Here is a 236,207-nt window from a genome sequence, read left to right as displayed (position 1 = left end):
TGATGGTTCAGGTTTTGGGGTGCTTTGAAGTAGGTCAAGTTTTTATGGTTGGTGAAGACCTTGACTGGAAACAGGGAACCATGGAGATAATGTCTCCAGGTTTTCAGACCTCAGATAACCCCTAGAAGTTCTTGATCATAGATGTCATAGTTTCATTCTGTGGGGTTAAACAATTGGGAAATAAAGGCACAAGGTTGCCACTGGCCATTTGAGTCTTCCTGGAGGAGAACTCCTCCTGTTGCATATTTGGGCATGTCCATTGTGATTACAAATGGTCAAGAGGTATCAGGCATTTGGAGGGTCAGTTGGGCTATGAAAATCCTTTTCAGGAGTTCAAAGGTGTTTTGGCATTTCTTTGACCATTCCCAAGAGATGGTCTTCTTGGTATGGTCAATCAGGGGTCTGGCAATGTCCAAATAGTAGGGGACAAATCTTTGGTATAAGTTAGCAAATCCTAGGAAGGATTGCACATCTTTAACCTTCTTTGGGATGGGCCATTCCATGATGCCTTGAACCTTGACAGGGTCCATGGTAATGGTGTTTTCTTTTATGATCATACCAAGGTATTCCACTTCAGTGAGATCAAAATGACATTTTTCTAGTTTAAGAGGGAGTGACAGTTCCCTCATTCATTCCAGAACATGATGAGTTCTTTGTTTGTGTTCTTTGGCATCAGTAGAGAAGATGAGAGGGTCATCCATGTAGATGACCAGCTGTCCTTCAGTGATCATGTCTTGAAAGGAGTCATTCATGAATCATTGGAACATGGTGGGGGAGTTACAGAGACCAAAGAACATGACAGTCAGTTCAAAGAGTCCTTTGTGCATGATGAACACTGCCTTCCACTGGTCTCCTTCCTTGATCCAGACATTGTTATACCCAGATCTTACATCCATCTTTGTGAAGATTGATGCTCCTTTGAGTTTGTCAACCAGGTCAGAGATCAGGGGAAGGTTCAGGTATCTGTAGTCTTGGCAGGGACAAAGGGAGCCATCTTTCTTTCCAACAAAGAAGAATGGGGCAGCTTGGGGAGATTTGGAGGGATGAATTTTCCCTTCATGAAGGTTTTCTTTGATGAACTTTTCTGCCAACTCTCTTTCAGAAGGAGAGAGTGGGTAAGCCTTTGCCACCTTGGGGACAAAGTCCTCAGTAAGGTTTATGGCATGGTCATAGGGTCTGGATGGAGGTAGTACTCCATTGGAAGGTTTTTTGAAAACTGAGGCAAACCCTTTATAATCCTCAGGGAGGACTGCTTTCAGTTTCTTTTTTGCTTCTTCCTGTGCCAGTTCTGTGGCAGTGGTGATTTTTCTAAGAAGATTATTCCTAGGATTGGTCTTCTTGGCTTCCTCAATGAGTTTTCCAAGTGCCATTATGAAATGAGCACATATCATTTCCTCTTTGGGTTCCTCATAGTCCATGAACTTGTTTATCCCTTTCTTTTCAACAGGGGACACAAGGTTCATGATGGGTCCTTCAACAGCAACAGAGGAGACATTGTGGGATAGTTCTTTTGACCTGTCAGTCTTCTCATCAATAGAGAGGGTTCCCATTCTCCAGTTGATACAGGGTTATTTTCTTGCAGCCAAGGGAGGCCAAGAATCATGTTTTCTGATCCACAGTTGATGACATGGAAGAAGGACTGATGAATGAGTCCTTTGATCTTGAAATAGAGGGTGGCAGAAAACAAGATTCTTCCCTTGGAGTTCTGGGATCCATCTGCATATTTGGAAAAGATGGGTTTGACAAGTCACTGGGTGGGAATTCTATGCTTTCACACAAAACCCCAATGAATGCAAGATATTTCTGCATTGGAACCAACCAGTGTGGTGGTGCTGATGACTTTTCCAGTTCTTTCTGATGTGTAGAGAGAAATTGGAATTTGCATGGTATGATCTGGAGTAGAAGATACTAGTACAGGTGCAATGGAAATAGAGCTGTCCTTTTTACTGGAAACATCTGGCATCAACACAGAGTTCCCTTCTAAAAATCCTTTCCTAATGCCCTAGCAATGTTTACTAAGGCAATGCTCCATTTAGCATCAAACTTTTGTGCTTGACTGTACCAATCTTCAATCTTGGTGGGTGTGGTCTCTGACATGTAGATGTGGTTGATGATGAATGGTTTGAGACCTTGAGAGAAAAACTTGATCAACATCTTCCATGATGGTCAAGTCAGCAGTGGCAGTCCAGAAGTCCATGATGTATTGTTCCACAGAATCTTTCTGTATTAGGGTGCACATCTTTGAGATGGTGACACTGGCAGAGTTGGAGGAGGTGAATGATGCCTTAAAGGCTTTTGTGAATTTGGCAAAGGAGCTGAAGCTGGGGGGGTCTTTTCCAGGGATACCTTCTGGAAGGTTGCTGCCCAAGAGCAAGCAACCCCTTTCTTCATATGTGACAGAGTGAACACCACTTTCTTGGTGTTGATGTCATAGACTTCTTCATTTACCATGAGGTAAGTCTGGACTGAAAACAGCCAGCTCATGGCATTCTTCTGGTCACCATCAAAATCAGACAGGGAACCAATCTTCAATTCTGTGGCCTTGATGGCAGTGCCAGTCATGGCCTTTGATGATGAACCAGACATCATATTCAGGGGTGGGGGTGGAATTGAAGGTGTTAGGGTTGGTACAGGTGGGATGGGAGTACTGAGTGAAGAGAGGGACTGATTAAAGAGGTTTGAGAGGATACTGGGGGTAAATCCTCTATCTGGTTGTTCTGGTTCATTGGAGGATAGTCACTGTCAAGGGTTTGTACCCCAGCTGCAAAGGTGATGACTGCTACTGCCATGTGGATTTGCAGTACCTTGTCAAAGAATACCAGTCCAAGCCCATGCAAAGCCAGGACAACCTCAGAGAGTACCAGTGGAAATTTGCTAAGATCTCTGCTCTCCTCATTAAAACTAAAAAGCTTGCAGAGACAGAATGGGACTCCATGTTCCTACACAGCTTCCCAAGGGCCATTGCAGATCATATTCATCATCAGCTCTCTATAGTTCAAACTGACCTCCACCCAGATGATCCTTATGTTGTATATTCTGTCTTTCACATTTTACTTTGATCTGCATCTCACTTAGTATTATGGTATGCATTTAGCCATATTACATAATCACATTTGTTTTTGTACTCAAGTAGCATACTCACACCTCAGTTGGCTACTTAACCCAACTGAGGTGAGCACTTTCCACATCCTGTTGTTACACTCTGCTAATAGTCCTGTAGTATATATTCTACACCTTACCCACTTGCAGAAGTTGGCTGAGCTGCCAAGTTCCTGTTGACCAGATCTGCCCTCCATAGCACAGTTCTGACATTAGCAACCACAGCTCTGCCTGCCCCAGTGCACTCACTGACTTACCTCCCACAAGTGCCACCTGCTGGTACTGCTGTCAAACAAGAATACAACTTCCAAACACAGCACCTGCCACCACAATGCAGGCCTGGCTGCAGTTTCTGTGCAGACCCAAACCACTGGATGAGAATGTGCATGCTCATTGAAGTCTATATCCATGCCAGTAAGATCACACAGGGTACAGACAACTGTCTCTATCTGGCAGATGGAAGCAGAATTCCATGCTTCCCTGAATGTGACTCACTGAAAGATGCTGTTGACCGCATCATGGCTGACAGAGACCAGGCCAGTGCATGCACTGCAACTCCTGCTGCTCCATGCAACCCAGCCTCTCAGGGGACAGCCAACTTATTCTGTGTTGCTCATCCAGAGGTCAATGTGCAGTTGGAGATCCAGCCATCTGCCTTTCCAAACACTGTTCAGGATGTTGACGAATGTGCTGCTGACTTAGCCAACCCTGACTTTCAGGCATATTTCAGGCATATGTTGCTCAAGCATGGGCTACCTATCAGGCAGATAAAGGTAACAAAAGTGCAGTCTCTCATGGAAAGAAAGCCCACTTCAATGGGGTAGAGATTACAGCATGACCCACAGCATGTCTGACCAACCCCCCATGCATGGATCCCCATGTGGCCACTGTCAAAGAAGAAATCATTTCCCCTGGTGTTCAAAGCTCATGTGCTGCTTGTCAGAGGTTTGAGCCCCCTGCACCTGCACCACCACTTGCAACCACAAAACCATATGCTTCAGCAACTAACCCCATGCCAGTATCCATGTGCAAGGACCCTGTGCCCACAGCAATTGTCCCATCACAAGCATCATACCCAGCTCTGACCCACAACCAGAACCAGTACCACTACTCATTCCCACTTGAAGATGAAGCCACACCCAAGCATATCATGGAGTGTGTGCTTGAAACCAGCATCACCTTGCCTGTCAAGGAACTATTCACAGTAGGCCCTGAGTTTCACAAACAGTTCAGGGACATCACCATGGCCAAATGCATTGCCACAAATGAGATAAAAGTAGTTCATAGCAAGGATGATGAGGGAGTGCATGTAAATGAATTAACCAGCCACAACCCACACTGAACTGCATGCAAATATGGAGACTGTGTCACCCATGGTGACAATGGTTCCATTGTGGCTCACCACACCCTACTGCTCTGCTGCATCAAAGCCAAAGTCCCCAGGACTGATGTCACTATCAACTGTGTGCTTGATTCCAGTTCAGAAATCATTGCCATGCCCAGGCACATCTGGGAAAGGATTGGGCTCCCATTACACAGTGACCATCTCATGACTATGACCTCTGCTAACATGTCTAAGGACACTACTGTAGGCATTCTAGAGAACCTGAAACTTGACTTCAGTGCTGGGCCAGTCATGCTCCAAGTCTAGGTAATTGAGCATGCCAACTTTGACATGCTTCTTGGTTGCCTGTTCATCTGCCTCATGAGTGTCATAACAAATGACTACCCTGATGGCAGACAGTGGATCACTCTCCATGACCCAAATGATGGCCACAAATACATCTTACCCACATGCCCATGGCACCAGGGCTGCCTGTGCTGTAAGTGCAGCAAGCACTCCATAGTCACCAGAGTATTATCAAATGGGGTTTTTGAATATTGATGATCCACCAAATGGTTGGGTAGAGCCTACTAAGATGTCCTGTTTCCTGTTCAGCTGCTGCTACCCATTCCTCAGTCCCAGTGTCTTTCCTAGCCTTCACCTCTACAAACTTCAGTTCACCTGCAGTACCCATGCTGCAGAGTATACCTGCTGGAATACACTCACCCACCTTCACTTTCCTCTCCTCCACTCAGACAATACTAAACCCCTCTGCTGTAGCCACTTTTAATAGTGTTTACCAAATAGACCCCACAGTTCACACCCTCATATACAAGCCAGTTGCCAAGAAGGTTTGGAGAGTACCTGCCCCAATGGTGGAAGAGTTCTGCATTGTGCACAGCCTGCCTGATGATCTGCTTGCTGGCCTCCAACCACTACCAACACACCCACCAGACTTCACTCTGGGTATTCATTTCACTGCTGAAAGGGCCACAGAGCTTGATCTTGACCCAGCAGGCTGGCTTTGGCCAGAGGAACACAAACTTGTTACCTGGCTCATTGTGGTACACAAGCCTGCATTCACCTGGGACATCACAGAGCATGGACATCTAGACAAATGCTACTTCCCCCCTGTAAAGATCCCAACAATCCCACACACACCCTGGGTCCAGTGCAATATCCCTATTCTGAGCCTGATCCATGCCCAGGTCATCAACATGATTAAAGATTGCATCAGGTCTGGGATGTATGAGCCTTCTATGGTGGCTTACCACTCTCACTGGTTCTGTGTAGTAAAGAAAGATGGAAAGTCTCTTCACCTTGTGCATGACTTACAGCCCCTGAATGCAGTGACCATTCACAATGCATCCATTCCTCCCTTCATAGAACATCTTGCAGAATCCTTTGCCAGCTATGTGGTATACACAATGATGGACCTCTATTCTGGGTATGATCAGTGCATGCTTCACATTGACTCCTGCAACCTTGCCACCTTCAGTACCCTGCTTGGGCCACCTTGACTTACTACCCTGCTGCAAGGCCATGCAAATGCAGTACAGGTGTACCAAGGAGATACTGCATTCATGCTCCAAGATGAGATCCCACATCATACCTTACCCTTCATTGACAATGACCCCATAAAATCCAAGACCACCCACTATCAGCATGCAGATGGTTCCTATGAGACTATCCTGGAGAACCCTGGAATCTGGAAGTTTATCTGGAATCACTGTATAGTCATTAACTGCATTCTTCAGCATTTGCAGAACATTGGAGCCACTGTCTCAGCAAAGAAGTTTGTGCTAGCTGCTCCATCTGCTGTGATCATCAGCCACAAGTGCACCTTCAAAGGTTGTGTTCCTGAGGAGAGCAAAGTGCAGAAGATCTGTGACTGGCCTGAGTGCTGCAACCTGACCCAGGTTCATGGTTTCCTCAGTGTCTGCAGTGTCCTCTGCATCTTCATCAAAGACTTTGCCAAGATTGCATGGCTGCTAGTTGCACTCACATGAAAGGATGTACCATTCACATGGGACAACCTGCAATGTGCTGCCATGCAACAACTCAAGGATGAAATTATTAAGTCCCCCACACTCCAGTGGATTGACTATGAGTGTGGTTAAGTGATTTTAGCTGTTGACACTTTGGTCATCACAATCAGCTACATCCTTTACCAACTTGGCAAGGGTGGGAAATGATACCCTAGTCACTTTGGGTCCATCACCCTCAATGAAGTGGAAAGCTGCTACTCCCTGGAGTTGTATGGACTATTCCACATGTTGCATGTGGTATGCATATATATATTTGGTCTCACCAACTTCACTGTGGAAGTAGATGTGAAATACATTAAAGTCATGATAAACAACCTGGACCCACAGCCTAACATGGCAATCAACTGCTGGATTGCTGGTGTCCTCCTCTTCTTGTTCAAACTTGTATATGTTCCTGCAGACAAGCATGCTGGCCCTGACAGCCTCTCCCACCACCTGCAGTCAGAACTCAACCCACCTGAGGATGATGACCACAAGGACTGGTTAGACTGTTTTTACTCCTTCTCTACAGAGGCTATCAATGACCACCCACCTCCTACATCTGTCTCCAATCAAGATCATCATTCCTTACTGTCACCTGCTTGCCATTGGGCATGCCTCCCACTGCCTGTATCCTTCTACCTCACATTCTCTGCAACCACTGATACCAACTGCTCCCCTGATACCTCTCACAATCCAGCCATCCTGCAGTCTGCAAAAGCTTGGACATGCAAGGCAAAAATAGCAATGATCTGCATGTTCCTTGTGACCTGTGACCAACCCCCTGACCTTACTGATGCACAGTGCTCATCCTTCTTTAACTCCACCAGCTGTTTTTTCCTCCTCAATGGCAGCTTATGGTGTAGAGAACTGCACAGATGGCACCAGCTCATTGTCAATGAATCCAAGTGGTATCACCTCATCAAGGAAATGCATGATGACCTCAGACACAAAGGTATCTTCACCATCCACACCCACCTGCTTCTCCACTTCTGGTGGCCTCTGCTTGTTGAGGATGTGAAATGGTATGTTTGTACTTGTCATGAATGCCAAATTTGCCAGATGCCATCAGTAAATCACTTTTTCTGGCCAGAGCTGTCCAGAGCTGTCCAGCACTGGACAGATTCCCTAGGACTGCCAGCACACAAAGTGGTTTACTGATGGCAGAGACTTCACATGCCCCCCACTGTGCCCATGATAGGGGGCCTGTTTCATAAAGCTCATATTGACACAATGCTAATGCCCAAAGCTGGTGGCTACCAGTACATAGTACAGGCTTGATGCACACTCACCTCATATCCAGAATGGTGCATGTTGCACATGGAAAATAGTACTGCACTTGCATCCTTCATCTTTGAGGACATCCTGTGCCACTGGGGTCCACTCACTGAAATTGTTATGGACAATGGTCCTGCATTTGTTCAAGCCTTAGATGTCCTGGCCATGCAATATCATATCCATCACATCCACATTTCTCCTTACAACTCTCAGGCTAATGGTATCATAGAGCATCACCACTATGATGTATGCAAGGCTATCATGAAGAGCTGTGAGAACGATGACTGCTGCTGGCACACTGTCATGCACTTTGTCCTCTGGGCCAAGTGGGTCACTATATTGAAGTCCACTGGTCTGTCCCCCTACTCTATGGTACATGGTGTTGAGCTGCTATTCCCCTTTGACCTTGCTGAGGCTACCTTCCTTCTACCCTTATCCCATGATGATGTGACACCACTGACCACCACCAAACTGATTGCCAGGTGCATGCACCAGTTACAGAAGCATCAGGACAACCTGGACCAGGTCCACAACAATGTCCTCCATGTGCACTTCCAGTTGGCCAAACAGTTCAAAGCTGCCTTCCAACATTGCATTAAAGATTATAAGTTCGCACCTGGCACCCTTGTGCTCATTCACAATTCCTGAGTAGAGAAAGAACTGAACAGGAAAATGAAGCTGCAGTACACTGGCCCCATGGTCATCCTTTGCTGGACCACTGGGGGCTTGTACCTGCTGGCTGAGTTAGATGGCTCCATCTCCAAGCTCTGCTTTGCTGCATTCCACTTACTACCATACCACCCATGGTCACACAGCTGTGCCACTGTGACTCATATTACTGGTTTGGATGACAAGGCACTAGACCACCTTCTCACAGAAGCTGAGGATGAACCAACTGATGATGAAGCCAAGGCCTATGCCTCAGACAGCTGACTATCCACCTGTTCCAGCACCCACAGCCTGTCCATCATGCCCTCCCCTTCTTTCCTTCCTACTTGCCTCCATGCCCTCCTCTCCTATGCTACCCCTACCCCCTGCCATGGTTTCAACTGCCTCCCTGCAGCTTCTCCCACTACCTTTGTTCCACCTCCCACATTGACTGGGGACAGTCAGCATTCACAGTCCCCCACAGGGATGACCAGCATACCACTTTCCCCATCTGATACCAAACATAGTTTGTTTCCCCTCATCTGTTTTACCCTGGGATTTGTCTGGAGACCTCTGTTCTACCCTGGGTTTCGTCTGGTGATTCTACTGATAGCTAGTTCACACTCAAACAACATACAAACCACTAACAAAAAGTCCAAAACTGTCTAGAAAAATAACAAAACACCTGATAAGTATATAACTAAAACAATGTCTCTCCTGTCACTTCTCTCACTAGTCTTGCTGATGCCATCCTCAGCTGCCATATACTGCAGATACTTGCAACTATCCTGCACATTTTCTCTTTGAACACACAGTCAGTACACACCCCTTGATCCATTTTCCTTTCAATTCTTCTTCTGTCTCCTTACACTTGATACCCCAAAATCATCCCAGTTACCCAATAAACTGTCCCCTCATTCTCTCTTCAAGACATCATTACATCCAACCATCAACACCATACTATGAGGACTCACTGCTGAGAGAAGTCAAAAGTTGCATGAAGAAGACAAGTCAGGTGGTACCCCATGCACTCTACAATACTTTCACTGATCCAGGGCTAGTTCTTCGCCAAGTGGACACAAGTCTCCCACAATGCCTTACATCACAACTACATGGGACAAGACAAGACTTGGTATATTCCTGTGCATAAGGCACAAGAACAAATCTACAAACTATGTGGTCATCTACTCTATGCCAAGCTCTTCAAGGGCCTCCATGAGCTGGTTGATGCAGACCTGCAGATGCATGGTGGCTGTGTGCGAAGCCATGGCCTTGGCCCTCACCATCATCAGTGCTCGAGACAAGGCCACAGCAGTCTTGTCATCCAATCCACCACACACTGGTACCTTACCCTTTCTGCGGGCCCTGCTCTTGACCACCTCCATGATGTCATTGTTGCCATCATCATGACCCCACTTTGATGGACTGGCCTTAGGGGCCTTCATAGATCATGCTGTAGCAAGTTAGCCTCAGATGCATTGAGACACAACCACTACTTACCAACTGATGTGCCTGCCTGCACCTTCTTGCCTGCTGCCTTGCTTGACTTTTCACAGCCCTGCTTGATCTTTGCACACACATCACAGGTCTTGCCCAACATTCCAGTACAAGAGATCCTCTTCAGGGCACACTGCATGCATGGCTCCTTGTGGGTGATCATACCTGTGGCTGGGATACAGATCTTCAGCCAGGTAGGCTCTTTGTTGCTTTCAGAAATGGTCTTCTGAGACTGCTGTGTGGTTGCAGTGTCAATGAGACTGAACAATGTGCCCATGGTGACTTACCCTGTGAGCTGGCTGTGGAACTTCCACATGCGACATCTTCACTGCACCATCATCACTGAGCTCCACCACTGTCTCTTCCCCCATCTGAATGTCCTGCTCCACCTTTGCATGTGCTTCAGCTTCTTCTGCAGTCCACTGTTCATAAAGATCATCAGCCTCTGCCAGCACAGGAGCATCTTCTGCACTGACCCATACAGAAACCCCAAGCACCTTCCCTTGCTTGACCAGGGGCATCAATATTGCCTGTGGCCATCTTGTTGATGTCACACAGCCAAGTCACCAAATGAACCACTTACTGTCTTTTCCTCCCAGCACCTCAGCCATGTCACCTTCTCCTCCCACATGTCCTCCCAGTCATTGGGCACACATTTTGCCTCTGCCACAAGCCCTGCTGATGCAGCTGCAAGCTGCTCTCTTAATGAAGCCCTTTCAGCTTCCACAGGATCTGGGGTCAGAGCAAGTACAAGTTGCAAGAGATGAGGGGCATGGTTAGCAGACATGGTATGAGTAAGAGAGATGATTGATGAGGGGGAAAGAATCAGAATGATGTGAAGGTTTGAGCCATGCACTAACAAATATTTACTTTGTGGCCATGAGATGCTTATGTCATTGGTCCAGACACCTATATGTGGCATTCAATGGTCTTCTTGCATTCCTTGGCACCACATTTCCTTCGCTTCTATGTGGAATCCACTGGTGTTCTTGAATCCTTGGCACTACACCTTCACCATCACCATCCAGCTAAGTTATTTACATCCTCCATGCCTGTGGCTGACCAGGGATGGTCAGCATCTAAGTCCCCTGCAGGTGTGAGGAATCTGCATTCCTTGGACATGTAAACCCCTATCATCAACCATTCCATGACTATCATTACATTCCCAGGCCTCTCAAACATGCCACTGTTCACATGCTACCTTCCCATTCCATTCCCTCACTCCCTCTCATTGTAGGGAGCCATATACTCCCTGAGGCTGGAACAGGAATCTGTCACTAAATTCCACAGGCCTCTACAACAAACCCATTTCAGAATTTTTCCCACTCGCATCCTCAAGTTTCCTCCCAACCCCTGTTGCCTTTGGAGTTTCTACTGCCCTTCAGCATGTCACTCAGTCATCAAGACACTGTTCCAGAAATTCTGCATTTGTGCAGAGTCACCTGGAATTCAGCAGCTGTGCCACTGCTCAGTCACATCACTGGTCATCCATGCCATTTACCTCTAATAAACTCTGGTTTCCCCTGTTGCCCTAAATTCTGCAAGCTGGACTTCATGCCAGTATGCTATGCTCTGCCCCCCCTGTGCTGCTCAGCTCCACCTCCCACTTGTACACATACTCTCATTCTGTTGGAAGATACCCCTTACCATTGTTCTGTTCTTACTCTTGTCTACTACCCACCAGACTATTTCACATGCATCTGTACTTCACTGACATCCTTTCCTTTATTTTCCAGTCTTTTAGTTTTTCTGCCCCACCTTACTCCAACTTGTACCTGCTTCCCTTGTACTATATAATTCCACCATGATGTCAGAAATATACCACCCATCTTTTGGAGTCACTATCCAAGTCATTCACATATCTAAGTGTTCAAAAGTGTCTGCCATGTACTCTATATCTACTGTGTCTTCTGTGTTTCTGTGTCTCACAAGTCTTGGAATTACTTCTTTGTGCCAAGGTCATAACTCGGAATTTTGTACACAAGTCTACTCATTCCCGATTTGCCTACGTCTCTGCAGAATTAAATTCCATGCCCCATATTCAACTCCTCAATTGACCCTACCACCATATTCTATGTCTCCTTCCTACTCAGCACCCCTTGGGTTGAGCCTAGGGATTGCCCTACAGCTTCCCCCCTAATTGCATGCTACCCAGAGGTAGTGTCTCACATCATGCAATGCTATACCTGCAGCCACTGTGCTCTGGTCACTTCCTTTCTTTCAGACTCTTTTCTTTTACCATGGTCTCTGTTCCCTTTATGTTAGTAGTATACCCTTGGCCCCTGTTCTGGCCTGTCTCTTGTGTATGTGCTGTTGCACAGCTTTCCTTTACTTGTACCCTGTCTTACTTCAGTTCCAGGTTTTCCCAGACTATAAAGTCCTGTACTTAGGTACAGAATGGCACCCTTTGGACACTGGAAGGTCACCATGAGTTTCTTCTTACTTTGTCCACACTGCACATCCTGCAACCCACCATGCACAAACTATGTATACCACTCACACCACTCACATCACCAGTATGACTCTGCAGAGCATGCCACACACATCACAAGCCACTACTGCTACAAGGCACTGGGACCCACCTTCTAGCTTTGGCAGTTCAGAATCCCTTGGGATGAGCAATTCATTCCTTTCATTTTATTGTTGTTATCTAAGCTATCTAGCTTGTGTCATACAGCTACTTGGACTTATTCCTACAATGTTGCATGTCCTAAGCAAGGCACAAGGAACTAATGCTAGTGGTGGATATAAAGGGCTGTTGGATCAGAGAGAAGACAGCCAGAAAAAGAAAAGAAGTCCAACAAAAGGGAAATGAGGTAACAACAAGGTGAAAAAAGGGGTGAAATGTAACAAATAGCAATGCAAGGAAACTAAGGGTTAAGTGAGGAATGTAGAAAACAGAGGCCAGAAACTGGGGACAGGCACTGCCTCAGTACAGTGGCTCAAAAAACTGACTGCATGTTTGGACATTTTCCACTAAAGTCAATAATGCCCCATACCACCTAACCTAGGCCCTAACCTACAAGTGTATGAAAAAAAGCCCTTACCCTTGGCTCTCTATTGGTGCAGGGGTCAAGGGTTTCAGATAAGGCTTGATCAAATGGCAGCCATTTCAAAATGATGACTCATGCAGTCAGTTTTTTGACTTTATATCAATTTACATATCTAGTACTTTGTATGAACTCCTTTGGCCCTAATAACTGCTTCAATCCTTCTAGGCATGCTTTCTATTCATTTTTGACACTGCTCCTCATCAATCTTCCCCCACTCCTCCACCACTCTTTCCCACAGTCAGTGAATGCCTGTAGGAGCACTCTCATAACCTTGCAAGTCTCACAACTCTCCATCTGAAGTAGACCCCAAGACTGCCTTTGGCATCTCTAGAGCTGAGCTCAACTACACTCTGAATATTGTCGAGACTCTCACCCAGCTACCCCTGTCTCCTGTTTTGAATGCTATGGCTGAGGCTGATCGCCCTCTTACTCCTTCCAATCCATGTTATCACCAAACATGTTATGTCTGTCATCATCTCAGGTATATCTGTGTCAACTGTGGACTTTATGAATGTCCCCTTTGTCATGCCACTCGCCCTGGGCACACTCAGGCCCAATGTCTGTCGTTGCACCTTACAAGAAAGAATCTCCACTCCAGGAGTGGTAGACAATCATACCCTCATTGGAAGTGAGGATGACAATTTATATGACAACAACTTTGACTTTGACGACTCTGCCATTAGCAATATGACCAGAGAACCTTACGGAGAGTAATTGAAGTCAGAGACTTCAAGACTAGAAAGGGGGTAATGTTATGTTTCACCTCTATTTCCTCTTTTCTTTCTTATGTTTACCTTGTGTTTGATCCATTGGACTGTTTTTCCTCTCTGAGCTGTCTTCTTGTTGATCCAATGGCTCTCTGTTTCCACCACCAGCATTATCTTCTTGTTACATGTGTAGAACACATGTCACCATTGTCCAACCAATGGCATAACTACCTTGTTACATATGGATGCCTCATGGTCTGTTTCTTGTACAGTATTTAGTCTGTCAGCTCAAGTCCTGGAAACCCAGACTTGAGCTGCTCAATTATATGCAGCATTCTCAGAACTTCGCCCTCAGTGTCCCTAACTTGGACCACTCTTACTGGCATTGTCCCAAATCCTCTGTTGTTTACAGAGGTTACTGCAGCTGTTGCTCAGTAGAAACCAATAGTTTGCATTTGAGCTCTCCCTACATCTTGACTTCAGTCGAGTGTAACACTCTCACTATAGGCCCTCAGGCCTGTCCATGTGTCATGGCTAATCTATTTAGACAGGCCCATCTTAGGGTCTATATAAGTGTTGGCATTTTGGTGTGCAGGCTACCTATATGTTGTGACTAAATAGACTACATGGGGTCATACAAGTTGCACAGGGGACACCTGGACAATGCTTCTGGCTAGAATTGGCACAAAAATTGTTTCAGAGAATGCAGCATAAATGAATTGATTGTTGGATGATGGGCTATGTGTAGAGAGTAGAGATACATGTGTGGTGTACATCTGTATAATGGCCCTTACAATGTCACACACCAAAGGTGTTTGGTGAGGTGGACATGGATGCAGCTGATGAATGGAGATGAAGACCATAGCCCTCATGTGAAGAAGAACAGCCAGAAATGTCAGCAGTCATCCCTCACACAAGAATGAGTTGTCAATGCCAAAGAAAAAGGAAGGAAGCAAGTTAAGTGCCAATAAAAGTTCTTAAACACCCATGTATGGCATTCTGGTTTTTGACATATCTCCACCAATTCCACAGATACTGACACCATTCCCACACTTGCTTGTAGTGCTCAGCCATGTGATCCTACCTTCCAAAATTGGAAAGGATTTGTGCACTCCATCCAAAAGATGCTCATTTCACTAATTCTTTTGATATGGCCACCTCCATGTTAATCATTTCACTTGCCCCCTTTGCTAGGGACCATGGCTACATATATCTACCAGGAGTTCTTACCAGCTTCCATCCTGAAGTGTCCTGGTACATCCCATCCTCTTCTGCACCCTCTCAGCCTGTTCAGCTTGGACAGCATGTTCTTTTTGTCAGTATGACCTCTAGGAGGATGTTCTTTGGTCACATCAGGTCTGTCACTCACTTAGAAAGGTCTTATGTGGTCATTTCAGTCTCTCCAGTCCAAGAAGCATATTGATCCTTCCTCCCTGCTCCCTGCAATGCCCCCACACCAGCCCTGTCCATCATTCTTCCAAAATTGCAACAGCTACAGTATAATCTACTGTTCTCCACTCTCCCTGATTGCATCCATGATGAGTATGACACACATCTTGCCTCCTTATTGCAAGATACAGCAGAAGATGCTCCCCCTTTGTCCCCTCTTCCAACAGAGCCTCATACATGAAGTTTTTATTTGCTTCACTGAGAGGACAGTTAGGGGGGGAAAGTTGTGATCCCCTATGCTCCTGTCACCCCACAGACCCCCAAAGCTTGACCCCTGTTGACATCTGTCATCCCACTTTGGCCCAGAAGCACTCTCTTTGAGATGTGACATGCACAGCCTCCCCCTAATGCAATTCCAGTGCACTTTCCCAGTTTCTGACATTACTTGACTCATACTTTGACATTCTGACTGTCTTTGACTTGCCTATTGCCAATACTTACCAATCTTTTGACCTTGCTTACTGATTCTTCACTTTTTGGCTTACTTATCCTTACCAATGCTCACCAATGCTTTCTAAGACAATTACCCACTGCTTACATTCCTTACTCATCAGTTACCAATCACTTACCAAGCATTTGCACCTTGTTTTCCATAGGCAATGCCCCTGTACTGTATATGAATCACTGTACTTAGATAGCTGAATAAGAAGAAGATGTCAGAGAGCCCCTCTTGCTTGCAGTTTATCATCTCTCAGTAATTCATTCAGCAGCTACAACAGTTGAGACTTTATTAAGGGTCTAACTATTGTCTACTTTGCTTATCATTGTCTATCATCAATATACTTTGCTCCAAGTCCTCCCTGAGCTCAGTGCAGCTCAGAGCATCAAATTAAGTCACCATCCATCTGTCTGTAGGCTGACAGCAGTCTACCCTATTGCATTCTATTGCATTCTTGCTCCCTCTTCGTCAGGAGCACCCCCAACCCTCAGCACTCATCTTTGAGTGTTGTAGCTCACAAAAACCCTCCCAAATCAAAGGTTCTACCATCTAGGTACCATGAAGGCACACCACCACTTGCTCTTATTGTCTTTTGTGTTGGTTTTGTTTGGTTTTCACCACTGAACCACACTTTGACTCACACTGCTCAGAGGTCAAGCAGCACAAGCCTGTCACTACTGCACCCATTCAGAAGACATCAAAATCTGTTGTTTCAGGTGTGTTGCCTATCACCCTCATCCATCTCTCTTTGATTGATGACATGTCACACAGGCCATCATGCAGCTACTATGACACCTGATGAGGATATGTCTACAGGACATGAGTCAAATGAAGATGGTGCTCAAAATGTGAGATCCAATTGTTTTGGGCCTCTTCACAATGCATCTGATCAACAAGGCTCTGTACAGGACAACCCCAGTGATGTTCATTGTGATGAGGCATCCATGGAAATATTGACTGAGTCTCTTCCTCCTGGTAAGTTGTCATCACACATCTTAATCTGCATAAATCATCTCATCCCTCTTTTTGTGCATTTCATGCCCCTTCTCCCTATGTGCATTACACACCATGTCCCTTTATGTGCAAAATTTGTCTGCTCTGGTATCATTGACCTGGATACTCCTGTCCCATGTCCATTCCATCACTCACCACCTCATCTACAGCCCATCCTGCAGATGTCCTCAACCCTGACATTTGTAAGTCACTACATCTTTTTTCATCCTCTCATTCCTCATGATCCCCCTTCAGGCATGTCCACAAACACTGAAATTAATGAAGGTAATCCTTGCCTCACAACATCATCCTACCCTAGCCCCTTCTCCCAGGCCCCTCCCATCATACTCCCCATTTATTGTCTCCTCCTCCCACCACTCCTTCCCATCATACTGCTTCCCCTCTTCCCCCAACCTCCAATGGTATTTCCCTCTCTCTCCTCCATTTCCCCTCTCACCCTCTCCAGATCATCCCTGTCTCCCTCCTTCCATCCACAAGCCAAGCACATCTGATCTCAAGGTCTCCAACAAGACCATCAAGCATAACCTTTTCCCTGCTTGTCCCCCCACCCCCTCCTCTTCAGCTGTTTCCCCCCAGAACATGAAGTGTGCCACCTCAAACTTGCTTTCCTCAGTTGAAGATGATGTCATGCTCCCTTCTGATTGTATGTCTTCATCCATTCATTCCTTCTTCATTTCTCATAACCAACATCATTTTGTCCACCCTTACTCACAGCAAGGTCTATCCACTGTGGAAAAAAGTTCCAGTGTGCCAGTGATCCTCCCCCTTCATGTTTGAGTCAGGTTGTGGAGACCAAAGACATTGTGGAACAGCTTAGATGATCCCCTCATACATCTTTCTTCTCATGTGTCTTGTCCATTCATGTTAGCCATCCCACATGTATCCTTGTGCACCTCAAATTTGATTGTCATGTGTCCTGCTTGTCCTCCATTGCTCAGCTGTCTGCTTAAATTCAATGTGCCACCCTCATTGCCATGCTAACTCTTCTAGGTCCATCACTGCTCCCTTGTTTGAGCACAGTATGCTGTCCAGTCTACACCAAGTTGATTACATAATATGTTAGGTACTTAGTTTACACTTTGTCTTACCTTACACCTCAGACTTCATCATTTCAGGTCTGAGGTACAGTGTTATTCCACTACTAAAGTACACCTTTCTTTACTCACTACCTACACAGTTCTGTGTCTAGTTTAGTAGATAATATAGACTTTGTCATTTCAAGTCTGAGTTCTGTGTCTAGGCTAACTTGAGTAGCCTTCTGCTCTCACCCTACCCACAAAAAAGTTGACTACATGGGGTCCAGCTCCACAGGTCAGCCTGGATCAGCTTGTATGCATCACCCCATTCAACTTCTGGTGCAATGTACCCTGTGGTGCCAGCTATACCACAGAACTTTTGTTTTTTCCCACTGCAAGCAGATAGGCAAGCTAAAACTAATGATGGAGAGATAACCACCCTCAAGAGGATGATGATATTATCTGGTTTGAGATCCATGTGTGCAATGAGTTGAGCATGCATGAATGCAACCCCCTCAATGAGTTGGCTGGCAGCAGACCAGAGGTGGTCATCAGGCTGGTCAAGAGACATAAGGTGACCACCAGTTGTTGGAGTTTATCACTTTTACCTTAGTTGTGGTTCACCAAGCACAGCATTATGTAATCCAAAAGCAGACACTTAGCAGTTTATTTTTTTTCCTTACTGCACCTCAGCTTCAACCAACTTGAAGTCTGAGTATATTCCTCTCTATAGACTTGACAATCCTGCAGCTCATCATCCTCCAAAACCAGTGACAGGCATAGAGATCACAGTTCCACCCTGCACTGGCCAGAACTTGGCCCCAGAGCTGGTGTGGTTCATGGAAGATTGAATATTGCAAAGGAATTGCAGAATTTGAACCTCCTGATGCCATGCAGTTTCAATGAACTGCAGGTAGCCAATGCAGCCATCAGTCTTGGGTCCAATCACAGCAAGGTTCTTGTGCTGCAGTATATGTCAATCAGAGGCATGAAATACGAAGAAGCAAATGAACCAACCCCAAAGACACAGTAGTCAACCATGTATTCCATATTCAGTAGGTGTTCTTGAACATCATCTGCACCAAAAATGCCAAGCCCGTCCTTGTCCTCAAGCACATCCACATGTTCTTCCTCACCTGTGCAATGTTCTGGGATGGCATCCATTCAACTGGCTTGTAGCTGTGGCACTGGATGATTCTTCGAGTGGAGTGAAAGGACCCCTTTGGCTGCAGTCTACAGGCTGTTTAAGGGTTCGTGCCCTGTCGTTGTCCAGGTCCTCAGCCAAATTTTTCAGCTCTCCTACAAGATTATACATTTCGCAGACGAATTCAATCGCCCCAAACTTTTGATGGTAAGATTAAAGTGGTTGCAACAGATAGAAACCTGTATTCATTCAGCATAATTACATCCATCACAAGGCAGCAGCAAAAGACCCACCGCATTCCTCTGATGATACGCCTCAGCATGCTCGGCGTTGTCTCGAGAAGTTTGCATGACGATGTATCGTGAACAGCCAAGTCTTTATTGAGGTACTGACTACATATGGCAACTACGAAAAACTTGCGCTTCGCTGTCTCCTTCAAAAGCATCTTTCCTGCTCACGCAGCGGCTATTGCTTGGAGCAACATTCGAAAACAGTCATCCTCTTGCTTCAACGAAATAAATTCCGAGACAAAGAACGGGTTGAGATGATGTGCAGACGTGACCTTGAGGTAGTTCTTTGGCCTGTACTTGCGCAAGGCATCGGTAGCATCCCTGTTCCCAATAAAGATCGGGAAACCCCAGGGCATCTCTCTAAACTCCAGTGGATTGGTGAATGAAGTCGCCGTCAACCGGGCACTTACGTCTCATATTTTTTATCGGTGCTACCATCGGAGAAGGGAGGCTGTATGAAGTATGTGGCGAAGTTACCCGCCTTGACGGAAGAGGGCCTCTGCGCACAGCTTTTGTTTGCGTCTTCCCAAAAGCAACGTAGAATGTGATAAAAAGTTGCAAATTCTCACTCGTTACGAAGCATCAATGTTGAATAACGACACATCATGAGGCTTGACCTAGTTAGGCCCTGTTATCGGAAGTACTAGGTGATTTAGTCAGCCGCGGACGCTTGCTTTCTCGCTCGTCCGCGTCCTCGCGTTGTGTCTGATCATCCTCACGACGTTTGTCCCCCTTGTCGAAACTCGCGATTATGTGTTTCAGCATGGCCATATCATGCTTAGCTTCGATGGGAGCCCCATCGAAAACCCCGGAGGGCCGCCAGATGTCTCTGTTCACATTCAGGGGATATCGCACCTCTCCAATCTTCCCTGCCCAGTCGAAGTCAACGAACATAAACTCTGTCATGTCAGATCCCAACACCATAATGTTCATGCTACGAACGTCACCATGAACATAGCCATGTTGATGTAACTCATCAAGGTGGGTTCTGATCTGTTCGAAAGCCAAAGGCGGAGGGTCAACATCACAGAGATCCTTGTAACCGTCTTGTGAATCCATCACCACCATGCATCATCCCCCATGTAGCGTGTCGAAGCCGTGGAGCGCTGGTGCCCGTCCCCGTGATGCAGAGAACCGGTGAACCTCCACTGAATAATGGCGCACAAATTTGATACAAATGGGCTCGCCAGCGAGAGTACCGAAAAAGATAAGCTTGTTTGGGTACTGCGATGTGTATTTGAATTCTTTCGTTGCATTTGCGTTACTTCCAAGAGGCTTGAAGGAGGTGGGATACGGGAACAGTTGTGAATGGTGCGAGCAGGATGGGTTATTATTCAGTGAGAGACATCGATAATACCCTTCAAGCATGACAACAGCATTCTTAAACGCTTTAAGGTGACGAGCCACTTCGGTTTGCATATAGGTATCTGTTGGATGGTAGTGGAGTGGGAGAACGAACGAGAGAGGCTGGATAACCGGGCGAACGTTCCACACTGCTCCTGCAAACATAATTAACGGTCCTGATTGAAAATACGGTTATTCATGGTGCATAGTGAACTAGGAACAAATTGAACAGACCAAAAAGAAGAATGATGAAGCAAGGTAAAGGTGACAACCCCATCGTTTCTGCGCACTGTCTCGAAAACTCCACATAGTGGAAAGTTGCTTGGTTATAGGGATCAGCTTGCGTGCTACCCACTCCATTTTTTATTTCGGCGATAGCATAGCGATACTCTCCCTCGCGCATATCCCCACCCGTCATGTGGCCACGATGCGTCGCGGAGGGCATGAAAGTCAGGCCCCACCCTTCAAACAGCTCACGGAGTTGAACAGCGCGCTTCTGTTCATCATCATAATGGTTTGACATCACAGTGTGCAGCTTCATCACAAAAGAATTGTCTTCGGAGGTCAGTTCAACCACGTCACAGTCATGAAGGAAGTCACCAAATGCACGGTGAAGCAAAGTCGGAGGTATGATGGCCACAGCATCGGCAGGGCGGTTGCAGTAAATAGTCTGACCATCGATCACTTGGAACTTAGAAAATTCGGAAGGTCGCACAATGGATGACGGGGCCTTTGGCTTAAATTGGGCAAGGAAAGCACCTCGCTGTGTCGACACGCAGTGTTGCGGATGCAAAGGGGGCCCCTGCTCTACTGCCCGGGTATACGATTAGACAGAGCTATGAGGTAATCGTGACGGACAGCTCACTGGCATGTGGTGATCCGACAATGATATGAAGATGCTCGGGAACAGGGGGTTCTGCAAAGATCGTGGACAATCTCTTCACACTGTGCAAAGATCTCTCGGGAGGAAGCTCGAGACCCTCAATTGTTTGCTTTAGCGCATCCTTGCACAATAGGGAAACGTTCCAAAGTGTTAACAGGCGCGTGTCTGTGGTGCGAAAGGCAGCTGCGTTTTCTCCTTTGATCAATCGCTTGAGGTGAGAAACCGTCTGCGTCATAGCGACCTTAACCCCGAAGATGGCGCAGACGTCTTCACCTATTATCCAGCAATTGAGAGTAGTGACATCTTGGCGTGGAAACTGGACAACAACACAGAGAGTCTCGAGAACTGTAGTACCCTCAAAACATGCGAATATCTTCTGCCTTCCGCTGAGAAGCGTACCATCATTGTTCGTGTTGAGACTCTGCCGGAGATGACCCTCCGAGATCCTGAACAGCCTGATGGAAGATTCGGGCAAATCACGGAGATCACTATCACTGTTTTGGATTTGCTGTTTGAGCAGCAATGACACTTGCATCTGAACGGATCCGAACGATTCGCTCTTCTGATGCGTCCGTACCTCAAAGCCAGTAGTAGATCTCTGGGTATGGTGCATCTGCAAAGCAGGTATGAGTGGCCAGGAAAGCTTGGATCGCAGCCTGCAACATACCCACTATGATATGGATGTGGCGCGTTGATGGTTGTGCTGTGAACACCTCTGATATCTTATCCGAAGGGTACAAGAGTTCCCGCGAAATCATGACATCGAAGCTGGTATCACTGGAGGTACCTCGTACCCAGTAGGAGAGTTTGAAACTGTCAGACATGTTGGAAGGAAATTATTGTCTTTGCCGGCATTTTCCGGTAACAATTACGGGGTTGGGGAAACCTTGCAAGTAAGGTAACCTTTGTAAACAACGTAGCGTGTTGCTCGTCGTCCATTAAACTCGGGCAACAAAGAGAAATGCAGCCATCGACGCCGACGACTGCGGTGTTCCCGGCGAGTAAGACACATAAGCCAAATGCCCATCCATTACGCTGTCAAGACGACGACGTCGGGACTGTTGTCCAGGTCTAACTCGTCTCCTCACACGGTAGACCCCGTCAAACATCACTATGTACCACCGTCGCCTACGAGGAAACGCCACGGACACTCGCATTCGGTCGAGTCTGTTAACGGTATATATAATGTGAGCGAAGGACAGTACCCGTCTCCTTTACCCGTTCCACCGACATTCTGCGTTAATGCGGGGTCTCCTACACGCTCTACATTCGCGACACCACAACGCAAAAGGGCAGATACCCTCCCATCCGGGTCGACGAATCCTTGCGTGAGCGTTGCCAACGATGCTACTCTGACAGATAATAGCCTGCCTTCCGAACCAAAGCAGTGGACCACAGACCAGCTCATTACCTACCTTTCTACATCCCTCGGTTCCAATGGTGACCTGGGCGTACCGAACACAGATGGTGTACTTGATTGGGTCCGGGAATGCGGTTTGACTGGGAGAGAGTGGCTCCGGCTTACTGATAGGCACCTTGCTGGGTATGTACGAGTGTTACTCAGACTGCTCCACTCGCTCAAGTGTGGTTTCGTAGCACATCCCTCTCCGATGCCCAGATATCTCTCGTACTGGACAGCTCCCGTACGCTTCGTGCTGACTCGCTGAGAAGGCGTATATGGATGGATTCGTCCGACGCAGTGAACGCTACGAGTTCGTCTCCGTTCCACGGGGCACTCTACAGGAATTCTATCTCATCGACAGACTTATCAACACCCTCTCCCAACACGACCGTGGATACCGAAATCCCAATATCCCCTCCCCTCACTTTACACCGCTCGAATTCGGTGTCCGAGTCTTTCATGCGACGCTATCGCGACCTTGCTCACATACGCGTCCGGAGGAGGGGAAAGGTTAAAGGTCTTGTGGAGACCTGGGAAGGAGAGGTCAATCGCCGGGGAAGTTTGAGTAACACTGAAGGTTCGATTTGTAGCGAGGGGTCTGTATCTGGGAGCGATGCAGGGAGTGAGAGCGAGGTTAGTGAGGAACATGACGTCGGCCAGGCTTTCCCTGAAGAAGCCTTGTCTACTAATGGATCCGGTTCGCCGACTCCATCGATGGCAGACACGACGCTTATTGCTTTAAACCCTCCTCCACCTTATACCTCGATTAACGCACTGGACGAGGAGGAACCCAGCATAGAGGATTTGCTTGCGTCTTCCGGCTCTCTCGAGGGTGCGCGTGCATGGGAAGCAGACTTACGGCTGGGGGAAACTGTGAAGCGTATCCCAACTGCCGGTCCTGCCTATCCTGCTATGGGGGAGGAGAAAGTAGACTCGATACGAGAGGCTGGCCTCGAGGAAAACAACGATCGAGGTGGAAGGTAGGTCGTCACACCATTGTTCAGCGGCTTTTCCGATAACAACCGTGGTCACAGTGAATGCCCGGACGTTACCATTGACCCAGCGGACGAAGGCCCCCAGAATACCGTGCCGAATGCTATTAGCACTGTCTGTGTCGGCGTTCAGGTCGGCGACGCTCTTTCCTTGGCGAACCGCTCGCCATCTGAATGGGCAGACCAAACAGATGCTATTTGCGCTATTGAGGCTTCTCTCGTGTCTACCCGTGCAGAACTCGAAACATTCAAGGCACGTCTAGAGGTCCTCGAAGCTGACCTCTTGCATTCCGAGGAGACTTCACTACAGCCTTCCGACGAAGCAAACGGCAATTTACTCCAAAACGAAGAAACACTGCGCAAAAAGGATGCCCAGGTCTCAACGGACGATGGACAGTTGCTCCAGCAAACGCAGGACGAGACAGCACCATACACGGAGCTGGACTGGAGAGGCATCGTCCGTTCAGTCTCCACTGGGATCTTGACCTGGTTATATCCGTATACTCAGCCGATCAGACATCGTGATGCCATGAATTGTCCCAAACGCCGTAAAGATAGCCTCTCTCCAGTGCGAGCGACGGCGCTGCCAGCTATGCGCCTTTCATCGATCATCACGTTCTCTTTTTTGCTTTGTGCAGCTCTTCTGCGTCGAGCTGGGCTTACGCGGTGGATTCGCAAACCTTGATTACAGACGTTGCGGGTCGGCCAGTGTTATTCGTGGTCGTGTTTGTCTCGTTATTCCGTTCTGAACCATGTTGTTGACAGACTTTTCTGCTATACCTCCTTTGTCGGTTGCTTTCACTTGTCATTTATGTGACGACCATGCTTTCATATACCCCAACGGAATGTTTGTTATGTGTAGATGATAGTGTTGTTTGACCCGTCGTAGGAGAGCACGTAAATGATAGTCATCTGGGTGTTAGTGTTGTCATGGCGAGTACTTTCCGGAACAACTATTATGAAGTGACTATCTGACGATAGAAGGCGTTTCGATGACCTTACTGGAGTTCGCGCTGGGAACAGAGAATGCCGAACGCATGAGAAAACAAAGATGAATCCGACGTTGTGAAATGGCAGGTTGCATGTATGCATAGCATAAAGAGAATGAGATACACGGGCGTAGGGACAACACGATACTCTGAAGAAAGGGGGCATGGTTTTCCATGACAGCAACACACATCCATGCAATGCGGGGAACCAACCAAGGTTGTATGGGGACAAATGGGAAATGCTGTTTTCGTTTACTCGTGAACGGCCTCCTCATGTTCGATGGCGAGAATTGCTTGGCGCTTCTCGCGCAGCCGCTCGGCGCGACGTTCCCGGGTTGCCTGGGAATTGAATGATGTTAAGAAACGAATGGGTGATGGTGAGGAAAGAGTGTACGCACCTTGTTCTTGACACGACGAGCCTCCATCTGGTCGGAGAGAACCTTTGTGCGGTTCTTCTCGGCTTTGGCTTTGTGGATGTACTCCATGAGCACACGCTTGTTCTTGAATACGTTACCCTTCGATTTCTGGTAAAGGGAGTGGTAACTACGACAGATAACGTCAGAACACCCAAAACAAAAAGAACGGGAAATACAGACAGATGCTTGTCGATTTTCCCCGCCTCTCTGTACTTTCTCAGCAGCCGTCTCAAGACTCTCTGTCTCCGCATCCACTGCACCTTCGTAGGCAACCTCGCCTCAGCCGTACCCTTCCTCTTACCAGGGCCCGTATGTCTGCCCTTTCTTTTGGCAGCATGGAGGTCGCGTGTGCGTGCGCGAGAGTGGATGACCGTGGGCTTGATAATCACGCGGCCCTCCTTGATGAGCTTCTTGACGTGCGCACGGGAGTTGGCGTTTCCGATTTCAGCTTGTTCTGCGGGGTCGAGCCAGATTTTGCGTTTACCGACGCCAGAGACGGCGGCTGCGAGCCGTTTTTGGGAGCGTAAATTGACCATGATGCTGGCGTCTGTGGTTTGATGCGATGTCACAATCAGTCTATGAACGGACAGCAGCGGGGGTGCCGTCTCACCTTGATGTTGTGGTGTCTTCACGCAAGGGAAGGCTCTTTTGCACTCAGACTTGTGATGACTCTGAGACGGCCCCGGGTGGCTGATTATGTAATGGTTTCAAGCCACCTACCCAAAGTGTGTAAGAACTGTACAGCAGCTGCGGAAGCTGCCGTGCCGCTTCGGCAATTCTTTGCAGCTTATTTTTAGGACGTTGTGCGTCACTTGTACCTGGAATTCATTTTAGGACGGGATGCTGGCAAAACGACCCCTGACGACCCTGGCCGCATCGTGGCATACTAATTAGATTATTTGCACTCAGTCGGGTGTGTTTACCTATAGGAAAATACCCTGGTACGCAGGGTGGACTAGCCCACGATGCGAAACCACACTCACATACAACACAGACACGTTCCGGTCTCCATTCCCACCAGGCCGTGTGCATTGGCGCGTTGGCGGGATATTGCCATTGGCTCTCGTGAAATGATGGTGCCATCCAAGGTTCATGCAGTTTAGTAGGCCATCTTTTTTTACGGTCTGCGTTAGCTACAAAGGTTTGAGAGTTAGCTTCTTGTCAATCTCTTGTGTCGAACACGCCCGCCGAACAGTCAAACTATTGTCAAGATCTGTGAGACCGGGGTTAATGGGGATATACAGGTATGTGAATGTAACAAGTTGTCAGGGTCGCTGTGGTCCCCATGGTTCACATACCATCGTGTCTCGGAAGACAACGGTGGGTGCATCTTCTTGTCACGATCACTGCACAGGACCTGCCTCGTGTACATCAGATCTAGTAAGGTGCGGAACAGAGGAGGTCTGCTTAGTCAGCACCGGAGGGTCTCGTCGATAGTGCATCAAAACATCAGCGCTCCCTTTTTTTTACACCACAACGACGACGGCGACGACGACAAACGACGGGAACACATCGTTCATGACGACAACGTCAGTTATGGAATTATCGCTATAATATACATCAGGCAAGACGACGTATCCCGCTCCGTTGCTGGTGTCGCTGTCGCTAGATTGTGTTTAACTTGCTCTGCCATTCCGTAAACTCATATACGTATCGACTGTCACCCCTTCTGTGCTTTCTTTATCTCTCTTCCAGCACGATGACGGTCCCTGGCTCCGCTCAATCGGAGGGGGAAGGACAGGATAGCAGCACAAGTTCCGAGAAACCGTCCCAAGAAGACTGTAGAAACAGCTCGTCTCGGCCTTCCACCTCCCATCGCCCTTCCACTGTCCACCATCCCACCCCAAACACACATCTCAACGGTCAACAAAGCCAACAGTTGAAAAGTGATTCTCCGATGCCGTCTTCTTTGCCACCTGATCACCCCCCATCACCTCCCTCTGCTGCCATTGCGGGAAAACACACAAACCTTCCCCATGATAAACTCGTCATGCCGCCTATCAGGCAAAGACACCACTCAGACAATCCTCTTGTACCTGGCTCAGCGACGCCGTCCATCATCGATTCACCTTCCGAGTCCGACAGTTGGAGCGCACCGTCTACGAGACCCCCTTCTCAGGTACCCAGCAGAACACCCAGCATGTCGGCCGGCGTGTCGGGTAACAAACTACTCCATTCATCTCATCAATCGTCGTCGACAGCTACTGCGTCCACGGTCAAACAACCCGCCACTAAGAACAAAGTGCCATCGAGACCCCCTACAGCATCCGCCTCGCCGCAGCCCCCCTCTACACCTAATCGACCACGCTCGGCGTCCAATGCTCACTCAGAATCTGGCAAATTCTCATTAGCGAGTCTTATCTCCTCAGCGCCAAAACTGAGTCGCAAATCATCTGCCTCGAGTAAAAAATCAGACTCTGATGGCGAGCGCAAATCCGTGACCGGCGAGAGTGCTGTCAGTCTCACGCAAAAGTACGGTGTCTGCCAGAAAGTGGCCATTGGCAGAGGTGCAACCTTCTGTCGTGCGGCTCGCTCATAAGTGGGACAGGTCAGAGGAGAAATTGTATGCTGTTAAGGTGAGTCTCGTCATTTCGGCCGCTCGGTACGGCCGAGCGGCGGCGCATCTTCTTTCCGTCTTCGGGACTTGATGGGCCACTCACGTCACCAATCATGCTTATCATTCTTCCTCTTTCCCCGCAATCACTTGCAGGAATTTCGGAAGCGGCGCAAAAACGAATCCGAAAAAGAATACGTCAAGAAGCTCACCGCCGAATTCTGCATCTCTTCGACGCTGCACCACGTCAACATCGTTGAAACTGTCGATTTGGTCCAGGACGAGAACAAGCTGTGGTGTGAGGTCATGGAGTTCTGTCCGGGTGGCGATTTGTATGCTGCGATCAAGAAGGGGGGCATGTCGCCTAGCGAAGTGGAATGTTGTTTCAAGCAGATCTTGACGGGGGTTTCGTACTTGCACAGTCAGGGCGTGGCCCATAGAGACATTAAACCCGAAAACTTATTTTTTGACACCAAAGGTCACCTCAAGGTCCGTTGCTCCACTTTCCTATTTTTGACCCGACGGCTGCAACGTCCTATGTTACTAGATCGGCGACTACGGCGCTTCGACTGTGTACCGTCTTCCTTGGGAAACAACTGTTCACATGTCGACTGGTCTGTGTGGTAGCGAACCGTACATCGCTCCAGAACAGTTTTTGGGAAAACGTAAGCCCAACCCTTACGCTCTTCCCATTACTTCCGAGGTAGCCTAACGTTGATTATTTGGCACCTTTCCTCCCCATCTCCTCGTTTCGACTGTTACCCCTTGTGGTAATGGCCGCAATTCGACTTTAAATTTTAAACTCGCTGGTGATGCAGCGTACGATGCGCGCTTAGTCGATATCTGGGCATGCGGCGTTGTTTATTACTGCCTGCATTTTCAAGAGATGCCGTGGCGCGTCGCGCAGATGTCAGACAACCTATATGCTGCGTACGCGAATGCGTGTATTGCACACCCAGTCAAAGACAAGGATCTCCTTTCCACGACGTCATTGTCGAAAACGTCTGGCTCGGCTTCTACATCGTCTTCTGTGAAAGATGCACACTCTGCCACGAGTCACCACAGCTCATCGCGCGAACGGGACAAAGACAAGGATGTGATATATCCACAGACGATTAACAATCTGTCGCCAAAACAGTGTCGATCGCTCATACGCAGGATGCTCGAACCGGATCCGAAGAAGCGCGCCGCGATCGAGGATGCGATGGCGCACCCGTGGGTGGAGAGTATTGAAGTGTGTCATTTGGTGGAAAAACCGAAGCATATGCACACATATGCGATTATGCAGGCTCAGGCACAGTTTGGCGGATCGTGAGGCGTGTGCGAGTAAAGAGGGGGAAGGGGGATCGTTGGTTGGTTGGTGGTGACGGTGAGACTGTTAGGACAAGTCGCGGTGGAGGAGTGGTTACCGAGGTGGCTGGAGGTAGTTGAAGGTGGAGTGTCTTTTGTTTGCATACGTCGGTGCGTCTGTAAATACCTTCCAGACGGCGATGGCAATGCCCTCGCTACCCAGTATCTTACAACCACGCGCATCCCACGTCATTCGTATCATATCACGCTGAGTTGTTGTATTTTCTTCATCTTTCATCTTTCACTTTCGTCCACCGATGTCTTCTCTTTGAGTTGTTGTAGCAGTCGTTCTTCGTAGCAGTGGACTAAGTCCAATCAGTGTATGTTCCCCCATGCACCGTGGACAAGTACTCTAGTACCCTCTCACTGCACGATTAATACTTCCCTTTACATATATTTTTTGACCCGCTGACGGTGATCATGCAAATATAACAATTGATGAGTATTCCCTCTAATTGAAGGCGTCCGCTTATGAGAGGCGGCATTAATATTCTATGCGCAGAGGTAATCAAGAAAGCAGGTATACGTATATATCACCGATACTAAACCCTACAGCCCTAATAAGCGCGGCCTACTACTTTACAGCCACAACAGAAGCGGTTGGGGTTGTAAAAGAGAAAAGGAAAAAAAATCAAATCCCATGTGAATACACTGATGTGAATCGGATCGAAAGTACTACTGCTGTTGCTCTACACGTGGGGTTGTGGGTTGTGATTTATTGGCGCCGTGCGGTGACAAGGAATTGAGGTGATATGAAGGGGACAAGATCGACTTTTTCTGGTCGGTGATTAACGGAATCCATCTAAAATACTCGCTACACGTCATGCCCCTTCATTACCTAGCAAGCCATTCCGCTGGTTAGCCCCAAACACCAGCAATGGACAGAAAGAAGGGGGGGAGCCACTTACCACTCTCTTTCGTCCATTCATCGTGTCTCCTAATATCCGCCTCTGTCACAGTCGGCCGAACGCTCTCCAGACTCTTCAAGAAATCCTGTATCCTCAGCGGTGGTTCTTGCAGCTCGTCGGACCCGATTTCGTTCCACGATTTCTCGACGGCATCCCGGTCGCCCGGTGAACAGGGTGTCCATTTGATTTTAGAGGGTGATGAAGAGTCTGGGTCAGGTTTGACAGGTTTAAAGTGTGTAGCTGAGATGACCTTTCGTACGGGCTGCATCAACGCGTCCCGCACGACTATGGAGATATCGGAACCGGAGTAGCTGGGGAGGGTGAGCATCCGTCCAGGCGATACAGAGAGAAAAACCCTCACCCTTCCGTCCGCTCCGCCAACAATTTGTAATCCTTGTGAGTCAGCTGGCACGGTGTCGACCCAACATGTATCTCAAACATGCGTCTGCGGGCCTCCTTATCCGGTAGAGGGATATATATCCGTTTCTCGAATCTGCGTTTGATAGCGGGGTCGAGTTGCCAGGGAATATTGGTCGCACCGAGAACGAGAACACCGGTGTCATCGTGTCCGACACCATTCATTTGCACGAGGAATTCGGTTTTGATTCTGCGGGAGCCTTCGGATTCGGATTCGTTGCGGGTGCTAGCGAGGGAGTCGACTTCGTCGATGAAGATGATGGCGGGTTTGTTCTCGCGCGCCATGTCGAATAGATTACGCACGAGTCTACGCGATGAAGATGAGAGCCTTTGATGAGAAGAACGGCAGATTTGACGAACCTTTCCGAATCACCTTGCCATTTACTGACGAGGTCACTGGAGCTGACGCTAAAGAACGTGCTGTTGGCTTCGGTGGCCACGGCTTTGGCGAGGTAGGACTTTCCGGTGCCAGGTGGACCATATAGCAAGATTCCGCGCCAGGGGGTGCGTTTTCCGGTGAAGATTTGGGGGAACTTCCTAGGCAAGATGACGGCTTCTTGGAGAGAAGCCTTGGCACGTTCGAGTCCGGCGACGTCGTCCCACTTTACGTTTGGCTTCTCGGATAAGATGGCACTCGATAGGCCTGCGCGGAGTTTCTTGAGTTCGGGATCTTGATCGTCATCACCACCATCCTTTCTGCACGAGGCATCATTGATCGATGAGATATGGAACGTTTGGAGGGAGTGGGGTGGAGTGTGTTGTCATGCATACCCTTTACCACCGACGCCAGCGACTGTTCCATTGGCACCCACAGCCCTCCGGCCACGATGTTCTTCTTGAGCTTGGAGATGCTTCTTGAGGGTTTCAGCTCTAGAGAGGTATTCTTCGATCTTGCCGCGGATCAAAGCCTTGGACTTTTCATTCTTCTCGTCTGTAGCGGGAGTGTCAACGATGAGGTCGGGTAGGAACGTAGAGAAAATACATTTCTGAGCGAGCATGAAGTAGTCGAGGGAGTTCATGTATTGCTTGTATGCCTCCGCATAGTTTTGTTTGGTGTCCTCGTCGATGGCACGTTGGACGATCTCGATGGCTCTCTGAGGAAAAGATCACATCTTGGTTATGATGTCCAGAGACCGAAAAGCACGCACGTCCAGGTTTGTCTGGCCAGACATGATGATGACGGTGCGAATGACACCCTGACACAGCGCAGTCGATGCGGATGACCTAATCAAGCCAAGTCGGACGATGGCGACGAGCAGCGATGGCAGTCCGTGCGAGCAGATCCTCGCCAAACTCATCGCCGTGGTCAAGCACACGCAGATATCAGGCAGCAACCTCACTCCGCAGACGACGCAAGCCCTCCTGCAAGCCGTACGTCCGCGTCTCGTCTGCGATCGCATCTCGCTGAGAGAGAGTGTGTGTACAGACCAACGATTACAAGAATACGCTACTACAGGCCAAGAAATATGCTGCCACGCTGCCTGGTGGAGAGCTGAACGCGGAGGAGCAAGAGGAGTTGATTGCGATGCTGGAACGATTGCGGGATCACAAAAAGTCGGTTTCCGTCCGTCCACGAGGCTGGAGTGATGACATCTCGCCGTAGACAGCAGCTCACTGAGCTCTCGGAGCGCTTATCGAGTATGGTGCACAGCGAGAAGATGGAAGTCGACTCCACGGCTTCCACGCCTTCGTAGACGTACTAGCGTATATACACCGATGGCCATGCATAACCGAGGGCGTCTAACATGACTGACACGGCCAGCGTCGCCGTTTGCATTTCCGGTGGGATCAGATAAAACTTGGTGTTTGTGTGTGTTTGTGTCCCTCCCGCATTGGACGCGGTGCAGTCGCAGTCGCAGTCAAAAAACAACAGCACCGTCGCCGTCGTCGACGTCGAGCCGGTTTGAACACTGTGGAATCTCCGTCTTCCAGCCTTGATTTGCTTCTACTGATCAGCAATATTAAACGGAACGGGTAAGAAACATCCATTCACTACTGACAGGCCACTGTCCTCGTCGTTGTCGTCGCTGACGGTCACTCACTCGTCCCCAGCACTCGCCGTGTTTTACCAGATACCACCCCATACCCGACGCACCCCGTCTCATGGCCCTTCTCGCTCCATCGTCCGACTGGCACCCCCCTCGAGATCTCACCATGGACCCTGCCTCAAACTCGCCCTCGTCTCGCCAACGCTCCTCCCCGTCAAACGATCACAACGCCCCACTCCATCCGCAGCAGCAGCAGTCTCTCCCCCAACCTCACCAGCAGAGCCAGCAACCCTATCCTTACCCCGTTCAACAGCAGCCACAGCAACAGGGCCCGTGGCTGCCCACCGTGTCCGGGGCTCCCTTCTACCCCCAGTTCTACCAAAACCAGCACCCTCCACAACCCTACCCCCTCCATCCTCAGCCTCAAAACCCCTACTTTGACCCCGCAGCCAACGCTCAGCTCGCCCAGTGGGCCTACCAGCAGATGATGTTCTCCCAAGCCCAGGCACAGGTCCAAATGCCCTCTCGGGGCACCGCTTCCGCACCTTCCTCCCCGGCCGATTACTACGGCCCAGCGCCACTCTTCAACCCTTTCCCAAGTGGCACCCCTCCTCCCCCTCCTCCCCAACACCACCCACAGCACCATGCCCCCGGATATACCCAGCGCACGTCCTCCGCGGACGGCGCCCGTGGCCAATACGATGGCTTTCATCCATATCGTCGTCCTCAACAGTCCCCTCGGACTCAGGATGGCGATCGATGGACCGGTGGATTGCCTCAGCCGCCCTACGCGCACGGAGACGCATCTGCATCCTCCACATCTGTCAACTCTAGCTCATCATCGACGCGTGGCAACGCCAACCCTCCCTCCTCCACCCCCCGACAGCGCACCAGCAGCACGCAGGGCAACGGATCTGCACACCAGAGCGGACCTGCCACTGCTGCGCGGACGAAGAGTCCTCCTTCGTCCTCGCCGTCGCCAAACGAGACAGGCAACAGCCGTCCGCGCGCGGGCAGCGCCTCAAGCCGTCCATCCAACAACACCCTTCCGCATCATCGCACATCTTCCTCTTCGTCGACGGCTTCATCAGCCGGCACGGCCCGGCCATCTGTATCTTCCTCGGCTACTGCCACGTCGTCGTCGTCCTCTCCTCCCCCTTCGTCCTCCCACCCGCACTCGCATCCTCACCCCCAGGCTCGGCCCCCTCGTCCATCGCCACTCTCGCAGGGCTCGACAATCCCACACGCCAGCTCAGCTTCCAACCCACAATCTCAATCTCACTCACACAGACAATCCCACGCTCAATCTCAACCCCAGCCTCATCCTACCGATAAGCGCATGTCCCGCGATGACTCAGACCTTACCACTATGCTCGATAGCATCGCTCTCGGCACTGCTCCTGCCAAAAGTGGCGGTCTTAAAGGTAGACTGAGGCGTGCACTATCCCTTGGCCATGCCCTCGACGAGGAGCAGGAATTGGAGCAGTCTCCTGTGGGAAATAAGCATGGCAAATCTGCCAGCGGCACCCCCGATCCTACTACACCCACAGATAACACGGACGCATCGAGCACCATCGCCAATGGTGGTGATGCTGCAGGGCCACCCCTTAAAAAACGATCCCGCGCAGCCTCTCTGTTCAGTGCGCGTCTCAACGCGTCAACCGATAATATCTCCCTCTCGTCTACCATGTCCTCTGCCTCCGTCGTCATTCGCAAGATTGGCTCCATCGGCAAATTGGCGAGGAGAAATTCCTTGGCGGGCATCACGTCCTTGTTCAAGGATAAAAACAAGGACCAGCTTGGTGATTCTGCCAACAATAATGACAGTGGCGGAAGTACCTCGGGTAAAAAATCCAAATCCAAACGTTCCAAAGACGCCAAAGGTTCCGTCCTCGAACCGACGGTCTCCCATGCTGTCGCGGAGCTCGATCGGACAGCTAGCGGGAGTGAATGGTCGGACGCAAGTCTGAGCGGGTTAAGTCCAGCCGCGAAATTGGCAAGACAACACACGCTCAAGTCGAATGCGGAGGCTGCGGCAAAGGCTCGTGCGCAAGCCGAGGCTCAAGCACAGGCAGCAGCGCAGGCTCAGGCGGCTAAAGGTGCTAATGCTCATACGAATGGTGGGAGTGCAAACGGAAGTAATGCAGGGAGCGTGCCGGTCCCGGCAACTTGGGAGAAGAGTACAGCTACGGGGAGGGATAGCGTGCACCAGGGGCGTAGGATGGTGGGCGAAGACGGTCGAGTCCTTGTCGAGGACGATTCCGATTCAGGGAGCGATGTCGAACATGCGCCTGCCCACCAACCCCAACAACAGAGCTACATCTCCGACGGATGGGAAGACGATGAGGTATGGCGAGAGGATGAGGACGAGGAGGAAGATCTGACTGTTCGCCCTGGTGGCTCCGTTGAAGACGAGGAGGTCGTCGAGTGGGCAAAGACGATACGGAAGACGATCGAAACGATCAAGCCGACAAAGGGCATTTTAAAGGGTGAGTGTCTGCTCAGCTTACCTATGTTGTTCTGACCTTCCCTAATGTGCTACGCCCAGGTGCAGAGAACTACCACCAGGAAGCCTATATCCAGGACCAGGCCTCGAACCCAGCGTTCAACCGTATCCGGTCCAGCTCGTATAGTTCTCATTCAGGGACGCCGGAACTCGGTCCTTTAGCACGTATACCCTCTCCCGATCCAGACCACATCGATGGACTGCACCGACACCCTTCTCATTCATCGCAGCGCGGTGGTGGCAACAGCGGGATTGCTGCTGCTGGAGGTAACTCGTCCTCACCAATTATTTCTTCTGGTTCCTCTTCTGATGCATCCATCCCCTCTTCCTCCGAACCAGACTCTGGAAGATCGTCGCCGCACACCAACGTTGGAAATTCCGCTGCCAATGGCCTCTTCACGCTCTCGAATTCATCTGCGCCTGCACTGTCGACGATCACGGCGACAGCGACTCTCCCCCATCGTACATCCTCGACCCCAACCACAAAACGACTCGTCTTTGCGAACAATTTGTCAGTGTACGATACTTTCTCTTCGACAGTCTACGACCGACGGAGTGAACCTGCGACGTGGAGTCGTCTCACTCCAACTTTGGCACAGAGGATCAAGGAGGAGTTGAATTCGTATAAGATGGAGGAGATGGAGGTGCATGCCTGCAGCCGGGTGTAGTGAGTCGCTTTACTCTTATTTCTTGTGGGGGTGGCAATTTGGTTTTGGAGCGATGTGGTGCAGATGCTGACAAATCATTTTTGTAGCACCCAATTTTTCATCTAGAAGAGTGTTGGAGTCCTACATACCATACCCAGACAAGCATGTCTATCACTACCATTTTCAGTGGCAGCAGCAGCAGCAGCAACGACTCTATTCTCAGTTTTATTTCGTCCGATGTCCATCCGTCATCGATGTCGTCATCGTATTTTCTTTTTTTTTCGAGTCACTCGCTAGCGTTGCAAGTTTATCTCTCCTCGAGCGAAACGCTTCGCCCTGTACCACCACCACCAACCACTAATCGTATCATCGTTATCGCCACTCTTGTCACTGCAACCATGCAACCCCACGTTTCAAATGCAAACAAAGGACTACGTGTTACGTGCCTCCATACCAATGTCGCCTCACCCGCTCTCGCTTTGTACCCCTAAAACTCTCGCTGTAAGGTGCTTCGGTCGTCCGTGCCAACCCCACACGTCGCGTTCGCTCGTTTCGATCTTTCCCTTCCGCCCGCTTGTTTTCATCTTCGACGAATGAAGTAGCTGGAGGAAATTTGTTCTGTTCGGCTCTTGCCAATCTCTCGTGGCCCACCCCCGCCGTTTGTGTCTGCCCCTCTAGAGCGCCCTCTTTCTCCCCCAGATAGAGCCGCCGGCCATATGTCACCTCTTAAATTCCACCTTACGCACGCACATGCACTTACCCCGTTTCACATCCATACCTGCCTTCACCATGCACGTACGCACATCCAATTTTTCCTACTCATTTTCTCTGCATCATGGACGGTTTCCCTCCGAAAAAAAATATTCTCCTCATTTCCCCCTATTCCGTCATCTCTCTTTCCTCACCTTCATAGCTAAAAAAACAAGTTGAAAAGTCCCTTTCTTTTCGTCCTACCTCTTATATTATTCACCTCCTCCCCCTCCCCTCGTTCGTCGTGGTGCTACTGCTGCTGCATCGAACGTTGCTCATCATCTTTTTTTTTGCGCACGTATGTGACTGGTGTCCAGTAGCGTTATACCTTTTTTTTTGAATTATTCCCCTTATTTCTTCTGCCCTTTTCTCTCGGGTGTGTGTGTGCGTGTCAGTGTGGTGCGAATCTCATTCGGAGAGCGTGGTGGTCCAAGCACGACAACGCCCACGAAGCGTGTGCAACTCAGTGCTGCTTCTTCTGGCGAGCATGGTTTGGAGTCTAAGTGACCTTGCATTCACTGACGGCTAACGTCAATGACGATGCCAAAGTACTCGTATGAAATATGCACCGACAGTGTCGTTTCAACTTTTGGATATGGACGATATGCACGCCACTACCGAAGGTTCTTTTTACCCTCATCCATTGCACTATGCACAACTGCTATACCCCTATTTTTGGTGGGATGTTGTGTCCCTTGAATTTATTACCCTGTGCGTATAAGTGTGCATGGTGGTAAGCATGTATACCATTGCATACATATGTTTTCGATGTTCATTATGTCTCATTTCGACGTATTCTTTTATGTAACTATGTACAATTCCTGAATCGCATTGTTGATACGATTCAAGTTCAGTCTCAGTGTACCTGCCTGCCCGTACTGCAGCCTCGCATTTGAATTTCAAATCCCAATACCCCATGCCCATCTCATTATCAAAGTTAATGATAGCATGTCATCAATTCACTCTTGTTCTCGCTGTGGGCCAAGTCCTAAATAATGACATCTTCGATAGGCGTGTACCGGTGTAAGGTGGTGGAGCGTACTTCTGTGAGATTAGGCTCGCATCAAATGAATGGGCCCAAGTCTTGCTGACTGACACCGATGAATCGATGACACTTGCACACCACGCGATCGACGAGTAAAATGAAGTGTGCGGCGGCCGGCAACGCTTCCCACTCCGCATATGCCATGTGAGCCGTACAAACCACAGTCCGTTGCATTCACTTTGAAAATCGGATCAGAGGAACACATGAAGCCCTATACCTACAGGAGCGGGGTACGTACACGTGTAAATGAAACAAGTACGGCGTCAATGGACAGCATCTGTGGTTCATGCGTGGAAGGGGCAAGCCCAGGAAGCCCGTTCCATCGCTATGACCCACATCGCGCGTAGCCAGATCTTATCCCACGCACGTCGTCGAGTAGGCACGAAAGCTATCGACACATACAGAAGTCGCGAAGCGGACAGAAAACAAAGAACAAACAGGAGCAGCCACCAACGAGAAAACAAGGAGGATGACCCTCAGTCGTCCGTGACGGCATATCTCCTCGATCGGTCGATGCCTCCACGGTTACCTGGAACGTTCCTATTCCTGCAATGATTCGCGTAATGGCCTTTTTCGCCGCACTATGATGCTCACGTTAGCGGACAAAGTGAACATGGAGAAGAAAGGAAAAGACGTACCTTGAAACACAAGACCTCGTCCAGATTTCGTCGGGGTCCCGATGCTGCTGTGGCCCCCCCAGATCCCGTGCCCGCGCTCCCACTTCCACCACCGTTCGAGCGATCGTAGTCAGCATATCGGCCGTACCCTGGTGGGGGTGGACCCAGGTCTCGGTTTGCAGGAGGCAGAGGGGTATCGTACGCGCTTGGATGTGGGAGGGAGGGTTTAGGACTACAAGTGGCAAAATATAAGATTGAAAAATAATAGTCAGAAATGAGATACATACTGTCCTCGTGGGCATTCTGGACCTAGCGGACAGAATCCGGTAAGGTAGAGCTGGCACGCGACGCGACGGACGTGTTTCCGTGGACATGTCGGCCCTAATTTACAAAACCCGCGTTTATAATCCGGACACTCTATCCTCCTTTCTCTTGGATGTGCATACAAGCACTCGTCGCCTGCAGAACAATACCCGTATTTAGCGTACCACCAGCACTCTGGCATTCGTCTGAGGTTGTACTCGTGCAAGAACTCGCATGCATCGCCTTTTTTGCAGAGACCGCGCAGCCAGTGTTTACAAACTGTTGCGAGACGTTCTCTGTCCCGTGGGTGTGCCGGGAGTTGTTTAGGGGGTTGGAAATTCTGCGAGGACGGGATTGTATGTCGGAGTGGACAGTGAAGTGGACCCAGTGGACACCCTGTAGAGCTCAGAGATAACCGACAGATCTGGTCGTCTGTCCAACGCGTCAGACAGGTCAAAAAGGTAGTAAAGGAATGAAACTTGCCCTTGTCTAGTTTGATTCCAAGATCATTTTTGACAAAGAGCTCTTCTTGAAAGTTGTTTTGGTGGAACTGCGGTTGGACGAGATCCTTGAGCGGAGACGGGCCCGCCAACGGCGTGGACATCGGGAGAGAGCGTATGGCTGACGTAAGTGGTGTCTCCGGCCATTTATTAGTCAGACGGTCCGGGCCGCGTAGCTTGCTTAGTAAGCATACCAATCTAAGTACGTTTATGAAAATACAAGCAAGTAGTTACGACTTGTATACGTTGGCCCTGCTCCTCCTTCCTTGTCGCCGACATACCTGAACTTGCCTGAGCCGAGTCTCTGAAATGAGAAAACGAGCTGGAAGCCACTCTGCAACGCTCTGTCCAGCTCCAAACCCATTCATATCATCGCACACGTTCTTGTCATCCTCCATCCCGAGCACCATCAACGCCACTGCCTTGGCGCACAACCATGCGTGCACCATTCCTTCACCTGAATATCCCGCAGAAACCCATTCCCCAGGACTCGCCATTTCCTTGTCCGTCTTCGACGGCCTCTCCCTTCCCGTCACACTCTCCGGGATTCGACCCACCCATGGAAATCCGTCCGCTGATTCACTCAGCTCGCCGCTCCACAATGCTTTTACCCTCCCAGCTGCCCAGATACCACCATCCACGGCAGTCGCACCTTCTGCACCCCAATTTACAGCGCCAAAGTAGACGGACAACGCTCCAGACACGTGTGCTGCACTGTGCAGATCATACATACCGGGCATCCGTGTGCATCCAACACTTTCTCCCTCGAGACCACCTCCAAACATCAACTCATGTTCGCCACTCCGAAGCTGCGTCAGGTAATCGAATCCTTTGTACACCGGGTCGTCATAAAACACATATGAACGTGCCCCACCACCCATCTTAGTACGTAACTTGCGTCCGGGTCTCTGCGCACTCATCGTCTCTCGTACCTGTGTCACCACGGGTGCAAGACCAGGGACGAGCGCACCCACGTGGGCATTCGTGAGATGAACGATGTGTTTTGTTTTCAGCGTCCCGCGCGGTGTGTGTAAAGTGTAGGCGGATTCGTTCTCCGATGGACCCGTGATAGATGTGCAAGGCGTCTTCGTGTACAAACGGAACCTATTTGTCCCCCCCGTGGTGAGCGACGTAAAATGGATAAGGCCCTACTCACTGGTTGGCATGGTCCTCGAGCAACCGAGCGAGGACGCCCGCAACGAACCGGTACGGATGAACCGCTCCCGCACGCGTCGTAATACACCCTAAAGCGTACTCTGAAAGCTGATATCTCTGTAATGCGCTCGTGTTCATCTCCCCACTTGCTTATCCTCACATTCTCACGTTCACTCACCTTCCTAGCCGCTTCACCCCCCAAGCACTCATACGGCTCCGCCTCAACTGGCATATCCCTCTTATACACCTTCAACAACCTCTTCGCCTCCTCGAACGTCTCTTCGTCGTAGTACACGTCTACAGCTTCGACCTCTCGACAATCCGCATCTGCTGCGTCGGTCTGACCTATGTGTCGCTGGATCTCGAGGTGAGCTAATCGGAACCGGATGATGTGTTGTGCGGCACGGAGACCGAGGGTGTTCTTGAGGTCCTCATAGTCGTGGTATAAAGGTGGGTTGATATGACCTCCGTTCCTGTGTAGTGTGTTAGCAACGCGCGATACCAAGGGCAATGGAGGGAACTAGCCTTCCGGTTGCCCCTGAACACGCGTCGTGCGCTTCAAGCATCACAACGCTCAGTCGTTCGTGCTCATACCCGCCCTTATTGATCCGCTTCCGATCCGCGTTTAGCAACGCCCTGACAAAAGAAGCGCCGGATATACCCGACCCTATGACGACTGTCCGACCACCGTACCACCGACATAGCGTACCATGACACCCATTCCCAACCACCGTCATACCATGGACAAGTGTTCAGTCAGTAACCACTCACCCACGAGACACAGGAGTACACACCGACATCCGCATACTCTGGCACCGCCGCACACTGGCTTTCATCTGGGTCCTGCACGAGACGAGCTAAAATAGCCGAAGGGGGGAATGCCCAAAACGAGCGTGTTGGTTCAGCGATTGGAAGCCCAGGGGTGGGTAAGGGCGGAGAAGGACATTGCGACGATATTGTGCTCGTTCGCCCTATCGCTTCTGGCCTTGCCCTTTTTCTCTCCTGGCCTCTCGCTTCTCGACCCTGGACTCGTTCAAGTGGGTTCGTCAGTTTCTCGGCGTCACCCTCGCCACATTTGCTAGCGCCCAGAGAAGACTCGGTTGAGTACTGGAAGCGTGTTCCGGTATGTGCACGGGAGAAAGCGATGCCCATTGTTTCCTATTATCTTGAGGACTGTATCGGTGACAAGGCTCTTTGCTCTCCGTGGGGGTATAATATTTATCGGATATTGACGATGACGGGTAGGCAATGCAGTGAGGAAGAGCGGAAACATCTTTGACTAGCCTACTTTTATCCAGGGCCGGCCACGGGCATCACACAGTTCGTATCGCCTCATATCAAGCCAACAGTACTATATTCAGACCTGAGTGCTCGGCACCAAGATATGAGAAGATAAGTTAACTCGCTCTTGGTTCGCCCCCGTAACAGGGGCGTACTAACACGGGCGGATCAAGATGCGCTTCCTGACTTATTGGGTTGGCTCTTGACTGGTCGGAGAATACTACGACGTGTGTGGGTACGGAAGGTGGTACAAGAGGTGATTGCTATTCGGCACAGTATCCATCCGGTCCAGGTCGAACTTCAATGGTAGAGTGACAGGTAATGCACTACGTAGCCGACAGTCGAACTCGGTGGGGCATACATATTCGATTCCGACCAGTAGTGTGAGGTTATGTAAGTAGTACCAAGTACATGGCAGCTCCAAATATTTTTGTACAACTCTCTGCTTATCTTATCGCATGGTGGCGTCCGTGGCGACCGGTATGTATAGACAACAAGGGAGCGTCGTTGCGCGGGGATTCATATTGGTAACGAAGAGACTAACTGCCTACACCGAACATGTCTCGTGAAATACGGCGATAAGCTTCTTCTGGAATCGTGCGAGATACGATACAAGTTCTGGCTCTGGCAATGCGGAGTATTCAAGCGCCTGGCTGAGCTGCGTTCGGAGCTTGTATGACCCAAGGCGGACATATCCGGTATAATTAATCGAGGGTATTCAGGATATCGAGTACGGAAAAGGACCAAGCACCACAGGTTAGGATATCAGGACGTCTGCCTGCGTCACTCCAGCACAGTGAGGTATGCATGCCTTACCTTGACGACGGCTCGACGGTGAGTAGCCTGGACAGCCGTCTGACTGCTTGCTTCCTGCCGAACGTGCAAGTCGGTCAATATTTCGGCGACTCTCTTGGCTTCTTGTACTACATCGCGCGGTAAATCGGCCAACGTGGCAAGGTCAACACCTACATATGTATATGTGTTATTCCCAGTCGCACATCTGGTATCCCGGCCTTATCGGTGCAGGGTAGGCACTGACCATAATGTCCATGATTGTCAGGCAGGCCGTCGACGATGCTAGTGGAGGAGGGGGGTCAACACCCTTTACGCTAGCCACGCCCGTCAAGTGGCAACGTATTGTGCTCACCGGTATCGAAACACCATCCCAAAACCGGACGTCTTCTGCGTAGGCTGTGTGGACATAAATATAAACATATGATACGGCATCGCCGCTAATGGCTGGTATGCATGACGGATATACCTGAACGGACAGATGTAAACTACGGCAGTCTCAGCGTGACTCAGACTGCGTTTGTGGGAATGAAGTGGACTTACTTCACCACGGAGGGTTGGCAAGATAGTGCCGTCGATAGTTGTTGGAAATGGCTGCACTCGGCGTCAACGGATAGCGCAGGCACCTCAAAATAACGACAGTACGTAGCGAAAAAAACGAAGCACTACGGAGAGCAGCATGTGATCCTGCGCAACGTCGAGGTTTGTAGGAGGCTTACTTTAATTCGGATGAGCTCCTCCGCGATGGCATGGGCTATTCCAACGCCTTCTACCGTAGAGGTACCTCGACCCAACTCGTCGACAAGGACCAGCGTTTTCGGTGTTGCGAGGCCTATCGTCAATCCAAATATGATGTGCAAACTAACTGCAGCATGCTTACCTAGGATCATGGCTGAAGTCGCCATCTCGCTTGCGAAGGTGCTCAAACTTTTTTCTATGTCATCATCGTTTGAGAGGCGAGTCAGAAGGGCGTCGTGGATGCTGTAAGTCTTATTTAGGCTCAGTAAGCAGTAAGTTTCAAGGTGTTGGTCACCGAAAGCTGGCATATTCCGCAGGTACGAAACACCCAGCCATCGCCATAATCACTAGTAACCCACTCTGCCGAAGGTACGTACTCTTTCCTAGAAGACATTGACACGGTTGATGTCGACGGACTCACAAGCACTTACCCGACATACTAGCAGGTCTCCGTTCCAAGTCACAAAGGGAGCGCAAGTTTGCCACTTACTTTGGACCCTGAACAATCTGAAAATGAGATGAATCGCAACAGTAAATATCGTTCGACACTAGTGTTCCTGCTGCTTGGACGGTCTCGAGGATTGGGTGCCTTCCGGCCTTCACGGCAAATGTCCCAGTGAATTCCGGACGCACTGCCATGATCGCCTGTTAGCAACCCACATCAAGACAACCGAAGAACTAACCGTAGTTTCTCACTGATCACAGTCACAAACGAAACCCATGATAGAGAGGCGACTTACTGATAGTTGCGTGCGCGAAGGACCAAAGGAGGTCAACAATGGCAACCTATTGTTCATCAGGTAGATATAATTCGCTTCTTGGAACGATACATACTGCTTCAGATGCAGTATAAAGAGCGCCAGAATACGCCAGTATCTGCTCGACAAGGTCCTGGATTATCCTGCCCTCACTGTCAGGATGCGAGTACTAAGATGACTTTCATGCTTACTTGTTGCTGAGAAGGAGAGTTTCGTCCAACGCATCTTTCATCCTTGCGTTCATCTTCTTCTGGAAAGACCAAGTCAGATCATGCACGGGGTGCCATCGCAGGGCGTCCGCGCATACCAGCTCCATACTAGAAAAGAGCCAGCGCCCTTTTTGCGAAGTAATGTTGATAAAACCCTTTGGAAGCTCGCCTTCCAACTCGTCCTTCTTCAAGGTGAATACGAATCCATTTTCCTGGTATACGAGCGTCAAGGGCAAACCGTGCTTCTCAGACAGAACCGCATTGAGCTGCATGATGTCGCCCACGTTCTCCTTAAATGTCTCCCGAGCAACATCAAGAAGCCGGTGGCGGTTGGCCTAACTGATTCAGCTTACTAGCTGAGAAGACCTGTGAACGTACCCTGACTGCATAGACTCTTGCATTGACCGCAGCAAGTCCACCCTGCGGTACTCAGCTAACAGATTATAGGCAGCCAGAGAGGTTACCTTCACAGGCCCAGCTTCCTCGTTCAGATTATCCGCAATAAGGTCTGCGATGAACGCCAAGCGCTTGTCGGAGATCATCTTGTAGCTGTGTGTCAACAACGCATCGTTCCCAAGCAACGCAAGCGTACGTCATAAACTATCTGCAATAACTGGGATCTGCCCCCGGCCAAAGCGTTCTGCAGGAACGGCAGGTTTCGTACTATGCTTTGAAGACTAAGCATCTGAGAAACACGAGAAAACGCAGATTTTGTCGCGTGCGATACGCGGACTTCCGATGAGGCGAGCTGGATCAGATGATGATTATACAGTACCGAAGAAATATGGCAGGCTTGCCGAGGATATCAACTTGTCAAAATCAAGTTTGTTTAACCGCTTCAAAGCATCGCGGACTTCTGCGAATTTATCTTCGCGTTGAACGAGTTCTGGGAAATGCTTGAAGGAGTAAGAACAGATGTATCGATGTCCTTACCTTCCACTACATCCAGGCGTGCATTGATGGCTTCTTCCCCTGGAAGACAAGAGCATTAGCCCATGGCCCAAGCTTGGGGCAAGATGTACCGGTCATTGGAGCCAGAAGATTGGCACGCAGTAAGCGGGCAGCCATTGCCGTGTAAGTATGGTTCAGAATCCCTATATCATCGACTTGTCAGCAGCTAGTAATGCCCTGCATCTGCATCGAGTAGGATACCCAAAGAGGGAGTGCGTCGATTTCTTGTGAGCGATATTGCTAACCAGCTCAAGGTTCCGCGCCGTCTCTGGGTCGATCATTAGCGTTCCTTGACCAGACACGTACCTGATACGCAAAGACCCCGTAGCAAAGCGTGTATTCAACCGATACTCCGCGTGCTTGAATATTGCACTGGCAGATGAAAGCGCGTAATACCTGCAAGACACGGTTAGGCTGGTCCCTATGGCGCATATACTCACTTATCCGCTACAGAGACAAGTGTTGCTGCCCGCTCATCATCCTCCACGCATAACTGTGTAATGAAATCCATTCCTGGAGACACTCAGCCGAGATCCAAGGGAAGACAAACATCAATCCAAAGCACCTGTACTATCATTCCAATATTTTCTCGCGACAGGTTCGATAGGTACATTCTGAAACTCTTCCATAATGAACCGCACCAGAAGCGAGGTAGTCGAGGGACGCCTCCCCGAGGATAGCGAAGCTCGCGTCTGCGGCAGACACGAAGGTTTCCGGAACAAGCACCAAGACCGGAAAATGAATGTGCATTTGGTGAAGTGTCTTCACGTATGTCGGACAGTCAGCGAGCTTTTGGGATAAGTTGAGCGAGAAAGAGTGGCATGATGCTTCCGGCCCACACCTGCACAAGGACAACACGCCCCGTGTCTTTATCCATGGCCGCCATGCCAACTTCGTGTGCTATCCCACGGCTCTCAAATATCGCCACCACGTAACTTGCTTCGTGTCTAGTCGAAGCAGCTGTTCGGGGCCGACCCGTGCTCGCACGTGTTCCGGGACGCGATTGAGAGGTCGCAGGTCGAAACGAACCAGTAGAACGATCCTGAGCTGTGAACGGACGCGTTGTCGAGGAGGGAACTGAAGACGTGGACACCATAACGTCGTGTCCGACAAATAGATCCTTTCCGGTCTGATGTGATGATAGGCTTGAACGGTGATTTCAAGAGAGAACTTGTGAATCGTGATCGGTGGCGTCTGGATCACGAGATCCCATCTACCAGGTGAAATTTCGAAAGGCGAACTCTGTACCGTAACGAGCAAAGGTCCCGTGCAACGCAGGGGCCGATGAACGTTCAACGTTCAACGTTAAATGTTGCCTCGAGTCAACTTTATCGTACCAGAACCTTGTCAAAGGATGATGACTTGGTTCGCTGAGGTTGCCGGTCTGGTGAGTCTTGTCGGGTGCCACCAGACTGATAGATAGTACTGAGTGATCCTTAGCGTTGACTGGTGAGGGATGGGTCCAACACACAGCTTCAGCGACACTCTGATGTGCACCACAGTGGCCCTAGAATGTACGACCTGTGCATCGGCATTTATCACGGGAATGATTCCACTCTAATAATTGTTCCGGCATGGGTATCTAAGGAGCTCGAAAGAAGATCTGGTGTTCTGCTGAAGCCCTTCAAAGTTGCGCGACGAACCAACACAATCTGACACTCGACTTCTGCTGTGTCTGGTCGGCTACGAAGTGCTAATATATTGTGAGTCATTTGTCTTCGCGTAGTGATGCCTAGATCGTGACATTGCATGATTTCGTATCATTCAGCGTGGGGACGCATTGGCTCCCACTTGCTCCAATTCTCTGAAATACAGGCTCCGCGAGTCCGCAAGTTGCAGGGGTCAGCCCAATGCATTCCAAATTCCTGGCATGAACATATTAGCCCGTATGTTTATTCCCACGGAGAAAATACAGCCTCCTTGGAGGTCCTGATAGCTGGCCTGTCGTGATTGGCTCTACACGCCGCATCTAAACACCAATTTTATATAGCTCTGGCCTCTGGATTTTCCCTCGTCCCTACTCGCACACTGCAGAAGATGCAGTCCACGACCGCCGCGGATTTCCTCAGATTGGTACAAATTGCTCGTTTAACTCGAATGTGTCAACGTGAGTGGCTTGCGTTGTGTCTGCGAAGATATATTTTTACTGAACGTATTTGCCAGTAGTCCCCTCGGTCGTTATGGTATATGACTATTGTAAGCACAAGCTTTTGAGACTGTCCGCGTTACTCACGGAACATGCAGTGATTAGCGTTGATCAAGAGGTACCGGTTCTCCAGTTACATAAAGTTGTTTGCAATTGCAATGGTGACTCTTGATTTTCAATGCTTTCGAAGGTTGAACAGATATGGGTAAGCTCTCCACAAAACTAACCTTGCTGCAAGGATAACCGAATCCTCGTGGCCTATCGTAGAAACGACCCAGGACGACGACCACAATTCTCTATCTCATCGTAAGCGTTCGCTATGTTCAAGGGGGCGTATGTCCTTCTCAGCATGCCGCACAACAGCTGCGATACTTTGGTACTCTGTGTGGTGTGTAAGTTTTTACTCGAGTCCTCATATCATTGTCATGGGTTTTCGAACTGCAATATAGGTTCAACGCTACGGGTCGGTCGAGTCCACTCGGATTCTCGAGACAATTTCAGCTCACCTACTGCTTAGTCTTCTTGTCCGATGTTTCTGAAGAGGTGAGGATCACTTGCGACGTGATGGGCCTTTCTGACTTATCGCGATAGTTGTATGTGATATTCAGGGGCTTAAATCCCTCCTACTGATACCTTATTGTACTCACGCACATCACAGCTGTGAGCTCCACTACTCTTCTGTTAGTGTAATATTTGTCTGATAACTCTGTAGGTAATACTTTCATGATTATGCAAGGTTGGCCCGCCTGTTTTCTAGTATGGCTGGTACAAAGTAAGATTTTTGTATTCACGTCCATGACTATTAATCCACTCATGTCACTCGCCAAGTAATTCTGCAAATGCGTCTCTCCGCATTATACAATCGCTCGCGGAAGGTGTTGTTACTCATGGGGTCTGCGTTCCTAGTTGAAATCCTGGCCATGATCGCAATTCTCATCACTGCGAATCTCACATCTGGAAGTTAGTGTCTAGTCTTTTATCTGTGGCACTGACTTTGAGGCCCCCAATAAGCCAGCAACGAACCCATACCCGGCGTGAAGATCTGTACCAACGAAGACACGTCGAACAGTTTTTATGTCTTTTGGTTACCTATACTATGCTTCGAGTTCCTATTGTGTTCACTCGCTGTTCGGGCAGGCATTCAGAGATCGAGGGATGAGATTAGTTTTATGGCCCTCTCCAACAGAGTGTTTCTTTTTGATGTTCTGATCAAGGGCAACGTGGGGTATTTCCTAGTGTGAGTGACCATACCCCATATACAATGGCGCTCATTAGCTTTCACAGCATTTTCTTGGTGGGTGTTATGAATGCGGTTATGTGGGGCGTATTATCTGTACGTGGTTTCTTCCAGCTCTTGGATCAAACTCACTACGCAACGGGTTCTAGCCAGAGTGGGTTGAGATACCTGAAGGTTTCCCACACGCCGTAGCTGTTATCGCTGGCTGTCGGTTGATTTTACACATACGGCACGCAGCAACTCCCACTTCGGAGGACACACTCCAGGGGTCGCTCGCCTTTGAGTACCCCTTGCAGCAAAGATCTGCTATCAGCGCGCGTATTGCGTAGTACAGGACCCCTGACGGAAGAGAACCCACTATCGGGATACTTCTGTCGATACCCTAGCAAAGTACATAGTATATATCGACCAATTTACGAACGATACCCCGGGACAAAAAAGCATCACTTGGATGTTTAGGCACAACTACCCAAGGACACTGCTCTCTGACAACATTTATAAGGTGTCATGCTTTGGTGCCTATGGGAACGAGTCGATCAAGCGAATACTGCAAGTTCTGAGTATTAAGTAACGCATGTCTACCAACAATTGTACATGGTGGATTTCAAACAGGTCATCAATGGCCCTCGCCATGAATCCAGAGGTGCCCGATAGCCAAAACCAGCACGTCGAGAAGCGTATGAGTCACATTAATGCAAGTGTACAAGCTTCACCTCGTATCTACATACATACACTATCTCCATCATAGCACGCAGACCCCACTCCGCCCCAAATAACAAGTTCATAGATCAATCAGCAACTCCTCCCGTCGATCTTGTCCGGGAAGGCCCGCAGGCACAGAAGGCCCATACATATTAAAAGTCTGGGGATTACTCGTCGGTGCTACCGGGAATTGTGGTAGAGTAGGTGATTGCATCTGTTGTGGTGATTGCACTTGAGGCGGTGGCTGAGAACGCAAGACCGTTTGAGGTTGAGGTTGGGGCTGTAATTGATGTCGTGCAGGCTGAGCATGCGACTGCGTACGCGTGTGCGCAACCGAAGGAAATCGCGACATACTCCCACCCACCGGAGACACTGCACGCGGTGCAGAGACGGTGTTACGTCTAGCAAGTGCGGGTGATGATGGTGACGGTGGTGGCTGTGGGACCTGCGAGGATAGCTGCGAGGACTGCGGCTGTGACAAAGGTTCAGTTTTGGAAGTAGGCAGCGCGGCAGCAGGCGCCGTAGTGGGAGGTGGCGGCGGAGGGGCATACGTTTGGGAGGGCGGTACGAATTGTGGTATTGAGACGGAAGGAGGCTGGGTAGCAGGTGGACTTTGCATCGGCGAAGGCTGTACGAATGGTGAAGAAACAGGAGGATGAAAACCGTGCGATGAACCCGAAGGTCCAGCTTGTATTGGTGAACCGTGCTGCTGTAACGGAAGACCCGGTGACGAAATGGTGGCGAATGGGGTGTGGAAAGGTTGGGGTGCCTGAGTAACAGCAGACGTTTGTGGTCCTTGTGGCGTATATGTCATCACAGGTACAGGGGTCGGCGTCCATTGTGTATCTGGGGGTCCATCTCGCGGCAGCGTCTGCGCCTGCGGGATCGTAGCCCGCCGCCAGGGCTGAGAAATTTGCTCGGTGAGAAGTTTGTCATAGAGTTTAACAGCTTGCGAGAGCTTATCGTGCATCTCAGAAAGGAGTTCTGGAAATTCCAAGTCAGTTTGGGCCCAAGTAAGGGGCCCGTGTGAAGGGACTCACGTTCTTTCCTCCCAGTGTCGTCGAGGCTTATTGCTAACTTGGGTCTTAGCGCGTTCGCTTTGTCATATAATTCATTCACGGCAGGATATCGTGACATATCCTTATCACCCTGCACTTGAACCTGCTCGACGGTCTGACTGAACGTGAGGACGGCGTCTGCTTCCAAAGGCTCGAGATCATAGTTGGGTAATTTTGGTACAGACGGAGTGGGTGTAGCAGTGGGTGGATTGGACTGGGATAGTCTTGCGTTCGTGTATGATGAGGGCGAGTCTTCGGCTGCTTGGACTTCCACAGGAGCACTTGGTTTCGGCATGTTTTCTTCGCGAAGACTGGCCTCTATGGCAGCACGCAAATCCGGGTCGTCTACGTCATCTATAGGAGCTGGCCGATTTGGGCGGGTGCTATGGTCAACCGTAGGTGGCTCGGATGATCCTTTCCAAGGGGGCTGGTAAGGTACATAACCCGGACGCTGGTGTCGATTGACGCCAACTTCTTCCAGTGACAGTTGAATAGCTCGCTGGAGTTCAGCATCGGCGAGGTCACGAGCGCTACGAGGACTGTGAACGCTGGCAGAGTGCCGGTGACTGTGGGTCATGGCGTCCAACGTCCGTAAGTTTAACAGCAAGATACTTACATTCTTTCAGATTTCTTGGTGAGTTTTGCATGGCATCCGTCGCATACTCTGACGGCTTGTGTTATACCGAAATGTGGAAGAGGAAGCGTCTTGGCGGAACACTGTTGGTCAAACACTTGGCCACAATTTCGACAGTGATGTTTCCGGTTTGTAAAGGTGAAGTAGGCCCGACATCGTAAGCAACGGTCAGAATCGATCCACTCTGGCGCAGTGGTCGTGTCTACCATAGCAGAGTTTGCAAGGGCGAGGTCTTTGGGAGGAAATTGAAAACCTGATAACGCGGTCATGTCATGAGTCAATTCAGCGTTCGCTACGAACGCACCCTCGCTCTTAAGTGCCTTATATACCTGGCCCATATAGCTAAGCGAAGGTTTTCCCTCAAACGCAAGTGCCCAATTCTGAATATATTTGAGGATACCGGCTTTGACGAGGTAGTTGACGGCGGGAACCTTGAGGATGGATACGAGATTATCAACGAATTCTCTGGATGCAATCTCAACAAGAAAATGGTCGCCGCCGTTCTTGACGCAGGTATCTGTCAACTGCGGAGGAGTGTTACCTTGTAATCACCGGGGGCCGACGTGAAGCGCTTACGCTAAGAGCAAGCAACTGGACATTGGGGTTCTTGTGGTCGAGTCGGCGCTTCAACGAGCGCATGGCGTCCTTTGCTGGCGCAGACTTTGAACGAATCTGATCGCATATTTCAAGGTTCAGGGCCACGTCCTCAGACCCAGAGGGAATAAGTTCCGAGGTCGCCTTCTCTGAGGGGACGACATGCCTGTCAGCTACCGACTGCCCGTACACAATGATTGGCTCACCGATGGCATCGTCGAGTTGCGACGTTCCCCATAGCCAGCTGGTCAGTGAAGCCATGAATGATACTCGTCAGACTCGAGAACGGTGCTGACCAAATGCCGTGATGACAAAGCTCCACGTTTTCACTCTCCGACTGGAATCACCCTCGCAAGGAGTGCAACACCTGCCCTGGTGGCCGAACTGGCTCTAAATCACTCCTACTAGTCTTTTGTTTTCCGGTAGGCGCAAGTGATTCTGAACATGCTTTGCAGCTGACTCTGCCATTGGCTTAACAAGGCCGACTGTCATATTTGTGACGGGGTGTGTGACAGCTGTGACTTGGGTTCAATTGAAGCGGAGTTGGAAGGCGAGACCCACCACGGGTTGTTTTCCTACAACCATCGTCGCTGCTGCCAGACTCGACGTCGAAGCTCAGGACAACACTAAGGCGACTGTTTCGAGGCCCTTATAGCCAACCGGAGCCGTTGCAACCGCATCGTCTCGCTTTTTCACTCGTCTTTCGGTCTTTTTTTCGTCTTTTCGGTAGCCCAAACATCGGCTCACATCCCAATCCGCGTACTTCACTGCTCGCGTCTCTATTCTCGAAGAAATGCTAGGTCACCAGTTCGCGTACTCCGCTGCTCCTGTCCGGAAAGTAAAGGAGGTCCAATTTGGCATCCTCTCACCCGAGGAAATTGTCGGTGGCATCGTCGCTCCCTTCTCAAATTCTCGCTTACAAATTCACCCTTCACCTTGCAGAAAGCCTACTCTGTGGCCAAAATTGAACATCCAGAGGTTATGGACGAGGCATCCCACAAGCCCAAATTGGGCGGTTTGATGGATCCTCGCATGGGCACAATTGATAGAAACTTCAAGTGCCAAACTTGTGGGGAAGGCATGTCGGAGTGTCCCGGCCATTTTGGTCACATAGAATTGGCAAGGCCTGTATTCCATCCTGGTGCGTTGACATGTGACCTGTCCTACCATCCTTCCATGCGCTTATCTCTCCAAAGGCTTCATCGTGAAAGTGAAAAAAGTCCTGGAGTGTATTTGTGTAAACTGTGGAAAACTAAAGGCTGATATCGTGAGTCACATCTAACTCTACTCGTTTTGCACCCCACCTCCCAATTTTCTGGGGGCTCTCTCCATAATCCATTGGAGAACCCCAAGCCCGCACCGCGGCAGTCCCTCGTACATCGAGGCGTTTGACCTGCTGTGGCGTGGCAAGCGCGCGTTTTCGGTCGCTTGATCGCCGCGTAAGCCATCCCAAGCGCCCAGTTTTGGTTGGACACGAGGTGCGCGGTGAAATGGGGCGCTGAACGAGGAGTGCGAAAGCGCGATCCAGCGTGTGCTGACGGCACAAGCGCTGGTCACGGCTTTACGGCCTTCCCTGTGACGCAGGGAAATAGCCTATATGGCAGCATTCGTCAATGTCGTGCTTGTCCCCTTGCCTCCTTGTGATGCACTTTTCTCGAAATGGATGTCTTATAGTAGCTGGTCGTCGCAACACACATGCTGATGTTTTTAATTTCACATTTGCCGTTTTGCTACTCTTCTCTCCTCCGCTTCAATACCATATTCGTTCGCGCAGTCCGACCCCAATTTCGCCGACAAGATACGGCATGTCCGGGATCGCAAAGCTCGGATGGCCATCGTCTGGAACCACTGCAAAACAAAGATGATTTGTGAAAGTGACGAACCGCGGGAGGATGGTGTTGAGGCGGATCCTGATGAGCCTAAGAAGGGCCATGGTGGCTGTGGTCACCAACAGCCACAGATCAGGAAGGAAGGCTTGAAGCTTTTCGTCCAATATAAACGCCCGAAGGATGATGACGAGGTTTGTAGCGAGCGGTGCTCGCACCATCAGCCATATTAACGCTTTGCAGGACATCAAGTCGTTGCAGCCTGACAAACGCCTGTTCACGCCGTCGGAGGTGTACACGACGTTCAAGAAAATGTCGGATTCTGATCTCCACTTACTTGGTCTCTCCGATGAGTATGCACGGCCGGAGTGGATGATCATCACTGTATTACCGGTCCCACCTCCACCTGTCCGCCCGAGTATAGCTGTCGACGGCGGTGCTATGAGGAGTGAAGACGATCTGACGTACAAGTTGGGTGACATCATTAAGGCCTCTGCCAGCGTTCGGCGGTGTGAGCAGGAAGGTGCACCTGCTCACGTCATAACGGAGTTTGAACAGCTGTTGCAGGTAAGTACCGCACTGTATTCTTTCCCTACCTACTCATCCCTCTTGGTAGTTCCACGTTGCGACCTACATGGATAATGATATTGCTGGTATCCCTCAAGCACTGCAGAAGTCAGGCCGACCTGTGAAAGCCATCCGGGCACGACTAAAGGGCAAGGAAGGACGCTTACGTGGTAACTTGATGGGTAAACGTGTAGACTTCTCCGCACGCACGGTCATCACAGGTGACCCAAACTTGGAACTGGACGAAGTGGGCGTTCCCATAAGTATAGCTATGAATCTTACGTTCCCCGAACGAGGCGCGTATCAACAGGTGGTGGTGGGTTTTGTTGCTAACATCTTTCTGTGTAGTGACACCGTACAACATTGCTTACCTGCAAGAACTCGTTCGGAATGGGCCCTCGACTTATCCGGGCGCAAGATACGTCGTTAGAGATACTGGAGAACGTATCGACTTGCGATACAACAAGCGTGCCGATGCGTTTCTCCAATACGGTTGGATAGTAGAACGACATCTGAAGGACGGAGAGTCAGTCATATCCTCAACTTTCTATGTTCGAAACACTGATGATGCATTCACAGTTTCGTTCTTTTCAATCGCCAGCCGAGTTTGCATAAAATGAGCATGATGAGTCACCGGGTGAAGCTGATGCCCTATTCGAGTAAGTCCTTAGCTTGCTTAGAGTCCCTTACGCTGATAAGCTTTCCAGCCTTCCGCCTGAACCTCTCTGTGACGCCCCCTTATAATGCCGATTTTGATGGTGACGAGATGAACATGCAGTAAGTCCAAGATTGTTGCTTACCAGTTGCATGTTCATAATCATTGTTTAGTATACCACAGTCAGAGGAGACTCGCGCAGAACTATCACAGATTGCGTGGGTACCCCTGCAGGTCCGTGCCCTCCTTCTGTGCTCTATTCTTCGTCGCTGATGCCGTTTGGATTAGATCATTTCGCCACAAGCTAACAAACCTGTTATGGGTATCGTGCAAGATACGCTATGTGGTATCCGCAAGTTCACGCTACGGGACACGTTCCTTGACTGGAACCAAGTTCAAAACATTCTCCTCTGGGTCCCTGATTGGGATGGTCATGTCCCGCCGCCAGCCATTATCAAGCCCAAACCTCTTTGGACGGGTAAACAAATTCTGAGCATGGTCATTCCACGCGGCATCAATATTCATCGTGCACCGGACCAGAAAACATCGAATCCAGTCTTCGACGATGGCATGCTGGTCGAAAACGGTGAAATTCTATATGGCATCGTTGACAAAAAGACGGTTGGCGCGACTCAGGGCGGTCTCATACATGTCGTCTTCCGCGAGAAAGGTCCCGAGGCCACGCGTCAGGTCTTCACTGGCATTCAGATGGTCGTCAACTACTGGCTCTTCCATAACGGTTTCAGTATCGGTATCGGTGATACTATTGCTGGACCGAAAGTGATGAGCTTTATCACCGAAAAAATTGCGGAGAAGAAGCAAAGGGTGCAGGAGATCATTGATGACGCGTATCATGACCGCTTGAAGGCCATGCCCGGTATGACTATCCGAGAATCCTTTGAAAGTATGGTCGAGCGTGAACTTAACCTTGCCCGTGACCATTCTGGCCGATACGCGCAGGAGCATTTGAAGGAGGACAACAATGTCAAGCAGATGGTCACTGCAGGGTCCAAAGGTTCTTATATCAACGTCTCGCAGATGTCCGTCTGTGTCGGGCAGCAGAGTGTAGAAGGAAAGCGTATACCATTCGGCTTTCGCCATCGGACGCTACCCCACTTTAACAAGGATGACTTCAGTCCAGAGGCGAGGGGATTCGTGGAGAACTCGTACCTGCGCGGTCTGACCCCGCAGGAATTCTTTTTCCATGCGATGGCTGGTCGAGAAGGTCTTATCGATACCGCCGTCAAAACGGCGGAGACAGGTTATATCCAACGACGTCTCGTCAAGGCCCTGGAGGACGTTATGGTCTGCTATGACGGTACGGTGCGCAATTCGCTGGGCGACCTCATCCAGTTTATATACGGAGAAGATGGGATGGATGGTGCATTCATCGAGCGCCAGAGGATCGATACGTTCGGACTCAGTGACCGGGAATTCGAACATAAATACCGTGTTGACGTAACCGACAAGGAGGGCGGCTTCCTTCCCGGAGTTCTGCAGATCGGTATCGACGACAGCTCCTTGGAGTTGCAAGGGAAGCTTGACGAAGAATATGCTCGCCTCATACAGGATCGTCGCGAATTGCGGTCATTCATTTTCCCTCGCGCAGACAGCCTAACTCCCCATTACATGCCTGTTAATTTGCAGCGTATCATTCAAAATGCCGTTCAGATCTTTCACATCGACCGCCGCAAGCCCAGCGACCTCGAGCCAGCCTACATCGTCGACGCAGTTCACCAACTCACGGAGAGGCTCTTGGCTGTGCTGGGTGACGATGAACTTAGTAGGGAAGCGCAGGCGAACGCTTCACTGACCTTCCGCATGCACGTACGAGCCACACTCGCTACCCGCCGCGTACTGGAAGAGTTCCACCTCAACCGCGAAGCGTTTGAGTGGGTGTTGGGCGAGATTGAGGCGAAGTTCAACCAATCTCTCGTTAACCCTGGAGAGATGTGCGGTACTCTTGCCGCCCAATCTATTGGTGAACCAGCCACTCAAATGACTCTTAACACCTTCCACTACGCCGGTGTATCCAGCAAAAATGTCACACTCGGTGTGCCTCGTCTGAAAGAAATCATTAACGTCGCTACCAATATCAAAACGCCCTCGCTTTCTGTGTATTTGGAATCCGATATGGCCCAGGACAGGATGTTAGCGAAGAACGTGCAGCAAGAACTCGCTTACACATCGCTTCGGACTGTCACCGCCGCAGTCGAGATTTGGTACGACCCCGACCCTACGTCCACCATTATCGAAGAAGACTCCGTGTTCGTTGAATCTTTCTTCGCCATTCCAGATGAGGAAATCGAGTCGAAGCTCCATCTTCAGTCACCATGGCTTCTTCGGCTGGTACTCGATCGTGCGAGAATGATTGATCGAAAACTTACCATGGCATATGTTGCCGGTCGTATCGCTGAGAGCTTCAAGACGGATCTTTTCGTCATTTGGAGCGAAGACAATTCGGAGAAATTGGTTGTTCGTTGTCGTGTGTTAGGTGGTGGGGACAAGGATGATGATGGGCAGGGTACAGTCGAAGAAGACGTCTTCCTCCGCCAACTGGAGAACACAATGTTGAACTCGGTCAGCCTGCGCGGTGTACCTGGTGTCCATCGAGTATTCTTGTTGGAGCACGATAAGGTGTATGCCAATGATGAGGGGAGCATCAAGACGAAGAAAGAGTGGGTCTTGGAGACTGATGGTGTCAACTTGAAGGCGGTGATGTGTGTTCCTGGTGTCGACTTTACTCGCACGTACTCCAACAGCTGTGTGGAGATTTTCAACATACTCGGGATTGAAGCCGCGCGCGCAGCGATCATGAAGGAGTTGCGAGGAGTCATCGAATTCGACGGTTCATACGTCAACTACCGCCACCTGGCGTTGCTTTGCGACCTTATGACCCATCGCGGAACGCTCATGGCAATCACTCGTCACGGCATTAACCGTGCTGACACTGGTGCCCTGATGCGCTGCTCGTTTGAGGAAACGGTGGAGATTCTGATGGAAGCCGCTGCCGTTGGTGAAAAGGATGATTGTCACGGTATCGCGGAAAATGTTATGTTCGGCCAGCTTGCGCCTATGGGTACAGGTGCCTTCGACGTCGCACTAGACATCGACATGCTAAAAGACGCCATCGTCGATCATCGTCTCCCAGTGCAAAATATCCTTGCTGCACACGCGGACGGCGGCATGACACCAGGCCAAGTAGCGATGACGCCGTATGACACGAACTCCCCCGCATGGTCGGAGAGTAACTTCAAGGGCGAGTCGGCGGCATTCTCACCCCTTGCCGTCAACGGCGGAGAAGATCCTGCCAACTTTTCATTCCTCGGATACGGACAGAGTCCGTTGGGTGCAGGAGGCATGTCGCCCGCCGGCCCTGGGTATAGCCCGAGTTCTCCCAATGCGTACTCGCCTACATCGCCTTACGTCCCTCAATCTCCATACGGTGGAGCGACCTCACCATTCGGTACGTCGCCCTATGCGACGTCCCCGTTCTACGACAGAAGCAGGGGCGCTACATCACCGACATACTCCCCGACATCACCCGCACTCAATCTCACGTCTCCTGGTTACTCGCCGACCAGTCCACGGTATTCACCTACTTCGCCTTCCTTCTCTCCGACGTCACCGCGGTACAGTCCGCAGTCGCCTTCCTTCAGTCCCACATCTCCGCGGTACTCACCGACTAGCCCATCCTTCAGTCCTGCGTCTCCTAGATGTAAGTCACTTTCATCTGTCAGCAAACCGGTCGCTAACTTCACGCCAGATTCTCCTAGTACGACCTTCCACTCTGTCTCAATCATTCTACTGACCATTCCTTTTCTCGTGCCCTCCTTGCCTCAGCTTGTAAGTAATTTAAGTCACTCGCATAGTTATTCACTTACAGTACCCACCGCTCTGCAGCTCCTGCACAAATGTCTCCCTCCTCTCCAAAATACTCGCCCACGTCACCGGTGTCACCGTCCTCGCCAAAATATTGTAAGCGGACTCATTTTCATGCAATCTACATATTAATGCCGCCTTAGCTCCGACTTCTCCAACATATTCTCCAGCCTGTGAGTTATTGTCAATGTTGACCTTGGTTCTACCATATTGACTGCCGATTCTTTCACAGCTCCTGCCTATTGTAAGTGTCTTCCGCATATCAGCAAGGTCACAGCAGTTCATCTCTAGCAGCTCCCGTTTCTCCTGCGTACAGTCCAACATCTCCACAGTGGTCGCCTTCTAGCCCTGCCCAGAATGGCACATCTCACCGCGGTCACTCATACAGTACGTCCCCGTCATGGGAGTAAGTGTGTAGGGGTTTTTCTTTGGCTTGCGCCTGTCTCTTGCTGGACGTCCCCCCGAGTAGCTGGCACGTATCTAGTACGTTTTCGTTGTCATACACCCCATGTAGATTACCGCAATCTTTATTATGCAAGCTAAATAGCAATAATGTTGGTGCTGAGTAGAAAAAGCAGGTCGTGTCTTACATAAACGTCGCCTCCAAGACTTGGTCTCCTAGATCCATCTGCACCAATGGCAGATCCATCAAGCCAATCCAACTATATTTCTGTCGCAATCCGTCATTTGAGCCTCGAATGGTCGCTCGATTTTCCGATCCGCACGATTTGTGGAACGGCGGTATATGAATTAGAAGTGAAGGGGAACGAGGTGGCGGAGGTGATGTGCGTTTGACTACCGTCCCATGATTTCTTGTTTGCACGAGCCATGAACTGGTAGACCTGACCGACGGACACATTGAATGTAGACTGGATACTGCCGATTTAGTCATTGACAGCGTTCATGTAGATGGCAGCTCCGTCGAGGTGGGTTGACCTGGCTCACTCAGATCTCTTCCATTTCGCCATGTGCTAAGACGCTGATCCGAGTATTCACTTTTCTTTCGTGTAGTTCTCTCTCGGAGCCAAACACCCCGTCATGGGATCGGCTCTTCACATCCCCATTCTGCACCCCGCAATCAAGGGTGGAAGCGTGAAGCTTGCAATCAAGTACGAAACGACGACTGATTGTATGGCGTTGCAATGGCTAGATAAGGAGTACGTATTGCACCTTCCCCTTGGCGTGGCGTTCCTTCATCTGTTCTCCCTCGGGAATAATACTTATTGACCGTGCACCCACCATCTCACCCGCCGAAATGTCCACAAAGACAAACTCAGGGCGGAAAATTCCCGTTCTTATTCAGCCAGTGTCAACCTATATACGCGCGGAGTTTGGTGCCCATTCAGGGTAGGTATCTAACTTCTTGCCTTCATACACATGTTGTTTCTTGTTTTTTATCGTCTGATTCGGGAACTTGAGTCTGTGGAATGCTTACTAGTTTTTTCGGGGACTGAATAAAATCTACAGATACTCCATCGGTCAAATTCGTATGTCTTCATGCTCTCACTTACCACCTATTTCGAAGAGTGACAGCAGGTCCTCACGATATCTGTGTAGACTTACAACGCTCGCGTCACCGCAGTCCTCCCGGTCCTCATGTCCGCGATTCTTATATCCCCTGCATCGACAGGCCCCCCGCACGATGGCAGAAAGATAGGACAAGATAAGGTCACATACGTCTTTCTGCAGGTGGGTATCTGTGTCACCCGTGTCTACTGCAACAACCTCCGTTCTATTCCATCTTGATTTCGACCCGCAGTCCGTTCCGATTCCTTCGTACCTCCTCGCCATCGCGTCTGGGAATCTGCGGTACAGGCCTTTACCGGTGCCGAAAGGGAAAGACTGGACGAGCGGCGTATGGGCAGAAGAAGAACTTGCCGACGCAGCTGAGTGGGAATTTAAAGAAGATACCACGAAGTGCGTCCCCATCTGTCTCTCTGTGGCCTCCTCTGTCGGGATAGCACTTGTGCTCCATTTGGTGGTTAGGCTGACACGGAAGTGCGCATTGGTAGGTTTCTGGAAGCCGAAGAAAAGATAACGGTTCCGTATCGGTTTGGAGTATATGATTTATTGGTCCTTCCGCCATCATTCCCATATGGGGGTATGGTAAGTATCCTTTCACCCTTCGATCTCGACCTGCCCCTACCCGCGTATTGCCCTTCATGACGCTCTCCCACACAGGAAAACGCATGTGTCACGTTCGTTACGCCCAGTACGCACATCCTCTGCGTCGCGCTTCACTCCTGTTTAGACCTTACATGTCATAGCACTGCTCACCGGAGACAGGACCCTGGTCGATGTCGTTGTTCATGAAATCACGCACTCATGGTTCGGAAACGGGATCACGTTAGTGCACTAATCTTCCACTTTTCTCAATTCTGACCGATGATTTCACCTGCCAATCTCCTTGCGACGCCCCTTTTCATGATTTGCCCCCCACCAACCATATCGCTTCGCTACGCCATCCATAAACCAGGCATGCCAACGCCTGCCACTTTTGGCTTAACGAAGGCTGGACGACTTACATCGAACGTTTACTCCAACAAATTCTTCGTACGCCTGCACATCGCGATTTCTCGTTCCTGATCGGATCTAAAATGCTTTACGACGATCTCAAATTGTATGAATCTAGACCAGCATATCAGCGATTGGAGATCGCTTTTGAGCACGGAGAGAATCCAGATGATGCGTATAGTAGTGTGCCATACGAGAAGGGTGCGAATTTCTTGTTGCATATCGGTGAGTATCCTCTAGCGATTAAGATCTTCGACGGGCGAGTTGTACTGAATCCCTCTCTTCCACTTCACTGATTCCAGAGCGCACACTCGGGGGCCTTGACGTATTCCTTCCATACATCAGAAACTACGTGCAGACCTTTATGGGAAAGAGTATCACGACGCAGGAATGGAAGGACCACTTGTATGCTTACTACCGCGAGCACGGGACACGCGACAACGTCGAGGCGCTGGATAGCCTCGACTGGGATGTACGTCATTTGCCCCTCTGTCTATGACTGCTCTTCTGTTCTGTTCTTGTTACCACTGCCATGTTTGTTCTCACACTCCTCAGGCCTGGCTGCATGGCGAAGGCTTGACACTCCCAGTCCCTATCGAATACGACATGACGCTCGCTCGTCAATCCAACGTGCTTGCAGATCGGTGGGATAAAGCGCGTACCTCGATAAACCTTCAAGAACTCTTCGATGCATCAGATTTACAAAAATTAGACGCGAACCAGGTCGGTAAGTATCTAGTTTGCAATCATATTTTCTTATCTTCCATCAATCTAACCACTTCTTACACTAGTCGTCTTCCTCGAACGCCTCCAGTCCTACGCTGCTCTTCCCAAATCTCATATCAATTTCCTGGGATCAACGTACTCATTTGCCACAACGCCCAATGCCGAAATTCGTCTCCGGTTTTACCAAGTCGCTCTGTTAGATCCTCAGTCAGACGCTGCAAGGGAGTATGCCGTAGATGCCGCCGCATGGGTTGTCGGCCGGGAGACCACGAGGGGCCAGAGCGAGGAAGGAAGGAAGGGGGTTGTCAAAGGTCGCATGAAGTTCTGCAGACCAATATTTAGGGCGTTGTATGCTGTTGATGCGGAGTTGGCGTTGGGGACATATCGACGGCACAAACTTGCCTTTCATCCGATTGCGAGGAATTTGATTGAGAAGGTGAGAACTAATGGTGCTTGTACGGTTGTATTGATTATTGATCATTAATGGGGATGGTTGTAGGATTTGGGCTTGATCTCGACAGACGTCATCGCCAACATAGCAAATTAAGCATGCGGTTCATAGGGGATGTAGACAGTTAGAACGAACAGTAGATGGCTCACAAACAAAGAAGAAAATGCGTTCACATTGATATAACTTGTATATCCTGCATGTACATCAAGAATATGATATTGCACTCTATCCTTGACCGATCTTTTGGTCATTGTTCCATCCTCCTGAGCGCCTGGACTCCACGTATACTGGAACTGTGTGCACGACATGATCAACTTACTTAAAATCCCCCCACAAATCTCCAAACACGTCATCCTTCTTCGATTGGGATAACAGGGACTGTCCTGAGTTCAGAAAGTTGCCACCATTACCCGACCCAAAGATGTCGCCGCTGTTCGTGTCAGTGCTACCGACGTTGGGAATAACACTGGCAGTGGAATCAGAAGAGGAAGCCCATATATTCGCTGCGTTGAATGTTCCGCCAGCTGCAGGAGTAGCCGCAGTATAAGCGCCAGAACCAAATACAGAGGGAGTGCCCGAAGCAGAAGTCCCACCCCAACTCCCATTGGAGTGAACAGGGATCCATCCGGACGAAACGCCCCATGCACCGATACCGCTCCGACCCATCATACTTGTCGCCTGCGGCACATTGGTTGGCTGCGCGCCGACACTGGAACCAGTTGTTACAGTCGCTGGCACGGACGTGGATGAAGGGGTTGCCGAAAAAAGGGATAGAATGTCTTGTTTAACATCTTTGACAGTTGGTGGGGGTGAAGACGCCATTTTAAGGGGTGCAGGAGCATGGAAGTCAAGTGAGAAAAGGTCATCGTTCGACGTCGTAGGTGCTTGTGACTGGGACTGCAACTGAGCTTGGGGTTGGAGCTGGGACTGCCCTTGACCTTGTCCTGTGCGTCCCGCGACGGCCGCCGAAAGAAGTTGACGTGGCTGAGGTTGATTCCTCATATATGTGGGCGCAGTCAGCGAAGGAGATGCAACGCGAGGTGCTGAGATACTGCCAGGGGCGCGGATATGCGTGGGTGCCGAACGCGATGACGATGCGGATGAAGGAGCGACGGAAACAAATTGTTCTAAAGGAGTTGAGCTTCGAGCCGAATGCGGCGCGTCCCCACTCTCAAGGGACGGCGACGGATCTCCTCCGGCTTCAAGTACAGACGGGTCAGAGGGAGGGGGGCCGTCCAGCGCCCATCTTCTCGACTCGTACTTGGAGCGAATGTACGATTCCATCTTGCTGCAATTTGCAGTCAGTATGGGGTCGACACTCCAGCGGTCAAGGATGTTCGATGGGTAGAGGAAGGGGGAAGGGAACGTACTGATCTGGAGGGATATGTCCCGATTTTAGATGGGCTTCCCAATACAAATTTGCACGTCGATTCCCCCATTTTTCAATGGACTGTATATCGAATCAAACAACACCGGCGATTGGTAGGATCGTTAATGACGAGTTTGCCAGCACAGGTTTTAACCGCAATAAGTTTCATCAGAAAGGTCATCAGCATCAGCAACGAAAGCAGGAGTGAAGGAGTGAAAACCATATCCCTCATTTATCTCCTACACTCTTCCCCCACTCGATCCACCGCATGCAACAATGCGAAAACATGAAAGAGATGAAAAGAACACCCCACCCACCTGCATCTGTTCTGGAGTCCACGTATCAAGGTCGATCGACTTGACGCGACTGATGTGCGTGCCCATTCCACGATGGATACCTGAGCAACGGATGCAGAGGAACACGCCTCTGGAAGGTTTGCCAGAATGCACAGTGAGTACACCGCATCGCAAGTCAGAAGTGGACGCACATATTCCACGATGCCCAGCGAGGATCTGTATGGTCGTTGTAAGTAGATACAGAGTCAGCCAACCAGTAGAACGAGTAAGGAGGTCGAAGGGGAGTGTTGGCTCACCGTTCCGCTTACAATCCGCACAGACCTTGTTTTCCTGTCTTTTTACGAGCTCGCGCAGAATTCTAGCATGTCGATCTGTGGTGGCCTTGTCCTGTCTTGACATTCCGGAGTTGTGGTAGGTGCCAAGTGTGTACTTTAGTCTATGGCGTGTTGTATGTATATCGGTACTGAAAAAGCGGTGTAACACGTTGCAAACTTGGCTCCACCCACAACGATGTCGTCGCCGTCAGCAGCACGCGCAGAAGCTCGTCGAAAAGCCATTCTCGGTCGGGGAAGCGACCGTCTCGCAAAACTAACGACGTCCGCGCGAGGAGAAGACGCCTCGTCTTGCATTCAAACAGGTTCGTCTGACACCCCTCGCAATCATACTTGTACCCTATGAATGACAACACCCAGGCATACCCGCACGAACGGGAGCCAGCACGGATTTGGCTTCATTCACAGGCGAAGAAACGCCCCCTCTGCCACATGTCGACGTGTCGCGGACTTCACCATCGCCGCCATCTGTCTCTGGCGCTGCGGCTGCACCCGCCTCCGCAGATCTACAAGACCCATCCGCATGGACGGACAACCAACAGCGACAGTTAATGCAGGCGCTTATGGGTGGTGGAGGTGCACCGCGTACTCCTTTCTCGTTGCCTCACCAGAGCCAACCATCCGCGGATGCCGACCCCATGAACACGTTCCTGGCCCAGCTGGCACAGGCCAACCAAGCGCAAGGACAAAGTTATGGGCCGGCAGCGGCAGCAAAGCCCCCCGTCCCACCGACGCCCCCCTCTCGTTTCCAAAACCTGGTATCTCTGATACACGCGCTATGCATGTGGTTCCTCCTCGGATTCTTCGTGCTCTGGAAGGAACCAGGCGTATACGCTGAGAAGACAGGTGTACATCAAGACGAAATACCGATGTGGAGACGATGGAAAATGCTTGGATATCGTCGCCCTGGAGATGAGGGTGGATGGGGCGTGCAATTGGTGGTGCGTAGAAGCTAGCCCACTCATGGTAGCACAATACATCTAATCAGGTGGTTCCTCAGCCGTTCTTTTGGGCACTGATGACACTAGAAATCATGCTCCACACCATCCGTGTATTCACGGGACATGTACGTCCCCTGTTCACCCCTATATTCCTATTTCCTTACCACATCTAAAAATACAGGCCCAACCCAACCCACCCAAACTGCTTGCCCTTGCAATTCACCACCTCCCACCTCCCATTCCATCGTTGATAATGGACGCCCTGCGGTACCTCCAATTGGGAAACTCATTCGTGGATGACGTCGCTATGATTGTGTTTGGGATTGGCGTGATCGTAATGGCCGCGGGTTGGGCTGCTGCTTAGTGGTTGATTAGGTGCTTATGGTTTGGGTGCCTAGTGGTTGGGCTTAGTTGACTTGGTATTTAATGCTCGTCCATGACATGTAATGACGACAATCACGATATATAAAACGCCACGAAAATCAAGGCAATATGGCAGCGGCGCCCGTCCTCGGTCGATCTGGCGCACCTAACATCTCTTGCACCCTAGCCTCCCTTTCGCTCTCACCCTCTCTCCTTGACACTACACCTCCGGCCTTACCAGCGGAAGAATCCCTCCGCACAGCCCTACTCGCGGCAACCACGCGCTCCCGATCCTCCCCTGGTAAAAGAGGGTGACCAGCTTTCATCGCAGCCGCTCTGTATGCTTTCCATGCGTCCCCACCGGCAATGTCCATGAGCTCCTTGGTAATCGCGGTCGACCATTTGTGAGACATGTCAATGGTTTTAGTGGCACCATTTTCTGTGTACGGGAGTGGGTTGGGAGTACAGGTTGGAGGGACCGATGGGACAACGACGTAAAAAAAACGCGATGGAAACGAAGACTTAGTAGACGTAGCAGTAGTGGAAAGAAGTAAAGATGCTCACCATACTCAACTTCCATCTCCGGCCTCGCGATCCCCCTCGTTACCTCGTCCTGCTGCTCTTCCTGCCCTCGCCCTTCGTGTGTCTGAGTCTTAGTACTACTACCAGCCCTCACGACCTGAATATCCAGCGCAGGATTCGCCCACCGAATCCTTGGCAACTCGTCCTTGACAAAATGTCTGCGCCAAACCGCTGGGTTCGTTCATCACGTCCGTAACAGAGCACCAACGAAAGAAGAAAAGGTCGAATAAGCTAAGACATGACTCACCTCGCACCGACGTGTTCGTCCTTGACCATCCGTAGCCGTACGGCCTTCAGGTTCCTGTCAAGCGCGAGACGCGGTCCAGTGTTGAGGTTCTGCAGGACCTTGGAGAGGTGCGAAGGTGGTATGGGGCGTTTGATCATCGAGTCGAATGGATTTCCTGGGGAACTCCAGCAGACTGGCCGTGGCGAGAGCCGTGTGGTCGACCGTGTGTTACGTAATGTGGTGGTAGAAAATAGAACCCTAACCCTATTGTAGGACCTCAAGTCAATGAACAGTCCATGTGTTTCGAATGCTTTGTTTCTTGGAGGGAAACTATGTACAGTGAGAGAAGAAGATAGAGATGCCTTGGGTTCTAAAATGTACCAGGGCGAAGAGTCTAACAATGGGACTGTGAATTGGGTGGAAACCTGAAGGGTTTTCCAGCCTGGAGGAGGAACTGTATCTGGGGCAAAGAGTGAGCTGTGCCCCTTTGATGAAAGGAGCCCAGCGATGCATACAGCGAAGCTCTTAGCCCTGTGAAAAGGAGATGGGTGCTCACTATTGGATTTCAATGGACTGGTAGCATCGTGTACCTAGTGAAATGTTCGAGTAGAGCTGGGGTGTCATTGAGGTATGGAGCTAGTATCATTGCATGCTGGCATGGGTATAGGGTGAATGAGTCTCCTGCCCACCTGCCAATTGTTTTGACTACATCAAATGGAGTGCCTTGAAGTAAATAGTGTAGGGTTCCTCCTATCCTCAAGCTATGGCCCCTGATGTTTGGGAGATTGTGAGCAGTTGTCAGGGTGTTTATTCACTTGAGTACCTCTGTTTTTGAAAGAGGGTGAAGGCCAGACATGGGGTGTTTCCAGGCAAAAAGATGTGCAGAATCTTTGGCTGGATTGAGATGTAAATGGCATTTGAGAGTGTGGATTGGGTCTGAGATAGCTCCTTGTGGGGGAGCACATTGCACATCCTCACCCTTTGGTGACATTTTTGTCCAGGGGATGTGGAACTTCATAACAGGAAGTCTGCTGAGGTTGTGTAGGTGCTTGACATGGGCTCTGGAGATATGTTTCTCTGGGTTGAATTGTGTAATCACTGGTACAGTGAACTCTCCTGGGTGAGCTACACAGTAGAAAATGACCATTAGGCAAGCAAATATTGCTGCATCTTTCAGGCTTTCTAGATCCATTAAGGAGTGGAAAAGCTCTAGGGTGTTCACATGGAAAGGTTCACAAAGGGCTCATTTGGATGAGGCAGGGGCTAAGTGTGAGGCTCCTTCTAGTATAGCTTGGAGCTCCTCCAGGTTAATGTTCCAGGGTATTCTGTGCAGGAGGTGCCAGGCTTGTAGGCCAGCTGTGAAGTTTGACAGTGCTGAACCTGAATAGGATCCTGCATAGCTGGAGAGGAAGGTGAGCAGGGTGTTCACTGTGATGGGGGCCCTCTGAGATTCTGACATTCTATGGGTGTCACAGAATACATGGTAGGTAAGTAGTCCTGCTCTGTAGGTTTCTTTGGTCTTCTCTGCCCACAACACTCCAATTACTTCAAGGATGCAATCAACTTGTTGATTTGTTATGGTGTGCACACCTTCTTCCTTGGGGAGGCATGTGATTCTTGATTTGGTGGGGGGTGGTTGTCATAGCTGTAGGCATTCTTTGGCTAGGCAATGGGGGCATAGGGGTGAGGGGCATGGGGTTAAGCTTTTTGGAGGATGACGAGCTGCAGGATTGTCAAGTCTATAGAGAGGAATATACTCAGACTTCAAGTTGGTTGAGGCTATACAATTAACTACCTATAGAGAGGAATATACTGTAGGTAGGTAAGTAAGTGTTCCAATATAATGAATGGAAGGAGTCCCACCTCAGACTTCAAGTTGGTTGAAGCTGAGGTACAGTTGGAAAAAATAAACTGCTAAGTGTCCGCTTTTGGATTACATAATGCTGTGCTCGGTGAACCACAACTAAGGTAAAAGTGATAAACTCCAACAAAGCTGGGGTGGTAGGGGGCAGGGAGGGGCCATGGATGCTAGGTAGTTGTTAGATGTCTTGAGTGGAGTGTCAAAGCATTGGCAGATTTCCAAGCTAGTTGTTGAGGAGGGATTGTTGGATGAGACTGTGCTCATCTGCAGCTGCTGCTTGCCTTCATTCCTTTATTTCAAGAGTGATTTGAGTGCAGTCAATGATTTTGGCTGCTGGGGAAGGGTATGCTCCTTCTCTCCTGAGCCATAGCTCAGTAGCATTGGGGGGGGCAGCTGCATCAATGATGGAGGGTTGGATTTGTATGGGGATAGGGATTGGAGGGAGGAGAAGGTCTGGATGTCCATATATTCCCCTTGATAAGGGGTCTGCTGGGTTGGCACCACTGGGGATGTATTTTGTGTGGATTTGATTAATGCAAGGGGACATGGCAATGAATGAATGGATTTGTTTGAAAACTTCATTGACTTGGGTATTGCAATGGTGACTGTTTTGCCATCCTTCGATGACCCTGGTGTTATCTCTGAATGTGATGACTGAGCTGTTGTTTGCAACAATGCAATTGATTGCATAGACCAGAAATTCGAAGGCAATGGCTTTGGCCCATCCAATATCTCTGGTACTGTCTCAACTACTTTCCCAACCTGGGATGAGTCTCCATGCATGCCAGTGCTTGCCAATTTTGATTCCAATGCCAATTTTAGAGCTAGCATCAGAAAAGGCTAGTATGTTGATGAGCTTGCTGGGCAGGGAGATGGAGCATCAGACATTGCCAGATTGTAACTGTTCTGTCCACCAGTTGATGTCATTAGCTACTCTTTTGTCTGCTTGATGGGGCATAAGTGGCTTTGGTGCACTTGTTTTTAGCATGGCCTCAAGGCCAGTTAGGTATGCTCTGCCATGTGGCAGGGCTGCACAGGCATGAAGTAATTTGCCATATAGTTCTTTGATGTCCTGGAGAACATGGGTCAGTCTTTTGTGCCATGCATGGATTGCCTTAAGGTACTTTGTAGTTTTTGTTGGGCTTAGTGAGACACAGTAGTTTTTGAGATCCCATAGAAAGTCTATGTACATTGTAGAGTGGCTAAATGGTTGATCTTTTGATTTCTCCCAAGGGATCCCAAGGTACCTTGATAGTGCATCTATGTCTTTGAAGCTATATGAGAAAGACACATTGTGACTAGATCTCGAATCAGCTGTGAATAATTTTCATTGAATTCTTCCATTATGTTGTTCTCCTGGGTCCTGCCCAGGAATAGGATCCTGGCCCCTAACTGCTGGGGTTCTGGTGAGGTAATTTTGGATTTCCATTGGTTCCTTAGCTTGTTGTAGGCTGCTAGGTATTCACACTTGATGCACATGAAAATGTGATTGTCCACCCATTTGTCCATAGGTCTGATGCCATGATGTCTCATTATTTCTGTACTAGCATTGGCCATGTGACCATATATACCTGATGATGGTGTTGCCCCAAAAGTGAGACATATGTCTATGCACCTGTGGGTGTCTGATATTTGTATTATGTTCACTGGCCATTACAAGGGATGCAAAGGGATTGTTCGATACACTTTGGCAATGTCTCTAGTTCCCACTTTGGGTCCTTGTGGTAGGTGTGAGAGTAGGAGGTATACTATAGTGAATGTTCCCCATGTCATTGGGAAGTCATGCACATCAGTGTGAGAATTGATTGAGGGGTTGGGGGTTTGTTGGTTTGGGGAATGGGGGAATGAGAAGTTTTGTACTAGATGGTATTTTCCAGGGTGGTCAGGTTTGGGAATGATTGACAGTGGGGACAACTGAAAGGGTCCTATTGGTTCTGTGATGGAATCTAGTGTGCAGGGGCCAATGTAGTGGCCTTCTCCAATTTCTTTTGTTATTGTCTTACAGAGTTCTTTGTCATAAGTGAGGACAGAATCTCTGTTAGGGGGAGATTGTAGAAGTGTGATTGATGGAAAGTTTATACAGAATCCCTGGCAAAGGCCTTCCAGGATTTTACTGAAATGACAGGTAAAACTAAACCTGCTGAGCTCTCATTCCCAAGCCTCTACATTATAAGGTGTCATTGGGTGCAGCCTTCTGTGTGCAAGGGCATCTCTGGGCTCTGTCAGTTGTTGCACCACACCCCAAGCATAGATACTTGGTGTCATGGTGCTCAGTGCAACCTTCTTCGCATTGCCACTTCATGCAGATATGCCTCCCATCATCTCTGGAGAAGAGTGCCTTGTGAATTCATTCCACAAAGGTGGGGTGCTTTCTGTCCCAGGTGGAAGTGGCCTTGCACTTGATGATGAGATGGCATTGCCTTCTGAGGAAGACAGTGCATGTGGGAAATGGCCCATTATGGGGCTGATAGTCTGATGATGTGTGGTTCTGAAAGGATCTTTGGTGCTTGTTGTCCATATAGTTGGAATGGTTGTGTTCTCCAGGTGACAGGGGGTGCTTTTGGTTGCTTGGGGTTCTCATGATTATGAGATGGCAGGGGGTGAGCAGTCATGGCTAAGAAGCGCTTGTTGACCTGTGGATGATGACAATTAAGGGGGGGGGTAGGTTTTGATTGACGACCACCAGCCAGTAGTAAGTAGTTTATGAAAGTGTGATAGGCACATTGATCAGCAGATGTGATGCTGGAGAGGGGAGTTTTATGATCAACAGATGTGATGCCAGGTCTGAGAGGGGGGTTGTAAGAAACCAAGTAATTGATCAATGGATGTTATGCTGGGGAGTTAGTGTGTATAGGTAGTGAAGCTGGAGAAAAGGAGGGGGGTGAAGGGAAAGTGTGGAGCAGATAGTGGAGGGTGGAAAGTGGAAAAGGTGAGGTTAGTATGAGTGGCATTGGGAATGCATGCATTCCACACCTTTCTGAGGTTCTCAAGCTCCTGGCTATGTTCTTTGTCCAATATTTCTTCATGAGCATCATTCAGTAGATCTTGGTTCAATTCAGATAGCAACCAGGTGTTGAGTGTTGAAAGGGTATGATGCCATCTCTGTCTCTCCTTGCTTTGGTAGAGAAGTAGTGCTTTCTTCAGATGCACATGCATTGAATGATGCCAGGGATGGGCTTCAATGGCCATCCAAAAATCTATGTGCATGTCAACCCTCTCTTCCTCCCAATCATGTTCCTTCATAGCACTTATCAGACAGATGGATGCTTCTCCAAACTGTTCCCAGGTTAGGTCCTCATCTTTTATAATGGATGACTTATCTCTGGTGGTTGATGCTGGTACCCAGATGTGCTGGCCATTGTCAGCTTTGAGTAGGGTCAAAGCCTCATCATCTATCAAGGGGTTGAATGTTTCTGCTTCTGCTAAGCCAATGTTGGTGAAGAAGTACAGTTCACAGTATTCACCCTTCTTGAGTTTGCATGCTGCATATGGTGAGGGGATGTTAACAGGACCAGAGGGGACTCCTACTTTGCATATTGGAGTGTGCTTGGTTCTGTTCTTTTTCCATTCTTCCACTCATGCTGTTTCAGCTTCTTCGATTTTGCAGTGTTGTCATTTGGCAAGTTCTTCTTCAGCTTGTTCTGCTTCGTCTCAAGCTCTTTGGGCTTCTTGTGCCCTGCACATTTGCCAGCTAAGTTTTTCCTTGTTGTTTAGAACCCATAGGGTTGCTAGAATATTTGTGGCTTGTTGGTCATCTACTGTGTCATTAACAAGTTGCAAACGAGCTTCCTGATACTCCTCTGTATGAGAGTTGGTGCATTGCTCTGCGAAAAACAAGAGGAGATCTGCACGACGGCTGGAGGCGCAGAGTCTGCAATTCGCGAAGTGTGCAGAGGACAAGAGACACGTCACACTTCGCTTACTCACGCATGGACTAAATTCTATGCAATGCTCCGTAAACTCCGCTTACATAGAAAACTAGCTATACAAACCGGTGCCTAACACTATTGTTACCAGTATCGATGCTTGCATCGTACCGGCGTATCATGCAGCCCTTATCTACAAATCCGCTATTCTAATACTGGAAGAAACTAGTAATCGGCACTTCAACCTTCAGACGGTCCATCTTGCCAGCAAGCTCATCTCCGTGTTTCCAAACTTCTCCAGCCCAACCAGTAGGATTCGGAATCATAGCGCGACTCAGTTCCTGCTGAGATAGCTAAAGGAGTTGGCAAGTATAGCAAAGAATAACCCTAGACGAAACGCACCTCGAGGCGTGCGGTCAACGCCCGGGCATTGTTGGAGGCCGATTTTGCATCTTCCGTGTATTTGTATGCTTCGAATAGAGTTAGGAAGGAAAAGTCCTTGGTAAGCCTGTCGAACCTGCGCAACTTACTGAAGGACAGATTCAACAAAAAAGGTACATTGTCAGTCAAACAACTGAACTCACCTCATGACTCGTTCAATGATCGCTACATGGTTACCCAGCCACTGTCAGCTTCGATGGAGTCTCGATCGCGGCCTTTCACGGAAGGAACATTAACACTGGCACTGGCGCCCTCTCACTGCACTGCAGGGAAGGGGTAACGGGATATAAGGAATGATCGACTTGTTGGATTCGAACGGGGCCACCATCCTGACTGCGTGGCATATCGGGCGCTACACGCATACCCGCACGAGCTCTGAGTGGAACTCCGTTGGCAGTATCATTTCTGCCGCGCCGTTGGGAGTACTTGTCATTCGATGCAGTCTGCCCGGATGGCTGGTCGATGGCCTGACGGGTAGTGAGTAAGGATGGTATATTCTTGACTTGCAGGACGCTCTTCGGCGTGGGCGTCCCGGTTGCATGGATCGTATTGGGGATTCGTGGCGTGGAGCCAGGCCAATTGAAAACATGAGTGGTGGGTGAAGCCAACTGGCCAACACAGGGTGTAGCGTTGTGTGGGGTCTAGCAAGGTATCAAAACTGACATGTTTGGCACGGGAACCAGCTTACGTTACGATTACTTGGAGATCGGAGGTTGAGGTTCGTTCGCATTTCGGCCGGACGTGGGGCGGTCGTGTAACTTCGTTCGGATAGCGTCGTCGATGTCGGAGTCCAGTTCGATATCAACGTGGGGATGTCGAGGGGCGACAATTGGGATGTCGAGTTGGGCGATGAACCGGCGGTATAATGGGCACGCCGTGATCCGGGAGGGTTATGGGGCTCAGACAGCGTAGGTTGCCTGTGAGCGGGTGGAGTCCCAAACTCCAGATGACGATCCGGTGCGTCCAAGGCACAGCCCGGGCACGGAGCATCTTCCGGAGGTAAGCCGACGCAGGACCACCGAGGGGAAGCAGGAAATGGGGTAGAGTCCCGAGAGTGCCACCCCTGTTCTGGGTGACAGTGCATGCGAAGATAGGCGCGGGGATAGTGGTGGGCATTGGGTGTCGTACGAATTGACATGGGAGCCGGGTAGAACTGGGAGGAGCACTGATTATAACATGGGCGAAGGTAACTGAGTTCTCGAGAGTCACTGAACGCGAGCCCTTTAAGTATGCTGTAGAGGGCGTCTACATAGAGAGCGCTTGGTGGCTATCCGGGCACACTGTACCCGACTCCTCTATCGCAATCATCATTACCATGATGTCATCAGCTGGCCATCCGCGTGTATTGTGGGGCAGTGCGGAGCACGGGATCATGAAAGCGCTCGCTGCCAAGCCTCCCCGGTGAGCGAGCCAACAGGCAGTACTCCTTGTAGTGTTTCATCAACATCAGTCGATGTCGGGCCCCTTCTCTAAACCAGACTATTAGGAGTGAGGTGGAGTATTGCGAACTATCCGTGATAACAGCGCGCTATTCTATCTCACAGTCAGGGGTGGGTCCTTCAGCGCCTCAGCGCCCTCTGCTGTTGTCCTTCCATTTCGGTCATGATCCTTTATCGGCCTCTGTGTTCCAGCCGGGCCAGCTCGTTCGTTATCTCTATTGGTGCCATCACGCTGCAGGAGTCTGCGGGTGTATCGAGAGATCCACATGGGTACCGAGCAGAACCTGCTAGTACAGTTCATTGGTACAGTACATTTTTAATGTTACGCTATCTGCCAGCTCATTTCTCCAGAAGCGACCACAGCTATCATAACGATTGGAGACTCTTCATTTGAACCTGACTCGACATCACCAGAACACGCATCTACGTAGTCCCTCAAGTAGCCAGAGATGCAAATTATGTATAGGTAACGCGTTAGACGAGGAACTCAAGCAAGCTGCCGACGAGGAGAGGTCAGGCTAGGATTGTGCATCGAAGAGAGGTCCTCACTCTCATCACACCTAGCAATCCATTCCAACAGATTACGGACGTGCACGCATCATTATTTTTTCCACCCCCCGGATCCAAAGACGGGCCGCGAACCGCCATACGTATCCGTTAAATTCCACAGGGCACTTTTGTAGTCTTTGGGAGCAGGTCCCACTGGTGTGCCTAGGGAATTCTCGTGGAGGGAGTAGCACGTGAGGGATTGGATGTTGGCCACTTCAGCCACTTCTTAACTCCTGTCGATGATCTTGAAGCTGATGAGGGATGAGTGTCAGGATAGGTATTTGGCAGGATAGGTGCCCCCCCGCCGAAGCCGTAACGCTCTTGGAGATTAGCGAAGGCGGCAGAATATTAGGGTCACTCAAAGTTGAAACATGAGTTGCGAGTTCGACGAGTTTGTAGGTTAAGTATTTAAGCTCCGCAGAAAAGAGCGGAAATGGTAGAGAGATACACAATGCTATTAAAGCTCCGATTGGAAATTAAAACTCCGCTGAAAACGCTTATCAATAGAGATATCTAGCATATCTTGTTTTCTCAAACTTAATGCAGTGGGAATGACAACATGTTATATGCCTAGCTACTACATGACCATGTAGTGTGCATATATAGGGGGAGGGGGGGGGGATATGTTGCACAGCATGTATATAAGCAGGGGGGAAGGGGGATACATGCTAGATGATGATAAGAATGTGGTCATAAACTGTTGTTGAGTTTGTGAACACCTTCATTAGTCAATGAAGGGCCTTGGTCCTCACCACCAGCTACACCCCTCTGCAGGGCTAGGTTCTGCCCCCAAAGCTCTTCCAACTTCACCATGAATTTCATCTTCTCTAGCTCCTGAGCTGCCATAGCCTCCTCATGGGCATACTGCTCATGCTGCATCACAAGCTGGTGCTGATGTTCAGCCAGGTGGCTGTTGGCCTTCTCATTCTCCTTCCAGTAGCTGTACTGGAGACAGTGATGTTTTGCCTCTGACCTCTCTTGTTGTGCCTGTTGGAACTGCTGTATGAAGCTCATGGAGGCAGATGCAAGATTCGAGGAGAGTTGGTTGGCAGGCATTTCACAAGTACACTTATGGGATGACTTCAACAACAGCTTCAAATCACTGTCATCTGAGAGCAGAGTGATAGTGGGAGGGGAAGAGGATGAGAAATGGAGCATAGAAAACATGTTGGAGGATGCAATGTCAGAATCAGAAGAGTCATCCATATTCGGGGGGGGGGGGGGACAGGGAGGCTAACATTGACTCAGAAAAAAATAGTGCAGGCAAGGGGGCAGAAGATAGTGATGACAGTCTGAAGGGGGGGAGTGGTGGGGCAGCAGATAATGATGACCCCTGCTCAGAACAGAATGGGGGGGGGGGGGGCAGTTGGATGGTAAGCAATGGTGTCTTGACATCCACACTCATTGAATCTTCTGCAAAAAAAATGTCAGTAGTACCACTACCCTCTCCTATTTCGCCTTCTTCGAGCTCAGATGAATTTGGCACACCTGCCAAGGAAAAACTGGGATCTCCACCTAATGGGTCTGGCCACAGCTTGAACAGCTTGACCACATGCCTTGTGAATTCCTGCCTGCTATCAGCTGCACTCCAGGTACTATTGTAGGCAGGGTTTGTGCACCACCATCCATGCAATTTCCCCCACCATGGAAATTCCTTCTCAATCATTGCTGATAACAATTGGTAAAGCAACAGATGTGAAAAAAAAGTCTACATACCAATGATATTTTTTGTGCTGCTGCTGTCTACCAGATCCTCATAGGTATATCCAGCACCCATCTGCCCAAGTAGTGCAATCTGTTTTTGATACTTGTTTTTTAAACTGTAAAATTTTTAAGTGGTAGTTTTTTTATTTCAAAAAAAAAAGTACATACACTTCAAGTTGACTGCAGATAGGAGCAGTGAAGACAGATGGGTTGTCTTGAGCAAGGACCTGAAATTCAGGTGTCTTGTCACTGACTGAGAAAATCACCTTTGCAATCTCAACATAGATGGCACCCTTCCCATGTTGCAATTGCTGCTTGCTCCTACCTTCCTCCTGAGCATCTTGTGTAGAGTCTGAAAAGAGCTTCTTTTGTTCTGATTCATGGGTCCTGCACCACTTGATAAGATGATCAGTCTGCACAGTGTAGGATTTCTCTCAGAGAACTTGAGGGACTGCCACTTTTGTTGCTGATTTGAAGGGTTGTGCTGCTGGGGGGGGGACCAGGGGAATCAGACTCCATGGACAACAGGCTGTTGATGACAAGCAAGGAGAGTGAAGCAGAGAGTGGTCAGAGTTTGAATTCTGCCATTCTTGGCTGAAAACTCACATCAAACACCTGACGAACACCTGACTCCACAGCTGAACCTCTGGCGACTTTGAGTTGCACTAATAGTCTTTTCACTGTGAGTCAAAGTGAGGTTCAGTGGTGTAAACCAACCAAAACCAACACAAAGGACAAAGAAAGCAAGTGGTGGTGTGCCTATGCAGTACCTAGATGGTGGAAGCTCTTGTTCAGGTGGGTTTTTGGCAAGTTACAACACTCAAAGATGAGAGCTGAGGGTTGGGGGTTCTCCTGACAAAGAGGGAGCAAGAATGTGAGAGGATGTGATGGGGTAGACTGCTGTCAGCCTACAGAAGGATGGATGATGACTTAATTTGATGTCCTAAGCTATTCTGAGCTCAGGGAAGACTTGGAGCAAAATATATTGATGATAGATGACAATAGGTGAAGTTGACAGTAGTTAGATCCTTAATAAAGTCTCAACTAATGAAGCTGATGAATGAATTTCTGAGAGATGATGAAATGTGAGCAAGAGGGGCTCTCTGATGTCCTCTCTTTTTTTTTTTTTGCTATCTAAGTACAGTGGTTTATATACAGTACAGGGGCATAGCCTATGGAAAACAAGGTGCAGATGCTTGGTAAGTGATTGGTACTGATAAGTAAGGAATGTAAGCAGTGGGTAATCATCTTAGAAAGCATTGGTAAGGATAAGTAGGGATAAGTAAGCCAAAATGCAAAGAATCAGTAAGCAAAGTCAAAAGATTGGTAAGTAATTGCAATAGGTGAGTCAAGGACAGTCAGAATTTCAAAATATGAGTCAAGCAATGTCAGAAACTGAGTAAGTGCACTGGAATTGCATAAGGGGGAGGCTGTGCATGTCACATCTCAAAGGAATTGCTTCTAGGCCAAGGTGGGAGAGGCAGTGCTGATCTGATGTTGATATAGTACATCCAAAAAGGGATGGCAGGTGTCAGGTATTGAAAGGGGTCAAGGCTTTGGGGGTCTGTGGGGTGACAGGAGCATAGGGGATTGCAATGTTCCCCCCCCAACTGTCCTCTCAGTGAAGTTAATAAATACTTCATGAATGAGACTCTGTTGGAAGAGAGGATGAAGGGGGGAGCATCTTCTGCTGTATCTTGCAACAAGAAGGCAAGATGTGCATCATACTCATCATGGATGCAATCAGGGAGAGTGGAGAACAGTAGCTTATACTGTAGCTGTTGCAATTTTGGAAGAATGATGGATGAGATAGGTATAAAGACATTGCAGGGAGCAGGGAGGAAGGATCCATATGCTTCATTGACTGGGGAGACTGAAATGACCACATAAGACCTTTCAAGCTGAATGACAGACCTGAGGTGACCAAAGAATGTCCTCCTGGAGGTCATACTGACAAAAAGAACATGCTGTCCAAGCTGGATGGGCTGAGAGGGGGCAGATGAGGATGGGATGTACCAGGATGCTTCAGGATGGAAGTTAGTAGGAACCCCTGGTAAATATACATAGCCATGGTCCCTAGCGAAGGGGACAAGCAAAAGGATTGATGTGGAGGCAGCCATATCAGAGGAATTAGTGAAATGAGTGTCTGTTGAAGGGAGTGCTGTAGAAACATGTGGAGTGTGAGAATCTTTTCCAATTTTGGAAGGTAGGATTGTGTGGCTGAGCACTATAAGTGAGTGTGGGAACAGGGTCAGTATCTTTGGAAATGGGGGAGATATGTTGAAAACTGCAATGCTGTACACAGGTGCTAAGAATTTTTATGGGCACTTAACTTGCTTCCTTCTTTTTTCTTTGGCATTGATGACTTGTTCTTGTGTGAAGGATGACTGCCAACATTCCTGGCTGTCTTCCTATGCACTAGGGCTCTAGTCTCTCATCTCCATTCATCAGCATTATCCATGTCCAAGTCACCAAACACCTTTGGTGTGTGACATTGCATGGCACTGCATCAGGAAATTAACCAAATACTATCCATGCTTTTTATGGAATTATTTGTCTATTTCAACTATTGTGGCTATTTCCAGTCACACTCAATACAGACAAAGTTTAGATTAGTCAACATAGTTAAAATAGTCAAGATAGTAGTAGTAGTGAAGAAAGTGTTATTCTGTGCCATATACCATATATACATACAGGGGTCTCTGTTCATTTAGTACTCAAGTCATGTAAGGATTGCTAGTGACATATGCTACCTAACTCCTAACTGCTTCTCAAGTTTGTGTCCCAGATGGTTGGCCACATGGTTGTTCTAACACCTTTTGAGTGCTGTCTGCAAGCACTCACTCACTGAGTCACCACCTTTTACCTGCACCCACCACAGTCAAAATACATGCATCCATCAAAAGAGAACCCTTGTCTCAGAAGTGTTCAAGTGACTCTTGTTATGTGGATGAGAATCAGGTGAGTGTGATGTGGGTGGCATGTGGAAGGAGCAAGATGAGTGAGATGGAATAGGGGTGTGTTGTTCAGAAGACAAACTTTTGAAGGATGCTGTAGGTATCCTCAGTAGTGCAACAAGCTGCTGATGTATTAGACCAACCTGTAGGTATCTACAGGATATCAGTAAGTATAATACTGGTAGTGAAAGTGAGCTTACCCTCAGTAGTGCAACAAGCTACTGAGGGAACAGTGAATAAACTACTGTAAAATGTGCGCTCTAAGGTGATTATATAAGCACACAAACATCGCACCAAAGTGAGCAGAACACAGGGGAGAATATATCTCCAACACAAACCACTACCTCACTTCGCACTCTTGACTTGAGAGCACTTACTGTCTGTTTCCTCCATTGTGAGACTGAGCAGTCACTTGAGGGATGATGCTCCAGATGAAGCAGGTGAAGTGTCAAGTATGGGCCTACTCTGACCAACTCTGACACTAGACAGGGTCTGGGGAGAGGTGTGAAAGTGAGTCTGACACAGGTGAACAGGACTCTGACTAGCAGAGGGTTGGCAGGGATGAAGTCCACTGAGGCAGAAGTGAAATGGAGTGAGGGCATTGGGTTTAGCTCATGCACTACCCCCTTGCACCATCTCAGCCTTCATATTTCAGAGGTAGAGACCAGATGGAAGATTGCAGATAACTCCAACAGACAGGAGATGGAGAGATACTGTATGGAGTAGGCACTTAGGTGATATTTGTACTGAAGAACAGTGGAGTATTGTACATGCTTTTATACTACTATGGAGGTACAGTAACCAGAATTGGAGCTAACATATGGAGACTCATAAATTTTCAAGTAAAAACTTCCTGGATGATGAATGAAGGGAAGACAGAAAACATACAATGGGTAACCTAGAGCAAGCCAAAAAGGAAACAGTCCAGGTGCCAAACCATGAGGTGCACATGCTGTGGAGTACCTGACTGTGTGCTGTCAAGGAGAAGTCCAAAGGCTGGACTGGTAAGGGTCACATAATCCACTGGAAGATGGTCTGCACAGTCTGATGGTAGGCTGGTACCAAGTCTGACAGCAGTCAGGGTAGAGAAGACTTGCAAATGACAGAGGGCTGGTGGAGTTGGTGCAGAGTGAGTGGAATGACCAGCAGAGTAGGGTGTGGAGTGAGTGGGGACTGAGGATAAATGTGCAGTCATGACAGTGCTCCCCCCTTAGGGCCTGAACCCCTGAAGTGGGAGCATAGGCAACCATGTCTCCCACCCATTCATCCTCTCAGTGAAGTTAATAAAAGCTTCATGAACAGGGCTCTGATGGAGGAGAGGGAGAAGGGGGGATGTCTTCTGCTGGGTCTTGCAGTAAGAAGGCAAGATGCATGTCATACTCATCATGGATGTGATCAGGGAGGCTGGAGAATAGTAGATTATACTGCAGCTGTCACAATGCAGGGAGAATGATGGATGAGACTGGAATAAAGATGGTGCAGGGAGCAGGGAGGAAGGACCCATATGCTTCATCAAGTGGGGGACTGAAACAACCACATAAGACCTTTGTAAGTGAGTGACAGACCTGAGGTGACCAAAGAATGTCCTTCTGGAAGTCATACTGACAAGGAGAACACACTGACCAAGCTGCATGGGATGGGACAGGGCTGACAATGATGGAATGAACCAGGGGGATTCAGGATGGAAGCTGGTGGAAACACCTGGCAGATATACATAACCACTGTCTCTGGCAAAGGAGACAAGCAAGATGATTGATGAAGAGGTGGCCATATCTGATGGACTTAGCAAAATGAGCATCTGATGGGTGCAGTGCTGTAGAAATGCATAGGGTGTGAGGATCCTTTCCAAACTCAGAAGGCAGAATCACATGGCTGAGCACTTTAAGCGAGTGTGAGAACAGAGTCAAGATCTTTGGAAATGGTGGAGATACAATGAAAACCAGAATGCTGTACATGAGCACTAAAAACTTTTGATGGGCACTTGACTCACTTCCTCTTTTCTCTCTAGCACTGATGACTCATTCTTGTGTGAAGGGTGACTGCTCATGTCCATCAGTCTTTCTATGCATGAGGGCTTTAGTCTTCATCTGCATGGCATGGCATGCAACTTGTCAATGAGTTAGGCAGAGTCAGCTGTAACCATGTCCACAACACCTTTGGTGTGTGACATCCACTGGCAAGAAAAAATGCAATTGTCCCTGATTGCACCCAATGCAGGGAACCCATGGAAAACAAAAGGATGAATAAAGGAATGAGAGGAGATCAGTACCATAAGAAATGAAAAGGAAATGAAAGATCATGAATAGTGGTCTGAGTCATTATCATTATTGGTTTCTTTGTTTTCATCATCTTCATCATCATCATCATCATCATCATCATCATCATCATCATCATCATTGTCATTACTGCTGTTATGATCATCTTCTTCATCTCTTTCTTCTTCCATAACACTTGGTAAGGGACTGTGGTGGGAATAAGTTGAAAAGCTGTGACACCTTGAGCAGAAATGGTGCCATTGAGTTCTTTAAGGACGTAGGAGCCTCCCTTGGTATGATGAACAACCTCATAGGGACAAAGGTAGCATGGCTTTGGTTTATGATCCAGTTCTTTCTCCACCTGCATGTTGTGAACCAATACCAAATCTCCTGGCTCATAAGTGGACTTCATCAAATGTAATGCATACCTCTTCTCAAACTGACCCTTGGAGTGTAAACAAGACTTCTGCAGAGTGATGAAAGTGGCATTGATGTCCTCTTCTCTCTTTTCCAACTGATGAATGTGAAGTGCAAGGAGCTCCTGAGAAGTCATACCAGAGTAGAATCCTTCAATGAGACAGGTAGACTTGAAGAGATCCAAAGGCAGGACAGGATCAAGACCATGTAGCAGGAAGTAGGGGCTGAATCCAGTGGAGCAATGAGTAGTGACCTTGTCTGCAAAGAATGCATGATGAACCTTGGATGGCTAGAGTGAAAGATCTCCTTCACAAGCCTTGATGATAGCTTCTCTGATAACAAAGTGTCCACACTCTACAACTCCATTTGCCTTGGAATTATATGGGGAGATATGAATCTGGGGGATGGAGTAGTGCTTCATGAGTATCTCAAAGGTGCCCTTGACCTCACTGCCATTGTCAGTGACAACCTGAGCAATGACACCATAATGACAGAAGACCTCTTCCCAGAAGAATTTAGTGAGACTGCCTGCATTGGCATGTCAAAGAGCATGACCTTCTGCAGTGAGGGACAGATCATCTTGAGTTGTGACAAGATAATGATAACCACAAGCTTTGGGCATGAGCATGATGTCAACATAGACCTACATAAAGATTCTGGGGGAAGTGGAAATGGTGATGGGAACCTCTGCCTTATGAGTGCTTCAGATCTGGCATTCATGGCAAGAAAGGATGTGATGAGTGACATCTTGGTACATCTGAGGCCAGTAAAAGCACTGCCTGACTGTCTGAAAAACCCCAAAGACTCCACAATGACTGAGTTCTTCATGAGCATGACTGAGGATCCAGGCACAGAGATCTGGGTTGAAGATGACCTTGGCTGGTGGATGAGGACCTTGATATTTAAAGAGCTGGTCTCCATGAAGGAAGAACTGGAGGGATCTGCAAATGAAGCACTTGCAAGCAGTATTGGAAGGGATTGGGGGTAATGCTGTAGTATGAAGGAAGTGGAGGACTTGACATAAAAGGACATCTTGAGATGTATCATTAGAAAGGAACAATGGGAGTGTCATGGCATATGTGGACCCTTGCACAAGTCATTGATGAGTTGCACAGACTGAAGATGGATGGGCATCTGCAAAAAGAATACTCTCCAACCACTCATCAGCTTCTTCTGCATCAGCTTCACCTTCTTTGTACTCTTCTTCTGTAGGTTGATGTCTAGAAAGGGCATCTGGGGCTCAGTGACAAATTGCAGGAACATGAATGAGCTTAAAGTCAAAGAGAAGTATACCCTTGATCCAGTGATTGACTGTGGCATTAGGCTGAAGATCTGGATCATTGAGCATACCTTTGATGTACTTTGTATCAACCTCTACCCATAAATGATGAACACCATAGAGATATAGATGATAGTGACAAAGTGCTCTGAAAAGACCATAGAGCTTGAGCTTGGGCTGACTGTATTGAGATTCATGTTTGTTGATGGGGAGTGAATCATAGCAAGCAGGACACTCGTGACCTTCTTCATCATACTGGGACAGAACAAATCCAATGGCAATGTTACTGGTATCAACAGAAAGAACAACTGGCAGGTCAGATAAGTTGTCAATGGGGTGAAGGGCAGGAGCAGAAGAGATGGCAAGCTTCAAGGCATCAAATGCATCTTGCTGGGCCTGACCCCAAATGAATGGAGCATTCTTGTGATAAAGATCAACAAGTGGGCAAGCCAACTGTGAGTAGTTTGCAATCCAGAGAACAGTACCACAGAGACCTAGGAATGAGTGAACATCTTTGGGTGTGGCAAGCATTGGCCAGTTGATGACCTTCTTCACCTTGTGGTCATCAGGAGAGCAACCATGAGGATGACATGCTTGACCAAGAATGATAACACAAGGCTGGCAGATCTGACATTTTGTGCCAGAGAATGTTCTGCCAGCATGAGCAAACCAATGCATGACTCTATGCATGTCCACAGCATGTTCCCAAATGAAGCAATGTATGCCAAGATTCTCAGGTAACATTTTGGCATTGCCATCAGCATCTTCATAGTGGGTTGCAGGACCCTTGACAGGCAGGTCATTGATGAAAATGTTGGCAACATGAGGGATTTTGTCCTGTAGAATGAAAGCTGTACAATTCTGAAATTCCAATGGTGAGTTGGTGTAGCCTTGAGGCATGGCAGTATGGCACAGTAAGCCAAGAGGCATCATGAAGGATGTCAGATCTCAGCTATTTGGATGGAATTGGTGTGAATCGAATCCTGAAAATAGATCAAAGACCATGTAGCATTGACAACCAGTGAATGGCTCCACAAAGTCATTCAATATTGGCAGAACACCAGCATCTCAAATTGTAACCTTATTCAGAGGCTGTAGATCATGTATGATGTGGATCTTGCCATTCTTTCTCGTAATGCAGAACCATTTGGAGTGATAGGATGACTGGGCTGGCTCATAGAGACTAGCAGCAATCTTCTCCCAAAGAAGCTGCATGACATGTTCTCATATGCCAGGGGGAATTGGAATGTTATGAAACTCCCATGGTTTGTGTGGCAGGACTGGGATGATGTAAGGTGAAATGTAGTCAGAATAGAAGTTTCCTCTCTCTGACTCATCAAATACCAAGGCAACCTCATTAAGCTTCATCACATGTGAAAAAAGTTCTTGCTCTTCTAGCCATAGAAAGCCATTGGTGTTAATTTTCATGGAAGTGAGGTGCTCTTGAGTAAGCTTCCTCATGGGAACAAAGACAGGAGGGTGACAAGTGAGTGGTGTGAGTTATGTGAGGGGGTCCTCTGGGAACTGGTGATGGACTCAAGCATCTTCTGGATAGACTCCAGGCACTGGCTTGACTTTACAATCAATGTGCTTGTACACTCCATACACTGGCTGACCTATTTCATCAGCTGAGTCTTCTGTATCTGTAACAAGGCTTTTTCTAAAACATAGCAAATCAAGAAAATCAGATAATGAATAGAAAAAGTGAAGCTGTTTTTTTGGTTTTCTGAGTAGGAAGTGGATCTGGTGCTTTCAAAGGATTAGATAATGATGAAGAGAAGACATCAAGATACTGAGAAGATCATCAGACTTTTCTGGAGTTGAATCTGAAGAAGTGGAGGCAGGAAAGTGCTCTGGATATGAAACTGCTTCAAATGGGGGAGGATGCACTGAGGCCGAGGCAAAACTGACTGCCCTAGCAAGGATATGAAGATTGGACTCTTGGAATAAGTTTGGATCCTCTTCATCCACATCACCTGAGTGGTCTTCTGCAGCTTCCTGCAAATGAGTGATGTAGGAATAGGTAAATGAAGATACCTAGAAATAGTAATTATCAGTAAATGGGCAAGTATAGTGCTCAACCCAAAAGGGAGGTTCTCTCTGGAGAAAGAAGTGTAGTAAAAATGTAAAAATGCAAACTAAAATGAAGACTTAGCTCTGGGATGTCTTCCTACTGATCAAAATGTCTTGCCAGTCCCCCTGGCCCTTTGGGTACTCCCCAAAGTAATAATTCTATCCTCAAAAACTCACCAAAATGCAAGACAAAATCACCCTACTGCTGAGGGCCTGTGACATGGATTTTTTTTTGGTAAACTGAACTCACATGAATGCAGCACACATGCTTAGTCAGCAACATGGCTGCTTGCCACCAAGTCCAGTGGTACAAACACAAAAACAAAAGCAAGAAATAAAACACAAATCCCCCAACCCCTATTTTCTTCCAACCAGGATGGCTTCTCCTAGGGAACTTGAACTCATTCCCTACAGTGATCCATCCAGTAGGAGTATGATGCATGACAACATTGCTGTATGGTTCTGGCATGGCAACTGACTCTTCACCAACAACAGCATTAGACATGGCATGGGGAGCCAAGGGTAGCATTGGCATGGGAGGAGATGGACTAGATGAATGCTGCTGCCTGCACAAGCACAAGTTGTCATCAAGTTGGGCAGACTGAAGCAAGGAGAGGCTAGGCAGGTAGAAACAAGAGCCAACACTAGTGTTGAAAATATCAGAGGTGAGTGGTGAAAGTGTTGTGGGTATATCTGGGGATAGACTGGACAAGTGGTGAGACCTGCACAAGTCATTGTTGAGTTGTGTGGACTGAGTGTCATGACCTATATCCAAGGATGAACTATACAAATGCACATGACTGCACAAGTCATCATCAAGTTGTGCAGACTGATGAAGAATGGAAGGGCTAGGCACATGCAGATCTCCATGCAAGTCATTCCCAAGTTGTGCAGACTGAGAGTCATGGCAAGCATTATGGGCAGTAGAAGCAACTGAGCTGCAATATAAAGTATTGAAGATGGAGAATGTAGCTTCAGAGTCTGGAGTCACAGTGTCTCTACAGAACAGAAGTGAAGCCTGGTGGGAACCTTCAGTAGGCTCTTCCTGAATGATAACTGGATCTGGGGAAGGGGGAGAGGGAGTTGACCCACCTGGGCCTCCACATTTTCCATGAAAATTGCAATAATAAATTCAATCAATTTGTGTCTATACCTCATGCAATTTGTACTGTATGAAGGAAGAAGTAAATGATTTTTGAACACTTGTGTGACAAGCCAATATCAAAGTCCCCCACACCATCTGCAGAGGGCAGAATGTCCCAGATGAGCCTCTGAGGTTGTCATGGGGCATTGTGCTGGTTTGCAAAGGTAACTTAGGAGGATGTGCCATTATAGCCCCCTGAGGCTGGGATGGGACATCCCACTGACTTTCATAAGGGGACTTGGATGTCCCACAGCAACCTCTAAGGCTACATTGGGAGATCTCACCCTCCCCTTTGCCAACCAGTGGGATGTCCCACAACAGCCTCTAAGCCTACATTGGGACATCCAACCCTCCCCACTGCCAACCAGTGGGATGTCCCAGAACAGCCTCTAAGCCTACATTGGGACATCCCTCCCCACCTCTAGCAACCAGTGGGATGTCCCACAACAGTCTCTAAGGCCACATTGGGACATCCCTCCCCCCCTCTGGCAACCAGTGGGATGTCCCACAACAGCCTCTAGGGCTAAGTTGGGACATCCCACCCTCCTGTCTGGCAAGATGTCCCACAACACCATCCACATAACACAAGGCCAAAATGCTATCAGACCATTTGCATGACCATAGGAGGCATGCACCCTTGTTGCACTCCAAAAATTCCCAGATTGAAGAACCATGTTGGAGATGGTGTATTCTGTGCATTGCATTCCACATAGTCTTGTTCCCACATCACTGGTTTATGCCCCATACTAATGCTATCACCTAGACAATATACACAGCTGAACAGTCAGAGCACCTGGTTAACACCTAAGAGGTTGCTGCAATCCTAGCTCTGGTCACATTTCCATCATAAGGCTACATTGGGACATCCCACCCCCCCCTCCAGCAGCCAGTGGGATGTCCCACAACAGCCTTTCAGGCTATGTTGGGACATCCCATCTCCCCCTCTGGACACCAGTGAGATGTTATACAAATGCCACAGAGGCAAATGTTGGACATCCTACCCTGTATCTCAGACATCCACATTGCCCTCTGCCCACAATTGGGATATATATTGTCACATTGTAACAGGCTCAACCAATGGCACCAATCAGTTCAAGTCAGATCACTGTGATTTTTGGAGATTCAGAATCAGGCCAATGAGACACAGGTCTGCCTTGCAGATGTCCATTACACATATAACCAAGATTGTGAGCCCATTATTGCATAATTCTTCACACAAGATTCATATCCTTTGAGCCCTGTGTAGTTTCTAGAGAACAGTACCCAAAATATATGCAGAGATGAAAAGTCAGTGACCAGATGAGCAGTGAGCCCCAGTGAAAACTAGACATCAGCTAGTATGACAGGATGTGATGTAGTCTGACAAATTATAGCCTAAGAAGGCAAGTAATACCATGTCACACAGACTCACAACCTGCTAGCAAGACTGGACAAATCTTGTCTGGTGGGGTGGGACCTGGTGCCATCTAGTATGAATTTCTGTGTGAGGTCACACCAACTAATAAATGAGCACATTTGTTTTAATCAACATGTATATTGGGAGATATCATCCAGTACCATTACATATGATTTTTGGTTCATAATTCACTTCAGCTCACATTGGCCCATATTTTTCATATCCTGTTCTCACAGTCTCAAATCTGACCATATGTTATAGCAAATGATGTAGTGTTACCTCTACCAGCTACTGCATGCAGTACATTGTGGGTAGGTCATTATGAATTACCATATTACACTTGCCAGTAGGACCCATGTGACATTGAATGATGCAAGAGTGTGCTGGGGTGATGCAAAGATGCAGTGTGGGACACTGCCTCTGGGTAGCATGCAAATAGGGGAAAGCTGTAGGGGAAATCCCTAGGCTTGACCCAAGGGGTGCTGAGTAGGAAGGAGATGTAGAGTGTGATGGTAGAGTCAGTCAAAGAGTCAAATGTAGGGCATGGAATTTAACTCCACAGAGTTGGAGGTAGGAATAGACTTGCTTTTGAAATTCTGGGTGATGATCTCGACCCAACAAGGTAACTCTGAGATGAATTAAGTGCACAGGAGTGGAAACGAGACACAGTAGATGCAAGGACACAGATATGAAGCAGAAGACACAGTAGATGCAAGACTCTCTGAGCTCTTTAGACCCACATATGACACAGATGGTGAGTCCTAAAATGATGATGATTCTTTTTCATTGCTGAGGCAGAATTATATAGTACATGGATAGTGAGGTACTGATCAGAGAATTGTGGGGCAGGTAAAGCAAAATTCCAAAAAACAAAGGGGACAATGTGTCAGACATCAAGGCCATACAGCAACATGTGAAAACAAGCTGTAAAGTAGTAACTGAGAAAGATCAACAGGAAAGATGGATATCTTCTAACAGGATGAGTGTACACTGTACCATGGAGTGGAATGCAAAGGGTAGAGGCTGTAGATGCAAAAGGGGTTCTTGCATTGCAGAGAAAGGTTTGCAGGAAAGGAATGAGAGGGGTAACTGGAGTTTTTACTGATGATCTATGTGGTTTCCTGGCTATGTGGTGAGGTGAAGGTTGAAGCAACATGACTGCAGAATTCCAGATAGACATATGTCAGGTTGATGTTGACATGGAATTCTGGGACAATGACTAGTGTGTGTTATTGATGGACAGGGGAGCTCCAAAGGTTCAATGGGCAAGGCAGTGCACAAGGCAGATGTAATAATTCCAAAGACAACAGGTGTGGTTGGTAATGGTGGGATTTTGGTGTTAGCATCCCTGTTTTGGCCTCAGGGAGTATATCGCTCCCTACAATGGATGTGTTGCTAACTTGAATCTTTGGGACTAAAAGGCAAGGGGAGAACTGCACTATTGTCTATGTGATTGATCACTGAATCTGTACCAAGGGTAGATGAGTGGGGAGACAGGGGCATCACCATAGAAGGCATATACTGGCCAGGTGGAATGATGGAGTGCAGCCAGAGGTGGGGAGAACAATGGACCTAGTACACATAGTATGCACTGGTAAATGGGTCAGTAGACTGTGAAGCATAATGATGCATAACTTAAGTCAAAAGCACTGACCCACAAAACCTTCATTAATGTTGCTGAAAGATGAGGGTCAGTCTTGACTGTCATCATGTGATTGATCATCAGATCCACTGGACACCAAGACCACCCTTGAAGGCTCCAAGCCTTCAAGGCTGTCAAGGGCACCAAGCCCCTGACATATGGTAGAGGAACACACTGAGCATTCCCCCAATACCATGTGGACAGTGCACAGAAGACAAGAGTGTTGCTAAGTACTAGCTGCAGGTGGTGTGAATGTTTGTTTTGGCTGTGATGATGTAACTAGAATAAGGCCATTTTGCATGGCAGGCACCTTGTTTACTGCACCCATGCCTGAGCCCAATATTCAACCCCACAATGCCTTATAACATATCTCCTCATAAATAGAAGACTACAGACAGGAGTGATTGTGTTTCCACATGTTCTAACATACATCTCAGTAGGTAGAAGATTAGAGATATAGAAGGAACATCACACAAGCAGTGGAGACACTGTGCCTCATCAATATGTATCCGAGCTACTGTCAATAAGATTCCACCAAGCCTCAGTTGCACAATCCAACCTCTCCAACTGCCAATCTTCATTGTGCAAGTGTTCACAAGGGTGTTGTGTAAACAGCCATTTGTCAAACTTTTGTAGCAGTCAAATGTTTTCCCAACCACAGCATGAAGGATCAATCAAAATGATTTGGAGTCTCCATGTTGCTGACAGGAGTGTGTATCACACCAAGTGCCTATTTCCACAGAATCTGATCTGAGCACCATATACAATATGAATATGTGAAAAAGCATGGCCATAGACCACTGTGGAAAGACTGGTGACATCTGATGGAGGGAGTAGAATATACTTGGTGATGGTGATTGCCCAGGCACAGCAGACATATACTTTCACCATGCTTCCCAAGTCTTCAGTGATCTCCAGTCTTGGCCATTGCATACAAGTCAAAGATTGTCCAGGTCTTAATGGAATTTTCCCACCCACTCTGGGGATCCACAGGGTATGCAGCAGATCCTCCAGGCAATGCTTGGAATTTCCCAGTGAACTCCTGTCTCTAGGGGCTCTCCTAGCAATGCTGGGGATTCTCCCACCAACTCTGGGGATTATCCAAGCTATGTCCTGGGGATTCCCCAAGCACTGCTGGGGATTCTGCAACCCACTCTGGGGATTCTCCAAGCACTGCTGGGGATCCTCCAGGCAATGCTGGGGATTCTCCAACCCACTCTGGGGATTCTCCAACTGACTCTGGAAATTCTCCAAGCTATGACCTGGGGATTCTCCAAGCACTGCTGGGGATTCTCCAGGCAATGCTTGGGATTCTTCAACCTGCTCTGGGGATTCTCCCACCCACTCTGGGGAGTCTCCATGGTATACTGGGGATTCTCCAAGTTCTGTCTTGGGGATTCTCCAACCTGCTCTGGGCATTCTTCCACCCACTCTGAGGATTCTCCAAGCTATACTGGGGATTCTCCAGGCAATGCTGGGGATTCTCCCACCCACTCTGGGGATTTTCCCAGAAATGCTGAGGATTTTCCAATGCACTATGTGCATTCTCTTGTTAGTTTAATCAATCATAATGCTTGACCCAGCAGGAGGCCAAAGGCATTGCAGGTCAATAAAACAGAGTGCCTTAGGGTAACATTGAATGTAGATCACTCATACATATCTTTTCTCTGGGTACAAACTATTTATTGATGAAGCTTAGGTATGCATCTAGTATCTACACCTCTTTGATGGCACCTGCAATGGTGATGAGGGCAAATAACCAGTTCCAATGTCCTCCAACCAATCCTCATCTTCTGTAAATTCCCCTTCATTTGCTTGCTCAGTGGGACATTCCTCTTCCAGTTCCATCTCTTCAATGGCCATCAACAGCTCATCATCTCCTTCTGACATTACATCCCCTTCATCAGAGTCATTCTCTTCTAATACTGGTGCTGTTAGATCCTCTGAAGCATGGGTTCCACCAGGATTATGTGTGGCCACAAGGCACTCCCTGATGTCTTCTGCTGTAGGTCCCCATGGCCTAGATGCAGCTGTTGGAGCTTATCACTTTTACCTTAGTTGTGGTTCACCGAGCACAGCATTATGTAATCCAAAAGCGGACACTTAGCAGTTTATTTTTTTCCTTACTGCACCTCAGCTTCAACCAACTTGAAGTCTGAGTATATTCCTCTCTATAGACTTGACAATCCTGCAGCTTGTCATCCTCCAAAAGCAGCCCATCCCTGTTGGCATGCATGTGATACTTGTAATATTCATCTAACTCCCTATGAGATGGGACATAAACATGGTATTTGCATTCACCTGCCACATTTTCCAGAGCAGACTTTACACTCAGCCACTCCATGGAAAACCATTCCTGTATGATAGACCACTCTCTTGACAACCTTCTTTCTCCTTCATTACAGTGATCAACTTCCAACATCAGCCTGATTCCCTTGCACACACTCTCATCAGCAAGCCAATGTGGGGTGCTAGCACTAAGCTCCTCAAGACCATCCTGCCAAATATCAATATCAACATCCACCTGAAAGATACCTTTAGAAGGTATGGGATTGGGAGGGGTGGCACCAGGTGGTGCCTTACACAGTCATATCATACTCTGTAGTTCACCACAGAGATTATTGTATGTGGTGACAAGTTTCAGGATGGTAGGCTCTCATTGTTTTATGGATGACTCCACATGTGACTGTAAATGGTTTTCTACATGATGTTATTGAAAATAGCAGCCAGAAATAAAAGTTTGCTCACTACTGGAAGATGTCCCATATGACCATTGTAGTTGCTGGAACTCAAACTTGTGCTGACTAAGTCATTCCCTTATCTGAACCTTGAGTGCTTGTGCATTTGTTTGTGTTTGGAGCCACTTGTTGTTCCTCAGCAGATGAAGGTCAGTTTGGGCAGAAAGTCCCAATGATGCCTTTTTCTTCTTGAGGGCCTGGGCTGCCTTTGACAGTGACCCTTTTGCTGCAGCAAGTTGTAGATTGTAGTCAACAATGTCATTGACATGATCATCAACAAGATCCTTCTCTAACTGATCCACATGGCACTGATAGTCCTCAACTGTTTTCTCCAGAGCAGGAACATGTGCCAACTGTTCAGAACCCTTGTTCTTTGACTGACCTACAGGTTGGTGAGTCATATGATCACACACACACACACACACACACACACAAAGGGAACAGACTAACAAGGTAGAAGTTGAGTTTGTGCATGTACTTGTGCAGCCCACTCATGCTGTAGAGTCTGCATGTCAACATGCAGAGCATGAAGAGCCTCCAAAGCCACCAATTTCCTACTTTTTCAGAGGGACCATTTCCTGCTCAGCCACTGGCCAAATGCATCAAAAGACTTCTTATCCAAGTGTTGAATTTGATTGTCAAGGACAAATAATCTCTGATGATACTAAGGGTAAAATGAGCACTGGAATTATATTTGAAGAAAAGTCAATGCTTACCCCAGATACTTGAAGAATTGGAATAAGCATTTTTAGAGCACTCCATAGTCACTCACACCCCTCACCATCTGACAAGCCAAAGCCTACACATTTACATGGGTGATATACCAATTGGCATGGCCATTGATGACCATAAGCATGGAAGACAGAAATACCAAACTTCAACCTGGAGAGTATCCCATCATCAAGGAGTTTCCACTTTTGACAGCTATGCTCCAATTGACAACCAATGTCATATAAGAGGCCAACAGTCATCTTGGCAGGGAGATGGTCAAAGAGATGTTTCACCAGCACTAGGGCATAGAGCTGCTTTTCCCCTGCTGATGTCATATTAACCAACCAGAGGACATGATCATGATGACACAACAAAGCCATAAGTCCTGTATCTGCAAAAAATTGTGTGCTGGCTTTTTGCCCCTTCTCATCTGCTGCATGGAAAAAACCTCCACACCCATCCAACACAGAGGCAGGTACCCTCATTCCATCCTCTAACCTGTCCTGCTGGTTTTGAGTCTGAGAATGATGTTAACTGGTTGGGAGGGATCTCTGTTTCTCAATGAAAACCTCCATGGCCTTCACCTCTGACTCAGGGATGAATACAGTGCTGGTGAGATTGGGAGGGTCATCAGTGGCAGATTTGTTGGTTCTCTTCTGAGTGAAACATGCATCTAAGCAGACAATGCAGTCAAAGCTATTGGGTCTCAGTCATCTAGTCAGCAACAATGAGCTTGTCATTGACTCACTCCTCCTGAGGAGGGTTAGAGCTCTGTAAGTCACCTCCCCCAAAGCAAAGAGGACAGTGAGCACATAGGTAGTCACTTGGCCAGGGGCTATCTTGCTGTGGCATGGAGTTTGGGTGAAAGGACTGGACCATAGCAGAAATATGGTCCTCCACATATATTGTCAATACAGTATACCAATGATAAGCATTACTGAAATGCCACCAGAGATTGTCCTGATTATTTGAATAAGCACCCATCATTACACCAGAGATATTTGTGTGAGTACATGTACATTCAAACCATGATGATATACCAATACAAGTAGCATACAGGGTGGATGTGAAGACAAAGGCAGAGATCCAGTGATGGTGTTTGGAAAAGAGCATACCTTGAACTGCAGTCTATACCCTCAACCATCCAGGAAGCTTTCAAGTGCTTCACACCATGCAGTTGTGTTTGGGGTTAGCCAGACAAAGAGCTTCTTTACAAACTCCAGTACATGAAGGTCAACTGCCAGAGTAGGTACCACAGGTGATGATGCAAATAACCCATGGCCCATGAGGCATATAGGAGCTGGGGTGCATGCACAGTTGCTTATCCTGACATCCTCCAAACCTGGGTATACATGAGCATCACAAGAGCAAACAACAAAAGGGTCACATATGGTCAAAGAAGAGACAGCAAACAGTGAGTTGATACACTGTGCAAGTGCAACATCAATGGATGACTGGGGGGTCTACCACCATGCAGAGGGATTTGGATGCCTCAAGATAGCACATGTAGGGCTTGAGAAGTGCTGGAATGATATCTTGTGACCACCATCACCATTGGTTCTTGTGCTTCTGTGAACCACTTGGATGTGAAGGCAAGCCAACCTCACTGAGTTCAAGCTCATTCACTGCATTGAAGACATCAACAAGTTGGTGCTGAGGGCAATGTGGCATTGCAGCAGTATCTTGAGCATGGCATTGGTGGCCTGGAAGTACAAAGACAGGTGGAGGTGCAGGGAGATACAGCACTTTCATACCAAAAGGGTGGCATTGACAAGCTAGGGGAGGAGGGACAAACAATGACTGTGTCATATTCTACCCAAAAATAAACATGTATAACCTCTTAGACATAGGATCAGAACATACTGAAGGGGCAGGTATACCAAGTGACACTTGGTTGTTTGATGATGGAGTGGCTACATCAGGCAGCCAGTTGGTTGAGGCAGACAACATTGATAAGACCTGTAGGGGAGCTAAGATGATATGAAGAATACCATAATGAATTTGCACACACTGAAGGGCCAGAAGTACAAAGCGATGGCTCATTACCAGACAAAGATGAAGGATGGTCAGTGAGTACACTGGGTACCAGACCAGCTTGGACAGATGAAGTGGAGGAGGCCTGTAGAGAAATGATGAGCACAACATGAGGCTTGAAGACAGGGAAAACTCACAATATTAGAATTACTCATAGAAGGCAAAGCATTGCAATGCCTCCAAGGCTTTGGACAGTGAACAGCCATCTCAGATCATTCTGGAAACCATGACACAAAGCCATGGCAGTACACCTGGGACTCAAAGTCAACAGGTGGTGGAAAGCACAACATGAAGTCAGCAGGGGGTGTCAGTCCAAGGGGATGTTGACCAAATGATGAACCTCTGGAAGGGACAAACTACACAGAAAATTCATCAAATCACCACATACAGCCAAGTAGGATCCTACTTACCAGAGCACAAGTCTTGAGCAGTTAAAAACAAAAGTTGCTATCAACATCACAGTGAGCAGGAACCCCATCATCAGGATGTCATACATACCAAGCAGAATGAGTCTCAAAGAATTAAATGGTGCAGACCTTGATGCAGATAAAGCATCAATAGCAGTGAAGAGGGATGGGAACATTCCTTGCCTGGCAGTGGGAGTGTCAGTGAATAACATGTTGCTATCAACAAAAAAAAAGCAGTGAGCACAAAGTGTGAGATTATGGTTCAGTCACAGGCAACATTCCAAATCATCGAATTGATTCAGCCTGCTTTATGACATGGTACATACTCGGACTAAACAAATTTGGACAGAAAAAAAGAGTATATGTGGTGGAGGATGTCAGACAAAGGTAAAAATGCAGGGGAGGGATGGTTGATGCCCAAGATAATCAAATGCAGTTTGGATGTAGAATTTGCAAGCCAAGATGAAGGCTTCATATGCTGCTTGGTTTCCAGAGCCATCCAGCTTGATTGGGGACTTCAAACAAAAGGGTGCTCCTGGCCATGCAGATAGCAACTGACAGAACTTGTTCAGATAGGGCAATGCCACCTCCATCTCACTAGCAGTCAACCCCAAATCATGTGGCTCCCAAGGAAGAGGTGCTGACCAACTTGAAAGACCACATCCACCAGGGAAGATAGACCAAAGAAGTGATTGGTGCATATACTTATCTAGGCTATTGGGCCAAAGCTGTGGGACAAGGGCCTGATTGAGTGTGCAAAGTTCATAGTGGTGTCACACACCAAAGGTGTTTGGTGAGGTGGACATGGATACAGCTGATGAATGGAGATGAAGACCATAGCCCTCATGTGAAGAAGGACAGCCAGAAATGTCAGCAGTCATCCCTCACACAAGAACAAGTCATCAGTGCCAAAGAAAAAGAAAGGGAGTGAGTTAAGCACTGGTTAAAATTCTTAAGTGCCCATGTATGGCATTCTGGTTTTTGACATATCTCTGCTGTTTCTGCAGATACCAAGACCATTCCAACACTCACTTGTAGTGCTCAGCCATGCAATCCTACCTTCCAAAACTTGGAAAGGATTTGTGCACTCCACACCTTTCTACAGCACTCCCTCCACAAGATGCTCATTTTGCTAGTTCTTCTGATATGGCCACCTCCACATCAATCATTTCACTTGTCCCCTTTGCTAGGGACCATGGCCACATATATCTACCAGGAGTTCCTACCAGCTTCTGTCCTGAAGCATCCTGGTACATCCAACCCTGGTCTGTGCCCTCTCAGCCCATCCAGCTTGGACAGCATGTTCTTTTTGTCAGTATGACCTCTAGGAGGACATTCTTTGGTCACCTCAGGTCTGTCATTCACTTGGAAAGGTCTTATGTGGTCATTTCAGTCTCTCCAGTCCAAGAAGCATATGGATCCTTCCTCCCTGCTCCCTGCAATGTCTTCATACCAGTCTCATCTGTTATTCTTCCAAGATTGCAACAGCTACAGTATAATCTACTGTTCTCCACTCTCCCTGATCACATCCATGACAAGTATGATGCACATCTTGCCTCCTTGTTGCAAGATACAGCAGAAGACACTTCCCCTTCATCCTCACTTCCAACAGAGCCTCATTCATGAAGTTTTTATTTGCTTCACTGAGAGGATGGTTTGGGGGGGAAGTTGTGATCCCCTATGCTCCTGTCACCCCACAGACCCCCACAGCTTGATCCCTGTTGACATCTGACTCACCCTGTCCACTTTTGGATGTACTATATTGGCATCGGATCAGCACTGCCTCTCTGTCATCCCACCTTGGCCTAGAAGCAATCTCTTCAAGATGTGACATGCACAGCCTCCCCCTAATGCAATTCCAGTGTGCTTTCCCAGTTCCTGACATTACTTGACTCATACTTTGATGTTGTGACTGTCTTTGACTCACCTATTGCCAATACTTACCAATCTCTTGACTTTGCTTACTGATTCTTTGCCTTTTGGCTTGCTTATCCTTACCAATGCTTACCAATGCTTACAAATGCTTTCCAAGACAATTACCCATTGCTTACATTCCTTACTCATCAGTTACTAATCACTTACCAAGTGTTTGCACCTTGTTTTCCATAGGAAACACCCCTGTACTGTATATAAATCACTGTACTTAGATAGCAAAAGAGAAGAAGACATCAGAGAGCCCCTCTTGCTCATATTTTATCATCACTCAGTAATTCATTCAGCAGCTTCAATAGTTGAGACTTTATTAAGGGTCTAACTATTGTCTACTTCACTTATCCTTGTCTATCATCAATATACTTTGCTCCAAGCCCTCCCTGAGCTCAGTGCAGCTCAGAGAATCAAATTAAGTTGCCATCCATCCTTCTGTAGGCTGACAGCAGTCTACCCTATTGCTTTCTATCACATTCTTGCTCCCTCTTCATCAGGAGCACCCCCACATAGGCACACCACCACTTGCTCTTTTTGTCTTTTGTGTTGGTTTTGGTTGGTTTTCACCACTGAACCACACTTTGACTCACAGTGGAAGTCAAGTTCATAGAGTTCCCATAAATGGGAATGTGTGAAATGAAGGGGTGGGTCTGAAAGGCTTGAAGCACAGACCTGCACAAGATAAGTATGAAGAACAGATCTAAATAGGATGAAATACTAACCTGCATTCCCCTCCACTCAATCTCTTCCAATGTACAAACAGGATCATCATGAGCTGCTTGAATGATGTCCCCCAAAATCGCCCAAACCACCAACTTCGTGGATGCACTCTTGGTGCCAGAGGGCTCTCTGATGTCTTCTTCTCTTTTGCTATCTAAGTACAGTGATTTATATACAGTACAGGGGTGTTTCCTATGGAAAACAAGGTGCAAACACTTGGTAAGTGATTAGTAACTGATGAGTAAGGAATGTAAGCAATGGGTAATTGTCTTGGAAAGCATTTGTAAGCATTGGTAAGCATTGGTAAGGATAAGCAAGCCAAAAGGCAAAGAATCAGTAAGCAAAGTCAAGAGATTGGTAAGTATTGGCAATAGGTGAGTCAAAGACAGTCACAACATCAAAGTATGAGTCAAGTAATGTCAGGAACTGGGAAAGCACACTGGAATTGCATTAGGGGGAGGCTGTGCATGTCACATCTTGAAGAGATTGCTTCTAGGCCAAGGTGGGATGACAGAGAGGCAGTGCTGATCCGATGCCAATATAGTACATCCAAAAGTGGACAGGGTGAGTCAGATGTCAACAGGGATCAAGCTGTGGGGGTCTGTGGGGTGACAGGAGCATAGGGGATCACAACTTCCCCCCCAAACCATCCTCTCAGTGAAGCAAATAAAAACTTCATGAATGAGGCTCTGTTGGAAGTGAGGATGAAGGGGAAGTGTCTTCTGCTGTATCTTGCAACAAGGAGGCAAGATGTGCATCATACTTGTCATGGATGTGATCAGGGAGAGTGGAGAACAGTAGATTATACTGTAGCTGTTGCAATCTTGGAAGAATAACAGATGAGACTGGTATGAAGACATTGCAGGGAGCAGGGAGGAAGGATCCATATGCTTCTTGGACTGGAGAGACTGAAATGACCACATAAGACCTTTCCAAGTGAATGACAGACCTGAGGTGACCAAAGAATGTCCTCCTAGAGGTCATACTGACAAAAAGAACATGCTGTCCAAGCTGGATGGGCTGAGAGGGCACAGACCAGGGTTGGATGTACCAGGATGCTTCAGGACAGAAGCTGGTAGGAACTCCTGGTAGATATATGTGGCCATGGTCCCTAGCAAAGGGGACAAGTGAAATGATTGATGTGGAGGTGGCCATATCAGAAGAACTAGCAAAATGAGCATCTTGTGGAGGGAGTGCTGTAGAAAGGTGTGGAGTGCACAAATCCTTTCCAGTTTTGGAAGGTAGGATTGCATGGCTGAGCACTACAAGTGAGTGTTGGAATGGTCTTGGTATCTGCAGAAACAGCAGAGATATGTCAAAAACCAGAATGCCATACATGGGCACTTAAGAATTTTAACCAGTGCTTAACTCACTCCCTTTCTTTTTCTTTGGCACTGATGACTTGTTCTTGTGTGAGGGATGACTGCTGACATTTCTGGCTGTCCTTCTTCACATGAGGGCTATGGTCTTCATCTCCATTCATCAGCTGTATCCATGTCCACCTCACCAAACACCTTTGGTGTGTGACACTGGGCCAGGTGAACACTTTGAAGTGGCTAAGTGCAGTCCCCCAGGACATTTTCACTTGTGTTGGAATTGAGCTGCAAGGAATAACAGACAGATCATGTGTAGATTAGTTGGTGACAGGGTGAAAGGCATGTAATTAAATACTCACCTTTGTGAAAGAAAGCAAATGAATGTTAGTGGTGGGAGAGGGTCCAGGATGAAGGGCAGGGTGAATGAGGGGGTGAATGGCATGTAAACAACACACACCTTTATAAAAGAATATAAGAGTATGACAGTGGTAGGAGAAGGTCTGGAGTGAAGGGTTTGGTAAACAATGGTGTGAATGGCACGTAATTGACATGCACCTTTTATGAAAGACAATAAGAACACGACAGTGGTAGAAGATGATCCAGGAAGAATGGCAGGGTGAATGATGGGGTGAACAGCAGGGTGAACAACGAAATGGATGGTGGGGTGAACAATGAAATGAATGATGGGGTGAACAATGGGGTGAATAGTATGTATAAAACACACACCTTATACAAGAAAGTAATGGAAGGATGACAGCAGGAGAGGATCTGGGGTAGAGGGCAAGATGAACTCCTCAAGGTCTTAAACCCCACTAGCAGTGCAGTGGTGCTGGGGTGACCTCAGTGATGCAAAGTCAACAGAGTGCGACCTAAAGTGATATGAAGTCAACTTCAGGTCAAGATGAGTGGCACAAAGCCAACTTGAACCCAATGGGAGAAGATGTGCATGGTGGGGAGGGACTTGAGACCTTGAGGGTGGAGGTGCTGAGTGACAAAGTGAGGAAGGCAAGGGTAGTAGGATGAAGAGTAGTTGTGGTCAGAAAATCATAAGTATTTGTTTGTTTGTAGGGATCTACATATTATGCCTATGCACATATATTGATAGTGACATTTGATGTGATAGCCTGGAGAATTCCCAGGGCAAAAATACCTAAGTCATGGGACCATGTTCCAGCTGCACAGTGCCCAGCAGCTCAGTGCTTTGTTATGAATGACTGTCATCTTCTCACCTCCCCATCATCATCTTCCTGCTTGCTGCCTCTATGCTTCAAGTTTGGATGTGTTGGCTGAACCTGAGCTGGCTCCATGCCATTCACTCAGAGCTGCAGCTGACTTTGTGTCACTGCAGTTCATACTCTGTTGACTTTGCATCACTGGGGTCACCCCAGCACCACCATGCTGCTAGTGGGGTTCAAGACCTCAAGGAGTTCATCTTGCCCTTCACCCCAGATCCTCTCCTTCCCACTCACAAGGGTATGTTTTATAGCACTATTCCCTCCAGCTGATTCTAAACACCTATGTTCATTCATTAATGCTGATCTCATTTCTCTCCTGGGTCACTGTCACTCTGCCTAGTATTGCTGACTGAGGTATGTCTATTGTTAGCAGATGTTGATCCTGACTCATTATCATTATCAGGTGTGAGGTTTCAATCATCTCATTCAAATCTGTACTTGTTGCAACTCTCATTATCAGCTATGAGATTTATATCATTTCATTTGTTCATACTTGTTGCATCCCTCACCCACCCACTCTGTGCTCTATTGCAGTCTGCAGTAGGTGTATTGTTATCAGCTGTTGATCCCCACTTATCATTATTGTAAGGTATGTGCTACTGTCACTGTTTGTTGAACTTACAAATCCAATCATGCTCTTTAATATCTAGGTATAAGTTATCTCATTCATCTCCACTTGACCACTTGCCTCATTCCACACCCACCCACTCCATGTTGAATTGCAGTTTGTGGTAGATACATAGTTATTGACTGTTGATCCTCACTTATCATTGTTATGAGGTATGTCCTACCTTTGCATTTTGTTGGACCTACAAATCTGATCATGTTCTTTAATATCTAGGTATAAATTATCTCCATCAGTGCTCACCTCATTCCTCACTCACCCACTCCTTGTTGTATTGCAGTCAGAGGTACATCTATCATCATCAGGTGTTGGGCTGACTTATCATCACTATCAGGTATGTGTCAGTCTCTTTTTGTTAGATTTACAAATCCGATCACCCTCTCTAATATCTAGGTATAAATCATCTTGTTAGTTGGTGCTTGCCTCATTCTTCACTTGGCCAACTGCTATCCTAGTCTGAGCTATGGATATCATTACATACTCTTGATCTACAGTTACTGCTGTTATCAGGTATGTCTTGTGGTCTGTTTACATTAATTTACAAATGTGGTCAGCCTCTCATAATCCCTAGGTACCCATCTCATTTGCTAGCACCTGTCAATCACTGCAGAAATAAAGTTTGATGTCAATGCTCCCAGAACTGAGTTTCTGGTAATGATCTCCTTCCATTCCTCACCAACTCTGTGCTGTATGTAGTCCAAAGTACCCATATCATCATCAACTTTGTTCACCATTGTCATCAGGTATGTGTAGTGGTCTCTGTTTGTTGGATCTCAGAATATACCTGCTCTAGTTACCAGGTATACATTATCCTGTTCATTGGCACTTGTCTCATTCCTTACCCACTCCATCTGGTACTGTTGTCCAAGGAGGTATGTTTAAATCTCTTTGTTGAATCTATGAACATTATGAAATAGATATCAAAATAAGGTTTGATGTCAATGCTCCCTGAACCTAATTTCTTGTAGTGATCTCATCCATATTCCAAGGTACCTGTATTGTTATCAACTGTTCACTGACACCTACCATGGTTATTTGTCAAAAGAATATATCACCCTTGAGCTGCTGTCTGTAGGTTTGACATCAACTTTTTGTTTTTATTATATCTTCTGCTCACAATGACAATGACAGTCCTACTCTATTGGTTGACATGCTGCATTTTTCCTCTGCCCTGAATGCCAGATTTCCATTCAATTAACCCTTCTCAATAGGATTGTGCAAGCCAGAAGGAAGTGAGGGCACTAGTGTGAATTAGGAGTGTAGGCTTCTTCTGGGACCAAATAAATAGCTCAGTAGTGAATGTTTCATCCTCTGTTTTCTCTTCTTCCTTGCCTTCTTTTCTTCACTCACTTCAAATTGGGTGTGTAACCCTTTGTGCAAAATCATAAATTGTCCAGTAACCAATGTTTGGCCTGAACCCAGTCTTTCCTTACCCAGTTGTTCCTTACCTGAATGTCTTTTCCTTTCCATCTCACTTAATTTCACATCAGCAAAGAGTGTGTGGTGACTACATGTTCCACAGTTCCACTGGCCCACAGTTTGACAATGTGTCTACCGGGTCAAATTCATCATGCCTGTGACTAGGTTGTCTGCTGTTACTTTCAAAGTTGGTCCCCCCATTGGTGCCCAGAGGTCAAAGAGAGTCAATCCTACCATCACTTTGCCCACCAAAGCCCAACCTTCATGTGGTGCAAAGGCCCATCACTGGGTAGTCAAATGTGAGTACAGACCTACTTCCTGTGTCTTGTGTACTACTGTCTCAACTCTTTCCATCAGTGTGAGGCAGAAATCAGGATACAATTTCTGAAACACATGAGCCAATGTCAGGGGATGGTGAGGAGTGCCCAGTGTGTAGTGCTACCTTTTTTTTTTTTTTTTGCTTACTGACCACTGTTTTCAGAACCATGAATCCAGCTCTGTAGCTCGATGTCCCCCTCTCCAACCATGTTCAAGTCACAATTCTTTGCAAGGGTTGACAGAGAAAGAATGCAGGGATCAGTACCTTGACTCCTTCCAGATGAGACAGGTCACACTCCAGAACAGTATGAAGCTTGACCATGCTGTTGCCCTTGAGCAGCTATGATTGGGCATCATTTCTATGGAAGATATAGTTGCTGAGCAGGGTCACAAAAAGTGTAAGTGTGTGATCTATGTATGTAGCTGTATTCCTTCTCAAGGTCACCACCAGCTGTTACCCCCAATGACAGTGAAGAGGATGAACAAGCTGTTGAGAGTATGGTGCAAGCTGAAGGTGATCTGGTCTCAGAGAACCTGGTGCATCATGACAGTCACCAAGCTGTTGAAAATATGATGGACTCCATTCATCATGATGATGTTGAGCATGAAATTGCATCAGGTTTGTTTATTTGATTAAACTGCATTATTCACATAATTTACATGTGTCATTGAATAGACAGTGATTGGTCAGCTGACCAGAGGCATGACCTTAAATGTGAACAAACCCTGAGAGAAATCTGTGCTGGCAATTATGATACTGATAACCATCCTTCCACTCCCCCTCTCCCTTCTCCATCCTCATCAGAAGAAGAAGATGGAGCTGCTGATACTGAAGGTGACACTGACAGCTCTGTGACCAGGAGGCATAGGGAAGCCAAAGGGAAATCTCATGCCCTAGCCAACACATCCTCTGAAGATGAGGATGGACCTAGTGACACTGGAGACCTCCCTGATGGCTTGGAGATGACTGGGATGCATAGGAAACCCAAAGGATGACATCATGCCTTCTGCAAGGTAGTAGTCACCCTCTGTGCCTACCCTAGCCAGTGACCTCAGTCAATGCAAGGATGCATCCAGTGCAGAAGCAGGCTTACCATGCTTCAAACCAGGGTGGCTTCCAAGGGAAGCCATATGAAAGGCACAGGCACTTGGCATGCACACCACTCAAGAAGCCCAGGCAATTGCAGATGAGTATGGCAAGACTCTTGGGTCAATCATGGCTGCTGCTGGTCTTACCACAAAGGCAACTCATGCTGAATCTGTGTGGAACATGCATCAGGCTTGGTATGCACATACCAATCCAAAAGCATCTGCAGGTCAGTACATCCCAACTTATTGCAGTTTTGACTCCATGTTGATTCAATTGCAGAGGAAACCAAAGACTACTATAGGTGTCACACCAAGCACTATGAGGACCATAAAGATGAGGACAAACATCCTCAACTGTGGGCTGAGATCCAGAAGTATTGGAGTTAGTGTGTCAGTGGGTCCAAAGACATCAGTTCCAAGGTGATGGTGGGCTGTGTAATGGCTTGCTGTGACTCCTTTACACAAGGGGTGGGTAATACCATTGTGATTGTTTGCTTCTTGAATAACCTCTTGTACAGGCACAAACTTGGTGCAATGTGGAGGGCATACATGTCTTTGGATATGTAATTTATAGTGGGAGTAATGAAGCTGCATGCCAATCCCAAGGAATTTTTGCTGGATGCTCCCTCCTCATGCAGCTTGTGAGTGAGAGGCAGACCAACATAACACAATTATTAGAATACCTGTCCACAATTATCAAGTATGTATAACATATGCCCTGTACAATTGCCCACTGACTTCTCTTTAGGTATAAAATCCTTAACTCTGCTGCTTCAGTGCCTCTTCCTGACTTTAATGTGCTGTCACAACCCCATTATGACCATGCACTGGGATTAAAACCTCAAGAATACAGGTGTGATTGCAACCAGTGAGTTTTACCTACAATCATACTCCATAAATTCCATACATCAATAAATCTATTTGATTCATATTCATCCTCTGAAGTGTTGCCACAGAAGAGAATGGTATCACACAAGGCCAGAGAAATGTTTCTTGGAAGTTGTTGCTTGATCTGCTGTATGTTCACCAGTATACCATCACTGATTGGCCTGCTGGAGTCCCTGCTGTTGGTCTGGATTTCAATGTCAAATGCCTCAATGCTGATGAACTTCATGCTCTGACTGTTCCTTTCCTGAAAGAGTCAATGGGTGCAGATTACCATGCTGAGGCTCCACTAGATGACAAAGAAGACCAAGCTGAATACCTTGTCCCTTTTCCAGATTCATCATTTTACCTCAAGAAGTGGACTGATGGTGAGTTGTTGACATGAAATAGTCACCCTCACTGACATGAATAATCCAGATCAGATTGAGCTATTTTGCCACAGTGATGCAAGGATGTGTGACATCCTACTTGTGGTGAACACATTGAACTGGCACCTCCATGTTCTTTCTGATTCAGATGCATTCATTAAGGCCCTCCCTAAAGGTGACAAGTTTAAGGAGAGAAGTGCCCCTTCATCTTTCCCTGACCAACCTGTGTGAGGATGAGTGCCATCCAACAGATGTCACCCCTTGCCAGCAGCATCCAACACCCACCATATGACTGTGCCTTCTTTATCCCCAGCTTATAGATTACCCCAGCCATCTGTGCAGCACCATGTGTCTCCCTCAACATCCCACCACACCCAATGACAGCAATCACCATCCTGCACACATCACCTCTCTCCTGCAGGATCACACCACCTGAGGTGAGGGCAATTGCCATCCTATGGACCTCATTCCACTCAGCCAGCATCCCACCACTCCCCTCTCCCTCCTTCATCCCCTGTTGAGGAGCCACTGCAGTCATCTCCACAAGGTCCATCATTGCATGGTGACCATCACACATATCTTGCTCCAGCAGCTGCATATCATTGTCACTCCCCTTCTGATAACTACTCTCCAACCCCATGTCCTTGCCACTGCCCTCAGCATGAGTCACACAAGCACTATAGAGGATATCAGGACAATGAGAGTGATCATGGTGGTCCTTCACAACAGGGAAGAACTCACCAAAGGTATGTTGCTGGGTAGCCTACATGTACAATGAGACTAACATGCACAGTATGGTTGAATACATTTATCAAAGCCCTCCCCACAAGAGACATCATTGTCATGACTCTGATGACTCTGATGGACATTCCTATCACACCCATGATTGACACAACCACTACTAGGCATGTTTTCATCTCAATCAATTGCTTGCTACTGGCTCATGCACACACCAGTTCAACATGTTTGCATCATTAGCATGTAACTATGATACCCTGTGGCTGTATCATCTTCCCCCTGCATATCCTTCCTTTGTGTAATGTCTGCCATCATTCATTTCATCCATTATCCACCATGGTCTTTTTGTTACCATCATAACTACAATACCCTTACAAGACCATTCATTTTCTCCTCACACCTATGCATATTCAATCTGATAGCATACCCTATCATGATTACAGATTGGATTTAGGTGCAGACTGCTATGTGTGAGATAGGAATGTGAAATCCATGGAACCAGACATCCACTAGAGCTATGATGTCCATGTGAAGGGCATGGGGCTCTGCCCTAGGCTTCAGGGGGAAGAGTTCTCAGTAGCTACCAACATAGACATGCCAGAGTTGGTTAGAGAATCCCCTGGACATAACATGGAGAATCCCCAGCAGTGCTTGGAGAATCTCCAGAGTGGGTTGGGGAATCCCCAGCAGTGCTTGGAGAATCCCCAGATTGGGTTGGAGAATCCCCAGCATTGCCTGGAGAATCCACAGAGTCAGTTGGAGAATCCCCAGCAGTGCTTGGAGAATCCTCAGAGTGGGTTGGAGAATCCCCAGCATTTCCTGGAGAATCCCTAGCAGTGCTTGGAGAATCCCCAGGACATAGCTTGGAGAATCTGCAGAGTGGGTGGGAGAATCCCCAGCATTGCTTGGAGAGCCTCTAGAGACAGGAGTTGGTTGGGAAAATCCAAGCATTGCCTGGAGGATCTGCTGCATACCCTGTGGATCCCCAGAGTGGGTGGGAAAATTCCATTAAGACCTGGACAATCTTTGACTTGTATGCAATGGCCAACAGTGGAGATCACTGAAGCCTTGGGAAGCATGGTGAAAGTATGTCTGCTGTGCCTGGGCAATCACCATCACCAAGTATATTCTACTCCCTCCATCAGATGTCACCAATCTTTCCTTAGTGGTCTATGGCCATGCTTTTTCACATATTCATATTGTATAGAGTGCTCAGATCAGATGCCATGGAAATAGGTACTTGGCATGATACACACTCCTGTCAGCAACATGGAGGCTCCAAATCATTTTGATTGATCCTTCATGCTGTGATGGTGGTCTATTTAACTGGAGGTTCCCATGATCATCTTGGAATAGGTCTGTTTGGGCTGGATGCCCTGGGACCTGGTCCATTCAGGCTGGGGAAACTCCCAGGATGCACTGGGAACAGGTCCATTTAGGCTGGGGAATCCCCCAGGAGGCCCAGAGGACAGGTCCATTTAGGCTGGGGAATCCCCCAGCATTCCCAGAGAACAGGTCCATTTAGGCTGGAGATTCCCCCAGGATGTACAGGGAACAGGTCCATTTAGGCTGGGGAGTCCCCTAGGATGCACTGGGAACAGGTCCATTTAGGCTGGGGAATCCCCCAGGATACCCAGGAAATAGGTCTATTAACTCACTGGGGAAAGCCCCATTTGGACCCCAGGCACTCTGTTATAGATGTAATAATCCTGGAGAAAGTCCATGTCTGACACCTTGCTCTGGAGAATCTCCAGGCCCTGGTGAATCTCCAGCAGTCACTGGGAATACCCAGGTGGTCAACACCTATTAGGTGGATACATCTATAAGAATATATGAACCTAATAGGTCCCCTGGGGGGTGACTGAAGTGCCAAGTGACAGGTGCTATGGCACTCAAGGACAGCATGGACACAGACAATTATGGTGAGCATCCCCATAAATGTAGAAACCATCCTACACCCACACATACCAGACATATGATGGAGAGGATCACATGGCAATCATTGCAGCATCCTCCAATAATGATGCAGACAATATGATAACAGTCTGGAAACAGCCAAAGAGGGATTTGTAGTTGCAGCCAGGGCAGAAAGAAAGCTTGTTGTGGCCCTTGAATTGGGGCTATATGTGCCACAATACAATTCTTAATGCAACTACTCACCATTGCCTTTGTGGTGAAGCTCACCTACAATGTTGTGGTTAGTTACTGCCTACCCAATCAACTTAATACCAACTGCCCAAAGGCAGATCATAAGAAGGCCACTGTGGAGAATGATTTAATGATTGAATTCATCAGTAAGAGGCATAGAGTGACCTAGTTGACATGTACAAGCTTTAGTGGTGTCTTTTGATGTGAACAACAGGATGGAAGACTGGTCTAGGGGTATGTAGTCAGATCAATAACCAAGTAAGCAGTGTACATTGTGCTTATCTTTATGGAATGTGCTTCATATCATTGCTTCTAAGCCATCACCTCAAGCATATGCAATTTTATTATATCTTCATCTACACTCATATTATAGATTGTTTGACTCATTGATGACAGCCACAGTATGAACTACCATTGATAGCAATCTTTTGAAGTTTAAGTTTTGCATTGACACTCACATCACACCATCTTCACAAAGACTACTATCAATATTGATGTAATTCTAATTCTAATACTATGGTGTCTAATGCTAAAGTGGTGGGCTGCAAGCAAAGACAGTGAATAGAATGCCAAGTACTAAGAGTGACAAGCAACTTACCTGTAGGTGGTGGAAAGAGGGAAAAGGTGTTTGTGAGAAAAGTCATCATTGATATACTGAATGCAACTCACAATCACATGCTCATGTCACATTAGGTCTTGCTTAAGTGGCTACTACATGATCATGAGTTGCATTCAGTATATCAATGATGACTTTTCTCACAAACACCTTTTCCCTCTTTCCACCACCTACAGGTAAGTTGCTCATTGCTCTTAGTACTTGGCATTCTATTCACCATCTTTGCTCACAGCCCACCACTTTAGCATTAGACACTGTAGTATTAGAATTAGAATTACATCAATATTGATAGTAGTCTGCGAAGACAGTGTGATGTGACCATCAACACAAAACTCAAACTTGAAAAGATTGCTATTGACAGTAGTTTATACTGCAAGTGTTATCAATTTAAGCATTTGACATGAGTTGAACAACCTTCAGTTCCTCCAGTTAACCATATACATCCAGGTCCTCATGATTGTTACCAACATTGTGTGCTGATGTGTATCTTGCTGCTGCAGCAGTGGTGCTTATATCAGTTCTTTTCTTTTCTTTTTTTTGGTTTTCACAAAGTAAGTTGCTCATTTTTGCGACTGCAATTAATAACTAACAAACATCAAACACAAAAAATGCACCAATTTTCCATCAAAGAATCTCCCCCCTGTGGAAGATCCCTCAAATCTGTCATGTATTCAGGTATATTTCTGACACTGCATACTCATTACTATTGGCAGGTCATGTACTAACCCCATGTACATGTTTAATCAATCAACTATGCATCTTTAGGTCATTCATTAGCTGCCATGAATAGTTATCCTCCAATGCAATATTGCAGTTTTCTGGAATATTGCATGTCAAACAAAAGGCCCATCACCTGTTACTGCAATTTAGATGTAGTGATGTAAGTGGCAGATATGGTGATGAGCACTATTACAATAAAATGAGGGCAACCACAATGGCAAGGTTGATATTGAGAGTCTGTTTCTGGCAACATTCTTGTTGCAGTAGGTGACCAAATGCAGTGTCAAGTTAGGTAGTCTACTGTGTTGTCTGATAAAGCCTCTGGTATCCTCTGCATATTTAATGGGTTAGCTGGCACTTTGTGCCAGTAATTCAATGCACAACATCACCAGGTATGAAGCCATGCTGGTGTGTACTAGATATTTTCTCGCTCTGATTTGACACTAACTGGTATTCTAACAGAAGAATTTGTGTGGGTGGGTTCCCAAATGCAAAGTAGAAATACCCTGGGACCACCTTCCCAAAAGGTGAGGGTTACTTTCTGCCAGCCACCCACATGTGGTTGCAAGGCAGATCCTGGTGCAAATCCTCTCATGCAGTCATTTGGGCAGGAACTCAAGTGCACAGTGGAAGATGATGCCATGGGGCTCCCTGCAAAATATGTAAGTGGCCAGCAGTGTCAAGATTTGACCTTTCCTCATAGCATCTAGGAGGTGCCCTGGGATTGCCATCTGTTGTGAGTTCTAGATGAGCTGCTGCTGGACAGTGTGGACCTGTTGGACAGAGATTCACATCAAAGGTTATCCCAAGTATCCCAATGACTACAATGCATTGCCAGTCATTGTTATCTTGTCTCAGTAGGCTCAGGCTGCTGATTGCTGGTTGGCTGGAGTAGTTTGTGATGCCCTCCCTGTGTGGAGGCACATTGCATTTAAACCAGTGAAGACTTTGCAGTTCAGGTCTTCACAAACATTAAGCAGGCAACAATTAGGTGTGTTCTTGCACTCTTCCTTAATGAAACATTAAGCAAATGAAAGTTAGGTGCAATGTGTGCATTCTTCAACTCCCTCAAGGATATGCAAGCAGTCTGTCAAGTGCACTTGCACTTATATGTTGACCTGACAGGCATGTCCCCCATATTTGGTTCTCTGCTAACAAGCATTCTAGGCTCTGGGTGTACTGAACTTCACACAAGTAGCTACAGTGCTTCTGGTGGCTTGATCTGTAATCCTTGCATGACCCAATTGTTTCCAAGCACCCTGGCATTTCTCAATATCTCCTTGCCTATGTTCTTTTTTCCCTACTCTGTCTGATTTACCCTTTCTGTGCTGTGAAGTGCTCCACTGGCAATTTTGTGGCTTAATAATACAGGCCTAAGTCCTTCACAGTGAGCAGTACTCCTTGGCAAGCTAAACATACCTTCCCTTGTTGCATTGGAGGTGGACCAAACTTGCCCATATGGTGCCCTCACTACCTGTCTGATCACACATTGGGCTATCTCCAAGCTAACTATCTCTCATTGTGGCATCCCTACCATGTCTGTGGAAGATATCACTCATTGCTCTGTCCTTCACTCCCTTCAAAAGCTTGCAGGACATGCTACTAGGATCCTCCCCCTTCTGAAGGTAATTGCCCTTCCAAGTGACTTCCAATGCCTATACATTACATTTCATCCCTACCATCCTGAAAGAAATCAAAATGTCATTTCTGACATTTTGTCATGTGCAGAATACCTCCCACATCTTTCCCATCTTAAAATCTCGATACCCATAATCACTTCTGCCAATGAGCTTGCAGCATTTGTCACATTCCCAATGAATGACAAGTGCATAATCCCCATGAGAGACCTCACTTTGAGGGGAATCCACCCAATCCTTAGTACTCCAGATGTCTTCAATGCAATTGTAAGTTTTTCTCTGCACTTACTTCATTGCCTCTAACTGTTTTTCAGGGTCACTGGCATTTCCTAATGTTTGTGTGCTGTGTATTGCCTCAGGTAGACCCCTCCTCTTGATAGATACAAGGCGATTTTCTGCCCCTCCAGGGTCCTGCAATTGTAGGCAAGCCTGACTCTCAAGCAGACATGCCCCTTGCTGAAGTTACAGAAGTCATTGTCAAAGAGCCAGGACATGCATCCTAAACAACAAAGTCAAGAAAATGTGTAGTGAGAGGGGGAAGAGAATTGATGTACCATAGTCAATGGTTTGTTGCTCCTGCTCACCACAACATTGCAGATTGACATCATTGGGGGTGGTGACCCAGGGGTTGCTTGGACCTGGATCCACTGAGGGATTTTCACTCAGTGGTGGAGGGGAAGTGGTGCTGCAAGGGTGAGATTGAGTTATGAAACTCCCCTGTCACATATGGTTGAATGCCACCAAGCACAAGGAACCTAGCAGAGTCCCATCAAGCAACATGCCAAATCTAAAAAGGAAATATTAGCACATGACCCCTAGCAATGAAGTGACTTACCTGGAAGCAACTGCAGTATTTTTGAATGTCATGGCACTAGAATGGATTGCAACTGTGCACAAAGTTCAGCCTACTGATCGCAGTGTCCCACTGTATCCCTTATTTGGAACTGAGATAATCCATACTTCACATCCAATATGACATTCTGCATCATGAAGGGAGTATTCCCTTAATTTAGTGCAGAAGTTGATAGGAATGTTGTGCTATGATGCCATTAGAGAGATGGGATGACAGGCAAAGTAGAACCAAGTACCCATGGACCATCTTCAGACTGTGAACAAACCCTTCAACATCTACAGCAGGACCCTGTATGACTTATATTAGGTTGCCTTTAGAAATGTCCCACCCTTCTCCTTCAAGAACTGCAGTGTTGGTCAAGCTGTCACTTGGATGTTGTCCAAGCTGACAATGATCAACTCCTCATCATCAGCCCCATCACCATCACTGTCCTTACTGAGAACCTCTGGTACTTGAGCCTTGGACCTGCCCTTGTCCCCCTTGGCATCTTTGGTGTTGAATGCCTTTTTGATGTGCCACATGACCCCTATTTGTCTGAGGCTGCAGGAGAAGTATTGGACTTGGCCTGTGAGGTCCCTGTAGGGTCTGGTGAGGATGCATACTGCATCCCCTGGCTCTATGAAGTGCTCTTTGACTGGGGGATGGCATTGCAGTTGATCATGGGGGTCTTGGTTGGGATAGCTCAGCAGCACTCTGCATGATGCTAGGAAGATTGTAGGGACATCCATCTATGAGCAAACATCAGCAAAGGATTTTACTCCAAATACTCTGACTTGCCTGTTGTCTGCTGTTGCCACACAAAAGAGTCATGTCCTTGATCATGTTGACACTGAGTACCATGCCCTCAAAGTCTCCAGAGATTCAGGCAATTGAGGGGTAGGATTATCCAAATGAACAGCCACTGATTCAGCTTGGACATCCATCATGACATAGGCTACCTCATTGACAAACTCCCCAGCCTGAATCTTGCCATGATCTCCTACCTGCCACATTTGAGCAGAGAAATGAGTTAAGGTACATGTGACCAAAGTGGGATCCACATCCAACACAACAAACCATCCAATTTGCTCAGGAGTAGGCAGGCTCACTGGCACAACATTACACCTCTAAAAATACCCATGAAGAAGGCTGAAGTGGTACTGAGACCAGAGGCAGTGGGCAATAGTATGCCACTCTGGACTCAGGGTAAGGATTACCTCCAGGCCATGTTGGTAGGCCAGGTCCATGTCAAAAAGCTCCAAGTGGGCTGCAGAGTTCTCACCACCAGAGATGTAGGGCAAATTTCAAGGAATGACAAGAATGTACACTGAGTCACCTTTGACATGCTGTACATGGGTGATTTCATTCTTGAGGCTGTCTGTTAACAAGCAACCCCAAGAGCAAATTGGTATGTCACAGGGCTGCACAAAGGGTTCCATTGCTTCCATTGGTACCAGCATGATCTGTGGGACAAGATTGGCATGAAAGGGGGAAGCCTGAGTCAGACACCTTGCACACTGGGAGCTTCCACATAAATGTGGCAAGGGACTGAATGGAAAGTCTTGCATTTCAGGCCCTCCAGTTTGAAGTGCTGGAGGATGAATCCTGCAGAATGAGCTAATGGAGACCAAGTTCCCAAGTGAAGGAGTGGAGAGGAGACATGACATACTGGAGGGCAGCATGACCTTGAATACTCTTGGCTGAGCCTGATTTGTATCCACCTCCATATGATCTTTGACATTGCAAACTGGGCCCTGCTGATGTGCCTTCACCCTCCACCCTTCTGCACTCCCCTTACCACCATAGCAGTGGAAAAGACTTCTGAGCTGTTGAGTTAAATTCATGTGCCCTGGTGGAGCTACCTTGGTCACCCTTGGACAATGGTCCACTTCATTGTCTAGTTTGTCTTCCCCTTTGTCCTCTTTGTCCTCCAGTGCAGAAATATCCAGACATCAAGAAGCAGACTTGCTCATTCTTGGACACTTCACTGGGTGCAGAGAGCAGTGGGATCTGCATGAGCTTTTGCCTGATTGAGTGATTAGTGAGGGATCCAAAACTGAAGGTGAACATTGGCTTACAAGTCTGCAATGAAGAAGCTTGGGGGGAGAGGACAACATGAGAGATGTCGCCTGCAAGATACACAATGAATTGATTTACAAAGTTGCTTTGAGAAGTTTACTTACAGGAGGAAGAAGCCTGAGCAGGGGGGGCATTGCATGCATCTGGAGGATGTCAGTAAATCATGAGGATTTACAGGTTTACTTACTAGAGGGCTCAACAACACCACATTCAGCCATGGCTGCCCTAACAACCTCAACAGCAGTACCCTTCCAAGATACTTCAAATACTTGGTCAAAGGTAGACTTCCACTTGTCAAACTGGTACCTGCTGCTGAATTTCTCCATCTCCATCAAGAAATTGGTGAAGGAGAGGCTATCATCAGTTGCCCAATGCAAAACCAACTGCCATGTGGCAGCATCTTCCAACAGGGGAACTACTGGGACTACCTTAGCTTGTGTGAGCTCCCATGCAGCCTGGATGGCATTTATCCCTATGCCCTTCAGATTCAGTATGAGGATATTGGTCAGGCCTTACCATTCCTCCAATTTGAAGGTGATGCCCATGGCAGCAAGCTCAATTTTGACATTAAATAGAAGGGTGGTGTCAGTGACATCTTTTCACACAAACCTCTCAAGAAAGGCAAATGCCTTGTCATTGAGGAGAGTGGGGGTGATTTCAACCTTTGGCTGCATTGATAGCAGGGGCATGTTGTCATAAGAGCTGGAAGTAACTAGTGAGGGGGAAGTACTAATGAAGCAATATAAGGTGATGATTTCTGCTATTTGAGGAGGTGGGTGCTAATCTCAGCAAGCAGAACTGCTATTTTCCTGGACAATAGGACAAAATATGGAAGAATGGTCTAGGGGTATGTAGTCAGATCAATAACTGTGTAAGCAGCATACATTGTGCTTATCTTTATGGAATGTGCCTCATATTGTTGCTTCCAAGCCATTGCCTCAAGCATATGCAATTTTATTATATCTTCATCTACACTTGTATAATATATTGTTTGACTCATTGATGACAGCCACAGTATGAACTACTGTCAATAGCAATCTTTTGAAGTTTAAGTTTCATGTTGATGGTCACATTGCACCATCTTCACAAAGACTACTATCAATATTGATGTAATTCTAATTCCAATACTATGGTGTCTAACACTAAAGTGGTGGGCAGTGAGCAAAGACAGTGAATAGAATACCAAGTACTAAGAGTGATAAGCAACTTACCTGTAGGTGGTGGAAAGAGGGAAAAAGGTGTTTGTGAGAAAAGTTGTCATTGATATACTGAACACAACTCATGATCACATGCTCATGTCACATTAGGTCTTGCTTAAGTGGCTACTACATGATCATGAGTTGCATTCAGTATATCAATGATGACTTTTCTCACAAACACCTTTCCCTCTTTCCACTGCCTACAGGTAAGTCACTTGTTGCTTCTTAGTACTTGGCATTCTATTCACTGTCTTCACTTGCAGCCCATCATTTTAGACACCATAGTATTAGAATTAGAATTACATCAATATTGATAGTAGTCTTTGTGAAGATGGTGCAATGTGACCATCAATGCAACACTGATGAGCACTGTACAATTTCAATAATATGAGTGTAGATGAAGATATAATAAGATTGCATATGCCTGAGGAAGCAACAATATGATGCACATTCAATAAAGATAAGCATAATGTATGCTGCTTACTTGGTTATCAATCTGACTACATACCCCAGGACCATTATGTCTGTGCAGGACCCTGTAACCCATGATGTTGCATACTGTCACCACACACAGGTAGGTTGCATACTAACTCTGCATACATGTTTAATCTAATTAATTAAGCATATCTAGGTCTCCCTACCTGGTTAGCAGCCATTGTGGCAATAATTTTTTATTGTTTTCCAATCTGAATGTATGTTTCCAAATGGCTTGATGACCAATTGACAAGGTCACAAAGCTAGAAACCCAATGTCATCAAGATGTGCATGAGTGAGTCCAACCTTAATCCAAATGTGGCTCCAATCTATATTGTCTAACATCCACCATATTCAATTCATCAATAGATCATTGTAGGGTTACATTCATTTTATAGTTGCTTATCAATCAGTGGCAGTTGTTCTTATTCCTCCCTTGCTACTCCATAGTGCCAGCCTGTTGGCAGCATTGTTCTCAAGTCATGTATGCTGATAAATTTTCTTTATATAGGGTCTTGTTTTTCATGATGTATGAATCATAGCAGAGGATGAACAGTGCCTGGCAGGGTCTACTTTGTTTTATTGCAAGTATGTACTGGTCAATGGCAATTCATCTTGTTCTTCTACTCATTCTAGGATATAAAGCAACTGCAGCCTGCCCAGTCTTGTTTGCTACTTGGCCATTGCCCATACTCATTCTTGTGCTGTGACACAGACATTCCTATACTGCTTCATTTGTGAGCTCACTGTCTATCATTCTAGGTATGACCACATAGTGGCATATGTAAATTTTGTACTAATACCATTACAGGCTGCTGTTATGCCTGCCTCACCCATCCTGATGTGGTGCACCTGTGAAGAATGCATCAAGGAAAACAGCAGGGGTGTTCTCATGGACTCCCATTGTTTGTTGCTGCACCTGAAACACATAAAACAGCGAAAGTGAATCCCATCAAGCAGATGCCCATAACCACTGAATCACTACTTTGTGCTCTAGATAGAACTCTTCCAGAACATGTACTTGAATCATCAGAATTAGCCTCTCCTTCAAATGACCTAGCTAGCCATTTAGTGGGTCTTACCATCACCAATGATGGGCCAAACTCCATGTCCCATGCTTCTAACATGTGGAACAAGGAGTTCCAGCAGATGGGAGCCACTGCCAACATCCTGGCTGGTCCATGAAACCCTATTTCTATCACTTCCAGTATCAGCCAATCTCTCCACCATCTCATGAATACATTGAGCTCCTCCTGCACCCCCACAAATGCTCAGCCACCATTGTTGACTGTCAAAGCCATTCCACATGATACCCACCCTCAGATCAGGAATGTTTGTCAGCAAACTAGCAAGGCTATGAAGGTTTTATCAAATATTGACTCCTGAATACAAAGATGTTCCCACCTTCTGCTGGATGGACAAAGTTTTACTACCATCAGCAGAGAACTTAGTCTGCTCTGCCAGGCAACCAAAAACATAAAGTGCTGTGCCAATTGCATAGTTGCATGCAAGAGAGTGGTCATCAAAACTATGGATGAGCTAGAATCCATACTCAAAAGTAGGCCTGTGACACCATCCCCTGAAGACTTTCAGCCTGTACCTTTCATGGCTGGTGTGTAGTGATTCTAGCCCTAGCTCTGAACTCAAGGTGACACTTCTGGCAGATGACCAATATTGCTCTCCTGTCAATCATATGGACACTATTGCACAAGTCACACTGGTCATTGGCATCATTTGCAGTATAGTAATGGATGTCAGTACTTGGGCAGGCAACTTTATCATGAATGCCCTTTTGCTTCTACTGTTCCTCACACTCAAAGAAACCAGTGGACAACTTAGTGTCTCTCATGAAAACATCCTTGCACAAATCCCATTGTATATTGCTAGCATCCTTGGCAAATTCAAGCTCACAGGCAACACCATTCCTTATGCTGTCTGCAGTTGCCATTGCACATATGCACCAAAATATGCAGATGACTCCAAGATTGCAAGTTACCCCCACTGTACCAATTGTCCTACACCCAAGACTGTCTGTGGTGAACCACTGCTGGATGAACAATCTGATGGTCAGCTTCATCCCAAGAAAGTTTTTCTGTACCATGACTTCAAAGACTACTTCACCAGCCTCCTTTCCCATCACAACCTCAAGAGTATGATGGACACAGTTTGCAATGACCTTGCAAAGTTTCTCCACTCATCACCACCTCACTTTGTCATGAATCCCTTTGAAGCTGAGTTCCTCTGCCAGTTTACAGGTCCCCAACCAGGTAAACTCTTTCTTGACAGGGGAGATGAAGGCTGCTATGCTTTTGCACTACATGTCAATTTCTTCAACCCAGAGGGAATGTGTCAGCATGGGGCAACCATATCTTCAGGAATCATATCCATGGCTTGCTTAATTTACCACTGGACATCTGCTACAAGCCAGAAAACCTATACTGAGCTGGTACATTCTGTCATCAGGACACTGCAGACAAAAAAAAAAACTTGCTGGCATGGATGCTGGGGATGGGGGTGGACATCATGGATGTCAACAGCACTGAGGGTGAGAGTGTTAGTTGGGTCTGTGCAACAGAGGGTGCTCACCTGTCAGGGCTGTCATTGTCAATTGCATTGCCACCTGTCCATGTACAGTACTTGGTGGGACTTCAACAATTTTCAAAGTGTTGTGATTACAAATCACTGGATTTGTAATCACAACCAGTAAAATTTTTTCAAGTCCCAACACTCTGCAGCAACAAAATGAAGGTAAAAGTTTGCCCACTGATGTGCCACACAGCATTCCCCCAGACCAGCAGCACCTCATCTTCACTGGCAAACAGATTGAAGACAGGCGAAGATCCAGGACAAGGAGGGTATCCCTCCCAACCAATGACATCTTCTACCCCTGTGACTTCTATGTTTACTTTTTTTGTTTTGTTTACTAACTATCATTACCAACCCCCTGTGTACATGCCCACAGATCACCTGCTCACACTCGCTTTTGGATGAACTGGCTAGTAAGTACCTATACTCAGTTACTTTTTTGTTTCATCTCACTAACTATAGTTACAGGACCTCTGTGTGCACACTCACACTCATGTACACCTACACCTGCACAGCATGATTGCATGCACTACTTGGTATAAATACATTCATTGTCTAATTATTCTGCTTGTACACACCCACCTAGCATGCCCTAACAGATAGCACCATGCACCCTTGTAACTTTTTTGACTTTTTGACTTCAATAAATAGTGTGATGAGAAAGAAAAGTGAGAATAGTTGGAAAGAGTTGTAAATAGTATGTCAATAGTAGAATTAGTCTTTTGTGGATTTCCTGATGCTGCTGATCCATGACATACTATGAAATGGCTTGATGATCTTATGCCACAAAGTGATGAATATCACCGCAGCTCTTCTGATTTTCCACATGATTCCATGTCAGGAACCTGCCAATCATTTGACAAAATGCCTCTTACTTAAATTTATCCTATCAACATCATGCCAACTATCATCACAACAGCATTATGGGCAGCCATGGTAGTCAGAAACCCAGGATGGCAACAGCCCAGCAACTATACACTCTTGTCATGGTCCATGTATGGTTTGCTCCCCTCCATCACAGTCTGCTTTCTTTTTCCTTTCTCTTCTCTTGATACACAATCCACATCAAACCTTTGCTTCCCCCATGGTAAAGACTCACCTAAAATTCTCCCTTTGGCACACTCCATCACTCTATCTATATCAGCCTGTCATTGACACTAGTACATTCTTTTACCATTCCACTCGTTCATCTCAATTGCCCACTTCAACATGTAATACACTCTTTATTTATCATGTTCTCTGGGAGACAAAACAGTGTGATATGATTGAAAATATTTAGCATGTTAATATGGAATCTCAGTAGCATGTTTTTGCACATAACAAATATTGTTTCAAATGTCATGTTTATTAAGTAAACATTGAGCCCATAATCTGATGTTTTGTGGGTCAACATTGAAAGATTTGGTTAAAGTTTATTAGTATTATCACATAGGAAACATTTATCATTGACTTGTGATGTTCTATATAACATCACATGTTCTCTAATGACCAGTGTGTTTAAATTATTTCATGGTACAACATTTGATGAATCCATTACATAACATGCAGAAAACAGTACTAATGTCTTTTTTGATGACTGTTTTTGGTTTTTGGTGGTGGGTCATAGTAATTGTTTTTCACCAGTAAAACATTGGAAATCTACTGTGCCATGTTCTCTGTCAGAAAAGCCATTCAATACATAAGATTATTTCCACTTGTTTAAGCAGAGAGCATGTGATAAAATAGAGTATCTTTTGAAAGAATTTTTTTCCCCATGTTTGTGCAAAGAAAATTGTAAAATGCTTGCTGTGCTGCCTTGGGTTGAATTTCCTCCGCAAAATTGAGAAGCATCTCAACATCTGCATGGGGCCATACAGCTCACAACTTCAGCTGAGGCTCAGAGCTTGAACTGACTGATGGGGCCTTTCCTTTTGACCCAGAACCCCTACCTTCCATCTTGCTGTGAAGTTGATGTGAGCAGCAGGTCAGGGACATGGAATGGTCTAGCCTGCAATAAAGGTCAGTTTGTTGAAGTGGCATATCATACTATGCATATGTGGATAGCTGTGATTCATCACCTGATCAGTAAATACCACAGTTGCAGATAGCCCACAACTATCAACTTAGAAGTCCACTGAACTCCACACAGAGTTGGTTTGTATATGTTTTGCATAAGGAAGCAGATATTCTGTTACTGTTCAGGCCCTAAGTTAGAGTTGACTGCCACTCCAACCATTGGTACTGGTGCAGAGGCAATGCAAAATGCATTGTCCTCTAGTGCCACCACTGGCACACTTATTGCATCTTTGTTTTTCCTGCTCACACTTGCTCTGGTACTTGTCTGTCATTGTGCCATAGCTTGTTGCACTCAATGTTCATCAGGAAATCCACAAAATACTAATCCTACTATTGACATACTATTTACAACTCTTTCCAACTATTCTCACTTTTCTTACTTGTCTCACTATTTATTGAAGTCAAAAAATCAAAAAAGTTACAAGGGTGCATGGTGCTATCTGTTAGGGTATGCTAGGTGGGTGTGTACAAGCAGAATAATTAGATGATGAATATATATATATATACCAAGTAGCACATGCATAGGTGGACATGAGTGTGGGTGTGCACACAGAGGCTTCAACCAGTGAAGATGAGGCGCTGCTGGTCTGGGGGAATGGTGTGCAGCATGTCAGTGGGCTAAATTTTTTTGAGGTACTTGTTGTGATTACAAATCACTGGATTTGTAATCACAACACTTTGAAAATTATCCAAGTTCCACCAAGTACTGTGCATGGACAGGTTGCAATGCCATCAACAATGATGGCCACAACAGGTGAGCACCCTCTGTTGCACAGACTCAGCTAACACTCTCAACCTCAGTGCTGTTGACATCCATGATGTCCACCCCCATCCCCAGCATCCATGCCAGCAAGTTTTTTTTTTTTTGTCTGCAGTGTCCTGACAACAGTAAGTTTTTTTTTTCTTTCTTTCTTTACCCCCACAACATCCTGACAATGACAGCAGCAGTCACTGTCAGTGGAGAACACCATCTTGATTTCTGTGGCAAGGTCCACCCTTGAAGTCCTGTGATTGTATCCCATGTGTTTCCCCACCACTTCTCTCGCTTTTTGGATGGCTTGCTCTCCCAACTAGTCTGTCTCGAGGGATGCCTTGTTCATCCAATTTGTCCAGTGGTTGTTAGGATATCTCAATTTCTGGGGTAAGGTTCACCATCGAAGTCCTGTGATTGTATCTCATGCATTTCCCCACCACTTCTCTCACTTTTTGGATGGTTTGCTCTCCTGACTAGTCTGTCTTCAGGGATGCCTTGTTCATCTAATTCCATCCAGCAGATGTTGAAATATCTTGATTTCTGTGGCAAGGTCCACCCTCAAAGTCCTGTGATCATATCTTGTGCATTTCCCCACCACTTCTCTCTTTTTTTGGATGGCTTGCTCTCCTGACTAGTCCATCTCAAGGGATGCCTCGTTCATCTAATTCTGTCCAGTGGTTGTCAAGATATCTCAATTTCTGTGACAAGGTCCACCCTTGAAGTCCTGTGATTGTATCATGTGTGTCTCACCACCACTTTTCTCACTTTTTGGATGGCTTGCTCTCCTGACTAGTCTGTCTCAATGGATGCCTCAATTCCATCCAGCAGTTGTCGAGATATCCTGATTTCTGTGGCAAGGTCCACCCTCGAAGTCCTGTAATTGTATCTTGTGTGTCTCATCACTGTTTCTCTCCCCTTTTGGGTGGATTTCTCTCCTGACTAATCTGTCTCTAGGGATGCCTCATTCATCCAACTCTGTCCAGTGGTCATTGAGATATTCCCAAGTTTTGTAGCTGCTCTTTCTCAACTCATCAATAGGGCTACTCTCATTTAATTGATTTTGTGCTGGACTTTATCCTGAATACATTGATTTCTATTCCCTACCTTTGTGCTGAACAAATGATGTTGGTGAGAAGTTGGATAGTAGAAATAGTGGGGAAAATAGCATAGATAGTTGAAAGATGGTCAAAAGATAGTACAAAGAATAGTGTGGATGGTAAATGAACCTACTAAAATGACTATTCTGTCTTTTATGACTATTTTAGTGCAAATAGTACAAATAAGACATAAAAAGTATGAGAATAGTATGAAAATAGTAATGTGTGAATTTCCTGATGATTTTCAAATGGTGGCTTGCCAACAATGCCAACTCTCACAGCTCCTCATTTTGTTGGTGTTAGCAGCCATTTGTCTGATGATTCCACAGGATGGAGTGCTGGTAACAGGGCTAGTGCTCAAAGTTCCTTTGCCACTAAATTTGACCATGGATTGCTTTATAGACTTGCATTCCCTACCACCCACATCAGGAAATTAACACATTACTATTTTTGACCTTTTTGTGACTTTTTTTGACTTTTTTGTGACTATTGTGACTATTTGTGACTTTTTGGCAAAGAACCTACTATCTGTACTTTTTTTTTGACCATATACAGCATTTTGAAGAATGAAAAGAGGACAGAATCTATTAAGACAACTAAGTGATGATATATCTAAGCCAAGAAGACTAGAAAATGTCTGAAAATTCAGAGATATTGAGCCATTGGTGTGATGCACACTGTCTGAGAGAAAAATCACAATATCTCTTTGGAACCTCCATCAATTTGAATGTATGTGGTATCTACTGAAAGCTATGAATTAGGTCATTTGAACAAGACCAAAATCACCAAGAAAAGTGCAGCCATGCCTGCAGGACATGGGTAATGATAGTAGATTCCTTTCCAAAAAGTCACATTAGTCACAAAAAGTCAAAAATAGTCAAGTGTTATTTTCCTGATGCAGCTGGACATGCCCAAGCTTCTGCCCATGGCTGAGGTTCAGGATCGTAACCGCGTCCGAATTTCCACGGGCGGCGAAGCCGCTTGGAGGGAGTCCTTTGTTAGTATGGCGAGCAATGGCAATAGCGGTAGTGGACAGTATCTTATCACCACAACCAACTACAGTGGTGATGCCGGAGCCCTCTCCCCCATGTCCGTCCGTCCGTTCACACCTTCTGAGACCTTTTCCTTCCCTAAGCCTCCAGTACCGTCGTCGTCCACCACAGTACTGGCTCATCAGGGGGTTGGCTCATCTAGCACGTCAACAGCAACGCTCGTCCAGCTCAGCCCACCACCCCTAGCATTCCACCATGAGCTGGCGTCACCTCCTTCTCCAATTAGCGACACTGCAGCCGGCCTTCCATCTGTGCCTGTGATTGTCGTGAATCCATTCGAAGACCCAGTGCCGGCTTTCCCTGACATAGACACAATACGCCGTCCATTCATGCCAAACATGGAGGATGAACTCCTTGTATTAGTCCGAGACGTCGTACGGATCTTTCAGGTCTTCGATGATGGATGGGCCTTGGTGGAGAGGATCAGCGCCAATGCCGTCGTAGCTGGCAACACTCACAGCCAGCAGCAGCGAGGCTTGATCCCAGTGGACTGTTTCAGAGAGATGGGACAGGAGTTGCCTCCCTTCCTTGCACCAAAGAGGTTGTGCGATTATGCGACTCCACACGGGATACGGGCTGCTATTTGAGTTTTGTTTTGTGTGAAACAGTGTGCGTGAACGCTACATATAATTCGTGGGTGCCATTTCTGATTTCTTTCGTATGAGTGCTAACATTGGAGTTGCAAGGCTTACTGTCCACGTTGCTCATTTTGCTCGTGGATGTGGAGAAGTCTGCCCGTCTGTCGTATACCCACCTTTTCCTTATTGCCGCCCGCTCTTTTCTGTCGCTTTTTGCTTGGAGGAAGAACTACTGTTCTCTATCATCTGTTTGTAATCAGTACCATCATTGTCATGGTCCATGTTTCTGTTGTCCTAACTCCGAGGGGCCCGTTCGATTCCCCCAGTGTCTTTTCCTACGCTCCTACGTTTTATTCTTTGTTGGTGCCGCTATTATAACAATCAAGTACTAGGGTAGACGTCAGCTACTCGTATATTAGTCAGTATGAAATCCGCGATCGATGATTGGCCGAAGCGGAAACCGACCCCAGGCCTTGAGCTTGATACGGTATCGTGCACACAATCGCTGGGTAATAGTGACCACCGGAGTTTGTACTCGTGGTCCAGGGTGGACCGGGGTTTGGACTGGTACTCATCTTTTCACGCAGTCGGCATTTCCCAAGTTTGCTGTACGCCCTCGGCTATGTCCGAACTCAAGCTAGATTTTTCAAACTCAGGCCTCCATGATCCATTTACCATCCACCATGTGGTCGAAGGCAGTCATCGCCTCGTTCAACGCCATTCCTCAGAATGCATGTGACAGCGATTATTTTGGTCCCTACAACAAGCTTCTTCATACACTCTTTCCTCCTGACAGTGATTTCGCAGTCGGGCCCGTGTTCTTCCGGGATTCCCGGCAGGCTCCTGTCACCGCCGTGTTCGAAATCTATCTGGTGGACAAACCGGTTTTAATCCTGGAGTTGAGGGTTCCAAGCTATCTCGATCTTCCGTCAACGCGTCAGGTGGTGGATGAGGAGATCAGAAGTCGCATGAACGGCATGGTTTGTAAGTGCTCTGTATTCGAACGTTCCCCATCATCTAAACATGTACTTACAGCTGCCTGCCCCTTAGAGACACTCCATGCCATCAGCGCGCTGGGCACGAAGTTGTGCTTTTACAGTCTCAATACACGGAACAGGTCTGCACAGATTGTGCCCGCCGCCATCCCTCGCCACCCTACCGAGATGAACGATACTGCGCCTGCCGACCATTGGAACTATGACATCTTGGAACCTGCTGGAGAAGAACGATTGCGTCTCATTGTAAAACAGATCATGGACGGGTGTGCGGCTCTTAATGTGTAATAGTTAGGCATGTGTATTCCTGGACATCATCAGGTCAGGTCTGTAAACGCTTTGTTGGGATTGATCATGCCTGACTGGTACCCCTGGTTATGTTTTTGTCACTGTTTGTGATGTTGTGTAGACTACATGGAAGCACATGGTTGAATGTGTGCATGTCATGGACAGTGGTGTATGTGGCTTGTATATGTGTAAGGATTTGGTCTGATGCTGGTGACCATATGATTAGATGTTGGTTTCTCTATGACAGGTCTACTGTTTTTCTCATTTACTTTTGATCTTGACCTGTATGGATACTCTGACATATTTCATGCCTAACCTCTACCCTATAAATGTGGCTATGTAGTGTACTGTACAGGGACTTGTTTCCTATCTTGACATCAGACACTATTGTCTGGGAAACCTGAGTAGAGTGAAGAATCCTTCCCCTTGTGCTGTTGTTAAAAGTGTTCTACTTCATATCAGTGTCACATTTTTTCCCTGAAAAACAGGGTCTTACCTTGAATTCAATAGCAAACACACCTGATACCTTCTTGATCATTCACAGAGCTGATCCACTGTGAAGACAAGAGTAAGTATCATATACTCAATAAAAGAAATGGTTACAGCAGTTCCCAAGTGTAATGAGACTGTGTGAATTTTTTTGAGTCATGCATTGAGTCATTCCAAATTGGGAATGAGGTGTGATAAGTTGTGTTGTGCACATCCCCTACACCTCTGCATCAGCATTCTCACCACTATGGACCCCACCAATGAGCCTGATCCAAGAAAATCTCTGCCAAGACTCCTACAAAGAAAGCAAAGCATGGCCACAAGCAGAAGCAATCCAATTCCCCATCTTCCCTGAAGTGCCCTGCCTCAAGAAAGAAGAAGAAAGCAAAGAAATCAATGTTGAAGACAGCCATATTCAATATTAGCAACTCAGAGGATAGCATTGCTGAACCCCCACCACAATCTATCACAGCACACCTACACCTTGAGATGTCTGTCAAGGTCTTGGCCCAAACATGAGGTAAATTGACATCATCAACCTCTGTCAAACTTACCCAGTGCAACCCTTTTATATTCACAGTCAAGGATACTTTTGATATCTTCATCAATGCTGTTGCTGACACTGCTGATACCATGCCATGGCATCTGGCAGCTGAACAGTTGTGCTGGCAATTTGAAACTCCCACTAATCTCCAGCTCAAACTCATTACAAATGAGGTAGGATATCAGGCAATGATCAATGTTGTGAAGTCACACAAGAAGGCTCAAGTTATTTTTCTGTATGTGCCAAAGCCCATTCCACATGAGCTTGTAAGCAATGTTCATTTCTTCTGTGAGTGGCAAGTGCTGAACTACTACAGCCAATGATTGAGAAGAAGGGAGGGAGAGGGAAAAGCTCAGGGGCAGCAAGAGAACTTGATGACAAACCACTGCCTGACTTGTCTATCAAATTGCAAATTGATTCACTTCATAACTGCTCTGCAAACAAGCTCAAGGAATTACAAGACAAATATCCTGTTGGGAATCATCCCTGCTTTCCAAACAAGTGCATATATGCATCAGGGGGACTCTTCTGGGAGCTAACCCCACATCTGCCTTCAAATTTGGGCAAACACCATCACTGCAAAGGTATGTCATAAGTGAATATTCATTCAAATACATTGCTGACAACCCTGATAGCCACTAACTGCAACATGTGATGCCCCACCAATGTCCAATCACTTTACAAAGGTATCTGCTATTCCTGCTAGCCAGATGCCAGTGGACATTCCAAATCTGATCCTTGGTGCATGGAACAAAGACCACCATAATGTGCCTGGGCCTCATGGCCTTTGGCATGTGCCTGGCCCCCATCCCATGTATCTGTTTGGCTCTTACTTTCCTCCTCCACCAATTTCCTATGGCTCATATGGCTACTATATGCCAAACATGACATCTCCACCTGTGCCAACCCCACCACTGCCTAGTCAAAGTATGACCATCTTCTCTTCACCCAGTTCCACTATGATGCACAGTGTTTCACTCTCAGAGTTTTGTACAAAGTATTGGCTGTCAGCACATACTCAAGAGAAGTTGGAGAAACTGGACTACATACAGTGGCTCACAAAATTGTCCCAATGTTTGGATGTTTTTTATTAATCATGGTGTAGTGAGTGAACTATCATTATTGAGTCCAAGGTGTTGGTGGATGGATCAAAGCAGCTGGTCATGGCTCTCTGATGACCCATATTACATAATATTTGAATAGAAACTGATGACAGAATACCTAAATGAAAATGAGAGCTCATTGGGACAATTATGTAACTTTGTGATATACTGGGGATGTAGTCCTTGGGAACACATATAAAACATGGTGAGATGCTCACCAATGCTTACATAATGTATCACATGGTCTACTGAATGATTTGTCAACAAACAAACAATGCCAAACAGTGATTTTGCACCACTGAGCCCCCTTGCTTTAACACAAGTCAAGAAATCACCATTCTGGCTCATCAAGGACTTCCTCTCAGGGCAACCTCAGCAAATGCTGGGGTACACTATAGTATAATCAATAGGATATGCTATCAGCACCATTGGTCTCTTCAGAATCCTGCTGGCAGTCATCTCCTGCACTGTTTCCCCACCAATGCCCCATGTGTCCTGGAACTAATCAGTACTGTGAGAGCTGAGAATGATGTGGAGGTCCAATCTGGCATTAATCCCATCATAAACAAACCATTCACCCATTAACTACTACATCATAGCTGAAAAAAAGCCTGCCTGAAGGCTCAAGTGAAGCACAACCCTCCTGGGCACTCCCAGTATCATGGGAGGGTTGGCCAGTCTGCACTCTGAGCTGAACTTGGGATCACTGGGAAGGAGTTATTTGGTCATATAAGACTAAAGGAAATATCCAGTGCCAGATAGAAGGCCAGGAATGTGCAACCTGCCAGCTCAGTAGCATATCCTTCCCATGGTAGCTGGAGTGAGAGAGGGTTTAGCTTCACCCTGACCTCCATAGCAGTTTCCCCTTCACAGAAATGCACTAGTTAATGGGTGAATGGTTTGTTTATGATGGGATTAATGCCAGATTGGACCTCCACATCATTCTCAGCTCTCACAGTACTGATTAGTTCCAGGACACATGGGGCATTGGTGGGGAAACAGTGCAGGAGATGACTGCCAGCAGGATTCTGAAGAGACCAATGGTGCTGATAGCATATCCTATTGATTATACTATAGTGTACCCCAGCATTTGCTGAGGTTGCCCTGAGAGGAAGTCCTTGATGAGCCAGAATGGTGATTTCTTGACTTGTGTTAAAGCAAGGGGGCTCAGTGGTGCAAAATCACTGTTTGGCATTGTTTGTTTGTTGACAAATCATTCAGTAGACCATGTGATACATTATGTAAGCATTGGTGAGCATCTCACCATGTTTTATATGTGTTCCCAAGGACTACATCCCCAGTATATCACAAAGTTACATAATTGTCCCAATGAGCTCTCATTTTCATTTAGGTATTCTGTCATCAGTTTCTATTCAAATATTATGTAATATGGGTCATCAGAGAGCCATGACCAGCTGCTTTGATCCATCCACCAACACCTTGGACTCAATAATGATAGTTCACTCACTACACCATGATTAATAAAAAACATCCAAACATTGGGACAATTTTGTGAGCCACTGTATATTCCTGGGAATAAAGTTGTAGAATCACTCTCAGAGGCAGACTGGAAGGGCAGCAGACTCTCCATTCTTATATCCCACTCATTTTTAGCAGCACATTGGAAGTTCTGTGAGGCAATCTGTGCAGGCACTTGGGAGTAGTCAGCCATTCATGCCATGTAATATTGTGTCTAGTGTGCAAATGTCATGTGTGCTCCTTTTTTTCCTTGGTGCTTCAAAAATTGCAAGTCAAGTTTCTCAAGCATTTCTCAAACAAAAAGATGACTAGACTCTTCTACTCTTCTACAGAGCAGACTTGAAAATATCCTGTAAATCTCTGGTGACTACACTGTAATATAACCAGCATGGCATATCCACTCCTGACATTTCCCAGCAGTGATGTAGCTTGTTGCCTCAAGGAGTGTATTGATGGGATCTTCCTCCCCAATGCAGATGATGAGCATGGTGATGGAGATGTGCCTTTACTGTGATATATTATGAGCAAGTTCAAGAAATGGAAAGAAAAAAGACAGGAAACACAGGTGGTGAACAACTCCTCAATTGGGTTGAGATCTGGGGAATATGGAGGCAAGAACATGAGAATACAACCTGTGGAGGATAAATGAGTGATGAAACAGAGTGTAGATTGTACTTACCAGCTTCCCAGACTGCAGCCTTCAATGTCTTCATTGTGATGGATGCAGCAGTTGTCAAGGACAATAACAGACCTTTCAGTGGGGAAGGGATTCATGGTGGGCAGCTACATTGAAATATCAGCTAGGACAATCAAAGGAACAGGAAAATGACTTCACAAGTTGCTGTGTGATGAAGTCACAAAATAGATCACAATTGTAAGAACCTTCCACAACCTCAGCAGCAATATATCCATCAACTATCATTGCTGCAACCAAGGAATACTGGTCACCTTGAACAAAGACATCTGAGAGGGGCATGCAAGCACCTGACATTGCATGACCATGGTGACATGCCCATGTATGCTCATCTTTGCTTGTTTCATCCATGAACACAAATTCATGACCATCCCCTTGGAAGTTGGCAATAATTTGTTCCTGGAAGTCTCCATGGTGTTCCTCATCCCTCTCCACAGCTATTTTGTGAAATATTTTGCAAATGAGCCCAATTTCAGTGAGAGTCTGAGCAAGCATTGATGTGGAGGTGACAATGTCATGTTCAAGGGCTAGTCAAGTCTTTACTTCATCGAGAAATAGATCCAGTTCTTGAGAGAATAGGGCCTGGCAGGCCTGAATGAGGGTGTGGGTAAGGATATGAAGGCCTTGGCCTTTCAGTGGTGACAGGGGACAGTTGACACTGCCATGCTCTGCAATAATCACTTGCCATCGATAGAGGCTTGTGTGAGGTATTCCTAAGGTATCACATATATCCTCTGCCTCACAGCCTTGATCCCAAAGCTTGAGGGTGATTTCATTGATGTCTTTGCTGATACAGTGGTTTCCCATCATTGTGGTGAGATGCCAATGGTGTAGGGAATGTGTACAATATGACTTATCATGCCTTGTTCCCAATTTGGAATGACTCAATGTGTGACTCAAAAAAATTCACAGTCTCATTACACTTGGGAACTGCTGTAATACCCATGCAACCATTTTCCAAGCCACAAAGGCCCAAGCATCATCTTTACCTCCCAACCTGGCACTGACATTGTCAACAGGTCTCCACTCCTGAAACTGACTCCACTAGGAAGTCAATACTCCACCCCCATTGAAAGGCCTGTCATTGATAATGTCTGGAGTTATAGTGATGTTGTTAGAACTGGCTTGAGGGATCCAAGCCTGGTGCCTGAAGGAGTTGCTGTAATCATCCCTGGCTCAAGATATAGCGTGCCAACAGATCCTGGCTTGAGAGCTACCTTGCCAACATACCTTGGCTTGAGGAATACCTTGCCCACTCAGCCAGGCTTGAGAGTCACCTTGCCAATGTGCCATGGCTTGAGGACTATCTTGCCAATGTTTCCTGGCTTGAGAGCTACCTCACCAGTGTATCCCAGTGACACTGAGACCCTGGAAGCTGTAAGGGCTTGTACTGTTAGAGTCTGGGTACTAACTCATGAAGTAAATGAGAACTTACCTATTGACATCTGATGTGACTCCATTTTCCCTACAAGTGAAGTAGATGTTGAGCATGGTGACTGGACAAAAGTCATGTGCAAATGATTGCATGAGTGACACACTCATAGTAGGCTGAGATCTGATCAGAGAGATGTCATCCAAAAAGCCAAATGACAACTGACCCCAGATGAGCAAGACAGGATCCAAAGGAGGTCACTGTCACTGACAAGAGACAACCTCAAAAGCTCCATATCTGAAGGTGATGAGCCCTTGATCAAGGGAAATCACAAAGGAAAGGGACCTGACCTGAAGAACTGGGGGAATCTGAACCTTAGTGATGGTGAGGTGAACCCAGAATGCACTGCCCTTGTATCCTGGAATGTCAGAAATAAGTTAGCAAAAGGAGGCAATAATAACCAGCCTGGACCCTTGCAGAGAGATAATCAGGAGGATGCCATGCCAGCCAGTGAGGGCACTCCCCAGAATTTGGCTGATGAGAGCAACAAATGAACCTCTAAGAAAGAAAAATCAGAGTGTAAAGCTAAGAATAAAAGATCCACACCAAAGCCATCAAAGACTCTTCCCAACCCAGTGAAAGACATGGTCAATAAGGTTGTATGTCAGGACCACAAATGATGTGAATGACAAAAGACTCCAAGAGCCATGGAGCCTGTAAAGCAAATTAACCCTAAAAGCTATATTGGACTAGCATTTAAATGTCTTGAGAAGGACAAGAAGCACACCAGTGGGACAAAGAAGAAACACAAGTCATCATGCCAATGTGAATCTTCAGATGATAGCAATTCCAACTCCATATCAAGTGATGGCTCTGAGACCAGTTCCTCAAGTGATGACATGAGCTTGGACTCATCTAGTTCTTTGAGCTCAAACTCTAGCACATTTACTGATGATGAATCATCTTTGAGCTTGGATGACATGTCAAGCACATATGGCAGCTCTTCTAGCTCTAGTGAATCCTCAACCAACTCTAGTAGGTCATGAGGGCACTGACAATGAGGAAGGTCTACATGGTGAAAGAGCCATACTTGCCCATTGCATAAATCAAAGAAAAGATGCAGATTGCACTGCAAGATGATGCTGAAACTGATCCCACCCAAAAAGTACAACAGGTCAGACAACCCTCATGCATTCCATTGTTTCATCACTGAGGGAACAGTGTATGTTGAGGACAGGCATGTAGAGACATAGAAATGCATGTTCATTTTATTGCACTACCTAATGGGAAAGGCACATGAATTCTATGTGTGTGAGGGATCTGGAGATCCTCACAAGTGGAGGTGATTGGACTTCCTCATGGAGTTGTATAACTACTGCTTCCCCATTGACTTCCAAATGTGACAGTGAGAGAAGCTCCAGTTGTGCTATCAAAACTCCAAGACCATTAAAAACTACCTGTATGAACTCAATGAGATCTGGAATATGATCAGAGAGACCAATACAATGAACATATCAAGGTACATGAGTTCTGGTCTGGCCTATGCAAAGAACTTCATTGCAACCTGTGGAGAGAAAAGTTGAATCCAGAAGTCTCAATGTTAAAGAAAGTTGTGGCATCTGCTGTAAGTCAAAGTGTGGAAATGTGGTAGAAACCAACCAAAACCAACACCAAAGACAACAAAGAGTGAGTGGTGATTTACCTCCTGTCTAGCCCACACAGTCTCGATCCAATGTGTTACCTGCCTTGCCAACATCTCCAGCAGCTGGTAGACCTGCTCCAGCTCAAATTCCTCATCCTCAGCTCTTGCCTTGAGCACTCACAGACATTCAACTGAAGCTCACTGTTGACTGCTCATGTGGGTTTTTGACCTCCAGAATCTTGGCAACCAAAGGAGTGGCACTCTGGACTGGCTCTTCAATGCCTCCTGGTTCATTTAGCAAGCTGGTCGCAGTTGTGGAAAATGGCTCAAACTCGATTTGCAGTTCATTGGCAGGGGCTGGTGAGAATCAAGGTCCAGGTGTTGGAGTAGCCCCACAGAAAAGAGATGAGGGGTTGGCAAAGGATTGCAAAGGGAGGAACTTGGTTCTGGGGTAGGTGAACATGTGGGGGTCAGATGAGGTTGTCATTTTCAAGGCAGAATTTTCAGAGTGAGTGTCTTAGGTGCTGTTCACCCTGCGAATGCGAAGTCCAAGTTTTCAACTCCAGCTTTGGTTAAGAGGGTCATGTGATGTGAACTATCACATGCATCCACCTGAGGTACACAACCACTGTCACCCAGTTACTGCAATCATTGAATGTCTGGCTCATCTGCAGGATCAACCTGCTTGTTGTGCTCACATGGCCTTACAATCAATGCTCTAGACCCACAGAACCCCCTGCCTCCCCCCAGGACTTGCAAGCAAGCTGTGGTATGGACAACAGAGCAGGAAGGTGTGTTACTGGATTTCTTGGCCCCTCATCTTTCACAGGCCAGTGATGGGAACTTTAAGAAGGCTATGTGGAATGCCACAGCAGCCCACATGGCTCATAATTATCCACTGGGTCTGGATAATGGTGATAAGACAGTTGAATTGTGTGAGTGGAAGTTCAAGGTGGTAAGTCATCATATCATTCTTTTTTTTTTTGCCTTGCTAACAATTATCCAGCTTAAAAAATCCTACTACACTGTTGCTGATCTTAAATTGGTGGCCTCTGGCTTTGCTTATGATGACAAGCATGGTGCAATGATCTTGCTGGACAATGCCAATATTTGGGATCAGTATGTAAAAGTAATGTAGTTTTTTTCTTGTTGGATCATCCACTAACATCTAGTCAGGCACACAAAGACATGAAGCCATTTTGCAATTCTGGGTTCCCCCACTTTGCCAGTGTAGAGCTCCTTCTCCCCTCACATGGCTGAGGTCAGTTTATCTACCAGCCACATGCCACTACTGCACCTTCTACAACCACAACCTCTGCCTTCAATACTCCTGCCTCTACTGCACCCCCCACCACTTCGACTATTCCTACCCCCCCTTCCTCCCTCTCCCTCCTTGACATGACACACACTCTCAATGCTCACTGTTGCAAAGACATGCAGTCTGTGGATCCAAACTTCATCCCCCCTTCCACACCATCCAGTTTTTTGTTGCATGCATCAGCCAGGTCATTGTCATCATCAGCTGTCACCAGCATCAGTTGCAGAAAAAGGAAAGCCAAGTCCATTGCAATGTCTGAAGGTGGATTGAAGCACTCTCAGCCCCCATCAGCCAAAGTGCATGCTGAAGAAGATTGCAGTTCATTCATTGCTGCCATCACCTCCAGGCTCAATAACTTCATGCATGCAATTGCTGCCCCATTGCCCCCACCACCCATTACTAATCCCCTTGTGGACACTGCCATGGACTACATCAACAACATGCTGCAGCTCTCAGCAGATGATTGGATTGACATCAGCGACTACTTCCTCAGCATGACCCTGGATGAAGTGAATATTTTCCTCAAGCATCAGGAGCCAGCAAAGCAGATTTGGGTGCAGCATTGGCTGATGAAGTACTGGGATGGGCAGAGATAGGTGTTTGTTTTGTTTTTTTATATACAATATACAAATGTACCCCCCCCCCCCCCCCTTTATACAAATATGTACATAATAAAATGTACATGACTATGACTAGCTTCCATTTGACAATGGAAGTTATTTTTCTACATGAGTGTGAAACAATTGTAAGAACATATATTTGTACACCATGAAATCTGAATGTTCAGGCTCAGAGAAGGCCCCTAATTGTAAGCTGGTGCTGATAGTCAGTCCACATCTCCTCTGCAATGTTGTCACACCTATTATCAGCCCTTCTCCTCTCTGCAGCATCTGCTGGTCCACCACCAAGGCTTCCAATACCATCATCCTCTCCTGTGTCCATGGCAAGTTCAGGGTCAAAGAACTCTTCTGGATCATAGTGCTGTATGAAATTGTGGAGGGCACAGAGAGCAGCAGGTACTTGAGTTTGGGTGTGGATGCTATATTCAGGGGGAATTTGAAGAATCCTCCACCTGCATTTTATAACACCAAATATCCATTCAATGGCATTTCTAAGTCCAGCATGGTAAAGGTTGAATGACTCCTCTTGGTTTTGAGGTCTATAAAATAGAAGTTACAGGTACACTGAGCAGGATGGAATAGCAACTTACCTTAATCCAGCCTCGCACCATTCTTTCAGATGGTAATGAACACCTCAATAGGGAACCAGAAGTGCATCACAGGTCCCAAACCCTGCATCTGCAAGAAGGTACTTCCCAGGTGGCATGTGCAAGTCATTCCTGTGTGCATCATGCCACATGGTTGCATCTGCAGTTGACCCATCAAAGCCAGTGAGGGCATATGTGAAGAAGAAGTCAAAATCACAGATGAAGAGACAGTTTTGAGATAGGTAGCCCTTCTGGTTCCTCATGTAAGGCTGGTCCTCAGCAGCAGTGAATGCTCAAATATGAGTGCCGTCAACTGCACCAATACAATCCTGGAAAAATTGGAAGTGTGGGTCACTAGTAATCATAGTTGATATGGGAGTGTTGTTGGTGGGGAATTGCACTTGGGATGCATAGAATTGTCCCCCAGAAAAGAAAGCCAACATTGCTTTGAAATATCTAAAAAAATTGTGAGAACAATATCAGACAGTCCAATGAACTCCCTACCTAGTGATGGTCCCTGGTGAGTGTTGGAACCTCTCAGCAACATGCCAGGATGACAACCCAGTAACACAGGTGTAGAGGAATATCCCAAGTTGTTCCTCCACAGAAATTCCATTGTGAGAAGGCACAAAACCATGGCAGGTGAGCACCTGCATCAAGTGATCAAAAACCCCATGGCTGACACCAAGGCAAGTCTGTATCTTGTCTGGATGACCATTCAGGAGCTCTAGCATCCATCCCTCACCAGTCAGGATTGAGGTATGGTAGGGGATTGGTTCTGAGTCAGAATGAAAAAGGAGGTCATAGAGGCATAGCACCTGGATCATCACTGCTACTACAAGTGCAGCAAGATGGCAATGATGATGGTGCTGGAGCTGCTGTGCTTCAAGATCCATAGCAGAGTTGTTTGATCTGTTATCACAATGTTATCTATTGAACTACAAGTTGTGTTGTTGTCTTATATAATCATCACATGACTACATTGCCAAAGTTGAAGTCAAAAACTTCAACTTCAACTTTGGAGGGTGAACAGCTCCTTAGTGGGTCCAGTCACAGATTCTGCTGGGGCTGCCTTCAAGGTTGTAATCAATTTGACTCATTTGTGGGATGGCCCTGCCTCCCCAATGGTACTGGAGTTCTTTTGCTGAAGGTGGTGTCAACTCATTCCCTTGCAGAATTTCACCTGTATGGTACTCACCTTTCTCCCTACTCCACAAGAGCACAAGCACAAGCACTTCACTTTCCTGCACCATGTGCAGGACAACTCTGGCTCCCTGATGCACACAAGGTTCACCTGGGCACATGTCTTGCAGGGCTCATTGTCTCCAGCCACAAGGACCTGGCTCTCCTTTGCCTTTGCCATTGCCCTCATCATCATTGATGTTGTCAGCCAGCTTGTCCTCCTTGCTGGTGGCCTGTGGAGATTTCATTGAAGTCAGCATTCATGCTCTGGGTTGTCAAGGATGTAGAACACACCTTCTGTTTCCCTTTTCCCTTGCTTGTGCTACCAGAGCCCCCCCTGTCAAACATGCAGCTCCTCTTGATGGGTATCCTTTGGTGTCTTCTGGTGCACAGTCTTGACCCTCACCTCTTGCTGCTTGGCCCCAGGTGTGCATGGATGGTGCCTTGGCCAACCTCTTGGCCTCCAACCGCACTCTCTCCTCTACCCACCCCCGGTAGTCCTCAAAAAGGTTGTCAATGTTGAATCTATGCTGCCCTTCTGGCTGCCAAAGATCCACTATTGCTATAGCCACTGGGATCACCTCATTCTGCTGTATTGCAGATTCTTTGGTCATGTTGTGTAGATTGGCATTGCACACCTTCAGGATGGAGATCTTGTTCTCATTGACATACTTCCACCATGAGTAGATGCCAGCCTGGGGATTGGTCAGCATGTTGCATTGCATGGGTCTCTAGTGCACTCACCCAAGTCTGGTCCCAGTCCTCCACCCACTCATATATCACCTCTAAGCTCTCTTCAGGCTGTGGCACTGTGTCCATTAGCACCCTAATGTGTCTTAGAGCTGCTGACAGAGAGGTGATTGCCTGGTCCTTCATGCTGCATACCAGTCATGCATTGTGGATCAAGTAGGCTTGCATGTTGAAGATTGGGTATGGGCTTGGGTAGTGGATACAGGTGTGGCTGGGGAGTGAAAGTTTGACAAGCAGTGAGCCACCTTCTGAGCACATTTAAATCCTGCAGGGCCATCTCATACAATGTGGAATTTCCCTCTGCACAAGGCAGAGTTCAGACCATGTGCCATCATTGTTATGTAATGCCTGCCAATATTCTGCACTCATCTCTGTGGCATCTTGGTTCAGTCTGACCAAGGATGGTCAGCATTCAAAGTCCCCAGGAGGTGTAGGGAGCCATATACTCCCTGAGGCTGGAACAGGAATCTGTCACTAAATTCTGCTGGCCTCTGTGACAAACCCCTGTGTCTCTAGGCCTTTGGATGCTTTCAGAGTTCTTCCTGCTTGTAACCTCATGTTGCCTCCCAACCCCTGTCACCTGTGGAGTTTCTCCTGACCTTTGGCATGTCACCCAGCCAGCAATGAGCTGATCCAGAAATTCCACATTCACCCAGAGGCATCTGGAATTCAGTAGCCAAGCCACCCCCAGCCACCTCACCACTCACCCATGTCAGTTGCCTTTACAAAAAACTCTGGTTACCTCTGTTGCCCCAAATTCCACAAGCTGGACTTTGTGCCAGTACACTCTGCCCTCTTGTGCCTCCCCCTCCTGCCAACTCCACCTTTCACTTGTACATGTAACCTTGTTCTGTCAGAAGATACCCCTTACCATTGTCCCATTTTATTCTCATCTACTACTCACCAGCCTGTTTCACATGCACCTGTATTTCTTTGACATCTGTCATCCTCTCCCTTATTTTCTGGTCTTTTAGTTTTTCTGCCCCACCTTACTCTGATTTGTACCTACTTCCCTTGTACTATATAATTCTGCCATGATGTTGGAAATATACCACTGACCTTCAGAGTTTCTATCTGTGTGTGTTCCATGAGTTCAAGAGTTCTCAGAGTCTGAGTTCATATATTGAGTCTACACTGTCTACAGCATCTCCAGTGGACTTCATGTCTCTTGTGTCTCCCAATCCTGCACTCCTCACCCCATATCCCTCTCACCTCAAATACACTCTTCTCACCACCAATCAGCTTCTCAGAATTTTGTATACCTATCTCACTGTTCCTTGTGTGTCCACATCCCTCTGGAATGAAGTTCTGTAACCTTTGCACATATTACCCCACCCCTTCTAGGGTAATCCTTGACTTCACCTTCCACACAGCATCCCTTGGGTTGATCCTAGGGAATTCTCCCTTCAGCTTTCCTCTAGTCACATGCTTCCCAGAAGTTGTGTTCCACAGCAGACTTCTGAATGCAACATCATGATAAGTTCGATGCATGCCATCAAGAAGGATGCTCAGTCCTAGACTTTTTGAGAAAATTACAGGAAATAGCAGATACTGTGGGTGACATTAGTGATTGGGAAGTAGTTCTCACATTTTGGAGATGATGCCAACCTTACTTGAGAGCAGAACTTACCAAGAGTGGATATGATGCAACTACAGTCTCTATTGTGGCTCTAGAATCTGAATGTGTAAGGTATGAGAAAGCCAAGCATGTTATTGATGAGGACAGAAATCACAAGTCCCCACATGACCAGAGATACACACACAGGCAAAGCATGGATCACCTTAGTGCAGCCACTGTAAAGACTAACAGCACAACAGACACAGGGAATGCAATCCATAACAAGGACAAAATCGCATGTCAGTACTCAAAGGATCAGAACAGTCACTATTGAACAGATCAGAACCCTGATAAGGAGAGAAAGAAGTGCCTTCATGCAGAAGGTAAGTGCTTCAACTGTGAAGGCACAGACCACCTGGAATGGAATTTCCCCAAGCATTGGTAGACCAGGGACAAGCAGAAAGGACTGCATGTCCATCTTAACACTGTGAACATGTCCCCCACTGAAGCTTGCCTTGCAGCCATCAAAGAAGGGGCTGAACTCAGCCTATTCACACTAGGAATTACTCACTCAGAAATGCCTGAACTCCTCCAGCTGAAATGAGAGACCCTGAAGGCACATACACTAGCTATGCTGTACAATGCTGTCCCTTTAACTCTCAACCAGGAGATTGACCCAGACAACTCCCCTTACCAGCACAACCATTTTACCTTGGAAGACTATGGCAGCCCAGACACATACTTACTGACAGACCAATACACCCTCAACAATCACATTCTCTACTATGAGGATCTCACTGATCCAGATTTTAATGTCACCCATTGGCTCCACCTGAAGAAAACTGAGCACTATGAAGAACTAGCCTTTGACAAGTGCGAAATGAGATGGCATGGGCCCTCTCCCACAATCCCAAATTGCCTTAAGCCCATCAGCACCAAAACCTTGGAGTGCAGAGCAGCTCAAACACACTCCCCCAAGGGGGGTCATGAAAATGAAACCTGCATGCTTGAATGAAGTGCTGCACATGTCAAAGGCACCACTCACCTCCTACCCAAGCCCATCGTTGTCATAGTCTGCATCAGTGACAAGCCCTGTCAACCCTTGCTTGATTCTGGTTCATCATCCAACTTTATTTCTACCACACTTGTAGATCAATTGCAACTACCCCTCGATCTACTCAAAAAACCCCTGAACCTCTGATCTTGTACCAGAACATTCATGACAAGCACATACTGGACATCACGAATCTTGATTCATATGACTTGATTCTGGGTATGCCATTTTTATTCCAACATAAAATTTTACTTGGTTTCAACCCATCTCAAATTACTGTTTGCAGTGACAACTTGCTACCTATTTGGGGACCACAAACTATTGCACTGGAGTCACAAGCAGTGGAGCTACTGGTGGATGAAAAGGAGAGATGCCAAGAGGAGCTTAGAGCATATGCAAAGGATATTTGTAAAGAGGCCATTGACACCCCCCTTCCCCCACTTCATGAAATTAATCATGTTATCCCACTGATAGATGATAATAAAGTATATTCCTGGCATCCATCCCACTGCCCTGAGCCACTCAAGCCTGTATGGCATTCAAAGCATGATGACTATATATGAACCAGACAATGGGAATTCAGTAGCAGTACCAATGCCATCCCAATGCTAATGTCAAAGAAAGCTACTAAGGATGGGTTGCTAAGACTATGAACAGTAATAGATACAAGGGAACAATATGCAAATACCAGGAAACTAGCATCCCTGCTACCAGACATGGAGACAATCCTCCACAACATCATGTCTCACCCCTACAGGTCCCTGCTCGATGGCAAGGATGCCTATGAACAGATCTGCATCACTCCTGGGGATGTTCCCAAAATGCTATTTACAACACCTGATGGGACCATGATCAGTCATGTAATGTAGATCAGTGACTGCAATGCAGGTGTGGCTTATCAGTCATTAATGAACCACGTATTTGCACTGTACATAGGAATCTTCATGGATGTCTACCTAGATGACATAGTGATCTACTCTGACTCACTCAAAGAACATGTAAAGCACATTAAAATTGTCATTGACACTCTGCAAAGACACAAATTCTACCTAAGCAAACACAAACTGCAGTTGTTTATGGATGAATTACGAATCCTGGGACATGTGATCAATGCAGATGGTATTAGAATGGACCCTGACAAAGTAGATAAAATCATTAATTGGAAAACACCCACTAACAAAGACCTACTCATGGGCTTCATTGGAGCGGTCAGGTATCTTGCACCCAGATGTGAAGGCATTCACATACCCCTCAGGCACCTGCACAAGACAGTGGTGGCCAACACTCCTTGGCACTGGTCATTCACAGAACAAAGGGCATGTGATTTAGTAAAGGAGTTAGTACATATGCATTGTGAGATATGACAAATGATGCTAGACTACTCACCTGGACATGCCCCAATAAACTTGTCTTGTGACACATGCCTGTTGGGCAGAAGCAGTGTAATTTGGCAGGGAGAAACTATGGAAAAAGGGAACATTATCATGTTCTGGTCTGGTAAATTTAACCTGGCCCAACAGAATTACCCCATGCATGAACAGGAACTATTAGCTATAGTTGAGTCATTGAAAAGATTCCAACACTTACTGCAAGGCACAAAATTCCACATATTCATGGACCATAAAGGTCTTGAATGAATCCAGACACAATGAAAGCTGTCCCCATGGCAGGCTAGGTGGCTCAAAACATTGGGTGACTTTGATTTTGAGATTGAACATATACCAGGCAAGATGAATGTCATCACCAACACACTGAGTTGTATATACTCAGATAAACCTAAGGGGGTGGTATGATCGGCCTTGGAATATGTCAGTGCTGAAGAGGAGCATGCACTGTCAATGCTGCTACTGAACTTGATTACCACCCCACTGTACATGGGCTCACCCATATTCCTGGGAGCAATGAGGTGTCAGTCTAGCACACAGGAAGCTTTCCCTAATGCGAAGTGAGTGATCCTGAAGTTACCTGGTGACCCAACATGATCACTGGAGGGCAGGAGTATGCCAAAGCCTGACACATCACCTGATGTGCCAACAGTACCTGAGACACCTGCTGAGACAAAAATACCTATGACATGTGTTGACAACAGCCTGGATGATGACATCATGGCTGACACACCCAGTGAACAGGAACCAACCTCATTGCCTGAATTAGTCACTATGGCAGATTCAGACTTAGACATATGCAAGGACATATGCCATCAATACCATAAGGACAAATTCTTTATTGACATTGTTAAAAACCCTAAGATCTACAAAAATTTTGAAGTAGACAACAGTCTGATTTACCTGAAAGACAAAGGACAGCAAATTCTTTGTATTCCTGACATAAACTTGGGTTCCTACTGCTTATGCAAGATCTTGATCTTGCACATGCATTTAATCTTAGCACACCTAGGCCCTGGGAAAACTACCAACTACCTACATGACAATGTATGGTGGAAGGGGATCAATTCAGATGTAGATGAATTCTGAAAATCCTGTACACTATGTCAGACCTCTAAGCCCAGTAATCATCCCAGCTACAGACTATTGGAAATGCTTGATGTCCCCACATACCCCTGGGAAACCATTAGAATTGACTTTGTTGGCCCCTTTCTGGAATCACATACACTTAATGGAACCTTCAACATGACACTTGTCATAATTGATTACCTAACTGTCATGGTACACCTCATCCCTATGAAACAGACTTACCATGCCAAAGACATTGCTGAGGTAATGTTTGATAGAGTATACAAGAATCATGGAATGCTGCAGAATATAATTAGTGACAGAGACTTGCTATTCACAAGCACTTTCTGGAATAAACTAAATGAACTAATGGGAACTGAGCTAAGAATGTCATCAAGCTTTCACCCACAGACAGATGGAATCACTGAGTGGGCCAACTGCACATTTACTCAGATGCTATGTGCCTGCATATCCCCAAACCAGAAGGACTGGGCCTTGAAACTACTGGCAATTGAATTTGCAATGAACTCAGCTCAGTCAGAAACTACCAGGTTTACCCCATTTATACTAAACTATAGGCAGTCTGTAGAATATATACTACAGGACTATTAGCTGAGTGTAAAGACAGGATGTGGAAAGTGCTCACCTCAGTTGGGTTAAGTAGCCAACTGAGGTGTGACTATGCTACTTGAGTGTGAAAATGAACATGATTATGTAATATGGCTAAATGCGTACCATAATACTAAGTGGATGAAAGCATAATGTGAAAGGCAGAATATACAACATGGTTGCCAAGATCCACAATCTGGGAAACCAACTCAGAAATCCCTGGTGTAAGAATATTTGCCCAGCACATGAAAAATGCCATTATGCAAGCCCATGATTTGATTATTTCTGCACATATAAAACAAACTACTATGGCAAACCAGAAATGTAGGGATGCACCATTTGTTAAAGGCAACTTAGTATACCTATCTACAGCCAACATAGCATTACCTAAAGGGCATGCTCAAACACTCATGCCTAAGTTTATCAGCCCCTATAAGATCTTAGATGACTACCAGAACAACACATTCCTGCTTGATTTGCCAAATGACCTCAAACAGCACAGCATACACCCTGCCTTTCATGCCAGCCTGTTATGTCTGCACATCCCTAATGACAATCAACACTTCCCTGGGTGACAACTCCCTGAAATAATCAGGCTCAGGAAAACCAAACACCTCTCAGTCAAGTGAATTACAGATCACCATGGAAAGGGGACAGATGCCCTCTTTCAGGTGGAATACTCAAGTGGTGACAAGGTTTGGCTCCCATTCCATGAGGTCTCACACCTCAAAGCATTCACCCAATACCTAGAAGTGCTGAACATACCTAGCACTGATAACCTTGCACCCAGGAATCAGAGTGACCACACTCCACAAGAGCTACCTCTACTCACTATATCTGCACTTGATCGCACTGCCTGTCATGAAACACTAGACATCATCAACAACATCACTACAAGCAACAGCTGGGCAACTCTGCCAGCTCCATCCACCAATTACACCTCAGCCTCAAGGACCACCCCCAGGAGGAGCCCAAGAACATTTAAAAAGCAGACTATGAATACCCAGTCAACCAGCACCCCATGATCAAACATTCACTTCATGCCACTCGAACTAGAACATTTCCATGTCACTGCTAAAGCCATCCACAATGGCTCATTTGACATCAAACAAGATGTCATTCCACCCAGTTATGTTAACTTCTGCATCCTTCACACAGACAATCCTGATCCATATCTATGATACCCCCTTCCTCCTGCATTCAGGCAAGCTCAAATGGCAAAGCCCAGAAGGAACTCTACTCAATGCAGTAACAACCAAGCTGGATACCTAACCCAGGTCATTTTTGATTGCTTCACAGCAGATACTGCCACTTGTAAGTGTGCCCCCTCATGGGAGACATACTGCACTTACCATAGAACAGAACAAGCAAACACAGCTCATGGTAGTCAAAGGCACTGCTGGCATGAACCTTACACACCCAGGAGTCGAGGCAGAGGGTGCGAAAACCACAATCACCCCAAGCAAGGAGGGTGGGCTACTTTCTTTAAGAACTGCTCTCGCAACTTCCACAATCCACCCTTTGAGAATTTCTCTCAGACCCCAGCTCAGCCCAACATGTCTTTTCTGTCTAATAACCCTTGCGACCCTTTTGGCAAATTCAATGACTACTTGGCAAATGTTGATGCTATGTTACAGAACCTAGAGATCAACTCTACCATCAACAGCTCTCAGAATATCCCTACCAGCTCAGAGACCACTGGTCCATCCACAGGTTGGACTATCATCTTCATTTTCTCCATGATTATACTTATGATCTCTGCAGCTGTGACTCCAATGGATAGCACAGTAATGAACTAAACAATTTAACCTTCTTGTTGAAGGTCAGGAGGGCAAATGTAATGATTCATGATCTTACATGACCATTAATGCCTCAGAATGATACTGCTTTGTTTCCCCTTTTCTTTCCCTTCCTTTATACCCCCCTTTTTAGTTACTTGTTTGTCTCCTGCCACACTCTGGATGTATATACACCATAGTTACTGATGTACTTACCCCCCAGTCTACCTCAAACAGAGACTTTTGGCCAGTCATAAGACTTACTCTAATGAGAATGGACTACCCCCATGTGACTTAAACAAAGTCACTTTCATCACAATATAGGACTGAATAGCTGACTGGGGTGGCCAGTCCATGGGCCAGGAGATGAATGACAGCTTGTTACTTTGGATGGACCAGCAGATTGATTTCAGCTTGGTGCCCTTTGATGTTTGGCTTGTCAACTAGTCAATGGAGCTGGCACAGCAAGTGTTGAAGTAGTCAGGAGGCTGGCAGTGTCTTCTGGGGATTGTTGCCAGCAAGGCCTTGAATGGGAGGCTTTTTACCACACCTCAGACTTGTCTCCCCTCCTTTTGGGCAGGCTGCATGAGTACTTTGTACAGTGGCATTGCCAGCACACCCTGCCAGCTAGCACTGTACAGGGCCAACTCCTTTCCTGGCATCTAACACATTGCTCAGCTTCTGGCACTACCTCCCAGAACTCAGGAGGGTTGTTGATGTCTTGCCAGTCCTGCACATCCTTGTTGACTGCTGATTTTGCCTTCTTCAGTGGTTGCCTTGACTGGCTCTGGCCTCTACTGGTCTGATCACCAGCATCAACAGGCTTGGCCACTGGCTAGCCATGTCTTGACTGGCTATGGCCCCATGCCTTCTCCCTGCTCTGATCATCTTCATTTCCTGGTCTCTGCATCACCACTCCAGTGGTCCTAGCTGTAGGGTCTGTGGGTCCATCGTCAGATCCAATATCAGTGGTCCACCCAAGTGCCATCCTCAGGATATGTGCTCACCTGGAACCTGAATCCCTTGATCCCCATCTGTACCCAATTCTTTCCCCTTCCCCTTATCCACAGGTTGTGCCTGCTGCCTGGCCCTCAACAATGGCCAGGTAAGCTCCTCCATGACCTTGTAATATGGGTGAGACTTGGGCTGCTGGCAAAGTTGATACCATGCATGATCCTTCACATCTGCCTCTCATACTGTCATCATCTGGTTGAAAGGAGTCCATTTCTGTGTTGCAAAGATGATTTCCAGGTCAATCATCAGCATACACAATGGCAATAAGATGCAGAAGCAACTTGAATGCTGGGGGGAGATGGTCAACAACCATTTGGACCATGCCCTACATAGATGTCAGGAATGGATATCATGGCTGGGATTTCACTTACCAGCTGGGCCCACACAATCTCAACCACTTTCCTCCAGTGCTTACTGTCCTGGCCCTGAAGCCCTTTCATCACCTGCATTGTAACCATGGCAGCTTCCTCAACCATCTGCTTGGCATTTTCAGCAGTGATGGCCAGCCAGATGTTTGTTGGTTGATTGTGCTGGGGTGAAGGTGCTGGTGTTGGCAGTAGACATAGTGCTGTTAAAACCCAAGTGTGCAAGTGGTGGGTGCTTGAGCAGTGTGTTGAATTTGCTGGCTCACATACACTGTTCAACACACTTACATAAGCACAATACAACTGCTCACTCCAGTGATGCTGTGATTTACAATATTCAATGTATGGGTTTAACCATTGAACATATTTTGGTGGTAGTAGTGTATGGCAGTTGACAGTCATTCCACTAAGTGCCCATTTACATTATGTATGCACTTGCACATCCTGCATGATGACTGGTGAAAAAATATTATGTAAGACAATCTTATCACCAGTACCAAAATCATTCTCAACATCTGTGTAATCCCCATGCACCTACAACATTTTGAAACTTTCATATGGCTCCTAGAAATGTTAGGTTCAGTTCTGGCAGTCCAGATAAACTCCATAAGTCAACTGGTCCAAGGACCATTACTTCTAATGACTGTGGGCAGTAATTCCATCATGCCATGATATGCACTAGCTCACATCTCTTGATGAGGATGAGGAAATGTTTACTGAAGATGGCCCACCAGACACACCATCATCCCCATTACATGAGCCACCTTTCAAGCTGTCCCAGGCTCAAACAACATGCCCAACCAGACCTGAACCATCCTTCCAGCCCCCTGACTCACCCAGATCACCTTTGATAGAGCTAGCATGGGAGTCATTGGCACTGTCTCCCTCCTATAGTAGCCCATTGGTTGAGCCTCCTTGGGACTCCATATCAACATGCCTCTCTGACAGCACTCCATTACTTGTGCCAGCATGGGACAGATCACCACCACCTGTTGCCCCAGCTACTGCCACTCCATTGCAGGAGCCAGCTTGGGGGTCCCCCCCACCATTTCAGTCCCCACTGGTCAGTCCTTTACAAGAACCAGCACTTCAGTTGCCTGTTGCCACAAGATCATCAACTTACATCTACCCAACCCAGCCAGCTGGCCAATCATCACAACCATTCATCTTATTGCATGCACCCCCATTTTGGTCCTTAACTCCCTCTGTGTCACCAGCCTGTAGTGATCCTACCCCAGTCCCCAGCCCAACAACATTTGCACTGCCCAGTGGCAATTTCCCTGGTCCTCAGCAACCTATGGACCTTTTGGACACTCCTGCATCACTCAGCTCCACATCAATACTGCTGGGTAGATCCCCATCACTGGTGCCAATCCCATTGTCACATTTAGACCTTTTTGAAGTGTAATGACAGCAATGCAGTTGATGGCAGCAATCATGTTGATTGGTTTGTATTGACAGCTGACCTGGTTACAGAAACAGTTGCATATGTTGATGATGACCATTCTGAGCAGTCACATCACTGGATGAAAGCAACAGCACTGGCCCACATATTGAATCAGAAAAGTTTTTTGGTCAGTCATGCAGGAACAGAGTTGATGAATGAGAACTTGCCTGGCTTTCCAACAGCAGTGTTCCTGCACCTGGATCCATGGGGCATTGGTGGCTTTAATCACCCTGCATGATGGCCTGACCAACAGATCTCCTTCCAATGAGAACTTACATCAGTAGACCACTTTGTGAGCTGGTAGTCCTAGGGAATCTGTCCAGTGCTGGACAGCTCTGGCCAGCTCTGGCCAGCAAAAGTGATTTACTGATGTAGAAATCTGCTTTGGCAAGTAGACTCCCCTTTTGCAGGGGACACCACCTTTCCTTTTATATGTTGGAACATCCTACAAAAATGAGCAGCAAGTCAGAATTCAGCATCCTGTATACCATCCACTCAATGTCACAGTCTTGTGAATGATATTCAAGAGGTGGAGTCAGACATAACAGCCTTGGCTGACAAATTGGATTGCAACCCAAAGGCAAGGTTAAATACCCTGGGCAAGCAAAGAGCATTGCAATTGTTTTGGAAGATGAATGTGATCTGTCAATTGTTGCCTGGTAGTGATGGTTATAAGTTGTGCCATTGTAATGAGATCCAGTTCCCTTCCATGAGCTTTAGGCACCCCTGCCTTTTTTTTGACCTTAAATCCACATGACCCTACCAACATTCTTGTTGCTCATTTCGGAGGTATGGATACATCTCATTGGTGTGAACTGGGTGCATACGAGCAAGCCATTTTTGTCACTTCACATCCAGCCACTGCCACTAAGGCTTTTGATGTCCTGATTCATGGTTTTTTGGATATTGTTGTGAAGTATAACAAGGGCAGCAGGTTGTTTGGAAATTGTACTGGATACTATGGTACTGTCAAAGCACAGGGAAGAGGGACACTTCATTGTCACATGCTGCTGTGGATTGAGGGGCATCCAAACCCTGAATGTTTGCAGTCACTTATGAGGGATGACCAGCGATTTGAACACTCACTTTTTGAGTGGTTGGAAGATATTATTTGCTGTGAACCTCCAGTGTCATCTGTTAACTGTCTTAACACAGTTGATGAAAATCCTTCAAAGCTAGCATGGCCTGAGGATGAGCTCGATCCATGTTTAGAGGAGCCACCTCAAATTGCCAAGTTGCACAAATGTGTGTTTGAGGAAGCATTTCACAATTTCATTAGATGGATTGCAATTGAATGTAATCAGCACAAACACATGCCCACCTATTTTAAACATCTTCATTCAGGCAAGGAACCTCAAGATGAGAATTGTCATATGCACATTGATGGTTCTGTTCGAGCACAGTCCTACCTTGACCCAGAGACACAATCCATCCTTCTTCATTGCCTTCACCCCTGGGTCAATAACTACAATGACATTGTTCCCTTCCTTCTGCAATGTAATATGGACATTGAGTTTATTTGGATCTGGTGCAGCAGCAAAGGCATCAACTTACTATATAAGTGACTACATCACCAAGAACAATCTTCAAGTCCATGTTGGTCTTCAGGCTATTTTGGCTGCTATTGACAGCCACTGTAAACACTTCATTGATGACATAGAGACCACTTCCTTGGTGCATGAATGAAACCTGCTGACAAAAACCATTAATGCTATGATGGGGAGGTGTGAGGTCTCTCATCAACAAGTCATGAGATACTTGATTGGAAGTGGTGACTTTTATACCAGCCATGAATTCTGCACCATCTCCTTTTATGAATTTGTGGATATTGCAATTGTGCATGAGCTTCATGTAGATGGTGATTGTGATTGTATGGTTGAAGGACTTGCTAATTGTCCTGGAAATTTATTCAGTTCCACATGTACAGCACATACATCTGATGGTTCATTGTCTGTTGTGTTAGAACTGCTGGACTATTTGATGCACCCTTCTATACCTCCATTCGAGGGGATGTGTTTATGGGAGGTTCTGGAACAGACACAAAAAGTGAAATGAATGTCTAGCAGTGTGAATTCTTCACAAGAACAATGCACCGCATGCAAAGATGCTACTGCATGGTCTGGTAGTGAAAGACCTGCATATTCCCACAGGTTTCATGCACTGTTCACAGACCATGCTCATCCCCAGTCCAGCACTCATGAGCTCTGTATCTGGAACATTTTTGTAGTGCCTGTTCTACTGAGGGATTCCCTTGGAAGTCTGATTTTTGCATGGAAGACTTCTGTCAAGCTATGTTACTTCTCTTCCACACATGGCACAAACCCTCCAACCTGCTGAGGAATTATTCTTGTTGGATGGAGGCATTTGATGCTTACCAATTTTCCAATGCTACCTCCCACATGATTTCTAACTTTCTCATCAAGTTGGAGTGCAAGGATGCCAGGGATACTGTGTGATATGACTATAACAGTGCCACTTTGCAAGCTAAGGCATCCTCTGACATGTACCTGAATAAACCAAATGAATCTAACATCAAGCTCTTGAGAGAAGTGCTGAATCCTCAATTCAGAACTCAATCTTGTGAAGGAGAATGTGAAGAAGTTTGTGGGGTTGCAGAGGGGAAACCCAGAGAGGAATCTGTAGGGAACCTCAGTAGCCTGTCAAGCTACTGAGGGACTAGGTAAATTTTACTAGTGTATGTGTGCGCTCTAACAGCTTATGTAAGCGACATGATCATGTGCCTAAGTCCAAGTAAGGACAGGGGTCATTTCACTCCAACACTCCCCCTGAAACAGCACAGGGTAAAAACTAAAAGGTAAAACATAATCCAAAGTATCAGGAATGAAATATACCAGATGTATAATCAAATGTGCAATGAAATATGCAAATTTTGGGTGTGTAGCTTGACTTGTGTGCATGCATCAGTAAACCAGTAGTTGGTCTAAACCTGTCACCAACTGGTCATGACCATAATTTGTAAGTGTGAACAAAAAATGGTTTTGAAACCTTACAACAAGTCAGAAAACAGTCTACGACCAATATTTGTCATCCACAACACAATGACAGGATGAGATCCACAGATCTCATTATCTTCTGTATTTTCTTTGATAATAAGATTATCACTTGTGCCATCCATCTACTCATTTTGCAGATTGATGCTGACAAACCAATCAAGAATTGGAGGCAGGCAGAAAGAAACAAAATGGATGCTACATCTCATAAGTATAATCATAAGAAAATGGTTCATATCCTTCAACACCCATGGACCAGCTTGCAGAAGAGCTGGGTCCAGCCTGCAACACACTCCCTGATGCACTCTCCTCATGCAATGTAGTTTGATGAATGATGGGTATGGCTGTCATGGGGGGGATGACAGTATGTGATGTACTTGTGAGGCAGCTTTCATAAGCTGCAATCTCATGCATGGGGGGGATATAAACCATATTCAGTTGTTTTTTTTGGGAATGTAAGATGTTTGCAGGTTTCATTTTCTCCCTAGTCCAGTGTGTCAATTAGCTCATAGAAATATACATAGAGTACTCACAATCTGTGTTGATGAAGCCACAGCAGATGGTGATTAATCACCATGCTGATAGCAGGGTTCTGAGTTGCAAGCAGAGAGTGGTAGTATGCTTTGTATATGGGTGAATACTTGGTGCCCATGAATGCAGCATATGGCAATGTTTCTCCAACATGCTCAGATTCACATTTGATAGCATAAAACAACAAATGGCTGTGAGCTTTTGAAAAGTTATTAGTAAATGTACTTACCACTACAGCAGTTAGGGCATACATCTGCAATGGTGTTGTGTGTATATCCTTGGCAGCTCTGACCTTCATGGGAGTCAGCCCAGTGGTATACCAGAAGTTAATGTGGAAGTCTTTGAGGTGTTGGTTTCCATACCAATGGACAATTTTCCCCTGAGAAATAATTGTAAATGTCCAAATGGTATGTAGCATAAGTATGACTTACATCTGTGTCATGCTCATGCATGAAAAAAGAGGTAAAAGCACTTCCATTGGTGATATGTGCACATATGTTGTTTTTCCACTGAATAATGGCCTTGTCCATTAAGAGTCTTGTATCATCATTCACAAAAAACATCTTGGCATAAGGTTAAAAAGTGTTAGTGATTTCATCAGCTGGTAGTATATTAAATTAGTATAGCTCGAGCACATTCACATCAACAATCATTACCAAGTGTTCTGTCCCTGTTGTGGGCACGAGCACTTCTGCAGGGGGGGGATTAAGTACTGTAAGGTACAAGATGATATATACTGTTCCTCCTGGTACAATCACCGATGCTTGTGAAAGGATTTCACATATCATTGATTTCCATTGCCTCCAAGCAGTCTTGCCTGGAGACATTACAGGCCAGCTGATCTTGATGACCATCTCATATATCATCAGTAGCCATGCATGACTGAGTATGTCTTGATCTCTGTTGGAGAACTCACACCAGTTCAGAGGGCCACTGGCTTTCTGGTGAACTTGTGGTCTGCTGTTGTCAGAATACACTGACATAAGACCTGACTGAGTGACCAATGTGAGGGAGCCACTGCGAGATGAATGATGTGAAGTATATGTGTGAGGATATAAAGAGTCACCAAATAGCTGGAGATGCTCCTGGGATGGAGCTCTTGGACCTCAGTGACCCTGGTGCTTCTCTAGGACATCAATGTCCATTCCTTTGGTCTGTCGGATGAATGAGAATTGTAGGCATGAATATATACAACCAATTGGGCTCACCACAATCATTGTGGAAGTGGCTCACAGCCTGTCATCCACCAGGGTCAATGAATCCTGAGATAGCACAATCGAGACCTCAGTGGGCAGTCCAGAGGAGTAACCAGATGCAGGAAATCCAGTAAAATACTGCGCATGTTCAGGCTCAAAGGTAGGGAGGCCCACTGTAAAGGATGTCAAAGGCCCTGGGATTCCACTACTGGGGATCACTTGGGCGAAAGGTCTGAGAGCTGAGGCAGGGGGTGGTCTGTTGTATGGGTTGGATTGGAAGGGTGGGACAGGGCTACCAGTGGGTTCATTTGTACTGCTGGTCAGACATCCATGCCTACAAGCTTGGGAAGGCCTAGTTCAAGAAGTGCATCACCCTCGAGGCTGAGAACCTTGGGGTGAGCCTTGTCTTTCAGCCAGCAGGATATAGAAGGAAAAGAATGCATGTATGTGTAGCCATACCAATTCCAATGATGAGAACTAGGATGACTTGGGGAAAAGTGCAGGTTTGCAAGACTTTTATTGTTGGGCCCCTTGATATCAATTGACCTCTTTGAGGAAAATGGGGAACTCACAGATGTATGGAAAGCTGGACAATCATGCTTCCATATGGCCAAAAGCTGAAACTTTTTCTGGCAGTCATGTGGACATGCAGCACATATTTTCGAAGAAATGGAGTACCAATGGTTAGGAGGACACCAGACACTGCAGTCATGCAGTTCATTCAGTCATAGGTCACATGGTCACACACTCATGCAGTCTCAAGTTTGTTTGGTCATAGGTCATGCAGTCACACAATCATGCAACTGTTGGGCAGTATAATCCAACAGTTGTATTTCAGAAAGTTTTGTAAAAAAAAAGTACCACAGATTGGCAGTACACATGTGAGATGTTTGTACAAAAAGTATGCTAAGCTTGGAATTGCAGGCTACAGATTAAACAAGTACCACAAGAAGAAGCCCTCTGCAAGAGGGAGGCCAAGCCATGTGAGTCCAAGTGTGAAGTCCTGCTCACTGTGTGAGGTACAATAGATCTCCACAATAGTTGCAGTGGCAGTCTGAATGTAACCATGAGTTTCCAAATACTTGATTGCATGGACACCCAGAACATCAGCAGCAGTGGCAGGAGGGGAAACCCATTCTGAGTGATAGAAGTGACTCTTGATGACACCATGCAGGGTGTGCATGTGGGTGTAAATGATAGGGGAGGGTGTGACACTGCTCCCCCATGTTATGCTTGGGTCACTACCTGAGGTACATGAGCAAACTCACAAGTGAGAAAAAAAAAAGAAAAAAAAAAAAAAACTGTCATGAACACCATGTTCTTCTCATTTGCAGTTGATGTAATAGGAATTCCAGGAGTGGGAGTATCCTCACTCATGCTTGATGCAACAGGAAGCATAGTCAGTACAGTGTTGTCCACACCCAATTCCAAATCTGACAAGTCTACTGCAATCAAATGGACATGGCTACCTTTATACTTTGGAATAGGAATATCCAATAGAAGCTCCTCGATGCCATTGACAATCATGAAGGCTAGTGCATCCCAAAATGTTGGCAGTTCTTTCCAGCATGGAAAGGTGAAACCACCAAGTGAGCTAAGGGCAGAACCCCTGTAAACATGTCGGTAATGAGAAAGGAATAGATATTAGGATGACACACTTTGTGTGGTGTATGCCTACATGTTGACTGACAATGACTGCATAAAACTTTCTGGGTTGGTCAGAAAACATGTTGTGCACAACATCTGATCAGTTGAGAAACAGCAAAAGATCAGATGTGTGCAGATTGCATGGTGCCCATTGCAAGATAGGCTGTAACTGATCTTCTACCATGTTGGCCTTGGTCAATGACAAGCACTGAATAGCAATTGGGAGTGGTGGGGAGGAGCGTCTGCAGCACAGTATGGGGCTGTGAGTAAGATGGTGAGCATGAGTGGTATTATTACTAGTAGGCAGGCACAGTTACCATGTACAGAATATGCCCAGCTTGTCACCACCAATCACAACCCAATGTTCTGAACTTTTGGCTGCCAGTGTGTCCATGGCACCATGCATACAAGCTACTGCAGGCCCACAATTTATAGTCACAGCAATTGCATGGTTGTCATATGTAGTCCTTTTTTTTTACAAAAGTATTTCTAAGAGCAATAATGCAGTGATCATGTTGAAGCAAAAAACATCCAGGAAGTACAGAGAATACAGGACAGACAGAGTGTGCAAACAGACAGAGATAGTGAGATGGGAGTGAGTTTACAGTACCACCGATTCATTGCTGCTTCTGGTCATGGCCCCAAATTGTTTTAAGCCAAAGCCAGGCCACTTACAGAAATGATTACATTCATGGCACTTCTCAAATGAAGCCACAGTGGACTTGACATCCCCTCGCTGAAAACAACTAACCCATTGCCAACCGAGCTTTTCAAACTGTTAGGGTTAATGATAATGAACAAGAGGGAGGGGATGAACAGGTCCATCAAAATTTGAGGGTCTGTGAGTTATGTACCACTTCCTGTCCAAGATTGCGATTAGCGAGCACATAGCCATGATTTGATTGACATACCTTGATAGTCCAAGATGATTACAAGTCCTCCAGTTTTAGAATACTGGACATGTTGCATAAATGCAAGGAATTCTGCGATGTCAAACCCATCCATGTCTGCAGTCAATGAGGGCCCACAGTCCATGTTATGGATCTACTTGGTAAATGCAGCACTACCACCCTTGATTTTCTCCTCAAGTAGGTAAACACTGCACAACATGCCACCATACTTGGGTCTCACAGGACCTTTCATGAATTGGGAGTGAGCTAAGGCCAAACCAGCTTCCACAAAGTGCAGATGAGGAATCTCAAATGGAGGAGGAAAATCTACTGATGTGATTGTGCCATCTATGAAGTCATAGGTCATAGTAAGAAGTGCCTTAGCCCAATAGAGAGTATTTGCTTCGCAATGGAGTTTTGGGAGTTCATTGCCCAAGGAAAAACATATTATTTGCTGCTTCTCAGCCTCACCTCCATCATGGGTGGCAGTGTTAGATGTGGAAGGAAGAGGGGGTTGCCTGAGGAATGGATGCTTCATGACCATGATGTCATATAGTTTAGAACCTAAACCAGATAGAGAAGGTGGGGTGAGCATTAACAAACCAGATTGGGCTGTTTTGAATCCACCAATGCCAATAAATGACTTAGGGAAATGGTCCACCATCAACCTGCCTGGATAGGATTCAGATTGTTTGATATCAATTGAACAAAATTGTGGATTGTCCAAGATCTTGGCAAGTGGACTTGTAGGGATGGGATAAAACTGTATCATTTCAAATGCCTGTGTCAGGACTATGAATTGTTGTCAGTAATTTCATGTGACAATGATTGCCAATGTACTTACCCTTGCCAACATTGAGCTCCGATGTTCCACCAGATTTCAGAGCCTCCCTTAGATCATCCCGACTAGGAGACACAAAGGGCTCGAGTGCTGGTATCTTCCTTGGCAGCAATGTGGCTGCAGGTGGCAGACTAATGACACTCTGTTTTGGGGCAGGGGTTGTTGTAGCACATCAATTAGGACTGGAGGGTGAGGTGATATCTGTGGTGTGATCCACAGCTTCGAGATTAGCCCATGCAATTTCTGAACCAATATGTGTTGGCATGAAGGTGCTGGGAGCAACTTGTCCATGGAAGGGGTGTGTTCCAGTGTTGCTAGTGGAGGTCAAGGGCACATGCACAGAAGAGGATTGCATATCATCATCTCCCTTGTCACTTGATGTTGTGGCCACATCCTTGGAAGTCACCACATGAGAATTGACCTTGTCCATGATCTGCATGCTGGGTGGATGGGACAGCTACATCCAGGCTGTGGGAGACAGCCACCACCTGGGGTGGGTTAATTGATACTACATACTACATCAGAAAAGGCTTAGTACCAGTGCAATGGATGCTACTGACAACCATGCTGTGTGGCATTGACTGATTGCTGGATCTTATGAGGGTCAGGCCAAGCATAATCCATTCAAGCATTATTGGTGGATGAAGTACAGACTTGATCAGATTGCATGGCAGCTAGTAAAGCAAGTACATAGCCTCAGAATTTGTTTGCACTCAAAGGCTGAAAGTGAGTTTACATACCTGTCTTGCAAACAGTGGTTTCTGGTTTCTGCAAATAATGGAGGTTGCAAGAGGAGCAAACTCAATGCCCTTGTTGGCCAGGTTCAATTGTAGCGATGTAGTATTGAGGTTCGCCCTGATGTATCAAGGCCCCACATTTTGGCCATTTGCAGTATCAGTCTTGCTCAGCAAACACATCTTCAGTAAACTGGGAGAAGACTTCAGGGTGTTTAGCCATAGGAAAATAGTGTTGCAACAGTACTGGCAGGTCATGGAATGCTGCAGGAAAGGATGACAGTAGGGATGGGCTTTTAATATGTTCACAACATCTCTCTTCCAGCTCAATCCATACTACAATCCATAGTTGGGAGTCTTCAGAGAGTGTGATGCCTTGATCCTTCGCATAGAATTCACAACCCTTGTGCATGAAAGGCCTCGGATCTGATTGGTTGCTTGTTGTGTCCAGCTGGTCAAGACAGCTGCAAGACCCACAGCCTTTGTAATTGGTGAAAATATTTCCAAGATGTCATGCTGCATACTTACTGCTCCTTTCAATCACTCCCAAGGATGGCAACATTGTGTCCATCATCTATGATGATAAGCATACTTCATTGCCATTAACACAGACAAAGTCAAATCTTACTGGATTAACCTGCACATATGGGAGGTCATCAGGTGGCAGAGCCCCTTTTGTGGTCCTAGCATGGAGATAGTTGTGTTAGCTTCTGAGGCAAGAGGGCAATATAGCTGACTTACCAGCTTCCAATGAGGCAGCAAGCTTGTACAAAAAGAAGAGCATAGATGGTGAGGTGAGTGGCAGGAGGAGAATGGATGGCAATGGGGCAGGGGATCTTTCCTGGGCTTCTCTGGAGTCTTGAAGTTCTCCATGTTGGGGACAAATGTAGACCTCATGTTGCCCACTTGACACATACAGCAGATTTGGCAGTATGACATACACTTGATGGCAGAACTTAATTCTCACTTACTGCTCCAACTCCATGTTATAAGTTGACTGATGACAGCAGCTGCTAGCTCATTGTCACCAACTCACAAGCCTCAATGCCTAATCAACACAAACCAAACTGTCAGTAAAACACTTTCCTGAGAGTAGTATGAACCTGTTGTTGACCAAGGTGAGCATCTTGGTTTCTTAGTCGCTCACTAGCATCTTAGTCCAATTACAGATACTCCCTCATGGATTTGCTGAATTGATCTTTGACTCTCCCCAGGACTATGGTGCATTGGACTTGAAGGCAAGTTTTCTCTTTCATGATTCATTTCTGCTAATCTGACTGACCCCACTGCAGTTCATGGTCAACAGGACTGCACTGAAGCATGTCCATGAACTATATGTTGATGCAAACCACCCAGTGTTTGACTTAGTACCACATGCATTGAATGCACACTTGGAGGAGTGCTATAACATTCTTGGACATCCTGCCATCACTCACTTCACTGTTTGGGATGTCTACCTTGAGCTACTACATACAGTTCAGCACCACACCCTTTTGCCATTGCTCTCTGCTTCACTATCTGCAGATGCCAAAGCAAAAGACTCCCTCCCACTACTGAAGGGTCAACATGACCTTCCATTTCCCAAAACTAATGGTGGCTATTATTACATGGGCAGAGTTGGTGGGGGCCTCAGTCTGGGTGAGTCAACATTAGGAACATATCAAAAGGAGCTGAAATGTTTCCAGATGAAATTCATGTGCAGTGCCTTGATGTCTTGGATGATGCTGAGAATGAACCCAATGTTATTGAGGGCCCTGATGTTGTTGTCACAGAATTTTCTGATGAAGAGGGGGCTGATAATGAGGATGACTGGAGCTAAGTATACCTGCATTCTCTATAACCTGTCATGGGGGGTTATTGCCAATATGCCTTTTGTTCTTGAATGTGCTTCATCTGTGCTATGATATATCTGATCCTCCTACTGTATGATCATGTGACTTATGACTGAACAAACTGCATGACCTACAACTGAACAAACTGCATGACCTTCGGACTGCATGAATGTGTGACTGCATGACCCATGACTAAAACAAACTGCATGACTGCAGTGTCTGGTGTCCTCCTAACTGATGGTACTTTGTATCTTTGAAAATACATGCTGCATGTCCACATGACTGCTGGAAAAAGTTCCAACTTTTGGCTGTACAGAAGCATGATTGTCCAGCTTTCCATACAGATGTTATCTGGCCCCACCCCAAATCCCATTGGGGATGAAAGGACCTTATGGAGGAGATCAATATTCAGACATGTAGGGCGATTGCAGACAGTGTGATCTAGGAATTTCATTGCTGTGGTCCTCAATGTTCTAGAAGGATGGCTGGCATTTCATTTGTCACATATCATGTGTCACACATGACTCAACCTACATGCTAATGCTAGAAATCATATATCATTTATTGCCCAGTCACTTGCCAGTCACATCATATCATTGTACATAAGTACAGGGAAAAGGGTGAAAGGAAATCAAGACAAATATAAATCTACACATCCAGTGGACCAGGAGAGGCTGAGGCACTGTGCTCGATGGAGATGCCATCCAAAGATGACTCAGATAATGTAGTAGGGACAGGGGACAACCTGAGAGATGAAAGAGTAGTGATGGTTGTCCTGCTGCTACTAATGGTTTGTTGCACTTCACCAACTTGGCAATCTGCAGTCCTAAGCAGCTTAAGGGCTTCTTCATACTCATCATAGGCAATTGTGCACATAATGTTGAGTTCATGAATCCACATCCAGCATAATTTGACTTGTGCAGCAAAGGCCTCACAACTTGCACAGGCAAGCTGTAACATACAAAGGGTGTGAAGATCTTCAACCTCTTGATCTCTCTTGGCTGATATCTGGTTTGCAAGCATGAAGATTCCAGTGAGGATATTTGCACAAAGTACTCACAGAGGTCAAGACTTTCCTTGCCTTCTTAGAAGGGGGAGAGTGCTCATCTGAAGGCAAAGAAAATGCAAAGCTGCATTTCTGACAGGCATGACTGTCATTCTTTGGAAAACCATTGGATATAGTGTCATGTTGCACCTTCATTTGGAATGGACAAGTGTGTGAGTTCATAGATGAAGGTGATGTAGTTGGAAGGACAACAGAAGGAGAAGAAGGTACTTCAATTGAACTGAGATATTCTGTGGATGATGACATTGGCAATGAGAGGGGCAAGAGCAGCTGAAACTAAGCTGAAATCAAAGGGAGGGAGGCAGAGAATGGAGCTAAACTGACCCTAACCCTAATGTGCAGGGCATTCTCAGCAGCTGAGTGATGCCATTGACCACCACACCTTCTATGACCATGGCAGGACTTGCACCACCCCTGACTGTATTATCCTATGACTGCCCTGCAGACCCTCAACTTTTTTGCCCATGATGCAGCTGTGAATGTCCTGATGTTGATGATGTAATTCTACATCTCTCTAGTGACTGCCAATGTGGATGTTGGGCAGTAGAAGCTCTTCTGAACCTTGATGACACAGACCCACTACAAGGCAATAACTACAGTGAAGGTGAGGATGCAGCACAGGATGGTATGTGTATGAACCCTATGTGTATGAACCCAGGGCATTAGAGAAGCTCCTCCTTGTTGCACACAGATCAACCACAAGGCAATGACTATGACACTTTCAATATACTGAACCCATTCGAGGACAAGGAAGGCAACATGCAGACTGCATTTTTCATGGAGACTGATAATACAAATATTCCCAACCCTTTTGAGGATAATGAAGGCAATGTGCAGACTGCAATTTTCATAGAGAATGGTAATGTCCCCACTAACTGCTCCAGTTTTGTCTCTTCACCACATCAAGTCTCTATGATCAACCATTGCCAGAGGGTCTATCACCCAAATCCACCTGTGAGCCATGCAGATGGCATCAACCTTCTTCATCATATGGAGATGGATGAACATGCTCCTATCTGCAACTCTGAAAATATCTATTTCCCTTTTGCATCAAAAAGCGAATGGGAGCTTGCAGATTGGCTCTTGAGAGGTGCATTATCTCAGAAAGACATTGACACATACTTGTGTCTTGAGCACATGAGTATATGACCCCTTTTAATAGTTATCATACTTATGAGATCTTTTGGTAGAACTTGGCCTTCCCTGTCTCCTTCACAAGTGCTAAAGATCTCCATTGCCACATCGAGTCACTGCCTGGTGTACCCCACTGGCGATATCAAGAAATCAAGGTCGAGAACTACCCTACACAGCCACTGATAATGTTGTACTGGCATGATGGACTTGAGGTTGTGGAGCACCTGTTCAGTAACCCTGTATTTGTGCAGTGTATGGATATCTCTCCATACAAGGAGTTTGAAGTTACAGCTGAAGGCCAAGAATGAGTATATGGGGAATTTATGAGCACTGATGATGCATGGCACATACAGGTTAGTGACCAGTGACCTCTATTGATTAGCAAGAGTGGCTGACTGATCTGTGCAACAGGACCAACTCCCCCACTGTGAGTCAAAGTGTGGTTCAGTGGTGAAAACCAACCAAAACCAACACAAAAGACAAAAAGAGCAAGTGGTGGTGTGCCTATGCAGTACCTAGATGGTAGAACCTGTTCTTTGGGAGGGTTTCTGCAAGCTATAACACTCAAGGATGAGTGCTGAGGGTTGGGGGTGCTCCTGACAAAGAGGGAGCAAGAATGCAATAGAAAGCAATAGGGTAGACTGCTGTCAGCCTACAGAAGGATGGATGGCGACTTAATTCAATGTCCTAAGCTGCACTGAGCTCAGGGAGGGCTTGGAGTGAAGTATATTGATGATAGACAAGGATAAGCAAAGTAGACAATAGTTAGACCCTTAATAAAGTCTCAACTATCAAAGCTGATGGAGGATTTACTGAGTGATGATAAAAAATGTGAGCAAGAGGGGCTCTCTGACATCTTCTTCTCTTTTTTTTTGCTATCTAAGTACAGTGATTTATATACAGTACAGGGGTGTTGCCTATGGAAAACAAGGTACAAACACTTGGTAAGTGATTGGTAACTGATGAGTAAGGAATGTAAGTGATGGGTAATCATCTTTGAAAGCATTGGTAAGCATTGGTAAGGATAAGTAAGCCAAAAGGCAAAGAATCAGTAAGCAAAGTCAAAAGATTGGTAAGTATTGGCAATAGGTGAGTCAAAGACAGTCACAACATTCGAAGTATGAGTCAAGTAATGTCAGGAACTGGGAAAACACACTGGAACTGCATTAGGGGGAGGCTGTGCATGTCACATCTTGAAGAGATCACTTCTAGGCCAAGGTGGGATGACAGAGAGGCAGTGCTGATCTGATGCCAATATAGTACATCCAAAAGTGGACAGGGTGAGTCAGATGTCAACAGGGGTCAAGCTTTGGGGGTCTGTGGGGTGACAGGAGCATAGGGGATTCGCAACTTTCCCCCCCAAACCATCCTCTCAGTGAAGCAAATAAAAACTTTATGAATGAGGCTCTGTTGGAAGAGAGGATGAAGGGGGAGTGTCTTCTGCTGTATCTTGCAACAAGGTGGCAAGATGTGCATCATACTCATCATGGATGCAATCAGGGAAAGTGGAGAACAGTAGATTATACTGTAGCTGTCACAATCTTGGAAGAATGACAGATGAGACTGGTATGAAGACATTGCAGGGAGCAGGGAGGAAGGATCCATATGCTTCTTGGACTGGAGAGACTGAAATGACCACATAAGACCTTTCCAAGTGAATGACAGACCTGAGGTGACCAAAGAATGTCCTCCTAGAGGTCATACTGACAAAAAGAACATGCTGTCCAAGCTGGATGGGCTGAGAGGGCACAGACAAGGGTGGGATGTACCAGGATGCTTCAGGACAGAAGCTGGTAGGAACTCCTGGTAGATATATGTAGCCATGGTCCCTAGCAAAGGGGACAAGCAAAGTGATTGACATGGAGGTGGCCATATCAGAAGAACTAGTGAAATGAGCATCTTTTGGAGGGAGTGCTGCAGAAACATGTGGAGTGTGCAACTCCTTTCCAATTTTGGAAGGTAGGATTGCATGGCTGAGCACTACAAGTGAGTGTGGGAATGGTCTTGGTATCTGCAGAAACAGTGGAGATGTGTGGAAAACCAGAATCCTGTACATGGGTGCTTAAGAATCCTAACCAGCACTCAACCCACTCCCTTTCTTTTTCTTTGGCACTGATGACTCATCCTTGTGCAAGGGATGACTGCTGACATTTCTGGCTGTCCTTCTTCACATGAGGGCTATGGTCTTCATCTCCATTCATCAGCTGTATCCATGTCCACCTCACCAAACACCTTTGGTGTGTGACACCACAGTCATTCCTTCCTGGGGGTGATTGGTGCATCAGATAGAACACCTCTGATGATAGGAACAGAGAATAAAGAAATGCACCCTCTATTACTTTCACTTGTGAACATACATGCTGGAGTACATATGAAAGCTACTTGTCATGCATTCACACTGGCCACCTATCTGCCCATCCTGAAATTCTGCAATGTACCACTGGCCATTCAGGCCATGCTATCTGCACACATCTATCACTTTTCCATATCCCTCATCATGTGAAATCTGATCATTGCCAATCATGATGGCAAAGAAATGTCTGATCCATTAGGAAATTGTTGAGTCATGCATACCCCTCTTGTTGCCTGGATTGCCAACTATCCTGAACAGCTTCTGATTGCTTGTGTCTCAGCAAAGAATTCCCCCATTTCACTAGCAATGGCAGAACAGTTCGGAGATGTGACAGCCCAGCCCTCCTGTGATCATGAGTACATGCTTCAGAAGATATGACAGGCTGCCACTGCATGTGATCCATGCAATATTGTTGCATTTCACAAGGCTTGTCTTGCCCTCCATCTAAATGGTGTCATGGAGCCATTCTGGAAAGATTGGGGGGATACATGTCCCTCCCACTTTCTCACCCCCAATGCCCTGCACCAGTGGCACAAGTTCTATTTTGACCATTGTGTACACTGGGTAATCAATATCATAGGGGGTGAGGAACTTGATCACTGCTTAGCTGCCCTGCAGCCAAGGATAGGGACTAGGCATTGGGTGAATGGTGTCTCCACCCTCAAACAGTGCACTGGTCAAGAACACCATGAACTGGAGAAATTGCTTCCTGCTGTGGCAGCAGGGGCATTGCCTGATGATGTGCTTTGTGCCTTGCACACCATCACCAAGTTCATCTTTCTTGCCCAAGGTATCTCCCATTATGACAAAACCATTCATAGTCTCAGTGAAGCCCATTCCACCATTACAAATCCAGCATTCTCAGGGCACATGGCCATCTCAGGAAGAATGGCCCCCTTGACCACTTTCAGATACCAAAAGTCAAACTAACTTAGCACATTGCACAGAGCATTTGTCAGATGGGTGCCCCTTATCAACAGAGCAGCAACATCACTGAACATTGCCACATAACTCATGTCAAGGCACCCTACCATTTATCAAATTGCTGAGATTACCATGCCCAATGTTGCCATTTCCTTGATTGACAAGAGAAACAATGCTTTTTCCACCTCTTTACTGCTCTGAAATCTTCAGCATTGCTGCTTTTCTTTGCAATGATGGATGAAGCCAGACTTATGGCAATTCACTTCCCAGAGGCTAGTTGGGTTTCTGGTATGTTACCCAGTGAACATTATGTTGGCTCTGTCTGCTCACAGCAGTGCATATTTGATAACCCCTGTTCACATGTATCTGCAACAAATGCCACAGTGCTTCTCCTTACCATTCATCCTCACCATCCTAACCTGCTACTTCATGATGCTGTGATCTATCTTCAACTCAACAACCTCATTCCTGCTCTTGGAGATTTCATTTCCAGTTGAACTTATATCACTTGCAGCAGTTGTTGCTTCTCTACCTCTGGCTGCTCCCTGCCTTTTCAGGCTGCTGAACATCTGGGAGAAGTTCTGAATTCAATGCCAGTCCACTCAAGATGTGCAAGCTGTTACACCCACTCAAATGGTCCAGGCAGTGCCTCTGAGTGAAAGGCTGCCATTTGGACATGCAAATACTGTGTTGGTTGGTTGCTTGGCAACAAAATGGTGTTTTCTGGTTTCATCAGCTACTGGTTCACTGATGTGTGATGTTGGCATGTCATCTGATTATGTAAATCAGGTGATGCCATGTGATATGTTGGGGGGCAGTTGAGCTAGGACAGATGTCCTGTTGTGTCTTCCAGCCACTGCACAAGCTTCATGAGTGCACTCGCTTGCTCAAATATATTCCATTTGGCCATCCATGCATCCTTGGAGTCCCAAAGTCGACTTGGCATTGTCCTGTGTACCTCAAGGCATTTCACAAGGGCTTGGGTATGGTAACATGGATCCTGAGGGGCATCTCGCCTCATTTTGACTTCACTGACCTCTCTAGGTAACATTTTGATGCATCCATGTCAATGTCTCGGCCTGTAGGGCTCACAGGTGCAGTTTCGAGCCTTTGCAGATATTTGTGATGACATAGGTATGCTATCTTTGATGTCCATGCTTCGGCAGTCAGGCTGACTAGCCTCGCCAGCAAGCAGTGCTTCCTCAACTTGCTCCAAGTTGCCATTGCCATCCTTTACAATGCCAATGTCATTGCCTCTCTTTCCATCACCTTTGTTGAGCATCTTGCTCTCTATGCTCACCACAATTGGTGTGATTGTGCCTAACACCTCAGATAGGCTCTTGATGCCTTCAACAGTGAACGTTCACCTTGGAACCTCAATCCTGATGCATCCTCATCAATGTTTTGGTATGGGGGTCCTGCAGAGGCATTCCACATGTCCTATGGGTGGTACTGATGATGCAAGTATGTTTCTTTCCCTTGGTGACCAGTCTCCATTGTAGTACTGAATGCTGGTCCCAGCTAACATCCTTGTCTCGACTCCGAGTGAGTCAATGGCATCATTGCTTGTTGCATCATCTGCACTGCTCTCATCTTGCATGTTCCCCTCATCCCTGGCCTCCTTCAGCTGTGATTTGATGTGCAGCAGATATGCTCATGTCTTGGCTGTCTTAGCACTGGTAGGCCCTGTCTCCACCTTGTCACACTTGCCTTAATGACTTCATTAATCTTCCAGCATGTCCTTGTGCCTTTGGGCACTCCTGGCTCCCTAGCTTTGTCATCAGGTAAGCTCTTGAGCATGTGCCAACCTTCATAGAATTCTTGTGGTATTGCTGGTGCACAGTTGTGCGTGTTTCACAGCATCTTGACCTCTTGCACCTCGCTGGACCCCACTGTGTGCTGTTCAACAGCTGTAGTGCCAATTCCTTCCTTTGGGCACTCCTCTGGTGTGTACTGACACCTACAGGTCTCATTTGTTATTGCCAATGTGCAACCCTGCTTGGTGCACAGTCCTGCACCTCCAAGTGCACTGCCATGCACTCCCAGCCTGTCACAAGCATCTCCATAGGTGTACCAAGTTGCAGCCATGGGTAGCAATGTGTCCTTTTTTGGTGCATCTTTCCCATTCTTGACTGTTCTGCTGCTGGCCCTTGATACTTCCAGCATCTTCATAATCACACGCTGATGGCTCTTGCTACCAGCTGACTTGTTAGCACAAACTTGAAGATCCTTTCCACTGGTGTTTTGGCCATTTGCATAGCTGCTCACATTACCACCATACTCCCCCTCAATGGTACTCATCCCTGCTCAGTTGGTGACTCCAATATGTAGTTTGTCATAGGGGGTTTAGATTGACTGTACTTCATAGGTGTTCATAGTAAATTCTTGGTGGTGCATGCTTCCATTTGAAGAATTAGGTCTGGTGCTGGCTCAATAGCCTCGCATTTGCATTGCTCAGCCATGACCTTGGGTTCAGCATGCCCATCTGACTCCTTGCAGCTCATCTCCTCTGCTGCATGCTGTTTAGCAGCTGTAGTGCTGACTCCCTCCCTCGGGTGTTCAGCTGGTGTCTGGAGACTATTTGGTGGGTCTCTGGCACTCGCATGTGCCCTTCTCTTGTGTGCATGTTGACCAGGGTCATCTACATAGTGCTGTGGCACATCTGTGCTGCTGCTTGGTTGATCCATGGTGCTGCTTGCACAGCTGCTACCCCACTCCCCTTTGAGCTCTGTTCCCTGAGTTTTGGGGTAGCTGGATGCTCCATTGCTTGGTGAGACTCTTGCCTCAATGATCCTGGCTGGCCTTTCATTGTTGGCCTTTTCCAGTCATTTGTGTTCTAGCATGTTTGATGTGTGGTGGATCTCTGTGTCCCCACCATCTGCCTCAAGGTTTGCCATCTCCTTGGCTGTGATATCCTGGCCATTGGTTTCATCTGTGGCTTCCTCACCCAGACCTCTCTTTGTGGCTTTGTTTTCACTAACCATCCCAGATGTCTCACCCTCAACTTCACCTGATTTTGCCCTTTCGAACTCGACTGGAGATGCACACTGACAACACATGTCTTCAGTGGACTTTGTAGTCTTCAATTTGACCTCTCCACCCTGCAACATGACTTGCTGGACCACCTTGACTGTAGTCTCAGCTTTTACTTCATCACCACTTCTTGCCTCATCATGACTGTTCCCCTTGAGCCTCACTGCCTTAGGTGGCTTGCTTGACAGTTCATCAGGCTTCACATGTGGTACAAGTGTCTCATCTTGTGGTTCTCATGCATATTTGCACTTGCCATTTGTTCCCTTTGGTTCATCCTTGCCAGTGCTCGACTGTTCAGCTGGTGTGCTGACACATTTTACAGGGATGGAGATAGGATTTGGGTCACCATAGGTAGTTGCTAGGTAGTTGAACATTTCATGGGCTGTCTTGTAGTATTTGATGCATGAAAAGGTCAAGTCCGGTGTCACACACCAAAGGTGTTTGGTGAGGTGGACATGGATGTAGCTGATGAATGGAGGTGAAGACCATAGCCCTCATGTGAAGAAGGACAGCCAGCAATGTTGGCAGTCATCCCTCACACAAGAACAGGTTGTCAGTGCCAAAGAAAAAGGAGGAGGCAAGTTAAGTGCCAATAAAGTTCTTAAACGCCCATGTACGGCATTCTGGTTTTCGACGTATCTCCACCAATTCTGCAGACACCGAAACCATTCCCACACTCGCTTGTAGTGCTCAGCCACTGCGATCCTACCTTCCAAGATTGGAAAGGATTTGTGCACTCCACACGTTTCTACAGCACTCCCTCCAAAAGACGCTCATTTCGCTAATTCTTCTGATATGGCTGCCTCCACATCAGTCATTTCACTTGTCCCCTTTGCTAGGGACCATGGCTACATATATCTACCAGGAGTTCCTACCAGCTTCCATCCTGAAGTGTCCTGGTACATCCCACCCTCATCTGCCCCCTCTCAGCCCATCCAGCTTGGACAGTGTGTTCTTTTTGTCAGTATGACCTCCAGGAGGACGTTCTTTGGTCGCCTCAGGTCTGTCATTCACTTGGAAAGGTCTTATGTGGTTGTTTCAGTCTCTCCAGTCCAAGAAGCATATGGATCCTTCCTCCCTGCTCCCTGCAACATGTCTTCATACCAGTCTCAGTCCATCATTCTTCCAAAATTGCGACAGCTACAGTATAATCTACTGTTCTCCACTCTCCCTGATTCGCATCCATGATGAGTATGATGCACATCTTGCCTCCTTGTTGCAAGATACAGCAGAAGACACTCCCCCTTCATCCTCTCTTCCAACAGAGCCTCATTCATAAAGTTTTTATTTGCTTCACTGAGAGGATGGTTTGGGGGGGAAAGTTGCGATCCCCTATGCTCCTGTCACCCCACAGACCCCCAAAGCTTGACCCCTGTTGACATCTGACTCACCCTGTCTGCTTTTGGATGTACTATATCAGGCATCAGATCAGCGCTGCCTCTCTGTCATCCCACTTTGGCCTAGAAGTGATCTCTTCAAGATGTGACATGCACAGCCTCCCCCTAATGCGATTCCAGTGCACTTTCCCAGTTCCTGACATTGCTTGACTCATACTTTGACATTCTGACTGTCTTTGACTCACCTATTGCCAATACTTACCAATCTTTTGACTTTGCTTACTGATTCTTTGCTTTTTGGCTCACTTATCCTTGCCAATGCTTACCAATGCTTTCCAAGATGATTACCCATCGCTTACATTCCTTACTCATCAGTTACCAATCACTTACCAAGTGTTTGCACCTTGTTTTCCATAGGCAACGCCCCTGTACTGTATATAAGTCACTGTACTTAGGTAGCAAAAGAAAAAGAAAGACATCAGAGAGCCCCTCTTGCTTGCAATTTATCATCTCTCAGTAAATCATTCATCAGCTTCGGTAGTTGAGACTTTATTAAGGGTCTAGCTATCATCTACTTCGCTTATCATCATCTATCATCCATATACTTCGCTCCAAGCCCTCCCTGAGCTCAGTACAGCTTAGGACATTGAATTAAGTCACCATCCATCCTTCTGTAGGCTGACAGCAGTCTACCCTGTCACTTTCTATCACATTCTTGCTCCCTCTTCGTCAGGAGCACCCCCAACCCTCAGCACTCATCTTTGAGTGTTGTAGCTTGCAAAAACCCTCCCAAAGAACAGGTTCTACCATCTAGGTACCGCATAGGCACACCACCACTCGCTTTCATTGTCTTTTGTGTTGGTTTTGGTTGGTTTTCACCACTGAACCACACTTTGACTCACACCAGGATGTTCCACATCAGGATAGACTCAGTGCTCACATTCAACTGCTGCCATTTATTTAGTTCATCTCCTGCTAGTTTTGGCTTTGGCTTTGTGCCAGCCAACAGCTCTTCAACATTTTGGGTTTGCACAACCTTGAGTATCTTCATGCAATACTCTTTCCAATTCCATCCATTTGTCTTGAGCTCTGGAATGTAGATGAAGCCTTCCCTAGTCCAGTATCTCTTCACTGCCCTCCAACAGAATGACCCACAAAGTTTTGATTCAGAAGATCTAGACTGGCATAGCAAGGGCACACTTCCAGTGGATGAATGGGACATTGTTGTGATGTCCCAGGCACTTCATTGTGATCTTAAGCACAATGTTTGTCCCCCTGTAATTGAGGAACATGTCTTTGAAGTCAGCATTGAGATGGAAGATCAAATTAATCTGCATAATACATACATGTCATCCCAGTGAAAATGCAAAAACCCACAGAGGTCAGTAGATGAGGTGGATATTGATGTCGATGATGTGTCATCAAGTTGTAAATGGCCACATAGTTCCAGCAAACATACTACTGCATCCCTTACCATTGACAATGTCCAGACCTGTTGTTTCACTGCCCAAGCCATTACCAATGATGATTGTGTGGATGCCTTTCTGTTGCAGATGATTTCAAAGTGGTCTTTAGATACTAACCCAGAACAGAAGCATGCCTTTATGATAATAACAGAGCATATGATGCAGAACAACCCTGAACAGATGTTGATGTTTATTATGGGCATCAGGGGGTCCAGGAAAAGCCACCTCATCAAAGCAATTGTAGACACATTTATGCAACAAGGTCACACATGGGAGATTCTGTTGTGCACTCCAATGGGTAGTGCTGCATGCCTCATCAATGGTTTCATGATCCATGCACTCACCCTCATGAATTCTTGTTCCCTGGGCAAAGGCAAGAGATGGGATCAGTGCAATACCAACAAACAGAATGTTGATATGGATGAATTACAAGAGATATGGCATGATGTTGCATATTTGGTTTTGGATGAGGTTTCAATGGTTTCTGCTGAGCTGCTTTCTGACATAGCAAAACATGTAACTCTTGAAAAGGCTGGTGACCCAGATAAAAAGGATAAGCCATTTGGGGGCATCAATGTCATCTTTGCTGGAGATATGGCACAACTTCACCCTGTGAATGGTACTGCCTTGTACTCACATGCCATTGTGAATAACCTGTTGAGGTGTTCATCTGAAACTGTGAAGGTGCAGTGTCAATTATTCAGAGCTTTCCTATGGAGATTGTTAACTCACATTGTTCCACTCAACCAGAATGAGTGTGCAAAAGTGGACCCTTCCTTTGTCAAAATGCTTGCACAGATAAGATTGGGATCAGTGACAACATCCACTGATGTGGCACCATCCAGTTGGCAACTGTTGAAGTGTTGTCCCTTTTACTTGACTTTTGCTTACATTGTGCAAGCTTACATAATAATTCCTCGCACTTAGGATGTTTGTTTTTCCTTCAGGTGTACCTCAGACTTCTTCTAACTGAAGCCTGAGTTTCCTTCCTAGGTCCCTCATCTCAGCCTACCTTCAAGAGGTTATGAGCCCTGAGCAGCTCTAACCTTACAGTAGCAAACTTGAACCAAGTGGTACCACAGTATACAATAAGACATGTCATCTGGACCTTTGTCATTGATGTCTTGGGCTCTAGGCCCATCCACAAGTGCAAATACATCAGCCTCTACTTCTACAAGAGTCTTGCAAGGCTCAAATTGACTCTATGACATAGCTCCCCTTGCAGATGATGGTTCAAACTATCAAATGTGGAAATTCCAAATGCAAAAAGTCTTAACAGTTTGTAGCCTCTGGACCATTGTTGCTGGTACAGACACAAAGGTAAAACCTCCAGACCAGACAACTCATCCTGACAAGTATGAGGAATGGCTCCTCAAGGACCAGGAAGCATGTGTGCAAGTCACACCTGTCTTCAAGGATGAACCCCTTAGTGGAGTACTATATGTGAAATCTGCTGCTGAGACATGGAAGAAACTCAGTGAGAGATATGAAGGAAAAGGCAAGCAGACTATTGCCGGCCTCATTGGTGAGTTGTTCCAAGGAACACTTGCAGATGACCAACCAATGGAAACACAGCTGAATGCAATGCATCAGAAGGCACACATTCTCACCTTGCTTGGACAACCACTTGAGGACTCACTTGTAGCCATTGCAATGGTCATCTTGCTCCCACCATGATACTCTACCCTCTGCACAATCCTAATGTCATCAAATGACAAGATAACTCCTGAGACAGTTATTTCCCAAGTCCTTGTCAAAGAAAAGTCACAACAAACTTCAAAATCACATTCTGCTCTTGCCACAAAGACAAACCAGGCAAGAAGTCAAAAACAGCAGACAAGAAGAAGAAAGAGAAGATGTGTGCCTATGCACCATGTGGTGAGACAGGACACACAGAGGACAAATGCTACAAGAAGAAAGCAGATGAAGCAGCTAAAGCTCCATCCCAAAGTACTTCACATGGGGATAAGGATAAGTCAAAGGAGAGGTCAGAACTGACAGCAAAGATTGCAGCTGTCACAGCAGAAGAGGAAGGCCCTCTTCACTTATTTGTAGCTCACACATGCCCAGACACTAGCACATCAGAGTGGGTTGTAGACTCTGGGGCCTCTGCACACATGTGCTGCCAGTGGTCATGGTTTACAACATTCAGAAAACTGGTCCCCTCTCAACCAGTGATCATTGGCAACAGCAGAACAATCCAAGCCATAGGCAAGGGGAGAATTGAGCTCTCCATGCACCTTGAGGATGGATGCACAAGCAAAACCATCCTACAAGATATATACTATGTTCCTGACCTCAACACAAATATCATGTCAGTCCCCTCTTTGGCCTTGAAAGGACTAAAAGTTACCTTTGGAGAATAGACATGCCAGGTTCATGTGGAAGGCCAGGTTGTAGCTCTCACCACCAAATGCAGATCCCTCTACATACTCAAAGCTAGTGTCATATCAGGGAGCCATGCTGCCTGTATCATCAATACCCCAGATGCACTTGATGCAAATGAGCCACACATGGCACTCACCTCTCAGATGACAATATCCAAAACTACTCTAATTATGTGGCACTGCCATCTTGGACATGCCAATGTCAAACATGTCCTAAATTTGCTTGACAAGGACATGGTGTCTGGAATGGACATCATAGGGACCAGGGAGATCAGCACACACACATACAAGGCCTGTCCTGAAGGCAAACAACACAGGGACCCTATTTTGTCAAAGTCAGATGTGGACAATCCACACATACTACATCAGACTTACACAGATGTGTGTGGACCCATGGAAACAACAGTGTGGACAGGCCACAAGTACTTCATGACCTTCATTGATGGCCATTCACACCATCTAGTGGTGAATATGGCTCAAAGGCATTCAAAGCCTACCTGAAGTCCAAAGGGATACACCATGAGAAGACAAATGCATATACACCACAGGAAAATGGAGTAGCAGAGCACATGAACCACACCATTGTAGAATCTGCATGCACTATGCTAAGTGATGCTGGACTACCCAACAAGTACTGGGGAGATGCAATCCTCCATGCAGCACACATAATAAATTGCCTGCCTACAAGGGCACTCAAGCAAGATTTTACACCCTACAAAGCATACACAGGACATAAACCAGTAATTTCTCATCTATGGGTTTTTGGATGCACAGCACATGCCCACATACCTGAGGAAAAGTGGCAAAAGCTGGGAGTCAAGTCCCTTGAATGTCAGTTCCTAGGCTACTCAGAGAACAAGAAGGTGGACACCTGTGTACACAAGACTTTGGGTCAGATCATGGAGACATGCAATGTCATTTTTGATGAGGGAGATGGGACAGACAAGTCCTGAGTCCAGATTGACATTGTTGTCAAGGAAACAAAGCCTGTAGTGCCTGATATCAGTGATCAGAATGCTCAAGGGCACAAGTACCAACCTACAGAGGAAAATAGCAGCTCTGACAGCTTGGATGCAGCCTTGGAAGGAGGAAATAACCTAGTACATGACTGGGGGACCTAGATAATACTACAGCTACTAATGGCAATGAGGCAATCACAAATGATCAGGACATTTCAATGCCTGAGCCCAGAGTTCAAGTCCAGAATGAAAAAGGTGATAGTGGGTCAAACCATGTGAATGACAAGGACAAACACACCTTGGAACAAAGGTGCCAGGTGACACCTATGCCTGGTCAATACCCTGGATCATCACAAACACCTCCAGGACCATATCCAGTGCCAATCCCACCTCCAGGTGTCAGAAGATCATCTAGAATTTGAAAAATGCCTGTAAAAGATGATGATCAACATTATTTCATCAATGCCTATGAATGATGTGGCAGGGGATGCTGTGGGAAGGGACAAATGTGGTGAGAGTGGTGAGAGAGCACCAGAGAGCATGGAAACTGCAAGTGAAGGTGGTGATAAGCCTCATGGTGAACAACATCACCACAATGCTTACCAAGCAAACACATCATGTAATCATGAACCAGCAACCTTCACAGGGGCAATGCAGTGTCCTGATGCTGATTGCTGGTATGCAGCCATGGCTGATGAACTCACAATGCTTAAGAATATAGGATTATATGAGGAGGTCCCTCAGCCACCTGATTGAAGGATCATTGACTCAAAATGGGTATACAGAATAAAACAAGGACTGATGGGCAAAATTGATAAATACAAGGTGTGACTCATTGCAGAAGGATTCACACAGGTACATGGTATTGACTACATGGAGACAATTGCACCTGTAGCCAAGTTCTCTATGATAAGAATCCTACTTACCCTCTTGAATTCATTAAGGTCAGAATCAAAAGTACCACTGTCAAGATCATACACAGCAATCACTTTTTTGTTTGTTTAATGTTACAGATGCAGCCATCATAACATTGAGTATATTGACCTAACTTTTATATACTTTCTGCATCTCTTGTATGCTAGTCCAATCTAAACAGAGTGATCAGACTTATCTTGGATAATGGGTGTCCTCTGTATGATGATTTCTAACTCTGTAGCAACAGCATTTCATAGGGCAAAAAATTACAATACCTTATCATCACATACCATTCAGGGCAACACCAGGCATATTGACCTAACTTTTCTGCACTTTCTGTATCTCTTGTATGCTAGTCTATCTAAATACAGTGTATGGCATGTTGGTACTTATCTTGGAAAATGGGTATCTTCTGTGTAACAATTTGTAACTCTCATAGCAATGGCATTTCACAGGGTGAAGGATTACAATACCTTAACATTACATACCATTAGGGTGACATTGGGCATATTGACCTAACTTTTATGCACTTTCTGTATTTCATGTATGCTAGTCTAATCTAAATATGGTGCATGGCATGTTCATACTTATCTTGAAAAATGGGTATCTTCTGTATAATGATTTGTAACTCTCATAGTGATGGCATTGTACAGGGCAAAGGATTACAATACCTGATCATTACATACTATATAGGGTGATATTGGGCATATTGACCTAACTTTTATGCACTTTCTATATCTCTTGTATGCTAGTCTAATATAAATACAGTGCATGGCATATTGGTATTTATTTGGCAGTGTGAGAAGGGTGTAGCATGCTACAGAAGTTCCAGTGATGTCATTGATCACTCTACATACCTTTTCAACAGCATCAAAATCAAATCATTGTATTGATACCTACCATCTGTCAGAACAAGACATGTTTAGTTGATATGAGAGCACTATTATAACAGCCAGTTCACATAACAAATCTGCTTTGATCCTGTGCATATTCTGATCAATATTCTCCACAGTTCCATGTGAAGACCAAGATGGGAGCCTTTTTGCATCACTATCCATTATGGAATGGAGGGCAGACAGACAAGGTTCACAACCCCATGCATGTCTGCTATGCATATAGTAGACAATAGTGAGTGGTAAGTGTGACAGTGAATTGAACATTCATATACAGTATATCTTTGTCCAAGTCCCCATTGTCAGATGAAATCAGTCAGAGAATACTGTAGAAACAAGCAGAATGCAATACTACATAGTAGGGACATGTCTATACAGGCATCTTTGAGTATGCCCAGTTTCCAAATTTTCCTCCAGTATGCCACTACTAGATCAGGAAATTAACACTTTGACTATTTTGACTATTTCATGACTATTGTGACTATTTGTGACTTTTTTGGAAGGAATCTACTATCCATGCTTTTTTTGACCATACACAGCATTGAAGAATGAAAAGAGAGTGGAATCTATTAAGACAACTCAGGAATACTAAGTGGACAATATATCTAAGCCAAGAAGACTAGAAAATGTGTCAAAATTCAGAGATATTGAGCCATTGGTGTGATACACACTCTGAGAGAAAAATCACAATATCTCTTAGAAACCTCCATCAATTTGAATGTATGTGGTATCTACTGAAAGCTATGAATTAGATGGTTTGAATGAGACAAAAATCAGTGAGAACAGTGCTACCATTCCTGTGGGAACAAAGGGACCAGTGTTCCCACAGGTACATTACCCATCTCCAACAGGTATGACTGCACTGTTCTCACTGATTTTTGTCTCATTCAAACCATCTAATTCATAGCTTTCAGTAGATACCACATACATTAAAATTGATGGAGATTTCAAAGAGATGTTGTGATTTTTTCTCAGAGAGTGTGTATCACACCAATGGCTCAATATCTCTGAATTTTGACACATTGTCTAGTCTTCTTGGCTTAGATATATCATCCACTTAGTATTCCTGAGTTGTCTTAATAGATTCCACTCTCTTTTCATTCTTCAATGCTGTGTATGGTCAAAAAAAAGCACAGATAGTAGATTCTGTCCAAAAAAGTCACAAATAGTCACAATAGTCACAAAATAGTCAAAATAGTCAAAGTGTTAATTTCCTGATTGGTGCCTAATTAGCTGCTGTTTGAACCCACAGACTGCCATGGATTTTGGCACAGACCACCTAGGGGCTTGATGTGTGACATGGACAGCAGGTGATCAGTTGATCAATCAATGTCTTTCATTGTGTTCATATTTAGGATATGGGACAGGTGTGTACATCAACAATTTCTTCAGCATTTGTTCATGGCCATTTGAATGTTCTTGGTCCAGCGTCTTGGACAAAGATGGATCAGCTCATAGGTAAGAAAAGCCAAGTTCCAGTGGATACACAAGCACTCTGGACCCATATTGCCTACTGCTCCAGTGCACAAGAGTGCTTGATTTGTTTGGCCACTTGGATGTGCTTAGCAACTTTGTAAGTGGCACATTCTGAGGTCATTCACATTCATTAAGACCCCAATCCACCTGTCATAATGGCCAAACCCTAGCAGTATCAAGGATGCAATGACCCACTAGAATTTGCAGCCATAAATACAGCCAGCACATTACTGCTTCTGCAGACACTAGTGATTGGTGCACACTACACATTCCATAGATGGTATGGATCCTATCTGATCAGCGATCACTTGACAAGAGAGTAGATTGAAAACTCAATTGGAGTGAAATTGGGATGTAAATTCCAGTATTTAGTGGAGTAGAACACTCATCCACTCCCTTCCCCATTTCCAGTCAGAGTAAGTCAGGTGACCTGATTTCTGTCTGGATAGGACTCTGAGTTCCATAGGGAGGCCATGCACTCAGCTATTTCTGAACCCAGTGCTGTAGGTTTTTCAAATCCAGTTCAGGATTTAATGGCACAATTGGACTGCCAACTGTGAGCATATGCTTTCTGCTGTCTTATTTTGGCATATGGATATCTGATTCTAGTTGATTGCTCCATGTTGTGTCTGCTGCCCCATATGGGTTACATGCTCTTATATATATATGTACATATATCAATGTGCTCTGTGTGCACATCTTACCTCCCTTTCTCTTTCTCTCACTCTCACTCTCATCCTGCATTAGCATATACACCTTTGATTACACATGTCTGTCCACAATCCATCTTCAGTTTTGATCTTAGTATTCTCTTCCCTCCAGTGGTGAGTTTCCACCTTTTGAACATGCTATAGCATGGGTTGACAACTGACAAGGTGTCAATCAGTCATCAAGTTGCCATACTCCCTCTGTCTCTGTGCCATTGACTACTTGTAGTTGAGGGAACAATACCCTGCCCATGACACTACCATCCTCCCCACTGCCTCCATCACCATCATCTCCATTGCCTGCCTTGTTCCACCTACACTGCAGCCATCTGTGGTCAACCACAATGTTGCCTGACTCAGTCATTGCACAATTCCACCTCATTTGACCAAATGCACCAGAAAGACTTTATTATCTTGCATTCAATAAATTATTAAATAATATCTTTCCTCTGGACAGTGATTTCATGGTTGCAGTCCAATACCTCACACCAAACACCAATCTTGCAAAACATATCAAAAAGATAAAATAGCACACCCCACACCATGTATGGTATCCAATGGATGGTAGTGCTGAGTTTCCCTTGGTGATGAGGTATACATACATGTAACATATTATATTCATCACTCATTAAAACCCAAAAATGCGAAAATTGATACACTGGGACTTGTGATTCAATGGATACATTTGGCTACTCAAGGTGTAGGAGACTAACACCCAGTCTGAAGTTCTTGGGGTTGTGTTACACTCAAGTGGGTCTAATATAGTCCCAGGAGGTCCTATCATATGAAAAAAATCAGCACTACCATCCATTGGATACCATACATGGTGTGGGGTGTGCTATTTTATCTTTTTGATATGTTTTGCAAGTCTCCACAATTTTTTGCACCTTTTCCCATGTGCTCTCCCCTGAATGTATGCACTTTGGAATATTGTGGTGACTGCCAATAAGTATTCCAGTGCTGCCTAGATAGTCAGAATAGCAGTAAACAGCCTATAACCTGATGAAACCCCTACATACCAGCAGGAAGAGATCATGGCACAACACCTCAAGGTTTCTGCCCCACATAATGATCTGTTGATATGTTGTAGGTACAGAGCCATCCTCCAATCTGATTCCTTTTTAAGTGCCCATGTCAAATATATCAAACATGCAAGCACTTTTTTTGTCTTAGCCCCTAAGATACTTTCCAGTTTTTCAGAGCCTTTCAGACACTGCATGGATAATCAAATTACATGCAAATACACTCATTATGACCACTACACTATGTCAGATTACATTACCAGTGCCAAAAAGCCCAGAAAAATATTTTTCAGGGTGTAACACAGGAGGAGGCAATTGTGCCACTACACTTGAAGCACCCCACCCCAACCTATCAACTTTTGATATGTTGTAGGGAAACATGGCCCCTTCAAGGGGACACAATAAATAGATAGATATGTCCAATATATCAACAAAGCATTCGCTTTTTCTGTTTTTCCCCCTATCTATCCCACTTTGCAATCATTTAGGCCCATTAGGATGGGCAGAAAAGTGTTCATTTATGGTCTAATACACTTATAGTACATCTAACTATCATATACAGTGCCCACAGGGCAGGGACAGAGCCCAGGAAGGAAGGGAGGCTGGGGGCAATGAGGGCAGTGTGTGGGAATGTTGGATATCAGGCACATGCTAAATGAGGACATGTTTTGGGAGTTTTAGTGGCTGCGCTTTTTTATGCTTATGTGATTACATAAAATGCGGAGGAGTGGGGATTTGTGGGGAGAAACTCCCAAGGGGAGGGGGTGGGCAGATCTCAGATCTGCACTACTAGTATGCTGACACATCACTACTGGTATAAGGGAGTTAGGCAGTCTTGCATCACAGTAATGCTACAATTATCACACTTTGATGCATCAAAATGACACTATAGCCTGGGATGTTGAAAAAAGCATCTCAATTTTCAGGGTGCAGTGACCTTGTAAACAAGGTGATGACCATGTGACCTTTGACCAAACAAACTGCATGAATGTATGACTGCATAACCTACAACCAAATGAACTGCATGACCTTTGGACTGCATGAATGTGTGACTGCATGACTTCAGTGTCCCAGTGTCCTCCTAACCGACAATACTTCCCAACTTCAAAGATACATGCTGCATGTCCACATGACCACCAGAAAAAGTTCCAACTTTTGGCCGTACAGAAGCGCAGTTGTCCAGCTTTCCATAGGATGAGTGTATCCAAATTTCCCTCCCACTGGCCATGTTTGCTGAGCTCGCTATTCATACCTTATTGCATAATACGATATAGTGGTTGATTCATAATTCGGAACATTGTTGGCATCAGGCACTCCCTGCTATGACTAACACCAAAGTGTGTCACCTATTTTTCTAGTGAACTCCCCTGCGTAGATATTCACCCTGAACCCCTCTCAAACACACCGTGACAATTTCTTCGACATCTCCCATGCAGGAGAAGGCAGCCCTCTGGCTGTCCACTCAACATCCAGTTTTGTGCCAATGACCTGCTCACATTCACAGAAGCGATCCAAGAATACCATGATGCTGTTGATCTGAATCTAGGATGTCCACAAGACAATGTGAGGTCTGCCCACTATGGATCATTTTTACAGGATGAGTGGGAGTTGATCCATAAGTTAGGTGTGTCCTCTTCGCCTTGCCCTTGAAACACTTTTAGTCGTAGCAGAGTACTATCCCCCTCATCATATCCTTGTGTATACACACCACAGTCAATGCACCTCATGATGGCCAAATTCCGAGTTTTTCATCAACTGAAAAAACCATTGTTTATGCACAGATGCTTGAGAACACCTGTGCCCAAACCCTCATGTGTCACAGCCGCATCTGTCAACAACGTGGTCATAATACCAGTCTCGCAGATTGATACAAAATCCACGCTGTGAAAGAGGCAGTTCCCATATTTGCTCATGGAACATCTTGTATTGGGAGGATATTCAGAAGTGTTTGGAAGAAGCAGGGGTGGATGTGGTGATGTCTGTTGAAGGCCAGTCATATAGTAACCCTGGGCTCGCATCTGCTGCCTCTGGTACTGGAAGCTGAGATCGCTATCAATGCATCAATCTCAGCTGTGGGACCAAAGTTAAAATCATCCTCACATGGGCCACGTGTGCATATGCACTTACTTACTGCTTGGAAGCTTGATCTCAGATATGTCACCGAAATTACCATCATTGCATCACACCATCGGAATGACTGGTCACATTACTTCCTCTATTTACAACTCACGAACATTTTGTAGGGCCTTTTCTGATGAAGGTGGTGATATCAAGATAAGATCATCAATGCATCTTCAAACCATCCTTTGCCATATCCAGTACCTGAGGCTCACAAGTATCTTCCAATACTTTCAAGTTCTGGATACCACCTTCAGCACCCATCCCTACATGAACCTTCGCATCCTCCCCAGTCTTCATGAATGAGACCATCTTCCAGCCCTCCCTTCCAAAGAACCCTAACACAGAGCCCCATCTCCTCCTAGTATCCAAAATCCCTTTCTCTATGCTGCCCATCTATATCTTAACAGTACTTATGCTTCCCCCCCCATTTCCTCCAACTTTTCATGCCCTGCTCACCCCACCCATGCATGTGCCATCCTGTTCTCACAACTCATTGCCAAATACCTTTTCATCCACTCACCCAGACACCTCTCCACTGCCACCTAAACTGGCCATGTGACGAGCATGGCAACAAGGATGATCCCAGGCACCATCGTTGCAGGTGTAGGGAGGTAGGGGAATGAACAGGCTATGATCAAAGCCTGTATAATCCAGTGCCTGACACTGTCATTGCCAGCATTGACACTTGCGTTGTACCTGCGTATCATGCAACCCTTATCTACAAATCTTCTATCCTGGTACTGGAAGAAACTAGTAATTGGCATTTCAAGCTTCAGAAGGTCCATCTTGCCAGCAAGCCCATCTCCATGTTTCCAAACTTCTCCATCCCAACCAGTGGGATTTGGAATCACAGTGCGACTCAGTTTCTGCTAAGATAGCTAAAGGAGTTGGTAAGTGTAGGAAAGAATAACCCTAGATAAAATGCACCTTGAGGCGTGTGGTCAATGCCCAGGTATTGTTGGAAGCTGATTTCGCATCTTCCATGCATTTGTATGCTTTGGATAGAGTTGAGAAGGATAAGGCCTTAGTAAACCTGTCAATCTTGTGCAACTTACTGAAAGACAGATTCAACAAAAAGTTCATTGTCAATGAAACAACTGAACTCACCTCATGACTTGCATCACTACACATGCTCCCACGAGCTCTGAATGGAACTCCGTTGGTAGTATCAATTCTGCCGAGCCGTTGGGAGCACTTTCCGTTCAATGCAGTCTGTGCAGAAGGCTGGTCGATGGCCTGACAAGTAGTCAGGATGGGATATTCTTGACTTGTGGGACACTCTTCGGTGTGGGCACTGCGGTCGCATGGATTGTATTGGGGATTTGTGAAGTGGAGTCAGTCCAATTGAAAACATGAGTGGTGGGCGAGGCCAACTAGCCAAAACAGGGTGTAGTGATGTGTGGGGTCTAGCAAGGTATCAAAACTAACATTTTTGGCACAGGAACTAGCTTATGTTCCAATCGCTCGGAGTTCGGAGGTTGGGGTTTGTTTGCATTTCAGCCAGATGTGGAGCAATCATGTAACTTCATTTGGATGGCACTGTCGATGTCAGAGTCCAGCTCAATATCAATGTGGGGACATTGAGGGGCGACAATTGAGATGTCAAGTTGGGCGATAAACCAGCAATATAATGGGCACAGCATGATCCAGGGGAGCTATGGGCTCAGACAACATAGGTTGGCCATGTGCGGGTGGAGTCCCAAACCTCAGATGGCAATCCAGTGCATCCAAGGCACATCCTGGGCACAGAGCAACTTCTGGAGGCAAGCCAATGCAGGACCACTGAGGGGAAGTGGGAAATGGGATAGAGCCCTGAGAATGCCACCACTGTTCTGGGTGACAGTGCATCTGAAGATAGGCACAGGGATAGTGGTGGGCATTGGGTGTCGTATGAATTGACATGGGAGTCGGGTAGAAGGGAGGAGCATTGATTATAACATGGGTGAAGGTAACCGAGTCCTCGAGGGTCACTCAATGCGAGCCTTTTAAGAATGCTGTAGTGAGTGCCTACATAGAGAGCGCTTGGTGGCTATTTGGGCACATTGTACCCGACTCCTCTATCGCAATCATCATTACCATGACATCATCAGCTGGCCATTTGTGTGTATTGTGGGGCAGTGTGGGGCACAGGATCATGACACTGTGGTGGTTTCAATGTTATCACATGCTCTAAAGAGTATTCCAAAGTGAAAATAGCATATTTTCTGATGAATCAAATTACGAGACTCTTGTAAATCTTGATTTCAAGCAAACATATAAAATTTATCCAAAGTCTATATTGTGAGAAACATTGAGATGTGTATCCGAAGACAATTGGAAACTATATATTGCAAGAATGTCACAAGGTTATTGACAATAATATCTTCCTAAAGAGCTGGTAACAACAGTAAAAGTTGAAACCTGGAAATTGCTTTGTAGGGATGCATAATTCAATATTATGCAATCCATTCTGAGATTATCAAAATATAAGATTATCTGCATCATCAAAAGGTGTTACCAAAGTAAATAACTAAATATCAATTCTGAGATGCTCAGAAGACATCAGGCAGAGAGCAGGCCAATGATCAGCTGGTAACTGCCCAGTGATCTCCATATTAGGCATTCTTTTTGTATCTCCAACACAATTAAGCATATCTAGGCGACAGTATGATTGACTAATCTCTAGTAATGGTACTGGAAGGAAGCAGCAACCCAGGCAGCATGTAATATAATGATGGGGAGTGCACCCCCTTCATTGTTATAGTTGTAGGCAAATTGACCATTCTAAGGGATACACCTCATTTGGTCATTTTCATGTCTGGAGGCATATCAACACAGCTCACAAAGGTGATGTCTATATACAGATCCTACATCTGTCTATACAATGTGACTATACAAAAGCACTGAAGGAATGCCAGTGAATCGATCATGATTAGGCTGAATGGCCTATCTTGCAGCATCAATGAGTCACACAGTGATGATCAGGCAAACATCATATAATGGGAGCTGAGTCCCATTCTCTAATACCACCCCTTTCAGGGTTTTTTTAGTTTGACATTTACTGATGCAGTGAATTTTGCCTTTGAGCATGCCCTTCAGTATTAGGCAGTGCTGACCAGTACTTGTTGGGTTGGCAGGAGACAAGTTGCATGCCAGAATAGTGTGATGTTTGATGATGGTGCTTACAGTGCTTGAGGTCACAGTGGCCAACACATGCCCAGGAGGCACCACACCATGCTTCTCTGAAAAGAAATGATCTGGAATGGTGGTGTGAACCACTTGCTTGCCCAGGGTCCCATGATTGTAGGCAAGCCTGACTCTCAAGCAGACATGCCACTTGCTGAAGTTACAGAAGTCATTGTCAAAGAGCCAGGACATGCATCCTAAACAACAAAGTTAAGAAAATGTGTGGCAAGGGAGGGAGAGAATTAACATACCATAGTCAATGCTCTGTCACTCCTGCTCACTGCAATGTTGTGCATTGACATCATTGGGGGTGGTGACCCAGGGGTTGCTTGGGATTAATCCTGCACAACAAGCTAATGGAGTCCAGGTAAGTTCCCGAGCAAAGGAGTGAAGAGGAGACATGATGTACCAGAGGGCAGCATGACCTTGAATACTCTTGGCTGAGTCTGATTCATATTCACCTCCATATGATCTTTGACATTACACACTGGGCCCTGCTGATGCACCTTCACCCTTGACCCTTCTGCACTCCCCTCACCACCATAGTGGTGGAAAAGGCTTTTGAGCTGTTGAGTTAGATTCATGTGCCCTGATGGAGCTATTGTGGTCACCCTTGGACAGCAGTCCACTTTGTTGTCTAGTTCATCTTCCTTGTCTTCCTCTTTGTCCTCTTCATCCTCCTGTGCAGAAATATCCAGATATCGAGAAGCAGACATGCTCATTCTTGGATGCTTTGCTGGGTGTAGAGAGCAGTGGGATCTGTGTGAGCTTTTGCTTGATTGAGTGGTTAGTGAGGGATCCAAAACCTAAGGTGAACATTGGCTTATGAGTCTGTGATGAAGGAGCTTGGGGGGAGAGGATGATATGGGAGATGTCACCTGTGAGATACAGAATGAATTGGTTTATGAAATTGCATTGAGAAGTTTACTTATGGGAGGAAGAAGCTTGAGCAGGGGGGGGATCACATACACCTGGTGGATGTCAGTAAATTGTGAGGATTTAAAGATCTACTTACTAGAGGGCTCAACAATGCCACACTCAGCCATGGCTGCCCTAATGACCTCAACAGCAGTACCCTCCTGAGAGGCTTCGAATACTTGGTTGAAGATGGACTTCCACTCATCGAACTGGTACCTGTCACTGAACTTCTCCATCCCCATCAAGAATATGCTGAAGGAAAGGCTATTGTCAGTTGCCCAATGCAAAACCAACTGTCATGTGGCAGCATCTTCCAACAAGGGAACTACTGGGCTACCTTAGCTTGTTTGAGCTTCTGTGCAGCATTGATGGCATTTATCCCCATGCCCCCAGATTCAACATGATGATCTCAATCAGGTCTAACCATTCCTCCAATTTGAAGGTGATGCCAGCAATGGCAAGCTTGATTTCGATGTTGAATAGGAGGGTGGTGTCAGTGAATTCTTTGTGCATGAACCAGAAAGGTGAATGCCTTGTCATTGAGGAGAGCAGCAGTGATTTCGACCTTTGGCCCCATTGATAGCAGGGTTGTTGTAGAGCTGGAGGTAACTAGTGAGCAGTAAATAGAGTGGAGGGGGAAGTACTAACGAAGCAATATAAGGTGATGATTTCTGCTATTTGAGGGGATGGGCACTAAGCTTGGCAACCAGAACTGCTATTGTCCTGGACAAGAGGACAAAAAATGGTATCTTTTGATGTGGACAATAAGACTGATCTAGGGGTATGTAGTCAGATTGATAGCTGAGTATGCAGCATACATTGTGCTTATCTTTACTCAAGCATGCACAATTTCATTATATCTTGGTCTACACTGGTATTATTGAGATTCTGTAATGCCCACTTTGATAAGTTACTACAAGCTACCTTAATTATTATGGTTGACAGTGTCTACATATATACAAATGCATGTTTATTGGGTTAAATGCTCAACAGCACTCAGACATTGTACTTTGAGTTGCCAAGTCACTGTCACAGTGGCAATCAAGTCAGATGCTGCTCACAATACCCTACCATGCATGTTTATTGGGTGGAACACTTGAACTGCAATGAGCAATTGTGAATTGAACATTGTGCCAGTGACTTACTGCAAAGGATATGACATGACTGTAGGATGCAGTTAGTATGCAGGTAGCACTGTACATTGGCCACTTACCTGTGGGATGGTGAAAAGAGGGAAAAAGTGTTCATGAGAAAGTTCACCACTGATATACTGAATGCAACTCATGATCACATGGTAGCCACTTAAGCAAAGCACTAAACCTGACACATGCACATGATCATGAGTTGTGCTTAGTACCTTACAACTGTCTAATGGCAGCAAAGGCAGCACAATGGAGAAAAATGTAGAAACAAATTCATAGATACAAAATTAATGCAACTCATGATCACATGGTAGCCACAGCAAAATTGCACAACACACACACCATCAATCTCAGTATTGTAGGTTAGAACATGCAGACTCAGTGTGCATTAGGTTTAGGCTTAGTTCATGAGCACAACACAATAAAGATCTCATCACATTCATACAAGACAACATGAAAGATGGCATGCAGTGATCATCTATACAATAGGGCATACAAGTGGATATGTGGGTGATAGCTATAAGTTGGAGCAGGATGTATGCATATGATGGATTCTAGGCACAAAGGTACCAGGTACTTTGGGCTGACTGTATCCAGCACATTGAGCACCCACCTACAGTTTGAGTCTGACAGTTCACTCAGGTGAGGTGTCTCTTCTCACCTTTTGCCAGTGCCTTGATGAAAGGTACTTGAGATGAAGGTGAATCATATTGAGAATGGGCCAACAGTGCTCATAGTCCTCAAGCCATGGGAACCATCACCTGGCCTAAAATGGGTGAGTAAATTTGCTCTGGACACAATAAACAACCTACAATGCCAGTGACTTTCTGAACAGCTTTGAAATCCTGGTAGCTCCTGCTTTTCGTCATATTGAGATGCTTCTTCACTGCTGTGTGGATGACTCACTGCCAAGTCTTACCTTAGTGAATGATGCACATTGTCTAAGACATACATACCTTGACTTTATGCATCTCATTGTCACTCCATCACAAGTGCTCCTCAAGGTTGTATCCACACCTTCCCAGACAGCCTACCTTGCCAGGTGGTTTCTGAATTGTAGTGGTAGGCTCAATAGATTTGAGGCTGGTGCACATAATGTACCTACTTTGTACTGTATCATATGACCAAACAAGTTTGACAATTGGCCATGTTGCACAGACCAGCTAAAGTTGAGCCCACCTCTGAGTTGTCATTGTGTCACACAGCATAGCCATGATCATTGGATGTCACCATACTGCACAGTGTGGCTGAGGGGTTACTACTATATACATCTTGCCTGGATAATCCTGGCATGGATTCTGGCAAGTTGGGAAAGGTCTGGTACTAACCTGGTCTGGGCTCACTGGCATGAGCCCAGCATGTGTCAGCAATTGCCAGTGGGTCAGAAGGCATTCCACTGTAATTCTATTGGGTTGGTATGAATGCCAGGCTAATTCCAGTAAGCTGGGACAAATGCTGGGATAATGCCGATAAGCCAGCAAACATACTGGTCTTATGCTAGTGGGCCAGCACAGATGCCAAGGTAGTGATGGTCAGTTGGCATGGATGCTGAGCTAATTCCAGTTGGCCAGTATGGATGACAGCCACCACACTATTTCCAGTGGGTCAGAAGGCATACCAATGTACATCCATTGGGCCAGTATGAGTTATGGCCACTTCTAGTATGCTGGGACACATACCAGCCTTATGCAGGTGGGCCATGATGGGTGCCTGGATTATGGCAGGTAGTTGGAATATACAGCTAGCCAGCTTTCATGCCAGTATTAGTAAGCCAGGACCCATACTGGTATAGTGCAAATATGCCAGAATAGAGGATAAGCTGGTGGTGGTTTGTGGGCATGGATGCTCATCTAATTCCAGGTGGGCCAGATGGATCACAGCCTCCAGGATATTTCCAGTGGTTTGGAAAGCACACTAGTGGGATTCTATTGGGCTGGTATGACTTCCTGACATTTCCAGTTAGCTGGGTCAGATCCCATGTTATTGCCAGTGAGCTGGGATATCTACTGGGCTGAATCTAGGGGACCAGCAGGGGGCCAAGGCCAGTGACAGTTGGTTGGCATCAATTCCTAACTAACTCCAGGCTATTTACAGTGGTTCAGAAGGCATTCCAGTGGGATGGTATTGGGCTGGTATATGTTCTGGCCAAATCCAGTCAGCTGGGTTAAATTCCCAGTTGATGACCATGACCCAGGACACCTACCAGCCACAATATAGTGGGCTGGTGGCAGTTGTTTGGCATCAATTCTGAACCAACTCCAGTTGGCCAGGATGGATGACACCCTCTGGGCTGTCTACAGTGGTTCAGAAGGCACTCCAATGGGATTCTATTGGGCTGGTATATGTTCTGGCAAAGTCCAGTCAGCTGGGCCAAATTCCCAGTTGATGACCATAACCCAGGACACATACCAGCCTTATGATAGGGGACCAGGACAGATGCCCAGCCTATGGTAGTTGATTGGCATGGATGCCCAGTGAAGGCCACTTAATGTTACCAGTGTAGATGATGGGCTAGTCTTTTGGCATCCCCTGGTGAATGGATGAGCCATACAAATAGTGTCCCATATATATTGGCTCAGCTGGGAAGCTATTGTCTATGGGGCTTATATATCAGTGGCCCATGTAATAAGGCTCAGCTGGACCTGCAGTGTTCCATTTGGAATGGTAGGAGCATATTTCAGTGTGCTATGTGCATCACCCTCAGCCCAAATAGGAGTGCCCATGTACTATGGAAGGCTTATAGTCCATTGTACCATGTCCTTGGGGTGGGCCCAGATATTATGATCCCATAGGACAGGCTGGGTGAATACTCCAGTGTTTCATGGTATATGGGAGGCCCACGATATGGTGTCCCATCTGTCTCAAATCAGCCCATGTATTATGATCACCAATCTATGTGGTCTGGCACATATGCCATGGTCTCATGCACAAAAAGCAAGCCAATCTCCCAGTGTGCTGTCTGACTGGATTTGGCTCAAGTTGAAGTGTTCTGCCAATTATGGGCCAGCCATAGTCAATATTTGGGGAGGTATATGGAAAATAACTTGGCTTGGTATGGCATATAATATCTATAGAACTACCTTTACATGGATCCCCTATTGGATAAGTGTAGGTTATATGGAATGTCCCACCAGACCTGCAGGTGTCAACCAAGTCTGGACATTCTGAACTCTCATCCAATCCCCATGGGGTATCCCTATCCAATTGTGTATGTTGTCCCTCATGTAGTAGGCAAAGCAACATCAGTTCCCACCCACAGAACTAACCCCATGTTGAAGAAGCCTGCTGGAAAATGCAACTACAGTGCCAGGGTTGTAAAGGAACTGAAGGCCAAGCATGGGGATATCCAATACACAATCTTCATAATCACCAACCATGACCAGCATGTCATACCAATCAGACCATGAGTGTGGGTCCTGGTGAAAGGGTGTGGTCTGGTTAGAGATTATGGAGACATTAGTAAAAACTGATGGCCAGTGCTGCAAGGCATCATGCATATCTTGGTTATGCTGACTTGACCATGTGTCCAATGACTGCATGGCTTGCCTTCCAGTGTCATACAGGCCTAGGTGCATAATTGAAAGCTCACTGGAGAGGATGCAGCCAGGAGGTAAGACTGCTGGGACCATTCATGACCAGCATCCATCTGCAGGTCAGTGGAAACTGATGGGGAAAAGTTCATGGTCTGGATGCCACTTGAGAGACATACCCCTGAGGTAATATAACCATACCATATGCCCCTGTTGGTGCCTGGCTGGGAAAACTCCTGGCACCCTGGTGACCATGAAGTGTGATTGAAATATTCAGCATTTTTCTGCCAGGAGCCACTTGTCATACTCTTGGACATTGCATGGTGAAGGGGGTCCAGAGTGGCAAGCATGTGTGTCTGCAGGGATGCCTGAATAATATAGAGTGTAAAGGAAATGTTTGAACTGACTTGCAAATCATCAGTGATGGCACTGGGAAGGTACCACAATGCAATGGTATCACTGGTACCAAGGATTACCATAGGTTCATCCACAAAGCCAGTGAGACTTGATGGATGCGCTGCCAGGTGGCCTGCCTCCTGGGTTTCATCAACCCCCAATTCCATAGCTGAAAGGCACTCAGAAAGCCAGATCAGATTGAAGCTGCTTTGCTCTGCAATACAATTTACATTTGACTTGACATTCAGCTGGGACATCAGCTTACTTCTATTATTGTATGCCACATGCATGCTGGCCACTATCTGATTCATAGTGACAATGCTGTGTGTTGGAATGTAGAGTGGAGGATCTGGTTTTGGGGCATTCAGTCCTGGGAAGGTTTGACTGGAGAATTCCTGGTGCATATAGTGTGTAATATCCCAGGTGGCACTGTGATTTATTGCCATTAAGAATGGAAGACGATATAGCAAGCACGGTGTTGATGATGGGTTATCTGGTAGCTGTAGTGTGTAGTATGGAACTGTGGCTATGTATGCTGGTGTTTTCTAGACCATAGTGAAGCTGCCATGGTTACACGGCATTGGTAAATGACCATTCTGGCCTTTGAAAACAGGTGCCACCATGGTGGCATAGTACCTCCAGCTTCCACATATTATTCCAGCATGGTATGGGTACCAAGATAGAGGCAATAGATGGCAAGTTCTGCTATGGCTCCAGTGCTAGCTACACTTCCCACCACACCAGTTCCATTTCATGGTGTTCATGTTCCTTTATACACCATGCCAAAGCATTAGATGATGGACCAGGGCCTTTCAACCTAATTTTGTACTCCACAGCCATTGAGAAAACATGATGCAGCCTTTTCCAATACAGGTCTGGCAGTGCCAGTAATGCATGGATACAATGTTCTGCTATGGGTCTGGCACTAGCTACACTTCCTATCACACCAGTCATATTTCAGCATGTGGACCTTTCATTATGCACTGTCCACAAGCATTGGACAATAGCCTGGGGCCTTTCCAACTAATTGCCTATTCCACAGCCATTTAGAAAATGCAATGCTGCCTTTCCCAGTACTGGTCTGGCAGTGCCAGTAATGCATAGATACACTACATTATCAACATTAGTCTTGTTCAGATTGATATCCAGCCACTTGGCTCATGATAACTGCTGTGCTGGGATAGGCCACTTGCTATTCTGGCCTCCCAGGATGTGACTATTGATGATCTCTTATCTTGTGGTCATCACATGTGTCAGCCACATTGCTATGTAATAACATTTGCACCCAATCCAACTCTACTCTGAATCACCATGGATGTCAGGACTGCTAATCTATCCTACCTCTCCATGATAATCCAATACATTGGTGTCTGATTTAGACAGTTCACATATGCTTTGCAGCAGGCCAAGAACCCAAGTGATCAACTGCCAGATGACTGGTATCAGCAGGTTCAGGTGGAAACAGTGAGTTTGTTGAAATGGATGCTGGTTCGCTGTGTCACACACTTTTCCACAGCATATATTGAAGCAGGCCCTGGCTACCTGCAACTCATATGGGACAATCATGAAGGTCCCATATGTTGCCAATGAACTGCTTTGGTGGACAGCCATACAAAATATGGGAGAGACTGCCCTGCTGGCATGCATCATGGAGTTGAATGTGCTGCAGGTCAAAAGAGGAGAGGTGAGACATATGATCCACACCAGTCCTATGCCACATACCTGGTGGACAAGGGACCCTACCCATCTGGATGGGTATGATCATTGGTCATTGGAGGAAGTTTTGCAGGAGGCCAAGGAATTCTTTGTTGGGTTTGAGGTGTGTGGTGGTCATTTTTTGATCATTCCATTGAATCCATCCATGCCATAGGGAGGGAAAGTCAGCCTCCCACTGCTGTGTGACATGCACCAGATGCCATCAGACAGCATTGGCCAGTTGATTGAAAGCTGTGATGAGATGATCCATCAGGAGGAGGAGGAGATTCACCAGCTCCATGGTGTGATGGAATTCTGCAGTGAATGGCTCACCCTTTTTGACAGGCTTGGACAAGTACAGGACCAGCTTGAGGACTTCTGAGAGTTAGCCAGCCAGTGTCACACACCAAAGGTGTTTGGTGAGGTGGACATGGATACAGCTGATGAGTGGAGGTGGAGACCATTCCCCTCATGCAAAGAAGGACAGCCAGAAATGTCAGCAGTCATCCCTTACACAAGAACAAGTCATCAGTGCCAAAGAAAAAGAAAGGGAGCAAGTTAAGCACTGGTTAAAATTCTTAAGCACCCATGTATGGCATTCCAGTTTTTGACATATCTCCACTGTTTCTGCAGACTACCAAGACCATTCCCACACTTGCTTGTAGTGCTTGGCCACGTGATCTTACCTTCCAAAATTGGAAAGGATTTGTGCACTCCACATGTTTCTACAGCACTCCCTCCAAAAGATGCTCATTTTGCTAAATTCTTCTGATATGGCCACCTCCACATCAGTCATTTCACTTGTCCCCTTTGCTAGGGACCATGGCTACATATATTTGCCAGGAGTTCCTACCAGCTTCCATCCTGAAGCATCCTGGTACATCCCACCCTCATCTGTGCCCTCTCAGCCCATCCAGCTTGGATAGTGTGTTCTTTTTGTCAGTATGACCTCTAGGAGGATGTTCTTTGGTCACCTCAGGTCTAGTCATTCACTTGGAAAGGTCTTATGTGGTTGTTTCAGTCTCTCCAGTCCAAGAAGCATATGGATCCTTCCTCCCTACTCCCTGCAATGTCTTCATACCAGTCTCATCCATCATTCTTCCAAGATTGCAACAGCTACAGTATAATCTACTGTTCTCCACTCTCCCTGATTGCATCCATGATGAGTATGATGCACATCTTGCCTCCTTGTTGCAAGATATGGCAGAAGACACTCCCCCTTCATCCTCTCTTCCAACAGAGCCTCATTCATGAAGTTTTTATTTGCTTCACTGAGAGGATGGTTTGGGGGGGAAAGTTGCAATCCTCTATGCTCCTGTCACCCCACAGACCCCCAAAGCTTGACCCCTGTTGACATCTGACTCATCCTGTCCACTTTTGGATGTACAATATTGGCATCAGGTCAGCGCTGCCTCTCTGTCATCCCACCTTGGCCTAGAAGCAATCTCTTTGAGATGTGACATGCACAGCCTCCCCCTAATGTGATTCCAGTGCACTTTCCCAGTTTCTGACATTACTTGACTCATACTTTGATGTTCTGACTGTCTCTGACTCACCTATTGCCAATACTTACCAATCTTTTGACTTTGCTTACTGATTCTTTGCCTTTTGGCTTGCTAATCCTTACCAATGCTTTCCAAGATGATTACCCTTTGCTTACATTCCTTACTCATCAGTTACCAATCACTTACCAAGTGTTTGCACCTTGTTTTCCAAGGGAAACACCCCTGTACTGTATATAAATCACTGTACTTAGATAGCAAAAAAAAAAGAAGACATGTCAGAGAGCCCCTCTTGCTCACATTTTATCATCACTCAGTAATTCATTCAGCAGCTTTGATAGTTGAGACTTTATTAAGGGTCTAACTATTGTCTACTTTGCTTATGCTTGTCTATCATCAATATACTTTGCTCCAGGCCCTCCCTGAGCTCAGTGCAGCTTAGAACATCAAATTAAGTTGCCATCCATCCTTCTGTAGGCTGACAGCAGTCTACCCTATCACTTTCTATCACATTCTTGCTCCCTCTTCATCAGGAGCACCCCCAACCCTCAGCACTTGTCCTTGAGTGTTGTAGCTTGCAAAAACCCATCCAGGTCAAAGGTTCTACCATCCAGATACCACATAGGCACACCACCACTCACTCTGTTTGTCTTTTGTGTTGGTTTTGGTTGGTTTTCACCACTGAACCACACTTTGACTCACACCAGGAGCCACCAATCAGTAGGGTGCTGTCCTCATTACACATCTCATTAGAATCTTGATATGTAATTTCCCCAGTTTCATACTATCTAGAGATATATGCACATTACTCTTCCAATTCATATCTTGAAGTACATCCTAGTGTTCTGGGTAAATCTCAATACATCTGGGACTGCCTAGCCATATAACATGTGAAGCTGGTATTGCCCACTGCCAATGCCTCCATATGCTGGCCACTCCACAATTTCTCCTTGTGTAAGAAGAGTTTCTGTGTCCACCCAGTCTCCAGTGTGAGTAACTCTAGCTCTTCTTCCCAGCAATCCCATAGCACTTTTGTATGCAGCCAGTTGACTCAGTAAACTATGATAATTCAGTCAATATTTCACACAAGCCCAATTGATCTACCTACATTCTGACATCCTGTCATTCATGGCAGAATCCCAGGGAATGTCCATGGTCCAAAACCAGGCCAGAGTGTCATCACAATGACCTCTTGCATTTGGGTCTGCAATTGTGGCACTCACAGTCAGGTCTGCCCTATTCAATTCTTGGTATTTTCCAAGAATGTCCTCCCCAGCCCCCAGTGCAATGAGTTGCTTTTGGCACTGGCAATAGATGGCAGCATGCTGCTGAACCATTGCCTCTGCATTGGATATCTGCCCCCATGCCTGGGTTGTCATTTTGTAGTTCCCTCCTTTCTGGACATCTGTACAAAATATCACAGCCTTGTCCATGAGGGCCAGATGCAATTCATGCAATGCATCATTTGCCTGGCCCTGTCTCAGATGTATTTCCTGTTCCACAAGACTGCCAAGGCCAATGTCATGGAAATACTGTACTCTGATATATGATGGCAGTGGAACATTGCTGACCTCCTGGTGACCAGGACAATCAGGGAAGAACAGATCATCAGTTTCATCATTACTGTCCCCATCAAATGGGGCTATACTTCTGGTCCTTTGCCTGGGGTTAACTTGCCAGTCATTTCCAATGAACTGGGCTGCTCCATGTACTAGTGCATCAATCTGTGATTGCAACTGGTCTGCCTCAGTTGCCCTGGTGTCCATCTGTTGTGTATCCATAGCAAGCACTATTTGAGCCTGCTCAACCTTTAATGCCCATGCAATCCAAATAGCTGAACCATGTGAGCTGCTGAATGAATGGTTGTTATGGATTAGGTCAATCTCAATGGCTTTTATGGTGGGTGCTACCATGATGTATGTATGTTATGGGACAGATGATACAGTTGGCCCCCTTACCCTTCTCCAGCCAGACTTCATATATGTCCATGGCCTGCAGAGTATTCTGCTGGCATGACTGTGCCACAAGTTCTTGTTCCACCCATAACTGACACAAGCCATCTGGTACCTTGCTATTCAACTTGTTGAATTTATCTTGGATTGTTGCTAATGACTGCTTGGCAACCTTGAACTTCTGTTTCAATGCCAATGCCATGTGCAAGTAATCAAGCAATGGTCAACCAGCTACTGTGATGACATATGCATCCATATCATTTTGAGGAAGTTACTATCATTCATTTGGAAGTCCAGCAACTCCTGACAGTGTGCTGTCACTATTCCCCAGGCTGATGGTGAGATTATGTTGAGAGAAGACCAGAGGGTCTCCCTGATTTCACCATCCACCTGGCTGGCACCTGGAATAAAGTTTGGAGTATATCTGGCAAAGCACTCTGTCTGATGGCCATGGACATGCCATAGTCCAATGCTGGGCTGAATCTGTAATCTGGAAGGCAGAGAGAGATATCTATTTTCCTCAAGCCAGTGGGCCAAGTTCTTGCTATACTGACAATTGATGTCATAAAAGGTTATGACTGGTTGCTGGGGGTCCAATCCATGGTGCATGGCATGGACCAGAGCATAATCCATATTGACCTGCATGCTATATTCTTAGTCATGACCAGGGACTATGAATTGATGTGTACTGCACTCCCTTCTGAAAGTCAACCATTGCATGAGGTACAAAACAGCCATGCCTTGCACAGGCACATCCACCAATCCTGGTCAATTCCAACTTATTCCTTTGTGCATTTGCTTGATTAACAGCCCAGTGGTCATTGCAGTCAGATTTCTGCATGACACAATCAGTCCAGTGCCTTTGGAGAGATCATGGTGCACCAACTTCTATTCGATTTACAGTCCCAGCAAATATTCCTTGTATGGAGCTGATGTGACTATGAAGCCATTTCCATCCATGAACCAGACCTCTTTGGCAGCATTCTTGGAAAGCATATGCTTGGCCTTGAAGTTGCCATCCATCACAAAGGTCCTAGCAAACCACCAGCTACACAAGTCAGGCTAACAATGCCTTTGCAATAATGAATAGAATATGGACTCAGAGAGATTGATATCCTGATCTGGTACATTGATCCCTGGTTGGGGACAGGCAGGGCAGAAGAGGACAAGTTCACCAGCCTAGGGATCAGGTGACTGTTGATGGAATCCCTGCCATTTCAACAGCTTTAGGAGCCTCCACATTCTTGACACCCTGAGCAATTCCCTATACCTATTCTTCAACCAGCATGAGCAATGTGGCATATGGTATGCCAGGGGTGATTGCACTCACTGGCACTAGGTGAGGAAACATGCTTGAGGTGACTCTCTGAAGTTTGCTATAATAGTTCATGGTGGAGGTTCCACATTCAACATTGTCCCTGATGAAGTCATCCAGCACCTGGAAAGTGAAAGCTGTCCTTGGTGCCTTAGTCATAGCTGGGAATAGGCCAGCCATGGTAAGCTGAAGATGTGAATCCTCAGACCCAGGGCAGTTGCAATACTGCCACATTGCAAAAGTGCATGCCACCAGTGTCCACAGCTGTCAGATAGTTTCTATCATCCAGTGGGTTGAGATGTGCCAGTCATTGACTCTCCTCAATGTCCTCCCACTCTTCATCTACATGGCTGGTAGCATCCTCCCAAGAACCTTCTCCTGCCAGGCATGGTGCTCTGGCATGGCCCCAGTGTAGCACCAAACCAACCTATGATATCAGTCATCACAGATGATGGGTTGAAACCAGAACTCACCAGCTGTAGAGTGAAGTCTTCAAAGAATCTTCCATTCCATTTTTGTACCTGATGGAACAGTCTGAGTTTGTGATGCTTGATGCAACATGTTTTACAAGACAATGGGCAATGAACACAGTGCATGCATCTATATGGTTCCCCTTCTGCTTTACACACAAAACAAGCCATGACATCAGGTGGGGCCTCCATGTCCAGGAGCACAGACAGGTATCTACTCTTATAGGGCAGCCACTCTTCCAGATAACTGTTCTGTAATACCATAAGGCACACATTGCCAACACTAGGGATGTTTGATAATGCACACCTGGCTTTTTGGAATTCTTGATGTCCTCAGTGGTGATGCACCATCCATGTAGCAATATAGGTCAGCATCATTACCCTGGACTAAATTGGGTTCCTGGATGCTCAAAGATCCTGCCCTAGTAGGTGATTCATTGCTTTGGCTGGTTGCATATCTTGCCTTCTTTCTCAGAGTAAACTTGACCATCTTTTCTTGGATCCCCTTGTTGTTTTCACCTTTTTCCAAGTGACATGGGTTACTGTGGTGGCCAATGCAGCTCAGGGCAATTTGTGACTTGCCCATGTCCAGTATTAAGTCCTTGCAGGATGTCTGCAGGCCTCAGACATACATGCCTCATTGTGATGCCTGGCACAACTATGATTTCAAGTTGGATCTTGGAATCAATGTCAGAAGATCCAATCAGGATCAAACTATACTTTATCTATATATAGTAGCAGTCTGGATGATAGACAAATTGGCTTACCATGTTTGGCCATGGTACTGATCAACTGGAACAAGACCATATTAACAATGGGTATGTATCATGACCAGAACATTACTCAGCCCCTGGAACTTTATTCAAGAATGGGTGACAGTAACTATGAGGAATGGACTCCAAATTTTCTTTCAACAGAGGGTAACATTACCTGCAACTAACCAACCCCAACATCTTCTCCAACATTCAGAATGGCCAGCAGCAATCACAGTACTAATTGTGGTAATACCTCAGATGAGGAGGACTTCTCCTCCAATGAGGAATCTAGCTTGGATAGCACAGAGACAACAAAATCTACACTGGGAAAGCTGAGACTGGATGAACTTCAAATCCTCCAAGATGGTCTAAATGATTGGAAGGAAGCTGACACAAACAAAAGGGCCTCACTGATGGAGGGCATGTGGAACAAAATCAAACATCTGGATGCCAACAAGAGCCTCAAACAAAATGAGTGGAATAGAAAACAGACAGTAAGCTTGATGGTTTTGATGTGCTTGCAGTCATGTTAAGTATATTTTACAGGCCATCAAGAACTGGATGTATAACAACAGTCAGTCCCAGGCACAGAAGGCCTTGGTCAATTATGGCTCCAAATGGATGGCCCTAAAGGTGATAAAGCTGCAGTGTAAGAAGGATATCCAGCAAGTACTTTTGAAGGCTGGAATACATCCCAGGACATTGGCTATGATCAAACACTATCAGCCAGCCATTCAGAAAGTAGTCCAGTCATTGACCAAGGCTGAATTGGACCAGGCAGCCCATTTGGCAAAAGAGTGGAATGAGAGAAAGCCACCACCCAAAGCCCAGGCAGAGTAAGCATCCAAGTTCTCCCATGGGCAATACTGGCTTAAATGCAGGGTGGCAACGAGTAAGGGCTGGAAGTATGCAAAACAGTTTGCATATGACATGTGGAAGCAGTGTGGGATGAGAGTGGTGATCATGTCAGCATGGAAGGATAAGGAAGGTGAAGTGATGGTTGGAGTGTGAGTGCTTTCCTGACAGGCTTCACCACATCTGACCAGTGTAGGAACGACTTCAATGATGAGCTGGGCAATGGAGAGCTCTATTTGGATTGGGAAGACCTTCATGGAAAGTGGTCAGCCTACACAAAGAAGGTCTTTGGGGCCAATGGTACAGAGGATGGCAGTGGAGAGGATGAGGCCAGTCAAACCACAGTAAAAGCATGGAAAGAACAAAAGCAGTCTCAATTCTCCCTGTCCACCAATGACAATGGCATGCCCATTCTTCCAAATCTCTTGACTTATGGACACTGGAATCAAAGGACATCATGAGGGTGTTTGTAACTGGCCATTATTGTACATGCCAATTTCCATGGTCAATGAGTTACTAACATCTAAACACAGGCTTGGCTTGTGGGAAGACAAATGCCAGTGTACCTTGGGCTGCAATAGCTGACAACCAGGCATCCTATGTGTCTTCCAAGTATCTTCCTCCCAATATCCTGTTCAAAGAGCCCACCAGGCTGACACATCATGAGCTAATCAAAACCTTGGAGTTCTGGAAGGAGCAACAGCAGGAGCACCCAGAAGATGTCTTCCAGTTCCAAAGGTGGAGATCTCAGGATGGTCCCCTGGAGGAGCCAGTTGCCAAACACCAATGCCAGTCAGACAAAGCCAAAGGGAAGAAACCCTGGGTGGAAGGTGAGGTCATGATCAATTTGGATATACATAACTGATCACACATTAAGTAAATTCTATTGATGGCTCTGACTATGGACATCACTCAGAGGAGGAACCAGCTCCTCCCACAAAACCTTCCACCAAACAGCAACAGATAGCTGGTATGTTGGAGCTGGTCAGATGCTTTACTGGTAACCCTAACATGACCTTGGAATTGTGTGCTGAAGATCATCCCACTGGAACATCCAATGCACAAGAGGACAACAGATGATGGAACCAGTCCACATCAGACCAGTGCAATACAGCTACTGCATACCCCAAGCCTGCTGGTAAGTGGTATCTGGCAACAATGAATATTGCTGATAGAATTGTATCAGACAATCATGCCAATGATGGTGGTGATTCAACTGCAAGGAAGCCCAAGCCCAAGCCAAGAATCAGATCCAATGGTCAGTTTCCATGCACACTTGGTTAATCCTCTCATTACAGCATTCTACAGCAGCCCAGAATGATAAGATGGTCATATTGCCTAATGATCATAGGTATACATCCATAACACAATTACACACACTTATCCATGTCAGGAGTTGATCCAGTGGGTAGGAATTCAAATGCCAGGCCTAGAGGCCATGTGATGGGCAGGGAAGATAGACTGTTGGATCAAGCAGAAGAGGATGGTGTGGCTCATTGCCCAGAGTGGAATCATAGGCCCCCATGGCAGCCAGATGATAATTATCCTACTCCAACCATGAGGAGGTGAAGGTAGAATTGAGGCTGGTACCTACTGTTTTCCAGTAGACTGGCAACAACCATATATAGTGCACAGTGTAAGAATCGCTGGTGAACTACTGGCCCCATAGCTACCATGTACCATAACCCACTGTCATAGTCCAATTGTGGCCAATTTGTGCACTTCTCCAATTCCATTCAACATAATGTTCATTGAAATGAATTAAATATACAAATTAAAGCTGGTCTGGTTTAAGGTGGTAGCCTACACCTGCTGGCTCTTCCTCCAGAAGATCTGCTAACTGTTGCTGGAATCTGGTAAGCATGGCATGCTGCTCAACATGTGATCACCACTACCTGGTTGCAGTCCACCAGGGTATTGGCATAATACCTATATGTGGTGATCAGATCAGCATTGTGTGCAGCATTGATGTCTGGCCTGATGTGCCCCACTCCTAGCCACAATACTGGAGATCCCCCTTGACATTTGAACTGGTAGACATGTTTAGCTATGGTTGCATAGGAACTTCTGGACTTATGCTTGGTTTGTGGAGTATCAACTCCCAGCTGTATGGTGAACTCCTGGGAGACTGCTAAAAGCTCTGAATGCAACAACAGGATTGGCACCATCGATGGGGATCTAGCTGGTGGTATCAATGTGGAGCTGAATGATGCAGGAGTATCTGAAAGGTCCATAGGTTGACAAGGACCAGGGAAATTGCTGCCAGGTGATGCAAATGTTGTTGGGCTGGGAACCAGGATAGGATTGCAACAGGCTGGTGACACAGGGGGAGTTAAGGACCAAAATTGGGGCTCATGCAATAGGATGAATGGTTGTGATGATTGGCCAGCTGCATGAGTTGGGTAGATGTAAGCTGATGATCTTGTGGCAGCAGGCAACTGAAATGCTGGTTCTTGTAAAGGACTGACTGGTGGGGACTGGAATGGTGGGGGCAACCCCCAATGCAGCTCATGCAATGGTGTACCTGGGGCAACAGGTGGTGGTGATTTGTCCCATGCCAGCTCAAGTAACAGGGTGCTGTCAGAGAGGCATGTTGATATGGAGTCCCAAGGAGGCTCAACCAATGGGCTGCTAGAGGAGGGAGATGGTGCCAATGACTCCCATGCTGGCTCTATCAAAGGTGATCTGGGCAAACCAGAGGACTGGAAGGAGGGTTCTGTTCCAGTTGTGCATATTGTTTGAGCTGGGGACAGCTTGAAAGGTGGCTCGCATAACAGGGATGATGTCATGTCTGGCAGGTCATCTTCAGTAAACATTTCCTCATCCTCATCAAGAGATGTGAGCTACTGCATATCATGGCATGATGGAATTACTGCACACAGTCATTAGAAGTAATGAATGGTCCTTGGACCAGTTGACTTATGGAGTTTATCTGGACTGCCAGAACTGAATCTAACATTTCTGGGAGCCATATGAAAGTTCAAAACATTGTAGGCACCATGGGGATTACACCAATGTTTGAGAATGATTTCAGTACCAGTGATAAGATTGTATTACACGATATTTTTTGATCAGTCATCATGCAGGATGTGCAAGTGCATACATAATGTAAATGGGCACTTAGTGGAATGACTGTCAACTGCCATACATTACTCCCACCAAAATATGTTCAGTCATTAAACCAGTACATTGACTATTGTAAATCACAGCATCACTGGAGTGAGCATGTGTATTGTGCTTATGTAAGCCTGTTGAATGGTGTATGCTAGCTGGCAAATTCACCACACTGCTCAAGCACCCACCACCTGCACACCTAAGCTTTAACAGCACTATGTCTACTGCCAACACCAGTACCTTCATCCCAGCACAATTGACCAACAACATCCAGCTGGTCATCACTGCTGAAAATGCCAAGTGGATGGCCGAGGAGGCTGCCAGGGTTACAATGCAGGCACTGAGAGGACTTTGGGGCTGGGACACTAAGCACTGGGGCAAAGCAGCTCAGCTTGTGTGGGCCCAGCTGGTAAGTGAAATCATAGCCATGATATCCATTCCTGACATCTATGTAGGGAATGGTCCACACAGTTGTTGAACATCTACCCCCAGCATTCAAGATCCCTCTGCATCTTATTGCTATTGATATGCACATGGTTGACCTGGCAACAATCTTTGCCACACAGATGTGGCCACCTTTCAACCAGATGATGACAGCATGAGAGGCCAATGTGATAAGATAAGATTACAAAAAGTAATATAATATAAAATTTTTGTTGCCTTAGTCTGAAGTGTATTGTGATCCTCAGCTCTTGTTGCAATACATTGCAAGTCCAATTATGGTAGGACAGCAGTGCCCAGGGTCTGGATGTTTGTCACATGACAAGGCTATCATAACAATCATTATAATTACATTATAATTGCATTGCAATGTAGGGGTGATGGCACTATGTTTGTATTATTGACCCCCAAATATTACCTTGCTATGCCATAGCAATGCCTATTGTAAGTCCAATTACATAGAAAACTTTAGTATTGCAATGCCATTTTAATTACACATTTGATTGCAGGCATTGCAATTGCTTGTGATGCACTGAAACTAATATACAGATTTTCCGACACAACCAAGTCAAATACTAAGCTGAGGAGGTGTGAAATCATTTGTAGGAAAAATTCCCCAGCCCTGTGGCTAACACCCAGTACCAGCACACTAACAGTAGCAAGGAGAAGGGAGACCTGGACTGTTTCATCACATTTATTGATTGATAATTTGAAGTGGTGTGCTACATTAACAGGATTAGTGGCAAATTGTGAGTTCAATTGACATGCATACATGAGTCATAGTCTATAGGCCCATTGTCATTGTCCTTGGGGCTGATGCATTCTTCTAACTTGTCACACAAACTCCTAAGTTCTCTCTTGCATTTTGTAATGGAATCCACTTGTCTTGTTACATTGCCCAAGGCATTCCTAACTGCTTCGAGATTGGGATGAAGTTGCCAATAGCTGGCAGAGGGGAATTGTTGTAGAGTTCAGATCTGTTTCTCAATAGCATCAAGTACCTTGTGTGCTTTCACTGTGCAGTTGTTACTTTCACGATTGGATATACAGCTGTGCCATAACATTCAGTTACCAAATTGTACATGCCAATTATGCTGTGTTACCTGTGTGCAACATTTGTACCCACCATCACAGGGGCATCAGAGATAGTTAAGGTGGGGTGGGCAGAAGCAAGTTCATCTACCTCCATTTGTAATGAAGACTGCAGGGTGGAAGATATATGTGTTGGAGTTTATCACTTTTACCTTAGTTGTGGTACACCAAGCACAGTATTACATAATCCAAAAGCAAACACTTCACAGTTTATTTTTTTCCTTACTGCACCTCAGCTTCAACCAACTTGAAGTCTGAGTATATTCCTCTCCATAGACTTGACAATCCTGCAGCTCATCATCCTCCAAAAATATGGTGGGCAAGATCTGACACAGCATGTGCAGGCTCAGATATAGTTAAAACAAGGAGGGCAGAAGCAAGTTTGTCCACTTCTGCCTGCAGTGAAGGCTGCAAGGTGGAAGATACACAGTGGGCAAGATGTAACCTAGCACATGTGGATTTGCTGGGAAGGTTCTGGCTCAAAAATTCTTCCCTTTGCCAGATGTCAGTGAGGTGTATAGCATGGTGTGCTAGAGGGAGGGGGATTTGCTGCAGTTCCATGCTCATCAACCTTGCAACACAATGTACAGAGACACTGAAAATGTTGAGATTGAGCTGGCATAGAGCAGAAGAGGAAGAGGAATTTAGTTCATAAATCATGTCAAACTGTGCCCCTTACCACTTCTTTTATGGTACATGGATGAGGGCCCTCCCCATTATCAGGACAAGATTTGCATGTCATTGGCATGGTATGTATTGAGTACAAGGATTTTTTAATGGTATATGGATGAGGGCCCTCCCTGTCATCAGGACAAGATTTGCTTGTCATTGGCATGGTATGTATTGGGTATTAGTTTCAAGTACAAGGAACCAAAATGATCTAGACACATGCAGCAGTATGGACCAATCACTGATAATTGCCCAAGTCAGGTGAACAGAATGGGTCTGGAGCAGCTAATTGCTCAAAAGTAAAGATAAAGATCTGGTCAGTCTCCAGCACAGCCAGGCAAATGCACCTCCATCATCATGGGCATCTGCTACCTGATTGTAGTTACAGTAGTAATTTTAGTTGTGCTACTTATGTCATTATGTAAATTGCATTTCACACTGAGCTTTTTGTTCATATTGTTAAAATCAGATTGGGGATTCTTCCTACAATTACACATCGCAAGGAGCTGAAGTAATGGTCAATGTCATAATGGTTGTAGTCAGAAGGACATGCACCTCTATTAGCCATGGTAGGTACCATCATGAGGGCACACAAATAATAGAATTGTCACATTGGCAACACTCGGGTTTTGCCTTTACAACATTATGTGGGTGTTAGGTGTTAAACAATAACAGATACAACATATTTACATTGACAACTTTGCCTGACCAATGATCAATTTACCCAATGGTATTCAGCTCTATTCTCAAGTTGCCAATGAAGTATGCACTCAGGTGCTGCTTGCAGGGGCACCAGGATGCCATCCTCTGTCTAGCAGTGTCAAACTCTGGAACACTGTTGGCAAGTGGAGGTAGGAACTCAGTAGTGTTATTTTTGAATCCCATGCATATTAGTCAGCAGGTTTCAATGGACTGAGGGTATGGGACTTATGAAAAGAGGTTCAGCTACCCCAACCTCTGTAGATGCAAAGTTCCAAAGATCCCATTACAACTATTACTTGGCTTGCACAAAATGACAGTATACAAGAAACCTTGTGCTGCAGGACAGGACTGGGCTGCTTGCTGATCTGGAGGCAGTGCCTGCATACTGTGGTTGAATTTGTGGAAGTAATTGCCAGGAGGATTAGTGGGGGCCATGAGATCATGGCCATTGCTTTGGATGCAAGTAATGGCACAGGAACTCATATCATCATGACAATGTGGGACAAATGAGTTCAGGCCTGGACAATAGATTCTAGGAATTGACTGTCAAACATCTTCAGTGTCAAGTTAATGATGTCCATTCCTTGTGCCATGTACCTCTGAGGCTGTGACATCATAGTTTTCAGGATGTACAATGGAGACATGGAAGACAATAGGACCTGAGACTCATGCATACAGATCTAATAAGATTGCCCTTTGCAAGACATGTTCTATGAAGTGACAATGGGATGGTCATCAAAACAAGGTCTACAGGAATGACAACATGAGTAAGAGATCTTAACATTTCAACAAACCAATCAATCTGACCTGCACCTAGGGGCTCTGCATGTGTCGATGAGACAGGAAGTTGATTCATCATAGACAACACTATAAGTGGATTTAGTCTACATCGACTGAATGATGGAAGCTGCATAAGGATGTATGATACCAAACTGCTAAAAACATACCCCAAACAAGTAGCCTTCACAGAGGATGGTGCAACAATTGTTGGGGGATCTGACAATGGGTTAGTATATATCTTCAAGATGAATACCAGAACCCAGTGACAGGTGCTACAGCACTTGAGGATGGCACAGACACAGACAATTACAGTGAACATCCTCACAAATGTAGAAACAATCCTACACCCACACACATCAGACATATGACAGGGAGGATCACACAGGAATCATTGTTGTGTCCTCCAATAATGATGTGGACAATATGATAATGGTTTGGAAGAAGCCAAAGAGGGATTTGCAATTGTGGCCAGGGCAGAGAAAGCACTCATTGCAGGCCCTGCTTGGGGTTACATGCACCACAATACAATTCTTAACACAACTACTCACCATTGCCTTTGCAGTGAAGCTTGCCTATGATGTTGCAGTTAATTACCACCTACCCAATGAAGTTAATACTGACTGACCAAAGGCAGATCATAGGGGAGCCACTGTGGAGAATGATTTAATGATTGAATTCATCAGTAAGAGGAGTAGAGTGACCTAGTTGACTTAACATGTGCAAACTTCAGCGATATCTTTTGATGTGGACAATAAGAATGATCTAGGGGTATGTAGTCAGATCGAATAACTGAGTATGCAGCATACATTGTGCTTATCTTTACTCAAGCATGTGCAATTTCACTATATCTTGGTCTACACTGGTATTATTGAAATTCTGTAATGCCCACTTTGATAAGTTACTACAAGCTACCTTAATTATTATGGTTGACAGTGTCTACATACATACAAATGCATGTTTATTGGGTTAAATGCTCAACAGCACTCAGACATTGTACTTTGAGTTGCCAATCACTGTCACAGTGGCAATCAAGTCAGATGCTGCTCACAATACCCTACCATGCACATTTATTGGGTGGAACACTTGAACTGCAATGAGCAATTGTGAATCGAACATCATGCCAGTGACTTACTGCAAAGGATATGACACAACTGTGGGATGCAGTTAGTATGCAGGTAGCACTGTACATCAGCCACTTACCTGTGGGATGGTGAAAAGAGGGAAAAAGTGTGTGTGAGAAAGTTCACCACTGATATACTGAATGCAACTCACGATCATGTGGTAGCTGCTTATGTAAGCAAAGTGCCAAACCTGACACATGCATGTGATTGTGAGTTGCATTCAGTATATCAACAATGACTTTTCTCACAAACACCTTTTCCCTTTTACCACCACTACATAGGTAAGTGGCCAATGCAGTGACCACCATTAGTGCTAATTAATTTGTTTATTGGAGTATAAACTTGGTTCGTTACTAAGTTAATGGGTCACCAAGGGGCATGTTACACAGGACTTCTCTCATTCTTATGAGGCGCAATTGGGTGGTCCCATTACCCCCTTTTTGCATGACCTCACAGCTCAGGTATGGCATCATACCTCTCTGCCCCTTATTATCTGGTATTGCCTTTCTGACCCATCCTACCACATTGCCAGGTGAGTTATATTTCTCACATGTCAGATCTCCTTTCTGACTCATCCTACTGCATCACCAGTGCCATTTTTTCCATTTCCCTGCCCACCCATCCCCTGTCATGCCATTTTCTTTCCTCCTATCATTATCAGTTATCAAGCTTGTCAGCCCTTGCCCCTGTATTTTTAGCTCTTTGAGTCATAGTTTTGGGCCTTTCAGCTTTTTCAGGGTTTTTTCACACTCATCATTTTTCCTTGGCTACAAATCTGTATTTCTAGTGTTACTTGTTTTCATTCAAGTCTCCTTGTAGCACTGCCCTAGTTGCTGATGGTCCTGTACTTATCCAAGTCAGTGTGCTTACTTGTGTAGGTCAGTGGCCAATATGGTGACTGCCATTAGTGCTAATTAATTTGTTTGTACAAGACTAATCAACTGGGTGCAACCATCACTACAAAATCTTTACCTTGGGCTGCCTGCAGCCAAAGCTCCCAGCCACTGATGGCTTTGCCTATACATCATTCAGCCCATCCTCACAGCTCTGCCTCCTTTTCAGAGAAGCATGGCATGGCACCTCCTGGGCATGTGTCAGCCACCATGACCTCAAGCACCATCATTGAACCATTATGCCCAAGCATGGTGACTTCTTCAAATGGAATAGGCACGATGCATGCAAGGGGGAGTCTATGGGCCAAATGTGTCATAACCCATTATGGCTCAGTTATCCCCAAGGTCTGACTGAGGTTCAATCCTTCTGGCAAGTTCTTAGGAACTACATGGAGGAGAGAACAAGGACAAAGGAGAAGGAAGTTAGCTGAGTTGCAAGCTATCGAAAACTGAGGATACAGGTTATGGTACGTGGGTCTATATACCTCTAAGTACAAGTACCATACCAGTCATGACATGACACATTGCGATGCATATCCACAGTAATCAACAATACAATCAGTCAAATAAATAAACAAGAAGGAGTCACTTGGTGTCATACACAGGGGGTAGGCAAGGATATGAAGGCTATACTGGCTGTGCAATCAATGCACAGCAAGGAGCCAGACACCAGAGCTATAGTACAACATATAAGTGACAAAAGTGAGTCAACAGACCAAGAAACAAGCAACCAGACCATCAGAGAGGGCAGTGGAATGCCAGATCAACCAGGGGTACCACCTTGCCAAGTTCCAGGTAAATGGCCATGACCAGGGAACCTAGGGATCCCTGGAGCATCTGCACCCCTAAGACAACAACAATGGCAAGGGATGCAAGCAGGCATGTGACACACATGACTGTGAGAAGCTGAAAAAGGAAAGACCCCTGACATGGGCATAACATCACCCCCCCCCCTACAGTCCTCAGACCCTTGAGGATGGGCTGGGCATGTTGGACAAGCAGGAGGAAAGGGGTCTGTGAGTAGTATAGACATGGGAGTGGGTGCAAGAGGTGATGGGCAAAGGTGGCGATGGAGTTGGTGGCTCCTCAATGGCTGGAGTAAAACAGGAGCCACATCCATTGTGGCAAGACCAATGTCCCAAGTAATGACACTGGAAGCATGCATGTTGATACAAGATGTGGTCCATGGGGACTGGGGACTGCCCTCCAAGGTAAAAGCAAAACTGGTCAAGAGGGATGGGGACAAAGGGAGCTGAAGGGAGAGGATTGGCAGCATGGACAGCATTGTGATAGTTTTTGTGAATTCCGGCCCACAACACATCCTGTAACAGCACCTCCCAGGCAGAGTTATGAGTCCCTGTACCCTGGTGAGCACCAACCTCTTTACACAGATCACCAGAATCAATGTAGCTGAGCTCAACCACCTTCCATTCATCAACCTTCTGCTGTTCTGGCTGCTTCTCTTCCTTCTGTTTGTGGGAAGCCAATGGTTCCTCTTGCTTCAGGTGAATCTGATCAAGAAGTCTCGAGGTGGGTGGGGCAAGGAACTCGCTGATTTGTTGGTTACATAAATGGTGATAGGCCCCACTGGTTACAGCTTCTAGAAGTCCTGAAGACCCTTTTTCCAGCATGTTGATCATTATAACCTCTGACAGGGGCATGGTTCTGGACAGCTTCCAAGTGTGAATCTTTGAGACAGCCACATTGATCACATCTGTTGCTCTGTAGATTTCAGACAGCATCCCAAAATACACAACCTGTTCTGGTGTGCACCTGTCAATGTTGTCCCCATTGTGGAAGATGTCAAGTGCCCTAACAATGTCCAGGTAGTCAGCTGCTGTGATTGGTAATCATGGCTCATCATCCCTGGCAAGGGCTGCAGTGGCAAGGAGGTTGAGGGCAGCATGGTGTGCCCCATCAGAGACCATGGCCTTGGGGGTGGGGACCCTCTTGACCAAGAAGGCTGTGTGTGGATGCGGTCAGAGAGGGCAGGAGAGAGGGGGTGATGTCAGGCAACACTGCGAGACAGGGGATGAGGGGTATGAGTCAGAAAAGCTGGCAGTGGTCATTGGGGGAGAGGTCAGGGCATAGACAGTGATGGGAGGGATGAAGAGGTCATCCCAGTCTGCTGCAGGGCAGGGAGGTCAGCATAGTCATTTTCAGTGTTGATGGAGTGCAGGGAGTCCATTTAATTTCAGAGGTGGCAAGTGAGCTTGTACTGAGAGAGAGCCTCAGAAGCATGGTCCTTTAAATGCTCTTCCAGTTCCCAGGTATTGGATGAATGAGGGAACCCTTTCCACTTAACCAAATATTTGTGTTTTCCTCTGCATCCATCTATCTTGTGATTGATTATTGACTTGACCCCCCATTCAATTTCATCATCAACAAGCTCTGGTAGCAGTGCTGGTGGAGTTCATCCATAGGTGTCATTTTCCTTGTATGGGTATATTTTGGAGGTGTGGAACACTGGGTGTACCTTCCAAGTTGATGGTAGTTCCAGTGGAAGGCAACTGGGGATACCTCTTGAGTCACCTGAAATGGTCTGAGATGTCAGGGTGCAATCCTGTCACACTGGTTCTTGATGCACAGATGCCCAGTATCCAGGAGCATGTAGTCTCCTACCTTAGGTGGGTTATAAGAACCTTTCGAGCATGATTGCATCAATTCCTGTGCCTTCTTGTGTGCGAGGATTGTGACATCTTGGTTCAAGGCCAACCTTTCCAGCCATTCATTGACTGAGGGGACTGCAGTTAGCTGAACTTCCAGGTAAGGGGACAGGTCATATCCCAGGAGGAGTGAAAATGGAGTCATTTGATGTACTGAGTGGATCTGGGAGTTATGCACGAACTTGGTGGATGGAAGTTTGGCAGCCCACAAGTTTGGTGCTTCCACACAGTATAACTGAAGATACCCCTCCACTTCCTGGTTGACCCATTTGCTTTCTCCATTCATCTGCAGATGGTAACCTGTGGAGAGTTTAGGGGTTACCCCTATAGCCTTGTAAAGTTCCTTGGTAAACAAAGATGTGAACTGTGGTCCATGATCCGAGATCACTGACTCAGGGACACCAAACTGGGAATAGATGAACTGATGGAAGAGCTGGGTGATGCTGACGGAGTCAATTGTTTTATGACACGGTACGAATAAGGCAGCTTTGGACAGCCCCTCTGTGAGAATGGAGTCATACTTCTGTTCCCCTGACACTGGAAGGCAGGTTTGGGTGTGTCATGGGGGGTGATCAGCAGAGTAGGTGGGTGAGTCATGACCTTGGTTGCCTGGCATTTGGGACAACCTGCCACATAGGCACAGATATCTTTGCTCATTCCTTCCCACCATACCTCCTTTCATATCTTGGCAAACATTGCCTTCTGTCTGGGGTGTCCTGCCAACTCGTGATCATGATAAGAACACATGCAGTGGCAGCAACTGTCGGGGGGAATGTAGAGATGTGTGGTTCTGAACCATTTTGTCCCATCTTTCATAACTGTGATGTTGTCTTTTGGCTCTGGACTGACAGAACCTGGTCCAGCATTTTTGATTTGTTCATACAAGTCCATGGATATAGCATAAACTCCCTTTGCTCCTTTTTCTGGACTCCTCAAAGGGCAAGCATCAGGTAGCCTGATTCTTCTTTGACCTGTCCTCAACTGGGTGAGAATACAGCTTTGAGTTTGCTGCTGAACATGTTATCCATGTTGGTAAATGTCCAATTCATGCAAGGTGGTTAACCTTTAACTGTTTTTGTATTTTTGTGATGGAAAAAGAGGGTGAAACAAGGTGAATTTGGGAATCCACCCCCTCTGAAAGCCAAAGGGTTGGGGGAAGAACCATGGCCACAGGGGTGGGCTCCCCCAGAGTCCCTTTTTGAGAAAGAGTGTTGGCCAGGACCTGCAGGCAACCAGCCTGCCAGGAGAACTGAATAGGGTAGGACTGAAGTGTGGCAGCCCAACAAGCTTGCCAAGGGGTGAGCTGTTGGGGCTTGCAGTAATATTCCAAGTTCTTGTGGTCAGTAAAGACCACAGTAGGTTTGACTGGGGATAAGAGATAGGGGCAGAAGGCCTTGAGCATGCAGATTACAGCAAGCATCTTGAGGTTGTAAACCTGGTGGCACTGCTCAGCTCCAACCAAGGACTGTGAAAGGTAGGAGCATGGATGCCACTTGTTGTCATTGCCTTTCTGAGCTAGAACCACTCCGGTACCAAGCTTTGAAGTGTCTGTGAACAAGGCGAAGGGCTTTGAGAAGTCAGGGATAGTGAGGACCAGAGAGGAGCATAACAAAGACTTTAACTTTTTGAACATGGCATCGCATTCCAGAGTCCACTGGTAAGAAACCCCTTTCTTAGTGAGATCATGCAGGGGTCTAGTGATGCTTGAGAAGGAAGGGATGAATTTGTGGTAGAAGTTACAGAAGCCCAGGAATCTTCAAAGTCCCGTAAGATTGTCAGGGGCTTCCCAAGTACTGATGGTGTCAGTCTTCATCAGCAAAGTCTCCATATGCCCTTTTCTGATAACCATTCCTAGGAATTCAATTTCTTTAGCTTCGAAGACACATTTGCTGATCTTGAGGTGCAATCCTTCCTTCTTGCAGATCTGTAAGAACTCTTGAACCCATAGCCAAAGTTCTTCCTTTGTTTTGGCATGGATGGTGACATCATCCATGTATCCTACCTGTTTTCCTTGTTGAGAGTCAAAGGTTCAGTCCATATACCTCTGGAAAGATGGAGGTGAGTTACACTGTCCAAAGAACATTACTGTGGGCTTGAACAGCCCTCTTGGCATGATAAACACCCCTTTCCACTTGTCTCTATCTTTGACATGAATGTTTGTAAAACCCCATCGAATGTCAAACTTTGCATAATACTTCAATTTGACCAACTCATCAAACAGTGCCTGTGCATTTGGCAGGGGGTGTGCATTGGGGATGGTAAAGTTGTTGAGATAGTGGTAGTCTTGAATAAGCCACTTCTCTCCATCCTTCTTCGCAATGAAGAACACCAGGGCCACCTGAGGCAAGGTAGAAGGTTGAATTTTTCCACACTTGAGATTTTCATCCAAGAACTCATCCAAAACCTTAAGTTCATCCAGGGACATTGGGTACACTGTTGCTTTCTTCCGCTTGAAGTCTTCACAGAGTCTAATCTCATGATCTAACCCTGGCCAGTGATGTGGTAGGGGGATGTCATCTTCAGCGAACACCTTGGTGAACTCCTTGTACATTTCCAGAAGTTTGACTTCCTCTTTTCTGCTTGCCAAAGCAGCTTTGAGTTCTGTAGATAGAGTAGTTTTATTAATTTTAACCTTGGGGGTTTCACCCAAACCCTGTTTTACCTCCTCGGTCACCTGACTGAGAGTCTTTTCCATGTCTGAAGACACCACCTGTTTAACAAAATAGTCAGACCCTTCAGGGTATACATACCTGTCGTCCCAACACATAATCTTCCCAGTCTCCCAGTTCATTCTTGGTTTGAACTCTTTGAGGAAAGGCATTCTGAGAAGGACATGTTCTTTTCCAATGAGGGGTCTGACATAACATTTGACTCAAATGATGCGCTGCTTGATTTCCATCTTAAGGGTTACCTTTCAAGTTACCCATTCAACATCTTTTCCAGTGAACAAAGTGGTCTTGAACTTTCTTTCGACCCAATATGTCAGGATCCTGAGTTTTTGAACCATCTGTTTCGAGATGAGGGAAACTTCTGCACCTGAGTCAATACAGGCCCATATTCCTCCTTTGTAGTCTGGAAAAATGACCAATCCAAGAGGAGAATGAATTCACATATTCGATTCATCATCTATAGAAGTACATTTAGCAGACAAGATACAAACAGGACTGACTGATGCAGGAGATTCATCAGTCCCCTTTAAAAACCCAACAGCTTTCATTCCTCTGCATTTGCCTCACAATCTCTGACATATGCAGTCTTCATGCCATCCTCTGAGAGGACAATGTGGATATTGGATAGCTGGGTTTTGACTTTAACTTTACAGTCATGCTTGAAGTGACCTTCGGCTCCACAGTTGAAGCATTTAATTTCTGAACTGGAATGTCTAATGTTCTGTTTACATTTGTCAACATCCATCGCATCAGGATCTCAGGAACCTCTGCAGTAATGAATAAGCTTTCATTCATACCAAGATTCCTTCCCTTCTAGGATGTGCCTGGTGGTGATCACAGTCTGGGCTTCTCCCACACACTGGATCCATTCGATGACAGTGGAAGGGGCATGTCCAGAATTGAGAACCCAATCATGATATTCCTTGTTTAGGCCTTTTCTGAAGAAGATCCCTGCTTCACCCTGTAAACTTGGCAATGTATGCCTCAAGTTCTCATTTGCCTTGTTGAATGTCCAACAGGTGCAAGATTGCAAGGGTGGTCTGATCACCTGACTTGAAGGTTGCCTTCAACTGTTCCATGAACCTTTGGAAGGTGTTGGTGTAGTAGATTGCATCTTGTTTTCATTTTGATAGTTTTCAGCAAATGAAACTGCCATGCCTTTGGTCATATAGGTGAGCGCAAATGAAATCTTGAGCGACTCTGTGACATCTATATACAGATCCTACATGTGTCTATATGATGTGACTATATGAAAACCACTGAAGAAATGTCAGTAAATTGATCATGATTAGGCTGAATGGCCTATCTTGCAGCATCAATGAGTCACACAGTGATGACCAGGCAAACATCATATAATGGGAGCTGAGTTCCATTCTCTAATACCACCCCTTTCAGGGTTTTTTTAGTTTGACATTTAGTGATGTGGTGAATTTCATCTTTGAGTGTGCCCTTCAGTATTAGGCAGTGCTGACCAGTACTTGTCAGGTTGGTGGGAGAGTGTGATGTTCGTGTTATGCCCACATCAGGGGTCTTTCCTTTTTCGGCTTCTTGCAGTCATGTGCATCACATGCCTGCTCACATCCTTCGCCATTGTCATTGTCTTAGGGGTGCAGATGCTCCAGGGATCCCTAGGTTCCCTGGTTGTGGCCATTTACCCAGAACTTGGTGAGGCAGTACCCCTGGTTGATCCAGCATTCCACTGCCCTCTCTGATGGTCTGGTTGCTCGTTTCTTGGTCCATTGATTCACTGTTGTTGCTTATATGTTGTACTATAGCTCTGGTGTCTGGCTCCTTGCTGTGCATTGATTGTGCAGCCAGTATAGCCTTCATATCCTTGCCTACCCCTTGTGTATGACACCAAGTGACTCCTTCTCATTTATTTATTTGACTGATTGTATTGTTGATTACTGCAGATACATGTTGTGACTGGTACAGTACTCATACTTAGAGGTATATAGACCCATGTACCATAACCTGTATCCTCAGTTTTTTGATAGCTTGCAACTCAGCTAACTTCCTTCTCCTTTGTCCTTGTTCTCTCCTCCATGTAGTTCCTAAGAACTTGCCAGAAGGATTGAACCTCAGTCAGACCTTGGGGATAACTGAGCCATAGGGGTTATGACACGTTCAGCCTGTAGACTCCCCCTTGTGTGCATCATGCCTATTCCATTTGAAGAAGTCACCATGCTCAGGCATAACAAAATTGAAAAACTCTGTGCAGCTTTTGGGACTTGTCAACCTCTTCATGAAAGTCTACTTGTCCCTGGTTACTGAACTTCAACAAACCATCTCCATCTCTCACAAGGCTCATTGTTCTCCCTACAAGTAAAGACTGACTTGCCTTTGTTCTGCTCCTCGAGTAACAAGATCGAGAAGCACCCTTCTACCCTAAATCAAATCCATTGCTCTACAGGCAGCCACTAGGCTTTAATAGATCGCCTCCCTAGAGTCTGTGCTCACGTCTCCCTACACATAAAGTCGCTTGCATACCCAACCACCCATATGCTGACAGGTTTCTTTCAAGAAATAAATCCTCCCTCAGCCTTTGTTGTCACTGTCCATAAAAGTGTCTAACCTGCAGAAATCAAGACCCCCAGTCCCTCCTAGACCTAACCCCCTTGGACTCAGGCAGAATCCTCCTTTACTGCCTGTCCCCTTAGGATGACTTGGTCCCTTGGTTACTGCAACAAATCCCCAGTTATCTTATCTATCCCAGTTCAGGGATTTGGAAGTTGCACTTAGTTCAGAAGAAGAAGATGATCAGAAGTCTGAGACTTCTTTAGGATCACCCCTCAAGGAAGAACAGGAAGCATGCAATCAAGAAGAAACATCCATGATGATCAGTCACAGAGATTTGGTTCCTGAAATGCCCCCAAGGACCATTTTGGAAGAGGAACTGAGACAGAGGCTGGAAGAACAAAGAGTCGCAATGGCAGAGGAGCTCTGCTGGGCTATGCATGCAACTACAAGTGACCTGTTCCCAGCAGGAACACCTACTGACTTGGCTTTATGGGATTGGTATCATAGAAACTTCAGAAAGGCCATACCCCCAGAGCCATCCACTGGTAATGGCAGTAAGGAAAAAGCCAGAGCTGATGACGACAACTACCTAGGAGTAAGCCACCCACCCAATGGAGGTCAGGAGTTTAATGTTGGGTGTCCCAGAGAATACGATGGAAGCTGCAATGGGCTTCAGACCTGGGTTATGCAGGTCGAAGGATATTTGAACCTGAACAAACACATATTCAACACCTTCATAAGCTGCATTGATATGCCTCCAGACATGAAAATGACCAAATGAGGTGCATCCCTTAGAATGGTCAATTTACCTACAACTATAACAATGAAGGCAGCACACTCCCCATCATTATATTACATGCTGCCTGGGCTGCGTGCTTCCCTCCAGTACCATTACTAGAGATTAGTCAATCACACCATTGCCTAGATATGCTTAATTGTGCTGGAGATACAAAAAGAATGCCTAATATGGAGATCACTGGGCAGTCACTGGCCAATTGTTGGTCTGCTCTCTGCCCAATGTCTTCTGAGCATCTTGGAACTGATATTTAGTTATTTACTTTGGTAACACCTTTTGATGATGCAGATAATCTTATGTTTTGACAATCTCAGAATGGATTGCATAATATTGAATTATGCATCCCCTATGAAGTGATTCCCAAATTTCAACTTTTACTGTTGTTACCAGCTTTTTAGGAAGATATTATTGTCAATAACCTTGTGACATTCTTGCAATATATAGTTTTCAATTGTCTTCAGATATGCATCTCAATGTTTTTCATGATGTAGACTTTGGATAAATTTTATATGTTTGCCCAAAATCAATATTTACAAGAGTCTCATAATTTGATTCATAAGAAAATGTGCTGTATTTGCTTTGGAATACTCTTTAGAGTGTGTGATAACATTGAAACCACCAGTGTGTGAAAGTGCCTTGCTGTGCATGAGCTGCCAAGCCTCCTGGTGAGTGAATCAACAGGTAGGGTGTTGGACCCCTTCTCCAAATCAGACTATTAGGTGTGGAGTGGTGTATTGCTGAACTGGTTCTTCAGTGCCCTCTGCTGTTGTCCTTCCATTTTGGTCATGGATCTCTGTGTTCCAGCAGGGCCACTCATGCATTAATGTCATCACACTGCAAGTGTCTGCAGGTGTGTTGAGAGATCCATATCACCTTGTTTACAAGGTCACTGCACCTTGAAATTCATCACTCATTTTTTGACATCTGCAAACATTCCTCTTTACAAAGTCCAATTCAAATCATGCAGGCAAAGATTTGTTGGCATGCATTTATGTACTTGCATTTATGTACAATTGTAATGAGCTCAAATGAAAAGGTGGTTAACTCATGGACAAAGATCAATTGATGGTGGCAGTCAATTGAAGGCATGTATCTTTGTACTCTAGTTTGGCCCAAGTGCAATCTATGTCACTTTGGCTCTTTCCCAGTCTAATGTCATCTTATGATCAAGAGCTGCAAGCCTTTGGTCCTCTTGTCACAGATATTTGCTCAGATGTTGAGTTGTCAATGTCAGTCCTTACAACATGTCCACCATTTGCAGTACTCTCACATATGTCAATGGCACTCGTTACATCAATGTCATTGTCTCCAAGACATCAACTGCTATCTCCCTGCTGTTTCAATTCCACAGCACAGCAGTGATGAATTTCATCAGCACCAACACCATCTTTTGCAAATATCCCAACCTAACATTCCATCACTGTGTGCTGATCAACCCACATCCTGTTTATTATGGCTCAATCAGCTTCAAAACCATGGCAGCCCTGCAGAAATACAGCACATGTGGTTTTGAGTTTGGCAGCTGCAAAGAGTATCATCATTTGCCTTACAGTTGCAGGTGTATGCCCTGCAATTTGACTGATGGCAGCTGTCTATGGCTTCAATCCAAATGTTCATCCTCTCTCCACAAGTATTCACTTCGGTGCTGTGTGAAAAGTTGCACATCAAAGTCTCTTAGCAGGCAGATTGTCTGATGTCCTTGGCTATGAGACAATGCCACATATGCATTGAATGGGGTTATTTGTCCTGTGAGAGGCATGCCGATGTCCACAATGCAGTGTTTGAGAGTTTGTGCTTGGGTACAATAATCTGTGAAAGCATATGCAGGCATTATAGGCAACTGTACTTGCAAGATCATGGATATTTTCCCCCTAGCTGTCATGATGGTGAACATTCTACAGATAGGTGTCACCAGCAGCACTCCACTGCCTAGCCCTGGCAGTGTTCTGGCTTTGGTATGTTTCATTTCCACAAGCACATATAGTGGTGGATATTGCAGCTGAATGACCTTGTCAGCTGTCCCCTTGACACTCTCCCTCAAGTCAAGGACAATGTCAACCACCTGACCTCATGCACCATTTGCCATGTCAAGATCTGTTGTGATGTTGAAAGTCACCATCACCTCCATGCCAATCATCAGCTCCACTTCATCCAACAACCCACCACATTCTAGTCAATTCTGACTGCAGCAACCTTTTGGGTTTGCAGCCACTGCAAATTTTTCTGGTAACATGAGAGCCTGTCCCCATATAGTGTTGGAAGCATGACAAATGATTGGAGATAAACTCCCCATTGCTGCATGTTCCTTCGCAGTCTTCGAATTCCAATGCATATGGACAGCATGGTGTGATTTCACCAAGACTGCATCTTTCCAAGGCAATGAACTGAAGTCAGTCAGAGGACATGTAGGATTTGGCATAGCCATCAAGCCAGTCAACTACCACCACCTGTTATGTGGTGCTATCATTCAGGTCCACTTTGCTATTTTACACTTCTTTATCAAAGATGATAGGAAGTCAGTGTTTACTGCTGCTGCTCATGAGATCCATGTGCTGCATGCTCCACTCCAAGTACCTGTTAACCCCCTCAAATGCATGCATCTGAGCAATGAGAGCTCTGCTACTGGTAACAAGAAGTCCTGTATGGTGAGACATCCCCACAACTGCAATGACAATTTCTCATGTTTCTCAGGGATGTCTCCCAGTTGTAATCACCCTGGTGGTCTTTGAAGTTGCTCTGGAGTTCCAATGGGTGACATGGGCTTAAGTACATCATGTAAATTAATGTTATCTGTGAGATCTGTGACTGTCACTGAAAGTGGCATTGGCGTAACACTTCTGCATTTCATGGTCATCGATGCATGCATATCATTACAATGAGAATGTCAGGGTTTCAGATGTGTGCTTGCACTGATAGTAAGTATCATCACTGTCACTTGTGTGCTCTGCAAGGTGATTTCTGCCACCATGGGCCATGACAGTCTGCTGAGTTTGTCAGGTTCTCACTGGCACTGTGTGTGTTGTGGAGAAATGAGGCCCAATAACCTTGAAGCTATATGTCTTATTCTTGGGGATGCCATGCATGTTCCATTGGGGGTGATCTGTCATCTCTTTCAGCACTCCAGGCATGACCAGTTCTTGAGGGGGGTGAGTTGGTGTCCTATTTTTGGGTTCACCTGGTCCCAGATTTTCGACACACCATTGACTATATCCCTGTCTGTCATTGAGCAGCTGGTATGTCCCACCATCTCCAGAGCTTGTTGCATTTGATTCATTGGATTCATCACCTAGAAAAATGTCATGTCCTCATTAACACCTGCTGTTGACAACAGCACTCACTATGAAGTATGGGGCTTTTTGTTTGGCCCAAGATCTGGCCCTTGATGTTTGAATGTGCAGGTCTCTGACAGCGATGACATCCAGATCTCCAGTACACAATACCTCTTTGCCCCTGATGTCAAAATCTCGATGACATGTGTTGAGGTTGGGATGAGGCTTTATGTTGTGTTCTTTGATCTAGGATGTCATGAGACAGAGTGCAACCCACTCATTTGACACTGGTGAACATTCACACAGAAGATGACCTACAGGACATTATCCATGTCTTATTGGTGTAAGTATTTTCTCCCTGACCATTTCACCTGCTTGCTAGAGTCTCTGCTCAGATTGGCTACATGCTTCCCAGTGGTTGGAACTTCCACAAGTCATACCAGTGCTTAAAATACTTGAATCTCTCCTATTTTAGGGAGAGCATGTGTTGTGGGGTGTATTTCATTCGACTATGTCCTGGCTCCTATCCATTTGTAATATGACATGCTCCACATCCCCTTTCTGTGGTGCTTAGAGCACTTGCTGCAAAACCTCTGCTGCCCCTCATCACCCAATGTACATGTGCTACAACTCCTCACTGCCCCTTATGCCCATCACACAGTGTGAAAAGAGGGCCAAAGCACCCCTTGTGCCTGTTGCTGTCTGCACTATATATTGTATGATTGTAGGTCAGTGTTTGATGTCCCTCAGATGCCTTCTATGTATTCTTTGCCTCTTGAACTTAAATGTCATATCCTTGGCTATTGCAACATTCAGGATATTGCTGCCTTAGCACAGGCCAGTGCTCTGCTCAATGCTATTGTGCATGATTACATTGAACACTGCCTGCATGTCATGATGGCCACATTCTTCAGCTTGACCAAGATGCTGAAAAGCATCTTGCAGGCATGTGATGCAGTCATTTCAGGTTCATGTGCTCTGCACATCCTGCTACCAGCAAACAAGACTTTGTGGTCTCCCTTGGATCTCAATATATGTGTCCTGCCATTACTTGGCCAGAATCTCTGTCCTATTGGAATGTGAAGGTAAGTGCAGTATCCTGTTGACCCAGGCAGCTGCTCACTGGCATGCATGACTCAGGGTACAAAATTGTGCAGCAACAATCAATAAATGGAGGACCATACGATTTGTCTTCAATTCAAGCTGTGGTTTCATTTTCCAACATGTGTCAGTGCATCAATGTCATCATCTCCACAATGGCAGCAGCTGTTTCTCCCACTTTTGAATTTCACAGCACTGCAGTCATGAACTTCATCACAGCTGACAGTGTGTTCTGTGCCTATCCCACATTCACCCTCTGTCTCATGTCTATGGTAAATCTGGGTCCTGTATATTTCAGTCCTTGGGGTGTCAAGATGATGCAGGCCCTCATAAAATATGGCACTCATGGTTTTTGGTTGGTGCCATGCAATGACATCCATCGACTATCTGCTGTTTGCAGATCAATGCCTTGCTCGATCGCAGACCATGATTGCCTTTGGGTCAACACAAACATGATGTCCTGTGTAACAATGTCACCTAGTGACATTTTCTACTTGTTGGGGTTCATCAACCTCATTTGGCTTCTGGGTGGTTACATATGTGGCACTACATATCCCTTTATCTGTGCACAGTGTTTTCTGATTGAGGATGATTTGTAAGTGTCTTCTGTTGTCAGGTATTTCCCTCGATTCTGATTGATGATAGCCATGATCTCTTGGGACCTCACTTCCTCGGAAGTGTGGAGTTTTAGGTGGCTTGATGGGTTTCGTGGTCAGGTTTCTCTAAGTTTTGGTAGTTTCACAAGGTTATGTATCTCTACTTTGTATTATGTGGTCGAATGGCACTAGCATGTGTAGTGCATTGGACATGGGCTACGCTCCGGGGTGGGAAACAAGGGGCCTGCCAGCAGTACCAGCCATGTTCTAGTGTTAGACTGGTACAAATATTGATTGCTAGCCGTAAATTATGGGAATCGATGATGTGTCCGTAAACAAGGTGCCTGCCGTCCCCAACGGCCCTATCCTCTAGTGGATACTGAGCAGAATAGGAAAGTTCATTGGCACAGTACATCAATGTTATACTATTCGCCAGCTCATTTCTCCAGAAGCGATCACAACTATCATAACGACTGGAGACTCTTCATTTGAACCCGACTCGACATCACTGGACCATGCATCTAGTCCCTCAAGTAGCTAGAAATGCGAATTGTGTATAGGTAACACATTAGACGAGGAACTCAAGCAAGCTGCCGACGAGGAGAGGTCAGGCTAAAATTGTGCATCGAAGAGATGTCCTCACACTCATCACACCTAGCAATCCATTCCAACAGATTATGGACGTGCACGCATCATTATTTTTTCCACCCCCCCCCGGGTCCAGAGACGGACCCGAACCACCATACGTATCCGTTAAATTCCACAAGGCACTTTCGTAGTCTTTGGGAGCAGGTCCCATTGGTGTGCCTAGGGAACTCTCGTGGAGGGAGTAGCACGTGAGGGATTGGATGTTGGCCACTTCAGCCACTTCTTAACTCCTGTCGATGATCTTGAAGCTGATGAGGGATGAGTGTTAGGATAGGTATTTGGCAGGATAGGTGCCCCCCCGCCGAAGCCGTAACGCCCTTGGAGATTAGCAAAGGCGGCAGAATAGTCTTTTCGCGTGGCACTGGCGTTGGCGGAGGATGGTTTAGATGCACGCGGGAGGAGGGAAGCGGTGGATGTAGATGGGCTGTTCATGGTAGTGCTACGTTCGAGATGAGCGTCGGGAACGGAAAGATGTATACAGGTGTGTGAAGGAGCCGGGATGGTAATAGATGCGTACTGTAATGCAGAGTGTTTCTTCCTTGGAACGCAGCATCGGATGACTTTTTATATAGTCACTGGTATTGTTGTGACACAGTTGACCAGGCGCCTAAACGAGAAAGGGGATGCTACGAGGTCCAATCGCCGCAGTAAAGTCACCAGTTTAATCACCGAATCACTACCAATGCAGTCGTGGAAATGCCCGCCCCGGGATCTGGGGCAGACTCACTGTGACTCGGAGATGAGTCATTAAGCGTGAGTAGCATTACGGTGACCTCAATCGACGCCGAATGCCAATTGGCTTACACGGGCTACCAAAACGGATTGGCTGTGTGCTGCCAATTCGGACCCTGGACGAGTCACTAAGGATAATATTGTACAAAGCCCTCCGGGCGCTCCTGGACGCATTTGGGGAAAGCACGTGATGTAGTTCTTTACATTTACAAGCGACTCTACAGGGTGATTCTATCGAGTGAGTGCGAGTCCAAGTTAATGGGATTCTATCGAGGGAGTGCAAGTCCAAATTTACGGTCTATCGGGTGAGTGCGTGTCCAAGTGTACGTAAGAGATTAGTACTGTGGGGGGGACGATATCGAACAGAAAAGTCTACGGGGCATGCGTTTATGTTCTCTATGTGGGATGGTAGATTATATAACTGTCATTTATGAGAGGATGTTTTCATGCTTAGAGGACGACGCACGAGCAATCTTCGATGATGTGCAGGAAGGAGGCATCTCCCTCTCCGAGCGGTTTTAAGCTGTTGAAACACGTACAACGACGGACAAGCAGCCGAACACTCGTGAATGCGGAAGGCATTGACACACCCCTGACGGCGCAGACGACGAAGCAGAACCACTCTGTAAAATGCCGCAATGGATTTAATATCCTTCAACGTCAGGAAGGGGTACTGTTCCACAAACTCGCGCACCGAGTCTGCGCGACATACCAACAATGATCCTCTAGGGTACACAGACACAGACTCGGCAGTAAATTCCTGTAGCTGATAGCAGCAACAACGCTGGCACCAGCCGTGTCAATACACAAGCGGCACACACCACTGTCCATGGTCGTCTGCACGACGTTATCTGACATGACGTGTACAACAAAATGCAGGAACCCCAACGCAACCAGTCCCCCCCCCCCCGAAAGGAAATCACACGTGATCGGACTTAATGGTCCGGTATGATCGTTGAGGACAAAGAGTTTGCAGACCTGGCCTGACGGCGTCCAGGAACATTTTGGTGGCAGTGACTTTTGGAGCTGGGTCACAGTCATCGCGTCGAGTCTCATGCAGGAAAGCGACCCTGTAAATAACTGTTGCAGTGTCGGAACCATGCCATCGCACCTCACCAGCAAACGAAATTCAATCAAAAGTCGCTGGATTCCATAGGCGTCCACCGGGAATAAATGCTATGCGAAAGCCTGATGGGGATGACAACGATGTCGTCCTTCGTCATGTCAGGTGAACACGTACCAGTGCTCATCTCATGAAATGAACGCGCGCCATACCACTTTTCCGCGGAAGATCATTACCATGATTGGAATGCTCGAAGAAGCAGGCGGATGCTGGTTATATTTAGAGATGACACATATTGGAATTGTCAGCTTTAAGGCCAACAGGCACGAAGGAATTAGAGGGCACACCCTTACGATGGCCAACCGGGGGTGCTTGTGTGTGTATCTTCTAGTCCGAACAGGACTATTCTCCTTTCGTAGCACTCCGTACAAGTTCCGGTACGCCAACCTGTACACGGCAGATCGCCTTGAACCATGAATAGACGTGGCACCCAGGTTGGGCGCTGGGATGACAGTGTATGTGAAAAGTGTGTCTCGGGAGGAACAGTCTTCAGCAGTACATGTCAGGGTATTTGTGTTCCAGGTCTGCTCGGCGCCACGGTCGGTAGCTGCTACGTACAATCGGAAAGCTAGATCCTCGGTAAAGCGGTCTATGAACCGATACACTACTTCATGTTTGAGACGTCTGTGGAAACGTGGCAACGGTGGTCGGCTCCGAGATGCACGAATCGATAAATCCTCTAAGCAAAAAGTATAGGTTACTGGCAAAACTTGCAGTAACAGTCAGTGCAACGTACCAAGTCATCACTAGTCCCTGTCGAGAGCAAGCTGCCCGAGAACTCCCTGCCAGCGTCCGGAGGCAAAAATGACGTTATACTAACCTTCCTGCCAAAGTGCAATACGGCAAGTCAGTTTTGTAATAGCATCGAAGGAGCTCTTGAGTCATGTGCAGGAAATTGTTGTAATTATAATAAACGTTGGTCGGCACTCAGAACACATCAGAGAGACAGGGAATGACGGAATCGCGGTCACGACCAGTCAGTGACGGGTTTAAACAGGTTTAAACCATTTTTTTCGCTTCCTGATGCAAAACGCTAGGAGTGACAGGCTGAGACAGCGCGACACCTGTGGTGCGACAGAAACGACACCAACGGTGAGTACACTCATCTAGCATGCATAATTACAATTTTGTTGCGAACACCGACTCTGCAGTGACTCAGTGAGGGGTCTTAGTGTCACCGCGAGCAGCCATGAAGCTCGAAGTTTGAAGTTCACATACGAGGAACCCAGGACGCTTGGCAAGCACTCAACCGGTCGACGGTGGCCCATTCGTGGACGAAAAACTTCAAAAACTCAGTGGCCTTCTTGACGCACGTGCGCGTCCTTGGTGAGTTCTTTAGAAAACTGGGTATACACACACTTATCGGGTTGGTGCCAGTTGGTGCCAGTACTGACAGCCTTCACACAGGCTGTCTGACATGTGCCTCCCACTCGCCGAGATGGCTAATCTTTGCTCAGCGTCGAGCGCAGCGGGCCTCACACGTACTATGGCGTGATGCTGCTGATCCGCGACATACTATGAAATGGCTCGATGATCTTAAATATCAAGTACTGCAGCTCTTCTGATTTTCCACACGATTCCACGTCAGGAATCTGCCAATCATTCAACAAAATGCCTCTTAAATTTATCCTATCAACATCACGCCAACTGTCATCGCGGCAGTATTATGGGTAGCCATGGTAGTCAGAGAGCCAGGACAGTGACGGCCTAGCAACTATACGTTGTTGTCACGGTACGTGTATGGTTTTCTCCCTTCCATCACAGTCTGCTTTTCTCTTTCCTTCCTCTTCGCTTGATACACAATACACGTCGAACATTCGCTTTCCCCGCGGTAAGAAGACTCGCCTAAAATTCTCCCTTGGGCACACTCCGTCACTCTATCTATACCAGCCTGTCGTTGACACTGGTGCATTCTTTTATCATTCCACTCGTTTATCTCAATTACACACTTCTACACGTCATTTGGCACAGTATATCTTGCAAACTAGCGGCAGGAGTGAAGGCAGAATCGCAAACCTGGACGCAGCTTCTAATCGTTCCTGACAATTCAGCAACACAGGATCAACTTGAAATCTGAAGATGCTGATGCAACACAAGTCGATATCTCATCGTCGCATTCTGTCGCTTAATCCTCGCGAACCCTCCCCTGATAGTCTCACCGGGGTCGTTGGCTCGCTCTTGGGCTCTCTTCTTGGCGGATCCTCTGGCAGTAGCAGTAGTAGCGGTAACAGTGGGGGAAGCTCTAGTAGTGCATTGGCTACTCCGACCGCAACGGCCAGCAGCGGGAGCTCGGGCGGGAGCAGCAGTGGTGGGGGCAGTAGTGGCGGTTCTGAGAATGGCAACGGTTCAAATGGCGGCAACGGCAACGGCAACGGCAACGGCAGCGGTGGAAAGGGGAAATCCGGCAGCAGTGTTGGCAGTGGAGGAAGTTCGAGCGGGTCATCGAGTGCCATAGAGAGTGGAACATCGGCGATGCCACCAGCCAATGCTGGGGAAGGCCCTGCCCCCCCCAATCCTAGCGTATTGAACGGCGATTCAGTCCCAAGCAGCTCGCTGTCCGGTTCTGCAGCCTCTGCGATGGTTACTCTACCGGCGAGCCATGAGGGTAGCGCCCCGGGCAATAGTAGTTCCACCCAGTTCACTTCTGGTGGACCTCCCCCATCGAATGTGGGAGAACCGCCATCAGTTGGCTCCAGTTTGCCCAGTTCTGACAGTTCCTATGGTTCGTCTAGCTCTGGGACAGGCGCCACTGGTATCGGTGGCTTAGAGTCGACTGCCACTCCAACCTTTGGTACTGGCGCGGGGAGAACGCAAAACGCATTGTCCTCTGGTGCCGTCGCTGGCATAGTTATCGCATCTTTGTTTTTTCTGCTTATGCTCGCTCTGGTACTTGTCCGTCGTCGTGCCGTAGCTCATCGCGCTCAACGTTTCAAATGGTGGCTCGCCAACAATGCCAACTCTCACAGCTTCTCGTTCGTTGGTGTTAGCAGTCATTCGTCTGATGATTCTACAGGACGGAGTGCTGGTAACAGGGCTAGTGCTCGAAGTTCCTTTGCCACTAACTTTGACCACGGATTGCTCTATCGGCTTGCGTCCCCTACCACCCAGCTGGACATACCCGAGCTTCCGCCCATGGCTGAGGTTCGGGACCGTAACCGCGTCCTAATATCTACGGGCGGCGAAGCCGCTCGGAGGGAGTCCTTTGCTAGCATGACGAGCAATGGCAGTAACGGTAGTGGACAGTATCTCATCACCGCAACAGACCACAGTGGTGATGCCGGAGCTCTCTCCCCCATGTCCGTCCGTCCGTTCACACCTTCTGAGACCTTCTCCTTCCCGAAGCCTCCACTACCGTCGTCGTCCACCGCAATATCGGCTCGTCAGGGGGTTGGCTCACCTAGCGCGTCAACAGCAACGCTCGTCCAGCTCAGCCTGCCACCCCTAGTATTCCACCGTGAGCTGGCGTCGCCTCCTTCTCCAATTAGCAACACTGCAGCCGGCCTTCCATCCGTGCCTGTGATTGTCGTGAATCCATTCGAGGACCCAGTGCCAGCCTTCTCTGACACAGAAACAATACGCCGTCCGTTCACGCCAAATATGGAGGATGAACTCCTTGTATCACTCGGAGATGTCGTACGGATCTTCCAGGTCTTCGATGATGGATGGGCCTTGGTGGAGAGGATCAGCGTCAATGCCGTCGTGGCTGGAAACCCTCACAGCCAGCAGCGACGAGGCTTGATCCCAGTGGACTGTTTCAGAGAGACGGGACAGGAATTACCCCACTTCCTTGCACAAAAGAGGTTGAGCGATTATGCGACTCCACACGGGATACAGGCTGCTTTTTAAGATTTGTTTTGTGCGAGACCGCGTGTGTGAATGCTACATAGAGTTCGTGGGTGCCATTTCCACTTTCTTTCGTATGAGTGCTAACATTGGAGTTGCAAAGTTTACTGCACACGTTGCTCATTTTGCTCGTGGATGTGGAGAAGTCTGCACGTCTGTCATATACCCACCTTTTCCTTGTTGTCGCCCGTTCTTTTCTGTTACTCTTTGCTTAGAGGAAGAACTACTGTTCTCTATCATCTGTTTGTAATCAGTACCATCATGGTCATGGTCCATGTTTCTGTTGTCCTAACTCCGACGGGCCCGTTCAATTTCCCTCAGAGTCTTTTCCTATGTTCCTACGTTTTATTCTTTGCTGGTGCCGCTATTATAACGATCCAGTACTTGGGTTGATGCCGTTAGCTACTCGTGTATTAGTCAGCATGAAATTTGCGATCGATGATTGGCCGAAGCGGAAACCGACCCGACCCGACCCCCCAGGCCTTTGAGCTTGACACAGTAAACACCTGCTTGTGGCACATCTCACTCCCTCACACACACGATCGGTATTATGCAAGGCATTCTATCAACAAAGTACTCAATGGCCACCGTTGCGTGGACGCACGCACTACGCTTGTCTTCACGGTCGTTCGCGTCGAGCGCTGCCAGGTGGCAGGCAGTGCCTGCGGAGAAACCGGTGTTGCAGAAAGAGTTCAAGATTTACCGTTGGGTGAGTGATGCGTCGCGTATTCAGGCGACTTGAAACTCAGAGCGTTGTACATACAGAACCCGGATGAACCAGACAAGAAACCGATGTTACAGTCTTACACCATTGATCTCAATCAAACAGGGCCAATGGTAGGCCGCCATCCTCTCCTGGTCTGCCCCGTCGTGACTCGCTCAACCGTCGCAATAGGTTTTGGATGCACTCATTAAAGTAAAAAACGAGATCGACCCCACACTCACTTTCCGCCGTTCCTGCCGAGAAGGCATTTGTGGATCTTGTGCAATGAACATCAACGGGCAGAACACCCTCGCTTGCTTATGCCGGATCGACAGAGATGCCAGCAAGGATGTCAAGATTTACCCGCTCCCTCATAGTACGTTGCCCTTGCCACTGTTCTCTACGACCGTTCTAACGCCCAGTTTCCTACCTCCGCTCTGTCCTTCCGCTCATTTGTTAATTCCACCTTCCAAACATTCAGTGTACATCGTCAAAGATCTCGTTCCTGACCTCACTCTCTTTTACAAACAATACAAATCCATCAAACCATACCTCCAAAACGACAATCCTCCTGCTCAGGGAGAGTTTTTGCAAAGTCCCGAAGAACGCAAGAAACTTGACGGCCTTTACGAATGTATCTTGTGCGCTTGCTGCTCTACGTCTTGCCCGTCGTATTGGTGGAACCAAGATGAGTACCTTGGCCCTGCGACGCTGATGCAAGCGTATAGATGGATTGCGGATTCAAGGGTTTGTTTCGCCGCTGTAGACTCCGTCGAAAGAAGTGCTCATCCATCGATTTGGTCTATTTTCTGTTTGCAGGACTCGTATGGCGTCGAGCGCAAAGAAGTCCTACAGAACGAAATGAGCCTTTATCGCTGCCATACCATCTTCAACTGTACGTCCTCTTTACTAATTATATCCATGGCAGTTCACACGAATCGATCAATAGGTGCGCGTACTTGCCCAAAGGGCCTCAACCCCGCCGAGGCCATTGCGAAGATCAAGCTCGAGCTCGCAGCGGAGTAGCAACAATTATGATGTCGCGTTTATCGTGCCCTGTTCTGGTGTCTTACATTCACACGGGTATCACGTTTAGGTAAAGCTGTATCAATGTGGATACGTTCTAGTACATAGTGGAGAAAGTGGAATGTTTATTTTCTCATTCAAAACGGCTACACTACACGATAGATTTGAGGAGTACTGACCATTCGCATCAATGCACCAGTCCTACTGGCGGAGCTCGTATGGTATCCACCGAGGCGCGATTCGCAGCGAGTGGGTGCCCGGCTAACCTCCCCCTGTAATAGTGCTGGAAACTGGATGTGTCCCAGCACCTGAAACTATTAGTCAAATAATGAGACCAACTGGTCTCGAGTACCCGGGACTTGATATCTTGACGTAAAAATAGTGCGCTCACATCCTCACTCCCCAGCCTCTTCTCCCTTGTGCTCCTTTGCTGGTCTCCCCAGTTCCTCTGAAGAGGTACTCGACGGTGACGCAACGACGCTCGGTGTGATATAGCACCCCAATGACTTACTCCAAGTATACTCATGTGATAGTACCTTGGTCAACGTGTGGAATGCCGCCACGGATGCAAACGGGACGTTAGTGCGGGGGTCGAGGTAGCGCGCAGGGAGGCCCGTAATGGGACACGTTCGCACTGGTCGAGCTGTATAAAGCAAATGAATCAGTGATTATCGTGCACGTCCGTCCCATCGATGAGTAAAACACGACGACAAAAATGGCGATGCGGAGAGTAGGAAAAGACGTACAGAGTGGACGGTTTTTGCCAGTGTACACGCGTAGATCCCCCCATGGAACGTGATCTCCAAACATGGCGGACATGGTATCTACCCAGAGGGGTTTCTTTGCCGACGGTGTTTGCGCGAGTTCGTGCATGACGTAGTTCCTGCACACGTCTGTCATGCGGTCCTCGGACAGCAGTTGTGGCGGTGCACTCGAGGCGGAGCATTGGAGGGATGACAGCAGTAAAGTTGTCGATGGTGTAGGTGCCGATAAAATGGCTACATTAGTTCCTGGTGGTTGTGGTGCAGATGACGAATTCGGTGAGAGAGCACTTGCAATATTTGATGTCGGCACGTTGCTCGCAGGAGGATCTTCCGCAACAGGTGGGACGCAACTGACGAACGGCCCCCCAGTAACACAGACGGGAGATTGAACCGCCACGCCAGTTGGATAAGAAACACTATAGTATGGCAAATAGGCCCTCGGTGGTAATTCGAGCTGAACCGTTTCCTTTATTTGTTCTTTCCTACTGATCCAGCGTAACACGGGACCGGTAGTCGACTGACGTACCACACGAGCACGAGCACGCTTCTCTTCTTCAAGCCGGAGGTAATTCCGATGTTCGAGAATATTTCCTTCTTCCGTATCCAGTGCTCGTGCAATGAGTTCGTCTTGAGTGGGCATGCTCGTGGTAATCTTTTGCTTCTTTGGCAAGGCAGCCTGACCAGGTATTGAGTCCAATCGTCCCCGGTAACAAAAACGGTGTGTACCTTCTTCTCTTCAGCATCTTTGATGCGACTTGCGGTCGCCGTGGTACTCAAAACCGTATGTCGCCTTTGGCTCTGTCTCTTGGCGCCTGTCCTGCCTGACGTGGTGCCCTCGATGACTTTCGTCGTCTCCGCATTGACGACTGGTTCTAGCAATATACGGCGTCTCGATTTTTGTGTTGAAGACCGGGAAACGGAGACTGCGGCCTCGGGGTTGAATGTAGCACGTTGGCGGGCATGAGCCAATGCTGTTGCTTTCTCGACCCTTGTTCGAGCAGCCTTTGATGTAGTGAGCATTGATATGTGATAATGAAAGAGAGATGGAATTGCCTGGCACTCGCGTCTGTCTGCCTCAAGTACTTCCTTGTCTCCAGTGTGGTCCTCCTGGGCAGCTTCTTCATCGGTACTCATAAAATCCGACTCAAATACGTCCTCCTCCTCTATGGATTATACAATGAAGTTCACAGGTGTCGAACCTATTCATGTGCATACCTTTATCATTGATGAAATCGGTGTCCTCTTCTACATCTGCAGCTTCCTCGATTGCGAGTTCTGCCAGCGCGAGTTCCATCCTGGATGTTGTGAGATCGGAGGACGGGTGGGGTGAAAAACATTACCTGTTGCCAGCGGTGCTCCGCTTTGGTCTGCGGGAACTGAGATTTTCTTCCGCCATGACTTGCCAAGTGGACTATTAGGCCCGCTCAAAGTTGAGCAGTGTTCGCACCGAGCGACGCACCAGACGCACCGCATGGGCCACACCGCGACCTGGAATCCCTTTCTGGCTAAATATGGTAACTTATGTAAACGTGTGTACTAATATAGGGCTGTGAAGGAGCCTGGGGTGAACGGCGCCTCAAAGTTTGCATTGCCGTCCTCTTGCATAAGGTGCTTCCTCCTGTGGCGTCCAGGGGCGCCCGGAGGGCTGTGTATGTTACATTAACATCATTTTGGTCACCTTGGTGTCCAATGTTGATCTCAACTTCCATCGGCCATGTCCGACGGTTTTAGCCTCTGCTGCTGGGTACGAGGTACCTCCGTCGCTGCCACCTTCATTATCACGATTTCACGGACTGCAACCGTCTATACCCTCAGAGATCTTATAAAGGAATCCGCGTCGCTTGAAGTGCCTGCTCCAGCTCTCCAGCTGTTCAAGCTCAAGAATCCCCTGCGAAGACCCTATAAGGAGACTCTCAATGGTGTCACCCTCTCGACGCACGGGGAACTCTTGGATCCTTCGGATGAGATATCAGAGGTGTTCACAGCACCACTACCAACGTGCCACATCCATATCATAGTGGGTAAGGCGCAGTTGCGACCCAAGCTTTCGTGGCCACTCATACCTGCTTTGCAGATGCACCATACCCGGAGATTTACTACTGGTTTCGAGGCGCAGATGCATCGGAAGAGCGAATGGTTCGGATCTGTTCGGATGCAAGTGTCACTGTGCTCAAACAGCAAATCCAAGACAGTCACAGTGATCTCCATGATTTTCCCGATTCTTCCATCAGGCTGTTCGTGATCTCGGAGGGTCATCTCCTGGAGAGTCTCAACACGAACAATGACGGTACGCTTCTCAACGGAAGGCAGAAGATATCCGCATGTTTCGAGGGTACTACAGTTCTCGAGACTTTCTGTGTTATTGTCCAGTTTCCATGCCAAGATGTCATTGCTCTCAATTACTGGATAATAGGTGAAGACATCCACACCATCTTGGAGGTTAAGGTTGCTAGGACGCAGACGGCTGGTGATCTCAAGCGATTGATCAAAGCAGAAAACGCAGTTACCCTTCACGACACAGACGTGCGCCTGTTAACGCTTTGGAACGTTTCCCTACCGTGCGACGATGCGCTTAAGCAAACAATCGAGGGTCTTGACCTCCGTCCCGAGAGATCATTGCACAGTATGAAGAGATTGTCCACGATCTTTGCAGAACCCCCTGTTCCCGAGCATCTTCATATCATTGTCGGATTACCACATGCCGGTGAGCTGTCCATCATGATCGCATCATAGCTCTGTCTAATCGTATATCCATGCATAGAGCAGGGGCCCCCTTTGCATCCGCAACGCCTCGTGGCGGCACAGTGAGGTGCTTTCCTTGCCCAAGTTAAGCCAAAGGCCATGTCGTCCATTTCGCGACCTTCTGAATTTTCTAAGTTCCAAGCGATCGATGGTCAGACTATTTACTGCAACCGCCCTGCCGATGCTGTGGCCATCATACCTCCGACGTTGCTTCACCATGCATTTGGTGACTTCCTTCATGACTGTGATGTGGTTGAACCGACCTCCGAAGATAATTCTTTAGTGATGAAGCTGCACACTGTGATGTCAAACTATTATGATGATGAACGGCAGTGCGCTGTTCAACTCCGTGAGCTGTTTAAAGGGTGGGGCTTGACTTTCGTGCCCTCCGCGACGCATCACGGCTACATGACGGATGGGGATATGCGCGAGGGAGAGTATCGCTATGCTATCGCCGAAATCAAAAATGAAGTCGGTAGCACGCAAGCTGATCCCTATAACCAAGCGACTTTCTACTACATGGAATTTTCGAGACAGTACGCGGAAACGATGGCGTTGTCACCTTTACCTTGCTTCATCATTCTTCTTTTTGGTCTGTTCAATTTGTTCCTGTTCACTATGCACCATGAATAACCGTATTTTTCAATCAGGACCGTTAATTATGTTTGCAGGAGCAGTGTGGAACGTTCTCCCGGTTATCCAACCTCTCTCGTTCGTTCTCCCACTCCACTACCATCCAACAGATACCTATATGCGGACCAAAGTGGCTCGTCACCTTAAAGCGTTTAAGAATGCTGTTGTCACGCTTAAAGGGTATTATCAAAGTCTCTCACTGAATAATAACCCATCCAGCTCGCACCATTTGCAACTGTTCCCGTATCCCACCTCTTTCAAGCCTCTCGGAAGTAACGCTAACGCAACGAAAGAATTCGAATACACATCACAGTACCCAAACAAGCTTATCTTTTTTGGTACTCTTGCTGGCGAGCGCATTTGTATCAAATTTGCGCGTCATTATTCGATGGAGGTTCACCAGTTCTCCGCTTCACGGGGACGGGCACCAGCGCTCCGTGGCTTCGACGCGCTACATGGGGGATGGTACATGGTGGTGATGGATGCACTGGACGGTTACAAGGATCTCTGTGATGTCGACCCACCTCCTTTGGTTTTCGAACGGATCAGTACCCACCTTAAGGAGTTTTAATAACATGCTTTCCGGACCCTGCCCCAGGGTCCGAGCGTGCCAGAGTGCACAGAGTGCGCAGCGAGTGTGTAGACCAAGTGCACAGAGTGCATAGGGAGTGCATAGACCAAGTGCACAGAGTGTGCAGAGTGTGTAGGGAGTGCATAGACCAAGTGCACAGAGTGTGCAGAGTGCATAGGGAGTGCATAGACCAAGTGCACAGAGTGCATAGGGAGTGCATAGACTGAGTGTGCAGAGTGTGCAGAGTGCATAGGGAGTGCATAGACTGAGTGTGCAGAGTGTGTAGGGAGTGCATAGACCAAGTGCACAGTGAGTGTGTAGACTGAGTGTGCAGAGTGTGCAGAGTGCACAGTGAGTGCATAGACCGAGTGTGCAGAGTGCGTAGGGAGTGCATAGACCAAGTGCACAGCGAGTGTGTAGACCAAGTGTGCAGAGTGCATAGGGAGTGTGTAGACTGAGTGCGCAGAGTGCATAGGGAGTGCATAGACTGAGTGTGCAGAGTGCACAGTGAGTGCATAGACCAAGTGTGCAGAGTGCATAGGGAGTGCATAGACCAAGTGTGCAGTGAGTGTGTAGAGTGCACAGAGTGTGTAGACTGAGTGCATAGAGTGTGCAGAGTGCATAGACTGAGTGGTAGACCATTAGGAATGCAACCTACACAGCCACTGAATGGAAGCTCACAGCCACAGAGGGCAAGCACCATATAAGGAAATGGACAGGCACCAGAGAGTTGGTGAAGGGAAGCAACACAGCCACCAAGAGTCAAAAAAATAAGCAACTGGTGTGAGTCAAAGTGAGGTTCAGTGGTGAAAACCAACCAAAACCAACACAAAAGACAATGAAAGTGAGTGGTGGTGTGCCTATGTGGTACCTAGATGGTAGAACCTGTTCTTTGGGAGGGTTTTTGCGAGCTACAACACTCAAAGATGAGTGCTGAGGGTTGGGGGTGCTCCTGATGAAGAGGGAGCAAGAATGTGATAGAAAGTGATAGGGTAGACTGCTGTCAGCCCACAGAAGGATGGATGGTGACTTAATTCAATGTCCTAAGCTGTACTGAGCTCAGGGAGGGCTTGGAGCAAAGTATATGGATGATAGATGATGATAAGCAAAGTAGATGATAGCTAGACCCTTAATAAAGTCTCAACTATTGAAGCTGATGAATGATTTACTGAGAGATGATAAATTGTGAGCAAGAGGGGCTCTCTCTGATGTCTTCTTTTTTTTTTTGCTACCTAAGTACAGTGACTTATATACAGTACAGGGGCGTTGCCTATGGAAAACAAGGTGCAAACACTTGGTAAGTGATTGGTAACTGATGAGTAAGGAATGTAAGCAATGGGTAATCATCTTGGAAAGCATTGGTAAGCATTGGTAAGGATAAGTAAGCCAAAAAGCGAAGAATCAGTAAGCAAAGTCAAAAGATTGGTAAGTATTGGCAATAGGTGAGTCAAAGACAGTCAGAATGTCACAGTATGAGTCAAGCAATGTCAGGAACTGGGAAAGTGCACTGGAATCACATTAGGGGGAGGCCATGCATGTCACATCTTGAAGAGATCACTTCTAGGCCAAAGTGGGATGACAGAGAGGCAGTGCTGATCTGATGCCGATATAGTACATCCAAAAGCGGACAGGGTGAGTCAGATGTCAACAGGGGTCAAGCTTTGGGGGTCTGTGGGGTGACAGGAGCATAGGGGATTGCAACTTTCCCCCCCAAACCATCCTCTCAGTGAAGCAAATAAAACTTCATGAATGAGGCTCTGTTGGAAGAGAGGATGAAGGGGGAGCATCTTCTGCTGTATCTTGCAACAAGGAGGCGAGATGTGCATCATACTTGTCATGGATGCGATCAGGGAGAGTGGAGAACAGTAGATTATACTGTAGCTGTTGCAATTTTGGAAGAATGATGGACGAGACTGGTATGAAGATGTTGCAGGGGGCAGGGAGGAAGGATCCATATGCTTCTTGGACCGGAGAGACTGAAATGACCACATAAGACCTTTCCAAGCGAATGACAGACCTGAGGTGACCAAAGAACATCCTCCTGGAGGTCATACTGACAAAAAGAACATGCTGTCCAAGCTGGATGGGCTGAGAGGGGGCAGATGAGGGTGGGATGTACCAGGATGCTTCAGGACAGAAGCTGGTAGGAACTCCTGGTAGATATATGTGGCCATGGTCCCTAGCAAAGGGGACAAGTGAAATGACTGATGTGGAGGCAGCCATATCAGAAGAATTAGCAAAATGAGCATCTTTTGGAGGGAGTGCTGTAGAAACATGTGGAGTGCGCAAATCCTTTCCAATCCTGGAAGGTAGGATCACGTGGCTGAGCACTACAAGTGAGTGTGGGAATGGTTTTGGTGTCTGCAGAATTGGTGGAGATATGTTGAAAACTGGAATGCTGTACATGGGCGCTTAAGAATTTTATTGGTGCTTAACTTGCCTCCTCCTTATTCTTTGGCATTGACAGCTTGTTCTTGTGCAAGGGATGACTGCTGACATTGCTGGCTGTCCTTCTTCACATGAGGGCTATGGTCTTCACCTCCATTCATCAGCTACATCCATGTCCACCTCACCAAACACCTTTGGTGTGTGACACTGGTTGCTTACCTGGACACAAGATGACTAGCAAGTAACTAGCAAAAAAAAGCAGAGTTAGCAATGAGCACTGACTACCAATGACCAACTACCAAATAGCAAAAACAAATAGGTGACCAGTTGCTTATTTGGATTGAAGATGAGTAGTGAGTTGATTAGCAAAGAAGTAGAGTACTGATGACCACCTACTGACTGAGTTGAATGATATGACTAGTGAAAAATAAGGGACTGGTTGCTTATCTGGATGCAAGATGACTAGGACATGATTAGCTGATTAGCAAAAAAGCAGACATAGTGATGAGGGATGACTGCCAATGACTGACTACTGACTACTGAATACCAAGTACTGACAGCAGACATAGACATGGTGAATTGTGTTGGTCATCTGGACTGGTGAGTGAGGAGGGACTACTACTGACTATGAAGATGGAGTGGATGGAAACTGAGGACAGATGACTGAAATGCAACTACAGACTAGAGACTGGCAACTGGATGACAAGAAAATAAGTGAGGGGTTGGTTATTTGGACTAGTGACTATGGACACATGAGAGGTGACAAGCAGCTACAGATGAGGGAAAGTAATGGTGAGTGAACTGGGATGATAACTGGGAAATATACAGCCCCTGGGGGAATTATAATTACAAGCTCCCGACCATAATTTGGGGGAAATAATGCTGGGAGTCAATAGATATGTCCATTGGGATGTCCCAGGTGAAATTTGAATGAAATTGGCAGTTGGAAAAAAAATCTACAGGGGGTAGAAGGATGGTCAGACCACAAAGTGGTATCTCTTTGGAAATACTTCTGGGAGGCTGGAAATCATTTCCATTGTCTTCAGTGGCATTGATAACACCCAGGACATCCATCCCTGGCAAGCTGGCACCCCCTCCTGATGTTACTGGATTGCCATCCCTGGGGTATGAGGAGGGGATCAGGTATGTCAATGAAACAAATATGGGGACCTTTGTAACACAATTCTGATGGTCTTGTAATGTCATACCCATGGGGTAGACATGATTCAGATAGCTAGATCAATCTCTGAAATTGTTTTGATGGAGTGAACATGGGGAGGGTGGGGTAACATATCTTACATGGATATTCTGACACCTAGAAATGCTGCAACCATTGTCATCATCCATTGTGGCTTTCAGGCCCTCCAGGACAACCATTCCTGACAAGCTTTCATGCTTCCTAAACATTACAGGATTAGCACCCCCAGGATAAGAGGAGGGGAATGACACATAGGGTCCTTTCTGATGTGATCCAAATGGTCCTGCCATGTCATTCAAGTGGCACAGACATGGTATGGACAGCTGGATTGATCTGGAATTGTTTTGATGGAGCAAAGCTGAAGAGGGGGGTTCACATTTGGGCCAGGTATCTGATCAGACTACACTAGGCAACACTGGGATTCAGTTCCATGGGAATGGGAACCACAATCTATATCAACATTGCATTCATCACTTTCTCCCTCTGTACCCATATCCTTGCCTTCCCCCTCCCCATCCCTCTGCTTCCCTCTATGAGGTGGCCTTGCCTCTTCTTGCTGGAGGCTTTCGAGCATTCTTTGCCTTTGATGACTTCTTAGTCTGTGCCTCTTTCAGCCTCTGCCTTTCTAAGATGAGGGCCTTGCTAGCCAGCAGTTCGTCATATCCAGCATGCTCCAGGAGCTCCATCTGCAGTGCATTCCTGGGCTTTACCACTCGAGATGCTCGTCTCCTGGCCTGTTGCTGTTCCTTCTTGGTGGAGATACCCTCGATCTTGTAGAACTTGGGATTTGTCACCAGAACCACCTTCTCACCCTCCACCCGCCATGTCTTCCCAGGACTCTTTTCACTCCCTTTGGTTGCATCAGGTAATGTCTGAAGGACAGAAAATATCCTGCCAAGGTGGTCCAGCACCTCAAACTCCTCCAGGGGTGTCCTG

At 46.6% G+C, this 236,207-nt stretch overlaps 61 protein-coding genes across 61 annotated transcripts; 30 read left to right on the top strand and 31 right to left on the bottom strand.

The window, feature by feature from the left end:
- Window positions 1–9,560: 9,560 nt before the first annotated feature.
- F5J12DRAFT_786433 (uncharacterized protein) lies at window positions 9,561–10,660 on the bottom strand (the record flags this gene model as incomplete). Its single annotated transcript, XM_051743448.1, has 4 exons — window positions 9,561–9,815; window positions 9,899–10,105; window positions 10,161–10,403; window positions 10,457–10,660. The coding sequence occupies 4 exons, from the start codon at window positions 10,658–10,660 to the stop codon at window positions 9,561–9,563; spliced, it is 909 nt and encodes a 302-aa protein (XP_051595403.1).
- A 7,144-nt stretch (window positions 10,661–17,804) lies between these two features.
- On the bottom strand, window positions 17,805–18,122 carry F5J12DRAFT_727466 (uncharacterized protein; the record flags this gene model as incomplete). The annotated part of the gene is made up of 1 exon (XM_051741807.1): window positions 17,805–18,122. One exon carries the CDS (start codon window positions 18,120–18,122, stop codon window positions 17,805–17,807), a length of 318 nt encoding a protein of 105 aa, XP_051595402.1.
- A 1,076-nt stretch (window positions 18,123–19,198) lies between these two features.
- F5J12DRAFT_862037 (uncharacterized protein) lies at window positions 19,199–19,693 on the top strand. Its single transcript, XM_051746914.1, has 2 exons — window positions 19,199–19,345; window positions 19,396–19,693. The coding sequence occupies exons 1-2, from the start codon at window positions 19,240–19,242 to the stop codon at window positions 19,524–19,526; spliced, it is 237 nt and encodes a 78-aa protein (XP_051595401.1). The 5' UTR covers window positions 19,199–19,239; the 3' UTR covers window positions 19,527–19,693.
- F5J12DRAFT_897608 (uncharacterized protein) lies at window positions 19,607–22,036 on the bottom strand (the record flags this gene model as incomplete). Its single annotated transcript, XM_051748036.1, has 5 exons — window positions 19,607–20,020; window positions 20,150–20,505; window positions 20,564–21,139; window positions 21,195–21,825; window positions 21,884–22,036. The coding sequence occupies 5 exons, from the start codon at window positions 22,034–22,036 to the stop codon at window positions 19,607–19,609; spliced, it is 2,130 nt and encodes a 709-aa protein (XP_051595400.1).
- Window positions 22,037–22,133: 97 nt separating this feature from the next.
- On the top strand, window positions 22,134–24,539 carry F5J12DRAFT_862029 (uncharacterized protein). Its single transcript, XM_051746913.1, has 4 exons — window positions 22,134–22,202; window positions 22,228–22,755; window positions 22,809–23,594; window positions 23,649–24,539. Exons 1-4 carry the CDS (start codon window positions 22,174–22,176, stop codon window positions 24,289–24,291), a joined length of 1,986 nt encoding a protein of 661 aa, XP_051595399.1. The 5' UTR covers window positions 22,134–22,173; the 3' UTR covers window positions 24,292–24,539.
- On the bottom strand, window positions 24,523–25,699 carry F5J12DRAFT_862027 (60S ribosomal protein L19). The gene is made up of 4 exons (XM_051746912.1): window positions 25,622–25,699; window positions 25,192–25,558; window positions 24,994–25,138; window positions 24,523–24,934 (listed from the first exon to the last, which is right to left on the bottom strand). The coding sequence occupies exons 2-4, from the start codon at window positions 25,545–25,547 to the stop codon at window positions 24,848–24,850; spliced, it is 588 nt and encodes a 195-aa protein (XP_051595398.1). The 5' UTR covers window positions 25,548–25,558; window positions 25,622–25,699; the 3' UTR covers window positions 24,523–24,847.
- A 1,302-nt stretch (window positions 25,700–27,001) lies between these two features.
- F5J12DRAFT_922776 (Pkinase-domain-containing protein) lies at window positions 27,002–28,880 on the top strand (the record flags this gene model as incomplete). Its single annotated transcript, XM_051749327.1, has 6 exons — window positions 27,002–27,488; window positions 27,517–27,587; window positions 27,722–28,054; window positions 28,113–28,230; window positions 28,384–28,523; window positions 28,677–28,880. The coding sequence occupies 6 exons, from the start codon at window positions 27,002–27,004 to the stop codon at window positions 28,878–28,880; spliced, it is 1,353 nt and encodes a 450-aa protein (XP_051595397.1).
- A 484-nt stretch (window positions 28,881–29,364) lies between these two features.
- F5J12DRAFT_862016 (P-loop containing nucleoside triphosphate hydrolase protein) lies at window positions 29,365–31,466 on the bottom strand. The gene is made up of 7 exons (XM_051746911.1): window positions 31,389–31,466; window positions 31,223–31,334; window positions 31,012–31,171; window positions 30,601–30,936; window positions 30,185–30,547; window positions 29,824–30,134; window positions 29,365–29,753 (listed from the first exon to the last, which is right to left on the bottom strand). Exons 1-7 carry the CDS (start codon window positions 31,410–31,412, stop codon window positions 29,737–29,739), a joined length of 1,323 nt encoding a protein of 440 aa, XP_051595396.1. The 5' UTR covers window positions 31,413–31,466; the 3' UTR covers window positions 29,365–29,736.
- F5J12DRAFT_862013 (uncharacterized protein) lies at window positions 31,447–32,003 on the top strand. Its single transcript, XM_051746910.1, has 3 exons — window positions 31,447–31,611; window positions 31,667–31,794; window positions 31,844–32,003. The coding sequence occupies exons 1-3, from the start codon at window positions 31,486–31,488 to the stop codon at window positions 31,932–31,934; spliced, it is 345 nt and encodes a 114-aa protein (XP_051595395.1). The 5' UTR covers window positions 31,447–31,485; the 3' UTR covers window positions 31,935–32,003.
- A 29-nt stretch (window positions 32,004–32,032) lies between these two features.
- On the top strand, window positions 32,033–35,596 carry F5J12DRAFT_862011 (uncharacterized protein). The gene is made up of 3 exons (XM_051746909.1): window positions 32,033–32,214; window positions 32,293–34,717; window positions 34,777–35,596. Exons 2-3 carry the CDS (start codon window positions 32,344–32,346, stop codon window positions 35,400–35,402), a joined length of 3,000 nt encoding a protein of 999 aa, XP_051595394.1. The 5' UTR covers window positions 32,033–32,214; window positions 32,293–32,343; the 3' UTR covers window positions 35,403–35,596.
- Window positions 35,597–37,558: 1,962 nt separating this feature from the next.
- Window positions 37,559–38,721, bottom strand: F5J12DRAFT_470623 (uncharacterized protein). The gene is made up of 4 exons (XM_051739588.1): window positions 38,580–38,721; window positions 38,081–38,528; window positions 37,815–38,025; window positions 37,559–37,757 (listed from the first exon to the last, which is right to left on the bottom strand). The coding sequence occupies exons 1-4, from the start codon at window positions 38,698–38,700 to the stop codon at window positions 37,653–37,655; spliced, it is 885 nt and encodes a 294-aa protein (XP_051595393.1). The 5' UTR covers window positions 38,701–38,721; the 3' UTR covers window positions 37,559–37,652.
- A 35-nt stretch (window positions 38,722–38,756) lies between these two features.
- F5J12DRAFT_862000 (FAD dependent oxidoreductase-domain-containing protein) lies at window positions 38,757–41,072 on the bottom strand. Its single transcript, XM_051746908.1, has 5 exons — window positions 40,546–41,072; window positions 40,277–40,427; window positions 39,930–40,224; window positions 39,753–39,868; window positions 38,757–39,700 (listed from the first exon to the last, which is right to left on the bottom strand). Exons 1-5 carry the CDS (start codon window positions 40,901–40,903, stop codon window positions 38,827–38,829), a joined length of 1,794 nt encoding a protein of 597 aa, XP_051595392.1. The 5' UTR covers window positions 40,904–41,072; the 3' UTR covers window positions 38,757–38,826.
- A 507-nt stretch (window positions 41,073–41,579) lies between these two features.
- F5J12DRAFT_907529 (muts domain V-domain-containing protein) lies at window positions 41,580–45,576 on the bottom strand (the record flags this gene model as incomplete). The annotated part of the gene is made up of 26 exons (XM_051748950.1): window positions 41,580–41,702; window positions 41,849–41,997; window positions 42,072–42,109; window positions 42,180–42,223; window positions 42,294–42,312; window positions 42,368–42,423; window positions 42,544–42,656; window positions 42,705–42,805; window positions 42,858–42,938; window positions 43,053–43,194; window positions 43,276–43,348; window positions 43,397–43,463; window positions 43,512–43,570; window positions 43,628–43,864; window positions 43,908–43,949; window positions 43,994–44,071; window positions 44,122–44,277; window positions 44,327–44,415; window positions 44,463–44,501; window positions 44,552–44,623; window positions 44,776–44,876; window positions 44,921–44,993; window positions 45,046–45,146; window positions 45,184–45,269; window positions 45,322–45,460; window positions 45,506–45,576. The coding sequence occupies 26 exons, from the start codon at window positions 45,574–45,576 to the stop codon at window positions 41,580–41,582; spliced, it is 2,349 nt and encodes a 782-aa protein (XP_051595391.1).
- Window positions 45,577–45,957: 381 nt separating this feature from the next.
- F5J12DRAFT_470548 (uncharacterized protein) lies at window positions 45,958–48,339 on the top strand. The gene is made up of 13 exons (XM_051739587.1): window positions 45,958–46,183; window positions 46,249–46,366; window positions 46,471–46,587; window positions 46,647–46,676; window positions 46,725–46,744; window positions 46,817–46,831; window positions 46,894–46,932; window positions 46,990–47,014; window positions 47,363–47,398; window positions 47,455–47,586; window positions 47,638–47,863; window positions 47,911–47,959; window positions 48,013–48,339. The coding sequence occupies exons 2-13, from the start codon at window positions 46,351–46,353 to the stop codon at window positions 48,190–48,192; spliced, it is 885 nt and encodes a 294-aa protein (XP_051595390.1). The 5' UTR covers window positions 45,958–46,183; window positions 46,249–46,350; the 3' UTR covers window positions 48,193–48,339.
- A 106-nt stretch (window positions 48,340–48,445) lies between these two features.
- Window positions 48,446–51,181, bottom strand: F5J12DRAFT_861945 (uncharacterized protein). Its single transcript, XM_051746907.1, has 6 exons — window positions 51,058–51,181; window positions 50,834–51,000; window positions 50,562–50,781; window positions 50,240–50,510; window positions 49,606–50,189; window positions 48,446–49,549 (listed from the first exon to the last, which is right to left on the bottom strand). The coding sequence occupies exons 1-6, from the start codon at window positions 51,110–51,112 to the stop codon at window positions 48,645–48,647; spliced, it is 2,202 nt and encodes a 733-aa protein (XP_051595389.1). The 5' UTR covers window positions 51,113–51,181; the 3' UTR covers window positions 48,446–48,644.
- F5J12DRAFT_861939 (DNA-directed RNA polymerase II subunit RPB1) lies at window positions 51,182–58,347 on the top strand. The gene is made up of 16 exons (XM_051746906.1): window positions 51,182–51,273; window positions 51,332–51,731; window positions 51,794–51,992; window positions 52,048–52,118; window positions 52,626–52,871; window positions 52,921–53,244; window positions 53,294–53,540; window positions 53,593–53,770; window positions 53,824–53,903; window positions 53,952–54,021; window positions 54,073–54,133; window positions 54,188–57,617; window positions 57,803–57,877; window positions 57,925–57,954; window positions 58,014–58,025; window positions 58,076–58,347. Exons 2-16 carry the CDS (start codon window positions 51,645–51,647, stop codon window positions 58,189–58,191), a joined length of 5,226 nt encoding a protein of 1,741 aa, XP_051595388.1. The 5' UTR covers window positions 51,182–51,273; window positions 51,332–51,644; the 3' UTR covers window positions 58,192–58,347.
- Window positions 58,348–58,417: 70 nt separating this feature from the next.
- Window positions 58,418–61,505, top strand: F5J12DRAFT_907526 (peptidase family M1-domain-containing protein; the record flags this gene model as incomplete). Its single annotated transcript, XM_051748949.1, has 14 exons — window positions 58,418–58,566; window positions 58,650–58,707; window positions 58,793–58,938; window positions 59,049–59,128; window positions 59,249–59,268; window positions 59,339–59,470; window positions 59,541–59,698; window positions 59,794–59,887; window positions 59,963–59,993; window positions 60,049–60,127; window positions 60,258–60,520; window positions 60,598–60,767; window positions 60,851–61,022; window positions 61,087–61,505. 14 exons carry the CDS (start codon window positions 58,418–58,420, stop codon window positions 61,503–61,505), a joined length of 1,971 nt encoding a protein of 656 aa, XP_051595387.1.
- A 282-nt stretch (window positions 61,506–61,787) lies between these two features.
- On the bottom strand, window positions 61,788–63,536 carry F5J12DRAFT_727457 (uncharacterized protein; the record flags this gene model as incomplete). The annotated part of the gene is made up of 6 exons (XM_051741805.1): window positions 61,788–62,613; window positions 62,653–62,760; window positions 62,843–62,922; window positions 63,159–63,267; window positions 63,329–63,353; window positions 63,434–63,536. 6 exons carry the CDS (start codon window positions 63,534–63,536, stop codon window positions 61,788–61,790), a joined length of 1,251 nt encoding a protein of 416 aa, XP_051595386.1.
- A 71-nt stretch (window positions 63,537–63,607) lies between these two features.
- F5J12DRAFT_470012 (uncharacterized protein) lies at window positions 63,608–64,979 on the top strand. The gene is made up of 4 exons (XM_051739586.1): window positions 63,608–63,774; window positions 63,830–64,410; window positions 64,470–64,535; window positions 64,592–64,979. The coding sequence occupies exons 1-4, from the start codon at window positions 63,648–63,650 to the stop codon at window positions 64,772–64,774; spliced, it is 957 nt and encodes a 318-aa protein (XP_051595385.1). The 5' UTR covers window positions 63,608–63,647; the 3' UTR covers window positions 64,775–64,979.
- Window positions 64,893–65,739, bottom strand: F5J12DRAFT_727417 (uncharacterized protein; the record flags this gene model as incomplete). The annotated part of the gene is made up of 5 exons (XM_051741801.1): window positions 64,893–64,948; window positions 65,012–65,212; window positions 65,338–65,386; window positions 65,450–65,513; window positions 65,603–65,739. 5 exons carry the CDS (start codon window positions 65,737–65,739, stop codon window positions 64,893–64,895), a joined length of 507 nt encoding a protein of 168 aa, XP_051595384.1.
- A 4,715-nt stretch (window positions 65,740–70,454) lies between these two features.
- On the bottom strand, window positions 70,455–70,916 carry F5J12DRAFT_697966 (uncharacterized protein; the record flags this gene model as incomplete). Its single annotated transcript, XM_051740459.1, has 1 exon — window positions 70,455–70,916. A coding segment is annotated over one exon (462 nt), but the record flags the coding sequence as incomplete, so codon positions are not given.
- A 50-nt stretch (window positions 70,917–70,966) lies between these two features.
- Window positions 70,967–72,887, bottom strand: F5J12DRAFT_786417 (uncharacterized protein; the record flags this gene model as incomplete). Its single annotated transcript, XM_051743447.1, has 8 exons — window positions 70,967–71,118; window positions 71,225–71,313; window positions 71,435–71,517; window positions 71,554–71,661; window positions 71,711–71,837; window positions 71,893–71,914; window positions 72,009–72,390; window positions 72,438–72,887. The coding sequence occupies 8 exons, from the start codon at window positions 72,885–72,887 to the stop codon at window positions 70,967–70,969; spliced, it is 1,413 nt and encodes a 470-aa protein (XP_051595382.1).
- A 1,540-nt stretch (window positions 72,888–74,427) lies between these two features.
- Window positions 74,428–74,943, bottom strand: F5J12DRAFT_897591 (uncharacterized protein; the record flags this gene model as incomplete). The annotated part of the gene is made up of 1 exon (XM_051748035.1): window positions 74,428–74,943. One exon carries the CDS (start codon window positions 74,941–74,943, stop codon window positions 74,428–74,430), a length of 516 nt encoding a protein of 171 aa, XP_051595381.1.
- A 358-nt stretch (window positions 74,944–75,301) lies between these two features.
- On the bottom strand, window positions 75,302–75,857 carry F5J12DRAFT_697973 (uncharacterized protein; the record flags this gene model as incomplete). Its single annotated transcript, XM_051740460.1, has 3 exons — window positions 75,302–75,405; window positions 75,454–75,557; window positions 75,610–75,857. Coding segments are annotated over 3 exons (456 nt in total), but the record flags the coding sequence as incomplete, so codon positions are not given.
- A 23,251-nt stretch (window positions 75,858–99,108) lies between these two features.
- Window positions 99,109–101,245, top strand: F5J12DRAFT_786415 (uncharacterized protein; the record flags this gene model as incomplete). The annotated part of the gene is given in 12 exon segments (XM_051743446.1): window positions 99,109–99,163; window positions 99,352–99,452; window positions 99,525–99,652; window positions 99,805–99,929; window positions 100,032–100,045; window positions 100,065–100,094; window positions 100,251–100,280; window positions 100,597–100,650; window positions 100,811–100,826; window positions 101,013–101,059; window positions 101,117–101,188; window positions 101,234–101,245. 12 exon segments carry the CDS (start codon window positions 99,109–99,111, stop codon window positions 101,243–101,245), a joined length of 684 nt encoding a protein of 227 aa, XP_051595379.1.
- Window positions 101,246–103,269: 2,024 nt separating this feature from the next.
- F5J12DRAFT_786413 (uncharacterized protein) lies at window positions 103,270–104,504 on the top strand (the record flags this gene model as incomplete). The annotated part of the gene is made up of 7 exons (XM_051743445.1): window positions 103,270–103,369; window positions 103,423–103,524; window positions 103,609–103,610; window positions 103,661–103,842; window positions 103,891–104,010; window positions 104,088–104,395; window positions 104,470–104,504. The coding sequence occupies 7 exons, from the start codon at window positions 103,270–103,272 to the stop codon at window positions 104,502–104,504; spliced, it is 849 nt and encodes a 282-aa protein (XP_051595378.1).
- A 75-nt stretch (window positions 104,505–104,579) lies between these two features.
- On the bottom strand, window positions 104,580–105,304 carry F5J12DRAFT_786412 (uncharacterized protein; the record flags this gene model as incomplete). The annotated part of the gene is made up of 3 exons (XM_051743444.1): window positions 104,580–105,072; window positions 105,137–105,158; window positions 105,181–105,304. The coding sequence occupies 3 exons, from the start codon at window positions 105,302–105,304 to the stop codon at window positions 104,580–104,582; spliced, it is 639 nt and encodes a 212-aa protein (XP_051595377.1).
- Window positions 105,305–109,105: 3,801 nt separating this feature from the next.
- F5J12DRAFT_786411 (uncharacterized protein) lies at window positions 109,106–110,757 on the top strand (the record flags this gene model as incomplete). Its single annotated transcript, XM_051743443.1, has 6 exons — window positions 109,106–109,279; window positions 109,321–109,353; window positions 109,479–109,608; window positions 110,346–110,521; window positions 110,569–110,592; window positions 110,635–110,757. The coding sequence occupies 6 exons, from the start codon at window positions 109,106–109,108 to the stop codon at window positions 110,755–110,757; spliced, it is 660 nt and encodes a 219-aa protein (XP_051595376.1).
- A 706-nt stretch (window positions 110,758–111,463) lies between these two features.
- Window positions 111,464–113,854, bottom strand: F5J12DRAFT_786410 (uncharacterized protein; the record flags this gene model as incomplete). Its single annotated transcript, XM_051743442.1, has 11 exons — window positions 111,464–111,835; window positions 111,938–112,213; window positions 112,304–112,353; window positions 112,423–112,464; window positions 112,596–112,703; window positions 112,756–113,014; window positions 113,052–113,215; window positions 113,270–113,308; window positions 113,353–113,637; window positions 113,682–113,719; window positions 113,775–113,854. 11 exons carry the CDS (start codon window positions 113,852–113,854, stop codon window positions 111,464–111,466), a joined length of 1,713 nt encoding a protein of 570 aa, XP_051595375.1.
- A 1,532-nt stretch (window positions 113,855–115,386) lies between these two features.
- Window positions 115,387–116,023, top strand: F5J12DRAFT_786409 (uncharacterized protein; the record flags this gene model as incomplete). The annotated part of the gene is made up of 5 exons (XM_051743441.1): window positions 115,387–115,426; window positions 115,554–115,575; window positions 115,601–115,622; window positions 115,650–115,743; window positions 115,836–116,023. The coding sequence occupies 5 exons, from the start codon at window positions 115,387–115,389 to the stop codon at window positions 116,021–116,023; spliced, it is 366 nt and encodes a 121-aa protein (XP_051595374.1).
- A 6,214-nt stretch (window positions 116,024–122,237) lies between these two features.
- On the top strand, window positions 122,238–122,969 carry F5J12DRAFT_966230 (uncharacterized protein; the record flags this gene model as incomplete). The annotated part of the gene is made up of 1 exon (XM_051750010.1): window positions 122,238–122,969. One exon carries the CDS (start codon window positions 122,238–122,240, stop codon window positions 122,967–122,969), a length of 732 nt encoding a protein of 243 aa, XP_051595373.1.
- A 674-nt stretch (window positions 122,970–123,643) lies between these two features.
- Window positions 123,644–124,243, top strand: F5J12DRAFT_966229 (uncharacterized protein; the record flags this gene model as incomplete). Its single annotated transcript, XM_051750009.1, has 2 exons — window positions 123,644–123,944; window positions 123,996–124,243. The coding sequence occupies 2 exons, from the start codon at window positions 123,644–123,646 to the stop codon at window positions 124,241–124,243; spliced, it is 549 nt and encodes a 182-aa protein (XP_051595372.1).
- Window positions 124,244–128,654: 4,411 nt separating this feature from the next.
- F5J12DRAFT_727430 (uncharacterized protein) lies at window positions 128,655–129,047 on the bottom strand (the record flags this gene model as incomplete). The annotated part of the gene is made up of 1 exon (XM_051741802.1): window positions 128,655–129,047. The coding sequence occupies one exon, from the start codon at window positions 129,045–129,047 to the stop codon at window positions 128,655–128,657; it is 393 nt and encodes a 130-aa protein (XP_051595371.1).
- Window positions 129,048–135,177: 6,130 nt separating this feature from the next.
- Window positions 135,178–136,149, bottom strand: F5J12DRAFT_786405 (uncharacterized protein; the record flags this gene model as incomplete). The annotated part of the gene is made up of 5 exons (XM_051743440.1): window positions 135,178–135,221; window positions 135,290–135,365; window positions 135,386–135,506; window positions 135,568–135,968; window positions 136,018–136,149. The coding sequence occupies 5 exons, from the start codon at window positions 136,147–136,149 to the stop codon at window positions 135,178–135,180; spliced, it is 774 nt and encodes a 257-aa protein (XP_051595370.1).
- Window positions 136,150–144,310: 8,161 nt separating this feature from the next.
- F5J12DRAFT_786404 (uncharacterized protein) lies at window positions 144,311–145,825 on the bottom strand (the record flags this gene model as incomplete). The annotated part of the gene is made up of 8 exons (XM_051743439.1): window positions 144,311–144,414; window positions 144,483–144,651; window positions 144,673–144,702; window positions 144,746–144,814; window positions 144,861–145,033; window positions 145,139–145,175; window positions 145,290–145,388; window positions 145,691–145,825. The coding sequence occupies 8 exons, from the start codon at window positions 145,823–145,825 to the stop codon at window positions 144,311–144,313; spliced, it is 816 nt and encodes a 271-aa protein (XP_051595369.1).
- Window positions 145,826–149,841: 4,016 nt separating this feature from the next.
- On the bottom strand, window positions 149,842–152,768 carry F5J12DRAFT_966227 (uncharacterized protein; the record flags this gene model as incomplete). The annotated part of the gene is made up of 9 exons (XM_051750008.1): window positions 149,842–149,997; window positions 150,073–150,222; window positions 150,275–150,406; window positions 150,581–150,860; window positions 151,077–151,373; window positions 151,612–151,741; window positions 152,051–152,284; window positions 152,308–152,648; window positions 152,698–152,768. The coding sequence occupies 9 exons, from the start codon at window positions 152,766–152,768 to the stop codon at window positions 149,842–149,844; spliced, it is 1,791 nt and encodes a 596-aa protein (XP_051595368.1).
- A 992-nt stretch (window positions 152,769–153,760) lies between these two features.
- On the bottom strand, window positions 153,761–154,018 carry F5J12DRAFT_697281 (uncharacterized protein; the record flags this gene model as incomplete). The annotated part of the gene is made up of 1 exon (XM_051740449.1): window positions 153,761–154,018. A coding segment is annotated over one exon (258 nt), but the record flags the coding sequence as incomplete, so codon positions are not given.
- Window positions 154,019–156,446: 2,428 nt separating this feature from the next.
- On the top strand, window positions 156,447–156,970 carry F5J12DRAFT_897577 (uncharacterized protein; the record flags this gene model as incomplete). The annotated part of the gene is made up of 2 exons (XM_051748034.1): window positions 156,447–156,789; window positions 156,837–156,970. 2 exons carry the CDS (start codon window positions 156,447–156,449, stop codon window positions 156,968–156,970), a joined length of 477 nt encoding a protein of 158 aa, XP_051595366.1.
- Window positions 156,971–157,631: 661 nt separating this feature from the next.
- F5J12DRAFT_786400 (uncharacterized protein) lies at window positions 157,632–158,444 on the bottom strand (the record flags this gene model as incomplete). Its single annotated transcript, XM_051743438.1, has 3 exons — window positions 157,632–157,991; window positions 158,044–158,113; window positions 158,374–158,444. 3 exons carry the CDS (start codon window positions 158,442–158,444, stop codon window positions 157,632–157,634), a joined length of 501 nt encoding a protein of 166 aa, XP_051595365.1.
- A 3,305-nt stretch (window positions 158,445–161,749) lies between these two features.
- Window positions 161,750–162,585, top strand: F5J12DRAFT_907523 (uncharacterized protein; the record flags this gene model as incomplete). Its single annotated transcript, XM_051748948.1, has 5 exons — window positions 161,750–161,863; window positions 161,918–162,119; window positions 162,144–162,178; window positions 162,206–162,456; window positions 162,486–162,585. The coding sequence occupies 5 exons, from the start codon at window positions 161,750–161,752 to the stop codon at window positions 162,583–162,585; spliced, it is 702 nt and encodes a 233-aa protein (XP_051595364.1).
- A 2,247-nt stretch (window positions 162,586–164,832) lies between these two features.
- F5J12DRAFT_897576 (uncharacterized protein) lies at window positions 164,833–165,147 on the bottom strand (the record flags this gene model as incomplete). Its single annotated transcript, XM_051748033.1, has 1 exon — window positions 164,833–165,147. One exon carries the CDS (start codon window positions 165,145–165,147, stop codon window positions 164,833–164,835), a length of 315 nt encoding a protein of 104 aa, XP_051595363.1.
- A 3,236-nt stretch (window positions 165,148–168,383) lies between these two features.
- F5J12DRAFT_727452 (uncharacterized protein) lies at window positions 168,384–168,641 on the top strand (the record flags this gene model as incomplete). Its single annotated transcript, XM_051741804.1, has 1 exon — window positions 168,384–168,641. A coding segment is annotated over one exon (258 nt), but the record flags the coding sequence as incomplete, so codon positions are not given.
- A 9,472-nt stretch (window positions 168,642–178,113) lies between these two features.
- F5J12DRAFT_727458 (uncharacterized protein) lies at window positions 178,114–178,523 on the top strand (the record flags this gene model as incomplete). Its single annotated transcript, XM_051741806.1, has 2 exons — window positions 178,114–178,274; window positions 178,328–178,523. Coding segments are annotated over 2 exons (357 nt in total), but the record flags the coding sequence as incomplete, so codon positions are not given.
- A 70-nt stretch (window positions 178,524–178,593) lies between these two features.
- On the bottom strand, window positions 178,594–179,331 carry F5J12DRAFT_786398 (uncharacterized protein; the record flags this gene model as incomplete). Its single annotated transcript, XM_051743437.1, has 5 exons — window positions 178,594–178,704; window positions 178,787–178,852; window positions 178,886–178,906; window positions 178,978–179,161; window positions 179,297–179,331. The coding sequence occupies 5 exons, from the start codon at window positions 179,329–179,331 to the stop codon at window positions 178,594–178,596; spliced, it is 417 nt and encodes a 138-aa protein (XP_051595360.1).
- Window positions 179,332–181,437: 2,106 nt separating this feature from the next.
- F5J12DRAFT_786397 (uncharacterized protein) lies at window positions 181,438–183,399 on the bottom strand (the record flags this gene model as incomplete). Its single annotated transcript, XM_051743436.1, has 7 exons — window positions 181,438–181,539; window positions 181,942–182,138; window positions 182,223–182,282; window positions 182,351–182,621; window positions 182,656–182,819; window positions 182,957–183,111; window positions 183,284–183,399. 7 exons carry the CDS (start codon window positions 183,397–183,399, stop codon window positions 181,438–181,440), a joined length of 1,065 nt encoding a protein of 354 aa, XP_051595359.1.
- A 2,250-nt stretch (window positions 183,400–185,649) lies between these two features.
- On the top strand, window positions 185,650–186,455 carry F5J12DRAFT_786396 (uncharacterized protein; the record flags this gene model as incomplete). Its single annotated transcript, XM_051743435.1, has 4 exons — window positions 185,650–185,767; window positions 185,862–185,990; window positions 186,096–186,133; window positions 186,219–186,455. The coding sequence occupies 4 exons, from the start codon at window positions 185,650–185,652 to the stop codon at window positions 186,453–186,455; spliced, it is 522 nt and encodes a 173-aa protein (XP_051595358.1).
- A 718-nt stretch (window positions 186,456–187,173) lies between these two features.
- On the bottom strand, window positions 187,174–188,373 carry F5J12DRAFT_786395 (uncharacterized protein; the record flags this gene model as incomplete). The annotated part of the gene is made up of 6 exons (XM_051743434.1): window positions 187,174–187,197; window positions 187,268–187,417; window positions 187,591–187,686; window positions 187,711–187,899; window positions 187,939–188,141; window positions 188,193–188,373. 6 exons carry the CDS (start codon window positions 188,371–188,373, stop codon window positions 187,174–187,176), a joined length of 843 nt encoding a protein of 280 aa, XP_051595357.1.
- A 1,118-nt stretch (window positions 188,374–189,491) lies between these two features.
- F5J12DRAFT_786394 (uncharacterized protein) lies at window positions 189,492–190,004 on the top strand (the record flags this gene model as incomplete). The annotated part of the gene is made up of 2 exons (XM_051743433.1): window positions 189,492–189,746; window positions 189,798–190,004. The coding sequence occupies 2 exons, from the start codon at window positions 189,492–189,494 to the stop codon at window positions 190,002–190,004; spliced, it is 462 nt and encodes a 153-aa protein (XP_051595356.1).
- A 1,976-nt stretch (window positions 190,005–191,980) lies between these two features.
- F5J12DRAFT_727450 (uncharacterized protein) lies at window positions 191,981–192,461 on the bottom strand (the record flags this gene model as incomplete). Its single annotated transcript, XM_051741803.1, has 2 exons — window positions 191,981–192,174; window positions 192,233–192,461. The coding sequence occupies 2 exons, from the start codon at window positions 192,459–192,461 to the stop codon at window positions 191,981–191,983; spliced, it is 423 nt and encodes a 140-aa protein (XP_051595355.1).
- An 846-nt stretch (window positions 192,462–193,307) lies between these two features.
- F5J12DRAFT_907522 (uncharacterized protein) lies at window positions 193,308–194,625 on the bottom strand (the record flags this gene model as incomplete). Its single annotated transcript, XM_051748947.1, has 5 exons — window positions 193,308–193,620; window positions 193,978–194,138; window positions 194,205–194,255; window positions 194,328–194,351; window positions 194,407–194,625. The coding sequence occupies 5 exons, from the start codon at window positions 194,623–194,625 to the stop codon at window positions 193,308–193,310; spliced, it is 768 nt and encodes a 255-aa protein (XP_051595354.1).
- A 1,206-nt stretch (window positions 194,626–195,831) lies between these two features.
- On the top strand, window positions 195,832–199,213 carry F5J12DRAFT_786392 (uncharacterized protein; the record flags this gene model as incomplete). Its single annotated transcript, XM_051743432.1, has 14 exons — window positions 195,832–196,110; window positions 196,163–196,452; window positions 196,498–196,623; window positions 196,668–196,815; window positions 196,923–196,956; window positions 197,005–197,301; window positions 197,349–197,441; window positions 197,586–197,609; window positions 197,658–197,729; window positions 197,865–198,036; window positions 198,274–198,327; window positions 198,533–198,553; window positions 198,628–198,707; window positions 198,933–199,213. 14 exons carry the CDS (start codon window positions 195,832–195,834, stop codon window positions 199,211–199,213), a joined length of 1,971 nt encoding a protein of 656 aa, XP_051595353.1.
- A 589-nt stretch (window positions 199,214–199,802) lies between these two features.
- Window positions 199,803–200,187, top strand: F5J12DRAFT_786391 (uncharacterized protein; the record flags this gene model as incomplete). The annotated part of the gene is made up of 2 exons (XM_051743431.1): window positions 199,803–199,994; window positions 200,041–200,187. 2 exons carry the CDS (start codon window positions 199,803–199,805, stop codon window positions 200,185–200,187), a joined length of 339 nt encoding a protein of 112 aa, XP_051595352.1.
- A 16,608-nt stretch (window positions 200,188–216,795) lies between these two features.
- Window positions 216,796–217,766, top strand: F5J12DRAFT_861877 (uncharacterized protein). The gene is made up of 6 exons (XM_051746905.1): window positions 216,796–216,885; window positions 216,932–217,167; window positions 217,225–217,278; window positions 217,333–217,439; window positions 217,469–217,546; window positions 217,599–217,766. Exons 1-6 carry the CDS (start codon window positions 216,810–216,812, stop codon window positions 217,651–217,653), a joined length of 606 nt encoding a protein of 201 aa, XP_051595351.1. The 5' UTR covers window positions 216,796–216,809; the 3' UTR covers window positions 217,654–217,766.
- A 30-nt stretch (window positions 217,767–217,796) lies between these two features.
- Window positions 217,797–219,081, top strand: F5J12DRAFT_861875 (uncharacterized protein). Its single transcript, XM_051746904.1, has 4 exons — window positions 217,797–218,213; window positions 218,263–218,288; window positions 218,344–218,899; window positions 218,950–219,081. Exons 1-4 carry the CDS (start codon window positions 217,954–217,956, stop codon window positions 218,993–218,995), a joined length of 888 nt encoding a protein of 295 aa, XP_051595350.1. The 5' UTR covers window positions 217,797–217,953; the 3' UTR covers window positions 218,996–219,081.
- Window positions 219,082–224,318: 5,237 nt separating this feature from the next.
- F5J12DRAFT_861850 (uncharacterized protein) lies at window positions 224,319–225,695 on the top strand. The gene is made up of 3 exons (XM_051746903.1): window positions 224,319–224,427; window positions 224,477–225,295; window positions 225,349–225,695. Exon 2 carries the CDS (start codon window positions 224,536–224,538, stop codon window positions 225,247–225,249), a length of 714 nt encoding a protein of 237 aa, XP_051595348.1. The 5' UTR covers window positions 224,319–224,427; window positions 224,477–224,535; the 3' UTR covers window positions 225,250–225,295; window positions 225,349–225,695.
- On the top strand, window positions 225,282–225,694 carry F5J12DRAFT_469656 (uncharacterized protein). The gene is made up of 2 exons (XM_051739585.1): window positions 225,282–225,295; window positions 225,350–225,694. The coding sequence occupies exon 2, from the start codon at window positions 225,382–225,384 to the stop codon at window positions 225,637–225,639; it is 258 nt and encodes an 85-aa protein (XP_051595349.1). The 5' UTR covers window positions 225,282–225,295; window positions 225,350–225,381; the 3' UTR covers window positions 225,640–225,694.
- Window positions 225,696–225,730: 35 nt separating the features above from the next.
- Window positions 225,731–227,090, top strand: F5J12DRAFT_915639 (iron-sulphar subunit protein of succinate dehydrogenase). The gene is made up of 4 exons (XM_051749161.1): window positions 225,731–225,955; window positions 226,012–226,083; window positions 226,142–226,696; window positions 226,769–227,090. Exons 1-4 carry the CDS (start codon window positions 225,797–225,799, stop codon window positions 226,973–226,975), a joined length of 993 nt encoding a protein of 330 aa, XP_051595347.1. The 5' UTR covers window positions 225,731–225,796; the 3' UTR covers window positions 226,976–227,090.
- Window positions 227,091–227,455: 365 nt separating this feature from the next.
- F5J12DRAFT_861838 (YL1 nuclear protein-domain-containing protein) lies at window positions 227,456–229,243 on the bottom strand. The gene is made up of 5 exons (XM_051746902.1): window positions 229,080–229,243; window positions 228,955–229,034; window positions 228,793–228,902; window positions 228,466–228,741; window positions 227,456–228,415 (listed from the first exon to the last, which is right to left on the bottom strand). Exons 1-5 carry the CDS (start codon window positions 229,133–229,135, stop codon window positions 227,555–227,557), a joined length of 1,383 nt encoding a protein of 460 aa, XP_051595346.1. The 5' UTR covers window positions 229,136–229,243; the 3' UTR covers window positions 227,456–227,554.
- A 210-nt stretch (window positions 229,244–229,453) lies between these two features.
- On the top strand, window positions 229,454–230,472 carry F5J12DRAFT_774053 (uncharacterized protein; the record flags this gene model as incomplete). Its single annotated transcript, XM_051742289.1, has 2 exons — window positions 229,454–229,660; window positions 230,005–230,472. The coding sequence occupies 2 exons, from the start codon at window positions 229,454–229,456 to the stop codon at window positions 230,470–230,472; spliced, it is 675 nt and encodes a 224-aa protein (XP_051595345.1).
- A 108-nt stretch (window positions 230,473–230,580) lies between these two features.
- On the top strand, window positions 230,581–231,685 carry F5J12DRAFT_727475 (uncharacterized protein; the record flags this gene model as incomplete). Its single annotated transcript, XM_051741808.1, has 2 exons — window positions 230,581–231,073; window positions 231,132–231,685. The coding sequence occupies 2 exons, from the start codon at window positions 230,581–230,583 to the stop codon at window positions 231,683–231,685; spliced, it is 1,047 nt and encodes a 348-aa protein (XP_051595344.1).
- A 4,116-nt stretch (window positions 231,686–235,801) lies between these two features.
- On the bottom strand, window positions 235,802–236,162 carry F5J12DRAFT_786386 (uncharacterized protein; the record flags this gene model as incomplete). The annotated part of the gene is made up of 1 exon (XM_051743430.1): window positions 235,802–236,162. A coding segment is annotated over one exon (361 nt), but the record flags the coding sequence as incomplete, so codon positions are not given.
- Between the last annotated feature and the right edge of the window lie 45 nt (window positions 236,163–236,207).

The sequence above is a fragment of the Pisolithus orientalis genome, assembly GCF_024613125.1.
Source record: "Pisolithus orientalis strain OTSU chromosome Unknown F5J12scaffold_56, whole genome shotgun sequence".
In the NCBI taxonomy this organism is placed as follows: Eukaryota; Fungi; Basidiomycota; class Agaricomycetes; order Boletales; family Pisolithaceae; genus Pisolithus; species Pisolithus orientalis.
The sequence above is the reverse complement of the archived record's forward strand: the minus strand, read 5'-3'. Positions and strand labels throughout refer to the sequence as shown.

What these genes read in the sequence shown, in the direction of transcription:
- F5J12DRAFT_915639 (XM_051749161.1), top strand. Translation starts at nt 225,797, where the DNA reads ATGCAAGGCATTCTATCAACAAAGTACTCAATGGCCACCGTTGCGTGG. An exon ending in AGTTCAAGATTTACCGTTGG is followed by an intron (nt 225,956 to 226,011) that starts GTGAGTGATGCG and finishes TTGTACATACAG; the next exon opens with AACCCGGATGAACCAGACAA. An exon ending in GATGGATTGCGGATTCAAGG is followed by an intron (nt 226,697 to 226,768) that starts GTTTGTTTCGCC and finishes TTCTGTTTGCAG; the next exon opens with GACTCGTATGGCGTCGAGCG.
- F5J12DRAFT_861838 (XM_051746902.1), bottom strand. Translation starts at nt 229,135, where the DNA reads ATGGCGGAAGAAAATCTCAGTTCCCGCAGACCAAAGCGGAGCACCGCT. An exon ending in CGGAGCACCGCTGGCAACAG is followed by an intron (nt 229,035 to 229,079) that starts GTAATGTTTTTC and finishes CACAACATCCAG; the next exon opens with GATGGAACTCGCGCTGGCAG. An exon ending in AAGATGCTGAAGAGAAGAAG is followed by an intron (nt 228,416 to 228,465) that starts GTACACACCGTT and finishes ATACCTGGTCAG; the next exon opens with GCTGCCTTGCCAAAGAAGCA.
- F5J12DRAFT_861939 (XM_051746906.1), top strand. Translation starts at nt 51,645, where the DNA reads ATGCTAGGTCACCAGTTCGCGTACTCCGCTGCTCCTGTCCGGAAAGTA. An exon ending in TCCTCTCACCCGAGGAAATT is followed by an intron (nt 51,732 to 51,793) that starts GTCGGTGGCATC and finishes TTCACCTTGCAG; the next exon opens with AAAGCCTACTCTGTGGCCAA. An exon ending in TTGCGTGGGTACCCCTGCAG is followed by an intron (nt 54,134 to 54,187) that starts GTCCGTGCCCTC and finishes CGTTTGGATTAG; the next exon opens with ATCATTTCGCCACAAGCTAA.
- F5J12DRAFT_470548 (XM_051739587.1), top strand. An exon ending in ATACTTTGGTACTCTGTGTG is followed by an intron (nt 47,015 to 47,362) that starts GTGTGTAAGTTT and finishes TGATTATGCAAG; the next exon opens with GTTGGCCCGCCTGTTTTCTA. An exon ending in TCTAGTATGGCTGGTACAAA is followed by an intron (nt 47,399 to 47,454) that starts GTAAGATTTTTG and finishes TCACTCGCCAAG; the next exon opens with TAATTCTGCAAATGCGTCTC.
- F5J12DRAFT_469656 (XM_051739585.1), top strand. Translation starts at nt 225,382, where the DNA reads ATGTGGAGAAGTCTGCACGTCTGTCATATACCCACCTTTTCCTTGTTG.
- F5J12DRAFT_862037 (XM_051746914.1), top strand. Translation starts at nt 19,240, where the DNA reads ATGATGTGCAGACGTGACCTTGAGGTAGTTCTTTGGCCTGTACTTGCG. An exon ending in GGAAACCCCAGGGCATCTCT is followed by an intron (nt 19,346 to 19,395) that starts CTAAACTCCAGT and finishes CCGGGCACTTAC; the next exon opens with GTCTCATATTTTTTATCGGT.
- F5J12DRAFT_861945 (XM_051746907.1), bottom strand. Translation starts at nt 51,112, where the DNA reads ATGGCTTCACTGACCAGCTGGCTATGGGGAACGTCGCAACTCGACGAT. An exon ending in GCAACTCGACGATGCCATCG is followed by an intron (nt 51,001 to 51,057) that starts GTGAGCCAATCA and finishes TCGTCCCCTCAG; the next exon opens with AGAAGGCGACCTCGGAACTT. An exon ending in TAAGGCACTTAAGAGCGAGG is followed by an intron (nt 50,511 to 50,561) that starts GTGCGTTCGTAG and finishes CCGCGTTATCAG; the next exon opens with GTTTTCAATTTCCTCCCAAA.
- F5J12DRAFT_470012 (XM_051739586.1), top strand. Translation starts at nt 63,648, where the DNA reads ATGTCGTCGCCGTCAGCAGCACGCGCAGAAGCTCGTCGAAAAGCCATT. An exon ending in CTCGTCTTGCATTCAAACAG is followed by an intron (nt 63,775 to 63,829) that starts GTTCGTCTGACA and finishes GACAACACCCAG; the next exon opens with GCATACCCGCACGAACGGGA. An exon ending in TCCGTGTATTCACGGGACAT is followed by an intron (nt 64,536 to 64,591) that starts GTACGTCCCCTG and finishes CTAAAAATACAG; the next exon opens with GCCCAACCCAACCCACCCAA.
- F5J12DRAFT_862029 (XM_051746913.1), top strand. Translation starts at nt 22,174, where the DNA reads ATGCAGCCATCGACGCCGACGACTGCGGT. An exon ending in ACTGATAGGCACCTTGCTGG is followed by an intron (nt 22,756 to 22,808) that starts GTATGTACGAGT and finishes GTGGTTTCGTAG; the next exon opens with CACATCCCTCTCCGATGCCC. An exon ending in AACAACGATCGAGGTGGAAG is followed by an intron (nt 23,595 to 23,648) that starts GTAGGTCGTCAC and finishes CCGTGGTCACAG; the next exon opens with TGAATGCCCGGACGTTACCA.
- F5J12DRAFT_862013 (XM_051746910.1), top strand. Translation starts at nt 31,486, where the DNA reads ATGGCGACGAGCAGCGATGGCAGTCCGTGCGAGCAGATCCTCGCCAAA. An exon ending in CGCAAGCCCTCCTGCAAGCC is followed by an intron (nt 31,612 to 31,666) that starts GTACGTCCGCGT and finishes GTGTGTGTACAG; the next exon opens with ACCAACGATTACAAGAATAC. An exon ending in CGATTGCGGGATCACAAAAA is followed by an intron (nt 31,795 to 31,843) that starts GTCGGTTTCCGT and finishes ATCTCGCCGTAG; the next exon opens with ACAGCAGCTCACTGAGCTCT.
- F5J12DRAFT_862011 (XM_051746909.1), top strand. Translation starts at nt 32,344, where the DNA reads ATGGCCCTTCTCGCTCCATCGTCCGACTGGCACCCCCCTCGAGATCTC. An exon ending in GACAAAGGGCATTTTAAAGG is followed by an intron (nt 34,718 to 34,776) that starts GTGAGTGTCTGC and finishes TGCTACGCCCAG; the next exon opens with GTGCAGAGAACTACCACCAG.
- F5J12DRAFT_862027 (XM_051746912.1), bottom strand. Translation starts at nt 25,547, where the DNA reads ATGGTCAATTTACGCTCCCAAAAACGGCTCGCAGCCGCCGTCTCTGGC. An exon ending in GGGAAAATCGACAAGCATCT is followed by an intron (nt 25,139 to 25,191) that starts GTCTGTATTTCC and finishes TATCTGTCGTAG; the next exon opens with TTACCACTCCCTTTACCAGA. An exon ending in CTCGTCGTGTCAAGAACAAG is followed by an intron (nt 24,935 to 24,993) that starts GTGCGTACACTC and finishes TTCAATTCCCAG; the next exon opens with GCAACCCGGGAACGTCGCGC.
- F5J12DRAFT_862000 (XM_051746908.1), bottom strand. Translation starts at nt 40,903, where the DNA reads ATGGGCATCGCTTTCTCCCGTGCACATACCGGAACACGCTTCCAGTAC. An exon ending in GGGGTGAAGCGGCTAGGAAG is followed by an intron (nt 39,869 to 39,929) that starts GTGAGTGAACGT and finishes AGCGCATTACAG; the next exon opens with AGATATCAGCTTTCAGAGTA. An exon ending in CTCGAGGACCATGCCAACCA is followed by an intron (nt 39,701 to 39,752) that starts GTGAGTAGGGCC and finishes GGGGACAAATAG; the next exon opens with GTTCCGTTTGTACACGAAGA.
- F5J12DRAFT_470623 (XM_051739588.1), bottom strand. Translation starts at nt 38,700, where the DNA reads ATGTCCACGCCGTTGGCGGGCCCGTCTCCGCTCAAGGATCTCGTCCAA. An exon ending in CCAGAATGCCCACGAGGACA is followed by an intron (nt 38,026 to 38,080) that starts GTATGTATCTCA and finishes TGCCACTTGTAG; the next exon opens with TCCTAAACCCTCCCTCCCAC. An exon ending in ACGAGGTCTTGTGTTTCAAG is followed by an intron (nt 37,758 to 37,814) that starts GTACGTCTTTTC and finishes TGAGCATCATAG; the next exon opens with TGCGGCGAAAAAGGCCATTA.
- F5J12DRAFT_861850 (XM_051746903.1), top strand. Translation starts at nt 224,536, where the DNA reads ATGGCTGAGGTTCGGGACCGTAACCGCGTCCTAATATCTACGGGCGGC.
- F5J12DRAFT_862016 (XM_051746911.1), bottom strand. Translation starts at nt 31,412, where the DNA reads ATGTCTGGCCAGACAAACCTGGAC. An exon ending in GCTGGCGTCGGTGGTAAAGG is followed by an intron (nt 30,937 to 31,011) that starts GTATGCATGACA and finishes TGCCTCGTGCAG; the next exon opens with AAAGGATGGTGGTGATGACG. An exon ending in TGGCAAGGTGATTCGGAAAG is followed by an intron (nt 30,548 to 30,600) that starts GTTCGTCAAATC and finishes TTCATCGCGTAG; the next exon opens with ACTCGTGCGTAATCTATTCG.
- F5J12DRAFT_861875 (XM_051746904.1), top strand. Translation starts at nt 217,954, where the DNA reads ATGCCTTCTATGTATTCTTTGCCTCTTGAACTTAAATGTCATATCCTT. An exon ending in TGTCCTATTGGAATGTGAAG is followed by an intron (nt 218,289 to 218,343) that starts GTAAGTGCAGTA and finishes TGCATGACTCAG; the next exon opens with GGTACAAAATTGTGCAGCAA. An exon ending in TTTCTGATTGAGGATGATTT is followed by an intron (nt 218,900 to 218,949) that starts GTAAGTGTCTTC and finishes GATTGATGATAG; the next exon opens with CCATGATCTCTTGGGACCTC.
- F5J12DRAFT_861877 (XM_051746905.1), top strand. Translation starts at nt 216,810, where the DNA reads ATGAGAATGTCAGGGTTTCAGATGTGTGCTTGCACTGATAGTAAGTAT. An exon ending in ACAACAGCACTCACTATGAA is followed by an intron (nt 217,279 to 217,332) that starts GTATGGGGCTTT and finishes TTGAATGTGCAG; the next exon opens with GTCTCTGACAGCGATGACAT. An exon ending in ATTATCCATGTCTTATTGGT is followed by an intron (nt 217,547 to 217,598) that starts GTAAGTATTTTC and finishes GTCTCTGCTCAG; the next exon opens with ATTGGCTACATGCTTCCCAG.